At 40.0% G+C, this 210,626-nt stretch overlaps 1 protein-coding gene across 3 annotated transcripts; it reads left to right on the top strand.

Moving 5' to 3' along the window:
• The first annotated feature begins 22,916 nt into the window (after nucleotides 1–22,916).
• On the top strand, nucleotides 22,917–208,604 carry pvrl2l (PVR cell adhesion molecule related 2 like). 3 transcript variants are annotated; one of them, XM_017708498.2, is made up of 10 exons: nucleotides 22,923–23,480; nucleotides 99,399–99,508; nucleotides 101,256–101,499; nucleotides 103,824–104,117; nucleotides 104,848–104,965; nucleotides 107,196–107,344; nucleotides 194,841–194,976; nucleotides 195,195–195,252; nucleotides 200,123–200,224; nucleotides 204,528–208,604. In XM_017708498.2, exons 1-10 carry the CDS (start codon nucleotides 23,432–23,434, stop codon nucleotides 204,741–204,743), a joined length of 1,476 nt encoding a protein of 491 aa, XP_017563987.1. In that variant the 5' UTR covers nucleotides 22,923–23,431; the 3' UTR covers nucleotides 204,744–208,604. The 3 variants fall into 3 exon arrangements, with proteins under 3 accessions (XP_017563986.1, XP_037394381.1, XP_017563987.1); XM_037538484.1 differs by lacking the exon at nucleotides 200,123–200,224 and having other exon boundaries at nucleotides 22,921–23,480; XM_017708497.2 differs by lacking the exons at nucleotides 194,841–194,976; nucleotides 195,195–195,252; nucleotides 200,123–200,224; nucleotides 204,528–208,604 and adding an exon at nucleotides 133,786–135,603 and having other exon boundaries at nucleotides 22,917–23,480.
• The last annotated feature ends 2,022 nt before the right edge of the window (nucleotides 208,605–210,626 follow it).

Here is a 210,626-nt window from a genome sequence, read left to right as displayed (position 1 = left end):
CTGCCGTCCCCTTGATGTGGATGGGTGGATGTGGGTCAGCATTCCTTCTGAAGTCCACAATGAGCTCCTTAGTTTTCTCAGCGTTGAGCAGAAGGTTGTTAGTGTCGCACCACTCAGCCAGACGATCCACCTCCTCCCTATAGGCTGTCTCATCGTTGTTTTTGATGAGGCCAAGCACCGTGATGTCATCTGCAAACTTAATGATGGTATTGGAACCATCGACAGGCTTGCAGTCATGGGTGAAGAGGGAGTAGAGGAAGGGACTCATCACACAGCATTGTGGTACACCGGTGTTTATGGTGATGGTGGCTGAGCAGTGGTTGTCCCACCGGACATGTTGGGGTCGGTTGGTCAGGAAGTCCAGTAACCAGTTGCACATGAGGGAACTAATACCCAAGTCTGTGAGTTTTGTGATGAGTTTTGAGGGGATGACTGTGTTGAATGCTGAACTGAAGTCTACGAACAGCATCCTGATGGAGGTATTTTTATTGTCCAGGTGTGAGAGGACAGAGTGCAGTGCTATGGAGACTGCATCTTCTGTGCTCCTGTTCTGGCGGTATGCAAATTGGTGGGCGTCCAGGGAGGGGGGGAGACAGGATTTGAGCTGTGCTAGGACCAGCCGCTCAAAGCACTTTGTGATGATGGGGGTGAGGGCTACCGGGCGGTAGTCATTCAGTCGTGATGGTTTGGATTTTTTGGGTATCGGGACGATGGAGGTGGTTTTGAAGCAGCTTGGTACCACAGCACGGGCCAAGGACAGGTTGAATATGTCCGTCAGCACTCCTGCCAGCTCACCAGAACATGTTCTGAGAACACGTCCAGGGATGCCATCAGGACCCGCAGCCTTGTGGGCTTTAATCCTGCCCAGCGCCAATCCTACGTCGGTGGGAGAAAGAGTCAGTGGTTGGTGGTCTGCAGACACATCTGCCTTGGTTGCAGTTGTTGGGTTCCCTTTCTCAAAACGAGCATAGAAATTGTTGAGCTCGTTGAGGAAGGAAACATCAGAGGAGGCGGGGGAGGGGTTGGAAATGTGCTTCCATTGCCTGTGTAGTTTATTTTCTGTTGCGATGCTGTGAAGGTGAAGGAAGAAACTCTTGGGTGACACCCGTCTCTTGCATAAAAAAAAGTTTATTTGCATTTAGAGATCGAAGTCAGGATCAAGCTTGGAGAGAAATGTGCCAAATGTTCTCTCCCCAGTCTCTTCAGGAGCAGAATTTTATACCCCAGTTGTTGTCGTTTTTAAGGTATAGTTCACATCTGGTTCCTATTATAATAGCTTCAGCTTATTCTAAAGCGTGGGGCCCATCTCTCTCGCTTGGGATCCTACAGCCCCAAGCTCGGGCTCCGTCGACGCACACCAGAGCCTTCTCTTTTCAGCCAGGGCTCCGTTGAAACATATGGAGCCTTCTGATAGAACTTTCAGACAGCAAACAGCTCCATGTATATTAGAGCCCAATATCATATCAATATCATATATAATATTTTATCAAGCCTGATACACTTCACCTGACAATCACTGCTGGGCCAAAGAAAAATCTCTGAGTTGATGTGAGCAGATGGATGGCAGCGTTGCTGTGTAAACGGGTGAGTAGGTTTGATCTCTGCAGTATTTGCTTTACCTGCTCTTCAAATTCAGATGAGTAAGCATGAAGAAAACTCCTTTTTTAGAATAAATAAGATTTTGCCCTTGCACTTACATTTCTCTATATATCTCTGATAGAGTTCTTGAAAGGCTGTTTACTGCAGTTTGCTGCAGTTGTTTTCAGAGCAGTTTTTTCCACCCCACATCTTGAAAGCTATATTTGCTGTAAAGCCTGAAGAACAGAATGGGGATATGTAGTGCCCTTGAGATTAATCAACAGAGCTCTAGATGCAAGAGCCAATTCAGTAGCCTAATGGAAACTGATGACATGCAATTGCTTTGTTTAAGTGTTTGTTTAAGTATTTACACAATCCATGTCAACATTGCAAGTGACAGAAGCAAAAAAGAGTTGGCACATGTCAAAGTAAAAATCCCTTTATCACTTTTGAACTTACATATGCATATCGCAGCAGTCAGGGCAAAACCTTATATATCCATTTATTGTCATTTTTCAGTTTTGACATAATTTGAAAAACACCTGTAACCCTTTACATTGTATGTATATAAATTTCATGATGAATGGAACAAAATAAATAGCTCAAAATGACTTGGAAATAAGTCTGGTTACATTGACTTTTAATAAAATTAAAGTATGTTTTCCTTCTCTTATAAAGTTGCCATTTCAGAGGTGGGAGGTTTTGTTCCAAGAGCAATAATATGTGTATGTGTGTGTGTGTGTGTGTGTGTGTGTGTGTGTGTGTGTGTGTGCGTGTGTGTGTCCTTTTATTTAAAATGGAATAATCCTGCATTTTCAACTTCATATCTGTCTGCAAAATCTATAGCATACTATTGATTACCACCTACAATCATTTTGAAGTGTTTTCCTGCTCTTAGTTTAAGAACAAAAAGCCTGTTGACACACTATTAACACTTACAGTAGAAAGCTGTTTCATCTCCTACAGACAGTGATGTAACTAGGCTTCTGCAGGTCCCAGTGCAAAAACAATTATGGTGTGGACATATGTGCACATGTGAACATCATTAAGCTAACAACAATAACAACTATTTACAATAAATATTTCTCCTACCATGAGTGCAGCGCCAAACAAGAGCATTGATGGCCACTTTGCATGGCCACACTTCCATGGTACTGCAGCCAGGAACATGACAATACAATATTAATGTGCCGCATTTAGAAAATTTACCTTCAGTAAAAAACAATTGATCACTTGTTATTAGTTTGTCTCAACCAAGTTGAGGTACTGTATTAGTAATGGTAACTACTAATCAGTGTACAGTTGCCTAAGTAGTGAGGACAATTATGATATAAGTGAGTTGTCGAGGCACTGCTTTATTTATACATCTGTGATACTCTACCAGTATTTCTTAGCATATTTTGTGGATTTGCCAGTCATACTTGGCAGAGAATAACATCCACCCCCCTCTGATCTACATGAGCTCCTCTCTGCTAATGTTCCTCTCACTACTGCTGCTTCTTGTAGCATGTCAGGTGAACTTAACATGCAAAGGGGAAAGATGCTCTGTAACTTTTCCAGCAAACCAACACATTTCTCTTGTCACCCAAGGTGGAACAGAAGAGCTGTTAAACCTCATCCCTGGTTTCTTTCAAAGGCGTGTTCTCTCACTCCTGAAACACACACATAGACATAGACATAGCTTTTCCTTCTGGGTCACAGAGGGTGTTGGAGCCTATCCCAGCACTCTTAGAAGGCAGGACACACCCTGGACAGGTCATCAGTTGATCACAGACACTCAGACACACACAGACGTTTAGGAAGAATCCCATGCAGACATGAGGAGAACATGCAAACTCCACACAGAAAGTATCTTGGTCACCCAGCTCGGGAGTCAAACCCAGGCCCTTCTTACTGTGAGGTGACAGTGCTACCCACAGGCTACAGATGTGGCAGAAAGAGATTAGGTTGAAAAACACAAAGAGCATTCCTTTAGTAACTGATCCAATTTGGACACTTTGGTTCACATTGTCCAATAAACTCTTCTGGTCTTAATCATTAAGTAATAGTCTCTGACATTAATGAGTCATAACTGTGTGAACGCGATCACAACACAATAAACTAATCAACCTTAAGCTTTTGACAGCACAATTGTCAAAATGTCTAGCCATCTGCCTATAAGGTGTCCTTAGTAATGGAGACTGCATCATTATTCCCATCTGTTGGTTTGATCCAGACTGTTGTCTAACAAATAGGAATGGTTACTGAATGTATTCTTGAAGTTTGTTTTTCCTTATGTATGTGCTTGTGTGTAGATGTGCATGTGTGAGTGTGCATGCACATGTGTATGCCTGTGTGGAAGCTGTGTGGCATGCCGACAAGAATATAAGTTGCTGTGATCAGATTTGGCAGTTGGACGACACCACATTCACATCTGCTGCTGTGTTCATCACTGATGGCTAAGCACATCCACACAGACATGCGCACAGTGGCTCGTGGGTTAGCCCAGGGCCATTCTAAGTAGATCAAGACAGCTCCACTGCCACAACACTTGTGTTTTCTCTTATCTTCCTCATTGGTCTTATACTTTATTCACAGAGCAGGGATTAGTGTTGCATCACTCTAATGAAGCCCTACACTCGTCCATGTTTCTTTCTGCTGAAAGAAGTGATGCATTCAATTCACTTCAGTTATTTATCATCACTTCCACATAAAGAGAATATATTTCATCAACATAGTTATAAATGGAAGTAAATAAACTGAAAAACAGCATTTGCATTGAAGGAATTCTACTAGCTGGTTTTTGTATATTTGTCACTTTTAAGTTTTCATATTTTCAAGCAAAATTTTGTAAAAGACCCAGACAACCCGAATAAACAAAATACAGTTTTTAAATGATCTTTCATTTACTGAAGGAAAAATGTATACAATACCAGCTGAAAAAGTCATAGTTATCTCCAAATGAAGAAAACTCAGAACAGTGCAGAATCTTCCCAAAAGCAGCCAGCCACCCATATTCCAACAAAAGCACAGCGAAGACTCATTCAGGAAGTCACAAAGAACCCATTCCTTAGATGAACATCTAAGGAACTACAGCAGTCATTATTCCACCATTAGAAATAGACTGGGCGAAAATGGTATCCATGGAAGAATTGCAAGGCGAAAACTACTGCTAACCAAGAGTAACACGAAGGCTCATCTCATGTTTAAAGTGAGAGAAAAAAAAGCCTACCTTGATCAGACCAAGGATTTTGGAAAAATGTTCTATGGGCAAAAGTGTCCTTTTTCGGAAGACACTAACAGTTGACCAACTAACAGTTGACCAACAGTCAAACCTGGGTGTGGGGTTGCTTTGCTGTTTCAGGACCTCAGTAACTTGCCGTAATTGGTGGAACCATGAATTATACTCTCTACTAGTAATTCCTGCAGGAGAATGTCTGGTCATCAGTCTGTGATTAAGTTAAGCAGCAAGACTACAGTCTAAACCACAAGGCCAAAGTCAGTTTCTGAATGGCTCAAAAGAAACAAAATGAAGGTTCTGGAATGGCCTTGTCAAGTCCTGACTTTAACCCATTGAAAAGACGTGGCAGCACCTTAAATGGGCAGTTGATACTCAAAAGCTCCCCAGTGTGGCAAAATTAAATCAATTTTGCTGCTAAAGGCGGCACAAATGGTTAAGCTTATGGGGGCAACTACTTTTTCACATTGGTGATATATGCTTTGCAAAATGTTCTCCCTTCATTAAATTAATTATTTAAATAATGCATATTATTTGCATGTTTTCCTTGTACTATATAATGGTTTGAATGAGGACCTGAAACCACTTAGTGTGAAAATACGCTAAATACAGGACACCAAGATAAAATACCTTTTCATGGTATTGTTGTTGTAGCTTTATAATTATAGATTTTCCACCTGTTTTTATGACTAATTTGCTACCCTTCCTTTATCTTGTCATCAATAGAATCCTCATAGTATCACCACTGAGTCCACTGAGTGTTCACTTTATGTGGAATTTTACTAAGTTTACTTTATGTGGAAAATGTGAGAAAGACAATTACCTGCAACTGTAACAGCAACAATATGTGTTGCTTATCAGCTTGTGGAGTGTGTGTGTGTGTGTGTGTGTGTGTGTGTGTGTGTGTCTGTGTATATGAGAGAGAGAGAGAGAGAGAGAGAGAGAGAGAGAGAGAGAGAGAGAGAGAGAGAAAGATGATGGAAGCAGTTAGACACAGAGAGCTTGGCAATGAAAATGGAAATGAAACTTGACTAACAACCTTTGCGCTTTCCACATTTTCACTCCCTCAATTTCTTTCCACCTCCCCTTAATCCCTTTTTCCAAATGTTGTTTCTGCCACCCCCCCGGGCGCTGAGCGGGTTTTTGCTATTTATGGAAGAGTGTTGAGAGGATGTGAGCTGATCACAGAGAGGAAGAGAGAATCATTTTATGTATGTGTGTGTGTGTGTGTGTGTGTGTGTGTGTGTGTGTGTGTGTGTGTGTGTGCGTACGAGCCAGGAGATACACACAGTGAACAGATGAATGCGAGAATGGGCATGAGAAAAGAGAGAAACTATTGTTTCTTCAGGAAATGATTCTGATGTTACCTTCTTTGCTGGGTTTGTTGTTTTACACTTGCGCTATTACACTTGTTACACTATGTAAACCTTTTGATTACGCGCTATCCTCCTCTTTTGTTCCCCTTTTTTGCTTTCTACTTTTACTCTAAGCATGCCCAGATACAAATTAGCTTATATTAAATGTACACAATAGCTTGCAACTCATCTGAGTTAGGGTAGGCTTAAGAGTTATTTTAAGACTACTTCTGGCTTTGGTAAAATGCATAATTAGGCTGTAGTCACTGTATTCCTTACTTTTTGATCTCATTCCTGCATTAGACCACAGTACTGACACCTACTTAAAAATTCACTGAAACGCCAAATTGACTCCAAATGTAGTCGATTAACCAGTACGTTTAGAATCTGAAAGTTTGCTTATTTAGTTTTAAACTAAAAGGCTAATATAATAGAAATTTATTGAAAAAAATGCAACAACCCCAGGCAATTGGTGAGTGAAGGTTTGTGCCCCTTCAGGTTTCGTTTGCCCTCTTGCCTAATACATCCTTTCTCCAGACCCGGCTCTAAAGTGGTCTTTGTTTTGTGTCTAATTTTGGTATAAAAATAATGAAAATACTTTTGAAAATTAGAGAGAAGCTGAGGCACATCCCTGTTTTTCAACTCAGAGGGTGCATGTCACCCCAAATTGTGTGATGGAGAAATTGAGATGTGTAGGTACATCGCTGTTGGGCTCATGTCTCTGTTTGGCTCTGCCTAGCTTTCTCCTGCTCTCTCTTGTGGACACAAAGACACACATACATACACACATGCACATTTGTCATAGCGGAGTCAGAAACCCACACAGTTTCACACATATATAAAAACTGTGAAGAAAATAATGAGCAGGAACACAAACAGGCGGCAAAAACATCGTCCTTGAGTCCACAGAAATGAAGGTACAATACAGAGAGAAAGAGGGAGACACAAAGAACAAAACTGAAACACACAGGTGTTTTAGATTGGAGATTGGCAGAACACACAGTAAGTGATGGCGAAATGCCTCAAGAACAGAAATACACAGGTAGAGGAAATTAGGAGGCAGCGTGCCTGTTTGTGTATTTGCAAGACAATTTACGTGAGTCTCTGGGTTTACAAGAGCAGGTTAAGTCTCAATAATGTTTATTGGAGAATTTTATATTAGTCTCGTTATTAACTGCAGTCATTGAATTTTTACTAAAGTGAACTTCATTAAAATCCTGTCAGCTTCTAATAAAAAGACTTTTATTACAGACAAGCCTTCAGTCTGAAGGACAGAACTGAAGCACTATACAGTAAATGCGATGTGTAATTGATTGATTAGTCTCTTGTAATATTTGTTTGCTAGCTAGCACAATAATCAATGCAGCTTAAACTTTAGCAAGTTTTAATGGAATGTGATCTAAAGCTTACTGAAACATCACCTCGATTCAGCTGGATCAGTTACGTCCATCAAATAGAAGGATTTCTGTAATGAACAGCTTGTTTTTAAAGCTGTCTTGAATCTAACACTGCAGAGAGCTGTGGGAGAATGGCAGTGCTGTAATAAATGCACATGGCTGTAGTGAAACAAAGTTACACACAAGGCTGTAAATTTAATGTTTTCTTTATTTACTGCATTGAAGTTAGCAGCCCAAATTTAAATAATTTAGACCTGGTAGCATCCTCAGGAAAATGCGGGAATTGTGTTTCAGGCGCTACACTTAAATTTTTTAATCAATTTTGGTTTCATTTAATCAAGTCATGTGCCTCAAGTCCAAGTTGTCTCACAAGTCATTCACTGGTGAGTCCAATCACTCACTCGAGTGCCCATCTCAGGTCTATAGGTATGTTTGGTTTCATGTATGTTTTTAGGACAGAAAGTCCTCTTTTTGTAGACAAAAGATAGAAAACAGAATATGCCCCTGCCTTCGTAAAGTTTTTTTCTTTAACTTTCATGTTTTATTTTGTTTTTTTTTAAATTGGAAGAGCAAAACTATGTTTTTTGGTTACTAAGGTTAAGCACTAAGTTTAGTGTTACACTCTCAGAAATAAAGGCATGAAACTGTACCTGGGGCAGTACCCCTTTTGTTTCTGTGGTGCTACCCTCAAACGTACATCTCAGTATCTTTAGTCAGGGAACATAACTGTACCATACTCCAATGAAATGATATTTTCTACGCTGTACTGACCCCACACAGCCCGTCTCGTCTCCAGGTTTTTATTTTATTGTTCTGTTTTAAAACATTAGATTATGAAAAGGTGCGTGGATGTACTTTTCCAGTGGGAGAAACTTACATAAGGTACACAATTGGACCTTAAAACCATTGTTGTACCTTTGAGGGTACATTTACATCGTTTGTACCTTTGGAACATTGCTGTGAGGATTTGTTTTCACAAAGGCAATCAAATTTAGCCACAAGAGCATTACTAAAATCAGATACTGATCTTAGATAATTAGTTCTGGATCACAAATATGGCAAAGGTACAGAATGGTGCTCCATCACTCCAGAGGATGCAGACCACTATTGCTCTGGGGTTTTTATACCATTTTAGTCATTGTTTGGCATCAAGCATGAGTGCAGCTCAATACCTGTGTCAGCAATGGGTTCACCTTAAATTAGCTAAATTCACTCATTAAAAGGGGTGTCTGGGATATTTTACTTATATACATTTAGTGTATGTATGATCACATGTTCTGACAAAAACAAACATGTGTTTGTGTGTGTGGTAGTGGGGTGTTTTGGGATTTGTCTCCTGCAGGGTGTGTTTTGGCCTTTAATGTCTTTAAATATAGTGAACATAAGAGCACACTGTGGCTAACTGTAATATTAGATAGAAAGAGAGACATCTATCAGAAGATAGAAAGCGGGCAGATGGAGAAATGACAAGCAGTTGAAATTTTTAAGAATGACTGGCAGACAGAAGGAGCTGTGAGTGTTTACTGCCTACTGCAGTAAGGCGGCTCTGACCTTCACACTGACTGTAAAGGGACCATATTATGAAAAACTTTCCTTACATTTTTTTTTACTCCAATAAAGTATAGCATAGCATTCACATTATCACAGAAAAGAGATTTTGTCCGTGCTTTAACTATTCAGAAGAATGTGCTGTATACCAATATATGCAACATGCAAAGGGTTGGATGTGGGGACCGGTTGTGGGGGGAGTAATGTCATTTCCATCTGCTAGTTGGTATGAAGGCTAGTGCATGTTTCTGGTGTATTTGGTAAAGAAACTCACACTGACCCAACGTTTGGTACATAAACCCACACAAATGTCATAAAACGACCTCAAGAAAAATGAAGAATATGCCCCCTTTTGTCATTCTGACTCTGCTAAGCTGATTCACAAATGGTGGGCTGATCACTCAAAAGAATGTGTGTGTGTGTGTGTGTGTGTGTGTGTGCGCGCACGGAGTGTAAAGTGACTGTGTGCTGACTGGGATAGTTTCCCACCTCATTCGGACTCCTAATTACCTCATTGTGAAGGAAAGAATACTCTTGGATGGGGGGAACTGCTACTCTAGAGCAAAATCATCACTGGCTATTATCACTATTATCACTTAATGAAGCATTGTGCAGTTTTTTTTTCAGACTTGGCACAAAGGTCAATAAAGCATTTTTCCACATTGTCATTGCTTTTATGATGGTTAGGATTAGGCTTTTGGTTCTACATCAGCATAGAAAGGGTAGCTCCGACATGGATCAATTGTAATCAGCTTAAATTGTGTTCTCTTCACCAACCACCATGGCCAAGTCACAGCTGCATTGAAAGTTAGTACAGGTTGGTGTGAGGCAGCCATGATGAAAAATATATAATGACATCTTAATTATGTCCTGCCATTAAGAATACCCTGGTGAAAAGTCATTTTTCTTGAATCAATAATAATCAGCCCAGACGTTTGTCCCCACACAAGCATTAGTAGTTTTTATTGCAAGTTGACATTTAGCAAAATCATGCCGAAATTTTCCTTATTCAAGGTTATTAAACCACTCAAGGTTATTTCAGTGTTCACTTTTAGCTGCAAAAAGACACAATATAGCTCTATTGAGATATGCTAATTTGTATTTAATGAAGTGCTGCATTAATTTCGGGTGATCCAAGGCTGGAAGACTGGATCTCACTTCTGTAAGTAGAACACTGACTCTAAAAAAACAACAAAAAAACAGAAAACTAATTTAAAGTCCACTAAAATGGAGCATCACTATGCAAAACATGCTTTTTTTAAACTCTTTTAAGTGATCCGGCCACATTTGCGACTTCATAGGAATTAAATTCCTAGAAATAACACAAGCTGACCTTCATGAAAAGCTCTGAATAGTTAAAAAATAGTGTTTTGAAAGGACCTGATTTAAATATGTACATCATTTGCATTTAGAGTATATCACATCAACACAATTACTGCCAGTGGTAATTGAACTAACAGACAATCAAAACCACTAAAACTGCTCTTGCTACTTATAATTCATACAAATACTTTGTAAGATTAGATATCTGCAGTTCCGGAGTAAGACTTTTAAGAATATGTTTGATCATCTTGATTGTTCCTGCTGCCTCATCTCACTGGAGCCTAACATTCAGGTAAAGAAACCCACAAAGACCCAATGACCCAAAGTAGGCATGTATAGAAAAATAAGTTAGAATGTCTTGCATAATCGGGGAATGACCTGATTTGAAGATGAATAACTCAAGGGGCTCTGGATTGGTGCAGGCATTCTAAATACTGACCCTATGATCAGAAAATGCGAGTGAAACCACAGCCATGCCACCTTTAATTAAACAAAGAACAAATATGTAGTGAGAACAACAGTGGCAGTAAAAAACGATTAGACTAAGAAATGGCGGGAAAGTGTGACTGAGGAATGTATAATGATATTCTAATTATCTGGAGGAAAAGGATAATGCTATTTTTACTAAACAGATTTTGGATTAAACTGTGGAGGAGAATACTCTCAGTTCAGGGGCAAAACTACAAATAGACAGACATATGCTGGTGCCATGGTAAACTAAACTTTATCTAGGTCACTATACTTGCTAAAAATAATTTTTATATTATATCTAACAATAAATATTGTTACAGAAAATGGATTAGTTAGCTGACAGCATGATAAATCTGTCATATTAAAACATTGTGTGTTTAAAAATGAATGCATTAGTACACGTGCCATTCTTTTAATTGTTTCTTTAAAGTTTGCTCAAAGACCTTATGTAAGTGCAACAAGTCTTTGTCAGAATCTAACATTGTATGACTTGCATTAGGTTTCTCAGCATTAGGTTTCGCTTTAGCTAATCTGAAGGGGCTTCTTCCGTTGTGAAAACCTTCAACTTATTTGACATGAAGACCATTTTCCCTGGTTTTCCCACAGTTTCCAGAATGAGGTTTGCTCTAAAATCTTATAAAGTCAATTTATTATTAATGAAATGTTTGTTTAATGAAATGTTTTTAATGAAATGATTCAAACTGGTTAAATATCCTTTGATACTTAGCTTTTTAGTCTAATAGCATAAGTGTATTATATATAAGTGTACGAGGAGATGATGTCCAGTATGAGATGGGTCAGCTGATATTTTGCTTCATCACCTGCACCTGAAGTCCACCACCATCTCTACAGTCTTTTGTGTGTTGAGCAGCAGGTGGTTTGTGCTGCACCAGGAGACAAGCTGCTCGACTTCCATTTTGTGGACATAGTCATCCCCATCGGCTATGAGGTCCACCACAGTGGTGCCATCTGCAGACTTCAGGATCTTCACAACTGATTCCTTAGTGACACATACCTTGGTATAGAGACTGAAGAGAACGGGTGAGATTAAACAACCTTATGCTACACCTGTGTTGCGTGTCTGGGGGCTATAGCCATTGCCCAAAGTTGTGATGTTTGTTTTCTTAGCTTCACCTGCTGTCCTCTCTTTGTCAGGAAGTCCATGATGCACTGGCAGATGGGATCTGGCTCAGACAGGTGTGACAGTTTAACCTGCAGCAGCTGTGGTACTACAGTGTTGAAAACTGAGCTAAAGTCCACAAGCTGAACTCTAGCATAGGTTCCAGGACTGTTGAGATACTTTAGCATGAAGTGCAGGGCCATGTTAACTAAATCATCAACAGTCCTGTTGGCTCTGTACACAAAGTGCAGGAGATCCAGCAGAGGGTGTGTAATGGCTTTCAAGTGGGTGAGGACCAGGTGTTCAAATACCTTCATAACTACAGACGGGGCTACTGGCCTGAAGTCATTTAGTGCAGTAATTTTTTTGGGGGGACTATAATGATGGCAGATGTTTTGAAGCATGTGGGAACAGAGCAGAGTTCCAGTGCTTTGTTGAAGATGTTGGAGAAAATTGGCACTAGTTGGTCACAGCAGTTGCTTTAGGGTGGATAGAGAGACTCTGTCTGGCTGTGGAGGTTTTATCAATAACTGTCTGCTGAAAAACCTATTAATGTCCTGCTTGTTGATGGTGAGATGAATGGGGGCTTCAAATCTGCAGGAGTAGTCATAAAGGTCATTGGTGAGTTGGTGGCTGTTAAAAAGAAGCAGAGTTTTTCCTTACCTTGTAGTTGGCGATTCCTTCCAGGTCTTTCCAAATTTAAGTTTCTGAAGTCTCCAGCTTGTATTTGGCCTCTTTGTAGAGAATTCTGTCGCCACTGCTGAATGCGGCCTCCTTTTCCTTCAAAGCTGTCAGCTTTGTTGTTAAGTTCAGCTGAAAACCACGGTTTGTCATTACTGTATTTCACCCACGCTGTAGTTGAAATGCTGCTCTCCTCACTAAAACTGGTGTATGACATCACTGTATCTGTATATTCATCTAGGCTCTTTGTCGCCTCTTCAAAAACAGTCCAATTCAGTCCAGGATTCAAAGCAGCCCTGTAGAGGTGTCCACTGGTCCACTTCTTTGCTGTTGTTATGGCAGGCTTGTCGGTTTTGAGTTTCTGTCTATACACTGGGAAGAGGTGAACAAAGCCATGGTCAGAATGATCACATGGTCTCTGTACTTGGCCATTTCTTTAGTTAAGTTTCCTCTGTTAAAGGCTCCCAGATTAACAGGTAGAGAGTCTGGATTCCCTCTTTCTACTTTCTTCAGTAGACATTTTGTAGTAAAACAAAAAACTGCATTAGAGCATGATCACCATGTAACTCATGACTGAATGATGAATAGAGATTAGCCTTACATTTGGAGTGTCTTGGAACACGTGGGCTCTCAATGCAAACTTCAAATTGCAATCACTGCCCTAAACACCTCAAAATGACTCTTAATAGTTAGAATAGTGGTTAGTCATCAAAACGGATTCTAAGAGAATAAGTCCTAGAGAGTGATTAGAGTATTTCTTACCATTGTATTTTTTAATTGTATAAGAGTTGTAAAGTGCAAACTGAGGACAACTGAACAGCATGTGAATGCAAAAAAAGAAAAAAAAACTTAATGCTGCAGAAACTAGGAACAGTAAGAAGACAATGTCTGTGGGCGGAAGGTAGCACTGCCACTCTATTCACGAGGCATGAGCACTGAACTTTTTTTGCTGCTTGAATATGTACATTTTTAAAATTGAACATCTCTGTCAAGGGCTCTGTGTGTTACTAAAGCAGCAAGCAACATAGTTATGGATTTTTATCAGATCTTCATCAGATCTGTCAGATGATACTTTATTTGGTGATGCTGAACATCATCATTGCTTGATGTTGATTATCTCTGGTTATTAATATATGAATTATTAAACAACACATTAAATGATTTTATCGATATTCCAGTGAAAAAATATTCCAGTGTTTATCAACCTTTACATCTGTAGCACCTGATTATTGGCTGTGTCTGTGATTCTGTGTCTTTTCTGTTGTTTTACCACAGTAATTATATTTTAGAAATTATTCATTATATTTACATGCACACCAATTGTTTGATATTAGCCAGTTAAGACAGTTAGTCTAACTAAGAGGTCATCATGTCTGCTTATTCTTTCGGCTGCTCCCTTTAGGTGTCACCACAGCGGATCATCTGCCTCCATCTTGCCCTATCCATTGCCTCCTCTACTTTCACACCAACCATCTCCATGTCCACCTTCACTACATCCATAAGCCTTCTCTGAGGTCTACCTCTTCTCCTTCTACCCGGCAGCTCCATCTCCAACATTCTTGCCCAATATATCCACTATTCCTCCTCAACACATGTCCAAACCATCTCAACCTGGCCTCTCTGGCTTTATCTCCAAACTGCTCCACCTTCACTGTCTCTCTGATCTGCTCATTTCTAATCTTGTTCATCCTTGTCACTCCCAACAAAAATCTCAGCATCTTCATCTCCGCCACCTCCAGCTCAGCCTCCTGTCTTTTAGACAGAGCCACAGTCTCCAAACCATACATCATAGCAGGACGCACTACTGTCTTGTAAACCTTCCCTTTCACTCTTGCTGCTATCCTTCTGTCACACATCAGCCCTGACACCTGTCTCCACCCACTCCATCCTGCCTGCACCCTCTTCTTCATCTCTTTTCTACACTGTCCATTGCTCTGGATGGTTGACCCAAGATATTTGAAGTCATCCACCTTTACGACCTCTACTCCTTGCATCTTCACCTTTCCACCTGATTCCCTCTCATTCACACACATGTATTCCGTCTTGTCTCTACTGACCTTCATTCCTTTCCTCTCCAGTGCAAACCTCCACCTCTCCAGATTCTCTTCCACCTGCTCTCTACTCTCACCACAGATTACAATGTCATCTACAAACATCATGGTCCATGGAGCCTCCTGCCTGACCTCATCTGTCAACCTGTCCATCACCATTGCAAACAAGAAAGGGCTCAAAGCTGATCCCTGATGTAACTCTACCTTCACCTTGAAACCATTTGTCACTCCAACCGCACACCTTACCACTGTCTCACTATCCTCATACATGTCCTGCACCACCCTAACATACTTTTCAGCTACACCTGACTTCCTCATACAGTACCACAGTTCCTCTCTTGGCACCCTATCATATGCCTTCTCTAGATCCACAAAGACACAATGTAGCTCCTTCTGACCTTCTCTGTACTTCTCTACCAACACTCTCAATGCAAAAATTGCATCAGTGGTACTCTTTCTGGGCATGAAACCAAACTGCTGCTCACTGATCTGAACCTCTCGCCTTAGCCTTGCTTCAACAACTCTTTCCCATACCTTCATGGTGTGGCTCATCAACTTTATACCTCTGTAGTTACTGCAGCTCTATGATATGATTATCATAGTCTGACTACGTTTTAGTCGACCTAAGCTTAGCCTGATTAAAAGATGTGGCTGAGGCCAATATTGGCTGAACTTCTGGAAACAGATTTAGACGTGTAAATGCTGAGATTGCTCTACTAACTCACGCATGGTAACATTTTAAGACTTTTTCAGTAATATCACACATGTGATGACAGCTTTTTGACACCAAACCAAAGAGACATGTCTTGAGGTGGAGGCTGTAGGCTAGATAGAAGAGACTTTGATAGCATTAGTATGAAAAAATATCTCTTTGGCACTGTGCCGACACATCTTGGCCTACTGAGGTTCAATCCATGAAGGACTGTTGGTGACTGGAGATCTCGAGGGATACATCAGTCCTTTGAATTCTGAAACGGGAGAAAAGGGAGCATTTCTTGGCAGCATTCGTTCAAAGCATTCTTTAAAACAAGACAGCTTTCGTTGACATAAAAGTAGAGGAATAGGACCTTTGTCTGCAACCTTTGCTTTGAGACACAAAGCATGAGTGACAAAAGTCAATAGAGCTGCACTTTTGACAAGAAGAAGAGACATTTATTATGTTAAAGATTTTGTGAGAAATGGATATCACTGGATATTGAAATAGATAAAAAAAGAACAGACGTTTTTAAACAGTTTTTTGTAAAAAAATTCATGTATGTAAACATAGTCAATGTTTGTGGTAATTAGTAGAGATTAGGTTGTATTTGTAGCACTACTTTAAATAGGCCTTTCAATTTCTAGATTAATTCTCAGAATAAACTGTTATGACATACAATTAAAGAATAGTTAGAACAAATTTCATAAAATGGAAGTGATAGTGATGGTAGTAGAAATGAGCATTGGATGTAGTCTGCCCACGCTTTAGAACATCTACATCAGCAAGGTGATGGCAAAATAACAGTTGACCCCTCCATTTAATAAATGTTCACAACATCATCATTATTATTATTATTATTATTATTATTATACTACACTATATTTCCAAAAGTATTCAGTCATCACTTAAGTGACATCCCATTCTAAATCTATAGAGTTTAATATGATGTTGGCTCACCCTTTGCAGCTATAACAGCTTCAACTCTTCTGAGAAGGCTTTCCACAAGGTTTAGGAGTGTATTTATGGGAATTTTTCGCCATTCTTCCATAAACGCATTTGTGAGGTCAGACACTGATGTTGGATGAGAAGGCCTGGCTCACAGTCTCCGCTCTAATTCATCCCAAAGGTGTTCTATCAGGTTGAGGTCAGGACTCTGTGCAGGCCAATCAGGTTTTTCCACACCAAACTCGCTCATCCATGTCTTTTTGGACCTAGATTTGTGCACTGGTGCGCAGTCATGTTGGAACAGGAAGGGACCGTCCCCAAACTGTTTCCACAAGGTTGGGAGCATGAAATTGTCCAAAATCTCTTGGACTGCTGAAGCATTAAGAGCTCCTTCCACTGGAACTTAGGGGCTGAGCCCAACTCCTGAAAAACAACCCCTCACCATAATCCCCCCTCCACCAAATTTAACACTTGGCACAATGCAGTCGACGTTTTGCATTGCGCTTGGTGATGTAAGACTTGGATGCAGCTGCTCAGCCATGGAAACACATTCCATGAAGGTCTCTACGCTGTTCTTGAGCTAATCTGAAGGCCACATGAAGTTTGGAGGTCTGTAGCAATCAGTGGTGGACAGTAAGTAAATGTAATTTGTTACTGTACTTAAGTTGTTTTTTCATGTATTTGTACTTTACTGAAATGTTTCCATTTTGGCTGACTTTTTACTTTCAAAGTCAAATATCTTAGTTTTTACTACATTATATTACATGAAATCTGTGGGTCCTTTTGGTTTGTGTGTGTACAAAAACACAACGTCAAAATGAAGCGCAAAGCAAGAACACCAATCAGGGCACAGCGTTCACTTGGTTTTGAGCTTGTTTTGACCAGTGCAAGCATACGGTTCAATGTCAGCACAGCATCGTAAAATTTTGTGAGTGTCTATTCAATATAAATGATGAACTAACCTAACTCTGTGTAAATAGACTACAGCATAGAAATATGTACACGTATGCAGTTATGACTAGCATGTGTTTTTTTTCCTGAATTTATACAAACACTTTTATTTTATAGTACATTTGTTTTTGCTTGTTTATGTTTAGGAACAGAAACCTACAGATCAATATAGTAAAAGAAAACTCATATGTGATCCTGAATTTAAAGAAAGTTAAGAAATGTAAACTTGTAATTAAGTTGCAAATAAATCTTAAACTGAAACTTTGCTTGTTAAAAATGATATTAGAGCCATTTGGTTCTACCTAATGGAATTTGTTTGCCTTCAGTGTTTTGTGCTTATGATAATTTTAATAGACTTTTGGGTCAAACTAATCAATGACATTCTATTAAGAGATTGGTTTAACAAGAGTGACACGAGTATTTTCACCTTAAATGAGTTGATAAAGCAAGAGTCTTGTTACAAATATGGTAATAGGACATAAAAGTCATAATTAATCTTTTAGTACTTTTACATTTGATACTTCAGTACATTTGAAGGTAAATACGTTTGTAATTTTACTCAAGTGGAGGTCTAAAGGGAGGAACTTCTACTTTTACTGGAGTAATATTTAACCTTGGGTAGCCCTACTTGAACTGAAGTACATGATTTGTGTACTTTGTCCACCACTGGTAGCGATTGACTCTGCATGAAGTTGGCAACCTCTGCGCACTACATGCCTCAGCATGCACTGACCTGACTGACGCTCAGTCATTTTATGTGGCCGACCACTTCGTGGCTGAGTTGCTGTCGTTCCCAATCACTTCCACTTTGTTATAATACCACTGACAGTTGACTGTGGAATATTTAGTAGTGAGGAAATTTCACACCTGGACTTGTTGCACAGGTGGCGTCCTATCACGGAACCACACTGGAATTCACTGAGCTCCTGAGAGCGACCCATTCTTTCACTAATGTCTGTAGAAGCAGTCTGCAGGCCTAGGTGCTTGGCTTTAAACACCTGTGACCATGGAAGCGATTGGAACACCTGAATTAAATGATTTGGAGGGGTGAGTGAATACTTTTGGAAATATAATATATATTATAGCATATTGTATAATATATATGTTTACTCAGATCTACATACATATCTGCACAGGTACAGATATCCAAACATAGCTCATTTTCCATGGCTCGTTTGTACTCTTTATTTTATTTACTGTACTTTATTGTAATTTTCCTTAGTTAAATACTTGCTAACAGTCTGTCTACTGTCTGGGCTGTTTAATATGTCATATATCACACATGTGCACTCACCAAGACAAATTCCTTGCAACAGGTATGTGGAAAATCGTTGGTGACATAAAGTGATTCTGATTCTGATTAGGTAACTGTAAACATCCTAAATCATAAAAATCCTTAAAGACCTCATCCTCCTTTTCAAATAGTTAATTCCTCTTGGATGGCATATTATGATTATATGTATTGGTGCAGTCACATTTTCCCCCTTGAAAACAGTTTCTCAGAGTATCTATATAGAGCGATTCCTGTGGGACTATGTATCAGCTTAGCTTCATTCAGTGGTGGACAGTAACAAAGCACATGTATGACCAACATGGCAGAGAACGTATTCAGGTGTGATCTCTTATATGTTACATACACCCACACATTGCTGACATGCTGACACAAGAAGACATGTGGGTAAGGTAAGCTTAAGTAAAAAGACTTTCCTCAGTATCTTTTGCCACTATTTAGTATCGCACCATCACTGGAGATAAAGCCAGAGAGGCCAGGTTGAGATGGTTTGGACATGTGTTGAGGAGGAATAGTGGATATATTGGTCAAAGAATGTTGGAGATGGAGCTGCCGGGTAGAAGGAGAAGAGGTAGACCTCAGAGAAGGTTTATGGATGTAGTTAGGGTGGACATGGAGATGGTTGGTGTGAAAGGAGAGGAGGCAATGGATGGAGGCAGATGATCCGCTGTGGCGACCCCTAAAGGGAGCAGCACCCGAAAGAATAAGAAGAAGTATCGCACCATCACGTTATATAATGTGCTATGAATATTCAGTTTGTTTACTGAACATTTGTTAAGAAATGAGAAAGCGTCAACTTTTTCATCCTGAGGGAGCCTGAGGAGTCAAGGTCAAGTAGCTGCAAGAAGGTGCAACACGAATGGTGTGCGCAATAGCATCAAACTGTCAACAGATGGCATAGCGAGGTAAGTGATTAGTATGCATATGGTGTGGGGGAGAAATCATCAGGCAACACTGAATTCATCACTCCACTGCCTCAATTTATTAATTGATTAATTAGTTGTATTGTTTTGGTCAGGGAGTCAGCTGGTCAGCACAGGTGTTTCAAAATAAGCTCTTAATTTAGGCACATTTCCTAGTTAGTAACCTGTCTACATTCATTAAGATAAGATCATAAAACATCACCTTGTTTATATGCTAAAATCTCCTGTATGAACTGAATGAAATTCCTGTATGGTCACTTTACACACTAAAACAACTTTACAACATATTTTCCAGTGTATAGGCCTTTTCCATTCATGTCACAAACACTCTTACCAGAGAAGGAACTTTTCATTGACTGGACTATTTAATTACTAGAGTTAATGACTCATTTTCAAATGGAGAGAATGATTTTAAATAATGTGGATGTGGCAAACATCAGAGTAGTCAATCAAAATTCATCAGACACACATAGCTGGCTGCATTACCTGCTACAAGGCAAGTAACTACATAATTCATTAGTTGAGATGTAAACAAAGTCATTGACAGAGATTTGATGTGAAATTGTTCACCGTGAAGAAACTTACCAGCTCAGATTTCTTTACACTGGAACCAGGGATCACAATGTCTGTATCACAAATATAACAATTTAATTTACTATTCCAAACCACCAGTAAATACACTAAACCTATATGCTGTCAGAGTTTTTATATGTAATTTTAACAAAGGTAAATCTGAAAGAAGTGTATTTTCTGTGGGGCCATACACGTACCTCCCCAAAAAATAGACTTCAATAACATGTTTTAGGCCTAAAACTTCTCAAAACTACTGTGTAACAAAATCACTGAACATCAAAAGGAGTGCTTGTAACTATCTCATTTAATAATGTCCTGTGAAGGAACTTTTAGAAGTGGACATCTGGATCTGGTTCACCACTGTGAACAATTCTGACTCTGTAAGTTTCTTTAAAATGGAGCAATTCACATCAAACCACGCTGACTTTGTTTATATCTTAATAATTTTATTTTAATTGAAGGAATTTAGAAAAAATGCAATTCCACTTTAATGACTGATGTTAGCCCTGCGATGGACTGGCGACCTGTCCAGGGTATATCCTGCCTTCCGCTCGATGACCGCTGGGATAGGTGTGTGACTGATGTTATATATGAGATCAATTATTGTTATAATGATGTGTTAGTTCAGTCTTTTGTTCTAATAAATACATATTTTGCACATGGAGAAGATGAATTTACATATGTGTGTGTGTGTGTGTGTGTGTGTGTGTGTGTGTGTGTGTGTGTGTGTGTGTGCTAGCACACATATGTTTACTTGTCCTGCAATACAGGAACAATGATGCTCTTTTTTCCATCTCATCTACATGGATTGCTATTTGATGATGCTTCTCACTTTTTGACTTTTTGACCAACTTTAGCCTTTATTTTAGGCTTTAGTCTTTATTGTTACTAGTGACAGTCACTGACTGTAGCCCATCTGTTGCTACATACAATTTGGTAGTCACCCAGTGTTGTCTGCAGTTAACAAGATTAGAGTAGCCAGCATATAAAGCAACTAATGTACATAGATAGCTACATACATCTCTATAACTCTTTAATACTACATTACTTGATGCATTTTCACTTGAAATATTATCCATGTTGTAGGATAGAGATTAATCTATTAATAGATTCACGTAGACTCACTCTACCAAAATGCACCACAGAGCGCCACAGGAAGTCATTCTTACCTGTGGCCATCAAACTCTATAACTCCGTCCTCTGTGTGTGATTCACAAAACTCAATACGAAACTGTTCATATGTGCAATAATAACAATTGTGTGTGCAATAACTCAGAGGGACACTAACTTAATTTAAATAATTGTAACTGCTTTATACCTGATGTTTCATATTACTATCACAATCACCGCCACCTTACTATACTCATAAGTACTTAAATCCTGTGTACATACTGTAAATGTCTATATATTGTCTTAAATGATTAGTAAAGTGTTTATTTTTACATAAGTGGCTGCAACTGTAACAACTGCAATTTCCCCCTGGGATCAATAAAGGAATCTGAATTAAAGGACCAGAACCTGGGCTAACATGCAGACAAGAGGGTCTCTCTGAGTTTTGGCATGTGTTGTGTATTCTTGTACCACAGTTCAACATATTGGTAACATTCTAATACATTGTTTCAGAAATATTGAGGAAGAACATTAAAATCAGGAAAATGTCTGTGACTACCCTTAAACATTTCTGTTGGTTACTGGAGAATAGTAATATCCAATAGTCAGTAATGGTATTTTGTGCTTGTGCACTTTTGCTCAATCAAGAAATATGACATGTAAGCGTGCAAGTCCACAACCAAAAAGTGTGGGACACGTTTTTTTCACTGCTGCAGTACGATGGGATAGACTTTCCCCACATTTCAGGAGACATCAAGATTCTAAAGGAGTGTTGGCCTTTTCTCCTCCAGGCAACATGCCTGGCATCAGTAAAACATTTTTTTTCAAATGTAAGATTTTTAGCAGTAACTTGTAATTCCTATGTAGTTTGCATTTGTAGAATTTCCTAAGATTTTGTTTTCAATTAGACAGAAGCTTGACAAGGAATCTAGGAAGGTATTTTTTTTCACAGCTTTTCAAAATTCAGTTTCAGCATCAACTTAAAATCCAAAGGGAAATCAAAAGTTGTTCTTTGATGTAGCAGCGACTGGAACAGCAGGATGGACAGGGTGGGAGCAAGTCCTTTATCCCCAGTCTGACACCAGTGCGCCACCAACTCAACCCCAACTACAAATGCAGATAACAAACTAATAAAAGGCGTTGACACGCAAGACGCTGATGTTGAGGGGGACATCACCACTAGCCACACTCTTCACCCCGAAGTGACCCCCGTCACACACAGGACCCAAAGCCTCCGACACGAAATAACACTCAAACACAACTATGTTACAACTAACAGCCAACAACAACAAACAACATGCGGTCCTTTCTCGAGGGCACGCGCTATCACTAGCCTTTGCTTGCGGTCATCTGCATAGCCACACCTCCAGAGCCTCAGGCGCCAGCCAGTAGCAGAACGCTGCACTACACATCTCGTGTTATTTTTATGGCGCAGCCTATAAACTGAGCATCATCTAAGCAGCATTTATTGTCATTGGCTAACAAAAAACAACAAAGCACCAGCTTAAATGTCTCGTGTTTTCTGTTTGATTTGGAATAATATCTTAAGAAAACTAAAGGCGGGATGTTTTTCCCTGCATGGACATTCTCAGTTCATTCCTCAGCGGTCTTAGTAAGACAGGGGCTTTCCTGAGACTGGCCTATTTAAAGGAAACGCTCTAGTTTCGTGCCTGGAGTGAACCGAGAGGGGCAGATTCTGCAAGCCTAACTATGAAGTTGTGAGGGGTTTCCAACCTTTGGGTTTGGGCAGTTTATGTGACGCTGCCTGACGTCACAACATCGCCCGCCCCCCTCCACTCCACTCCACTCGCTCCAGCGGAAGGAGTCTGGAGCCTGGACGCTGCTTCACCGTCCGCACACCTTTTACCTCACAAACACACCGAGAACATTGGCTGCTTGTCCGCAAACCCGTCACCCGAGGAGGGGAAAGGACTTTCAGATGTTTCAAGTGTGGAGCTTGACAGGAGACCAACGACGGGGAAACGGAACGCTGATTCGTGTGGTGAAACCTTTAATCCACGGACTTGGATCTCGCCCTCAGCCGGCGAACGACACAAGTGTCTCTCAAAGTGAGTGCACGTCACGCGAGGACCATTTATGACTGAGGCTCGGGGGGCTTGAGGACTGCGGATTGTGTATTCTCAGGACTGTGCGCTTTACAAGAAGACTGGCGAGCGAGACTAACAGCTCCGACAGTACGATGGGGAGCAGCTGGCTGATTCTTGGCGTCATTCTGCTGTCCAGCCAAGGTAAAGTAGCCCTTGTTAAGTTTGTGTACCTGGCGTTAAGTGAAGGGACGCGACCCGCTGATTTTAACAGCGGCCAGTGACACTTGGAGCTGCATGAAGTCAGGCGTCCCGTGTGGGCCGGGCTGGCAACTGGCAACTTGCACGCATGGTCCAGGTTGACGGTCCACGCAGGACGCAGGCTGAGCAAAGCGTGATCATCATTACGACGCACGAACATAGCGGACTCCCCCCATTCCTTATACTTAGTTTTGGTGCGCCATGTTAAGGCAAGGTGTGGCCTCCCGGGGTGTTTCTTCCTCTGATCGTTTTAAGGCAGCAGGTGGGATTGGCTCCTGAACACTTACTCTAATCCCTCCAGCGAAGGAGCTGCGACCATACTGCTTCCACCTACATTTTTGCAGCAGTCTGTTCGTTGTGAAGGCATTTATCAGTGTTTTGAGTGCGATGGAGCCGAGTAACGTTAAAGCTCGAACGCAACAGGGTGTTTTTAGAGCCCCAGGTCTGCCCTAATGCCTTTATCTGAGCTAAGGCAGGCAAAGCGCGTTCTTCACGATCGTGTCCCTTCTCTCTAAATCGGTTGTCCTCGAGATTAAGTCTGAAAACAGCTGAACGTTCCGCCGGGCAGGATGAGTTTGTTTTGTCCTCCGGCCGTTGTGGAAGTTGTGGTTTGGATATTTGGTCGCGGACTGAACATCAGACCCGTTTGGTGGCGCCGGTGTCATGTCATGCTCTGGTTTGCCCCGAGCTAAGGGAGAGATGACCGCGGGCCGACACGCAGGTTACAGACAGGCGGGACGGACACGACGCACGGGGCAGCAGAGAGTTGAGGCTATTTCATTAAGCCTCGCACGTAAACGAGAGAGGGGCGAGTGGAGCATCGAGCTCCTTGCAGTTGGATGAGCCCGCTGCTTTTGAGTAGTGCGCTCGGACACGAGCGTGATCTCATTTCTTTGACCGTGCGTGTCGTGGGGCTGTTGATGGATTGGCGGTGAATTGGCTCTGCATCTCAAATCACGCTTTGAGGTGTCCAGTTCGGTTGTGTTAGGCTTGAATGTGGACCAAAAAAAAACAGTCCCACCAAAAAGCCTCTACTTTGGCCTGGACGAACCTTCCCGTTGTTTACATCCCGTTTCTGTTTCTTCTCATGATCAACACTGTTTCTGCGAGTGCCTGTAAAACCAGCCTGAGATCAAAAACGTCAACACAGTTAACACAGTTAAAACAGAAACACAGTTAAATGCTTAGCTAGCCCAGAGACCCCCCCCCCCCCCCACACACACACACACCCCGTATTTTACTAGGGCTAAGTGTTGTAAAGTCAATAATATTATACCTGTACTGGTGTTAAACAGCAACATTGATTTTTAGTTTTAGTGCTATTAATACATATTCTAAAAAAACAACTGCCCCATTACCCCACTGGCTACTCCAGATGTGTAAGACGTTCTTTTAGAATAGAGGACCAATACTGACCAATCAGTAAGCTCACACTACTTTGTCAACAGTGCTTTCCTTGTTGAAGCCTCTTCCTCTCTACACAGAAAAGTGGTCTGTATTGCAACAGGTGACCATGAACAGTGGGACTGCATGGCTCAGAATGTATAAATGGTAAGATGAAACCAGTCTCTATACAAGAAACACTTCTTTCTCTCTATTTGACACCCACTGTGTCACACAAGCTCACATGGGGGGAAGCATACCAAAAGAAACAAAAACGACGGCGCCTTTTTACAGCACACCCACCCTTTTTCAAACCCACATTCAAACCTTCATCCCGAGCCTTTGTTCCCGTGGCTTTAGTCGCTGGTGAATTGAAAGCACCCCCTGAACCCTACTCCTCGTGTCTTGCCTCTGCAGTCCCAGTGGTTTATTGAACTCCGAGGGCAGCATTTCTGCAAAGAAGACAGAGGGCTTCCTACAAAAGTATGTAGGTTGCTCCACTCTCCCCTCACACACTTGGGTTGTTTATTGTGTTAGTAATTGAATAATCTACTCATTATTCAAATTAAAAGTCAGTACAATAAAGTGGGCTGTTCAAAGATTCCAGAAAGGCATTAACTCATTGCAGTTTACCAACTGATCAATTCATTGAGGAGGTTTGTTTAGTTGTTAAATGAGTTTAATTGATAAATTGTGACGGGTCTAATATGTGAGTATGGTGGATTTGGGGATGTTTTGAGAGCCTGCAAGGTTTTTTAGTGCCTGATTTAATTACCCACATTCGGAAAGTCAAAGTGTCTTAGAAGTAATTAATGTTGTGCAGAAGTGAGGGCATGCGACAGGTGTAGTCTAACCCATCAGCTGCAGAAAATATACGGGCTCTTAAAGTTTGATCGTGTGTCAGAACTGAAAAATATTCTCAGTGTCTCTCTCTCTCTCTCTCTCTCTCTCTCTCTGTCTCTCTCTCTCTCTCTCTCTCTCTCTCTCTCTCTCTCTCTCTCTCTCTCTCTCTGTCTCTCTCTGTCTCTCTCTCTCTCTCTCTCTCTCTCTCTCTCTCTCTCTCTCTCTCTGTCTCTCTCTCTCTCTCTCTCTCTCTCTCTCTCTGTCTCTCTCTCTCTCTCTCTCTCTCTCTCTCTCTCTCTCTGTCTCTCTCTCTCTCTGTCTCTCTCTCTCTCTCTCTCTCTCTCTCTCTCTCTGTCTCTCTCTCTCTCTCTCTCTCTGTCTCTCTCTCTCTCTCTCTCTCTCTCTCTCTCTGTCTCTCTCTCTCTCTCTCTCTCTCTCTCTCTCTGTCTCTCTCTCTCTCTCTCTCTCTCTCTCTCTCTCTCTCTCTCTCTCTCTCTCTCTCTGTCTCTCTCTCTCTCTCTCTCTCTCTCTCTCTCTCTCTCTGTCTCTCTCTCTCTCTCTCTCTCTCTCTCTCTCTCTCTCTCTCTCTCTCTCTAAATGTGCGTAGCTGTTTTGCTCTTTCTGTCTGTGCTTCTTCTTTCAGTCTGGCCACCCTATCTATCTATAAGACAGCCCTCCCCCTCCTTATTCTTTACATCCAACCAGTCATACAGTGGGCTGTGCCAACCTATTGTACTGAGAGCTCCCATTAGTGTTGGCTAGAGGGCTCGTGGTGCCTCAGCCTTGAAGCCCTGCCACCCACCAGCATTCTTGGATGAAACGAAGGCTAAAGAGATGGATTTTTGCGTGGGCTCTGAGATCATCCTCTCTCTAGCCCTTCCATATTCGTATGGACTTACAGAAAAGTAATTTTTTTATGCTGTTGTTGTTTACTTTTCTTTCTGTGCTTCGTTCACTTATGACCTCCTCCCCGAAAAAGACATACACTCCTCTTTTTCTCCAGATTACTCGTATAGCACAACTTTTGAAAGCTGATGAGCCAGTCTGGTGTTGAATGCCTTGGCAGTGGGCAGCGTGCTAGGAGGCCTAACACTGGTTTATGCAAGGGATGTAAGCTATACGAATCATTCTTCATTCTCTCGAGGAGAAGTCAAATTGGTTTTTAATTACCATCTTTATCTTCTGAAGCTTGCTGCATGCTCTCTCTCCTTTACCATTGGTGACACTGGGGGCTTTTAATTGTGCTGCTACAAATGTGGTAGCATGTGTGTGAGTGAGTGCATGGGAATGAAAGAGGATGTGAATCTTTATCCCCACCATTCAGTCGTAAAGCTTATGCTCACTTTAGTAGACCTTGATCATACAAAGGCCTGTTAACCTCATTATAAACGTGTACCATGTCACTTGTGGCTTATAATTGGAACTTGTCATGCTGTCGTGGTAAAGTAGTGATAACATGTCAAGGTCACACAGCCAGAAGCATGAAAATTCAGAAGACCCTGAATTAGAGTATTTTTGTCTTTCAGTAAACCTATAATCTCAGCTTTAACAATGATAATGGCTGTTTGTTTAAAAGTTTGAAAGGGGGGGGGCTTGCGCAGTGTGCCCACTGAGGGGAAAATGTCCATTCTTTAGTGTTTTTCATTCTTCCCAGTGATGAACAGGGTAATAGAGGATGATTTAGAGCAAAAGAGGTTACTTGGAAATAAAGAAATAAATAAGACAAGCGTTTATTTCTTCCCGCAGTTTTTGGGCCTGGTTTGGAGAATTGAAATGACAGGCATGTCTCAGCCCTGCGCCTTAAACCCTAGAGAGAATTTTACAGTACCGCTTCCGAAGCACTCTGTGGCAGGGTGAGGGGCTAATACTTCTGGAGGTTTCTATAGGCTTTCAGTTGTAGTGTATAGAGAAAACTTCCATGGGGGAATATGCTTAGCCGTTTACGCAAGCGGCTGTTGGAGTTCTTTCTGTCTGACTGTTTGAGTTTTGTTTGTGTGGGTGTATTTGTTTTTTTTCTGCTTTTTGACTTTGCCTGGCTGCAGTTTTACCACAGCTGAAATTTATTTGCCAATTTAAAGCTATTGAGATAGATAGCAGTGTTTTTTAGTGAGAAGCACAGGAGATGAATGTAAGTATTTATGTGAAAACTGCAGTTTGCACTGTTACAGAGTTGTGAAAATTGTAGACAGGAATATACACAAACACACCTCTCAGGCACATGCCTGCTTGCATGCAGGTATAAGTGTATAACTGAATCTTATCACCCCACCTCTGATTGCGTTGGAAAATATCACAATATATAAATCTTATTGTGATCTCTCACATCACAGTATGCTTTTCTGAGCTAAATTACTGCATCTGTTATAAAGACCAGATTAAGAGCAGTTATGGGTAGCCTTTAAAACCAGTTATTGTACCATAACTTTATAAACTGCACTAGAGTAGAGTCATTACAGGATTAGGGCCAAATCTTTTAATGTCAAGACATTTTTTGTCCACCGTAGTTTCTCTTCCATATTACGCTTACCAAAAAACAACTTTTCCCACCTCACTAAACCATATTTATTTTTGCACCAAATATCCTTGAGAAGTTAAATTGCCTTATATTGTACTTTGTGTAAAACTGACTGCCGCACTCCCTGGTCTGAAGGTTATCGACAGTGTTATCAAACCATGTAACATTAATTTGAAGTCATGTATGACGTGACTTTATAATGAATACTGCAAAAAGAAAGTCTGAAAAAAAGTTTTAATCTGCCTTTTGTCACTGTCAAAGATGGACAAAATGGGCACAATTTAATATTGAATAAAATTTAATTTGCCAACTTTTAATTGTGGAAATTTTTATGGCAAATAAAATGGTGTGTTAAAGCTAAATAATGTCAAGGACATGTAAATGATCCATTTTTTGTTATTTGTTTTGCATTAATATGGAAACAGAGATACATTTGAGCAAGGGTTGATGTTAATTTAGTAATTTATTTAGTCATATTTGAGACTTCAGTGCCTATTATGTGGCCTTTATATGGTAAGCAATTAAAAAAAGGCCTGTAATCATAAAGTATATATCAAAATATATTGATTTATTTCTTTTCATGCACTATGTCAGTGATGAACTTGATAAATATATTTAAGCTTTAAAAAGCTGAATATTGTGGACTCTTTTCTTGAAATGGCATTGTCATAGTTAAATTAGGTTTTTTTTTGCATACATTAACACATCATTGTACTCTGCTGTTATGCTAATACATTTGGGTGTTTTTGACTCCTTCTCAAACCTCAGTTCTAGAGCTGGCACGATACCAGTTTTTCTTAGAAAAAAGTACTCGGAGAATGTCAAAACATGGTGAAGGATTTATCTACTGTTGTCATCACATCTTATCTCTCTGTTTTTTCCTGACACAGTAGTGCTGGTTCTTTCGATTTTAACAAAAAAATCAGTGCATAGTGCAGCTTTGAGATGAGCGCCTTAAAGACTGTCATGTTAAAGAAGAAATACACAGCCTGACACAATGTGAGTGTGTGCTATTTCAGGCTAGATTTGTTAGAGGAATAGATTGAATTCATTTGTTCCCTATATAGCTGATATAACGTTCAGCCCTGCTGATAACCGGCTGATGCCCATACCTAGTGTCAAACCTGTGCCACCACTACTCAACTCTCAAACTGGATAATGTAATCATGTTTGCCATATCATCCACCCTTAACCATCGCTACTGATCTCACACAGATGACAGAAACACACATGGAGGCAGACACTGTACAGCTGATGGCTCTTAAATTCTTAGCCTGAGCCCAGTTTCCAAGGTGCAGTGCTCCAAATTTGGCAGTACTGTCATAACTGCTGCTATTTGTGGAGCTTTAGCGGCCTGGGTTTACTGTATGATGACATGCTTTCTCTCTGGTGAGTGTCAACTCTAGCACCCTTCCATCCAAATGATGGAGGGCATTCCCTTTTTAGTCATGTGTCTTCCATGAAGAAGATACTGAATGTGTAAGTGCATTTATACGCTAACCAATATAATTCATATAACATAAAATATAATAGCATAACTTGAGAATAAGTGTAATGTGTTGGTCCATGATTGTGTTTGTGACTTTTTGATTTGTGATTTGTGCTCTGGTCAGTGCACCAGAGAAGGCAGGCTGCATTCTCTTTGACAGTGAGTCACAAAAGAGCCTGACCTTACAGTAGCTGGGGAAAAAAGGTGTTGGCCCTTCAGCTCTGGCTGCCACAACAACCCTTATGCTTATTGATAGCGCTTGAAACCTCTGAAATAAGGGCCTAGTTCAATGGTTCTCAACCTCCAAGAGCTGTATCTACAGGTTGGAGTTGGCAGCCTCCTCTTTTTTCAACACACAACAAAAACCATCTTGAAATCTAGACCTTCAGTCCAGTTTGATATCCTGGATTTTGTAATGACCAGTAGATCACTGACCTGTTGATGTAACTTATTGTCCACCTAGTGTCATACATACCAATTAGTACAAAATCCAGGACCTGAAAGTGGATTCAGGATAGAAATTTAAAGACCTCTGCACTAATATCTTATCATTCATCTGAAATACACTATAGCATAAGTATCAAGCTCCAGTTCTTGCAGGCCAAAACACTGCAGACTTCAGCATGCTGGCTCATTCAACGCACCTGATTCAGCTCATCAGCTAATTAGCAAGGCCTTTATAAACTGTATTCAGAGAATTAAGTGAGGGTAAATACTGATCTCTGTAGCACTTTGGCCTGGAAGGTCCCCAGTTTGATATGCCTGCACTACAGCTTTCTACACATTTTTCCTGAAACTACAATAAATGTCTAGTTTTGCTTTGAAAAATAAAAATAAAAATAATAGCTAATTACATAGTGTAGGTTCCAAAGCCCAGATTAAAGCTAGACTAAATAGAATTTCTGATGATGCTTTGCCCTTAGCACCTTAGTTCAGGTTTAGTCCAAGACTGGGCTTAATCCATGCCTGTGGAACTGAGCCATGAACATCAACTGTAGAAAACCTAGGTACTAGTCTGGGCTGCTGGACTAAGAATTACTGCGCTAGTTAAAGACCTTTTGTCTAACTGTGCATGTGTGCATGCTTTACTGTTCCATGACCACTGGGTTGAGCAAAACCTTGGCTAGTTCATAACAGAATTGGCATGTTCTTGTGCACATTGAGGTTTTTTTTAAAGTATACACCCCTGATATGTGTGTGTGTGTGTGTGTGTGTGTGTGTATATATATATATATATATATATATATATATATATATATATATATATATATATATATATGTGTGTGTGTGTGTGTGTATGTGTGTATATATATATATATATATATATATATATATATATATATATATATATATATATATATATATATGTGTGTGTGTGTGTGTGTGTGTGTGTGTGTGTGTGTGTGTGTGTGTGTGTGTGTGTGTATATATATATATATATATATATATAAAATATAATATACTGAAGAAGTCTTTTTCTCTCCATGACACTTACAGCAAATATGATACAGGCTTGTGAATGCTTTAAAAGAAGTGTTTACTCATTGACACTTCACCAGCTGGTGAATTTGAGACCTTTGCGCACACAGGTTAAAATGTCATAGAAAGTGGTGCTTATTTGTTCTAATATTTCCTTTAACTTTTCTTCTGAAGTCCCAGAAAGGCCAGAATCCCAGCATGTGAATACCAAAAGCTGCTGAACCTTTTCTTCTTCTTCTTCTTTTTTTTTTTAACCCAGTGCTGCTTGCAACATGTTTTTACTCATGACTTATAAACAAGCTCTTCACCACGGCTGTCGCAGAGATACCTAGACGGAATGCAGTCTGACGTGACCGAGACAAAGTTATTTATATTTAAAAGGAAATGCTGGCATTGTAAGTCATAAACCAGCACTTTCCTGCTGCATCCTGACTTTCCAGACAATTTGGTACACCACCACCATCGTGTTGTGTGATCCTTTTTGCAGAAACATTTTTCAAGCAAAATCCTGACTTCTTAGCCATGTCACTCGTATAAGACCTACAAAATTGTCTCTGTAATACATAATCTTTATATTAATACATATCCTTATACTGTTTATTGTTATAGTAGAGTTGTTCCTGACCGTGGTTCTGAAGCATCTCTTCTCAGCATATTTTGGTGTTTTCCTTGTTTTCACACACCTGATGTAATGAAATAGCTAGTTTTCTTTGTTGGTGTATTTAGAGAAAATATTTGACAGTGCTACTTTGGAGATCATACATGCACATTTTATCTACTTAATCTGATGTCCGCATTCAAACCCCAATCATAAGGGAATCTGGAGACATTAATGAAAGCTAAGCACTGTTATGCACTCTGAGATGAAAAAAAAAGAAAAGAAAATATCATTCATACAAAAAACTGCTGTGCCTTTTAGGTATTTGAACTTAGGTTAGGTCTTGTGTTTACCACACCAAGGTCTGTACATAATTTGGCAGACACCTGCTTTTAAGACCCCTCATAAAAAATAAAGTCTAGTCATGCACCTAATGATCCTTTTTTTTCAGTTAGTTGATTAATCTAACAACTGATTCATTGATTATTTTAAAGACTTTTTTATTGATAGCAATTTATTTACCCAAAATAAATATAAAAAAACTTGGCCTCATTAATGTTTCAATGTTTTATTCCATCATCTTCTCTTAAAAACAAGTGAATGTAACAAGAAACAAAGTACACACTGCAGGGCATTAGTCTGCAACAAATCCCAGCCTTAACTGGTAATCATGGTTTGCAGCCCAACATCAGAAAAAGAGATGCATAAGTAATAATAATAATAATAATAATAATAATAATAATAATAATAATAGTGGCATATTTCAATATGATTCTAATTTGCATGCTGTTCTATGACATTATTATTATTATTATTATATGACCTAGTTATTTAGTGAGTTATTAATAATAATAAAAGACCTTGTATGTCAGATGCCTGAACAGAAATACTGGACCTCAAATTCAAAAGGATTGCTGTAACACGTAGATGTAATCACTGTATGGAGAATCAGTATTTTTACAGTATTTTGGACATAAGTTCTTGAGCTGAAATAGTTAGGACTTAAAATGGATGTATTTAATCACTGGATTAATATGCTGTTAAGGTAATCACTTCATCAGTGTGGAGCAAGGGAAATAATTGAAGCGATTTACAGACTGTAATGTTACTTTAAGCCATTTTCTCGCTCATTCTTGGCTGGTAAAGCAAACCGAAAACATAAAATGGCTGAGCAACAATAAATGGTATAACGTTTGTGGTACTGTCTTGCTGCTGTAACTTTGCTGTGACAAAGCGCGTTCACTTTTAGTGTTCATGCAAAGCAGTTGTACTGCTGTGATAAACCAATTACAATTTGCAGAGCTCACATTGTTGGGTCTCTGTCTGAAATGCTGCCGCACTTTAGATGGTCGTGCGTGAGGTTTTTATCTGCAGCTTGTTCTCCAGGGGGGATCCATGCTTCGCCCAGACGCAGCCATTCATAAACGACATGCTGACACGCGTTATACAAATCAATGATGTTGATTACGCTAATGAGTCGGCCTAGTTCTAAGAAAGTCACTCTAAAAACTGCCCGCCCATGACTTGTTGTTCTATCTGCCTATACTGGCTCATAAGGCCTATACTGGCTCATAAGTCTCCATATTGCTCTGTTTTCACTTGATTTGCTTTGACCTCGATGATAACTCGATGCAACTCAACGGTCATCAAAGTCCAAAAATCAACATGTTCTATCCATCCATCCATCCATTTTCTTAGCCGCTTCTCCGTCAGGGTCGCGGGGGCTGCTGGAGCCCATCCCAGCAGTCATTGGGCGGAAGGCAGGATACACCCTGGACAGGTCGCCAGTCTGTCGCAGGGCAGACAGACAGACACAGACAGTCACACACACACTCACACCCAGGGGCAATTTAGCATGTCCAATTGGCCTGACTGCATGTCTTTGGACTGTGGGAGGAAACCCACGCAGACACGGGGAGAACATGAAAACTCCACACAGAGCGGACCCCGGTCACCCGGCAGGGGAATCGAACCCAGACCCTCCTTGCTGTGAGGCGACAGCGCTACCCACCACGCCACCGTGCTGCCCAACATGTTCTATTAAAATGTATTTTTTTATTTTGTCGATGATCATTAAGTTGATTTTATCAAATTAACATCCTGATTAAAGCACTATATGGATTGATGATGAATAATGTTGGTGAATGGCCGCTGTGCTGTGTTTCAAATCTACGTGACACATGTGAATGGCAGGTTTATTAAAACTCAAAACAGCAAATTTGGCTGAAAGGCAGTATGTATGTATGCCGGTTGTTTAATGTTAACAGGCAAAATATCCTCAATCTTTGACTGTAGTTACTACAACTGAGAAAATCACCCCAAAGGAAGCTGAGCAGACCTTGTTCATTCATTACTTTGATTGTCTCAGCCTTCACAAAAACGTCCTTCGTAAATGGCTGGCAGAGGACACAGGCAGAATGCTTTCTAATCTGGCTGAGGCTGTGCAGGCATCTGTGGCTGGGACAGCAGCTATGCTGACAATGTGTGGCTCCTTGGCATACAGGAGAGATTAGGCAGCCCGGTGCCCGTCTAGATGCCAGGTGTACTGACTGGAGTAAGTGCCCGGTAGGAGATGACTTTTGGGGGGTAGTGTGGATTAGGGTCGTCGTGGGGCTTTGGCTTATATTTGAGTGGTGAGTCACACTACATGGAAAAGAAAATCAGTAAAGCAGTACCCAGCCAGAGGCCGTGTGTGTGCCTGCGTGCACGTGTATATATTTGAAGTACCTGTTTTAGTAAGCCTGTCATTAGAACAAAACAGATACCGCCTCAAGACATGAGAACTGCTGTCTTAAGACAGGTTCCTGCACATGCACATATACGATGTTAGATTTTGTTGACTGATCGTGAAAGAATGTGCCATCTTGTTTTCAAGTTCTTGTTTTTTTTGTCAGGGTACTGGACGGGATACAAGTGTGCACAACCTTAAAAGCTCTGTGTGTAAATTTGCATTGTACATGTGAGGCTCTTAATGGTCCATGTAGACTGCAAGTGAGAATACATAGTAGTTGCATATAGGGGTGTGTGTGTGTGTGTGTGTGTGTACTTGCAGTGCTATACTTGTGAGGACCTAATGTCCTCACTATGATAGGACTGTTTGAATGTTTTGCTCCTGTAATGTGTTGTTTTTGCCAAATTACTTTTGTATTTGAAGACTAAAAGAGCAAAATTTGCCTTTTGCATACTGAGAATAAGGTTAGGTTTAGGTTTAGGCTACAGTACATTATAGTAGCTACAGTAACGCAAAAATCAATAGAAACCTATGGACGTCCTCATATGTATAGCAAGACGTGTGTGTGTGTGTGTGTGTGTGTTTCGGCTCAGCGCAGGTTGTTCTGCTCGCTCACATATTACATTACCTTACATGGGCAGCAGAGCAAGACAGCGGAGCAATTACTGCAGCTGCAAGGCGGTCTCCAGCATAACTTCCTTTCCTTCTTTCTTTCCTTCCTTCTTTCCTTCCTTCCTTTCAGCCAGTGCTCTCTCTTTCTGCATTTCTGTCTCTCCCTTTCATTTTCCTTCCTTCCTTCCAGTGCTATCTGTCTGTCTGTCTTTCTTTCTTTTTCTTTCTTTCTCAGTGCTAGCTACCCCTTATTGCCCTCTCTTTATACAACCACTTTTCATTTACCATCACCTGTTATACTTGCCTGGTCTCTGTTCATTTTGCCTTTCTTTCTGCTGCCTTTCGTCTGTCTCAGTTCATTCTCACAGGCCGATAACTCACCAAATCCCAGAGCTCGATGAAGATGCTTACCCATCCTGTTTAGACAAACGAGGAGCACAGATGTGGTCTTTAAAGTCTGTTTTTGTTGACGCGCATTTCATTTAATCTCGGCCGGACTGATGTCGTAAAGAGGTCTGGCGTTTGGGAATTGGCTTCGATTGGAAAGTGGTTGCTGCATGATTTGCAGAACAGTTCTTAGCTTTAAATGTATCAGTTACACCAAAAGCTGTCAGAATGGTTGAGGACTAAAAACACATCTCCTTCAAAGGCTTTACCAGGATGATTACTTGTGAAAGCTAAATTGGCTTTCTGCCCTCTGTCTTTTACTGCCTCTCATTTTCTGTTTTCACTCTCAAACTCCTGCTTGCTCCATTCCTGCCTTCTCTTTCTTTCTGCTTCTGTGCTCCCTCATGGGCATTCATTGACTTTTGAACTTTACGTAGCCAAGCTAACAAATAAACCATATACAAACCATGGCTGTCTCTGCTTTTCTCTCTCTCCCAGCAACTCTCCCTCTTGCTTTCTCTTTCATTTCTCTCTATTCTTTTTTCTCGCTGTCGCTTTGTCTTTCTCTTCTCTCCATTCCGTGTCTCTTCTGCTCCTTCTATATATCTCTGCAACCTCTTTCACTCTCTTCTTACACTATTGTCCCCCCATATCACTCACTCTTTATTTCTCTCTTTATCTCCCCCTCTGTCTCCCACTTCTCTCTTTCTCTTCCTGTCAGTTACCCTCTCCTCTCATTTCTTTTTTTCCCCATCCTCCTCTCCCTTTTTCCTTTCTGTCTCTCATCTTCTCTCTCCCTCCATTCCCTCTCAATTACTTTTCCTCTCTCTCTGTCTCTTTCTGCCTCTCTCCTCTTCCCCTCCCCCTCTATCTCTCTCCCTCACCCTCCCCTCTTCCTTTCTCTCTCTCTGCCACTTCTGTCTTTCGCTTTGTTCTGTCACACCATCAGCCTTTTCTTCATTTGCCTCCCACTTCTCTTGCACAGCCTTAATTACAGTTTGACTACAGGAATTATTACACCCCCCCCCCCCCCCTTCTCTTGCACCTCCTACTCCAGTTTTGTCCTATCTGTCTTCCCAGAGTAATTGTCCTCTATTAAGAAGAATATGCAAATACAGTAAACGATCATGCCAAAGATAACAGGCTACTGTCCTCTCGTCCAGATCTGCTCTCTCGTCTGTTCCAGACGCAGCCCCCCTCATCTCTATTTCACAGATATGGCAGTGTTCTGCAGCCATCACTGGAAAGCTGCTGTCAGAGGAAGACATGTTTATTCTTTCCATCGCTCTTCTATTTCCTTCACTTGCCCCTTTGAAGTCTCACTCTTGCGCTGCTCTCCCCGAGGTGCTTTCCGCCATCCCTAGCTGTGTGTGCGTGTGTGCTTGCTCTTCCCTTGAAACTGAACAGGTTGCTGGCATCGGCTGTCTTCCGGGCAGACACACACCTAAACACATGCAACTGCTTAGCGGAACAATTAGTGTGTAATTGTTTTTCATTTAGATAAGTGTTTGTACTGTATGTTTGAGCACTGTGCCTCAGACTAATGGGGAACCATTTGTGTGAGCATCCTCTTTGTGTTCTGATTATGTGAGTGATGCTGAGGGTGTTCAGCCACAAACGTCCGCCGCTTTCTCCTCCGCTACACCAGAGCACGTCTCCTATGCAGCTGGGAGTTTCCATTCTCAGAGGAGAGTGGGACTCTTGCAGGAGCACGGAGTGATGCTGACTTTCCTCCGTTTGTTGCAGAAAAGTGTAAACAGCAAAGCAGAGATCACAGACTGCAATGTTTACATTTAGATTGATTGATTTATTTTTTTATTTACTTGATGAAAAGAGAACCTGATTTAGTTTAGTTATATTTTATTGCTGCTACTTTGCACATCCTTGGTTATAAATTTGGACAGGGAAAATATTTTAAATATTTTTTATCTTTTGTATTGGCAGGAAAGTTCATTAAAACAGTGAATGTGATTTATCTTTATTGTCTTCAGTGTTAGTTAGCAAATGCATAAAAACCCTCAAGCTAAATTTAAAAACTAAAAACTATATTAAGATATGTGGCAGCGTAGTGATCCATAATCCGAATCGATTATTCGTTTCAGTAATCGTTTGATTGTACTCTGCTGTTCAGTATACTGAATATCCGAATACCAGCATATTGGTACAGTGTATAGGGTACCAGTGTAAAATGTAACATGGATGTTTTATGTAGTTAAGCTGTTGCAAGTAGAACATGCTTTTGGCCATCTTCTTGTATTCCCTTAGCAAACTCAACTGCAAATTTCAGCTGCAGTCAGACAGATACTTCTCGCTGCTCACCCATTTTGTATCAAGTAATTTTTTTCATCTCACATGCTTTTGATTACTGAGTTGGGTTTATATGTTTAACACTTCGTAACACTTAAACTATTTTAATCACAATCTCAGTAACTGTTATGTAGCAGCATTTTGAAGCATGTACTTCAACTCAAAGCTTCACTAGCCAGGCTAAAGTACAGGCTTCACATGGTGGGGTTAGCTGTGTTACAACAAAACCTCACAAAATACACAATATTTCCAAACGTATTCACTCATCTATTGAAATAATTGAATTCAGGTGTTCCAATCACTTCCTTGGCCACAGGTGTATAAAACCAAGCACCTAGGCCTGCAGACTGCTTCTACAAACATTAGTGAAAGAATGGGTCGCTCTCAGGAGCTCAGTGAATTCCAGTGTGGTACTGTGATAGGATGCCACCTGTGCAACAAGTCCTCACCACTAAATATTCCACAGTCAAATGTCAGTGGTATTATAACAAAGTGCAAGCCGTTGGGAATGACAACCATAAAGTGGTAGGCAACGTAAAATGACAGAGTGGGGACAGTGTATGCTGAGGCGCATAGTGCGCAGAGATCGCCAACTTTCTGCAGAGTCAATTACTACAGACCTCCAAACTTCATGTGGCTTTCAGATTAGCTCAAGAACAGTGTAGAGAGCTTCAAGGAATGGGTTTATATCGCCAAGCAGGTGCATCTCCAAGCTCAACGCAAAGCGTCGAATGCAGTGGTGTAAAGTGCCACCACTGGACTCTAGAGCAGTGGAGACATGTTCTTTGGAGTGACGAATCACACTTTTCTGTCTAGCAATTCGATGGACGAGTCTGGGTTTGGCGGTTGCCAGGAGAACGGTACTTGTCTGACTGTATTGTGCCAAGTGTAAAGTTTGGTGGAGGGGGGATTATGGTGAGGGGTTGTTTTTCAGGCCCCTTCCTTTTCCAACATGACTGTGCACCAGTGCACAAAGCAAGGTCCATAAAGATATGGATTAGAGAGTTTGGTGTGGAAGAACTTGACTGGCCTGCACAGAGTCCTGACCTCAACCTGACAGAACACCTTTGGGATGAATTAGAGCGGAGACTGTGAGCCAGGCCTTCTCGTCCAACATCAGTGTCTGACCTCACAAATGCTTTTCTGGAAGAATGGTCAGAAATTCCCATAAACACACTCCTAAACCTTGTAGAAAGTCTTCCCAGAAGAGTTGAAGCTGTTATAGCTGCAAAGGGTGGGCTGACATCATAGTAAACCTTATGGATTAAGAATGGGCTCTCACTCAAGTTCATATGTGTGTCAAGGCAGATAAGCAAATACTTTTGGCAATATGGTGTACATAATAAAAGAGAGGTCCATATACTCCTAGATAAATTCAGCACCATCATTTTTTTTCTGCACAGATTAATCAAAAACAGTAACAAGAAGTAATAAAGGAAAAAGATATTTAAGATATAGAAACAGTCTCTTTTTGCTAATGACATTTATTCTATTGCGTATGGTTTTATGTATTTAGGTTGGAAGCTTGTTTGGTTGATTCAGTATAAAACTCCACTGACTGTGTTTGCATTGATTTGCTAGACTTTCAAGTCACAATTACTAGCTCTTCTGTCTGTTAAGCCCACCTAGGGGGTTAGTTGTCATATTTGCAATCCTGCCTCTTTTGTTTGATTTGCCCATAATGGTGCTAGGCACAAAATGTGTGTTTTTGCTTGTAGCAGAAATGTGTAGGTTGCTTTTATATATATATATATACACACACACAAAGTAATACTTCTAATATTTTTCAGCAAAAACCAAAATGTTAGGTTGTGCACTTTTCTTTTTCTACTTCTGCTTGATCACTATTAATAATTAAAATAATACAGAAGTATTTCCCCACAAACAACGGAACACAAATGTGTGTGTGTGTGTGTGTGTGTGTGCGTTATACGTTCTTTAGCTGATGGTTCCTGTATTGCAGTATAGATGGCCTTTACTGTGCAGCTCAGTCGTGTTCCTGCTGAGGCCTCTGACAGGCCATCCGCACTGCCATCAATCTCCTGCTGAACAGAATGGCAGCCTGCACCTCAGACGCCGTCTTATCTCCACCCCCATCTAATCGCTGGTCTACTCTGCCCTCAACTACTTCCGAGATGGAGAGAGATAAAAAATGGAGGATACTTTCTGGCTTGAACTTTAGTGAATCTTTATTGGACAGCAGGGCGAAGTGCTTGAGGTAGTGATGGTTCCACCATTTGGTGTTCTCTTCTATTTTTTTTTCTTAACTGTTTTTGTGTGTTGTTGCTAAATTGACATTTGTGTTCCTGCTTCCAGCAAGGTTTAAACCGATGCGGTTCTGACTCATGTGAACGCTCTCACAGGCTGGTTTTCACTGCATAACCTTAAGCATTGCTGCTCACCATCATTATTGGATTATGAATTTGACTAGGAGAAGCAGACTGGCATTTATTATAGCCATGAACATGCCCAAAAAAAGTATGAATTTCAGTTTCTATATTAGGTTTCTAAGGTTGAACACATTAGCTTCAATGTATAGGTGCTGTTTTAAAACAGGAGCTTTCCTCGTTTGTGCTGTCACTCAACACTGAAAACTCTCCAAACAAATCACTTCTTATTTCATTTTGAGGAACAATGGAAAAATGACCTGAGCATTAAGTCCCAACTATTATTGGGTCAGTGAAAGAGACTCACTGTTTTTCAGGGTAAACTGTTGATACTCACGTAGTGGTTTGATGTGAAATGCTTCATTATAGAGACACTTTATAGTGGTGGTGATAGGAACCAGGTGTTGCGATGTCTATGATGGAAATATATCCCTTTTTTGTTTATATCCAGAAAGATCAGTGAGCCTACAGGTGACTTCTCAGTTTATTTATTGATAATGATAAAATAGTAGTAAAAACGTTTTCTTTGGGTACTGTTACATCACCCTGCATGTACCAGACGGATATGAAGAGATTTAAAAAAAATATCTGCTTCTGAAACTATTGTTTAACAAAGTCAGCGTCTCTGCCCATGTTTTTAGAAAAACCTTCCTCTTGCTTCCACTCACTGGCTTTTTTATGAACTCCTACCATCGTACAGATCCACAACATAGTTTTATAATCTGATAGGTTTCTAACAAATCTGTGTGCAGTTTGTCTCTAACCATTAATTATTGTTCAATTCCTGGCAACAAGACTGCTGTTGACCAGGTGTTATTTGGATAGTAGACATAGTTCTATGGCAGGTATATCAGGTACACTGACCAGGCATCAGTTTGTTGGGGGTCCTGATCACTGAAGAACAGGGTAAAAGGGGGCTAAGAAAGTATCAGAGAAACAGATGGACTACAGTCTGTAACTGTAGACTATATAGTAAGTAGAGCTGATAAAATGGACAATAAGTGTAGAAACAAGGATGTTATGCCTGATCGGTGTATGTTGTGTCATTTATAGGGTTTCTTGAGCTAAAACTATTTATGCAAGTTCTGTCATTTTGCTATAGTGTACAAATATAATTAAATAATTCCATGAATAACATAGCTAATCACATAGCTAATCACATAGCTAATCACATAGCTAATCACATAGCTAATCACATAGCTAATCATGTATATAATTAATTCCATTTACATTCTGTATTAACAGGTTTGCGTCTGCAGTTCAGACTTTTTTGTTTCAGTATCAAGAAGTAAGAAATGTGTAATGTAAAGTATGTTTTTGCTTTCAAGCTTTCTTTTTTCATCAAACGCTAAACATGCATATAAAAAAGAATATCTGTTCTACTTAAGAACACAAATGTGGTAAATGTGGATTTAAAGTAGAGATGGCATAATATCCCATTTCTTTGGCTTTTTCTTTTCTGATTGAAACCTTCTTATTTTTATTTTTTAAAAAGTACAAAGCTTTAAAATGACCTGTTTTTCATCCTCAAAACACTGTTATAGCCCACAGGAAGAAAAAGTAACATGACTACCAACATAACGTGAAGCAATTTGAATGTGTGCTTTTCAGGTTAGATTTGGTGAAAGACTGAATTGGATTTACTTTTTTTTTGTCCTCCAATCAGCAAAGCTGGCTAATTCTATCCTATTGGCAAATTGTCAGGTGCTTTTCATCACTGATTGTGGCCAAGAGGTGCCTACCTTGTCAGGAAGAGGCCATTTGACTGACATGCAAAATGGATGCATCTTCCTCTGAATAGGTAATTTTTCACAATGACCAGTGCAGGCAGCTGTTTTCTGTAGCTTGAATTTAACTGGAAAACAAAACTTTGTTTCCAGTAAAATGATAAACAGAAATACTATTGAATTACTTGCTGCTTTTGTCATACATGGCATGTTAAAGATGCTGTGTTGGAAGAGAGAGAGAGTGTGTGTGTGTGCGCGTGTGTGCGTGAGCCCTTGTATGTGTGCGTGTGTGTTCAGTTCAGAGAGCAAGTGAGATATTGACTTGGGAGCATCCAGTCGAGAGGAAGGAAACAGACACTGGGGACCTTTGGGACAGCGCCTTAACCTTCCCTTCCATTGAGCTGCATATGTGTGAGTGTGTGTTTTAGCTGGCCAAGCTCAATATGCCTTCCCAAGAGACCCCCTGACATTTTGTTTCAACAGCTATTCAGTCTAATAGCCTCTGTAGAAGTGATGTCATCACTGGTTGCCCTCCCAGATTTTCCTAAATTTACACACATGACAACAAACCGCTGCTGATAAGAGTTTCCCTCCAGCTACCAACATAATTGAACCGGATGCAGCATCTTTTATTTCCTTCAAAATTCCCCCACCCCAGCAAACCTCAGACCCCACCCACCCCACCCCCACTTTGTCTCAACCCTGTGCACATTTATATCGGCATACCCAAAAAATACTCTCGCTCTCTTTAAAGGAGTTTGAAGGAAAAGGTGAAAAGTTTTCTCTCCACAAAGTTGAATAGAACGAGCTTTTTCTATATTGAGTTTTCTTTGCACAGGCTTCAGAATTTATAGTCATTTATGTACCACCAAGCTCCACCTACACTTGGTGAAAGTGATATTTCCGATCCCAGCAAACCCTTCCTAAAATCTATCTTCGCATGTAAACCTCAGTAACAGGTGTTTGATTTATTTATTTATTTTTATTCAGTTCTAAGTTTTGTCCCACCTAACTAGCTTGGCTTTTCCCTGTTGTCCCACAGTGTGCAAAGCCATAGTGTTACTCATGACTCTGTTTTTTGTTATGCGTGGTTGGACCGCCACACAGTCTTATAAATCATTGTTTTTAATGAATATTTCATATAACACCCCTTATTGCCAACATTTTAAGAATGTTGTTCAAAGTAACTACCTTAAGGAATGGGAAAGTTTCTTAAAGAGAGAATCTAAATTTTATCGGAGGGATTTCTAGAGCTGTGGGGATGTGTGACAAGTTGGCATTACTGAGGAGAGACACAAGCGGTCAGTACTGCACCAGAGGGGCTGCTCAAGAGCAATACAGCTATTATACACAACAAACAAAAGGGTTCTTGTACAGTCTGAGGGCAAAAGGGCAGGGGATCAAGCCCCCCTGGGGTGTGTCTTTGCACATGCCTGATTTCAAAGTCTGTTTAAAGCTGAAAAACATGGGAAAAACATTGTGCCCATTGTCAAGAATGAGAAACACATTATTTGGACTTATCGCTTCATTGAATAGTGAGATCTCTGGCAGTTTATTAAAAACTCATGTCAGATCAAATCAAATGTATTTGTATAGTGCTTTTTACAGCTGATGTTGTCACAGCGCAGCTTCGCATAATGCGTATACTTTCAGTTAAATGTGGTATTTTTCTTTTTTCTTTTTAACATGCACCAGAACTCTTTTTAAAGCATCAGCTTATTGGTATTACTAGCCTTGCCATTACTTTGTATTGAGTCAGGAATAAAGAAAAAATTGTTATGGCCCATCTCTCTGTGGTGAAATGTAGGTCATGTTAGCTTTCACTCTCCCAGACTTTTCCTTGTCTTGGGGCAGAAGAGAAATGCAGCAGATGGAAACTGCCTTTGACTAACACTACTGTAAAATGATGTCCGTGCATATTGGAAACAAAGTTTTACATGAGCTTTTAACTGGTTTGACAACTTATTGAAAATCAAAACACTGCATTCTTAAATCTCTATTGCTGTGGTGAAATTCCATCTTCAAATCTGAAAGATGCCCTACCCGGAGCAGCAAAAAGGCATATTACTAATTGAGTATTGAGGGAATAGCTGATACCCTGTGCTAATTATATTTCTACCGGATACACACAACTTGGCTACTGCACATAACTTGCTCACAATCCAAGCAGCAGCTGGCTGCCATAGCTTTAGGAGTGTGTGCTGTCTTTGTTCGGCAGAGAAAGGAGATACACTGTTTGAACGTTTTAAAATGGAATTGCAATTCACTTTGGACACATCTGGCATTCTCCACATCTGATCACGCATGATCGGATTTTTACCTACACTCCTCTCAAGCATGGACACCTGCTATAGAATGCATCTCCTGTGATTCACACTGTGATCAGATTTCTCATTTCCTTGCATTATAGAAATCTGCTGTTCAGCTGTAGTGAAGATATATATATATACATATACATATATGTGTATATATATATATATATATATATATATATATATATATATATATATATATATATATATATGTATATAAGAATTATCAGTACATTTACAGGGGTGGATGATACAAACACAAATGTATATAATGAATAGGGCATTATAATAAGTTGACGCATTAAATGCAGGCCCCTGTAGTGCAGGCTGAAGCTACAGTGAAGCAGAAAGCAATAGGTCCCCTCAAGAGACTGCACTGTAAGAGCAATCTGCATGCAGAATGAGAATGAAGATGTAGCAAAAAAGTTTTTTTTAATATATAAAACAACAGCTTTCTTTTGGATCTAACTTAAGCAAATAATACCAATGCGCTAGGGCATTTGATTTGATCACTGCATCCATTTTTTTGGGCTTGAACACATTATTAGGTTAAATTTACTAACTTAGAACGTATTGCAGCTGAATAATACATTTCAAATTCAATTCAAATTGCAACTGTTGCAACTGCAGATTCAGTATAAAATCTATTATACTGTTATTCAGCCCCCAAATTGAGATTTATTGTGATTACCCAAACTGATGTGACTATTCATGCTTAAATGTTTGAATTCTTTGACAGCAATAATAACAATTAATAACAATATTTCTCAATGTCTACAGTGAGTTAACCGTTTGGTAGGTCATGATTTTTTATAATAATAATAACAATAACAATAATAATAATACTAATAATATATAGGTGAACTTTATAATTCTGCAATTACAGACTGTAGTTCAGGTGTGTTAGTGTGTGTTGTGCTGGTATGTTGTTGTAACATTGAGTGAGAGAAAGAGAAATGTAAGTGTTGTGCTCTCACTCTCTCTCTCTATCTCTCTCTCTCTCTCTCTCTCTCTCTCTCTCTCTCTTCTGTCCCCCCTCTCTCCTCTTCTCTCTTCTCTGTTCTCTCTCCTCTCTTCTCTCTTCTCTTCTCTTCTCTTCTCTTCTCTTCTCTTCTCTTCTCTTCTCTTCCTCTCTCTTCTCTTCTCTTCTCTTCCTCTCGCTCTCTTCTCTTCTCTCTTCTCTTCTCCCCCCCACTCTCTCTCTCTCTCTCTCTCTCTCTCTCTCTCTCTCTCTCTCTCTCTCTCTCTCTCCTTTTCTCTCCCCCCTCTCTCTTCTCTACTCCCCCCCCTCCTCTCAGCACCCTTTTTCTGAGAGAGAGAGAGAGAGAGAGAGAGAGAGAGAGAGAGAGAGAGAGAGAGAGAGAGAGAGAGAGAGAGAGAGAGAGAGAGAGAGAGAGAGACACTAATACTGTCCAGATGGGTGACCATAGAGGTCATAGCAGCATGGGTCACATAAGTATGGGTGGTAGTGTGTGTGTCTGCGGAGGAAGGTTATCAATAGGTGAACAGGGGAGGAGAGATAAGATTTTTTTTTTAAAGCTGAGCTTTAACTTATCTGTGTCAGTGTTCAGCTTGGCTAATGCAGAGGGGCAGAGCCCCTGCCTGCTCATACCCACCTCACCCTCCTCGCATTCCTCTTTTTAATCCAATCTCTCTCTCTCCCTTTCTTTTTTATCTCTCTGTTATACTTTTTAGAACAATGAATAATAGTAAGAATGATAATAATCCTAGCAAAATAACAAATAAAATTTGAGATGAATAAATAAAATGAATAAAATGACGATATTGTAAATAAAGTTAAGTGAGCAAAAGTTTATTATGTAATTGTACAAGTGCTCAATATGACCTCCTCCAGCTGTACGGACAACATCAATGCGACAGTCAAATTCATCCCATACTGGATTGAGCATGTCGGATGTCACAGTACACATGGCTTTTTCAGTGCGATTTCAGAGACCATCCAGTGTTGTGGAATCAACGACGAATGCTCTGAGCTGTTGGAGGTTCACTGCTGATGAAAATCATGTTGCACAGATATGACGGATTCACTCTTACTGAAGTGGAGAATGCAAAATGCTTTCCCTCAGGGTTCGCCAGCTCCTTGCAGACTGAAGGGAACCATCGGCTGACAGTTGGGTGACGGTCAGAAACTCAATTGGTCAGCTGGTTTCAATTGGTATGCGATTGGTTCCTGGGAGCCTCACAGTTGTAGAAATTTGACCGTCAGTGGGGTCAGTTCCTCAGGTGGTGACATGCTGCCACAAGATGCTGTGTAATTTTTCAGATTTCGGAGTGTTGGAATTTCAGAGTGTAAGAGGAAAATGTTTTTACCCTTTTTTACGAAATTTTCTCATATCAGTTTGAATTTTTCACAGTGAAGGAGGAAGTAGAGCTCTGTCATGACCTTCATGTCTTTTCTTTCTTTCTCCCTCCCTCTTACTCTTTTCTCCATCACTCTCCCTCCCTCCCTGTCTGTCTGTTTTCCCTCTCTGTCATACTCTCTCTGATTTGAGTTCTTGTGGAACACATCTCTTATGGAGAGATGTATTGGAACAAAACAAAGATGGAGGAGTTTGGAGGGTCATTCTGGGCATGTGTCCACATGTAGAGTCCATGCATTCCCCTTATGAGTGCCCATCTCTCTCTCTCTCTCTCCCTTCCTCTCTTTTTTTCAGACTTTAATAGAAGGGGAACTCTCCTGTAGCCCTTTTATCCTTTTTGTTTTTTTTTTCTGTCACATGTGTGTGTTTGTCAGCGATTCATTAAGTGGTCATCATCATCATCATCATCATCATCATCATCATCATCGTTCTAGCTTCACTGCTCAAACACCCGAGGACACACTCACAATATCTCTCTCTCTCTCTCTCTTTCTCTCTCTCTTTCTCTCTCTCTTTCTCTCTCTCTTTCTATCTCTCTGTGTTATGCAGTAAGGAAATGGCTGCAGGCTGTGTGTGTGTGTGTGTGTGTGTGTGTCTGTGTCTGTGTCTGTGTGTGTGTGTGTGTTTGTGCGTGCATGCGTGTGTGCATGCGTGCGTGATAGAGAGACGTGAGAGAAACATTGAGTGAGAGAAAGAGAAATGTAAAAGAGATGGAGGAAAAGAAAGATATGGAGAAGCAGTAAGAGCTATGGTAATGGTGTGTGTGTGTGTGTGTGTGTGTGTGTGTGTGTGTGTGTGTGTGTTTGACAGAGAGAAAGTGAGAGACACATGGAGAGGTTGAGGCCAGAACTGTGACGGCAGCCGTGATTACAGCTATGACACTCCCCGATTAAACACACATTTAAATAGACACCGCCTGGGGAAGAGAGAGAGAGAGAGAGAGAGAGAGAGAGAGAGAGAGAGAGAGAGAGAGAGAGAGATAGAGAGAACCAGTGAGTGCTGTTCATCCTAATAGGGCCATTGCATTTGCTCCTGCATTGATTATTCATGCTAGTCTTCCACGGACAAATGGCCTTTTCTTTGCCTGGATATTAGAGTTTACTATCAGGCCCATCTCACTTCACCTTCATATGTTTTTTCCATCCACTATTTCTTTTTTCAGGGCTGTACTGTGCTCAGGTTTGTTTGTTTATTTATTTAATTATTTTTTCATTTCGCTTTTTTGTTTAATTGTCATTTTCCGTTCCATTACCCTTCTACCCCCTAATTCGATCTCTACCTCTTTTTTTCTTTCCTTTGTCTTTCCCTTTTTCCCTTCTTTCTTTCACTCTATCTATCTATCTATCTATCTATCTATCTATCTATCTATCTATCTATCTCTCTCTCTCTCTCTCTCTCTCATATATATATATATATATATATATATATATATATATATATATATATATATATATATATATATATACATATATATTGTTCTTCTTTCAGCTGCTCCCTTTAGGGGTCATCATCTACCTCCATCTTGCCCTATCCACTGCCTCCTCTACTTTTACACCAACCATCTCCATGTCCACCTCCACTACATCCATAAACCTTCTCTGAGGTCTACCTCTTCTCCTTCTACCTGGCAGCTCCATCTCCAACATTCTTTGCCCAATATATCCACTATTCCTCCTCAACACATGTCCAAACCATCTCAACCTGGCCTCTCTGGCTTTATCTCCAAACTGCTCCACCTTCACTGTCCCTCTGATCTGCTCATTTCTAATCTTGTCCATCCTTGTCACTCCCAACGAAAATCTCAGCATCTTCATCTCCGCCACCTCCAGCTCAGCCTCGTGTCTTTTATACAGAGCCACAGTCTCCAATCCATACATCATAGCAGGACACACTACTGTCTTGTAAACCTTCCCTTTCACTCTTGCTGCTATCCTTCTGTCACACATCAGCCCTGACATCCATCTCCACCCACTCCATCCTGCCTGCACCCTCTTCCTCACCTCTTTTCTACACTGTCCATTGCTCTGGATGGTTGACCCAAGATATTTGAAGTCATCCACCTTTACTACCTCTACTCCTTGCATCTTCACCTTTCCACCTGCCTCCCTCTCATTCACACACATGTATTCCGTCTTGTCTCTACTGACCTTCATTCCTCTCCTCTCCAGTGCAAACCCCCACCTCCACCACATCTCTACTCTCACCACAAATTGCAATGTCATCTGCAAACATCATGGTCCATGGAGCCTCCTGCCTGACCTCATCTGTCAACCTGTCCATCACCATTGCAAACAAGAAGGGGCTCAAAGCTGATCCCTGATGTAACCCTACCTTCACCTTGAAACCATCTGTCACTCCAACTGCACACCTCACCACTGTCTCACTATCCTCATACATGTCCTGCACCACCCTAACATACTTTTCAGCTACACCCGACTTCCTCATACAGTACCACAGTTCCTCTCTTGGCACCCTATCATATGCCTTCTCTAGATCCACAAAGACACAATGTAGCTCCTTCTGACCTTCTCTGTACTTATCTACCAACACTCTCAATGCAAAAATTGCATCTGTGGTACTCTTTCTGGGCATGAAACCAAACTGCTGCTCACTGATCTGAACCTCTCGTCTTAGCCTTGCTTCAACAACTCTTTCCCATACATTCATGGTGTGGCTCATCAACTTTATACCTCTGCAGTTACTGCAGCTCTGCACATCACCCTTGTTCTTAAAAATGGGGACCAGTACACTGCTTCTCCAGTCATTAGGCATCCTCTCACTCTCCAGGATTTTGTTTAACAACCTGGTTAAAAAGTCCACTGTCTTCTCTCCTAAACATCTCCATACCTCCACACGTATGTCATCTGGACCAACTGCCTTTCCATTCTTCATCTTTTTTAAAGCTGCCCTCACTTCCACCTTACTAATTCTCTGCACTTCCTGATCCACTATCTCTCCCCCCATTGTCCTCCTCTCTTTCTCGTTTTCCTCATTCATGAGTTTTTCAAAGTACTCCTTCCATCTACTCAACAATTTCCACCGGCACCCTGCTGGTCAACAGCACCGGAGGCGGTCGTTGTTAACCCGGGCCTCAACCGATCCGGTATGGCAATCATATTTGTGATCCGAATGATAGTTTTGGCACAAGTTTTATGCCGGATGCCCTTCCTGACGCAACCCTCACCATTTATCCGGGCTTGGGACCGGCACCAGAAGTACACAAAGTACACCCCTAATGGCTGGTTTATATATATATATATATATATATATATATATATATGTATGTGTGTGTGTGTGTGTGTGTGTGTATGTATATGTGTGTGTGTGTGTGTGTATATATATATATATATATATATATATATATATATATATATGTATATATATATATATATATATATATATATATATATATAATGCACGTGTATATGCATATATCCTGTATTTCTTTCTCCTGTATTTTGTTCTGTCTCTCTTCAGTCTCTGTAATTTGTCTAATTCTCATTTCAGCTGGATCTATCTTTCCCATTATTCTACCTTTATTGCTTCTTTTTCTCCCTCTCTGCCTCTCTTGCTCTTTATCTGTCTGTCTCTGGTATTGGGTAGGACTGCATGTCCCAGGTTGAAGTGCCCTACTTTTTTCTCTACCCCTCCCTCCATTTATTTATTCACATTTGAGAGAGAGATAGAGGAAGGGCATACAAGAAGCTCAAGGAGGAGTGAAATGATGAAAATGAAAATGAGAAACAAGGATTGAAGGAGAGATAAGGAGGTGGAGCAGTCGTTAGATAAGCGCTAATGAGCATATTTGCCATTGCAGCCCTGTTATAGTGATAAAGGGGTCAGAAATAACAGTGCTAAAGATTAAAGACTAACCCCAGTGTAAGCTGGCAGGCGTCTTTCCCAATAGCTGGCTTTCGACAGCAAGGCCAGAGCATGCCAGAACAGTCCAACACTCAACTAGTGTATTTAGCCTGCGTGTTTCCACAGTCAGAATCCTTTCTCCTGGATACAATACACAGTGTAATTTCAGCTCAATTTACTAGTATGGTTGGTGTTTTTACAATATATTTTGTCAAAGTAATTACAGAAATTCAGGTGCAGACCTGTAATATGCAAGCCCAGGGCAACGGTGGCAGGAAGAACTCCCAAATACCTTGAAAAAGCACTCAGAGAAACTTGAATTCAAATGGAGAAATCCAGTGTCCTCTAGGCGACACCAGCTAGGGGATTTGTATCTCTGAACTGTATATCTCTGAAGTAAGTTAAGTGATACTTTTTTAATCCCACAAATGAGGAAATTCCACCTCCGCATTTAACCCATCCGTGATGTGAAACACCACATACACACTAGTGAACACACACACACACTAGGGGGCAGTGAGCACACTTGCCCGGAGTGGTGGGCAGCCCTATCCACTGCGCCCAGGGAGTAATTGGGGGTTAGGTGTATTGCTAAGGACACCTCAGTCATGGACCATCGGCACTGGGGATCGAACCGGCAACCTTCCGGTCACAGGGCCAGTTCCCTATCCTCCAGCCCACGACTGCCCCAATATCTCTGTATCTCTGAAGTAGGACCTTTACAGGAGAAGGGAAAAAAACACTCTTTAATGTGAGTTAAAGTACAAGGCCAAGTGTGTGTATCAGCCCATCCATCATGAAATGTTTACACAGCGTAAAGGGCAGCTCTCGTTTTCAAATAGTGTTTAATGCTAAACAACAAAGGGTATTGAGATACTAATAGGAGAGTGACGAGTGACAATGTGAAATGCATAAAAGTGAAATTGAATAGAGGCATTCAGGTGAAATATAGTCAGTGACCTGTGTTAAATATCTGTCAAAGGTCTAGTGAACTACTGATCGTGTTAGACAGATACAGAAAGTTCGATGGGAACACGGTGGGCAAAAAGTTTAGAGAGAGCATAAGTGAGGTTTTGAATATGGTGAATGAGGTTAGGAGTTCATATGTAGGTTGTTGGTTCCTGAAGCCAATTACAAATCTTGACAGTTGAGTAGTTTGAGAGGAATGGGAAGTAGACTGTTTACTAAAATCTGTTCCTTCAGGTTAGGGAGGATTTGAGCATCAAGGTGAAGATGTTTATTGCAGCAAGAGGGGGAATGGTACATACAATTGTTAAAATGGTCACGCAGGTTCAGAGGGCGGGAGGGATACCATATCTAGATTCTGCACTGGCAGCATATCAGATAGCAGGGGCACACATACAGACGCAGCAGATGGTTGGGTATGTTACGAGTGCATAGTGCTAATTCACGTGCATGTTGTAACAAAACCTTTTCTGAATCTCTGAAGTAGTAACTTTACAGGAGAAGGAAAATCGTTCTTAATTGCAATGTAAGTTAATGTAACAAGATTTCCTTCCCGGTATATCTGGGCCAACATTAAAGTGTATACTGAAAAACACCTTGAATATTATTATTTTCAAGGGTGTTTTTGAGGAAGAATAATCGAGCACTTTTGGAAATATCAGAGAGTATTCAAGGACTAATAAAATGCTATTCAGGCCAGCTCTACACTTGCTTATTGTAATTATATAGTAACCTTGGACAAACGTTTGAAACAGCCATATAGTCAGGTGATCTCATTTAGTCAGGAAGACAAGGAATCTCAAGCCAAATTAACCCACTTTTAAACGTACAATAACTACTAGGGAATTCTGGCCTGATGCCATATCATATTTTAGAAGTACTTATCTGCCAACGCCGATATTTGATATTATATACGTATCTTTACATCTTGGGCATGAAAAACCTCCTTCTGTATAGGCCACTACACCAGATGTGAAACGTGTAGCGTCTAAAAAATATGAAAACATTGTCTTTATAAACACGCACACTGGTGCCGATACTCCTGCTAATTCTCCCGTGTGCAGGCCTTGATACAAAGTTATTGTCCATCCACTGTGCGGTTACACTGAGAATATTCACAGTAGACGTCCAAATATTTGTGGTAAGGCTAATGGATGTCACATTATGTTTACATGAAAAGATTTTTGCCAATCCGATTGAATCAGATTACAGAATCAGACTGAGGTGTTTATTGTGTTTTTAATGGCTTTAAACTGAGCATAAACTTCGTCTCCTTCGTCTAAACCTTAGTTCAATCGGATAGAAATTGTATTCCGAATGGCCTCAATCGGATCAGTCTATTCCGACTGAGATGTTTACATGGACGTGTTCTATTCCGATTGAGCTATTTGTTGGATTACTAACGGATTAGAAGAATAATATCCGTGTAAATGCCTGAATCTGATTACACTCCAATCGGAACGTGTACGTTCTGCACATGTGCGTTCGTGTCATAGCAAAAGTAGAGAAATAAACCGGCTCTGTTTATAACGTTCAACACGGCGGAGCAGAAATGGGGAGAAACGGGGAGACGAAGTTTATGCTCTGATCTTTAAAAGACGGCGGTGGGACAGACCTGAGCATAAACACCTCTGCCTGAATCTGAGTCTGAATCTGTAATCCTGTAAGTCAGACTGGCAAAAATAGCCAGGCTGGTTATGTGGCTCAAATTGTTCGAACAGCTGTAGAAACTCAACACAGAACGGCTGATCACACAGACTGATAAATTCGATCACATTTGATGGAATGGTTGTGAAGGGGCTGATGACCTGGCTGAGTAGCTGCAGGTTTTTTTTTTCGCTGCCTGCTCTAGCACAGACAACGTCGCCTGAACATCAGCAGTGCTCTTCCAGCACACATAACATTTCTCACTAGATATCGTTTTGATATACCAATCAAATCCAAGTATCGGCCCAACGCTGGTGTCTTTTACAGAAGCAGTAATTGGCCTATATGGATATGATTCCCATATCATTGTGCATCCCAAGTAACTAAACTGAATTTACAATCTGTCTCTAGCCATGAAGCCAGCCAAAAAAAAGTTTGAATGCAAGGAATACAGTCTTAGAAAACAATATGGTGCATCTGACCACAACCTTGCAGAAGCGGTGAGGGCTATTTATTTAGTAGCTCAGCTAGTGCTGTAAAAATCACCGGGGCAAACAGCCATTTGACTCACTACTTTTTAAAGCACTGGGCCAAACCCAGTCTTTAAAAAGTCAAATCTTCATTTCAGCTGCAGGTCAGACATTTCCCAAACTGTAAAACGTCTGTGAGGTCGTATTCAGCGAGAGGAGCTATAGCTTTCTGATCCAGTAAAAATGCTTTATTGCAATACTGTGCTGCGTGAATTTAATAAATGTTTCTTTGAATATTTCTTGACTCTTTCACCCTTGACTGGCTAAATTTATATGGTAAACAAATTATAAAAAGCAAATATGAGATGATTTTATTATTTTTATTGCTTTGATTGTGATAAACATAAACCGAGTGATTCTATTCCTGCAAAATTTCTATGAATGAATGAACGCCGGCAGTAATTTGAATGAACTACTTAAGTAATTTGGTCCAATGTTTTTCTCTGTTAAACCCAGTGAAGTGTAAGATCGACATTCATGATGTTAATGAATATGTTTATAGAGACATTAGCATGACATGAAAGGTAGTCTTAGTCAGTCAGTGGCCTGGTTGTATTCAGCTGGACACAATTTTTTGAATATATAATTTATAATATATATTTTTGAGTATATAGTATATAATATGTTTTGGGGTGTGGCACCAGCCCTGACCTCAGCAGATTACCAAAAGCAAAAAACAATATGTGATTGTTAAAGAGCTCCCATCAAGTAATTATGATTGAACATGTTTACCTAATGTACCTAATATTTGACCTGTTATATAACTTTAATAGAATAAATCTCTGGGTGACCATGGAGTTGTGTTTCACACTGGAAGAGGTACCTGGCTGCAAGAAAATTGAGAACTCCTGCTCTAAGCAACACTAGGTAGTGGAATTATCATTGCAATTGTAGCAAATCTTCAGAATTGCAACTTCACAGAAGGAAAAACAGCACTCCTAACTTTAATGTACATTAATTGAATAAGTAATTATGGACTTCTGTTGGTCTATCCTTCTCAAAATGTTCATAACATGTCAAAGGCTGCCAGCATTATCAAATGGTGTAAAATAAATAAATACATAAACATTTTGAGGTTTTGATGGATGAGTAATAAGAGTCCAGCAAGCATAGCTGTGATAGCTTGGGTAACACAGACATGAAGACACTGTAACATATCATCCCTCCACTCCATCAGCAAACCAATGAGTGCGTAAGAATGGGATCAGAGTCAATAGTGCCAACGCGGTGTGTCCATCATCCCTACTCATTTGAAAAGAAAAACTATTAATTTATGTTATGTTGCTGCTTTCGGAATAGCTTTGGAGTTTGGGGAGTAGGTGGATGTGCCCCTGAATGAAACTGGGGCTGAAATTAAACAGTGTATCAGTCACATCACGGATGATGAGAATAATGTGTTGGTTTGGTGGAAAGATCTTTCCCCTTCCTTGCTAAGCATAGCTAAAGAACACAGCAGAAGAAGTAAGAGGACGTTTAATGTATGACAGTTGATCAGAGTGGGTGCACTGGTAGAGTTTCATAGAGACACTATATCAAATTTAGCATGGGTATCAGTCAGTTTGGGCTTCAGTTTCATGTCCCTGCAGACCTCTAACACTGATGAGAAGGTTATTCCATAGCTTTGAGCTTTGTAGGAAAAAGGTCTACCCCTTAGATACTGTCTTGGATACTGATGAAGTACCTGCACCTTGTGGTTAAGGCAGATGTGGTGGATCATCATAAGCGCTGACTTCACTCAAGTACTGTGTGGCAACATAATTCAGTTTTATAGGTCAGAAGAAGGATTTTGTAATCAGTGTGGAATTTAACTGGGAGCCAATGTAGCGTTGAAAGTATAGGATGTATAATTGAACAACTCGCAGAGATCAAGGTTAATTTTCTCCACTTTGATTACTGCTAATCTGAGAGCTTTAGGTGCATAGCTGAGGCTAAGAGAAGAGTTTACTGTTTTTAATTATAGGGATAATTATTTCTCAGTCGTCTGAGAAAATTTGTAGGTTTTGGATAATGTATACAAGCAGATCGTTTTGAGAAGGAGATTGGTATAATTTCTCTAATCTTCTGAATTGAGATAAAGGATTCCAGCTGCTCTACTTGATGTGATTGCGGTGGGTTGTGTAAGGCAGCAGCTGATTTGAGGCTATGGTGCATACTTTTTTCAGTACATTCCTGTGAAGTGTTTTCAATTTTGTTTTTGAAGAAGGCTATAATGCATGATATACAGTGTCTTGGCTTCAGTAGCTGTCTGGGTCATTTTAGTCCCTGACCAATATAATAGCTGGCTGATAACATTTGCCAATACTAAGGTGGGTGGTAGTACAGAATTTGCACATTTGTATGCAGTGTGACCACTGTTTACCTGTAGCAATGCAACACATTTGGTTTCAAAGCCACCATGCTTTAATAAATAAGTGTTAATAAATAAATAACATGTTATAACTATATTATAAACATCTATGTTTTTACTGATAATTCTTTTAATGTGCATGCATGACAACTGAGGGTCATTATAAGGCCATGGTGATAGTGTGGTTGAGAGCAGAGCCAATGGGCCCTAACGTGTCCTCAAACGACATGAACAGAGAGTGACACTTGCTGTTGACTCTATTTTATACAACACACACACACACACACATATACTGATGCTAACTGGCTTGTTAGACTGCTCATAACGACATTAGATTAAGCTCAGACTCCCACACATACTTGGAATCTGTCACAGCTCAGGTAGTGGCAGCATTGTTGCTACCATTTTAGTTTTGCTCCTAGAATACATGGATAGTAACCTTCTGCTGTTCTGTTACAAATAAAATGCACAAGACAGGGAGGATCATATATGAATAAAGGAACAAAAGCATTTAAACAATCATAATTAAAAAAGGTTTAAATAAAAGGAATACATTAAAAGAATAAAAATTGGTTATTTTAGCAGGGTCCCAAGTGGCACAACCATCTAAGCGTTGGCCCTATCATCAGGAGAACGCGGGTTCGATCCCTGGTGACGCTACAGCCGTCTGTAGCCGGGAGTCCAAGAGAGCACAATTGGCCTCGCTCTCTCTGGGTGGGTAGGATGGACCCCCTTCTCCCCCTATCACTCAACGCGATGCTAGTCAGTGCAGGCGTCTGTTAGCTGACGTAATAGATCTGGCGGTTGGCACTTTCCTCAGAGCGTGTTCACTTGTCCCGTGGCGTTGCTTGAGCGACAGTTGGAAAAGAAGCGTTGGCTGGTTTCACAGGTCTCAGAGGAAGCCTGTGCTGCCTTCATCCTCCTAACGTTGGTAGTATCGTGTGATTGGGGGAGTCCTAACTAGCAGGTGTAATTGGAGACAACTAAATTGGGGAGAAAAATTGGCTAAAAAAAAAAAAAAAAAAGTGGACATTTTTATGTAGTTGTTTAAAAATCTCCACTGAGCCCACCTCTCTGATCATTTTTGGTACACTGTTCCGCAGTTTGAGTACATGGTGGATGAATGCTGCTTCCTCAGATTTATTTTGGGGGACTGTCAACGTCTAACAGACTTGCTTTAGAAGACCTAAGGATTTGAGTAGGGACATGAAACAACAGTGACTCAGCGATATAAGAAGGTGCTAAACCATTAAGAGCTTTGTATATGAGTAGAAGGACTTTAAATTAATTCTAAAGGATTACCAGGTTGCCAGTGCAGTGTAACTAGAGCAGTAATGTGCTCTCTCTCTCTATAGTTTTTTATTAAAAGTCTGGCAGCAGAGTTCTGGATTAGCTGTAGTTTCTCAATTGACTTCTTTTGGAAGGCCAGTAAACAGAGCATTACAGTAGTTCAGTCTACTTGAAATAAAAGCATGAATAAGCTTTTTGGCTTCTGGTTGAATTTAAAACGGATGTACTTTGGCAGGTGGAAGTAGGCTCACCTTGCTAATATGTGATTTAAAACTTAAATCAGACTCTGAAATGATTCTGACTCAGATTCCCTAGCCTTTTCCAAAGTGCGTGTCCTTTAGCTGTTGTCAGAAGAAAACATCGTACCTCCAAAACGGTAACTTTACAGGAGAAAGAAAAAACCTACTTTACTTTTAATGGAAGTCAATGGAACCAGAGTTTTTTTACATGCCATTTTGGTCCGTTTCTTTTGGTCCATTCATCATGAAATTTACACACAATGTAAAGGGCAAAGGGTATTTTCAAATTATGTCAAAAACTGGAAAACAACAAAAATGGACATACAAGGTTTTATTCCGACAACAGCGATATGTAATGAGAAAAGAAGGGGATCAAGGCAGCTTCCTTGTGTAACACCACAAAATATATCATATTTCTTTGATACATGATCTCCAAGGCTGGCATAAAATTGTTTCCCTGTAATGCAGGTTCTAAACCAGTCAAGGGCACATTCAGAGACAAACCCAGTTTTATAGTCAATGAATTAGAATGCTGTAGTCAATTGTGTCAAATGCTGCACTCAGATCTAAGAGAATAAGAACTTTCTTTGCAGCAGTATTGAGCCTAAGATCATTGACTGTTTTAGGTAGAGCAGTCTCTGTACTGATTAGATTTTAAACTTGACTGAAGCTTCTCTAAAATACTCTTTTTATTTAAAAGTTGATTTAATGCAGTTATCTTGCTCATGAAGGCCAAGTTCAATACAGGCACATAGTAGTCTGTTTTTTTTTTCTTTTTCTTTTCAATAGTGGTTTCACCACAGCAGTTTTGAATGCACTGGGAATATTTCAATTTCAAGAGATGTGTTAATTATATTTAGAAATGATGCAGAGACACTTAAAATTTCATAAGCATTTTAAAACATCTTTGGTTTTCTCCAAGCCTGATCAACTGTTCTAAACTTTTGAGTATTTATCCATGGTGATAGTTTGTCACATGACCTCTTTTTAATCGTCATCACCACATCGCTGTCCCATGTATTGCTTAAGTTGTTAATTAAGGCATCAACCATTTCGTTAATGAAAAGTCTGCCTTGCATAGATCAATAATCAATTTCCCAGTTTCTGTTCAGCTGTAGCATCTAAGCATCTTTTATTGTTTAGTTATAAATTCTCTTCTGTTACTAGATATGCTGTTCTTAACAAACCATCAAAGAGCACACAATAACAGTAAACAGTAATGTCAGACACTACAACATTGTTTATTCCCATGCTTGCTTATCCCATGTGATATTACTAGGTCAAGCATATTACCCAGTCGATGGGTAGCTTCAGTAACATGCTGAATTAGTCCTAAGCTGCCCAAGAGATTAATAAATTCCTTAGCTTTCAAATCAGTGTTGTTAATATAAATATTCACAGATCCAATAAGGATTACTCAGTCATACCTCGTGAGAATTCAGTAAGAAACGGTGAGGATTGCTAAGGTAATCTGAAAAGTATTAAATTCATCTGATTCAGGCTTAAGTACAACTGAACTGATTAGAGAAGATAGCAGCTATACCACCCCCTCTTTTGTTCTCTTACTGACTAGGAGAAAGTTGGGAGGACACGTCTCAATAAGGGTTACGGTGCCATTGTTCCTAGGCCAGGTTTCCGTTAGAAAGATAAAATGTTTCTTTTCAGAAATGAAGTCATTACCTACAGAACTCGTGTCTAACTTCATATGGGTTGAGGGTTTTACTAAGGTTAGATTAGAATGGTTCACCACCCGAGTTGATGATCTTTTTCTTCTGTTACTGATTGAAATTATAGAAAGACAATAGGACAGATTGCATGCAATCCAACTTGCAGGCGGGTTCCGCGTGATTTTCAACTGACTTTGGTTGATGAGGATGGCATCTTAGCAAGGAGGGCTACTGCAGTTGTTTAAGACATGTTTGAATTAATGTAAAAAATTGTTGTTTTTTTTGTCTGTTTCTTTTCAAACCAGGAGGTACACTGAAACAAGGTGGTGTGAAGCCTGCAGCAATGTGTTTACACATTGTTTTTTGCGTGTGTCCCAACTTCTGGTTCATTTTCATGGTATTCCTTGCATCTACTTATTGATATGTTGAACTGACCAATTGGATACCCATGGCAACCAGCAGCACGAGCTGGTTCATGGAAGTGCTTCTTGGTTTATTTAACTTTATTTCTGTACATCTAAATACAGTTTCATACACCTGTTTAGTACAATGCCAATGTATAGTCTGAAACCAATTTTTGTTGCCTGTGAGCTGGATGGCAACTTCATAACCAGCAATGCCCAGAATTGCCCAGGCAGTTTCACAAACTCAACTGCAATTATCAGCTTTATAGTAATGTCCTTGTAATGGTTGTACTTTTGGTCTGTTTCTCTTCAAACCAGCATGCACACAGAAACATGCTGGTGTGAAGCCTGCTTAATAGTGTTTTTGTGCCAACTTTTTGTAGTTGGTATATTCATTTCAGGCTTTTCAGCAATAGCTGAATCGGTTCCACTAATTGCAATACTTTTGGTTCCTGAGTGCAACATGCACCCACATTTAGTGAACAGACTGCTGTAGTGATATAGCAAAGTTTATTGGAGATCAACGATGCATCATACAAAATGACTGGCCTTTTTAATTAATCTCAAACAGAACATCTCATAACTCTCTACTGAGACAAGTGACTATGATATATACATACACTATATCGCCAAAAGTATTCACCCATTCAAATCATTGAATTCAGGTGTTCCAATCACTTCCATGGCCACAGGTGTTTAAAACCAAGCCCCTAGGCCTGCAGACTGCTTTTACACACATTAGTGAAAGAATGGGTCGCTCTCAGGAGCTCAGTGAATTCCAGTGTGGTACCGTGATTGGATGCCACCTGTGTAACAAGTCCAGTCGTGAAATTCCCTCCCTACTAAATATTCCACAGTCCACTGTCGGTGGTATTATAACAAAGTGGAAGCGATTGGGAACGACAGCAACTCAGCCATGAAGGTGCACTGTGTGGGTGATACAAAGTGATAAAAATGATTTATCCATCCATCCATCCATCCATCCATCCATTGTCTAAGCCACTTCTCCGTCAGGGTCACGGTGGGGTGCTGGAGCCTATCCCAGCAGTCTTCGGGCGGAAGGCAGGATACACCCTGGACAGGTCGCCAGTCCATTGGCAGACAGACAGACACAGACAGTCACTCACACCTAGGGCAATTTAGCATGTCCAATTGGCCTGACTGCATGTCTTTGGACTGTGGGAGGAAACCCACTCAGACACGGGGAGAACATGCAAACTCCACACAGAGAGGACCCTGATCACCCGGCCGGGGAATCGACCCCAGGCCCTCCTTGCTGTGAGACGACAGCGCTACCCACCACGCCACCGTGCCGCTTAAAAATGATTTATAATTTATAAAATCATTTTTATTTTCCACTCTAAAAACCCACGTTCAACCCATGTTCAAAACTCAAAACTATTTATTATTACCTTATTTTATTTTATTTTTTTAAGCAGCTGAAATCTGTAGGTTCTGCAGCATTCCTTAGTTCCTGTTCCCTTCCTGCATGCCTGCTGGAGTAGCACTGTGACATAAAACCCTCTTTCAAAGATCCAAAATATGTTTGCTGTTCCACAGCAACTTTAGCAAGCATGTTGTATTATTAATGGGGCAGTATGATACACCAGATGCAGTTGTTTGAGGGGTAACAGCACTGTTCCCCAGTGAGGTGTCTGAAGTTGAGCGTTTCAGTTTATCCAGCTCAATTTCACTTAAACCAATTTAGATGATGATTATCATTGACACTGACTTTACAATGTAGGCATTTGTCCTGAATCCATAGAATTGAAAAAAGTTTGGCACTCATATAATTATTGCTAAATATTTATTGGAATCACAGATGCACAGGCATGTTTGGTACACCTCTGCGTGTTAAGAGCCATTCTAGCCACTAGCCCACTAAATAGAACTATCAATTACATGAACCACTCATGTATCATATCATTAAAGTGAGTCAAATTAGCCTCATCCTTGAATGTGTTGGCTAAATTTGTCATTTCATTCATCTCCTAGATGGCTTCAATTGTCTGAGAGCTTTCAGCTCTCTTTGACATTGGTTGGTGGTCCCTTACACTGGGTAGAAAAAATCCTTAAAAGAATAACTTGTTGACGTACTTGTTAATAAAAAAACTTTTTGAAGTTTTAAAAAAAATATGAAAGCTGAAAACTATGCTTACTGCAACAAGATCAAAATCTATGATAACCTTGGCTCAGGCACACTATAGTTCATTCTGGAGTGACATACTTGTTGTTTATAGGTAAAAAGACTACAAAATACAGAATTCATGCTGTTTTGTGCAGTCTAGGTCTGTTAAATAAAAACAGCACAAGGACTGTGTTTTAAATTGTAGTCGTACTGCAGCAACAATAACATGCAAACAGCAAGTTAGCTTGTTTGACTCTTTCATACAGTTAATATATTCTCAGATGTTATTGTAACTTTGACATTCATAAGTAGTGATGCACATAATAGTAATTTGATAATTAGTAACCAAAGAATGTCAATTTTCTTGCTTAATTCACTCATCCACTCTATTTTCTCAAGCAAAAGAAGTTTGCTTTTGTTCCTCTAAAAATATCTACAAATACATGCAATTATAGAACTGATGCAGGACAAAATACATTGTAATAATTTAGGGCTGGGAGTCGATCCCAGAAAGAGTCGATTCTTAGATTCTAGACATTGTACAAACAGTCAATATATTGGTATATATGGTAAAAACTTTTCTGGTCACACTGTGTTGTTTTTGCACAGTTGCAGCCAAACACTTACAAGGGGCAGATTTTGCCGATTCTCTCTGGTGGTGTGGCACTACAAAGAATCCACTAACATTGTTTCAATCATGTCAGTCGGGCTGCAACAACCGACTGATTTCATAGTCGAATAATCTGTGATTACAGAAATGAATAATCGATTATTCGGATTATGAATCACCACATTACCAGATAACGTTTCGGTTTTAGCTTTTGAATTTAGCTTGAGGGTGTTTTGTACATTTGCTAACTAGCAATGAAGACAGTAAAGATGAACTGCATTCAAGAATTTACTGTTTTAATGAACATTCCTGCCGACACAAAAGATAAAGAAGTAAAACTCCAATGTATTTTTCCTGTCAAAATTTAGCAATAAAATATAACTAAACTAAATCAGTTTTCTTTAATCAAATAAATAAAAAATAAAGTCTATGCTCTGTGCATTCTCCTGTCTGTCTACATTTTTCTGCAACTAAATTTTACAGTCACAGGTCTTTAGTGAAACGGAGGAAAGACAGCATCTCTCTGTGCTCCTGTGAGTTTGTGGCCAACTTGTTCTTTATGAACAGTAAAATTTGAATGATTTTCTGTAAGTTAAACTACCTTCTTAAACTATTAGCGAGTGGAGCCAAACGTTCGTGGAGATCAGAAAGCTGTTTACAAGAGAAGGAGAATGCTGCAGACCAGAGCCCTAAAAGGGAGGGAACTGAGGGTGGGAGTCTGTCAGTCATTTTTTGCATCACCCAATTAAATAACTCCTCTTGGCTGTCAGTCACATTTTGCATTGGCCAAACGCAGACTAGAACGAGCTGTCTGTCAGTTTTTGCATTAACAAAGGGTCTGGCTGCAGACCTGCACGCTCAGCCTGACCTGGACCGCCAGCCTGTTAACGACATCAGCACCGCTCTGACACCACATCCAGTAAACAAAGAACGTATGTGGACAAATAGACATTCAAAATCCGTTTCAAACAGTCAGTTCATTGGTGACCTGCTAATAACGTCCATAGACATAGAATTCTGTTCTGTGAAGCTATCATTTCTAACAAACACTAGAAGTCAATAGTCACCTAAATCATTTCTGTAAATACTTCCTGAAAACATTTTTCAACCCTCTCAAACCACATCTGTGTCTTCATTAAGGTGGCACAGACTTCTCAGTGTGGTTTAGAACACAGTACGACATACTGTGGGCTATAAAAGTGAACAAAATGTCATCACAGAGTGAACGCTGCGGGTGACCTCTCCATCTCAGGAGTAGGATTGCTGGTCTAGAATAGTTTTATGGAAATGACAGTCATAATTATTGATCCAGCATAAGTACTGTGCAGGCTTTGTGTTGCCTGAAATGTCCGTAGTGGTGACATTTTGTTAATTTCTATAGCTCAAAGTAAGTCATTCTGTGTCCTCCACTACACTGACAAGTCAACTGACATTAATGGAGACCTAGATGCAGTTTGGGAGGGTTGAGAGAAGTTTCAGGGATGTGTTTATGGAAAAACATCTGGATTAATATTGTGTTGTAGTGTTTGAGCAAAGTTACACATATAAGGCCAGTACTAAACTAAAGAAGCAGAATCATTAATTGTAGTCATTTCAGTCAAATTTGATATTGGAATTTGTAAGGCGTTTAAAAAAAAAAAAAAGTCAGATAATAATACTGAGCTTTTCTGTTATGCTTCCTATGTTATATAGCTGCATAGAAATATCAGGGGTCTTAGGAGAATATATAAAATTAGAGACAAGCTCAAGCCCTTTGTATTTAAAAGATAGCACTACTTCATGGTTGTTTAGACCCGGTGCCCACTGAAACAAACATTTCAAAATAACTAAAAAATAGATTTGGAGTTATAAGTTGACTCCTTATTGGCTACATTTCAGACAGGAGAATATTATTTATATTATATGGGAACATATTTCAGATTTGAAGGGTTTAAATATATGTGAATTAATGTGATTCATGGCAATGTGATTAATAAATAAGTAAAAAAATAAGAATAAGTAATAAGTATGATGTTAGAATGGCTTTCACCCTCCACAGATCTGCCTGTTTTTGCCAGGAGATTTTAATGCTTTGCGGGCATTAATCGCAACAGTCTTGTTTGTATTTTATGTTAGCTACAGTTCTGAAGTGGAACAGCAAAGCCACAGCTCATGAGATGGCCGACCACCTCAAGCATGCCCCCTGAAAAGCTTTTACATTTTTTTGTGACTTCTCAGACACTAAAATGAACATGATTTTGTCTTGTTAAATAATTGCCTTGATTTCCTCTACATTAAAACGTTGGAAATCATACAATACTGACACAGCTTATGGTTCAAAGGTGAAAATTCTTTCTGAATTGACGAAGTTCAGGGTCCAGTTTTATGTTCCACAGATGAAATTAATACCTACACATTTTCAATAAAGTTTCCATTTGACAAAGCTTGTTTTATGTTTACTCTGGAATCAAAATTGTTAGTTAACTATAGGAAGATTCTTTGCATGGTGAAAAGATTCTTCACATTGAAAGATAATGTGGTGTATATGGTTCTATATAGACAAATTGATTCTATATAGCACAAAAAAGCTTCACTGTTGTAGTGCATTAAGCATGAAATGGCTCTGTATAGGATTCATGGTAAATCTTTTTTGAGAGTGGATGACTTTTCAATGCCTTTTAACCCAGAAACTATGTCTACTAGGTGACTCTGGAAGTATGTTTCAATTTATTTATTGTATTTATATTTTTTCCAAGGCCTTAAAACACCTTAAAATGACGTCTTACGTTTAGACGTCTTTTCAACTTTCACTCTGAACCTTAAAGCGCAGTTTAAACGGCAGTCAGATACGAGGTTTCAACGTTGTTTCAAGGGCCAAATGTTTACTGGGCAGGGCTTTTGTTGTTGAGTCCATTTGCAGAAAAAACAAACACACCACTGCTGAAACTCATGAAAGCCATGCTGAACCTGATGGTTCTGCTTCCTAACGGGAATTGGCTTGATGGTTGCCATTAGAGACCATTAGGAAGTGAACATCTGCATATGGACTCAGTCCCATACCCCATTAAATGATTTGAATCCTTTACACAGTGATATCAACACAGAACACCATTAGCGACTGAAAACCACCAGGAACCAGCAGACACTTTTAATGGGTTCTATGACTTTTTAAAGCAGGGAGGTATTAAACGGCCTCCTCTAGCTGAGTTATGGGCGAACAACGGATTAAGTGATGTCGCTCAGCAGAAGCAGCCAACCGTTAAAATGAAATCTAGTTAGATGATGTGAGACGGAGACATTCTGCAGACCGGAGACCTAAAATGATCATAAGCACAAAACACTGAAGTTAAACAGTTTCCATCAGGAACCAAGTGGCTATAGAATAACTTTTTGTGAACAAGCAGAGTTCAGTGGAAAAAGTGTTTGTATAAACTCAGAAAAAGACACATGCCGGTCAGAACTGCACGCGTGCACATATTTCTATATTGTGTTCATGTTTTTACCCACAAAGTCGGGAAGAACAGGTTCCATCAGTTCACTAATGCTTTTAACGGTATGTGACGCGTTTTTGCACTTTCCTTCAAACCATTGGCTGATGCGTAAAATAAGAGACAGGTAATTCACACTTGTGATTGGCCAATGTAAGTTTTGATTCACAGTCCATCTGTTATATGATTGGCCGATGCAAGAAATGATTGACGTTGTCACCGCCTTTTCGTTCTGCCCACTAGTTCTCTGGGCTGCAGACACACATACGCTCTCCTGCACTGGCGGCCTCGATGCAGTGTTTAAAATCGTAGCTTATCCGCAAAGGGTCGCTGTGAATAAGAGTTACTTGCTCATTTGTTTCAACTCCGTTAACGATTCCAGAGAAAATCCTCTTAAATTTCCTCTTAAGGTGCTCCATCGTGGAGGATGTGCTCATGGCACAACTGACAACCTTTTTCTGAGTTTAGCAGTTTTTGCTCTTGAGGCTGCCATCGCGCAGCCTCCAGTGAGCGGTAGTGTCAAAACGTATCTATTAAGCGAGAGGAAGACGCGAAATGACGTCACAAATGAATCAACTACTAAATTAGTGGCCAACTAATTTGGTCGTCGACTTTAATCGACTAAATCGAATAATCCTTGCACCCCTACATGACAAGTGAAAACTCAACTGTAAAACTCTATCTTAACAGAGTTGTGAATTAGCCTGGGGTCACACATTTATGAAGTGGACTGCATGTTATAAACCATTCAATCTTTAACTATAACTGGGGTGGCACGGTGGGTAGTGCTGTCGCCTCACAGCGAGGAGGGCCTGGGTTCGGTTCCCCGGCCGGCTGACCAGGGTCCTCTCTGTGTGGAGTTTGCATGTTCTCCCCGTGTCTGAGTGGGTTTCCTCCGGGTTCTCCGGTTTCCTCCCACAGTCCAAAGACATGCATTCAGGCCGATTGGACATGCTAAATTGCCCCTGGGTGTGTCTGTCTGCCCTGCGATGGACTGGCGACCTGTCCAGGGTGTATCCTGCTTTTCGCCCGATGACCGCTTGGATAGGCTCCAGCACACACGCCCCCCGCGACCCTGAGGGAGAAGCGGCTTGGAAAATGGATGGATGGATGGATGGATGGATAACTATAACTGTTTTTTAACATCAATACTATGAGACTATTTTTTATCATTAACTTGCTAACTCTAATGAATATGCAAGGACTTTCATACCAAAATAATTTTTACTAAAAACACCATGGCAGCATTGTCACTTGGTAATCTGCGTATATACAAGCTTTGTCAAACACACCCTGTGGTCTTAAGCAGGGTGGGCTAGGGGAAGTCCAGAGCTACTTTCATAAGCTAGAACGGATGATGACTCCATTAAAGGCCATAGTTACAGGGCTCTTCATTAGACATGACTCACACTCTGGGGACACTGAGTGGAACCAATGCATGTGTGTGTTGAGTACAGGCAGCCACTGAGGAGTTGCCTAATTAATTAGCTTACCGGAATGATCCAGAAAGTGTGGCTTTATTATTCCGTGCACTGAGCCATTTATAACGTACAAACTGGTGTCAGCTTTAGCTGGTTAAATTATGCTTTGCGCATTCAGATTGAATACACTTCCACAGCTCTGAGATCAGCTGAAATGGAGTCAAGGAGATAGTCAAATGTACTTTTATGGCCTTTCAGCCAAGGTGAATGAGACACAGGTGTTGTGGTGAAAAGCGAGAAAAAAGGAAGATGGTGAAAGAGTGAGGGAGAAGTCGAGGAGGGCTGTAAAAACAGAAGATCAATACAAGTCACACTGAGGGAGTGAAAAGAGGGGAAAGGACTTGGGAAGGAAGCAGAAAAATGAGAGAGGAGAAGCAAGAAAAAACTGACAGTGCATCAGTAGGCATCAAGGAAGAATGAAAAGAATGGACGAGATTGAGCACGAACAGCAGGATGAGGAGAAAGAAATGAGATAAAGCTGGAGAAGAAAGAGGTGAGAAAATGAAAGAGGAACTAAGTAAGAGAGAAAGAGAGAGAGAGAGCTGAATTGATGGAGGAGGCTTGCCGCAAGTTGGAATGAAGTTAGAATGAAAGGGCCGGACGGGGGGGCTTATTATGAGCTGAGGAATCTAAAAACAGGAAAGAGCGAGTGTGAGGCTGACAGTGAAGGTGTCTGCAGAGCTTGTTAATGAACTGATGTGATGAGGAAGGGTGTGCATGTTTGTGAGGAGATCAGAACTAGGATGAAGTGAAGTGGAGGTGATGATGAAAATAAGGGAGGCCTTGTACAGGAGTTTCCCCGCTGGAGGAAAAAAAAAAAGAAAAAAGCTGTAGGAGAAAATGGAACAGTTGCAGAGCGTGTTTTTTTAATCCCTGTAACTTGCACACAAGCTGGCTCTGGATGTGGGCCACTGGTTTAATCAATGCTTCTCCATTTGTGGCCTGTTCTTGAGTGTCTGATCTCAGCAAGCAGCTGCACTCTTCTGGAGATTTTGGGCCACACTGTGAAGTATAACCATGAGACTTGGTGTTGAGGGATAGAATCCGACCAATAACTGTATCCACTGTGGGCCACTTTGTTCCATAGTGAGGCTTGTTTATGAGGAGTCAGCACCTATGTGCACATGCACAGGACATAGAGCTAGGAAGAGTGAAGTGGAGGTGATGATGAGCCATTAAAAAGACGGTTAAAGAAATTTAGCTTAAACACCCTATAATATTTTAAAAATCTTAGCACAAATGTACCTTGAGCAGAGAGGGTTGGTCAGGTTGGCTTAGGGTATCGTTTCCACAGCACAAGTTTCGAAGGGGTTTGCTGGTTTGGTTTTCGTAAAACCTCTACGTGTCCATCACCTAAAGATAATGCAAGCCTAAGAATCACTGCTGCTGCATGTAATTGTCAGGTAGCTTTAATGTCCTAGACTCTAATCTTATCACACTGAAACCCAGTGGACACAGTCCAATGAATGCAGTTAACTCCCTGTCCATCGTTCTCTGAAGATAAGAAGACTTCTGTGGAATTAGACAATTTCCCAGAGTTCCCCTGCGAAAACATCCTGTCTGTGAGCCTCAACGAGTCGGGTCTTCACTAATCTGATCCTGGAGGCTATTAGAGGAACTTCCTACCATGGTTACCCTGTGTGTTAAATTGCCCACAATTAGTGGTCGTTTCAGTGTGGTTTAAGTGTGTTTTGACAGATAATGTCACAAAGCAGTTTTACAGTGGCCAAACAGATGAATGGCTAAGCGGATGCCCCAGATGTTTGATGGGGGCTTGGAAAAGCGGTAGTTCCTCTCTATATAGCATCAGATAAGATCCCCTCAGGACCACACGCAAAGATAGGCTATTTGTCTCACATTGAGCTCTCATTAGGTTAGGACAACCACTTAACCATGTGTGCGAATGAGAAGACTATTCCAGCCAACTAGGGCATGGTTTCTTGCCCAGTTTTGCTGTTGACCTGCTTATTTATTTATCTAGTTGTTTTTTTTCCCCTCCTCAATCGCCCTGGTTTTCTCAGTAAGTGACAAATTAGCACAGCAGAAGTTGTATTGAGCTGACTGACTGTTCTAAGGCGAGTTTAAGGTTTTTCACCTTGTGTGAGGACACTCATGCAGGAAGTGCAAACTCACAGCAGTGCTTCAAAGGGGCCATATGTGGCATTTTTCTTGGGTTTTATTCTTGTCCCTGAAGTCCACATTTTTTAAAATAAATAAATGTCCATAATTCATTTTTATATGACTATCTTTCAACCACACTTTGGCTCTCAGCATTAAACAAGCTGTTTTTGTTACTGTGCCTTGAGGACTATGTTTGTTACATTTGTTCTGATTTTCCAAAACATATTTTTCTATATATGGACCATATTAACCAGAAAGCGAATGATCCATTTAACAGTGCTACATCAAACTGTTATTCCATACATGTGAAGAAAATGTGTTGTTTCCCTGATATGGACCATTTATAGGCTGCTTGTAAAAAAAAAAAAAAAAAAAAAAAGATTGAGATGGTGAATTTGTTCATGTTGGTGAAAGGTTATGAAGCTCATGAAGGTAGGAATTATACTTGTATTGGTGGGAGTCATATTTCAATGAGTGGGAGTCATATTTGACCCTGCTTGCTAAAAACGTTACATAATCAAGATTATGTAAGTGTGCAGATATGTTGTTTTCATCAGAACGAGAGTCAAAAAAATCTTGCATTGTTTGATTGGATCAGAATGCATCAATATACCTGTTATTGGCTCACAATGTTGTTAATAGCTTGGGATAGGATACCACCATTATGACTACAATATTTATACTATGTTTGTGATCACAGTGCTGTTTACCAAAATGCTACTATGGCAAAGATTAAAACCACTTGTCTTTGTATGAACCTCCAGTATTTCATAGATAGAACATAGAAAGAATATTCAGATTGTTACAACTTAGTAAAATGGCCCATATTATAGAAAAACAAATTGTACTTGCCACTTTGAAATAAGAGTTTGATGTAATATCCATCCATCCATCCATCCATCCATCCATCCATCCATTCATCCAGCCATAATATGTTATATATATTTCATAATATATATTTCATAATATATATATATATATATATATATATATATATATATATATATATATATATATATATATATATATATATATATATAATATGCTATATACATTTCTTCAAATATTTTCATGAGACAACACTATAGAAATGAAACATGGATATAACTTAAAGTAGTCAGTGTACAGCTTGTACAGCAGTATAGATTTACTGTCCTCTGAAAAGAACTAAACATACAGCCATTAATGTCTAAATAGCTGGCAACACAAGTGAGTTCACCTCACAGTGAACTTGTCCAAATTGTGCCCAATTGTGTCGTTGTCCCTCCCTGGTGTCATGTGACTTGTTAGAGTTACATGGTTCCAGGTGTGAATGGGGAGCAGGGCTGTTAAATTTAGTGATTTAGGTCAAATTCGCTCATACTGGCCACCGGATAATCAACAGGGCACCTCATGGAAAAAAACTCTCTGAGGATGTGAGAAATAGAATTGTTGCTCTCCACAAAGACGGCCAAGGCTATAAGAAGATTGCTAACACCCTGAAACTGAGCTATAGCACAGTGGCCATGGTCATACAGCAGTTTTCCAGGACAGGTTCCACTCGGAAAATGCCTCACCAGGGTCGACCAAAGAAGATGGTTCATTGACGGAAACATGAATTCCAACATGTACTGTGACGTTCTGAAGCAGAGCATGATCCCCTCCCTTTGAAAACTGCACCGCATGGCTGTTTTCCAACTCGATAATGACCCCAAACACCCAAGGTGACTTGGAGCCTTGCTGAAGATAAAGGTGATGGACTGGCCAAGTATGTCTCCAGACCTACACCCAATTGAGCACCTCAAGCGGAAGGAGGAGGAGCGCTAGTTGTCTAACATCCACCAGCTAGTGCTAGATTATAATAGTGGTCACACAAAATATTGACACTTTGAACACAATTTGGACATGTTCACTGTGAGGTGGACTCCTTGCGTTGCCAGCTGTTTGGACGTTAAATTAAATAAATTCCAGTTTGCTTATACAAAAAAACGAAGCACAAGTGATGCCATAGCAACATTAATGCATTTTATTCTTAAGCATATTGAGTGTCCAACTGCATATGTTCGACTACTGTTTATTGATTTTAGTTCAGCCTTTAATTTAATACAGCCACATTTGCTTCTCAGTAAGTTAGTCCATGAGAATGTAAATCCATTCTTAATTAAGTGTTATTACTCTTTTCTGTCAAATAGGCCACAACAAGTTAAATTTAACTCTGCTCTGTCTGATATAACAGTCTGTAGTACGGGTGCCCCCCAGGGGAGTGTTAGTTCACCTTTCCTTTTTACTTTCTATACTAATGATTGTGTTAGTATGGACACAAACCAGCACTTGATAAAATTTTCTGATGACACAGTTTTACTTAGTCTGTTAACAAAAACCTCTAACCCAAACACTTATCGTATAGCTGTAGAAAATCTTGTGGCCTGGTGCGAGGTACATAAACTCAATATTAACACAAATAAGACTGTGGAAATGCTGGTGGACCCTCGAACAGTTGGAAACTCTGACCCTGTGTCCATTCATGGTCAAACCATTGAGCAAGTGAGCTCATTTAAATATCTTGGAGTTTATATAGACTGTGATCTGAGTTGGAAAACACAGGTGACCAAGGTGTGCTCTAGGATCCATCAGCGCCTTCATTTTCTGCGCAGACTCAAATTATTTGGTGTCTGTAAAAACATCATGTTAATATTCTACAGAGCTGCTATTGAATCAGTTTTAAGATATGGTATTACAAGTTGGTTTGGCAGTTTAACAGTTAAATCAAAGACACAATTAAATAGCCTAGTTAAGATAGCAGGGAAAATAATGGGCATTCCTGCCCCTCTTGGCCCTCAGGAGCTGTGGCAGCAGTCTATAATTAGGCAGGTTAGGAATATTGTATCTGATAGTACACATGCGCTCTATCAGGAGTACCAGCTCATGAATTCAGGCAGGAGATATAGGGTTCCCTTGTGCAGGCATAATAGGTTTAAACATTTTTTTGTACCAATGTCAATTAAAATCCTAAATAATAATGACATCTGACTGTTTTACGGTCGTATAGGGGTTGTGGGGTTGTGTAGAAGTATAAAATGTAATGTACTTTAAATCTGTAATGGGCTGTGGGGTTGTGTAGAAGTATAAAATGTAATGCACTGTAAATCTTTAATGTATTGTAATGACATGGGTTTTGATCACATGAAATTTTGTATGTCTGTCTGTTCTTTTGTTGTAGTGCAGTATGCCCTCATTCCAAGAAAAATTTCTCCTTTGGGAGACAAATAAAGAAACTAACTAACTAACTAACTAACTAACGTTAATGGCTGTGTGCTGAGTCATTTTCAGAGGACAGTAAATCTATATCTATAATATCTATACAAGCTGTACACTAAATTATATCCAAGTGTTATTTCTATAGTATTGGCCCATGAACAGAAAATAATAAAATACTGCAAGTATGTGAGGGGTGTACTCACTTTTGTGAGATACTGTATATCTGCCTATTGAGTATGTGGCGATTTAGCCCCACCTATTCATGTTTAAAGTATTTCAGCCTGGACTGTTTTTGAATGAGGCACAATACAGGACAGCCAATCAGAATAACCACAATGGCACAGTAACCGAAACAGTTTATTTGTAAGGGATAAAGAGGAGTTGGAATATGAATTATGATTTTATGGTACATAAGCCCACACAAACATAATAAACCATATATTGATTTGCTTCTGGGAGAATAATGTTACATTACTGAATTAAACTCTTCACCTATTGCTAAAATATGCTAATAGGTGCATCTCTGCCCATCCAACACAAATTAGCATGTGCAGTTTGATTCTTTTGTAGGCAAAATACAATGTAAACATAGTGTTTGCTCCTTTAACCAGACTGACCTCAACTTATTCAGTGTTCCAATCACTTCCATGGCCACCGGTGTATAAAACCAAGCTCCTAGGCCTGCAGACTGCTGCTACAGACATTAGTGAAAGAATGGGTCGCTCTCAGGAGCTCAGTGAATTTCAGCATGGTGCCGTGATTGGATGCTACCTGTGCAACAAGTCCAGTCATGAAATTTCCTCACTATTAAATATTCCACAGTCAACTGTCAGTCGTATAATAACAAAGTGGAAGTGATTGGGAACGACAGCAACTCAGCTACAGAGTGGTAGGACACGTAAATTGACAGAGTGGGGTCAGCGGACGCTGATGCACATAGTGCACAGAGGTCACCAACTTTCTGCAGAGTCAATCGCTACAGACCTCCAAACTTCATTAGGCCTTCAGATCAGCTCAAGAACAGTGTAGAGAGCTTCATGGAATAGGTTTCCATGGCCGAGTAGCTGCATCCAAGCCTTACATCACCAAGCGCAATGCAAACCGTTGAATGCAGTGGTGTAAAGCGCCACCACTGGACTCTAGAGCAGTGGAGACGTGTTCTCTGGAGTGATGATTCACTCTTTTCCGTCTGGCAATCCGATGGATGAGTCTGGGTTTGGCGGTTGCCAGGAGAACGATACTTGTCTGACTGCATTGTGCCAAGTGTAAAGTTTGGTGGAGGGGGGATTATGGTGTGGGGTTGTTTTTCAGATGCTTAGTTCCAGTGAAAGGAACTCTTAATGTTTCAGCAGAAGAGATTTTGGACAATTTCATGCTTCCAACTTTGTGGGAACAGTTTGGGGATGCCCCCTTCCTGTTCCAACATGACTGCGCACCAGTGCACAAAACAAGGTCCATAAAGACATAGATGAGCGAGTTTGGTGTGGAAGAACTTGACTGGCCTGAACTGAGTCCTGACCTCAACCCAATAGAACACCTTTGGGATGAATTAGAGCAGAGACTGTGAGCCAGGCCTTCTCGTCCAACGTCAGTGTCTGGCGTCACAAATACGCTTCTGGAAGAATTGTCAAAAATTCCCATAAACACACTCCTACACCTTGTGGAAAGCCTTCCCAGAAGAGTTGAAGCTGATATAGCTGTAAAGGGTGGCCTGACATCATATTAAAACCTATGGATTAAGATTGGGATGTCACTCAATTTCAAATGCGTGTCAAGGCAGACGAGTGAATACTGTATGCCGCCCTGTATGTATGTATATGTATGTATGTGTGTATATATATAATATAATATAATATAATATAATATAATATAATATTGCAATTGAGGTCATCTTGATTGGGCTAGAGGCTGTCTGTGGCACAGCGTGATTGGACCAGTGTGTTTATGTATATAGACAGGCAGGATGTACGTCTAGTTTGGGCTCAGCTTGACAGATTGTCAGTTTGTTTTTGAGCAGGGTCTGATGAAGAGAAAAAGAGGGGGGAGAAAGGAATATGAAAAAAGAGAGACAGATGGAGGGAGAGCATATGCTGTATCCAGGGGGAGAGAGAGCAGGCTGAGATGATACAGCCTGAGAAGCTCGGAGCAAAAGCACGATTGACAGCAAATGAGGAATCCCAAAAAGGCTCCCAACAGTTGGACTTTTTGCCAAGCAGCGTTTCGACATCAGTGTGAAAAAATTAGCTGGACTGAGTCAGGCATCTTGCTTGTCCTTGCTCCCTATATATCCATCACTCTATCACTCTCTTGCTCCCTCTTTCCTGGCGTGCTCCGCTCAGACGGCATAGCGATGAGCACTCTTGTTGCCAGATGTGGCTGAAAATGAACAGCTGTTGATCTGACACCCAGCTGCCTCTTCTCTGTCGCCTTGACGACCAAACTCTGCACAACTAATGTTCCTAGAAAATAAGGGGCAAGACCGACTTGCAGCTCAGTCTTTGCCTCTTTCTCTTTCTCTCTCTCTGTCTCTCTCTCTGTCTCTCTCCTACCTTCTTTTGATGTGTCAAAGAGTTTACATGTGTTTGCCTTTAATCTGTCTGTTTTTTGTGGCATTCTTTTTCAAAGCAAATCAAACAAACTGCTGGCCACAAAATCTATGTAGTTGTAGTTGCTAACAGGCTCATTTCTAAAGGTGTTTTTTACATATAGCTTTTTAAATGAGCCGAATTGAGTTCTGTTAGGGTGTTTTCACATATAGTTGTTTTTAAAAGAAAAGGAACCAACTGCAAATGATCAGTTATTTTTGTGTTCACAGTTTATCTACAAAGAGGACTCTTTTTTTTCTGGTTCTTTGAGTTCTCAGACCACTTCTTGTTCAGATGACAACTCCATTAGAACTCTGACCCCTTTGATTTTACCGTGTTTCTTCACATAGTGCTCGCAAAGTGGCAGCGTTCTCTGATAAATCTAACCTCTGATGGGCGAGAGGTACTACCAGACCCACCTGCTGCTCTCCTTTTGGCTGCGCTGAAAGGAATGGCTGAAGTGCATCACACAAAATTGGAAAAATGACCCTGTATGTCTGCTGCAGTGGGTTCCGTTTCTCGTCGTGCTCATCACTGAGCGAAAACACATCTGCAAAGAAATAATCTCTTTGAAAGAGCAGTGGTGAATTTTCATTCATTCACAGTTCAGTGTGAAAGCAGCTTAAAAATGTGTTGCATGCACACCTAGTTTCAACCTTTTACATGATAAAATCACACGACTTCTCACAGATTATCGCTTTAATATGCCAGGGCTGCTGTCTTCACAAGATCACGGGATGGCTTTATCCCGTGTACCTTATAAATCCTTGGTGGTCTGTTTTTACCTGCTTAAGGGCTGAAAGATGGGCTGCGTAAGCCTCAAGGTCTTTACTATAAAGCTAAAGCGGACTGGGGCAACATACAAATCAATCAAACCACAAACTGAACTGGACCTAATTATTTAGTAGTATTCTGCCAAAGCAGAATTACTTAGTAATTGCACAGCTTTTCATATCATTCTGATCTGTTGAATCGGTCATGGACTCAGTTGTGTTGTTTGCTTCTAGGCAAATGTTTGGCCTGTAGTGTAAAGCACTTGTTGCAAGTGTTCAGCTGAAGCGCTTAAGTCTGATGTAAATTTGTGCAGAACACCTAACCATAGATTTACGGATGAATCACGGACTACTTCATACACCATTATTAAAAACACAAAGATGTACTTTTATATGTTTACTGCATCATAGGATTACCACATTTTATTTTAGCCCATTTTCTTTTTTTACCACCTAGCACTCAGTGTGCTGAAATTTTTTTCTTTCTTTTTTTCAGTATGCTTTGAATAAGGAACATGCTGCTGTTTAATTGGTCGTCATCACAATATTCTTAATTGCTTGAGGAAACGTACACTGTTGTACGTTAGCATAATGTGTTGTAAATATATCTGGTTAATTTGAGTTTGTTAATGTTTGAAGGACCTTCCATGTGCAGTCCACTTTTGTGCAATAGAGGAAGATTTCTTCAAAATACTTTCTGATACCAGTGTGGTTCTGTGGGCCAAAACAGCAGGACTGAAGAAATGTGCGCTTGGAGTGCATCAATAGAGAGGATTTGTGAGGTGGTGGCACAAATTAATCTTAGCTTAAGATGTTTAGATGGGTTATGATTGAGTGGTGTGACATGTCTGTGTGAAAGATAAGTGCGTGGTTGAGAGACACAGAGGGACAGAATGGAGGATTAGTAGCTGAAAAGCTGAATGGAGGGCTTAGGGCTTAGCACATGTGCGGAAGAGCGGTAGAACAAACCGTACGCTTCCTGTTTTACAGATCGGTCAAAGAAGTGTACTGTGATATTGATAATATTCAAAATTTTCCAAATATATTGTGCCAGCATACTATCAGATAATATTTCATGTTTGCATTAATAAAATTTATGAGTGTGGATGGGTACATGAGTGCCCTATTAAACATTTCAAGGTGTACCAGTATCCAAATTATGAAATTACTCTTCAGCTATTTGTTGTATTTCATCACGGGGTGACAGAGAAATTAAAGGCCAATAATTCAGTTAAACACAACAGTTTCCTTTATATTTGTCAATAAGTATGTCATGCTGTATTTTGCTACTCCGGCAGGAGTGCCAAGACTGTGGTTGTTAAGATAGAGAATCAATGGAAATGTATTTCTCTGTCAAATAGCATGTTGGCTTTTTATGCTTAGGAATGAATACTTTGTGCATAAGGCAACGATTCCTTACTAGCACTCAGCGTGACACTAGTTAACTCCTTAGCTTACCTAGGGAAACCTAGATAACGTAGCAAGGTTAACATTAAGCAGACAGAGACCAGGGGCTGTATTACAGAAACTTCATATCTTTTTGTCTTAAGATCTGACAGGCCAAGATAAGATTTTTATTTTTATTTATTTATTTTACAATTCTTATTACTGAAGCAATCTTATCTTCATTTAGAAATGTTATCCTATCTTAGAGCATCTTATCTCCAGTTAGGAACTCATGACTTACTTGATCGAAGTCAACAATTAACTTTCATGTCTGGAATCCAGCCACTGACCTTATGTGCACAGCTGAAATATGAAAAAATGTAATCAAAATAATCAAGTTAGTTAGGCAGATAACTACCATTATTGATTAAAAATGGTGAAATAAAACCAAAATGCAATAAACACTAAGTTGAGAATATTGCGACAGCACTTTCTGCTGTTTATTGCAGCGTCGCTTCTTCCTAGTTTTATTTTCAGTTTCCCAATTGCTTTAGCCAAGTGTGCTAAAGTTATTCCACCTAATACACAGCAACACATTCAGCTCTCTCTTCTCATTATTTACTGACAATGCTTTAATATTTTATCTTATGACTTTTTTAAGCAACATTAAAACACAGAGGTAAACAAGAGGGGATGGTGGAGGTCGTGTCTACAGTTGCTGGGATTTTAAAATGCTGAAAAAAACTCAAAAGTCAAAGTGCCATTTTTATTGTAGATAAATGTAACGTTATCGTGCTAGTTACAATGAACTAGGCTGCTTGTCACATAAACAATAGAAACTGTCTGGAGTTGTCTTAAAGTTAGGATAGTATTTAGGAAATTGAGTCTAGTTAGGATGTTTCTGTAACACCGTTTCCTTGTCTGGAGTTAAGATAAGACTGTGAACTACAGAACTGTTGTTCTGTAATAGCTTCTGTCCTAAATTCAGTCCTGATTGAAGTTGTCATGGTGACAGAATAGATAAGGTACTATGTAAGAGTTAAGAAGTTTCTGTAACACAACCCCTTATTTCCAGAATGGAAATTATATGTATATAGTTTTTATATATTATGATCAGAGATGGCACCAATCTGAAAGCAGGTACCAGTACTAGATTGACATCTCTAGAAAATTCCGGATTGGATATTGGAGGCTGAAATCTATCCTGCATGCTCAGGTACTGTGTGATGTGATATTGTAAGCTGTGTATTTCCTCCTGTGGGTTAGTAGAATGTTTCAGTAGTTTGAGGAAGATGAAGAAGATGCTCATCTTAAATGAAGAAATGAATAGCGGCCAGTACTCAAGGTTTTAATATTAGTGCTGGAAAAGGAAAAGCAGAATCGTGTTAATCTGAATAATCTGAAGCACCTGTCAGATGGCAAACGTTGCAGATAACTACGTTTTTGTTGAGCTTGACCCGTACCACAGGATTTATAAAACCCTAACTGACGTTGAAAATATGAGAGATCCCACACATAATGACTGATTTCAGTTTTTTGTCCTTAGTCATCTTTCAGTCATCACAGCCCACACATTACAAGATTTGTCCAGAATAAAACCTCACATGCTTTCAGTGTATGCTCACGAACCAACCCACGGTCTCTCAGAATCTCTGCAGAGCAAAAAGTGACTTTAGTTGAAACTAAAATGCATTTTGCACACCACCCACTACGGATGTTCTCCCCATGTTTAATAACATGTTTCATATTTACAATTTGAACTCTGGCCTGCCATGCCTGGACTATGAGTAATTCAGAGGAGTAAAGATTGGATAACACACATCTCACACCACAGGATAATCTGGGAAGATAATCGTTTAAAACCATTCTGAAATCAGAATACCTTTGGTGAATGTCTGTACTGGTGAAATTGTAGCTGACGATTGCAATATAAATAACTACAATGAACAGTTTGTCTTTGTTCTATTAAAGAAGTGAATTGGCCTAACTGACTGATTAATTCTCTTGTTTCCTAGCTGTATACACTCTGCAGTTCCCAACTGGTGACAAACACAGCTCAAACACACATAAACAAACATTACTCTACAGGTGTTACGGCACCGGTCAGAAACTGGACCTTTTGTTGCTTTTACATGACACATTTCTATAAATGTACTTATTGCTTTCTTTTATTCACTTGGTTTGCCTCAATCTATTGGATGAAAAACACACCTAATTCATATAATGTTTATTGTGATGTAAATATATAATTGTGAAATTGCCTGCAAAACATTCCAAAAAAAGTTGGGACAGTAGCAAATTAGTGCGAGTAATGAGATAAAACAATGAAAGGTAAAATAATGAAATGATGTGATTTGACACAGTTAATGCCAACAGGTGATTTTCGTCTTGATTTAGCACAAAAGCAGCATCCAGGAAAGTCCTAGTCTTTTAGGAGCAAAGATGGGCCGAGGATAACCAGTTTGTCAGAAAAAGATAGGAGGGGATTTGGATATTTCATCCTCTATGGTACATAACATAATGAAGATTCAAAGAATCTGGATTTCAAGAATTTCAGCGTGTAAATGGCGAGGACACAAACCTAAGCTGGATAACTGTGCTCTCTGATTCCTAAGACAAGTACTGCATCATAAACCATCATTCATTTATAAGCACTATAACCACATAGGCTCAAGATTACTTTGGCAAACCTTTGTGAAGCACTAAAATACGTAGATACAATTGAAATTTACTGTGCCACAAGGGAGATATATTTTAACCATGTCCCGAAGCGCTATTGACTTCTCTGGACTCAGAGGCATCTGGGATGGATCATCACACAGTGAAAATGTGTGCTGTGGTCAGACGAATCAGTATTTCAGGTCTGTTTTGGATTAAATGGATGCTGTGTTCTCCAGATCCAAGACAAAAAGGACTGTTCAGACTGTTAGCAGTAATGGTAGGTAACAGTCAGTGGGTCTGTCAGAGTATTGGGTTATGACAGGGCGCTTTTATAATGCCAAGAAGTACAGAGAGATTTAGGAGCAGCATATCGCTGCCGTCGGAAGAAAACCTTGTTTCTCCATTTTCAGTTTTTGACATAATTTGAAAATGCCTATTACCATTTACATTGTATGTAAATTTCATGATGAATAGACTAAAAGAAAAGACCCAAAATGACTCGTAAAAAAGTCTGACTCCATTGACTTGCATTAAAACTAAAGTAGGTTTTTCCTTTTCCTGTAAAGTTACCATTTAGGAGGTTTTCCTCCGACAACAGCGATATGCAAAAGATTTTCCAGGGACACACATGCACGTTTCAATAAGACAATGCAAAACCACATTCTGCACACAATACAAAGGCATGGCTGCAGAAGAAGAGGATCCAGGTGCTGGACTGGTCTGCCTGCAGTCCTGACCTGTCCCCAACAGAGAATGTGTGGCGCATTTTGAAAAGCAACATGAGACAACAAAGACCCCCATACTGCACACTTTAAAAGATGCTTGAAAGGAGAATGGAAAAAAAATTACACCTGAAACTAGGGATGCACTGATATGGGAATTCTGGGCCAATGTTGCTAACTGATGTTTTACATGTACTTATCAGCTAATGCTGACATTCAGTATTTTACATATGCATATCTTTACAACTTGGGCGTGTAAAACTGCGTTCTGTAAAGGCCCCCAAACGTACCACGTCAACTAAAAATTAGAAACCATTGTATTTAATGGACATATACTCAATTTTAAACTGTATTAAAAGTGTTCTCATAATGCTTATCGTAATGCTTAGTGCTTTGACTGAAAGAAAATCCCCCGAGTGCTGTGACAACCCATGTCTTTAGTTTGTTACATTAAATTAAATCATCACTGTGAGACTCTTTATTTGGCTTTAGGTCCTGTTCTGGTGCTTACTGCTCACTGTCAAGGTAAATTCAAGATTAACTGTTATTTTAAAAAGTAAAATGCTCAATAAATGAATATATGTGTATAATATTAAGAGATACTACTTTTCTCTTTACTTTGGCTTTCAAGCAGTCCAAGGCTTCATACCATGTCTACATCTTTCAGTCATTCCATGCCATATGCTTAGTTTACAAAGATTTTTTTTTTTCTTTCCAATTGAAAATATTCCATAATCTCTCATCAAATTCGAGGAAGCGGGAGGTTTTGTTTGTTTCAAGTGATATCAGTCTGCGTCCTAGCAATGTAACAAATGTAATTACATTATGTTGGTTGTATTACAATACTGGATTAGAGATCAAAATACCTAATATTTCAGTTTTTTAATATACCATCCCAACCACTTCTGATTTGGTGTTGTACTACTGTGGAAAATAATATCAGCTCGAACTGTTGTTATCAGGCAAATATGTAGTGTGGTGACTGGTCTAGTGTCTACTGCTAAAACTATTATTACACTTATTTTAGCACATTAATATAGACCTTACATCATCAAGCACTATTCTTGCCTTTGTGCTTCTAAAAGAACTATAGCCAGCTGGGTCTTGTCCCAAGAGATGCTGTGCCCCCATCCACCATCGAACCCATCTTTGATTCACCCAAATGGTTTCTGTCGCCACAGATCACCCAATTGAGCATGATTCTAGACAGGAGTGTGACTGACAGCCATACTGGGAAATCTCTTAAAATGGAGGTGGCATCCTTTTTTAACCTTATTCACACGTGAGTAACATACAGTAGCCCAAGGTAAACCTGATGGGACATCTTTTTTTCTGTCCGCCCCTGCTATTTATTTTTCATCCTCTCACCCAGATTGGTGGGTAGATCCTGCATATACCACGATCAGTTTTGGACAGAGAGAGGAAATCTGGCTTGCACTTCAGAGTTGCAAACCAGAGATTTGGCTCTTTTAATCAGCACACAGTTCTCAAAGCGACAAAAATGCAACAAGCCACCTAATTTAGAGCTCCAAAGCCGCTGCAGTGCGTATGCGTGCAGGGATAATAACACCATGCAGTAGAAACACCTGGCTTTCAGTCCAGATAAGCCAAAGCAGGTTGGTGGGTCCACCTGGAATCTCTAATACCATGTCATGATTAAAAAGCTAAAAAAAAAAACTTAAAAAAAAGCCCCTATAGGGATAAAGATCTAATGCTAACCAACCGATTGGATGTACCAAGCCAGGCCATTTTCAACCTGTGAATAATGGTCACTGGAAGATCCTGCTAGCAGGTGTTGCTGTGATGCTGTGAGCTATTGCACTGTGCATTTGGACTCTGACCTTGAGAGGACATCATGAGGACTAGAGCTGAAAAGCAGAGAACAGATAGCCTTGCCAGTGGTGTTTTGTAGTACCTAAGGCTAGTACTAGCAGCTCAAATCAGGGACAGGAAAACTGGATCCAAAACAGCCTATGCAAACTAGGCACTCAAACATGTGCTGTTTTCACTACTTTCTTTTAGGATGGTCACTTTGATTATAATAGGAATCAAGTCATTGTACCTAATGCTTTTCTCATTGTAAAGCTCATTGCACTTGAAGAGATTGCTAATTGGAATCCCTGTTTAATTTATTATTTTAAACAATTAAATAGGATGTTGCTGAACAATAAACTATTTCAAGAATTGAAATGTACTTGCTGGAAAAAGATGAAATAGGATGCCTTTTAAAAGGAGTACACTAGGTGGCAAGAAATGCATATAAATGGGCGTGCCCATCAGGCTGTGTTTCTTATTGTAAATGAGAGCAAGACGAGTGTATACATTATATATTTATTATTGTGCAAACTGGTATTACCATCATGCAAATTGGCAGCTAATCATTTCTCATTCATCAGGAACGTAAACTAGAATCGATTTTTCAAAACAATTAATTGCGTCATAATCGAGTAATTATGACAGCCCTTTCTTTCTTGAGATATATTTCTGTGTATTTCCCTTATGTACAATCTTTGTTTATCTGAAGTAGCAAAATTCAACTCTGTGCCTGTGCTGTACTATTTCAGGCTTTAAGTTGTATTGATAATTATATTATACAGCCCAGTAGCCAGTAGCACCAGCTAAGTTTGATTGTAGCCTAGTTCGAACTTAAACAGTTGCTGTGATCGATTTGCCAGTAACATAATTTAAACAGTTGCACCAAGTTACACACTCAACTTCTTACAATTAACTGACTAACCATTAGCAGGTGCTAGATTGAAAAAGAAAACTTTCATTTGAGAGATGGAAAACTTAACATCGACTTTTCGATGCAGATTAATAAGCAGCCGTTTTGCCACTGTCCCTTGGTAATTTGCCATTACATATATTGCAAATAAATTTAAAAGCATAAAAAAAATGTAATTCTGTCCAACATTGTCTTGATTTATTATCAATTTAAGCTTAGCTATTTAGAATGCACCTTAAAGCTGCAACAGGTAGCCTGTAAAAATTGTCACTATATCCTGACAGTAGTACATGAGAAAGGTAATCTGTGCAAAATCGGGCACCTCTGGCTCCACCTAGTGCTACTAATGTCATTTGCAAGAATCCATCGGGACCGAATCAAAACATCCAATCAGAGCCAGGACAAGTGTCTGACAGACTGTCAATCACTTATCGTGCAAACACTGCAGGCAGCTCCCCTCTCCTGCGGACTGTCTTTGGCTGCGCATGCTCCTCCTGGGTCAAGCTCAATATCAGCGGTGAACGGCTTCAAGAAATGCAAACGCAGTGGTGGTTAAACGACCACCAGCAAGTTTTAACCGCCTGTGAAACCGCCTTTGACAAAATCAGCACACATGACAAAGACAAACAGAAGATGATAAATAAACAAAAGCAAGCTAAAAAGAAAGAATTAGCCAGAGATACAACAAGGGTGAAGAATTACGGCGCCTGAAAATGCAGAGTTAGCCACATTTCTGTTGGTCAGCTAATTATCCCTGCTTGATTCATGTTTTGATTTTGATTGAAGATGATGATGGTTACAGTAACACTACATGGTGCATATATCAGATTACTGTGATGTTGCGGCTAGGCTAACATTAGCTTGTTTACAATGCTAAGGCCACTGTTCAGCACTGTTTTACCAGTGTGTGTGCTCCATGCTGTTTACCTGCCCCCTTCAGTTGCCATGAACTTTGGAGGCAGGACTGGAGAGCAGCTCAGAGGAGAGGAGAAGGAATCCTACTTATTGTGAATTTGCTGGTGGTGCAAATGAAATTATATATGCAGCTAGTTTTAAACTAACTACTGTCAATACATGGTTTTGCTGCTGTGACTGGCTACAGGCCTCCTTCTTTCTGACAGTGTAGAAAAGGTAAAAAAATGATTTTGGCACTCACACTGACGTTATATAAACAGCAGCAGCTCAGTTCTTCAAGCATGGCAGCTGTCCTCACCTTCACTGTTGCTTTGTTTGACCTAACCTATCGCCATTTCTCTTTTGGCTCATTTAACATCCAGGTGACGCTCGCCGAAGCATGCTACACAAGTGTCCTCGATTAAGGTTAAACCATCTGGGACTGGCGTGCCCCTCCATATTTTACCTCAATGGGAGTCCTTAAATGAGTGAAAGAGCTTTTCTATAAATACAAGCTCTGTTGTGTGAAAAGCGAACATCTGCTTGTCTGTTCTTGATGCGCCTGATCTGCTGCTTATCCCAGATCAGCTTTAGGAGCTTTTCACATGAAAGTTGGATGCTGGCCTTAAAGTAACGCAGCACTGCACAGTTCTGGCTAATGCCATGAATGAGGCTGTGGACGGCAGTCGCCTAGAGGGATGAGCAATTGTGTACGGAATGCAGATCTGCTCTTGTAAAACTCAGTTCTTTTAAAACATTCCTGGAATAACATACTTGGCCATTTAAACTCTTCAGTGCAGTCACACACACACACACACACACACACACACACACACACACACACACACACACACACACACACACACACACACACACTTTACCATGGTGAGTTTTTCCAGTAATACAATTAACCTCTGATTCAGCAAGAAGACCCCCTCCTAAGACAGTACTAATCCTGACCAGATGAGTCTCCTCTCTGTTTCTTTTGCTTTTTCCTGTCCTTCTTCTATTCTTTTGTTTCTCTCTCTCTCTCTCTCTCTCTCTCTCTCTCTCTCTCTCTCTCTCTCTGTTGTTTTGGTTTTTTTTGTGTGTGTGTCAGGACATGACTGATGGTTGACTCTGGTCACTTCTGCAAAGCACCTTGCACCCCAAAGGCAGTCTGGGAAATGTATTCTTTCTCTAAAGCGATTGGCAAGTGTATGCTCTGGTTTAGGGAATTCACAGCCTGCACGCTGTAATTATGGTGGCAGCGGCTTTCCTTTGTGGCTGTGACGTGTGGTAATGGGGGAAAATCGATGTTTCGCTCCTGCTGTGGTGGGGATATAGCAGTCCAAACAAACACACGGAGCCTTAGAAACAGCCTGGCATTGATAAAAGCGATGCGCCTTGCTTCCTTGTTTGGCTGCTTGTTTACATGCTGCTGAGGTAATTGTAGTCCACCCTCCCTTTTACCAAGAGTGCTGCTAGCTAACAGCTTCACTTAGCCGGAATCAATTCTAACAGAATAATCAAACTAGCACTGGCCTAATGAGGAGTGAGAGCCTATGCGGTAAATAGGCTGTAACAACCATAGTCTCTCTTTCCCTCTTTATCTCTGTATGTCTGTCTACCCCTGAACGCTTACTCCTTCTAGCCCTCATCCCATCCAGTCTGTTTTCCTCTCTCTGTATGCGGTGCTAGTGTAAATGCATGGCCCTAGGACAGGAAGCCTCCTCTAAAGGCACTTAAATAATATTGTGGTCTGGTCGCTGTCCAGCCTGTGGCCCCTAGCAACAGGGCATGAAGCAGACTATAGTAATGGACAGAGTGTAATGTGTGCGTACATGCACTGACCTTCCTCTCTGATCTCAATCTGTCTTTCTCTTTGTCATCCTCTCTCCCTCCTTCTCTTCTTATCTCTCACCACACTCTCACCCTCTTCCTCTATAGCTCCCTCTTCTCTTTACTACTCTTTCTGTCTCTCTCTCTCTCTCTCTCTCTCTCTCTCTCTCTCTCTCTCTCTCTCTCTCTCTCTCTCTCTCTCTCTCTCTCTCTCTCTCTCTCTCACTCACTCACTCACTCACTCACTCACTCACTCACTCACTCACTCACTCACTCACTATACCTCCATAAGCCATGATGGTTTCACCAAGCAGGGGAGCATTTAATGATGGTATTGCTCTGTTGTTGATAATCTCAACTTTACTACAATATTTTGTTTTTTTAATGTTGTTTTTTCAAGAAATACCTCTTCAGGAAACTGCCTTAGGTCTCCCTCTTTCTCTGTTCCAATTGCCATTTTCTTTGTGCATTTCTCCTCCACCTGTTCATTGTTTACATATTGCCCTTCTCTCTCATTCACTCTCTCCTGGCTTTCCTCAATTACCCCCACCCCCCTTCATTGTCTTTGATCTATTTAATTCCTTTAGCTGAGGCCAAGTGTTTTGTTCCATCTTTTTACTCATTGCCCTTCATCTCTTCATTCTTCCTCTCTCTCCTTTCTCTTCATCTCTCGTTTCTGACTCCTTACGTTCACCTCTGTCTCTCACTTTATAAGAAAATGATGAGGAAGGTAAGAGGAAAGAAATAGGAAGAAGGAACAGATGGACCTCTAAATCTCCTTTTCTATCTTCTCTCTTCTGTCTTCTCTTCTCATGCTTTCATGCTTACCTCCCTCAGTGTTCTCTTTTGCCACACCCACCTTCTATCTCCTGCTCTTTTATCAACCCCCTCCATTTTGTTGCCTCTCTCGCACTCTTGCTCTCCTCCACCTCTCTCTTTTTCTCCCCCAACCCCCACCCCCCTTCTGCAGGTTAGGTGCAGGCAGCATAAATGTTGGCTGTCAATAATTTAATAAGAAGGGGAGCGCTCCCCCTCCATCTCTTAAGCAGCTTGATAAATAATACATGCCTCGAAACGCTGAGCAGGGCTGCCGGTCCTGGCCTGGCCTTTTGTGTGTGTGAAGCGATCAAATGAATGTATGTGTAAATACCTCGACAAATATACACAAACACGCAGGCCCAGGGCACAGTCTTTCACTCCTCTACACACACACAAATGCGCATTCCCAACCTGAACACAAGGATTAGCAGGAATAATTCATGTCTGCATAGTTGGGAGGAAGCAGAGGTGTGCATGCACAGATATACACTGAACAGATATAGAAATGCATAACTTTTGGTTTTTAACTTTTGGCAGCATGGCCATTATACAGGTGTAACTTACTTTGGGGACAAGGCACTATAATGTGCAGTTTTTTGTTGAGCAACACCTATGGCCCATATGCCCCAAGCCACACAGGTGGCTCATAAAAAGTTAGTTAGCACAATTGAAGTTGGGACAAACAATCAGAAATGATCTTGTGGAAGGTCTTTGGGATGCTTAATGTCTTTACGAGGGCATTGATATCAATGCAGTTCAATATCATAACCAACAAGAGTGGGCAAGAATTCACTCTGAACAGCCAATAGAGGGCTGGAGAACAGATCTTCACAAAAGAATCTTGATTTCAGTAGAAGGGAGGCAGTGTGTTATGGTATTGTCTGGGTGAGTGTTTTTCTGATATCAGTGTTGTGAACAGACTGGACCATGGTGGTGGGTTTTGGTATGGGCAGACATACACAGTGGACAGTGAACTCAAGTGCATTTAATCAGTGGCAATTTAGGTACCGTGGTGAGACTGTTGTACCACTCATCCACTTATATTGCCTCACTTAACACAACTACACACAGCCCCATCTCACAGGGATCTGTACATACTCCTCAACAGCTTAAAATGTCCCAGTTCTTCCATGATCTGCATGCCAGACGTCACCCACTGAGCACCTTTGGGATGCTCTGAATACACGTATATGCAGCTCCCAGCAATATCCACAAATTCTGCATGGCTATAGCAGAAAAGGGGAATAACGTTCCACAGTCAACCTGTTAAGCTCTGTGCAATGGTGGCTAATGGTGGTCACAACAGATACTTAATGTGGGGATTTTGTTTCATGACCCACTCTGATTTTTGGGATATGATGAGCATGTTTTCTGCAGTCTTTGAAACAGTTGAGTGTTGCGCTTCTATTTTTTTCAGTGTATATGCGTAGGCATTTATTTAGGAATGTACTAGTACACATTTGTAATATTAATAATTAACCATTTCACTGCTTCTTACCAAATCTGAACCATACTAGTACATGATTACAGAAGTGTTTTCACATCATAATTGTTAGCAGACGACATGTGGAACATTTGTCCCTAATATTACACGAGAAGGACCACTGTAACTGAGAACATGGCTGTCATTGCAAAAACTATGCTCCTAAACTGAGATTGTCACGTGACACACAATACATTATAAATAGTGGTCCACTGGCATGGACTGTGATGGTGTGCAAACAGCTCCTGTATTATTTTGAATAGATTTTAGGGTAATAGTTAAAGTTGTTAAACAGGTTGAAAGTCAACTGTTGTATAAGAGAATTGGGCAAACTGACAGCCTTGGCACACATATGTCTCTCTGCTGTTGAGGGAGAAAAGCTGTTGCCTTCTCTTATAGGGCGTGAGAGCACAGGCCTTCACTACACAGACACACCCACACACACTCTGTCTCAAGGGGACTGGAGATGGGGCTTGAGCTGCTGCTTCTGCTGTTTCACTGTCCCCCAAGGGGAAAACGGTGAAAAATTGCACCTAGCGCGCACACACACACACACGCAAAAACACGTACACACATGTAGACTCATACACATGCTTTTCTCTCACACAGGAGCTGCATCATATATTAACTTCAGACTTCCTCCACAATTCTCATGAATTCCCTCCAGCCCTCCAGCACTGTAGATGGTGTAGGGATGGATGTATGTATGGATGTACAGATGTGTGATGTATAAGCTAGCCCACTCTTGATTTGTAAATATTTAAAACTCTCTCTCTCTCTCTCTCTCTTCTCTCTCTCTCTCTCTCTCTCTCTCTCTCTCTCTCTCTCTCTCTCTCTATATATATATATATATATATATATATATATATATATATATATATATATATATATATATATATATATATATATATATATATAGAGAGAGAGAGAGAGAGAGAGAGAGAGAGATATTAGTGTGTGTGTGTCTGTGTGTCTGTCCTTGTATGTCCATTTTTTTATTTAGCATTCTTTTTTTTTTTAATATTTTGCTTAAATGACAACAAGCACTTGAGCACAAACATGAATTTGTGCAAAAGCATCTAGTGATTAGGTCAAATCCACCTGAAGGGATAAGGGGAAAATGCCTTTTTTGTACAAATGTGTTAACATGGTCAGTGTCACAAATTTGCATAAATTTCAATAGTGACCCAACACTAGTGCAGAATTTCGTATATTTTCTTTTTCGACACAACTTTTAAGTTTTTAACTTTTCAAAAAAGTTTGTTTATTTCAGATTGATTCAGAGGAGAGAAAAACAGTTTTTCAATGGGCTCTCACACATTTTGACCACGCTGTGTGTATGAAGAAAGACAGTGTAAAGAGGGAGATGTTTGTGATATTGTGAGTGGCAGAGCAGAGAAGCAACAGAGGTCCATTTTTCAAGAGATGGCCTAGTAGATAAAGGAGGAAAGATGAAAGGAATAAAGCTGAGAAACCCACAAGATGAAAGAGTGCAAAGTGAAATGAAGGAGGGAGACAGATAGGCTCGAGGAGAAACGACAGAGATGAAAGCGAGACAGAGAAGAATGCCGGAGGACAGCAGGGAGTAGGGCACAGCACGACCTTGAGAGAGGGGGCATTGGTGGGAGAGAGAAAGACACAGACAAACGCAGACAGAAGAGAAAGGGGAGAGGGACAGAAATGAGTGAGACGAGCAAGAAGGAGTCTGTTGGCTGTCTGCTTGATAGGCAGCAGAGTGAGGGGCACAGATTCAGGCTGTGTGTGTGTGTGTGTGTGTGTGTTCCTTCAACTCCTTGTCCGGATCAGGGGTGGGCCACCTTGCATGTCTGTCTGGCAGGGGGTGTGCGAGCGAAGGACGAAGAGGCTGAGAAAGGCAAGATAAAGGGAGGAAGATTACTAGGTAGGGAGAGGCAGCAGGGAGTTAGGCCCAGAGAAAAAGGGGCTCTGAGTCAGAGGGTGTAATAATGCAGCGTTAGAAAGGGAACGTGTGATATTTAGAGACGGAGACTGAAGCCTCAGTGACACCGCGGGGTAAGTTGAAGTGGACGAGAAGGCGACGGAAGAAAAGAGGGAAGAACGAAAGAAGGAGCGAGGTGACCTAGGTGTCATTTTCTCTTTGGGCGTTTGGCTTTGGTCACGGTACCCGCAGAGCTAATGGATTCGGATGTGTGTGATTTAAGCAGTGTGAAGGTCTTCTTTAATATGTCAGAGGTATCATCACTGCACCAGCAGGAATCACAAGCTCCACACTGCTCTCCCTTTCCTTCACCGTACTTTACTTTTGTTTTCCAGCGCGCTCTATTTATGCGCGGCAGCTACTCCTATTCGTAATTACGGGCTCGGTACTTGACCGGCTGCAAACTCCTCATTTATCATGGTGATTTGTGAGGTATGAGGAAATCACAGCCTGTCGTGTGTGTGTGTGTGTGTGTGTGTGAAGCGAGCTATCTCACGGCGCTTTTCTTGTTTTCACCTCAGAAAACGGCTAAATCCACGCTCGGTGCCTCCGTCTCGACAAAACTCTCCGTAAGTACGTCATAAATCAGCGGGCAGAGCGTGTGAAGGCTGGGCGTCGGCAGCGCGCCCTTCTGTGAAATTCGCGACAGGGCAGACAGAACCGCAGTGCTAATTATTTTCCCTGCTCGTCGCTTTTGTAAAAAAGGAAACCTCACCATCTTTTTCTAGCCTTCACACATATGTGGCGGGAACGAGCTCGAGGCGACCCAGCGCGAGAAATACCTCAGGCGTCGCGTGGTCGAGGCCAGCGGCTGAGGGCGTTAAGCCTGGCCCGAACGTGAAACGGGCGGTTCTTCGGTCTCGCGCCCTGTCGATGCTCCTGGTTTGCGCAGAATGGAACGCTTTGTGACGTCATCAGAAACGAACTAAGGCGAACTAATGCAGGAAATGCTGTTGATGTGAACTGAGGTGATGGGCGAGCAGACCTCGACAGGACGGATGAAATATGGGAGGCAGAACATTCGTTTGTTTGTAATTAAATGCTGTCCTGCAAGCTAAAAAACTTAAATGAAACTAGAAAACACTGCATCCAATTTACGCCTAGACGCACTATGTACGGTTTATTTATTTGTTGTTGTTGTCGAACCTAAAAGAAGTAGCATTAATAATTTAGTGGAGTAAACACTAAAACATACCGTCTGTGCACTGGTGAGGCCGGATTTTGCGGGAGTTTTTGGGCCACATTGATCTTATTAACTTCACGCACACCAGGCTGAACAAGAAGATCTGGCTGGATGTTTAGGCCCCAAAGGAAGACCAACGTTGTGCTGATGAAGACATGATGACAATAGTAGATAATTCACTAAAATTCTCGGAAAACATGACTTTGACCAAGTTTTGACGGAGTGCTTTTTTGTGTTTTTTCAGCACATCAAATTCATCTGCTCATTAGGGCCTGAAGCACAGGCGATATAACGATATGTTCTTCTGCATTTTGTGTGCAATTACACACTTCCGCCACAGAGGTCTCCAAATCCCAACATAGAGCAGCCTTTAACCGATAAAAGTTAACTGGATAAAATCAATACAGTGCATTGTATGTTTTGCTACACATTGTTCGACCCTTTTAGAACAACATTTAATAGTCTTAAGAGTCTGGTTCGTCTGTCAGTATCTCTTGAACCTACTTTGAGTCTATTGTGTGTGCAAAGGATTGTAGGCAACAGAAGACCCTGAAAGATGCTTTGGTAACATCCTCTAAAATTGTGCACGCTGTCTTTAGAGCAGCTTCAGAGCACAGGACCTAAGGGCATGGCAAACGTGGGGAACGCAGGGGTCATCACCCTCATTCTCAGTCATGCGATTCTGCCCTCTTCACTTTTCGCATATTGTGCGTTTCCTGAGTTGAACTCGTGACTGACAGTCGCACAAATCACTGAAGAAACAACACCCTTTTTAAACGAATAGCAATTGTTATTTGATATTTTTGCTTTGGACTGGTTGATAAGGACAAAAATATTGTAAAAAAATCTATTTCCGTTTACACACTGAGCCCCTCGGTCGCCTGTGTGCGTGAGCCGCTTTCCTTTTTGGACACAGGGAGCATCCAGCTGCTGCTGGAGGACAGAGAGATGATGCCGGAAACAGCAGCCTTTCTTTGCTAATAGGTTTCATATAGAAAAAACAAGCAATTAGGATTTATTGTGATTTTTCCACGTGTTTTGTCAAATGATAGTCAACGTGTATCAGTGCATTTGCATGAGTGTGCCATATGTGGTGAGTTTTAGGCCTTTTCACACAAAGTCCGTTTTTACAGACGAAGAAAAAAGGTCAGCATTTGAAACCGTGCACACAGATATTCGCATGACGTCTGAAGCTGAATGACTGTGGCGCTGCGGAAAGTTTTTTAAATGGAGCTCATTAGATTGTGGATCTCGGATGCATCAGTAAGCAGGCTGACCAATCAGAGCCGATTTGTCATGGTTACTGCTGTAGTTTATTTGCTTGTTTTTAGTGCTCGGAGCTCTGAAATGTTAGCTTCAGTAACTTAACAGTTACTGCTCGATGAATACGTTCATCTCTGCACTCTCAGAGCGATAAAAAGCACGTCAGAATTTCTTACTGCCCTCCCGAGGACCTACCTCTCTGTAGACTGCAGCATAGCTCTTGGAGCACAGCGAAAATGGCAGTTTTAGAATCTACGTAGACAGAGACTGTCCTTTCATAGTTTAGAAGCCCATGTATACACCGAAAGGCCTGGTAATGCTTGGTAAGGGTGCTGTTTTCTCTTTTACCATGTTTTCTGCCAGCAATGTTTCTTGCCTTTTTTATGTTTGGCCATTCCCTATAAGCCACCCTTTAAAACGAGGCCACATTAGGTGTTGCATAGATACTGCTTAGAATGGTGACTGTTCAATATGAAAGCAGTGAAAAGATCTCATAATTGTCAGCTTACACTTTCACAAGTTAGCCTTTGTTATCTGTACTATTTATAGTTGCTCAGTGCAAAATGAGTCATTTCCAAAGTATTCATTTCTGTGGTATCAGTCTCCCCCCTCCCTAGTTTTAAGATAAGAAAAACCTTAGACTATAAGATGCTATGAGACTTGAAGCTTCAATGCATAAACAGAAGATGAAATCCTTTAAGTGACGGTGCTGCTTGTTCTTCATAGCGCCTTTGTTTTTTTATTTAAAAAAAATAATAATCTAAAGACGACATGCTGGCATGCCTGCACTTTTTTTGTCATCCTTAAATAAAGCCTATCACTGGTGCACAGACACGCCAACTGTTTTGTGAAGTGCTGGCATGCCGCTATGTTTTAATCACAGCAAATAGCAAAATCAGGACTGGAATATCAACGCTTGAGCGAGTGGTGTGTATTTGTATAAATGCAAATGTCTTCCATTTTCTGTTCCCTCACTATCCCTTGCTTCATGCAGGTGTCTCTGATTGCCCACTATGAATAAGCCTGAGAAAAGGGAGTACAATTAACGTTCAGTCATTGCATTACATAATAAAGAGAAGGCATTGGTGGGAAGAGGTAAGGGAGCGGAAAGGACAGGTGGTTGATGTGGAGAATGGGATTTGGAATGAATGTGAGGTAAATCAGAAAAAATATGGGGAATGAGAAGAATGCAGACATGAGAGAGAGGAGTGAGCTGATGTACTGCATCTCTTGACATCTTATTCGGTGGTGCTGGACTGACAGGCCATTATGTTCCTTCAGGGGGAAATTCTGCCTCACTGGCTGACTCACACTATGAATGGCCTTCACATTATAGCAGTGAGCAGCACATAAGTGGACGCATGCACATAAGCAGATATTCCCTCAGACCCTCACACTAGTCCCCTGGACTCTTTATTTAATTATTTTTCAGCTTTTCTCTATTTTTCCCCCCATAACAATATGTATCCCCCTATCAGTGAGTGATTACTGCACAACATGTTTCGAAATGTATGGCATGTTTCTCATTTGGAGTATTTGAGAAGTCGAACAAATTGAATATTTTTTGAGTAGAGCCGTTATAAGAACTGATAATTCGGTGCCTGAAGTATGGCGTGTGAGGGGTGGAGGGGTGGGGGCTTGCAGAGAGGAGTGGAAATCATTACAGAAGACTCTAAATAAGGAACATGGCTTTAGGATACAGTTTCAGAGAGAATCTCACTAACAGTTTCAACATTTAAATATGATAAAAGTTAAAAACTCAAGCAGTGTCTAATGAGGGCAATGGAATGGAAATACAATCTTACTGACTCAATCTTAACCAAAACTGGGCCACATTAGTCACATAAGCGATTGTAAACGACCCTGTTCTTATATATAACACTCAGCAAATTTAACTCGTTTGCCCATCTATCAGATCTTTTTGTCACAATGTTTTTCTTTTAATCTGTCATGATTTCAAATATTAATGCTGGTCTCTCTTCATACTTCTCTGTCAGATCTGAATGCCTGTTCAATGTTAAGCTGTACAAATAATTTTAAATGGCATTATATGAATAAATGGTAATGTAAAATAAGAATGAAATAGATGTTTTGAACTGATTTCCCTCCTGTAGCCTGTTATAATGTTCTTTTGAGAAGTAAAGTGTGACCACTTTATGACCCCAATGTGTTTGGTCTGTTCTTTTTAAAGAGTGATCATAGTTCCTGCTAAAGAACAGAAAGCTTAACTGCACAGCCAGGCTGTTTCACTTTGCTCTGTAGACATAATGCAACCCAGCTCACTATTTCCATATGTATAGATATGTATATTTCCTGCAGTTTCTGCTTTTTGCATGTGTAAACTCTCAAAAACCACACATCTTACAGAGCAGAAGCACTCAGAAACACACAGATTGTATTCACACTTTGTCCCAAGTTTGCTAGATTCCCAATAATTTCATATTCTTCATAACACCAAAGGCTTCACCCTGTCATTAGATAACATTTGCTTTTCTGCTCTGCTGGCACATATCACTCACTGTTCAAGCTGCATAATATTAACTGTGAACTCTCTGGGGTTTGCAAATGTGGGGTCATTTAGAGTTTAATGCAGTGGTGGAATATGTGCCAAAATGGATTCACTGTGCAACTATGTTCCTCTCAGTGTGTACATACAGTATGGGGAAATGGGAGGAAATGCCCCTCTAAAGAACAATGTTAAATTAAAGGTCAGCCATATTTGTGCATTAATTTAATGTGTTCAGGCTGATGGTGGAAAAATCTTTGTAGAGTTAGGGCTGGGGTCGGCAATGCAAATGTTAAGAAGAGCCATTTTATCCTTTCGAAAAAATCAGCCCATCTGGGGAGCGACATAACATTAGAACTGTTATCTCCATTTATTAAAGCAACATTTTACCATCTTGGCTGTAAATATGTCTCAGCAAGTGCTAATGACCCAGTGTAGGCTAAAAAAAAAAAACACAAAGAAAACGAAAACTCAGACTAGCTTTGCTCTGCTTTCCGCTTTAGCTCAGTTACAGCTGCTTTTCTTCCATTTTTCTTACATCACTGGCAGGAAAATAAGTCCATTTGTCTCAGAATGTTCGATTCTCATGCTATTGCCGTTTCACTAGCTACTAGCTACTGGCTAGACTGATGTAGCTGTTATATATTTACTCCAGCATTTAAAATCGGCTGGCAGAGCTTTATTTTACTGCAGAGGGTTATTTTGTTTTTACCTAAAAATTAAATTCTGCAGTACTGTACAAAAGTCAGAGACCACCGCTCATTTATTTAAACTACGCGTTTATCAAGGAGGTCATTTTTCAGGAGGTATTTCTGAGCAGGTTAGACATAAGAAAGCCACTTGCATAAGTGAAGGGAAAATCAAAAGGAGTTCAAATTAATCTCCACTTAAGTAAGCTCCGCTTAAGTTCTGGAAAAAATTCACAGGTGTTTCTGTCCATCCTTAAATTATTAGAAGACGAGACACCACTATGGGTCTGAAAAGATGTGTAGCTGTCAGGAAGCTGTTTCCGAGAAAAGGAAATAAACACAAAAGAAGAAAGTATGTAAATGAAGGAAGAAGCTGCTGCTGTTCTTATAACAATGGATTGACCACTCCAGTGTCCAGACCTCAATATTATTGTATGTGTTTAGGATTAGTTGGATGGTGAGAAGCAGAAATGCAACCTAGCTTCTGAGACTGAAATTCGGAGGTGTGGGAAAATATCCTTGAAAAACTGAATGCCCCTTGAAAAGAATGGAAGCTGTAATGAAGGCAGTGGACACACTGCATGCTGGAAAATGTGATATTATATTTGATTGTTAAGACTTAGATGTCATTTTCTGTTGTTCCTGCTTTTATGTATCTGTGTGCGCTTGTTTTAAATACGTTTTCATTTGATGCAGCCCAGGGCTTTCAACATGAGTTAAGTATGTACTTGTTTTTCTTTTATTGTCTTCTGAGGGTGCTGCAGAAGGAGGTCTTTGAATAGCTTTAATTAGAGTCAAGTTTTTGAAAAGTATATTATTCATCTTCTTAGTTTGATGCACTTGAAAACTTGAAAAAAATGTATGATCCAGTTCAGGCATAGATGACTATTATTTTGTACAGTATATTTATCTAATCTACCCATTGGTTTGAACACAGTTGAAGGTCTGCTTTTGTTTAAACATATTTGTCCACTGGTTGGTTACAGCAAGTGGTGTTTGTGTGTGCTCCCACATGCTGTAGCGATGACTGAGCTGGTGGCTGATGGAGTCAGTGCATTGAGTGCACTCCTGCAGTAGCCCTCATGCTGTTTGATGGCCTTTGACTCCAGTAGCTCAGGGAGATCCCTTGTGCCTTTTGCTACATGAGCCTGCAATGGAAACTCTTAGAGCAGAACAGAGGTGGTTTATTTTAACCTCTACATCTCACTCTTTGCTGCTCACACTACTCTTCCTAATCTGGTGCAGAAAAAGTACTCTATGGATACAGTACGACATGCTCTCTTCATGATTCGAGGCTGCATTCACAATTCAGCATTCGTTAATATTTAAACAGCAGTTGGATGAATTAAACTTTTACTTTTTCATGAGATCCACTTATAGCAAGTGGTTTTATTTACCAAAACAGCCATAATTATTTTAGGTTTAAGAGAATTTTATCTCTTAGGTTTAAACAGGCCATTTTTTACTGAGCAAAGGCTGATATGTGACAATGAATAATATATATTACTATAAAAGATGTATGTAAATGAAAGTAAAATTGGGCCTGGAGATGTATTGCCAGTGTGTATGTATGTAGGGCTACTGCGGTCATCTTTTGAACACCACATGATTTGGATGATTTACCAGCAAGATCTGTAATACTAACATAAAAATTCACTCACAAAACTTAATCTTTGTTTACAGTAGTGATGTTTTGTTGCACGATTCTAGTGCTGTGACATTCACAACAAGCGTTAAGTAATTCACAACAAAGAACACTATGCCTTGTGTGCATGCGATTACAGATGTTGATAGAACGCAAAAAGTTTGTTGTTGTTCATTGTTGCAGCTCTACATCAGACTTAAAATTAGGCTAAACATTGGCTTTTCTCAAAAACACTAATATTACAGTATAATACAAATTGCATTCATATAGTAAGTAATGATTTTACTCTTTTAGATCTTCCTCTACACTAGGAGTTGCATTGTTATTCAAAAATATGCACTGGACAGTATCCACTCCATCTTGGGTTTAACAGAAACTAATCAAAAGTGTTATAGGCTAGGATTTTTTTCTGCATGAACATGCACACTAATTAATTAGGGCTGCCTTGGTTTTGTGAAATTGAGTGTAGGGGGTGAAAAGCATTAAGCCCATGTCCACTGATTATATGGCTCATTTTGGAGTCAAATTAGATTTCTTTTTTTCTTACGCTGTTTGATTGTTGCTTATACTTTCTAAACATAGCCTAAAGTACAGATCACTGTGCCTCTATGTAAAATGTCTGAGCAGAAATGATCAGTTTCCACTCTGATTATAGTTCTGATCACATGAGAGGGGGAAAAAAGCTGACCCTGTTATTAGATCTGTGAAACTCACTGAATATTGAACATCGGTGCTGTCTGAGTCTAAAAGAAGTGTGTTTGATTGTGAAAGAGAGAGAGAGAGAGAGAGAGAGAGAGAGAGAGCGAGAGAGTGGTGGGAGATGAGAGCACCTACAGGTGTTGTCCCCTCTAACACAGACTTGCTCAAAGCAGTTACATGTTTATGCAAATGTATTTGTAAATTAGACAATCTACATATATAATATTTGATTCATCATAAATCAAAACTCTGTCCTCTCAGTCCTGAATGGTCACCTTTCACCTGGTTAAATGATGACTAGTTACCTTTCACCCAGTTAAACGATGACGGAAAAACCCAGTTCCAACTCCTGTACCATAGGCCGTCGGCATACCTGGTAGGATGGATTAGAGATGGGCATAAACACGTCCTTATCTCATGCCACAACGTCTCTCTCAAGAAATGTGCCATAAGCATTACAGAGACACTAAGGCCAAATAATTATATTGCTAAGTGTAATAAAAACATTCTTAAGACGAATATTATATGCTCAAAAGATGCAAACTGCAAATTTACAAGAGATAATTAAAACCCCTTCAGTTGTCCTTTTCCATTTTCAGGTGGTCAAAACAAAATAAAATCTCATCTGCTGTGGTAGTCCATGGGCTACATTTAATTACCAAATGTAAGGCAGGAGTGCGCTTATGTTTTTCTAATGAGTTTCTAACAAGTCTGAAGCTGCACTTGCTGGCTTCTTTGATTGAGTCATCACAGAAGCCAAAGCGTGGACTCATTTGAGCACAGCAATGTGGATGTGATTAGTGAGAGAATGAGGTGTGTATGTGAGCAAGGATCTTGAGTGTGGTTCTGATTTACTCCAGATTTGTGTCTGGGATGCCTAATGTTCATCCTTCTTCCCCTGCAGTGGTTCGGAGTCAGCGTGTGCGGGTGCTGCCTGAGGTGGAGGCCTATCCAAATGAATCTGTTAATCTGCGCTGTGAATTCACCAACCCAGGAAGCACTAAACTCACACAGGTACTGCCAGCATTACTCATGTAGTCAATTACTGTGAAAGTTCATTATTTAGTAAGTAAGTGCAAGGCAGTCAGCTTGAGAAAAAGTCAGCCAGTCAGTAATGGAGTCTGTCACTTCGTATTTTAGTCAGTCTGTAATTCAGTGACCCTGTTGCATTACGTGACTCAATGAGTCAATTAGTGATGCTGTATACATTCAGAAGTTGCCGTTTCAGTCCATTGTGCTGCAAAGATATATATGGGCATTCACAGATTTTTCAGTTTATTTAGCAGGCCAACGTCAACAAGGTGCACTCTGAGCAGTAATGATTGTAGTCCATCTGCTTGTTGCTGTACAACTTGTCACCCTGTAGCCCAACCATCAGTGGAAGATATTATTTAGGGCTGGACCATTTTCAGCTAGTATACACACACACACACACACACACACACACACACACACACACACACACACACACACACATATATATGTAATATATAATACGTAATATATCTGACAGCAACCTGGGGCCAACAAAGAGGTAATGTTGAAAAAGTACTCACATGTTAACCCGACATCCTTAGAAGAACTACTTCACCTATTTTTGTTATAGAATTATGGTTAATTGTGTTGCAATACTACTCCCTGCTAGAGGAACTTCAAGTGATTTTTAAAGCTATGTACTTTCCGTATTAAAAAACAGGACTTTCCGTTTTCCATTGTTACAGCAGCATTTTCATATATTCAGCTAAACACTGGGACACGGAAGTTAAAAAATACTGCAAGTTTTTCTCTGTAAATCACACATAGCAGAGACAGTGAGTTTAGTCTACCACAGCCTTTTAAAGGCCCCATTATAACTTGGTGGTCTTAACAGTAAAAGTCAATTAAACATTATGTCTACATATTATTCAGTATTATTTATTACCTTTTTCTGATTCTGTTTCCTGGCGATAGATGGGAATCAGAAAACCTCTCCATTTGAAAGCTAGCTGTGCAGCTCCGAGTATTTTTTTTTTTTATGCTTAGGTGTTACACTGCAGCAAGTCATACGGAAGCTGAAGCACAAAGCATTTATTTTTTCGATTACTTTCACTAAAGGTACACTTAATTTGAGAATAATGCACATAGAAGGAGGCGAGCCGTAGTGTAGATAGAGCTAGCGTCACAGAGCATAGCAGAGGGAACAAATAGGCAGCTTCTTTACAAACCCCCTAAACAGAAAAAAAACTGACTACTGGGATATGTGCCCACACACTTCATCAACGTGAAACACCTTGTTTACAGGGTGCCTAACAGTACATTAATCCTCTCTAATTCTCTCTAACTTCTTAAACCAAAACGGGGGTCATTGCCTTTTACACATCGTCACCGGTTTACTTGTTCATCATCAATGATGAGTCAAGATAAAGACAAAACCTAATGCAGACTAAAAGACAGCCTCTAGTAAACCTCGCCTACTTGCACAGTTCTGTTGTGCAGTGGGAAGTGGACATGGGTATTTAGCCAGGGTATGGGTAGTTTTCAGGTCAGATTAGTATCTGTGATACTAACACACTGCTCCATGGAAAAAATGCTTTAATAAAGTGATCAGTAAGAGAAGATAGTGTTTAAAATGACTGCAGCTGAATTAAGTCGTATGTAAATGCTAGTAAGGGTGAGGAATGTGTCGGTTCCTTTGTACATTGTGACTGTAGTGAAGTGCTTGTTGATGTCAGCAGATTTTGAATATTCTGCTAGCTCTTTCAGAATTGTTTTTGACTCTCAGGTGTCATGGATCTTCGAAGCAACTGAGGGCCACAGGGAGAACATAGCGGTTTTCCACCCGACGTATGGTGAGAGTTTCCCCAAGTCAGCCTTTAAGGGCCGTGTCCAGTTCACCCAAGCTTCCCTGGAGTACCCCTCTATTAGAATTGACAGTGTGAGGATGTCCGATGCTGGCAGGTATACCTGTGAGTACGCCACGTACCCTAGTGGTAACGAACAGGGAACCACCACACTCATCATGCTTGGTAAGTTGCTTACAAAACATCAATTTATTCAGAGGCCAACAAATTAACAAACTATCTCAGATGACTAAATAACTACTAAATAACTAATTGGCTAAGTCTAAACTACCTAATTGAGACGCAGTTAAATCTAACTGTAGGATCTATGATCTTAAATTTTAGCCATAAAACTTGTTAATCTTACACTCTACCAGTTTACCCGAGTATTGTTGCATTGTTACAGTGTTGTCTTTTGTTCAAAGTGGATTAATAATAAAATGCTCCTAAGCTGTTATTACTGTGCTACAGCTTAAAGCTCACTTGTTGTCAAGAAGGGGGCAAATCTGTTCACACCTAAGTGCTTCTTTCATGAGAAGTGAACTTTCTCATTTTGCCCATTAGCTTGAGCCAAGCCTTGCAGTTGTACCGTCACATACCGCTTCATTTGTAGAGTCTATTATTTTGGCTTTAGATACCAGCTCACTGAGAAGGCCTGTTTGATAAAATACCCCCAGAAGCCCTCATCATCTGAAATGTTTTTGCGAGTACAGACCCAGGGCTGGATTTTGGCTATGATGCTTCCTGTTACCTCTGCTAACTGCAGCCTGTCTGCCATCTGTTTTAATGTTAATGGATCCCATTAACCAGCTTCATCATTTCAGTGACTAAGCCACTGCTATCATCAGCCCAAGGCTCAGAGTGAATCAGCACTGCCTCGACAAAGTGATCTGACTGCTTGTTAAGCGCCGTCTTATGTTCTTCATCTTTTGTTTCATAAACTCTGTGTACATTGTTGGCTTGTGTGTCGACACAAAAACTCTTATTTCTTGCTCTGAAATGTTTTTGATCTCCAAGTTCCTATCCATCTGTTTCTTTTCTTCTATTTTTCTCTCTCTTCTGTCCTCCACTTTCTTTTTTCTTCTTTTGTGTCAGTTTTAGTTTTGTAGATCTCTGTTTGTGTTTGTTTAGTGTGTGGTTGCAGAGTGTGCATTTACAATGCCTATCATGTACAAGTAGTCTGTAGTGAGGTGAGAGTTCAGGTGTTTGGCTGAAATGTCAGATGTACCTTGTTTGCAGTTTTTGCCACCCTGTTTAGAGGTGCTACATTTTCATTTCCAGTGCTGGTACTGAATCCCTGAGTATCGACTGGTACGGATAGCAATCTGATGTTTTCATTTCATTTTCTCTAAAAACTACTTCACTTTAGTGAGTTATATGGTGAAATCTGTCACTTAAGATGCCGCTGAAAAGAACCATGTTCAAACTGCACTCTGGCTTACATTGCTATTAGTAATTCATTGCTATTAGTATGACCAGGGGTGCAAATAGTCAGTTTTTACTGGGGGAGCCCTAGGGTTTTTGTTTGTTTGTTTTCTTGTGCATTTTCACATTGAAATACACTTTAAAAATAGTCTTATCTGTCATGGATTTCAATTTCAGCCCATATATGATTAAATCTAGTGGGTTTTTTGGGTTTTTTTTGCAATAAAAATAACATTCAGAGCATTCAAAGAGCTGAAAGCTTGACTCATTTTTTTTCTTACAAGCTTAACTTTACCTCATATCAGAGCTCTCAGTCCTGAAAGATCAAAAACACTTAAATTGTGCATGTTGCCAACCACATTACTTTTGACTCATTGTTGCAAATATATTTTTAGGCATCCATCTAGTCACAGCATTTTCATTACAAACCTTAAAAATAAATGTCTTTGTGAAGCACAAACGATTCCCTTTTACACAGAGAGTTCATTTGCAACTTAAATCTCCTAATTAGTGTAAATCTCTTAATTAGTGTTATTTTTCTTAAATTTAAATGACACCATATCTATAGAGAGCAAGAACGTTTGTTAAGAACAGTCTGGAAAAGGGATCAAAATCTGGCACCTTCTAATATTCATGGTAGTTCTGATGAAACTAGCAGCATCACTAGTCGCTTTATTGTATACTTCATCAGTTCCAACTCTTGTTTGACTGATATAAAACTGTCACACAAAAAGTGTAATATGATTGTACTTGTTGTTCATATGTATTTTTAGGCTACATGTGACGATTTGTTATCTTGTGATATTAACACTTTCTGCTTTATATTATGTAGTGCTGCAGTTCTGTGATATTTTAGGCTGGATTTGTTGTGATTCATTCATTCTTAATTTCCCCTGCTATCTCATCCAGCATTTTGTGGCATTTCTGATTTTTATATTACGCTCTATTTTTAGCTTTCCAATTAGCTTGTTTAATAAATAACATCAAATTTGATTAGTAACAGTGAAAGCCACATTATGCAGTCACATCAACATTCAGCCCTCTTGCCCTCTCTCCTTATTCCTTTCCTTCTCTTTCTCCCTCAGCCAAGCCTAAAAACTCAGCCACCCCGGTTGTGGTGCAGGCTGGCAGTGCCAAGGTCGTGGTGGCACGCTGTGAGGCACTGCAGGGGAAGCCTGCTGCCACAGTCACATGGGTGACTGGTGCCATGGGTGAGTACAACAGCACGTCTCAGGCTGAATCAGATGGCACGGTGACGGTCAAGAGCGAGTACCGCATGGCCCCAGCATCCACTGACAACGGCCGAGACATCACCTGTATGATCAGCCAGCGCACACAGGATCGGCCTCAGACCTTCCCCATGAAGCTGGTGGTCCAGTGTAAGACACACACACACACACATACACTTGTGTTTTATTATTTTATTTTATTTTTTATTCATTCAGTGTGACGACTTGTGATCATGCATAGGTCTGAAATGTACAGTATTGTAGAAACTTTAATTCCATCTTCCATCTGATTTAACTTAATAAGTGGGATTGACTAGCTATTACTATTAGATAATAAATGTAATAACGCTGAGCTGCCACAAAGAGAGGTCTGGAAATAGTTAATGAACACGTTCATAGATATAAAATTACTACTTATTATGTTAGTATTATTTGTATTTATTTAAAAAATGTGATATTCTAAACATATAAATACTAAGATAAACACTAAAACATGTGTAAGATTATATTATGAATCTTTAGCCTTTTTGTATATTCTTTCTATCGTTTCATCTTGCATATCAGACTGAATTTTAGCCCCCACTTTTCGTTTCCTTTTTTTATTTTGGCTCTGCTGCATTTTTGTAGGTCAGTGTACGTTTGGGCCATCTTTAGTATCTCAGTTATCCTTTTCCAGCCTCAGCTGCACATAATCACTCCAACTAAGTCCATCTAAGCTGAAGACATGAAAGCTTCTCTCTTTTTCCTCTTCTCACCCTCCCATCTCTCTCCCTCACTGTCTCCCTTTTTCTTTCTTTGTGCGATTCACTCTCTCTGCGTTCCATACATTGTAGATCTTCAGTGACATACTAATGACACTGACCTCTTTTTGCCCCTCCAGATCCCCCCACTGTCAGAATAGAGGGATATGATAATAACTGGTATATGGGACGGACCGATGCATCACTGACCTGCCATGCTGATGCCAATCCCAAGGTCGTTGATTTTACTTGGACAACGTAAGTGACCTTAAAGAGAAACCAAGATCATAGCCCTTTAAGCTTGCTTTAAGATTTTATTGAAAGTTTAAGGATAGTGGGAAGTTTTGTGTGCATTCCCTTTATCCAGTAATTGTGGACAGCTAACATGATTGGCTAAATCATAAGTTATGTATCTACTTTGCATGATCAGTCAGTCTATTATAAGCTATCAAAATGTGGTTGGCTGCTGAGACAGATTTTCTTTTCGCATGGCCAAGCATAAATTGACTTCACAGCCATTAGTCCAGTCACTCATCCCACAGCAGCACACATTTTGTGAAGTAAAAGAAGTACTAAACAGGTTTTATCCACAGATAAGCACTTGGTTGTGAACTTAGCTGTCACTATTTGTTTGATGTCAACAGTGTCTACAGGTCTTATGTTAAAGAGTTGTTAAAATATTTCCAAACAAAAGAGTCAGACAACAACAAGTACTTGCTTTCGTTTTCACCAATACCCTTTTAAGGACACCGTAAACAGCAATCTTTCAGCTATCTACAGATTACTTAAATTCCAGTGGGGTGTCATGTTAGCAGAGTCTGTATTTTAAAATTCAGAATTGCTTTACACAAGTTTCTTCATGCCAGGGTATTGGAGCTGTGATTGTAGCCTAATCATATGGATTTTACTGATTTGCATGGTCAGTTCAGTCTAGAAATGAAGTAAATTTCAGGGTGAGATTCAGTTAATCATTTGACGTCAACAGATGTTCACTGCCTTTTTTGTACTGTTACTTTATCGGGTATTTTGTTAGACATTAGATGTATCTTTGTCTCTTGAATTTCATGCTCTGTTTAGCAGAGATGATCCATACCTTACATTGTCCCATATGTTTCATTGTACAGATGCACCAGTATCAGTTTTTTCTCTTCTGATTCTGGTACTGAAATGTGATAACAACTGCAGTTAATGTGAATTTTTTTTGTTGTACAAAATACTTGCAAACAAAACTTAGTAAATGTTAGTCATTCGTTCTAGCAGTAGCAGTGGTTTTCAATGGATTTATCAGATTGTTTGATAACAGACCACAAGAACAGGCCTCTGTGTGATACGGCTGATCAATGGAGATGCAGGTGGTTCTTTCCTAAAAGCTAAACTAAGGCTAAAGGCTATCATTACACCAAGAGACCGGCAGGCCCTTCCATATTTCTCTCTGACAGCCGCTTTCTCAGTAACAAACTAGATTATCATTAACTCAGACTTTAACTGACTATGCAGTGGGAGATGAGGTATTACTGAGAGGAGTATGGCTCAGCCATTCAGCTCAAGAGCTCCTGTTAGCGGTCTTGCATTTTATTATTATATTTTTATTTTTTTTAACATCACCTGGCTTGTATGTGGCATGCCAGTGAAATGTATACCTTAGGAAGAATTCCAACCGGTATATCACCTTCAACCATTGCCTTACCATTAAATACTATTCTTACAGATTTTGTTATGAGCATTTTTACTGCTTGTAAACATACACCACTGACGTATTGTTAAGTTTCGTCTGCTGGAGTGCATACCCACGTCACCCAGTGGCACGTGTCCACATCAGAAATTGCTTTGTGGTATCGGTCATACGCATCAGTATCCCCATCACTGATACTGATACAGTGTTCAAGTGCCAGTATCAGTATGTGCAGCCTTATTTTATTTTGAATTTTGTTATTTCTTTTTCCCTTCCTCAGAAACTAGTGAGATAAGCAGCGTTCTTTCTTATTTTTAGGTTTCCCCAAGCCCCCAAAATAATGTTACAGACTGGAAGTTCCAAAGGCTGACCATGTGATTTGCATGCAAAAAAGAGAGTCATATTATAGCAGAGCTTCTCTAGAATTCAGCTGGGGATAGCATGAATTCTCCTTTTTTCCATTTTACATCTCATCAGAACACTTAAAAGATTCTTCAGACAGTGTGTCCAAACAGCTTTTGCTGTTCCAAAGCCTAATTGCTCATTAATAACAGTCATTGGTTGATGACAGTATAAAAGAATAAAAGCACATGTAAATGTTATTTTATATTATTTCGCAAGATGTTTTAAATGAATTTTGGCCTTTCTAGTTCTCTATCACCGTCCTCTCATGAGTAATTATTGCTTTTCAAGCATCAGAATAATGTTACATGTCAGGTATCACTCTATTGGCAGTCCCTTATATTAACCAGTTACTGTGGATTTGAAACTAACTTAGGCAAGCATTTCTCTGAAAGCTGGTTTGTCTGTTCTCAGACTGTCGGGAAACCTGCCAGCTACAGCAAAAGTGGATCAGAACAGGCTGCTGGTGCAAAAGGTGGATGAGAGCGTGAACACCACCTTCATCTGTGAGGCAAAAAATAGTCTGGGGTCAGGCAAGAGCCAGCTTACAGCTGCGGTCATAGGTGAGTAATGACAGAAAGAAAACGTGAACATGATTCTCACAAGCACACATACACATGGGTCACAAATTAAAGGAAATAAATGTATGGAGAAACATAACTAGTGTAGATGCTTCAAGACAGGTGGGCATGATACAGTTGGACATTCACTTCGGCATGTTTAAAAATGCTGAGCCCAGCTGGCCTTGCTTTTGTGTCAAGATTGCAAGAGGGAAACATCAAAGTGGCTTTGAAAGAGGTTTTGGATGGCAGGATCATCAGTCACAAAGACTAATTAATGTTTGAATAGGAACAGTGACTAAAGTGACATCTGAATTTAGATCTCTGGGAATGACATCAGTAGAAATGGTTGGACATTGGAGTTAAAAGCACACATTCAGTGACTGTGATGCTTGTGCATTAGTGTGAAATGTAAGGAAAAACAAGAGCACATGTTACACAGTTTACTGATAATGCCCTTTCAGGATGTAATCAGAGAGTGACAGCAAGAATAGTCCATGTACGATTGCATAGAAAGGGATATTGTAGTATAATTGCAGTGCTTAAAGCTTTCATTACAAAGACGAATGCACATTTGAGAGTTCAGTAGAGTAAAAAGCATTGAGATGTTGAAAAAAACGTCTTCATAGAGATGTTGAAAAAAGTGATATGGTCAGATGAGTCTTCCTTCAGCATATTCTCTTCTGGGATGACAGTGCCCCCATCCACAGGGCATGATGGGCCACTTTCTACTACTAAATACTATATATCACTTATATACTGCAGCCTTTGAGGGAACTGAAGTAATTTTGAAAGGACAGCATTGCATCCCTGCAATACAGTTTCAGACTTGTAGAATCTATGTTAAGGTGCACTGATAAGCTTTCTAGCTGTTCATGGTGGTTCTTACTAAGACACTTTAGGTTGATTTTCCTTTAATTTGTCACCCATCTATATACAGGCTGATACTCTGCTCCATGCATGCATATGATTATACACACATGCATATGCTTTTGTCATACGCTGTGCTGGGCTTTACTGACTATGAACAGAGACTTACTTCAGACCTTGCTTTTTTTGTTGGATGTGCCACAGTAGCCAAATCAACTTCCATGGTGGTTGGTTTTCTAGCACTTAAGTTCTTCTGTCCAAATTATGGGGTGTTTTCTTCCAAAGCTGGTTTTGTATGGGACATTGGTTGGTGTGAGCCAGTTTGCCGGGTTATCTTTTTTTCCTTTTCTTTTTTTAATCCCTCCTTATTTTTCTGCCCCATGCCTAACATCAGTAGAGTAGAGCTCCGTGTCACTTGTTCCTTTTCCATTTTCTTGTACAGGAGAATCACTTGGAGATGTTATTTGTTTCTCTGTTTCTCTCCCTCTGCATGCAGCAGTGCTGATCTGCTCATTTTCAATGTTTTCGTTTTAAAAGCAGATCCTCTTGGTGTATTCATGCATTAGCGCACACACACACACACACACCCTAAAAGCACTGATCCAAAACACACCCTCTTGGTGGTCCAGTCACTTGAAATGTCACTGTTCTGTTTCGATCTTAGCCACTGAATGCTTGCTTAAGCGAAAAGGGCTGCACAAAAAAAATCTCTCGCAGCAGCAGCAGGGCTGCTGGCACCACTTCATGCCAAAGCAAGTAAGAGGGCCGCATTTAGAATCCGTGGGAATCCTTTTTGGAGCTTTCGATTGTCTCGTGGGAGAACAAAGGCGCTTTGTAGGAACATTGTAACGCAAAGGTGTGGGAGGTGGGCAAAGTGAGCTGCTCTTGTTCCACCAATGGTCCTCCTTTTTTCCCTCTGTTGACAGTAGCGGGGGAGAGTTGATACCTCAACACAGTTTCTTTGACACTTCCCTACAAGTGTACCCACTCTTTCAATGCAAAAAAAGCACATTCATAGTGAGCATGACAACAACTAGTCAATTATCCACTAGTCCAGATGTTGCTTCACTCTGCTTATGCAACCTGCAGTTTTACATCCCTGTCATATCAACTCACCTCATCTTAACGCAAAGATAGTGATAAAGAATGAAAGCGCTACTTTTTGTGTCCTCTGTTTTCTCTTTTGAAGCCTGGAAAAGTTGTTTTGCTTTTTCTTTAAACAGCTTTGAAGATGAAAGGATTACAGTAGTGTCTTGAGCATTGTGGTCTATGTGGGTGTGTTTGTGTATGTGTGTTTGTTTGTGTGGTGTTTATTGTACCACTGTTTGGGTTTGTGTGCTGTGACTGTAATATATGTTTAGAGACGTGTGTAGGTGTGCTCTCAAAAGATAACGTACAGCACTGAGTCTGTGTGTTTTACACACATAATATATCCTGCCATGGCGAAGCTCGGCGGAGCATGGATCGTGCTGGAGCTGACGCAAGTGGAACCAAAAAGCTCCCAGCTCCCTGTCCTCCCCACGTCTCTGCGTTTGCATTACACCACTCCCCTCCCCTTGGGTCCGTTGGCCCAGCTACAAAGTACAAGAAAGCCAGCCAGAGTTGGAAAGCATGTTTTTCAAGAAGAGACCTTCTGTGCTGAATTCCCTTGAAGTCACAGCCACTCTTTTTAGCTTTCCTTGAAAAAAAAAAAAAAAAACACCTTGGATGAGGATAAAAAAGAAAAAAGAACCTGAGTGACATGAAGCTAACACACTGATGTTAGTGCTTGCTGAGAAGTCACTTTTCATTACTTTCCCCCTCCCAAGTTATCCTGTCAATGGAAAAAGCAAAAAAGCAGTGGGGTAGTCACCTTTGGGTTCTTCAGAGGAAGCTCTGGACTTTTCTGGACTTCCTTTATGTTGGCCCATCGTTGGCACCAGCAGGGAGGGGTTTTGCGTGCATGAATGTCTACTCTGTGTACATGGGGCAAGAGTGTAGGACTTGGTAGATTACCAAACTTGTCACCATCAGATGAGAGCCATATTTTATAGCTTGCATGTTTGCGAGAAGCATCTTTGAGAGAGAGCTTGAAAAATCAAGCTTCACTCGTGCTTTAGACCTGAAAAAGTCCTCAAGGGTTTCTTTCCAATAAAAATAAGATTAAATATTGTAATTCGAAATTCTGTGTAAATAAATACCTGTAGTGTTGTGCTTGTGGTGAAGAGACTGTGCTCTAGACTATTGCCATTTCACAGGGGACAAAACTGAGCACAGCTTCAGCTTAGCCTAATCTGCTGAGCTGCACATTAATGCAAATAATGCATCTTTTTTTCTTTTTCCTTTTTTAAAATTCCTCTCATCATCATTTACTGACCTCCTTTCACATGCATGAGAGCTAGACTATGCTAGTAAAAAGCATGTCAAATTAGCTTGTATACTTATCAGGCATTACATTTTGACCTCCTTCTTGTTTCTACGCTCATTGTCCACGTTTATCAAATCCATTTACTATATAGCTGCACTTTGTAGTTCTACAGTTACAGACTGTATTCCATCTGTTTCTCTGATACTCTGTTAGCCCCCTTTTACCCTGTTCCTCAGTGGTCAGGACCCCCATGGCCCCTCACAGAGCAGGTGCTATTTGGGTGGTGGATCTTTCTCAGCACTGCAGTAACACTGTGGTGGTGTGTTAGTGGGTGTTGTGCTGGTCTGAGTTGATCAGACACAGCAGTGCTGCTGGAGTTTTTAAACACCTCAATGTCACTGCTGGATTGAGAATAACCAAACAAAAATATCCAGCCAACAGCGTTCTGTGACCACTGATGAAGGATGACCAACACAAAGTGTTTGTCTCTGACTTTACATCTACAAAGTGGACTGACAAGGTAGGAGTGTCTAATAGAGTGGACAGTGAGTGGGCACGGTGTTTCAAAATGCCATCAACAATACCGTGTCTGATCCACTCATACCACCACAACACCCACTAACACACCACCACGTGTTACTGCGGTGCTGAGAATGAACCACCACCCAAAGAGTACCTGCTCTGTGAGGGGCCATGGGGGTCCTGACTACTAAAGAACAGGGTAAAAGGGGGCTAACAAAGTATCAGAGAAACAGATGGTCTACAGTCTGTAACTGTAGAACTACAAAGTGCACCTATACAGTAAGTGGAGCTGACAAAATGGACAATGAGCATAGGAGCAAGAAGGTGGTCAAAATGTAATGTCTGATTGATGTATTTCCAGCATGTTTTCCTGTGTTGTAAAAGGCTGCGTTCAGATGCTGCCTACATAAACGTTCTTTAATCATTTCTAAGTGGCACCACATGTTTATAACATTATTGATCTTATGGTCAGTAAAGACTTTTGCATGTTATCCATTTCAATAATGCGTAGACAGGACTGACAAATATGCTGTGGTTTTTTGTTGAAGCTGAAGATTTAAAACTGCCTTCAAGAATGATATAGGAGAAAGTGAAATAACATTTTAGCTTAAAATGGGAGCGCATCTCAAGTTATAAGTTACATAAATGTAATATTTTTGATTTGGCAACAGACCTAAAAATACAAATAAAACAAACTGTTATTAGCAGCCATATACCAACAAAATCACACAAAAATCATCAATGGAAGTCAAATTTATTAACCAGTGGAGGCCTGGATTTGGAGTCACACACAAAATTAAAGTGGAAAAAACACACTACAGGCTAATCCAACTTTGATGTGATGTCCTTAAAACAAGTCAAAATGAGGCTCAGTATTGTGTGTGGCCTCCACGTACCTGTATGACCTCCCTACAACGCCTGGGTATGCTCCTGATGAGGTGACGGATGGTCTCCTGAGGGATCTCCTCCCAGACCTGGACTAAAGCATCCGCCAACTCCTGGACAGTCTGTGGTGCAACGTGGCGTTGGTGGATGGAGCGAGACATGATGTCCCAGATGTGCTCAATCGGATTCAGGTCTGGGGAACGGGCGGGCCAGTCCATAGCTTCAATGCCTTCATCTTGCAGGAACTGCTGACACACTCCAGCCACATGAGGTCTAGCACTGTCCTGCATTAGGAGGAACCCAGGGCCAACCGCACCAGCATATGGTCTCACAAGGGGTCTGAGGATCTCATCTCGGTACATAATGGCAGTCATGCTACCTCTGGCGAGCACATGGAGGGCTTTGCGGCCTCCAAAGAAATGCCACCCCACACCATTACTGACCCACTGCCAAACCAGTCATGCTGAAGGATGTTGCAGGCAGCAGATTGCTCTCCACGGCGTCTCCAGACTCTGTCACGTCTGTCACATGTGCTCAGTGTGAACCTGCTTTCATCTGTGTCCTGCGTGGTGTTGGGCTGTGAGCACAACCCCCATCTGTGGATGTCGGGCCCTCATACCATCCTCATGGAGTTGGTTTCTAACCGTTTGTGCAGGCAAATGCACATTTGTGGCCTGCTGGAGGTCATTTTGCAGGGCTCTGGCAGTGCTCCTCCTGTTCCTCCTTGCACAAAGGCGGAGGTAGCGGTCCTGCTGCTGGGTTGTTGCCCTCCTACGGCCTCCTGTACGTCTCCTTGTGTACTGGCCTGTCTCCTGGTAGCGCCTCCAGGCTCTGGACACTACGCTGATAGACACAGCAAACCTTCTTGCCACAGCTCGCATTGATGTGCCATCCTGGATGAGCTGCACCACCTGAGCAACTTGTGTGGGTTGTTGATTTCACAGAAGTTTGATTTACTTGGAGTTATATTGTGTTGTTTAAGTGTTCCCTTTATTTTTTGAGCAGTGTATATATGACACACACACTGTATTTCTAAAAGTATTCGCTCGTCTGCCTTCACATGAATTTTTGACAATTCTTCCAGAAGTGCATTTTTGAGGTCAGACACTCATGTTGGATGAGAAGGCCTGGCTCGCAGTGTCCACTCCAATTTGTCCCGAAGGTGTTCTGTCGGTTTGAGGTCAGGACTCTGTGCAGGCCAGTCAAGTTTCTCCACACCAAACTCACTCATCCATGTCTTTATGGACTTGCTTTGTGCATTGGTGCGCAGCCATGTTGGAACAGGAAGGGACCGTCCCCAAACTGTTCCCACAAAGTTTGGAGCATGAAATTGTCCAAAATCTCTTGGTCTGCTGAAGCATTAAGAGTTCCTTTCACTGGAACTAAGGGGCCGAGCCCAGCATCTGAAATACAACCCAACACCATAATCCCCCCTCCACCAAACTTTACACCTGGCACAATGCAGTCAGACAAGTACCGTTCTCCTGGCAACCGCCAAACCCAGACTCATTCATCAGAGAATTTCCAGATGGAGAAGCTTGAATCGTCACTCCAGGGAACACGTCTCCACTGCTCTAGAATCCAGTGTTGGCGCTTTACACCACTGCATTTGACTCTTTGCATTGTGCTTGGTGATGTAAGGCTTGGATGCAGCTGCTCGGCTATGGAAACTCATTCCATGAAGCTCTCTGTGCTGTTCTTGAGCTAATCTGACCACGTGAAGTTTGGAGGTCTGTAGTGATTGACTCTGCAGAAAGTTGGATCAGCATCCTCTGACCCCGCTCTGTCATTTTACATGGCCTACCACTTTGTGGCTGAGTTGCTGTCGTTCCCAATCGCTCCCATTTTGTTAAATTACCACTGACAGTTGACTGTGGAATATTTAGTAGTGAGGAAATTTCACGACTGGACTTGTTGCACAGGTGGTGTCCTATCATGGCACCACGCTCGAATTCACTGAGCTCCTGAGAGCGACCCATTCTTTCACAAATGTTTGTAGAAGCAGTCTGCAGGCCTAGGTGCTTGGTTTTATACACCTGTGGCCACGGAAGTGATTGGAACAACTGAATTCAATGATTTGGATGGGTGAGTGAATACGTTTGGAAATATAGTCTGTGTATATATAATATGTGTGTGTGTGTGTGTGTGTGTGTGTGTGTACAAACATGCTCACAAAGATGCTTTCAGTTTAAAATTAAAAAAAAAGTAATCTCTGCTTCCCCAAAAGCATTACTTCCCCCTCATTTTACCTCTGTTCCCCAAACCACTAATTGACACCAGACCCTCTGGCCTCACTCAAATAAGTGTTCCCTGAATTCAGGCCTCCCAACTCTTGCCTTCCCCTATAGAACTAATCATAATATCAGAATGCTCTTTAGGAGAACCAGTCTTACTCTTCTCACTGTTTGAGGTGGCTAGACTCTGCAGAAGTCTGTGACTTTCCTGAAGCTGTTACAAAATCCTGAAATTGTTTGCATGTGCAGCTGCAGTAACATGATCTATGATATCTGTAGACCACCAAACCCCACTGAATCAAGGACTTATTCATCTGGTTCGGCACAATTCGCCAAGATCAGCTGTACCCCCACATTGCCAAGTTATGTATATTATCCTTAGTCTGCAGAGCTAGGCCCACAGAGCTCAGTACTTCACTTAAGGCGAGATAAACCTCAGAGCAGACCGATATCTGGCTTGGGCTTTTAGGGTTCAGCTTGCAGCTCAGTGAGAAAAAAAAGGGACAGGAAGAGACAAAGGTAGAGGCGTCAAATGAAAATGGAGCTATTGCCTTGACAAAGTTAAGTGAAATGTCAAAAAGATGCCTGCCAAGAGTGTCTGGCTACTGGCCACCATACATCTTGAGCTCTCACTGCAGGTTTTCTTTATCCAAATCCCCTTTTTATTTAGTGCTTGACTAGGAGTAGGGAGAAACTCATGATGATGTATGATATGAAACACTCATAAACAGTTCAGTGTACAGCGACATCTGTCAACCCACGGCTGAAAACTATCCTTTTGGAAGGGGCGTGGATGATGGAATAGGCTTCATGGTCAGGAAGAAAATGTCTTTCCTCTATCTGTGATAAGTGCTGCAGCTCCACTCTCCTCAACATGCAGTGGTGAAGAGACTGTGCTCTAGACTATTGCCATTTCACAGGGGACAAAACTGAGCACAGCTTCAGCTTAGCCTAATCTGCTGAGCTGCACATTAATGCAAATAATGCATCTTTTTTTCTTTTTCCTTTTTTAAAATTCCTCTCATCATCATTTACTGACCTCCTTTCACATGCATGAGAGCTAGACTATGCTAGTAAAAAGCATGTCAAATTAGCTTGTATACTTATCAGGCATTACATTTTGACCTCCTTCTTGTTTCTACGCTCATTGTCCACGTTTATCAAATCCATTTACTATATAGCTGCACTTTGTAGTTCTACAGTTACAGACTGTATTCCATCTGTTTCTCTGATACTCTGTTAGCCCCCTTTTACCCTGTTCCTCAGTGGTCAGGACCCCCATGGCCCCTCACAGAGCAGGTGCTATTTGGGTGGTGGATCTTTCTCAGCACTGCAGTAACACTGTGGTGGTGTGTTAGTGGGTGTTGTGCTGGTCTGAGTTGATCAGACACAGCAGTGCTGCTGGAGTTTTTAAACACCTCAATGTCACTGCTGGATTGAGAATAACCAAACAAAAATATCCAGCCAACAGCGTTCTGTGACCACTGATGAAGGATGACCAACACAAAGTGTTTGTCTCTGACTTTACATCTACAAAGTGGACTGACAAGGTAGGAGTGTCTAATAGAGTGGACAGTGAGTGGGCACGGTGTTTCAAAATGCCATCAACAATACCGTGTCTGATCCACTCATACCACCACAACACCCACTAACACACCACCACGTGTTACTGCGGTGCTGAGAATGAACCACCACCCAAAGAGTACCTGCTCTGTGAGGGGCCATGGGGGTCCTGACTACTAAAGAACAGGGTAAAAGGGGGCTAACAAAGTATCAGAGAAACAGATGGTCTACAGTCTGTAACTGTAGAACTACAAAGTGCACCTATACAGTAAGTGGAGCTGACAAAATGGACAATGAGCATAGGAGCAAGAAGGTGGTCAAAATGTAATGTCTGATTGATGTATTTCCAGCATGTTTTCCTGTGTTGTAAAAGGCTGCGTTCAGATGCTGCCTACATAAACGTTCTTTAATCATTTCTAAGTGGCACCACATGTTTATAACATTATTGATCTTATGGTCAGTAAAGACTTTTGCATGTTATCCATTTCAATAATGCGTAGACAGGACTGACAAATATGCTGTGGTTTTTTGTTGAAGCTGAAGATTTAAAACTGCCTTCAAGAATGATATAGGAGAAAGTGAAATAACATTTTAGCTTAAAATGGGAGCGCATCTCAAGTTATAAGTTACATAAATGTAATATTTTTGATTTGGCAACAGACCTAAAAATACAAATAAAACAAACTGTTATTAGCAGCCATATACCAACAAAATCACACAAAAATCATCAATGGAAGTCAAATTTATTAACCAGTGGAGGCCTGGATTTGGAGTCACACACAAAATTAAAGTGGAAAAAACACACTACAGGCTAATCCAACTTTGATGTGATGTCCTTAAAACAAGTCAAAATGAGGCTCAGTATTGTGTGTGGCCTCCACGTACCTGTATGACCTCCCTACAACGCCTGGGTATGCTCCTGATGAGGTGACGGATGGTCTCCTGAGGGATCTCCTCCCAGACCTGGACTAAAGCATCCGCCAACTCCTGGACAGTCTGTGGTGCAACGTGGCGTTGGTGGATGGAGCGAGACATGATGTCCCAGATGTGCTCAATCGGATTCAGGTCTGGGGAACGGGCGGGCCAGTCCATAGCTTCAATGCCTTCATCTTGCAGGAACTGCTGACACACTCCAGCCACATGAGGTCTAGCACTGTCCTGCATTAGGAGGAACCCAGGGCCAACCGCACCAGCATATGGTCTCACAAGGGGTCTGAGGATCTCATCTCGGTACATAATGGCAGTCATGCTACCTCTGGCGAGCACATGGAGGGCTTTGCGGCCTCCAAAGAAATGCCACCCCACACCATTACTGACCCACTGCCAAACCAGTCATGCTGAAGGATGTTGCAGGCAGCAGATTGCTCTCCACGGCGTCTCCAGACTCTGTCACGTCTGTCACATGTGCTCAGTGTGAACCTGCTTTCATCTGTGTCCTGCGTGGTGTTGGGCTGTGAGCACAACCCCCATCTGTGGATGTCGGGCCCTCATACCATCCTCATGGAGTTGGTTTCTAACCGTTTGTGCAGGCAAATGCACATTTGTGGCCTGCTGGAGGTCATTTTGCAGGGCTCTGGCAGTGCTCCTCCTGTTCCTCCTTGCACAAAGGCGGAGGTAGCGGTCCTGCTGCTGGGTTGTTGCCCTCCTACGGCCTCCTGTACGTCTCCTTGTGTACTGGCCTGTCTCCTGGTAGCGCCTCCAGGCTCTGGACACTACGCTGATAGACACAGCAAACCTTCTTGCCACAGCTCGCATTGATGTGCCATCCTGGATGAGCTGCACCACCTGAGCAACTTGTGTGGGTTGTTGATTTCACAGAAGTTTGATTTACTTGGAGTTATATTGTGTTGTTTAAGTGTTCCCTTTATTTTTTGAGCAGTGTATATATGACACACACACTGTATTTCTAAAAGTATTCGCTCGTCTGCCTTCACATGAATTTTTGACAATTCTTCCAGAAGTGCATTTTTGAGGTCAGACACTCATGTTGGATGAGAAGGCCTGGCTCGCAGTGTCCACTCCAATTTGTCCCGAAGGTGTTCTGTCGGTTTGAGGTCAGGACTCTGTGCAGGCCAGTCAAGTTTCTCCACACCAAACTCACTCATCCATGTCTTTATGGACTTGCTTTGTGCATTGGTGCGCAGCCATGTTGGAACAGGAAGGGACCGTCCCCAAACTGTTCCCACAAAGTTTGGAGCATGAAATTGTCCAAAATCTCTTGGTCTGCTGAAGCATTAAGAGTTCCTTTCACTGGAACTAAGGGGCCGAGCCCAGCATCTGAAATACAACCCAACACCATAATCCCCCCTCCACCAAACTTTACACCTGGCACAATGCAGTCAGACAAGTACCGTTCTCCTGGCAACCGCCAAACCCAGACTCATTCATCAGAGAATTTCCAGATGGAGAAGCTTGAATCGTCACTCCAGGGAACACGTCTCCACTGCTCTAGAATCCAGTGTTGGCGCTTTACACCACTGCATTTGACTCTTTGCATTGTGCTTGGTGATGTAAGGCTTGGATGCAGCTGCTCGGCTATGGAAACTCATTCCATGAAGCTCTCTGTGCTGTTCTTGAGCTAATCTGACCACGTGAAGTTTGGAGGTCTGTAGTGATTGACTCTGCAGAAAGTTGGATCAGCATCCTCTGACCCCGCTCTGTCATTTTACATGGCCTACCACTTTGTGACTGAGTTGCTGTCGTTCCCAATCGCTCCCATTTTGTTAAATTACCACTGACAGTTGACTGTGGAATATTTAGTAGTGAGGAAATTTCACGACTGGACTTGTTGCACAGGTGGTGTCCTATCATGGCACCACGCTCGAATTCACTGAGCTCCTGAGAGCGACCCATTCTTTCACAAATGTTTGTAGAAGCAGTCTGCAGGCCTAGGTGCTTGGTTTTATACACCTGTGGCCACGGAAGTGATTGGAACAACTGAATTCAATGATTTGGATGGGTGAGTGAATACGTTTGGAAATATAGTCTGTGTATATATAATATGTGTGTGTGTGTGTGTGTGTGTGTGTGTGTACAAACATGCTCACAAAGATGCTTTCAGTTTAAAATTAAAAAAAAAGTAATCTCTGCTTCCCCAAAAGCATTACTTCCCCCTCATTTTACCTCTGTTCCCCAAACCACTAATTGACACCAGACCCTCTGGCCTCACTCAAATAAGTGTTCCCTGAATTCAGGCCTCCCAACTCTTGCCTTCCCCTATAGAACTAATCATAATATCAGAATGCTCTTTAGGAGAACCAGTCTTACTCTTCTCACTGTTTGAGGTGGCTAGACTCTGCAGAAGTCTGTGACTTTCCTGAAGCTGTTACAAAATCCTGAAATTGTTTGCATGTGCAGCTGCAGTAACATGATCTATGATATCTGTAGACCACCAAACCCCACTGAATCAAGGACTTATTCATCTGGTTCGGCACAATTCGCCAAGATCAGCTGTACCCCCACATTGCCAAGTTATGTATATTATCCTTAGTCTGCAGAGCTAGGCCCACAGAGCTCAGTACTTCACTTAAGGCGAGATAAACCTCAGAGCAGACCGATATCTGGCTTGGGCTTTTAGGGTTCAGCTTGCAGCTCAGTGAGAAAAAAAAGGGACAGGAAGAGACAAAGGTAGAGGCGTCAAATGAAAATGGAGCTATTGCCTTGACAAAGTTAAGTGAAATGTCAAAAAGATGCCTGCCAAGAGTGTCTGGCTACTGGCCACCATACATCTTGAGCTCTCACTGCAGGTTTTCTTTATCCAAATCCCCTTTTTATTTAGTGCTTGACTAGGAGTAGGGAGAAACTCATGATGATGTATGATATGAAACACTCATAAACAGTTCAGTGTACAGCGACATCTGTCAACCCACGGCTGAAAACTATCCTTTTGGAAGGGGCGTGGATGATGGAATAGGCTTCATGGTCAGGAAGAAAATGTCTTTCCTCTATCTGTGATAAGTGCTGCAGCTCCACTCTCCTCAACATGCAGACCTCATTTACATGTGGTCACTTATTGTGAGTAGTATCTGGATTATATCCTAAAATAATTAACCCCATCCATTTACACTTGGTAGTCAAATGCATCTCCGGTTAGTCAGATTAAAATCTGATTGCTGTGTGGAACGGAATGTGCAAATCTGCCCATAACGCGGCAACCAATTACCAATTGATTATCCATCTGCAGTTTGTTTTGCACAGTGGTGTCTATTCATATTGCTGTGTCGTTTGGTGTAATTCTCTTCCTCACAGACACGGATTGGTTTCAGTTGTATTGGGATGCTTGAATGCGTCTTTGAGAGATGAATGCATTTACACTGCTAAACTGTGGCTCAAATGAATCTCAGACCACTTAGAAATGGTTTAGATGATCGGATTTGTATTTGTTTTAAATGCTTCTTGTGTGCGTTTACTCTTGCATTTTTATGTGGCTTAGCTTTATCCAGATATAATCCTGTTCCTCAAGAAACATGAAGTGGCCAGGTGTAAATGTGGCCACAGTCTTTTGGTAAAGTCCAGGGCATCAGTAAGCTCTGAAACAGTTTTTTGACAGAGGTAAATTGTTTATACTCGGAAATAAATTCAACCCAATAATTTATTCAAAGCATTTTGAATCTTTTTATAAGCGCTTTCACCGGACATTATGAAGAAGAACTCTGAGAGTACCATTTTATCTCTGCAGAAAAACATCAATTTCAAAAACATCAATATGCTGTGCATAATGAACCTGATGTGCCAAAACAGTGAAGTGTCAATTTTAGTGTGTAGCTCTGGGTCTTGGATTAGAGTTGGTAACAGGACTATAATTTTAGTTGGTGCAAAAACAAAACTAAACTGCAAAAAATCTGTCTGTCTGTCTGTCTGTCTGTATAGCTTTCTGTCTATCTAGCTGTCTAGCTGTCTATCTATACTGGAATCATTTGTCATTTTTTTTAGAATAGCACAAATATATCAAATAATAAAAACACACTGTAATTCTCTATTTACAACAACTTCTTGATTATCTGTGATTATCTGCTTTGAGTTTTGATAACTGCTTAATCTTTGTCATCTATTTGTCTGTTTTTATATCTAGCTATCTAATTGTCATGGTTAGTACAAAAAAATAGAAATCGCGCAGCCTTTTGAAAAGCACTTTTTGGGAAATTGCATTCCACTACTTGCTACCAACTGGTTGAAAATGCTGAACATTACTAATGGCCCCATGCCATGTTTTCTTGGATTTAATTCCAAGTGTGTGCTGCATTAAAGCTGTTTTCATGTCTGGAACGCAGGATGGTTTCCTGGAGCATTTGTGAACATTCTGCAGAATAAAATACATTTAAAAAGATCCATTTTGGGCATGGTTGGTAAAGCACACAAGTAACTCCAGATGACTCCAGTTTGCAAATTTCTCATCGGGTAAAAGTTCCATCCACGTAAAAGCTATTATATTGCAATGCCGGGTGTTTTATCCAGAACCTAGGCCTTTTAAAAGATTTGTTTGTGCAAGGATTTGTTTGCAATTTACATATTCTTCCCAAAAGCTCCAGGATGCTGATCAAGTGTGAAAGCACCATAAAAATAAAGACATAATTTGCTGAATTAGTAGCAAATGGGTTTAGCATGTAATTTAGTCTTGTGATTGTGTGTGAAGATTTGAATCCCTGAATGTATAAACAGTTATGAAGTAATCTTTGCAGATGAAAAACGTAGTGCTGATTTCTGTGGGATCCCAGTGATTAACAGCTGATGTTAATTCTTTATACTGTGGTGCACAATAGTATGAAAGGAGAGGGTCACCAATTAACTAAGTGCCAAATATATTCGGTGATGAGTGTCGGACTGCCTGGGTTAGCAGTAGTTCAGGCTGCCTGATGGTTGGCTCTTGCTATAAACCCTTTTACAAGGATTCATTATCAGCCATTAGCTGTCCCACAGCTCACGGTGTGCTCTACTGTCGATCTGTTAAATCCCTGATCCCTGTTGAAGAAGTCAGGCCTGGTGAGGTAGTTTTTTGGTCCTGATGTTGTAATCCACTCCTCCATGCTTACTCTCATGTCTTTGATGTGCAGCACATGTGGTGACGTTAGGAGGGCAGAGAAGTCATGATGTATGCCTCGGGATTATAGCCTGCCACAGATTGAAAGTGAGAAACATGTTTGTCGGAAATATCCTCCTCCAGAGGAGCGGCGCACCGCCTCCCCCCCTTCTCCCGTCACATGAATGTGTTCACTGGCGGAAAAAGTATCACTGACAATGGGGTTATTAGCATCGCCACAAAATGCGAGGGAATGCCAATTACAAATTGAAATGTGCTTGTCGCGGGCCTGCCTCAGTGCTTTCAACATGGTTGATGTAAACCCCCCTCTTCTATTCCACACTCTATAATGATAAGTTTATTTAAAGCCAGTTCACTTGAAAAAATGTTTTGCTGTAATTGGCTGCCTTTGCTTGATCAATGAAAAATGCATGATTATGTAAAACCTTATGTAAAACCCCTTGCGTTCTTCCAGCAATGCAATGGGTCTAAGCACTTATTTACTGTTTGATTTCTGGAAAGGAATAAACTGGCCAATGCTGCCAATTAACTAAGAGTTTAGCAGTGAGTAAAGCATCAGTGGGAACTGCATAAACCCTTCAGTAACTGAAAACAGTGCGTATAGAGCAAGAACAAGTATCCTGCTGAGATTGCCCAGCAGCAGGCAAGCTTGAGTTCTTCCTTTCTGGCTGGTCAATGGGAAACTGATCTGTCTGTACTTTCTTTTGCTCTGTGTCATGCTGTATTGTCTCAGAAGCCTACAGAATATAGCTTTAGTGCCATGGGAAATCAGATTATAGTGTGAACTTTTTGTGTAAGCATTAAATCAATTGAAATACATTAAATTCACCCTTTAATGTCAGTATGTATGGAACATGGGTGCTGTGTCAAGAGTTTTTTTTGGGCAGCAGGCATCATGTCTTGTTTTCTTGCTTGCCTCTCACTGCTTCCTGTATGAAAGCACAGGATTGTCCAGGCTTTTTAGAAGATAAATGACAAACCAATGCTCTTTTTTATGTGATTTCCACAGGGTGAACAGTTTCATATTTTGATCAGTAGTGTTCAAAGTAAACAACAGTGGCTGCTTGTTTGCATAGCTTGTTTATATTTGTCACAGTGGAGGGAGCTGAAGCATTTCACTTTGCTATTGCTGTAGTTTGCTGTAAGCACTTCAAAACCAATTTAACATCTACATTTGAATGGGACGGCTATAATTGTGAGTGCTGTCATTGCAGCATACAGCATGTGAGCAACTGGGCTTCAGCCTGTACTGTTAAGGATGGTCTGAATGGACAAACAAGGAAAAAGTGTTAACGGTGTTAAACTAAAAGAAAAAGATTGATATTAATAATGTACAACTTAAACATCATCCAACCATAATTATCCCAAGCTGGACGCTAGCTACACTTGGTTTGCTTTGAAACCGCTGACAGAGTAGCTAGCACCTGTAGATCAAGGATGTTCATTCGTAGCCCTGGAGATCTATCACTTCAGATCTAACACATCTAAATAGAATTTCCAGATGCGTCTTAAGGCCTTCATTGCGTGGTTCAGGTGTTTTAGATTAGGATTGAAGCTAAACTCTGTAGAGGGTACATCTCTGAGCATGATTTTGCACTCATGCTGTAGATGGTACCTAGCAATTGAACCTGGAGGATTTTATGGAGAGTCATGCTGACCCACTTTATTAGAGACTTTAGAGTAAGAGCATTGGTTCAGCTCTCCCTTAACTTTCCATTTGTCCCTAAAAATAAATGTCTGAGTACTGTCTGAAAAGCCATCAAGAATGTATCTTTGGTATGCAACTGTTGTATGAGTGAAGTGAACTTACTGCTTTGCTGTGGTTTAACGGAGCTATTTTGATTTAAATAACGAATTAAGTGAATCAGTTTTTTCCTTCATTGCTTTTTTTGTTACTGTTTTGCATAATGCGTGCTGAATAGAAATTTAGAAGTGCATCTAGCTTGTTTGGAAAAGGCCATTTCTGCTGGACAGTTGCAAATAAATATTAGTGACACTACAGTGTAGGAAACACTTTGCACACTTTGCTACTTATCTACTGTGCATACACGTGGGCTGGCCTATGTGACATGATGCAATTTTTGTAAACTATGTAGGCTGCTCAATGGCATTTCCATTTCATACTACTAAAATACAAACTGCACTGCATTAATCATATATAGACTTGTATCTTAATTATGAATGGAATTATTTTTAGTATGTATATGTATTCCTGGGCTGTAGACAAGATCTGGCTGAGATCTTAAGTGGGCTGAGAGTAATTTCAGGCCTAATTGACTGTGAGACTGTGAGTTCAGATCCAGATCCAAAACAGACCCAAGAACCTTTTTTACATCTTAATCCTTTTTTAAACCTTATCAAGTCTTTGCGTTTAGCCCCACTTTCTTGGTCTTTCATTGTTTGTAATTGGACTGTTAAAAGAAAAACAATATAAATAAATAGTTGCTGTTGGAACAAATCTTTGTGTCTTTTATTATTTGTTTTAACAAATTTAGAATGTCAGCTGCAGTTTACATTGTCTCAATTTCATGATGTACGGATACATAGAAATCATCCAAAATGTCTTGTTATCTTAACTTGCATCTTGTTATATTAGCTAAGACTGGCGCAGTGGGTAGCGCTGTCGCCTCACAGCGAGGAGGGTCTGGGTTCGATTCCCCAGCCGGGTGACTGGGATCCTCTCTGTGTGGAGTTTGCATGTTCTCCCCTTGTCTGCTTGGGTTTCCTCTGGGTTCTCCGGTTTCCTCCCACAGTCCAAAGACATGCAGTCAGGCTGATTGGACATGCTAAATTGCCCCTGGGTGTGAGTGACTGTCTGTGTCTGCCCTGCGATGGACTGGTGACCTGTCCAGGGTGTATCCTGCCTTCCGCCCTATGACCGCTGGAATAGGCTCCAGCACCCCCCCGACCCTGAGAGAGAAGCGGCTTGGAAAATTGATGGATGGATGAAATGTACAAATATCCTTCTCCTGTGAAGTTACTTTTTTGGAGATAAAAAGTTTTGTTCCAAAAGTAACAGTAATTTTTCAAGGGCAGTTGGTGTCGGTTGAAACCTGAGAGCAAAGTTGGCAAAAGCAGAGGCTGAGGACAAGACATGTTGGCTAGTTTCTTGTGCAAAAATTAAGTCTAGTCATGGAATTCAACAGGTTTTGAATGTAGATTTTCCACTGAAAGAAAAATGTTGTCCAGGGCTAGGCTTCATCCCTGACTCTGTGTCTGAAACCAGATTTGAGTACTACATCATTAGTATGTACAAAATGTTAGCTATATTCTGACTTGAAAAAGGCCTGTCGCTATCTCTGCCTTTATGATTGATTAAAATATTGAATGATCAGTGCTTTTAGAAAACCTAGAACCTAGCAAGTAGACATGGTTGATGGCTGAAGTCTTTATGAATATATTTTAAAGCTGTTTCTGAATGATAAGTCTGGTATAGGTGGTCTGTACTCTCTTCAGCACAGAGATCTTTATCCATGATGTTCATATTAGAATAATTAAAGGTTTTGATGCTTTGACAGATTGTTTGATGAGTTTACAGTGCTGCATGTGCTTGTGCTGTTCTGGTCATATTAATAGTCATACAGTCAGCCATCACAGGTGGCACATATGCGTGTAAATAGCAAACAAGAACAGACATTGATCATCTCTATAGGGAAATGCGTGTTTTAAATGCATCAGGTAGAATTAATATTATGTTAAATATAATTACTGTAATTCTTATGAAGTCAGTAACTGTAATGTAAAGAATTTAAGCTGAATTAGACACTCTTAACTGCATGAGAAGTGTGTGCAACATCCTTGCACCCAGAATGATAGTTTTCTGTATTTATTTATATTTTATTTATTAATTTATGATTTGTCATTGCAGTTTGTTATAATATGGCCATTTTATTAAAATTATTATTATTGCCATACTGCTAAGCAGGATGTCCTAGAAGTGCCATTTTCACTTACTGACTAACTAACTGATGAACTTTGTTGAAACACACATGCGTGAAGAGTGTAGCTAGCCCTTAATAGGTGAGTACTTTTTATTATTTTTACTTTAGATTATTTTTACTAGTCTTTCCAGCTTGGTGTTCTCTTTGATAATGCAGCTTAAATTTATTTTTGCATATTGAAAATAAATTACATTTCAGCTATCATTTTTATACAATGGCTGCCATTCAAATATTCCAATCAAATATTTCACAAATGATATGCGCATTTACAGGATTTCAACAGAAAAAAGACGATTTAAGTTGTTTCTGTCCATCTGTGTTTTACAGTTATATGACAAAACTTTAGATGTTGTTGGCTACAGTGATTAGGGGCTGCATGGAAACAAGCAGAATCTAAGTAGAATTATCTTTATAACCGTTTGCCATCTTTTCATGGCTGTGTTGTTTGCAGCTCAGAGATACTGGGCAGAACGAGCAATGGCCCACCTAATGAGGGCTGAAATGTCTATGCCACCCCAATGACATCCACCTCACATTTGGGAACGCAAATGCACCAGACAGTTCTAGGAACAACTTGTGCAGAGCTATTTACAAATGAGCTTTGGATTATGCATATTAGACGAGATAAAGATTAGATTATGTCAAAAGCAACCTTTCAAAAAGCTCCAGATCAGACCATCTGTAGCAGCAAACATTTCTTAGTGACGGCTTGATACATTTATTCAAAAAACCCTTTACCCTTTTTCACATTTTGGCTTTAGCGAAATGCAAAAGTTTTTGTGATATCTAATTTTTGCAGTCACATTAAGTGTAAATACACTACATTGCCATAAGTATTAGCTCATCTGCCTTCATACGCATATGAACTTGAGTGACATCCCATTGTTAATCCATAGAGGTTAATATGATGTCGGCCCACCCTTTGCAGCTATAACAGCTTCAACTCTTCTGGGAAGGCTTTCCACAAGGTTCAGGAGTGTGTTTATGATTTATTACATGGCCGTGGAACTAAGGGGCAGAGCCCAACTCCTGAAAAACAACCCCTCGCCATAATCCCCCCTCCACCAAACTTTACACTTGGCACAATGCAGTCAGACAAGTACCGTTCTCCTGGCAACCACCACACCCAGACTCATCCATCAGATTCCCAGATGGAGAAGCATGATTGGTCACTCCAGAGAACATGTCTGCACTGCTCAGAGTCCAGTGGCGGCGCTTTATACCATTGCATTTTACGCTTTGCATTATGCAAGGCTTGGACGCAGCTGATCGGCCATGGAAACCCATTCCATGAAGCTCTCTACGCTGTTCTTGAGCTGATCTGAAGACCACATAAGGTTCGGAGGTCTGTAGCGATTGACTCTGCAGAAAGTTGGCGACCACTGCGCACTATGTGCCTCAGCATCCGCTGATCCTGCTCTGTAATTTTACGTTGCCAACCACTTTGTGGCTGAGTTGCTGTCTGTCCCATTCGTTTCCACTTTGTTATAATCCCACTGACAGTTCACTGTGAAATATTTAGTAGCAAGGAAATTTCACGACTGGACTTGTTGCACAGCTGGCATCCTATCACGTTACCACGCTGGAATTCACTGAGCTCCTAAGAGTGACCCATTCCTTCACTAATGTTTGTAGAAGCAGTCTGCAGGCCTAGGGGCTTGGTTTTATACACCTGTGGCCACGGAAGTAATTAGAACACCTGACTTCAGTGATTTGGATGGGTGAGTGAATACTTGTGGAAATATAGTGTATGCTGATTTGGAAATACATTTTAATTTAAATAAAGCCACCCATAAAGGATCTAAATCTTTGTGTGAATGAAATGTCATGGCACCAACAATCAACCAACACAGTCTTCATTACATTAAACTAAACTGTCACTTTGGCTTTAGGTCCTGTTGTGCTGTTTGTTGTGAAGGAAACATAACTATTAATCTGTGTACACAGAGAACCAACCATAATTGTGATTCTAATGACACAAGTGCACAGAAAGAGGAGTCAGGATTCTGCACCACACTGACAAAATACCCTGTTAAATGGCGGGAGTCTAGTATTTCCCCCTGTTGTTGTATTGTTCTGCAGATCTGCACAATGCGAACATTACACACCTAGACAAAATTTAATAGCATGTAGCCTAGATACCAGAACAGCAGGCCTTTTTTCTGAGCTTTTATACTCTGCACATTTGTTTCCAGTTGAAGTGATAAAACTTTAACATTTGAATAAGCAGATTATAACCCTTTGTTCCATTGTTGTTAGTTTGTTATTTTGTGATTAGTTTAAGAAACTGTAAAGCTAATTTCTTGATTTTTCCACTGACAGTAACAGAATCAAAAAAGAAAATTGGCCCATTTTCCTGTTTTCAGTACTGTTTTTAAAATAAAAATCAATGACCAAAAGATACACTCATGTTTCGTGTGGGTGTGTGTCATTACTTGCTGCATTGCGAGCTGAGGGAGCTCTGATGGCTCTTTGTCAGCCCTTTTTCTGCTGATTGAACACGGTAAATCAGCAATAGCCAAGAGCAAGCAGGAGGAAACAAAAGAAAAAAGAACACTTAGCGTGGTCAACTTGAGTTTATCACTAGGGATGAGTGTTTCGTATTTCAATGTTCAAATCTGTAAATGTAAAGTATTTGAATATGAACGAGAAAACATTCTTTTTAGCTTTTTATCTAAAATGGTGCACAAAGAGTTAACTAAACTAAGGGACATAGAGTAGCCACAATTTTTGCTATTTAAGTGGACTTTTTGTATCAGACGACAAAAACTATTTTTTAGCCTTTTGTGTGTCCGCTTTCCTAGTTATATAAAGTTAATACTGATTAATTCACACAATGTAGTGAACCTGCTGAAATATTGCTAATGAGCGTATTGTATATGTACACCTGCTTTTGCCATGGTATGTACACTTGCTCCTACCAAGCAGCTAAAATCATTTGCTGAGCAAAATAAACATAATTTCCCATATGGAACAATTTTCTAGCACTCCCTCGATGGTGTGCTGTGGAATAGTAATGCAGTACAATTACAGCACTCGAGGAGCGTAAAGGATGTGCTAACATTTAAGCGGAGTCAGAGGCGTTCCGGCCGCAGTCTCGTTGACATTCTTACACAATAATAACCTTTAATGACCTTTATTGTTCTTCGAACCTCTGTATAGTAGTCTGCTCTCTCATAGCACTTGTGAAGATGTTGTTGAAATGAGGATGCATGCCTATCTTCCCTTCTCGTAATGCTCTTTGTCTGCATGTGCCATCCTGTTTTTCCCCACTGAAAAAAGAGCAACAGGAAACAACAGCCAAATGTTGATGCTCTGCTATTGAAGACCTCCTTAGAATGCTTCTCACATACTGCAAACCCTGAAGTAACAGCCATCAGCAACTGTGATTCATAGCATAGCGCGAAGAAACTTTGAAACCTCAGAAGTGTTAAAGTCCTTTTAAAGTACTGGCTATTGGAAAATGGATCCTTTTTACTTCTTTCATTCTGAGACTACAGGATTATTGCTTTTAAGCACATTTTGTTCTTTTGGCAGTGAACCTAGGGAGTTTGTGAAATGATATTTCTCTGCGACATGCGTTAGGATAGGTGGGGGTGGGGTGGGGTGGGGTGAGGGGGCAACTAGCTTACATCCAGGTACTCAGAGGAGGCATAAAAGCCTCAGAAGTAGAGAGTCACATGAGAGAGAGTCGGCATAACAGAAAGTATGATGGCACCAAACTTGAATGGGGAGGCCGACTGCCGTCCTCCTCTGCTGCGTTTTCATTGTTTGGGGTTGGGTTAGGGGTTTCCGATTGGGTAAATTGTAAAGTTTAAGAACCCGAAATAAAACAATAATTATTCTTAAACATTTGGTCTTAGTGGGTGCAGTGCTGGGTGTTTGCCCTTTGTGCCTCCCCTACTCTCTTTCAGTATGTAATGGCTGAATGCTGGCCGTTAGCCTCACTGATAATGCCTGCCAGCTCAATGAATAATGGAAGGCTTAAAAGTGGGAGCTGCCAGGGAGAGTGGCTGAGTGAGTAAGGCTAAAGTGAGTGAGTTGAGGGATGTGTGTGTGTGTGTGTGTGTGTGCGTGCGTGTGTGCGTGTGTGTACATGTGCCCATGCGTACCACATGAACTCACGTTCACCTCTAAAGATAATGGATTGTGTTAAGGCATTTTTGGGACCTTTGGGCCGGTATTTGTGTATGCTCTTCTTTTTGGAGAAAATTGACCTTAAGGTTTTGTTTGTTTGTTTTGTTTGTTTGGGCTTGGAGTGTGTAATATAAAAGCATGACATCATTACCATATCATTATCATATCATATTTTCAAAAACATTAATCATAAGAAGCATATTTATAGCTTTGACATTTTCTTCACTTGAACACAAAACAACTACGTGTTTAAAAAAAGAGTAAAATATGATGGAATAATTTCAATAATGTATCACAATTAATCTTAGTTGTCTCAACAGGGGTGGAGCCATTAAGGGGTGGGGTGGCTGCCCTGGGCCATACTTTGAAGGAGCCAACAGAAAAAAATATAATATGAAGTATATAAAATATTCTTAGCTGAGTTGTAGTTATTTGTTAATATGACAACAGTGATATAAATGGCAGAAATATTAGTATTTCGCTGCACAGATTTGAGGTACAGTGATTTTTTATTTTTTTTCAATTTAATTTACAATTTTTATTTATTTAATTTACTACTATGATTATTATTATTACTTTTTTGCATTTGTTAAGTTTTTTAAAATTTAACGTCTTAATCCCTGATTTCTGTTCTGGCTCAGCTACATTGTAAATGAGGGTCTCCCTCAGTGTTTAAATTAAGGTTGATCGATTGATTGATTTAAATAAATGTGAGGGAGGATGCCATTATAAAGCTGAGACTTCTGTCATTTTCAACAAAACACTGTTAATCACTAGAACTACAACGGAGATTGTGTGCCAGGCCCTCTAGTCCATCGCTGTCTGACCTCACAAATGCTCCTCTGAATGAATGGGCAAATTCCTACAGGCACACTCCAAAGTTTAGTAGAAAGCTAAAGTTAGGAGTGGAAGCTGTTATAGATGCAAAGGGGGACCATCTCCATATTAATGCCCATGGATTTAGAAAGGGATGTCATAAAAGCTCCTGTAGGGGTAATATAATAGTGACCTGATACTTTTGTCCGTATTGGGTATGTTGTGGTGTGCTGGTAGGGCCCATTACCTTTGTGTTGGAGCAAAGCTGCACCAGCATCCCTGAGGAAAGTTTTTCTATTAAAAAAAACAAAAAACAGGGCATTTTGTTATAGTTATATGAGTGGACAAAATAAACTCCATCAGAATTGTTACTTTCATCAATTCAACAATATTTCAGTATTTTGACATGAACTGAAACTGAATCACAAGATTTCCATAGAGTGAATTCAGTTTCAATTTTCATTACCATGGTCCAGTGAGAGCAACAGGGGCTACACTTTCTGTTAGTTTGCTGATGATGTATTTGTCCGTCGCATTAACAGTGGTGTAATAATTTGTGTTAATAGATTATAAATGTGTTCATTTTGACAGCCTTTAAGATTTAGCTCCCTCATGATTTTCCTTGTTTTCAAGAGGTCACGATTTTATATCCCAGTGCCAATGCCAGAGTCCAAGGGAGCATACTTGGGCCTACTTAACTGGATGTAGTGATGAAGTTTAGAAAAATTTTTGATAGCATTTAAATAGTGACATTGCTGTTTTTCTGGTGTATGGTGTCTCTTTCAACAAAACAAAACATCGTAATACATATCATGTATTCTTGTCATATTTCCCACCCTTTTGGCTAGGATTAGGATTCTGAAAAGGGTTAGGTCTTGCCAGGAGTGCAAATTGGTCTGGTTAGTGATTTACCCATGTCATTAGGCAATAACTTTCATATAGCAGTTCAAACGTAAAACTGGATAAACAAAGGTTGCCTACAGTTAGACTTTTCATATTCATATTTCATGCTGTGTATGTCAGTATTAAAACACAAAAGCAAGTAATATTATTAACAGGAATATCGTATATGTTCTGTGTAGAGATTCACTTTTGTTTTGTTTTGTTACAATGGCAGAATTAACTAATGTAATGTCAGGAAGTGGGGCAAACATGCACCCTCCATCCCTCCATCTCCCACTGAATTTGCATCAGTGGACTTGCCATTGTTATGACTTACACTTTATACCTTCACAATGCTATGTGTAAGTTATCTTTCAAAGTATTGATTTGACTGTGTGCCAGATCCTTGTATTCTTGCAAAGAGTAAGAGATTTGCTGATAGTTCCAGGTCAAAGATGCAGTGAGGGAAAGAAAGAAAAATAGGGGAAGAGGGACATTGATAGTGGTGAAAGTGCTTGTTTTTTTCATCTCTCTCTCTCTCTCTCTCTCTCTCTCTCTCTCTCTCTCTCTCTCTCTCTCTCTCTCCTTCCCTCCCCTCTGTATCTCTGTCTCTCTCTCTTTCCTTTCTTTCCCTCTCTCTCCAGAGACATTAAACTGAGCTGTAAAGTGGGGACAAAATATTTTGAAAGTGTGTGTTTGGGGGTGGGGGGGTTTGTTTGTGCACGTTCACATATATTTACACTTACCAAGTCTGTGTGCATTAGTATTCCCAGGGGCGGTGGCAATGCATTCCTCAAGAGTAATGAAAATGATTTTGTTTCTCAGTATCTGTGTTTATAAGAGAGACAGAGAGAAGGAGAGAGAGAAGAAGGAAATGTAAGACAGAAAGAGGGGAGGCTTACAGATTGAGCCAAAGAGGTGGCAATGTTTTAGGAAAATCCTCTTGACTCTTGTCTTGTAGCCTGAATTCACAATGAGTCAAATTGTCATGGTAACAGAGGAGATATCAGGAGGTGGAATTGGCGACGCTCTGACCAGAGAGAGGGTTGAGAGCAGAAGCATGAAATGGCGTGAGTGTGCATGCAGAGGTACAGCCCAGTCTCTGGTTATGCTGGCCGTAGGTAGCTGCACAGATTTTGCTACCTGTAGAAGATCTTCTGCTACTCAGATAAAGCTGATGGGGAAGGAGGTGTGGGATGCTGAAGCTGAACTGCCGTTATCCAGTTTTTTATTTATTTCCTTTTTTGGTTCTTCTCCCCAAACCTACAGTTTCCGCGTCAAACATAATTTCATGATGAGATGAGTTGTGGAGTTTTGTAACTTGTGCAACTAATTGTTATTCCAAGTAACAATTCCATTGTTTTTTAATATTAAAACTATTTTCAAAGTTTTAAAAAAGGATCAGATAGGTATCAGAAACACCATAAAAGGATTGCATTGCCTAATCTAATCAAAGACATAAGTGCAGCACCAGACATACTACTAAGATTGTGCCACCGCTTTTACCTTCCCCTAATGTAGACATCACTTCCGGTGTACCCTGCCTTGGTAATGCATTCCATGCAGATCCCATGAGCTGTTGCATGGAATGGGGCTAGTCCAACCTAAGGCAGCCTTTTGTGCTTCTCTCCTCTGTGTTTTGGATTTGTTCCTGATATTCAACGGGAATGCGCACAATTTCCTGTGTTCGTTATGTCTGACCCCTTAATAGGGGCAGTGGGTGGGAAGGGGAGGGTGATGGGTGTGCTGCATTCCCGACTGAACGAACAACACTCACCTTCTCTGCATGACCATACTTTAACTCTCATTTCTATTCCTTTACCTCTCTTCTTTTCCCCCAACCTGTTGTATCTCTTGTGTGCTTGTGTACATTGTGCCTTTTGTATGTTCACCTGGCCAGTTCTCAAGAACAAGAGACAATGGGATAAACTGGAGTGTGTGGCCGATGAGTGTGTTGTTGTTACTCAAAACCGTTACAAGAACGGACTTGGCAAACTTGGCTCACACCATGTAGCTGGGAATTGTGGGGCAGCCAAATAAAAAATAATGAAACAGAACCAAACGGTGAACCTTCACCAAAGGGGAAGATTAGCTGTCAAATGCTACACTGATGTGATACCCACCACAAGCTACCTTGGAAATCAAGACTACCTAGGCTTCGACCAGTACTTATTTCTTTTCCCTTACCTGTGCCCCCCCCTCCTCTGCAGAATTGACAGGGGACCCCTCCAGTGCTGGTGTATTGGTGGGAGCCATCCTTGGTAGCCTCCTAGCCCTCCTTTTGGCCAGCGCATTGATAACTGTCCTCGTGATACGCAGCCGGCGGCAACAGCCACGTTACACAGGCGACAGTGACCAGGGTACCTATGGCAACAAGGCCCGAATCTTTGGCGTGAAAAGGGCTAGCAAGAATGGCACAGGGGACAATAACAATGGGCCAATCTACACGTACCGCGAGAGTGAGCCAGGAGCCCTTGTCGAGAAAGGGAACGAGTTCCTTCATGCACCTGCGGGCATGCCTGCTCCCCACCACATCCCGATGACCTGCGAACTGGATGAAGCTGGGCAGCGGAAGTTTGACACCTTGAATGACAGCATGGAGGAGGAGGAAGAGGAAGAAGAGCAATATGATGGCTTCGGAGGGCTGCCGCCTAGTTACCACATCCCTCGACATGAGGACGACTATGGGGTGTATATTGATGATGACATGGAATCACAAAGGGATGGTTCCATCATCTCCCGGACTGCTATCTACGTCTGAAGGGAGTGGAAATGGGGTAGAGAAAGTAAAGGGAATATATGAAGCTACACTTCCTACACAACCTTTTAGCAACACTTTTTTTGTTTTGTGTTTGTTTTGTTAAATCTGTTGTAAGAAGTTGGAGGAACTTATCATTATCAAATGGGCAAAAGAGGTGCTGCCTCTACTTCATGGATATAAGCACATAATATCTAAACTGGGGGAAAAGAAGATAAACTTTGCTTTTTTATGGTTCATGTTAGCTGAATCAATCAGAAAGAAGAACATTAAGGATTAGAATGGGAAAAACATTCTGTAGAACCGTCCGGATTGGTACATAAGTCCATAGTCCTTCTTTTTCATCTTCTCTCTTGGGAATTCATCCATTGCTCGTTCACTCACTTAGAAGCCAAGATTACTCTTTCTTTCTTTGATTCTGCTTTCAGACCATTTGAGTTTCACAGAAAGCATCATTATGATACTGAGATACAGTGTGTGGAAGAATATTTCAGTCAAGTACAGCAAGGTTGGGGGGCCAAATCATTAAGTCATTTTATTTGTGAATGCTGTGACTCCTCTGAAGCTCTACCATCACCAGACAAGTTTCTTAGCTTTATTACTGGTTAGGTCTTTATTTCAGGAATCACATGGAACAGTAGCCAGTTTTGTTGGCTGCAATGACAATAGTTAAAGCTGCAGGCAGTGCATCTTCCCTGTTTTAGAAGCTTTGATCTCTGCGATGCTGATCAGCTCCAGCTGTGCAGACTTCGGTTTCTGCATGGACTTCTCCCTCAGTCAATTCTTTTAAGTTCCTTGCTTCCAAACACGATCAATATTTTAGTGCTCGTTGATTAATCGGATGTCTTGTTACGGTTAAAGAAATTCTCTGAGCTACTCCAGGGATTCTAGGCAGAGGCGGAATAATATTCCCCTCTCTTCTTTGCCATCAAGTGCCGGCAGAACAGTCTGTTCTGGATGATGTTTAATTCAGAAGGGAGAGAGTGTTGCGCATTAGCTGTGCAAGAGCCTGATACTTGAAACCTCGTTTTACTGATTAATCCAGTTATATCAAAACCATAGAATGAAACATCTAAAATGCACAGCCAGGATGCTTGTGTAGGAGCACACACAGTTTGTGCGGTGTAGCAGCCCTTTCTAAGGGTTGAATCTCTTGCTCAGACTGAGTAAAAGGCTGGAATGAAGGAGTGAAAAAAAAAAAAAAACACGCAACAAAACTTAAGGAACCAGCACGTTTTGATAACTTCTCTAATAACAGATTACATTGATTGATAGCAGTTGCAGAGTTTTCCAGTATGGGGAGGCCTTGATAAGACTTTGAACAGGGGGGATTACTGGACTGGTGTGCACAGTCGGACTTTGGCTTGGAGTGTTAAGCCAGGCCACGTGTGCCAGCAGAAGTTTAGCAGAGTCCACTGTCTTAAAAACCTGTCACTTGTGGGTGGTTTAGGGGGTAACCGCTTGTGCAGCATGTTTAGCCATGAGATTGTGCTTCTGTGTGCATCGGTCTGCTGCCTTTAAGAAAGGCGCCTGTGCAAAGATGAAAAATGACCATTTTTTGTCTCGTTGAGGTAAGATTGCAAATACTGACTGTCTGTAGGTGAGCAAGCGCGTGTTGGCACAAAGTATGCACACACACTTCAGACACTGGTTCATTTTCTGCCAAGTGTGCTGAGCACTCGTTTTGCATAATGTCACACAGGCTGCATGGATGGTCAACTGTGCTCTGGCTCACTTTATCACCAAGCCATTCATTCTTGGTTTCTCAGCACCAAGACTTCACTGATGGGGGGTTAGACTGATACTGGCCATATAGTGACACTTGACACACACATGCTGTCCAGTGTACATTCTCACATATATTCAAATGCACAAAGATACAGTAATAAACAGACACTGCTCCTTTAAGTATATTGTGAGCCATTGACTGCAGAGATAGAAGCTGATGTAAGCTGCAGTGCATTTGACCCACTCTGATGAACTGCGGAGCTGTTTCTTTGTTTTCCCCACCAACCTCTTCAGTTTTCATCATTACACTGATAAATACAGCCAGACATTTGCTTTTCCGGAGCTCCTAAAGCCCCAAACTGCTCAAGCTTAAAATTAAATGAGATGCACAGTGTAAAATAATGGAAGTTAAAATGCATAAAAAGAAAAGGTCTCTTTGAAGCTGCTTAAGTATTAACTTTTCCCTGTTTTTTTCCTGTGTGAAGACTTTTTAAAAGTGGTAGCAGCTAGATCAGAACACACAGTCTTACCCACAGCAGCAAGTCAATAATCAAAAATGTGTTGGGCTTTTAAAATCTTAGAAATAATAAGCAACATTATAAGCATCAGAATTTTGGAATGGACACTAAACTTAAAAATGACGTTGTTGCCAAACAGAAGTGTTTTTTTGTGTTTAAATGACCAATTATAGCAGTACTGTTGACATGTTTGGTTGACTTTTGAGAATATATATATATATATATATATATATATATATATATATATATATATAATTTGTATGTTGTATGTGACATGTTTTTGTTTGCACAGCTTCAAGGCAGAACAGTACATTATGAAATTTCACAACAGCTTATGTGTTCATCAGTGACAGTCCTCAAATGTATTAATAAAGTAATAAAGTATTGATGTGAAAGTATGTAAGTCAATGTAAGTGCCTACAAGGATGTTTAATATCTTTACTGTTCTGAAAAACAAGGTTAAAGCCACGCCATCATATATCCTCAATTTGTGTGACAGTAGTTTGTAATTAAAATACAAATCAGTACAGAATTTATTGCAAGACTTGCAGGTTGTATCTTATCACCAAATTTAAGGGAAGGGAGAAAAGAAATGATTGCCAGGGGCTGTAGCAATTTTCCCTGTGCTTATACTCCTAAATTGCACCATGTTAAAGAGTAAGCCTGTTTGGAGACCGTTTAAGCAGAAGCTGGCATGTGCGGGCTGCGTAGCCAGTCACTTTCAATTCTTCATTCATTTGGCGTCAGTGACAGTGATAATGTGTATTGTGCTCAGTCATATTGTGCTGCCATGTACATAAGAATAAGAACACTGTCACTGTTGTAGTTAGAGCAACATCAGCTTTGTTGTAAATACTGAAAATGATAAAATAACTGTCCATGGGATTATATTACAAATTCACATCACTGCTGTATCAGTATTTTTTAATGGAAATCTTTCAAAAATCGTCAATAGTGTTTTTGTTTTATTTTTATTTTTTTAATGAGGAAGATAAACAGTATCGTTCTGTGAGGTGTTGGTGGTGTCTATCTTGATGTGAGTTGTCCCTATATGATATAAATACACTGTATATGTATTTATCAGGAAACATTCTGTGAAGATAAAAATAAGTTATTTATAAGTGCTGTAAATAACAGATGTATTGATATGTCCGAAACCAAATGTGGGAGTAGGTGTGGAACAAGCAGAGCAGTTGGATGACCTCAGATGCCTTGATACAGGTGTTTTTCACAGATTGGTGGAAGGATGAGGAGAGTCTGCTATCCTGTAGCTGCTCAGACAGACATGCATGTGAAGTGTACATGCATTTTGTTTATATTTTCAAATGTGTGAACCTATTATGAAATGGACATTCACAAAGAAGATATATGCACTGGCACACATTTCAAATCCCCACTTCACATTACTGCATACAGCAAAACAGCATCTAGTAAGGCTGTCGCTATCAAATATATTAGTAATTGAGTAATCTACTCGATTATTTAAAATAAATATGTAAAATAGCTTCATTAAAATATATATGTAAAACACTGTGGGCTAGTTTCTCAAGCTTAGAGTAAGTTTAAAGGGGCTTTCGGGCCTAAAGCTAGCATTTGATAGGCTATTTGTCACATTACATTCTATAGTGCAGCATCATATCCCTCAGCCTTGTCACTTTGACAGAATTTGTGATTTACTGTACCTTTCATTTTCATCCAACAATGTTGTCTCACTATGATTAACTGTCTTCAGACTGGAAAATCTTGGTCTACGGACTACTAAGGCACCACTGTTGGATGCGATTTGTTATGTTCACAACAGATGTAGCAATAGTTACATTTGTTATTTTGGCTGGAGTGTCTCTAAGCCTAGACTAAAAAGAATTTCCAGTGGTGAATGATCATTGATATTTGAACTTGAAGTCCAAGGTTAGGTTTAATCCATGTCTGACAAACTGAAACTGTGTGCAAATAAATGCATATTAATGGGGATGTGAATGAAGCTCTGTTTGTTAGTGTAAGAGAGACAAATAAAAGAATTTAAAATATACATTACAGTCACAAATTTGCAAACTAATCATTATGATCATTATGGAAAAGTTTAATTGATATTCAGTTGAGAAATTGGTGTTTAACTGAGTAAATTTAAGCTAACAATTGTGACAGCTCTAGTATGTAGATGGGGAAAAACACACACATTAGCCTCTCGGATTGCCCTGTTTAATGTAATTACTTTTCACACTTACAAAATTATCCCACCATTTTATCACAGAACTTAAGATCAAGACTCATTTAAGTTGTACCTCGCTGGTCCACAGTCATCTAGAACACTCAAGGTTCTGGATGAAGACGAAGCCACCCGGGCGTTAATCCTCCCAGATAACTGTGCCACAGTGGGTGCAACACCATCGGGTTAAAAGACAATGTTTCTGGCATGCAATTACCCAGGCTGTCTGAGACGGTCATCTTATTTTAAAAGCAGAAATGGGTCACGACATCTCTGATTCCTGCCCGCCTGTAATCTCAAGACAACCAAACTAAAGCCTTAAGACAATAAAGCAGCATTGTACCTGCAGTACTCCCCTCCCTTGCATTCCAGCTTATTGTTTATAATGTGTTGTGTCATGTTCTGAGCGTGTGTTGTTTTTTGTTTTTTGTTTTTTTTTTTATGCGCAATATCTTCCAATTTAAATCTGTAATCTCTTAGATCTTAAAACATGGTTTCATAAATATAAAACGATAAACCTCTCACGCTCATGCATCATTTGTACACTGTGTTTATTTTAAGAAAAAAAAGAGAAGACATTAGAGATTCTGAGCTGCAATTTTGTCATGTCACATTATTTTTGTATTCGGGCTGTAATTAAAATCTGTTGGATTTCTAAGTATTACGTGGCAGTTGCGTTTGTGTTTATATTTGCTCTTGGCTTCTTTCTGTGTTGTTTAATGCTATTGCATGGGCTCTTTCATGTAACAATGAAATGGAACACATTATACTGAGAGCAGTTTTGGATCATTCATGGAGAAAGCCACGGGCTATACACTCCCTTACCCATCCAGATTTGCACACACTACATGGATTTTGCATAGTGTGATAAAGCAGGGGTTAAGTTAACACACACAATGGTGCCTTGACACATTTCCAACATCTGAGTGTCTCAGTCCAGCGGATGAAGTGGCACAGAGCAGGTCAATGAAAGCAAGCCCCATCATGGGCTTTAACAAAAGAAAAAAACAAAAGCTATAGGAAATCATTATCAGGGAATTCCACTATTGTAGAGAATATTTACTGAGTAGATGTTGTTCACAATGGTGGTAATAGAGAATGGATGTCTGAAGAGTTTATTGCCTCTAAAAGCTACCTCAAAGGAAACTATTACTTAAAAAGACTATGAACACATTGCCTGATGCCTGAGACACAAGGCTTAAATTCCATTTGTGTTGGGGAGGTGCATCCAGTGTGTTATAAGGCAAAATAGGCCCCAAAGAAAAGGGATTTTTAAAATTGTTTTAAATTTATCATTACCATGTAACTTTTGCCATTTATTCAGATGATGGTAAATAAAAAGTAATTGGCTAGTACATAAAATGACCACTGTGACCCCTGTTTCCTGTCATCTCCACTGTAAATAAGGGTCACCACATCAAAATCCTCTGAGTAACTTTGTTTACATGGAATTTTACTGAAAATGTGAAAACATTTCCTTTATTATGTGTCTGGGATGTGAAATAACAGTAGATTTTTCAAAGGTGAATACTTGAATGCTAATTTTGTCTTTGTGTTTTGTCGCATTTCTCCCACGCGTTTGTGGCAATGAATAGTTTAATTATTCAGTCATGTCGGGCATGTAATGGCTCTTGCCAAGGTCTTGCATTTTTGGTGGTGGGTGCGGTAGGTTTTGAACACTGACTGAAATCTCAAGCTCATGGTCCACAAGGGCAGGACCTCAAGTTGAAATGTTTTTGCTGTCCCAACCTGCTCTTCGTCTAATAGGTTGTGACGAACCAGCAGTTGTGGCCGCAATATTCTCGTTAGCTTCATGTGATCAGATGTGCCACTCCTTGAGGGCCCACTTCAGGCTCCCATGTCTGTCACCTTGACAACACTTTAGCCCCCATGCTGTCAGCACCTTTAGCATTCAGGTTCCTTCAATCCATTTCCACTCAGAGAACCTCAACCTGAGCGGTCAGTTTTTTACATTTGTAACAACCTGCATACCTTCAGATAGACACATACAGCTCAAGGTCCCTTTCATTAATTTCTTATCATCTTTGAAAAGTCTTTGGTTCAAGGCCATATGTGTAGCTACTTTTTACATGACTCAACCAACGTCCTTGCAGAATAAGAGGACTTAAATGAGGAAGAGAGAAATCTTGCAACCGTCAAATGCTTATGTCATGCTCTTAAACACATCATTTTTACTTATGCACACCATACATATCTGGTACTAACAGCTAGGGAGTCCATTGGGAAAGTGAGTGAAGACTGGCGGATTGTGAAATGTTCCTACAAGTGCTCTGTTCGGGTTTATTTTTGGTGAAGCGATTTCTCCAGGGCTGAAGGGCTGATCCTGTGATGAAAAACAGGTGACCTGCCACTGGCTCTGTATTGGAAGACCAAGACATGTTGCACACAAAGCTAATCCTTGAGGAATGTGGATCTGTTCTTTCTCTCTCTGTCTTTTTCTTCCTCTTTCTCTCTCTCATAGGCCATTATTAACATAGCTGTTTTGTGACAGTATTACCAGGGCTTAATTTGTGCTAGAACAAGCCAGATCTGGAGCTGGTACCTCTGAGACTGGATCACCTATTTCAGTAGATCAGGTGCCTCATTCGCATATTAAATACATTCATGCCACAATCTGTAGAGATATGTTAATAAAAATCAAATAAAATTCAGTTCTACAAACAACTGTTTCTATAACTCTTATTTTGACGTGTGGAGAATATTTGAGCTTCAGTAAAACAGTATGTATAGACAGAAGTTATGTAATAGAACAAAAAGCATGGAAATATGACTTTGCAGTCATTTATTTAAAAAAAAACGTCCTTTTTGTCTGTTGAAAAAGTAAATACATCCTTGCCTTCAGTAACTGGAACTGATGGAAGAAACAACTTTCTTTGTACCAGTTTCTGACATCTAGTGGGAGAATGTTTTGCTCATTGCTCAAGAATTCTTTCAGAATTCTTTCACTACTTAAATTTGCTGGAGTGGCCTGGCCTGGACAAGTTGGTGGGGGTTTTAAATGTTCTCCACTTGTAGATGATCTTTTGTAGAATAGAATACTTGATTGCCAGAATTTTGGATATCTTCTTATTCTCCTTCCCAGATTCACTGGCATCTACCACCTTCTATCTGAAGGCCTCAGAGTCTTTTTGATCTAGGCATAATGATACCACACACTCCATTGACAAATGTTAAAGCAGACCAGGGTAAGATAAGAAACAATACTACAGAAACATCCTATTACATGTTTTTCAGCTGTGCGCACATGGTCAGTTACTAGGTAACAAACATGACAGTTGATTGTTTATTTGAGTCCTATTCCTAAATTAAGATAAGATTTGCTTCTGTAATATGAATTTGTAAAAATCTTATCACAATCTGTCAGATCTTAAGACAAAAAGATAGGAAACTTCTGTATTGTGGACCTAGTAATCTAAGGTTCCAAGATATTTTCCAACGTTTCTTATATATATATATATATATATATATATATATATATATATATATATATATTTGTGTATGTGTGTATGTATGTATGTATGTATGTTTGTGTGTGTATGTATGTATGTTTGTGTGTGTATGTATGTGTATATAAAACACTGGCAAAAAATGCTGGATTGTGGCATCAATTTGTTGACTACTTATGCATTAAAAGCTAACTTATGTATGTTTGCTGGATGAGTCACTTCTGTGATGTGATTTGGCACATCATTATTCATAAATTAATCTCTAAATATTACCAAAGCGATTAGACACCAGTGAGCAATTTATTTTTCACTTTTGATTTTGATAGATTTTTGACTTTAAAAAGTTTCACTTTATTTGTCTAAACTCATATTGCATTGGCTTGATGTCAGGCCATGGTAGACTGGATTTTTGCATAGAGTTGCATTTTAACCCCCTAGATGTCAACTCATTGGATTAATTGGAAAATTCCTACGTGAAGGGAAAATCCAGCAATTCATTCCTGAGAATAAATAAACAACCGATTGTGTATTTAGAGCCGAACACGAAAGAAAAAAGGGGGAGGCGGTTTATGAATATCTTTTTGTTTGTTTGTTTACCTCCCAAAAGGGCTGCATTAACATAGTTGCATCATGACCAAAGTGCCCAAATTCCAGTAAACAACAGATTGCTTATGTATCACTTTTCACCCTCAAGTCTAGATTTCCAACATCTCATTCTACAGAAGCACTTTACCTCTACCACCTGTTCGAAAAGATGAAGGAAACAGAAGCAATTTCCTCACTATTGCTGTTTCAATCTTCATTTGCCGTGTTTATTTAAACTTGTGTGAAATATTAATTTTGGCTTTGGAGCCTCATTAAGGCTAACGCCCCCCAGGATGCCGGATTTCATTAGTGTCCGCGATCCCCACACCGGGGGACGCAAGACATTAAGACTTACTTTATTATTTTTCTTAACCACCCAGACGCCTCATGCTGAACTAACAAGCCAGTGAAAAGAGGCTCGTGTGGGAAATGCTTTTCCCGCCTGAATGCTCATTTCCGCGCCACTTGCCGTGTTCTCGCGAGACGGGAAAAAAAAACTCCAGAATGAAAGAAACGAAAGTTTGGCTGTTTATGGCGTAACACCTGGTAGGGTCTCTGGTGGTCTCCGCTAACTTTTTAATGTGTTTCTCACAGCCTGTGGAGAAAAAAAAAATCTTTGAGAGCTTTGAGAGTATCTGCCCTTGCCCATCAGTTTGCACATCAACAAACTTAGCCAGTGTTATACATTTAACCAAATACAATGTCTGACTGATGATCTAATGCTGATCCAAGTACTACAGTAATCTCATTTACAAGTAGAGAAGCAATAATTTAGTGCTGTTGATGGCGTGAGCCGCCCTGTTGATATGATACATCTAAAACTGAGTATGAGTGCAGTGTTGAGAACACCTTCCAGGCTTCAGAGTCCACATGAGCAAGCATCACAGTACATTACAGAATTAAAATCTGACGTTATTTTTTAGCTTTGACGGGACGTGGGAGTATGATTACCCTGTTCTCTCTCTACACATTTCTGGGAAGAAAAACTTTTAAATGTTTGCTCAGCAAACCTTAAATCAATAGTCAGTTAATGAAATGTCCTTTGTATTAAAAATGCTAGTGCAGCTGATCCATATTTATGTTATTACCTTAGTTTTTCCCCTCTGAGACTGACTGGCTGCTTGTCTTTTTATAATATCTGCTGGGAATTTCTAGCAGGAACAAATGCTGTAAAGAATACCAGTGATTTACAGTATGTATTGTATGCGAGCCTCTTATAAAACAGAGTGATGAGTTAAGGTCAAAAATGAAATCAATGCTGTCTCTCAGTATGACCTTATGCGGTCATCGGGGCCAGGGGCGGAAGGCTATGTCTGGTTTCCGTAGTATCAATGTTCCCTAATGGTCTGTCTGTGTAGGGCTAATGGACATGCCATTAGAGAATTAGAACACTGCTGATGCTAGTATGCCGTTTATATCTGTGTGCGTCTGTGTGTGTGGCATAACTAGAGGGGGGCAGGGTGGGCAGTTGAACTGGGCCACTCCAGATTTAGACTCTCCATCAGGAATATAGTTAGATTGGCCATGTTTAAGTGACTGAGCTGATTTTGGTAGTATTAAACTTTGGTTTAATGGGTTAATGGGGCAATTACAGTTCAAAGTGGGTATTGTTTTTTGGTGTGCTATTTAGCATCATATGAAGTACATTTTAAGTCTGAAATTTCTTTCTTTGTGAACTAACAATAATAGGCATCTTAGAAAATTATATGTAAAATTGTTTATCTAGGTCATGAATGTTTATTTGTTCCAGAAATACTAACACTAAAAAAAAAATACATAAAAAATGCATTGTAATTTGATGTGTGTTAGCTAAACATTTCCTAAGTCTCTCCTGGAAGTCCACTGTTTACAGTAACCATTCATCCATCCATCCATCTTCTAAGCCGCTTCTCCGCCAGGGTTGCGGGGAGGTGCTGGAGCCTATCCCAGTAGTCATCGGGCGGAAGGCAGGATACACCCAGTAACCATTCAAGTTTTTCTAAATCAGTCCTTCATTAAATCAGATCAAGTGGGGGGGCCGGGTCATTAATTGTTTTTGCACTGGGGCCCCATAAGATGCTTGTCATACCACTGTGTGCTCAGTAAACCATGTGTGTGGTAGAAACCCATAAACATGGTAGAAACCCATTTGCCTTTGACTGTTGCTGTGTTCACCTACTTATTTTGACGATTAAAGTCCAAGTTCTTTGGATGGACTGTTTAGTTGGTGTGGATGAGTGCATGTCTGTATATGTATGTGTCTCAGTGGTATGTAAGTGCATTTGAAAGTGTATGTTGTGTAATGTGGACTTTGGCATTCTGAGCTAGGTCTGCGCAAGATGGCAGCATCATTGTTGTGATAAATTATGTCACAGTGCAACAATTTGAGCACATTGTGGATGTCCTCAGTACTTGTCAAACACTTAGCAACAGCTTTTTTCTTTAAAAGAGATCATAATTAGTCCTGTTGAACTGGATTTAGTGCAACATAGAATGTGGAAAATTGAATAAAAATCATATACTCATAGTTTTTGGTAGAATATTTGAAGCATAGTATCTCTCTTTCTCCCTTTATCTTAGCTTACTTTTTCTTGCTCTTTCCCTCTCTTTACAAATCATTCTCTGTCTCTCTCTGTATCTCCCCCGACTAGACACAGATGGGAAGATAAATGCCTCAAGAGGATCAGCAGATCTTTCTATACTCCACCCAGCCTGTACGAACATGTGTTGACATCTCTCTCTCTCTCTCTCTCTCTCTCTCTCTCTCTCTCTCTCTCTCTCTCTCTCTCTCTCTCTCTCTCTCTCTCTCTCTCTCTCTCACTCTTTCTTTCTTTCCCTCTCGTCCTCTCTCTGACTTACTCTTGCTTTTGTCTCACTTTGTTCTTTCCATCCGCGTTTATTATTTTTTCTCGGTCTCTCCTCACATATGTGCCACACGCTCAATGGTAAACATACAAACAAACTCAGCAGGACTACTTTTCTATTCTTGTGGGGGGCGGACCTCTGGGTTTGGTATTCCAACTTACAGCTGTTTCTTGCTGTTTCTTTTTGAGCATCAGCAGCTGTGAATACTTCTTTAAATAGATAGTGCTGCTTTACCTGGGCTGTGCTCTCACAGGTTGAGGGAAGGTGTGCAGAGAGAGTGTTGAGAGGGTGTGTGTGTGTGTGTGTGTGTGCGCGTGTGTGTGTGTGTGTGTGTGAGAATGAAAGAGAGAGAGAAGCATGGTGAGGGAGAAGAGAATGGAAGGTGAAGAAGAAGAGGGAGTGTAAGAGACAAGACAGAAGGATAGAAGAATGGGGAAAATAGAGTGTGAAGTAGAAGAAAAACTGAAGTAAGAATCATGGGTGCTTCCCTTTGAACTTGTTTACTTCTGGTTGTTTTAGACACATTAGGCCCTGTTTCCACCATTAACATATGTCTTGACTGATTTGATCATAAGTGTATGGTGCTAAATACAGATGTGAACATGACGTATTATGATCCGATTACTCAAACCACTTTGGATGTGATCAGGAAAACAAATGACCACAGAGATAAAAGTAGCTTTATGGTTTCTTTTTTCATTTATGCTCCCGTTTGTTTATAAGTTGAATTACACACACACATACACACACACACACACACACACACACACACTTTTCTAAACCACTTATCCTTCTAGGTAAGTTGAATTACAGTTAAAAAAAATATTAAATGGTATATAGACAATAAGACTTCTAATAAATGTGCAAGGCATTCTAGACCCCCAAAGCTGTCAGCATCAGATAAACAGTACTTAAAGCTTTCATCTTTGAGAGACAGGAGAAAATCGAGCTCTGCTCTTACTTAATTTAAAATTTCAAAATAATAATTTAATTTTATTTTATTTCAATTTAAATGAACAACAGTTGTTTTTTTTAACAAACACGTGTCGTTCAGGTAGAAGAATGTTTTTCATTTGTGTGCAACAGGCAGTTGGTTCTAATATATAGGCCTAAAAAAAGAAAGTGCACCTAAATAAAAATAGTGGCCAGCAAGCAATAAGACAGACAACTTATGTTTGATGCTTGTCACTTTGCCAAAAATACATCAGCAAGCTTACTGAGCTATTAAAAGGATTTTAGATTTTATAATATCATCAAAAGACTAAAAGGCCAAAAACCATAGATGAATGACCCTCGACTTTTCAGAGGGCAATGCATTAAAAACCAGGTTCTGTGAAGGATATCACCACATGCCTTTAGAGTTCCATTGAAAAGCCGTTGTCAATAAACAGCATCAAGTGCTGCATTCACAAATACAAGTTACATTTACAGCATTTAGCAGACGCTCTTATCCAGAGTGACTTACAAGAAGTGCTTTGTCTATCTAGAGAAAGTATCTTTGCTAGTTACCAATAGGTTAGAGAGAAAGCCAGTCCTGAGCTCAGATACTGCTAGAAACAAAAAGTTACTGTTGATGCCCAAAGAAAAAGGAACAGAGTTGAACAGAGAACAGTGCAATATAATACAATCTTCTTCTTCTTCTTCTTCTTCTTCTTCTTCTTCTTCTTCTTCTTCTTCTTCTTCTTCTTCTTCTTCTTCTTCTGGCTGCTCCCTTTAGGGGTCGCCACAGCGGATCATCTGCCTCCATCTTGCCCTGTCCACTGCCTCCTCTACTTTTACACCAACCATCTCCATGTCCACCTTCACTACATCCATAAACCTTCTCTGAGGTCTACCTCTTCTCCTTCTACCCGGCAGCTCCATCTCCAACATTCTTTGACCAATATATCCACTATTCCTCCTCAACACATGTCCAAACCATCTCAACCTGGCCTCTCTGTCTTTATCTCCAAACTGCTCCACCTTCACTGTCCCTCTGATCTGCTTATTTCTAATCTTGTCCATTCTTGTCACTCCCAACGAAAATCTCAGCATCTTCATCTCCGCCACCTCTAGCTCAGCCTCCTGTCTTTTATACAGAGCCACAGTCTCCAAACCATACATCATAGCAGGACGCACTACTGTCTTGTAAACCTTCCCTTTCACTCTTGCTGCTATCCTTCTGTCACACATCAGCCCTGACACCTGTCTCCACCCACTCCATCCTGCCTGCACCCTCTTCTTCACCTCTTTTCTACACTGTCCATTGCTCTGGATGGTTGACCCAAGATATTTGAAGTCATCCACCTTTACGACCTCTACTCCTTGCATCTTCACCTTTCCACCTGATTCCCTCTCATTCACACACATGTATTCCGTCTTGTCTCTACTGACCTTCATTCCTTTCCTCTCCAGTGCAAACCTCCACCTCTCCAGATTCTCTTCCACCTGCTCTCTACTCTCACCACAGATTACAATGTCATCTGCAAACATCATGGTCCATGGAGCCTCCTGCCTGACCTCATCTGTCAACCTGTCCATCACCATTGCAAACAAGAAGGGGCTCAAAACTGATCCCTGATGTAACCCTACCTTCACCTTGAAACCATTTGTCACTCCAACTGCACACCTCACCACTGTCTCACTATCCTCATACTTGTCCTGCACCACCCTAACCTACTTTTCAGCTACACCCGACTTCCTCATACAGTACCACAGTTCCTCTCTTGGCACCCTATCATATGCCTTCTCTAGATCCACAAAGACACAATGTAGCTCCTTCTGACCTTCTCTGTACTTCTCTACCAACACTCTCAATGCAAAAATTTCATCTGTGGTACTCTTTCTGGGCATGAAACCAAACTGCTGCTCACTGATCTGAACCTCTCGTCTTAGCCTTGCTTCAACAACTATTTCCCATACCTTCATGGTGTGGCTCATCAACTTTATACCTCTGTAGTTACTGCAGCTCTGCACATCACCCTTGTTCTGAAAATGGGGACCAGTACACTGCTTCTCCACTCATCAGGCATCCTCTTACTCTCTAGGATTTTGTTTAACAACCTGGTTAAAAAGTCCACTGCCTTCTCTCCTAAACATCTCCATACCTCCACAGGTATGTCATCTGGACCAGCTGCCTTTCCATTCTTCATCCTTTTTAAAGCTGCCCTCACTTCCACCTTACTAATTCTCTGCACTTCCTGATCCTCTATCTCTCCCCCCATTGTCCTCCTCTCTCTCTCGTTTTCCTCATTCATTAGTTCTTCAAAGTACTCCTTCCATCTACTCAACACTCTCTGTTCACTCACTAGTACATTTCCCTCTCTATCCTTTATCAGTCTAACCTGCTGTACATCCTTTCCAGCTCTATCTCTCTGTTTAGCCAAACGATACAAGTCCTTTACTCCTTCTTTACTGTCCAGCCTCTCATACAGCTCATCATAGGCCTGAGCCTTTGCCTTTGCCACCATTCTTTTTGCTATGCGACTAGCCTCACAGAACTCCTGCCTACTTTCTTCATCTCTCTGGTTATCCCACTTTTTCTTAGCTGCCTACTTCTTCTGAATACTCTTCTGGACTTCCTCATTGCACCACCAACTTTCCTTGTCTTCTTTCCTCTGACCAGACGAAACACCCAACACATTCTTGCCAGTTTCTCTCACCACCTTAGCTGTAGTGTCCCAGTCCTCAGGTAGCTCCTCACTGCTTCCAAGGGCCTGTTGCAATTTTTCCCTGAACTTCCAGCAACCATCCTCCTCCTTTAGCTTCCACCATCTAATCTTTGGTTCTGTCTTCACTCTCTTCCTCTTCTTTGTTTCTAATCTCATTCTACAGACAACCACCCTATGCTGCCTTGCTACACTTTCCCCTGGTACCACTTGACAATCTCCAATCTCCTTTAGGTGGCATCTCCTGCTAAGGATATAATCCACCTGTGTGCACCTCCCTCCACTCTTGTATGTCACCCTGTGTTCTTCCCTCTTCTGAAAATACGTGTTCACCACAACCATTTCCATTCTCTTTGCAAAGAAGTCTGCACCAATCACTAATCTCTCCTCTCTAGGAACACCATCTACCACTTCATCCATCTTACTCCAAAATTCCTCTTTCTCCTCTAACTGACAACCAACCTGTGGTGCATATGAACTGACCACATTCAAAATCACACCATCAACCTCCAACTTCAGGCTCATGATCCTGTCTGACACTCTCTTTACATCCAGAACACTTTTCACAAGCTGTTCCTTTAGGATTATCCCTACTCCATTTCTCTTCCTCTCTACACCGTGATAGAATAGTTTGAATCCACCTCCAATGTTCCTGGCCTTGTTTCCTTTCCATCTGGTCTCCTGGACACACAAAATATCTACCTTCCTTCTCTCCATCATGTCTGCAAGCTCTCTGCCTTTACCAGTCATTGTCCCCATGTTCAGAGTCCCAACTCTAACCTCCACACTCCTGCCTTTCCTTCTCTCTCGCTGCCTTCTAACCCGCCTTCCTCCTCTCCTCTTTGATGGTCTTCGACCTACAGTAGTCCAATTTCCACCAGCACCCTGCTGGTCAACAGCACCAGAGGCGGTCGTTGTTAACCCGGGCCTCGACCGATCCGGTATATCATATTTGTGATCCGCATGATAGTTTTGGCACAAGTTTTACGCCGGATGACCTTCCTGACGCAACCCTCACCATTTATCTGGGCTTGGGACCGGCACCAGAAGTACACAAAGTACACCCCTAATGGCTGTTTTAGTGCAATATAATACAATACAATACATAAATGCAGTACAATACATTACAGTCAGTACTTTTTAAAACAATGGACTGACCACCCCAGTGCATCCAAACCCACATATCATTGAATGTTTTGGGGTTTACATTTTTTTACATTACAGGTGAGAAGCATGAGAAGAAAATGTACTTCACTGTACAAATTGAACTTCAGAGGTGTGTTAAAATATACAATTTTGAAATAATATTTACTTTTTGAGGCTTTTATGTTTTATATCTTCTTTTCTGATGTTGAAAAATGAATGAAAATGAAAGTACTTAATGATCATTTAAACTAAAGTTTTGCACAGTACTGTAACTGGCAGTGGAGAGTGTTGAGACTCTTCACTGAACAAAGAACAAATGACTTCATATTGCTCAAACCTAAGGATAATCCTCTTTGATATTCAAAGTGGAGTCCCTGAGCAGCCATGTTTCATTAGATGGACTGCAGGAGCCTGAAATTAGAAAAGGAAACTTTTTTGTTGTGTTTTTTATTTTGATGTTCATTTGTGGATACTGTGTTTTCGTGTGTTATCTTGATGGCTGTGTGTGTGTCTGTGTGTGTATGTGCACGTTTGTGTATGAAAAGAGAGTGTGTGCTGGCAGACACTGAGCACATTTTTTGTGTGTATTGGTGTGACATCAGTCAAGCAGGAACTCCACATCCCCTCACTGGCAGAGAGAGATATGAAACACTCTGAAGCGCACCAGTAGCCCTATTCCCTCTCCTCCTCTTCTCCTATCCTCTCTTTTACTCAATCTCTGAGCGAAAATAAGGCCTTAGCTGGCCATTTTTCTCATGCAGAAGAAGGTCTCCTCTGTGTTGTAAGGCAGGAAAGCTCTGGGCTTATCCTAGGTATTTATTTGTATTCATATAAAATATATAGCCTGTTAAAATGTGTGTGTTAATGTGTTAAAAGTTATAGCAGTAGTCTTACTGAAGTAGAATGCAAAAGTTTGAACACCCCGGTTCATTTTCTAAGTGCACATTTTAACACATCCTATATATATATATATATATATATATATATATATATATATATATATATACATACATATACATATATGTGTGTGTGTGTGTGTGTGTCTGTGTATATATATATATATATATATGCAATACTGTGCAAAAGTTTTAAGCACCACAGAGACTTGTTCATATCATCAATTACATCATGAGCACAATTTACTGTATATATATAAACACATATATATAAACACACATATATATATATATATATATATATATATATATATATATATATATATATATATATATATATATATATTTCAAATATTAACACTTTTCTCAGCAAATAAACACAAACTACACAAATAATTAGATTTTGAAGATGGGTGCCTAAGACTTTCACACTACTGTATATACACAGTATCAAAAGTGAGTACACCCCTCATATTTCTGCAAATATTTTATCTTTTCATGGGACAACACTATAGAAATTAAACTTGGATATAACTTATAGTTTGTATAGCAGTATAGATTCACTGTCTCTGAAAATAACACACAGCCATTAATGTTTAAATAGCTGGCAACACAATTGAGTCCACCTCACAGTGAACATGTCCAAATTGTGTCCAATTGGATGTTGTGCTCCTCCTCCTTCCACTTGAAGATGCCCCACAGGTGCTCAATTAGGTGTAGGTCTGGAGACATACTTGGCCAGTCCATCACCTTTACCTTCAGCAAGACAGTTGTCATCTTGGAGTTGTGTTTGGGGTTGTTGTCATGTTGGAAAACTGCCATGCGGTGCAGTTTCCAAAGGGAGGGGATCATGCTCTGCTTCAGAATGTCACAGTACATGTTGGAATTCATGTTTTCCTCAATGAACTGCAGCTCCCCAGTGCCGGCAGCACTCATGCAGCTCCAGACCATGATGCTACCACCACCATGCTTGACCAGGCAAGACATAGTTGTCTTGGTACTCCTCACCACGGCGCCATCAAATATGCTGGACACCACCTGAGCGAAATAAGTTTATCTTGGTCTCATCAGACTGCAGGACATGTTTCCAGTAATCCATGTTCTTGGACTGCTTGTCTTCAACTGTTTGCCGGTTTTTTTGTGCGTCAGCTTCAGAAGAGGCTTCTTTTTGGGACAACAGCCATGCAGACTGAGTTGATGCATTGTATGGCAAATGGCACTGACAGGCTGACCTCCCTCTTCTACAACCCTGGCGAGGCCTTTTCCGAGTGGAACCTGTCCTGAAAAACCGCTGTATGACCTTGGCCACCGTGCTATACCTCAGTTTCAGGGTGATAACAATCTTCTTATAGACTATCCTACTTTGTGGAGAGCAACAATTCTATTTCTCACATCCTCAGAGAGTTCTTTTCCATGATGTGCCATGTTGAATATCCAGTGACCAGTATGAGCGAATTTTACCTAAATCACCAAATTTAACAGCCCTGCTCCCCATTCACACCTGGAACCTTGTAAATCTAATGAGTCACAGAACACCAGGGAGGGACAGCGACACAATTGGGCACAATTTGGACAAGTTCACTGTGAGGTGAACTCACTTGTGTTGCCAGCTATTTAGACATTAATGGCTGTATGTTGAGTTCTTTTCAGAGGACAGTAAATCTATACTGCTGTACAAGCTGTACACTGACTACTTTAAGTTATATCCAAGTTTAATTTCTATAATATTGCCCCATATATATAGAATTTGCATGTTCCCTGTAGAGGATGTGTTAAAAAGGTTCACTTAGAAAAACAACTGTGCTGGTTTTGCATACTACTGTATGAAGACTGCTCAGAGCTTTGAAATCCTTATTGAATAGAATAACATTTTCAATAAAATAAATGTAATAAAATAATTGTAATTATATTACAATATAATATTGGGGGGCTTGATCTCTATAACCTAGTAAGTTTATTAGGTTAGGTTTATTAATTAGGTTTATTAACTCTTTAACAGGAAGCTGTGTATGTAATGTAATAAATGATGAACACAGCTATGGATTAGCATTAACATCCATAATGCCTTGTGTTACAGATGTGGTGATTTGAATTTTGAGCCAGAGTACTTCTCAATGTTCCCAGAAAACTCCAAATATTGAGTCAAACATCTAAAATACCTTGTGGTGACTATGTATTAAAATTTAAATTTGCACTGTGTGAGTCACCTCTGAATAAATGAACAATAATTATTAATATGACAATTGTTAATAAGACATATGGACAGGTTACTTAATATTTTATTTTATGCTCATCATTGCTGTCAAAACAAAACTTGTATCTCCAAAGATAAATTTCAGAAAGTTAACCTGTTTTAAGTTAATGGATCATTCTGGTCATTCCTCCGTTTTGACAGAGTGTAAACAGCAGCTGACATTTTAAAATTGTTAAATAAATAAATAATAAAAAAAAGACCATTTAAATTTTGTACAACAGCGACAGCAGTATATGATGTAGGGTGTATGATGAGCAACTTGTAATTCACTGTGCACTAGTATGTGTCAGAAGTTGACATGTGTGCATTGTATACTAAAACACCTTTGGTTTCTCCTAGGAACATTGTCCTTACATGTTTTTTGTAATGGCACATAAACTAACAAAGCATTAGACCTAGTCTTCCCAGACTTTAAAAGAAACAAGACTGATTGAATTTTGTAATTATCAGGTAGAAGTCTGAAAAGTTAAATCAAACAAAACATTGTGTAAGGTTTACTGTCATAAATATTGAGTGCTTGGCCTTTTTTGTTTGTGATGCTGTTAAGTTAGACTGCTACACCTATTTTTGAATTGATATTAATTTATTTTTGAGGGCTGTTCATTGTATTATATGAAATTTATGAATTTAAAGGGAAATGTTTAACATGTTTTAAAGCTTTAGTGGATTTTAAATTAGACACAAAACTTTCACTTGAAAACTTGAAATGGTCTCGGCCACAACATCTAGGATGATGTTTCTACTTTATAATTTGGGTGTGTGTATATATATATATATATATATATATATATATTTTTTTTTTTTTTTAAGTACTATATGTACTATATATATATATATATATATATATATATATATGAACATTTTTTGTCTAGAACTGATTTAAAAACAATCTCTCTAAAGTGATGTTGTGTCCCTTCAGGGTTTGATTTCATTGTGACTGAAAATGAACAGGCACCCATGGTCCAAGAGAGAGTCAAAAAGAGAATAGTTGACCTCGCTGTCTGGGTGGGTAAAATGAAATTCACTATGACTAAATAATTTTGGATAAAAATGAAAAACGTACTTAAAATTCTTGTCTGTTTCAGTATTGTGCCACACTCAGCACTTGTCTGTTAACTGTGGAAGTGAAATGATCACTTCTGTGACATGTATGTGCTTTAACTGGTACCATGGGCAGTGTTCATGTGTAGGTGGGTTAATGTGTGTTCTAGCTATTGAATAGTATTCCTGTCCAGATAATTATTTCAGCTAATTGTGACTTAATTACTGTGTTTGGCAGATTCTGTTATTTTTTTCACCCATTGATGGTGTGGCTAAATCCAGCTGGACCTCTTTACTGTCACTACTGATGTTACATGTGTCCCTCAAAGGCTCTTGAACAGATGCCATTTGTGTGTTTGTGAGTGTGTGTTTTGCACGTCTCCCAACATAAAAAGCCAAATGGCTTTGATGGTAATAACATGTTTTCAGATGCTTGGATCTTTTGTTGGTAATCGCACTATCAAAGCTGGGGAAGAGCAGAGCTGGTTGGTTTGATGAATTGAATGTTAAAATGTGTGATTCAACATAGCCTCTGGCTTTGTTCATGTGTTTGTGTTGTGTGTGTTCATGTGTGTAGAAGAGTTCATCTTGCTTCTAAGAATAGATCCGTGAGAAGAAATTGATTTTGATGGAGTGCAATTTTTGTATTCTGAGTGTGCGTGTGTGCATGTGTATATGAGTGTATATGTGGCTTTTGGCGTTTTGCAGATCATTCAGCGCTTAATCCATCACTTTCCTGCTTGCATGATTCCCAACAGGCGTCTCCCACTCTGCACACACATGTACACACAATCTGCAGTTTTGCATTAGCATGCAAAACTGACTGAACAGCACTGGGAGCTTGACTCGCTCTTATGCAGATTTTCTTACCTTTGCTTTGGTTTATTTAAACTTTGCAAGTGTTGCAGTAATATTCTAAATTTATTGTTAAATTTTGGCTACAAACATAAGGGTTAAATGTTTGACACACCCAGAGGTGTGATTTTTTTTCTGTGTGGTATCTAAGCAGATACAACCAACCAAGCTGTCGCATTGGTTAGGACTTCCGGAGCTGAACTGAAGGCCTAATGTGTTGGATTAAAAATAAATATAAATAGAATATGGCCGTGGAGTTTATGATGAAAAAAACATCACTCTGCGCCTTCTGGAAATTATAGATATGTCTGCAAGTGTGCGGGTAGCTTGACCCAAGCATTTTAATAAGATTAATAAGAAATTGAAACAGTGGTAGCAGCTCTGTGCCAGGTGTCTTTATTAAAGGACTCCTTTTAAAAAGGTAAAATATGCTAATATTTCCATTATAAGCTTCAAATAAAATATGAAATGTCTTTCACAAGATCAAAATATTCTAGGATTGGCAAAAAATGTTAAATAAAAATTCTCATTAGCTAAGAGGTGCTAATAAATGAAAATTATCGCACAGGTGTTTTTTCCTCGTTTTTGATGAAATATTGACATTAATGGCCTGTACTGAAGGCATAGCTCTAATCAGGGCCGGCCCTTCTATTAGGCGATATAGGCAAATGCTAGGGGTGCCGTCTGTCCAGGGGGTAAAAAAAAAATGTAAAAAAAGAGAAAAAAAACAAACAGAGAAGATAGAGAAAAAAGGCATTTGTATACACAGGTCACCTGATCAGTATAGCCATGGTGTGGTTTCCTGGTCGCGATAGAGCTGTCCGTTTATATAGAGTTTGTCCACCGTGATGACAGCTCGTGAACCTTCTTGAATATGTTTTTTCCGGAGAGGGAACAGGATTTTGCGTCGCTCCAGGATCTCTTTAGGAAACTGATCGTTGACGCTGAAATCCGTTCCTCTCAGCTCCCGTCCGCGGATCTTCACCAGCTCTTTCTGCTTGAAACGTTCGAATTTGGCTACGATTGGTCTGGGTCTGTGTGCCCTGGGTCGCTTAGCTCCTATACGGTGAACACGATCGAAGTTGATGGTTTTAACGGTGTCCTCCGGGAGCTTCAAGTAGGATTGCAAAAACTCCTTCACTGTCGTTTCAGGGTTTTCTTCCGATTTCTCCGGTAGACCCGAAAACACGAGGTTGTCCCTCATGCTGCGGGCCTGGAGCTCGGTGACGGTTTCCCTGATTCTTTTATTCTCCTCCGAGAGCCGGGTCATTCCCTTGGTGAGGGAATTCACCGACTCTCTGAGAGCGGCGTTCTCCACAGCCAGTGCTTCCACCTGCTGTTGGCTGAACTCTACCGACTCCCGGAGAGCCTGAAACTCCTTGTGAAGAATTTCCAAAATGGAGAGGCGAGCGTCGAAACTGGACAGCTTCTTATCAATGGACTCCAAAATGTCCGCCATTTCGCTGGACTGAGAAGAAGCCCCTGGTGAATCTTCTGGGCGACTCCTCTTGGTGGATGGAGCTCCTTTGCTGCTGGACGGAGTGTTGGTTGGTTTTCCCATTACGACTCGGTCGAAACACTCGTCGATGTAAGCTTGCAGACTGTCCAGATCTTCACCGTCCTCCAGTGTACTTCCGGTAGTGAGTAACTTATTAATATAAATTTTTATAGCTTTTAAAGTTGTTTTATAACTGTGTTGGCTAAGAAAACTAATCCATGTAGTTTATAGATGCTGACTTGCTGCCTTGCTCAATATTGCCGAGGTTCGCGTTGAGGTCTCCGTTACTACAGCATAGCGTCTTCCTGTTCTCTTCCTCCTTCCTGTTATAATAATAATTATTATAATAACAACACACAACACCTATCACCCATGTGCCCCCCACCCCCTCCCGCCCCCACGCGCTCTGCGCACCTCGTTACTGTTTCTCTGTGAGGAAAAAGACAACGCCACAGAGTGAGTGACATCTCCCCGTAAAGATGTCAAAGGCAGAAGTCCTTTGGTGCCCAGGGCAGAAAAAGGAGACAAGAGGAGGAAGAAAGGCGCCAAAAAAAACAGAGGTAATATAATATGGTGAATTAACCATATGTATGTTGTACAGTAAAAGTTCCCTTCAGAAAAATAGTTACTAGCTAGCAAGTGATAGCGTCAGTTACCCCCTTCCCTAAACTCTTTAAAGAAATTTGAAACCCCCCCCCCCATTTTCACTAAATAAGCAGGTCTTAATCTTCGTTGATTAGAGACTCTCTACAATAAGCAGAAAGTTGTTCTCTGCGTTACTTTATGCAAAATAGTTTTAAAATATTTTTTGTGCAACACCTTTATATTTATGTATTGTTATACGGTTATATTTATAATTCATTTACATTTTATTTGTTTCTTTAATACTGATTTTACTGTTTTACTGTTGTTTTCATTCTAAAATAAAAAAACTCAAAAACATAAAGCTTTGCAGTGTCTGTGTGAGTGTATAAACCCGATGATTGATGATGCAGGGGGCACCAACCAATATCTCGCCTAGGGCACCACATTGGTCAGGGCCGGCTCTGGCCTAATATTGTAAAATTCAGGATGAAAAGGTAAATGAGCTTTCAAAAAGCAATTAAACATGCGTTTGTATCTGCTTTATACTTTAGTTAGCTTACAGAGGATAAGTTAGCTTACAGAGGAGGTTGTTTTCTCATAATTTTCTTGCTACATATAATATGCTACAAATAATACACTAGGACATGTATTTGTACAGAGTTTAACCTGTAATGTTAATTATAAAAAAAATTGAAGCAAAATGTAAAAAAACTAAGAACATAAACCAAAGACACTTACCAAACTGTTAAAAAAAACAAAAACATACCAGAAAATATTGAGTAAAGACATAATAAAAGATGTATTGGATGCTTGCTTGACACCACCCTCCCAAAACCAAATCACAGCGTTTTGCCACAGCTGGCAATTTGACAAACCTATTCTGGACTGAAGCAGAAAATCTTTTGTGTTCACTCTGATATATTTGATATGGAAACAAAAGATGAAAACAGAAGTCAAACAGAGAAAATCATAACACTTTGGAAGATTTTTTGATGTGCATTTGGCATTATTTTGGAGCCATACTGTACTCTGGCTTAAGTGAGCAAGAGTGTTTTCTGCTGATGAAAACTTGAAATGGTCTCGGCCACAAAATCTGGGATGATGTTTCTACTTTATCATTTGGGTATATATATATGAATGTTTTTTGGCTAGAACTGATTTAAAAACAATCTCTCTAAAGTGATGTTGTGTTCCTTCAGGGTTTGATTTCATTATGATTGAAAATGAGCACGTCTACATTGTGAATTCATTCCCTAGCAGTGCCAAAGGGCACCCATGGTCCAATAATTGACCTCACTGTCTGGGTGGGTAGGATGGAATTCACTATGACTAAATAATTTTGGATAAAAATGAAAAGCGCTTAAAAGTCTTGTCTGTTTCAGTGTTGTGCCATATTCAGTGAGCAAGAGTCTTGATGCTTTAAAAGCAAAAAAAGGCATATTGATATCATTGATTTGTGTTTGTATATAGAGTGTTCTTCAGCTTTGAATGTACCTTGATTACTTGCTTTTATAATCATTAAGATGGATGTCAAAGTTCTTACATCCACCTGTCAAAATAGCATCAGGAATTTGTCTCTTGCAGCAAAGAAAGTCTGCAGAGAGGTGACGACAGTTCAGCCTGTCTTACAGACATCTTTGGGTTGTTTTGTGCTCAGAAGAACTGCCCCAACGGTTATTTGGCATGGCAGGTACATTTTTATGTAACTGACATTGTTACATGGAAGTGTGTTTAGGCCTTCTAGTAAAGCAAATTTGCAGCCTCTGCCAATGTTTATACAGCATTAGAAAAGTGTGGATTCACCCTCAAGAAAACACAGATCAAGAGGAAAAAATAACAAAACGACGGCATGTTTTAGATCAAAGGCCTGAACAGGACTGATATTGAATTCTTCTTCCCCCATAAAAACGTATCTTATACCTTTTTAATTACAGCTTGCACTCTCCATGTTCCTGTGGATCCTTACGAACACCTGGTTATCGAGATCTAACAGCTGTCTTTCTTTTTGTTTTTGGTTTCCGCACATCTCCTGACTTGTCCAACGTCCTCGGCTGCTCTGTCTCTATCCTTGTCACTTTCCAGTGTGTCAGTTGCTGAATACACTCCTCAGATCTCTTCCTTTCCAGAAGACGTCTTATTCATCCTTTCACTCGCTCCTCCTCCACAGGTCTTCCTCCTCCCTTTCATCATCTTTTCATCAGAGCTTTTCCTAACTGTGTCTGGCTAGCTCCAAAGCAACCGCAGCTAATCGCCTCTGACAGCTTTGTCGTTTTTGTCCGCCATCCCTCGTTCCATTTCCTTTGCTTTTTTTTCCATTCTCCTTCCATTTTCCCACATTCCCTCAATCTCTCTTTTTCTGGTTTATCCTAGCTGTAGCTTTCACTTCACGCTCTGTTCTTTCTTCATGCTCTCTCTCTCTCTGTCACTGTTCTTTCTGCTAGGGTTTTTTTTTTTCTTTCTCTCCCCTCTCTCTGTCTCAACTATCTGTCTTTCAATCTCTGTGTGTCTTTCTGTGTTGTTTTCTGAAGGTAGCTGATACACTCCTCTGTCTTTGCCTGTATCTCCCTTATCTGTCTCACTCCTTCTGTCTGTGACGTGGCTTTAGCTATTGTCACCAAACACTGAATGTTTTTATTTAGCGTGGTTTTCATTTCTGCACTGCTCTCTCTCTTTCTCTCTTTCTCTCTCTCTCTCTCTCTCTCTGTCTCTCTGTCTCTCTCTCTCTCTCTCTCTCTGTCTCTCTGTCTCTCTCTTTCTCTCTGTCTCTCTCTCTCTCTTTCTCTCTCTGTCTCTCTCTCTCTCTCTCTCTGTCTCTCTCTCTCTCTCTCTCTCTGTCTCTCTGTCTGTCTCTCTGTCTCTCTCTCTCTCTCTCTCTCTCTCTCTCTCTCTCTCTCTGTCACACTTGCTTGCCTCTGTAGTGGCTCAGAACACTCACTGAGTCAAGTGTAAACCCTCACACTAAGACCTGTATACATAATAAACACAGAGAGCACTATAATATATCAATGTATAATATAGCATGCAGACAGTGACAGACTGGGCAATCATTAGAATATGTTAGCAGCAGCCTGTGTGTCTTCCATTCATCCCCCTGCTCTTCTGTTTTTCCTATATACCTTTCTTTCTTTCTTTCTTTCTTTCTTTCTTTCTTTCTTTCTTTCTTTCTTTCTTTCTTTCTTGCTTTTTCTTTTACCTTCCCTTCCTTCCCTTCTTCATTCCTTCCCACTGTCCTTCATATCTTTATTTCTACCTCATCTTTCTTTGTTTCCTTCTTGCTTTCTTTCTGTAATTTTATTCATTTCTTTATTTCTTAATTGTTTAACTTCCTTTTTCCTGTCTTATTGCCTCCCTTCCAATCGCCTTTCTTTCTTTTTTTCTTTCTTTCTCTTCCCCTCATGCTTTATGTGTTTTTCTAACTATTGCCGTATTCACACAAACAATCCCAGTATGGATCAAATTTGTGCACTGCGGGTCTGCTTGGCTTGTGCTGCACTGATGACAAAAAAACCAAACACGCACGCACACACACACAAAATGTGTGCACACATACACACTACCCGTCCTGTCCAGTTAGTGTGACGAGCAGACAGGACAGCGTGCTCCACCTGGGCTTGTGCTGATGACATGCTGTCAACAACAGCACACATAAACAGATCTGTCACATGCAGCAGCTGTATACCTCACACACTGGACACAAAACACACTTCCAGGCAACTCTAAACACAACACACACATTTGGTCTTGCAGTGTTCCCAACAGTGCACATACAATCTACTATGTAGATTCCTTTTGATATTTACACTTACTTCTTTGTATGCAAAAGCAGTGGATTTTTCATGCTGATGGATGATTTGACAAATTACTGGTCAATTTAACAAGCTTCAAAGAAGCACTTATGCATTCTTCATCCATTTTATTACAAATACTGTCCTCATACTCAGGGTCAGCATGTACCAATCACCAAACAATTCCTTCAGCACCTCCCAAAAGAAGAGAGAGCAACATCAGCCATTTCACCTGGCACCAATCCATTACTTCACCCTATCAACATCAACCTAATCCGCAAATGGGTGATCAGCTGTCTCACTCTCAGAGTCCAAGTCTATCTTTACTGAACGCTCTGTAGCTTTTCTTCTCTTGTTTCTTCAGTGCAGTTTTTGTTTGGCATTCAGGGGTGTATGTGCCTTGTGCAGTGCACACAATGCATCTGAAATGAATGTTCGCTGTACTAAAGCTGCAGCTAATCACACAAACTGTGGTTGAGATGTGCTTGGCACAGTGGAAAAGTGAAATAATCCACAAGCTCAAGATAAAAAAGCAAATTCTGTAACAAAGAGATCAGTGTTAATAAACAAAGTTCTTTTCCATCAAAACATTGTACAGAGGTATCATTTTATTGCAGGCAAAATATAGCAGTGAAATGCACCGCAAGCACATACTGCAGCTGCATCGTGGTACATTTTGTATTGCGTGTTGTTTTCTGTTTATAAATACCCTTTCAGTATGTCTTCAAGGTTTGTGCTCGTCTATCCAGTCTGCTAGCTTCGCTAAGGAAGCTTCTCATCAAAATGCCTTTGAGATGCTGCTCCTAATTTGCACCTGGTTTTACAAGGCAGACGAAATTCCATGCAAAACTGAGTAAACAAATCAAATTTTAGGTCATTTCAACAGACTGTTTAATCAGCTTCCAATATCTCTGCCAAATTTCTCCCATATTTTGTGCGATCCTCCCTCAAATACGTATTTGAATTTTTCCTTGTTCATGGCCCATAAACTGTGCAATTAGAATTGTGCCTATTAAAATAATAATAATAATAATAATAATAATAATAATAATAATAATAATAATAATAATAATTATTATTATTGGCACACTTTCATTTCCAGCATTACTTGTGATTTTACCTTTTTTTTACCTCAATTTTCTGTAGTTTCACTACAGTTGTGTGCAGTCATTACCGCAGTGCTGTTGTCCTGCAGCTCACAGCAGTGCCAGGTTGTGTATGACTTTAATTATAGAAAATCCTTCAGTCTGTGGACAGAATGAAATGCTTACATGCATCAAGTGCCGTCGTCAAAGGAAAGAGGCAAAGCAACTTGCAACGGTCTGCTAATGCAGCTTACAAGTGTGCTAGCCAGTGAACGGCTAACATCCATCTATTTTCTGGCCGCTTGAACTGCTAACATAGTTATATAATATAATAAGTTATATTCATAGCTGAAGCTAATTTTGATAAAGTTTTAGCAAGTTACAGATCACATTTCTTTAAAACTTAATTTAAGCTGATTAGCAATTGTGCTAGCTAGTTAACATATAGACTAACCTACAGACCAACCAATCATTTCAAGTTATTTTGCCTTCTTAAACACTACATTTACTGCATTTGTGGCTTTTCAGTTCTGTTCTTCATAGTGAAGGTTTGACCATAATAAAAGCTTATGTGAAGTTGTGTTGAAACTGACCTGTTTTTATAGTGTTTTACTTTTATACAATGCATTTTATACAGTTCTCTACTAAGCAGTTAAGACTCGACTTGAATGTGCCTTGGATGCTTTGGCCTTGACTTGCGCTCGCATGCCAGAGACTTGATGTTTGCCTCACAGTCTCACCTCAGAGACTCTAGATTTGACTCAGACTTGTGAGCATGTATCGACTTGTGAATATCTCTGGTGGCCAAACTGTGTCTGTAAATGGCACACAAAGGCTTCTTGCCCAATTCCGGCCCTGGAGCATTCAGATCCAACACACCTGACTCTAATATTCAGATGCCTCTGAAGGCATTCATTAGCTGAATCAAGAGTGTTAAATCTGAGTTGGAGCCAAACTCCACAGGGTAGATCTCCAGGATCAGGACTGAGCCCCCCAACTTGGTACTTGGGCTCAGAGTGTTAAAAATATTGAAAAGACTAATAGATCTATCTGATCAGGTTTTTAGGGACCTACTATGCTTTTGTGTTTTTTCCTCTTTCCTTTTAGTGTGTTATGTAGCTTTTTGTACATGTAAACTGGCGCAAAGTACATAATGGAGGGAGTGACTCTCTCCCACAGAAAATATTTTTCTCAGTTACTTGAAATGCCTCAGAATTCCATCCCCTTTTGTTTGTTATGACACAATCGGAACATAATCTTTATTGCCCACTTGCTGCCAAGCTTAGCACGTCCTCCTACAGTGCAAAGCAACTATTGTTCAGAGCTGACTATTAGGATTGAGCTCCAACTTATATGGCCACACCGGTGTTTATAGCTGCTCAGTAGAGAAGAGTCTGTCTGCAGATGCAAGACAGTGGAACATGTAGGCAGAACTGCTTTGTTGTTTCTCCAGTCAGAATAGAGTGGGCTACCTGATCACTCCGAACACACTGGGCTCATCAGGAGAAAGGGCTTAAAGCTTTTCAGACAGAAGGTGAACAGAGATGTGCAATATGAGAAAAGTGTTTTGGAACAATGAAGCGTACATCTATTCTAGTACACCCCAAAAATAAAATTCTGAGCATTGAAAATGAGCATTATAGGTCCCATTTAAAGAAGATAAAGCACTTCTTTTTAATGAGCCTTGAAGTATGACACAAACACAGTTTGTCATTAAGTGTATTACACTTTGCTGCATATTAATTCCTACAAAAGACAGCTTAAAATGTGAAAAATGACTGTGTTTTGCAGAAAAGTGTGATTATGCGTGTATGTGTGTGTGTGTGTGTGTGTGTGTGTGTGTGTGATTCCATCTACAGTAATGATCTGTTGTCCTCCAAGTAAACTGGCATGACTGCAGACCCTAACATTGTGCTGTCATTATCCACTCCACGGCTGGCTGCCTTCTCGTCGTGTGTGTGTGTGTGTGTGTGTGTGCGCACATGAGAGAGAAAGTATGACAATTTATGTGCATATAAGTATGTGAATCCATTTGCATATGTGTGTGTGAGTGTGTGTAAAGCCATTTCAAAGTGTTGTATGCCATCTGTAAGGCACACCCTCTCTCCCTGCGGGGGCCGAAGCATCGTGGCATCAGCAGTATAAAACACACACACACATACACGAACAGACACACAGTCACTGAAATAATAAGTCGACAAAATTAGTCACTGACTGACATTACACACTTTGTGGTTTCTTGGTAGCTTAGGTTCTTTAGTAGACTTAGTTGAGTGATTTAGATAGATCTACGGTCTCTGTGTAATGTGTGCTGCATTTACCTTGAAGTATCATTATTGAAAATCCATACTCTACATTTCCCTGCTATAACAACATCCTTTTGATGTTGTCTTCGTCTTTAGTCTGAGAAATGAAAACCTGATCCAGCTTGTCTTTAGCGATGGGTGTGAAGTTGTATTGCTGTGTTCCACCCAGGATTACACAGAATTACATGAAATTGCATGTGATTACATTGCTAACCTAAGATGCTTGTAGTCTTTCTACTATAATTACATTTACATTGCTCTTATGGATTCCCGTTTTCCTTTGTGTGTGGGTAGACAAGTCTGAGTATTTGTGTCTTTATGCCTGTGTGTGTGTGTGTGTGTGTGTGTGTGTGTGTGTGTGTGTGTGTGTGTGTGTGTGTCTAGGGATAGGATGGTACAGTGGGCTGTATGAAGGCATTTTTGTTATTGCATGCATTCATAATTCATATTTACACAATTGTTCCATGCATGTCCTTGTAGGTACATGTATATGCGTTTACACAGAACTGTTGTGTGTGCTCTGTCTGTTCTCCCAGCTTGTGTTCAGACTGACTGGCCTACCTGTTGTGAAAGGTGGGTCTGACATTGTTTATACTGCCCATGGTGTCAGACCACAATGCTGATTTTTAAATTTAGTGATATTGATTGATAATGCGCTTTGCACATTGTGTCTTTCAGCTATAAAATAACTGCATTATATGTCATTTGCTGTGTGCTTGTTTTGAAAGAACATGTCAAAATACAGGAAGTGTACAAAATAATCATAGTCTAAACATGAAAGACTATATTATATATATATATATATGTAATACTCATTGGCCATTTTATCTGGTACACCTATAGTACAGGTGCATTTTCACTCTCAGAAAAAACTGCATCTTTCAGAGCACAAACACTGTCAATAGGTTGGGACCAACTGAACATTTTTAGCACCTTAACTGTACCATATTATGTTTCTTATACGGAGTTTCCAAAGCTGGAGTCTTAAAAGATCATTACCAACAAACATGCAAGACCTGGGAGAACCCACTAAAACTGTTACCATCAGATACACAGTACTTAAAACTTTTATCTTTGAGAAAGAATAGAATATCAAGCTCTCTACTCTTGCTTCAGATCTAAAAAATAAGCAGCTGTTTCTGTCCATCCTTCCTTTCACTGTGAGAATCCAGCTCAACATTATGGGTCTGAAAGAGATGTTGAAAAATCTTTTTAAAAAACAAAAACAAATTTTAAACAGGATTACAATTAAGTGTCAAAATCCAACCGTTAACAAATCATGTGAATGACAATGAAAATGAGATAATGTGATCTCTTCTGCATCCATCAGTGCAAGCATGCTCAGTTTAAAGTTATTGTTGCCTTGGAACTATTTCATTGTCTCTGTGACAGACATTAGGCAAGCAGTTTGTAATCACTGTTCAACTTGAGCATCAAGGAAACAACATTCAAGAACTTCTACATTACAGGTTTGATACGACATGAAAATGTCACATCACACTTAATAGACAGAATACAGAAAAATAGAAGCAGAAAGGAACTAGTATAGCTGTATAACACCATCTGTAACATATAAATGTGTATAATAATTATAACCTCTTAATAACAATTTGAAAAAAAAATCACCATCAACAGAATCAAGAATAACTATATTATGTTTATTGCCTTTAACAACCAACTATTCTCTGTGGTTAAGGACGGTGGATTTCATGGCGCGTATTGTAGCCCATGTACTGTAGCATTTTAGATTTTTTACTTATTTTTAATACAGTTTTGTCCTTTTGGAACCAGATTCTATAGACTGGAAGATTGACTTAGAATATCAGTACTCAGGAACCACAGTTGAGTTTCATATAAAATACTTCAATAATGCCAAAGTAAATATCATGTTATACTGTAATAAATTTGGAAAACCTTATGATGTAGAATTTTACCAATAACTCCCAACTCTGTGTGCAAGTTCTAGCCTTGCTTGATGCCATCTGAAATAACCACATAAATAAAACACAGTCTCCAGCGTGCAGTGGATGTTTCATCCTGACTGAATGCTTAGGCCATGTGTGTGTATGTGCATTTGAGCTAAGGATGGATAGAGAAATCAATAGTAATATACTGCATTGGTACCTCTGTAAGTTCAACGACCTCTTTTAGTATGAAAGATTATGTCTGTGTGTGTCTGTGGGTTTGGGTGTGGGGGGGTGTTGGTGTGTGTGTCTGTGGTTGTCTGTGTGAGATACAAAAATTGTATCAACAAATGTGCATTAACAAACACCAGGTGGAGCATAAAGCATAAAATGTTGAGTATGTGTACAGAGTGATTGCTTCTTAGAAGGGCTTGAGAGTGGCTGATAAATGATATGTAGCTACAGATGGGAGAATTTTCAACATATGCATATGCATATGCATATATATATATATATATATATATATATATACACACACACACACATATATATATATATATATGTGTATGTATGTGTGTATCTTATCATCTGCTTCAGTTCACTATGGCTCCCATAATTTCACTGCCCTTTCATGACCTAAGCCAAAAAATTTGCTCAGAATAATAATTGGCTCATCACAGTGATATAATTTATATAGAATTTAAATATAATGTATATAATTTAATTAGGATATATTCTAGAACTATGTTCCTTAAAATGTTAAAGCAACTGTATGCTGGATAGTGTCTATACCAAACATGAACTAAATCCTGCTGCTTAATTTCTGTATTCTAAATACGTAGCCTATTCCCAATACTTGCATTCCATTACATCCCACATCTGTGTGTGTATGTGTATATATGGGTATCTGTGTAGGGGGCGGTCACTACGGATGCCACTGAAGAGCCACTATTGGTTCCCCAGTGAACTATGTTGAAAAAGAAGAGTGTTAAGAACCTTTTAAAGGTTACAAGGACCTTGATGTAAAGTAAAGGTTTTATCACGTATGTTTATCAAGTAGATAATAGTAGTTGGGTGCCCAAACCTTTTGTCTTGGGGAGCCAAAGTGCACAATATTTATGGTGGGCTGGCCAAAGGCCAAAAAAGACAAATCATATACAAACAATAATAATAATAATAATAATAAAGGTAATTAAGTTTCAAATTAAGTTCTTAAGAAGTAATTTTAACCTTACACTATGTTTAGTAGCTTAAAAAAATAATTTAATTAACTGATCAAATTTGAAAAACAACAAAAACCCTTGAAAAATGTGTGGGGGTAGGGTAAGTATAGTAGGGTAAATATATAGTAGGGTATATAAGTAGTAGGGTAACTTATAAACACAGTGCAGTTTAAAAAGGTTCTACACATTTATGTGGACTATTTGAGCACATAAGCATGCAAAGAAATGCTTGCATGCCGCAAACAACACGCAAACACACACATACACACACACACACACACGTTTGTGCTGTAGTCATTCTCCATCTGGAGCTTTCAGCTGCTGATTTTCTCTCACTTTCTCTCCATCAGTCACTTCTTTCCCTCCACTTCTGCTATCTCCTGTACTCAACCCTTTTTACCTCCTCTTTAACCTCTCTCTCTCCCTCCCTCTCTTTCTCCCGCTAATCTCTTTCTCCTTCACTTATACAAAGGGATGGAAAATACTTAAGTACTTTGTTACAGTGCTAATTATTTTGGATGATTTGTTCTTTATCTTTATTTTTAATATTCATTCAGACCTGACAAAGGAAGAGTGAGACTGTTTTGTAGGGGAGACCTAATTGTATGTGTGTGTGTGTGTGTGTGTGTGTGTGTGTGTGTGTGTGTGTGTGTGTGTGTGTGTGTGTCTGTTTGGAACCTGCATTGTTTGTGCATGTTCATATTTTCCAATAGTTCACCTGTAGAAGAGTGTGTTTTTGGTGTCACAGGTTTGTGGTGGGTGTGTGGGTGGGTGTGTGGCCTGATTGTGCAGTCAGACACTCATTTCTTGAAGTGTATTGTCCTCTTCTTGTTCCTGGGTGCTATTTAATGTAAACATAGCGAAGCATGCCCTTCCCTAGAGGAGCTCCTTCAGCAGCTGTGGATGGCATGTCATCCAGTGAATGCTGTTGTTTTTCATTCCGTAATAGACCTGTGTGTAAATAGAAGCGTCGTAGTAGCATCATCTGTGTTCAGTGATTGCATTATTTAATCAGTCATAACAATGGCTTTCTGTGAAATTTAATGACCCCCCCAACTCAAACACTCCAACACATTTCCTTTACTTTTTATTAGCCAAGCTCCAAATATAACTACACTCTTTGCTCTTTAATGGGTCAAACTTTAAAGCTCTTCAACTAAGAATCTTTTGTCTGTTCTTATAGAATGTTAGTTGTCTGTTCATGTAAAATGCAAACCAACAACCAAATAAAGTGCTACACTGAATTGTAGGCAAGGTTAGAGACCACATTTCGTTGTTTAGTTTCCAGTGAAAACATTTGTTACAAGTTATTCACACGTCATTCATTTTTCAGGATATTTTTGAGAAAATTAGATGATCTATTTGCTTAAGGAAGGTAAAAGTCAAAGGAAAAGAATTGAAAAATCAGTGAAAATGAGTTTTCAAAATTGGAGTTGAAAAGATTCCTAAAAGATAACTGGACTTATAACTACAGTGCAAGAGCTGGTAGAGCACCAGAACTGTCACCATGAGATAAACCTTGCATGTAGTTTTCATCTTTGAGAGACAAAAGAAAATCAGTCTCCCCTCTTGATTCAGATCTGAAAAAAATCACAGGTATTTCTGTTTACTTTTCCACTGTGAGAAGACTACTCAACGTTATGGGTCTGAAAGGATGTGCGACAGTCAAGAAGCTGTAACTGAGAAAAGGAAATAGACAACAAAGGAGAAAATTTCCAAATCAAACAAAGAAGCTGCTGATGTTTTCAAACTCCAGACCTAAACATCTAATGTGTTTGGAAATACTTGGATGGAGAGAAGCACAAAATGTGACCAACTTCTAAGAACAAACTTTAGAGATGTAGAAAATATCCCTGCAGATTTCTTTGAGAAACTGAAAGCAGGTTTTCTGAAAAGAACAAAAGAAAAATAATTGTCATCCTAAATAGGCATATGTATAATGTAACGCGGAGCGATGAGGAGGACGCATGTGCGGAGGTAAGCGACTTTTATTGAGGGCAAATCCAGGTTCATGTTCAAGGCAGTCAAGGGTCATAGAGCCAACACGGCTAGATCAAGGGTCAGACATGACAAAACCAGAATACAAACACGGCAAACAGAGGCCGAGACATGAAACAAGGCAAGGACAAAGACCAGCAAACACAAGAGGCAAACACAGGGCTTAAATACACAGGGATAACGAGGGTCAGGTGAAAACAATCAGGGGAGGAGTCACCAAACAAAGGGCAGGACCAAAACAAAATGCACATGGACCGGACTGGGAGGGGCCAATCGTGACATATAAAGTTCTTTTAAAAATAAGTTCTGCTTTTTTCCTCATGCTGAAAAATGAATCATTAATGCTGTTTTGACTGAAGGTTAAATAAGTGATGGTTTATGTCTGGCTTTAGCTCAGTACTGTAAGTACAATGATTTGCTTTTTAATGGGCCAAACTGACATTTGATTGTTTCATATTTTTGTGTGTTTATTTAGCAAGAAATCAAATGCTGCAAGTGCTGCATGAAAAATAAGAGGCAATTTAATATTTAGCGCAATGCACACATGCATAATTATGCTACAACATTTTGGTATAGTTGTAGCAGCAGGATTCAAATACAGTGAACTTACTCAGCTCATGTTATTTTTGTCATAACATTGCAATACAGTTCAGCCAAAATAAATGTAATAAGTTGGCAGATTGTGTGTTTTGAGGAAAAATGTATTGATTGCGCTGTTGACTGTTTCTGATCAGACATCGCTAGTCAGCACTATAAAATGATGTGTGTGTTTGTATGTGGTGCACTTTTAGAGAGATTTGGTATTTACTGATGCGCTCCTGTTGGCGACGAAAGGCCAAGTATGTGTTTGTACTTGCCTGAATTTGTTTATCTCTCTCTCTCTCTCTCTCTCTCTCTCTCTCTCTCTCTCTGGTGTGTGGGTGTGGGTGTGTGTGCGCAAAACATGTACTAGTAACCTTGACTAATTCATCTACAGATTTGAGGCGTCTGCAGTTGGCCAACACCTTATCTCTGCAAAATTCATCAAACTGAATAATCTTTTAGGAGAAAGATTATGCGTATCTCATGCACTTAAATTCTTACAGAGGAACCAGAAAATGACATTAACAGCACAATTGTACCTCAAAGCAGCACTCTGATCAGAAAATGCCCAGCAGTCAATAAAGGGAAGCTTGTGCATGTTTTCTTTTGCAGTTGCAGTATTTAGCGCTGCTCAAGGGAAGATGTCGGACAGGCTGTCAGGTTGTTTTTAACAGGGCAGGTTTTTAGCGGGAACACTTTTAGACGGATCTGCATTGATTTTACCCTCAGAGCACAATGGCAGGATTGCGTGCCTAAAATACAGGTGGTACCTCAACAAATAGCAAGCCTGAGGCTTTGTGTGTGTGTGTGTGTGTGTGTGTGTGTGTGGGTGGGTGTGTGTGTGCGTGCTTGAGCGTGTGTTTGTGTGTGTGGATGCATGCACACGTGTGTGTGTGCGCGTGATAAGTGAAAGAATGAGCGAACGCATAACAGAAAGGTGGTGTATATTAGGGTGTTTAGGGGAGTGTGTGTTTGTGCATGTGTGTTTATAACTACACCGTGGGCAATCTGGTATCCACGGTAACAGAGTTTGACATGCCTCTGAATCCTGGCTTTGGAATGTTGGGTTTGTGCTAACCTGCTGAGGTGACACGGCATAAAGTGTGTTTGTGTGTGAGTGTGTGTGCAGTGCTTTTCAACTTCAAGGCTTTGCTTTTTAAAGCCCCCTCCATTAGAAGCCTCACTCTACCTCTCATGTTTTCATGGGCCAAGCAGAAGATAAGAATTTTAACAGAGAGTTAGAAGCTGCAAGGAGTGTGGCCCAGGGGAGATCTCCACCTGTGCACACACACACACACATGCACGCACACACGCACACATACACACACACACACACACACACACACACACACACACACACACACACAAAGTTACAGCTCAACTGGATTCAGCGGTCAGTGCTTCACCTAATCACAAATTCAAGGTGACCGTGACTAAATTTACATTAATGAGGTGTCAACTAGTTTATTATGCTAATGAAGGCGAGCTCCTGCTGTGATTGTGTGTGAATGTGTCTGTGTGTGTGTGTGAAGAATGTGTGCATGTGCTAGATTTCCACTACATGCATGATAATGTGAAGAGCTTTTTGTTCTGCTTGTTGGCTAGTGCCATAATACAAAGTCATCACTGTCAGTTATATAGGTGATTGATATCTAGTGATTATTTTGATGATTATTTTAGTAATATTTTTGTTTGTTTGTTTGTTGGTTGGTTTGTTTTTAAGAACTCAAACTTCTATAATTCTATGACACTATTTTCTGAAACTTTTTAAAGTTAAAGGCTTTTTTTTTAAATAAAACAAAATAAACAAAGGTCTGTGAGCCCAGAACTGAAGGGAAAACAGTAATAGACATTGTAAATGCAATTTTAAAAATACACAATAAAAAAATGAAATTCCTAGAAGCTAAGTACAGGCATGTAAACAAACTAAAAATAAAAAGAAATCACCATTTCTTCGTGATTAACATGATTAATAGCTTACTGGGCTATTTAAAAAAATCACCTTGCTCTATCTATGTAGCTAAGCCGGCACACAGAGCCTAAGAGCTCTTATTAAAGTACCTTTCTTTGTGTGTTTGACTATTTCTTTGAAAAAGTCAAGCAAGAGATAATAAACATTTATACAAATGAAAATAGCAATATTTTTGTTTTTTGGCTCTAGTTTCAACTGTAGCATGAGGAGGCTGAGAGAAGCCTCACACAGTTATCAGTCAGTGTAGCTAAAGGGTTTGAGACTGGATAGTGGAAAACAACAGGCTAGTTAACTGGTTTAGTTGATTAATATAGGCTGTTAAATCTCCTTAGAATTCAGTAGAAATTGGTATCAAACACAAATTTATTGATATAGAATGAGATTTGAGTTCACCTACCGAAGTTATTTCACTCACTATGGAACTAGGCCTGGGCAATATCTAAAAATAAGTAGCATTATTATAAATAGTAAAGTATCAATACTATTGCCCCTCCAAACAAATACACCTGTTAAAGCTTTGGTCTACTTTTTGTTCTAAACCATTTGGACATGGTTTTACTAAAGATTTTATTTAAAACAGTAATATATTGCAAATTGTACATTCATTGGTTTCTTCTGGTGCAGATTTATAGCAACGTACATGCTAAAAGTGCTCCCTGCTGGAGAAACTTTAGACTGCAAGCAATTTTTAAGAGCTGTCTGTGGCAGAGACAGTCTCTACCAGATGCCTTTTAAAGGTCCCATGATAACTTAGTATTTTAAGAGTAAAATTGAATAAAACTTTGTCTACGTATTATTCAGTGTTATTGTGTACATAAAGAGCTGGGCCAAAACACAGAAGAATGGCAAAAAATTGTGCTTTTAAAACTGGATCAGTATGTGTCCTCAGTTTCCAAACAATTGTTGTTAAAAAGAAAGGTAACACAGTGATAAACTGGCTTCTTTCCCGACTTTTTGGAATGTGTTGCAGGCAATAAATTTAGAATAAGCGTATATTTGCAAAAAAATAATACAGTTCAAAAGGTAAAATATACAACTTTTTTGTACCGCTTTCAATGTAGCCACCTACTTGTTGTTGTCTGGTTTATGCAGTTAGTATACACCTGCTGTTCCTTACAGCTTCTCCATAGTTCCTAACCTGTCTTTCTTTATGAAACATGCAGTTTTTTGGTGTTCTAGTTCTTGACTTCTAGATTTACTAGAAATACATATCAATCATACAGTATTTAACAATGGGGAAGCATGAGTGATTGAGGAAGGCCTTCAGTTTGGCCCATAAATGTCAAACTTGGTCAAACAAAGGAAAAATAAATGCCTCAACCATAATACTAATATCTGCAAGCGCCCCCCCCCCCCCCCCCCCCCCCCCCATGTGATTTTGAAAAATATGTTTGTGCTAATCTCTCTCTCTCTCTCTCTCTCTCTCACTGAACACAAATCATATCATTAGTTGCTATTAATGTCAGACTACTGTTTATGACTTGATTCCACTCAGCGCAGTTAACAACAGCCGGGACCTTTTTAACTTTGGAAATGTCACAAACAAAAAGAAAGACTATTTAGTTCTGGCAAGAATTAGCAGGATCCTTGAGGAAGACTTTTTAGATTCAGGGTGTTTTGAGGTGATCTTCAGAACATCTAAAGAAAAAAGGAGGAAAAAGTTTTCAGAACATCTAAAGAAAAAAGGAGGAAAAAGTTTTCAGAACATCTAAAGAAAAAAGGAGGAAAAAGTTTTTTTTTTTTTTTTTTTTTCCCCCCTTGAATGGCTGACTTATGTTTTTGAGCAGGAGTGGGCGTTTAGGTAAGAGAAGGCAAATGGAGCTTTTGGTTCTTGAGCGGACATCTTAATGTGGTTTGTTCAGTGGCTAATGGGCTGCGGCTCTTTCCTCTCAGCAGCAGTGAGCTTCATGATCTCCACATAATGCATGTTACATTAGTGAGTAATGATACTAAACAGGCCTCTGAACGGACTGGAGTGGCAAGAGGGATGGACATTTGGGGTTTAGTTAGATGCTTTGTTTATGTGTGTGTTTGACAGAAGTGGCTTCAGTAGAACATGGGATCGTGGTGGTTGGAAAAAGTTGCAGCTTATTTTGCCAAGAATTTCGCTGATAACACAGTGGAGGAAAAAGAACTCTGTGACCCAAACTGATATTGTTAATGTGAAACAGTTCCTTGAAAGACACAAGTTGGTGCAGCACTTAACACATTATTATAATTTGAGGGCCATGGGAAAATGTGGCCTATTTGGAAACCAATTTGTTGCAGTTGCGTTTATCTTGTTCTATAATTAGGAAAAGCTGCAGAGTTGGACAGAACTGAGGAAAAAAATCTGAATAAAAGTGTGAAAGCACTTCTTTGATTTTCTGGAAATTATAAATGTCACTGCTTTTCTGTTCTTAAATCTTGTAGCACTCTTGTGGTGCTAGCACAGCTCTGTTGATGAGATGGGTGAAGTAGATCAAGAGTATATCAAAACATCAGAACTCATAATTTATAACCTTAATTTATTTTGCTTTTGTATTTTTGAAAATGGCAATTGCCCTTTGCATTGTGTGCATACTTGATTATGAATGGACCAATAGAAACTGCCTAAATTGATTTGGAATGAAATCTAGTCTTGTTAAGAACGTTTAAGGCTATGTTTTTATCTGTAGTTCAGTCCTTATTCTGGACTGACTCAGAAAATGATACATTGTCATGTTTTAGTTGTAGGTAAGTTAGAATACACAGCGGTATATTTGACTTTGAACCGAAGGATCGAATCAGAAAATCATGACCAGTTGGGTAGACTGATGTACATTTCACAGTCTTTCCAAGTCGCGCTGTACTGCAGTTTGTGAGTTCATAGATTTTGTATATCTTGTGATAAAATGTAATTTTATATGTCTTGTTATATTCTAAAGCAATAAGCTGCAAAAGACCATGGTTTTCCCACAGTGTGAAGTGGAGTGCAAACCTGGCACATTAATTCATAACAATCAATCTATGCTGTAATATGTGTATATGGAGTATTTTAACAGTGGCTTTCAATATGCCTTTTAAAACGGAATCTATCCATTTTTGTAATCACCAATTCAGAGCTCATGCAGACGATAAAACACATCCACATGCCATAACAGTGTCAGGAATTAATTGGTTGCAGGAATCAAAAAAGGTACAGTACCATGGCAGAGGACGGAGACCAATTTCCTGTCAAACTGGCCATTATGTAAGTTATTCATTTTTCAATGTTTGGTGTATTTTCCCACACTTTTGAAGTTCAGTCTCACACGTTGGTTGCATTTTCTGCTTCTCATGATTCAAGTAATCCCAAACATGTTCAGTGATGTTGAGGCCTGGGCTCTGGGGCGGTCAGTTTTGAGAACACCAGCAGTTTGTTATTTTTTGTCTATTTAGTATACTTAGTATATTTCCTTTTCTCAATACCAACATCTTGACAGCTACACAACCTTTCAGACATATAAGATCTCACAATGGAAGGATGGACAGAAACAGGATTTTTATGTTCAGATCTGATAGAGTGGAGGCTGATTTTCTCCTGTCTCATCAAGGTGAAAGCTCTACATACTGAGGGTGACAGTTATGTAGAGCGTCTACACGCTCTTTCATGGTTGTTAGGAGAGCCATTTTCTCTTTCTTTAATTATTACCTTTCCTGTTCCTTTTGCGTCTGCCTTACGATAGACCGGTGACCTCTCCAGGGTGTATCCTGCCTTCCACCCTCTGACTGCTGGGATAGGCTCTAGCTCCCCCCTGTGACCCAGAAGGATAAGTGGCTCAGTGAATGTGTGTGTGTGTGTGTGTGTGTGTGTGTGTGTGTGTGTGTGTGTGTGTGTGTGTGTGTGTGTGTGTGTGTGTGTTCTTTATGCAAATATTACATTATAATCCCCTTCTTTGGCTTTAAATTGGCTGAACTGAGTGTAAACGTGCATTACAATTACTGTTTTGTACATATTTTGTACAGATACAGGTTATATAATTGGACTGAAGTGTTTTTTACAGAGCAGACAGAACCTTTACAGTTGTGGTTGAAGTGCATTTGCATTATGCAAATGGGTGTTCAGTGCCATACCTTTCAAACAAGTTTCTTTTTTTTCCACAATTTTACATGCTTTGGCATGGCTTGATGTAAGTGTGTGTGTGTGTGTGTGTGTGTGTGTGTGTGTGTGTGTGTTTGTTTTCTGTACTGCAGTAAGTATCTGTTACTCTGTCAGGCTTTGCTCCTGAGTGGTTTTCTCCCAGTAGTTTTTGCAGGTGTCTATGATTATGTAAGGGAAAGCCTAGGTACAAGCTTCACGCAGTGAGGTTTCATGTGTGCAGCGATGTTTGCTTTGCAGTACTGACAGTTTCTACTGGAGCTTTCCAAGTACACCCATATTCTCTAGCTATGTGTCACCTCACATCTGCTGTCACTGAATTGTCCACAAGCAATTTGAAAAGTGTGTGTTGTCAGCCTTGTGGCATTATCTGCAATTAAAATAACAGAGTTAAATCCCAATTCTTACTCTCAGAGCAAGGCTATCTCGTCTCTGTTCCTATTGAGCTGTCACACGTGTTCTCTCTCCGTGTATTTGTGGGTTTTTTTTCCCTCTCATCCTTTGGAATGGAACACATGTTTTCTGTCAGCTTCTGTGGCCACAGCTCCAGAATTACCCTTTTCTTCACTTTGGAGAGATTTGGCCTTTTCATCACATGCTCTTTGGTCTTTTCTGTTTGCATAGGGAGCAAACGGAGCTGGGGTTGAATGAAATGAATGTTAATGAAATGCGTTTTTTTCTGTTAACGAGTGAGCGGGAAACAAAAACATGCCTGGAATCGGTCGGGTTGCATCTGTGAAAGCTTTGATCTTGTCGAGGCTTACTGTCAGGGTTACCAGATGGAAATATGTGGAGAGGAAAGTCCTGTCTCTCCTTTCCCTGCTTTTAATTCCATTTCTCTCTCAATCTCCCAAATGCTTTTGTTCTTTCCTTGCTATTTAGCATTCTTTCTTTTTTCCTACCTACCTTTCTTCCTTCCCTCCATCCTTCCTTCCTTACTTCCTCCATTTCTTCCTTGTTTACTGTTTTTCTTTATTTTGTTCAACATGTTTTTTTGTGGGTGCTTGATTCTTTTCTTTCTTTCTTTCTTTCTTCTTTCTAAATTTTGTTCAGAATTTGTTTGTATTTTTGTTTCTTTCTTTTTTCTACCTTCTTTTTTTTGCTTTTTGTCATTCCTTTCAGCATTTCCACTTTTCATTTCAATATTTGTTTTCTTTTTTGTTTCTTTCTTTAGTAATTCACTTTTAGCTGCTAGTTTTGATGTCCTTTCTGTGTGGAGTTTGAATGTCCTCCCCGTGTCTGCGTGGGTTTCTTCTTGGTGATTAGGTTTCCTCCCACAGTCCAAAGACATGCACAAAGGGGCAATTGGACATGCTAAATTGTCCCTAGGTGTGAATGTTTGTGGATGAATATGTCTGTGTGTCTGCCGTCCAATCGACTGGCAACCTGTCCAGGGGTGTATCCTGCCTTCCGCCCCAATGACTGCTGGGATAGGCTCCAGCACTCCCTGTGAACCAGAAGGATAAACGGTTCAGAAAGTGTGTGTGTGTGTGTGTGTGTGTGTGTGTGTGTGTGTGTGTGTGTGTATGTATGCTAGTTTTATTAGCTGCCGATTAGCACTATTCTAATCTAATAATATACTCTAGTTACCTCTAATATAATCCTAAATTAGGTCTTCTATAATCTTCTGTTTGTTTGCTATATATTGTTCTTTACTATGTGCATTTCATAGTTAATGAACGTATTGCTTAAAAACTGATATTTGTTTGTTTTGCTACAGAAGGAGCAGGTTGCCACTTTTCAGATAGGGGGAGAACATGCTGGTCGCCCCGCTGGGGAATCGAATCCAGGCCCTTCTTTCTGTGAGGTGACAGTGATGCCCACTGTGCTACTGTGCCACATTAGATTTGTCTAATTTGACATAAAGATTCACCTATTACACATCGTAGTAATGTAATCTTATCATTCTTTATTTCCATTTTATTATTATTTTTTTTTTTATAATCATCTATCCTTTTACTGTAAAACTGTTCTTACAGGATGTGTTTTTTCAGAAAATCTTATGAGGGGATTTGGTATTGTGGACTTTTTGTCTCTTCTTACAGCCCGCTTGTTTTGTACCAACCCTTGTGGCCTACCTCCTTCCTCCCTACATTTCTCTCTTTTTCTCTCTCTCTCTCTTTTTTTTCCCACTCCCCTTTTTTCCCCCACATCAAGCATGTTGCCAGTGCTATAAAGATGTCCATTAAAGCATGTGTGTTTAGAGTGGTCACATAAATGTGTGTAGAGTGGTTTCGTGTGTGTGTGTGTGTGTGTGTGTGTGTGTGTGTGTGTGTGTGTGTGTTTGTGCGCGCCTATGCCTGTATAGAGTGGTAGTGTCCCTCTGCGCTTGGCCCTTCTAAGTGCTTGTGACTCTGCTGCCGTAGTAGAGATGTACAGGGTTGTAATGGAGGTTAAATGAGCTCCAGGCTCTCCCCGTTGTCCTCAAATTGCTCTCTCGTTCTTTCTCTCTCCCTCTCTTCATCTCCCTCTCTTTTTTTTCAGCACCTCTCTCTCCTTTTTTCATATCTCTCTCTCTTCTGGCTCTGTTGTGTAAAAAGAGAAGAAAAGAAAGGCTAAAATGACTGGAGTGGCTTAGGGGAGCTGAATGAGTGTGTGTGTGTGTGTGTGTGTGTCTGTGTGTCTGTGTGTAGAAGAATGCAGAATGGCTTTACTAGAGTCAGTGGGTTCAGAGCTACTGTAGCTGCCGGATCTGCACCCAATAATTCATTCTGATAAACAAGCAGCCTCCTGGGGAGCCTGAGAGAGTTGCAAAGATCAACAAATAGACTGCGAAACAGAGAGACTGTGAGAGGCAGAGAGAGGTGGGGATGGAAAGAGAGAAAGAATGTGAAAGAGAGAAATAGAGCAAGAGAGAGAGAGACAGGGAGAAAAATTAAAAGAGTGAAAGAAAGAAAGAAAGAAAGAAAGAAAGAAAGAAAGAAAGAAAGAAAGAAAAAGAAAGAAAGAAAGTGAGAAAAAGGAGGAAAGAATGGGTGAGACAGTGAGAGAGCTAGATAGGAGGAGAGAGATAAGCAGGGAGAAAGAGAAATGGACAGATTGAAAGAGCGATCAAAATAGAAAGCGCTACAGAGAGAAAGGAAGAGTGGGAGAGAAAGAGTGCAAAGAGAAACAGCAAGAGTGAGAGTAGTCGAAAGAGTGAAACATGGGGAAAAATAGAAAGAGTAAAAGAGGTAGAGAGGCAGGGAAGGAGAGAGAGTGGGAAAAGATCGGTAAACGCGGCACGCTCAGTGTTGTGGGGGTTTAAGTACATTAAGTCGATTTAGCTCTGGCATATGTTTGGTGTATCACAGAGCTGGTACATGCTCTGAGCTGGGGAATGAGACACGCAGCGAGTGATTGGCAGTGATTAAGACAAACATGAAAAAACTGAAGGTGCAAGAGAAGTAAAATAAGGAGTTGGCTGTGTGTAACAGGGGAGAAGACTAAAGAGTATGTGGAGAGGTTAGGGTGAAGAACAGAGTTTGAGAGAATTGGGATGGTGAGAGTGAGATGATAGGATGGAGTGATAGGAAGATGGAGGAGTGGAATTGGGTTGAGTGTTAATTGCTAACAGCATGGGCTGTCAGGGTCTTTGTGTGTGTGTGTGTGTGTGTGTGTGTGTGTGTGTGTGTGTGTGTGTGTACCCGTGCATGCAAGTCTGTGTAAGGGAGACCCTGCTGCACTGAACTGTCACTGAAAGTTCCTGTGGAGACACACAGACACACACAGACACACACACACAGATTGAGTGTGAGAGGGAAACTCAAACAGACAGTGAGCAGACTGTTCCTCTTCAGATGGAGGGAAAACAGAGAGAGAGATGCTAGTGGCAACACATGACATTGCATGGAGAGTGGGCATGAACATTGAGACTTGAGACAAACACGCTCTCACATACACACACATGCACAGTGTCACTGTCACCCCCCCTTAATCCCCAGACAGTTCAAATGCGCTAGGCCAACTGAAGGATCAGAGGAGATTAGCCTAGACTCTCAATGATGCAAGCCTAGAGACACTTTCTCACCCACACTGCGCTACTGCTTCACTGCTGTCATTTTAAAATGAATGCTTTATATATATAAAAAAAAAAGCTTTCCCGACTCAGTGTTACTTACTGTCTTTGTCTGGAAAATGTCCTTGTACAGTAGAATAGGGTCATAATTTGGTATTTCTCAGAGTTGTGCAATACATTTAAAGTGCAGTCCAAGGCTTCAAATGAAAGAGTAGATTTAAAAAGTGTTTTAACTTAACTAGGTGAATTTGTTGGTAAGAGCTTTTAGCTACTAATTTCATTCAGTGTATCAGTGCATCAGTTAATCCACTGCATCAGTCTCCTAATAGAAATATTGAACTGAGACACCGATTCACCCTTAATTCTGTTTTGGACAGTAAAACAGGTCCTGTGTCATAGAAAACTGCAATTTCCTTGTTTCTTGAAAAATGTGAAAACGTACATTTCAACTCTTCTGCCTATATATGGAAACAAAGCCCCCCATCTTGATGTCGTTTTTGTGATATCATGAATAACCATTTACATACACCAATGAGCCAAAACATTATGACCAGATGAAGTGAATAACATTGATTGTCTCCTAACAGTGGTGCATGTCAAGGTCTGAGATATATTAGAGGGTAAGTAAACAGTTGGTTGTTGAAGTCAGTGTGTTGGATGTGGGAGAAATGGGCAGGCAAGAATAGAACAACCCTTTTTAGTGGTATATATTCTCCATCAATCTGAAGAACCCTTTCACAGTGCAAAAAACCCTTTAATAATGCAAAGGGTTTATGGTTTTTTGATTGTTCATGGTTCTATATAGAAAAAATTCATATTATGAAAAAATGTCATACCATTACACTGCCCACCCCTACAGTGCACCACACTCTTTTGTGTATGTACACACTGAAGTTACAATGCGTTTCAGCCTGGCCTGCTTTTTTGAATGCAGAAATACAGGACAGCCAATCAGAACAGTGGTAATTTAAATATAGTACATTTACACAAGCAAGCATAATAATCATATTATTTTGCTGATGCCCATAATATAAATTCATTAATTTAATTAAATTAATTATTTTAATGTGTTGCATTCCAGTTCTAAGCTATTTTTCATTATTTAGCAGACCTCTTATCTACAGCCATTCACAACAGCAGGTCATTAAATATAAGAATTCCTCAATGACCCAGCAATACTGAGCAAGATTAGTTGTAGCCTGCCCACGTTACTTCACTCAGGCTGAGCTTTGAACAGCTTTGTAAATTAACAATGGTGCATGAACTTGACATACATTTAGTAAAGCAGTTAACTTAGTTTAAAAACTAAAAATGAAAATATAACTAAAATATATGAAGCCGGTTTTCTGCCAGATTTCACATCATAAGTTACATTACGGGTTGTTGGTGGTAGTTACATCAGCCATAATTTCTGTGTCAGACTGACAGTTGTTACATTTTTCCATTTACCCATTAAATATATCACTGATGGTCATATGCGAGTCTTAACACCTCAGATCAAATTACATGTTTTTGTTGTAAATAAGTTACATCCTCTACAGAGAACGCCCTTAATTATGCCATTTTTCTGCTTATTTTACACCACAGTTCATATTAAATTTGCTGAGTTACTGGAACATATTGGAAAAAAGAAACATAAAATATGAAATATTACATCATTTTTACACATATATTCTTTTTCCCAGCAAATAAACATTAATTATGCATTAAAATTTAAAGAAATGTCTTTCTGTGTATCGTGCATCCCTAACATTTTGCTATGCATTTTAATGCACAGTATAACAGGAGGTAAAATTATATTTTATGTAGTTAAGCAAATTCAACTAGATTGTGCGTTTGGAAATGTTTTTTTTTTAAAACAACAATCAGGTATTTATCAAGATTCAGCCTGAAGACTATAACAACTTAATATATTTTATATTTTTTATACTTATATATTTTTTCATCATATATGTTTGTTGATTACTGAGTTGGTGTTACAAGTGAATCACTCTGGTGCCTGTAACATTACCTCTTCTATCTGTGGGCTCAGTTGTAACATTTGCACTCACTCTGCTTTTGGCAGAATTGTTCATGAACAGTATGAACACTTTTTAGATTGCAGTGGAGATGTGTAGGTAGTTTGTATAAAGAGGATATTACAGTTAATCTGTCAAATTGTAAACACAATTCAAAAGCCATAGAGGGTGCTGATTTTTATAGGTAAGCCGATAAGAAAATTCCACTGTATTATTAATATATCTGAGATAATCTTTAGCCCAGCTGAAGTTGTGCCTTGTGTTCAGTGAAGGAGCAGTTCATTGCGGCGTGTATTCTTTTTTTTCTTCTTTTTTGAGCAAGCAAAAACCTGCAGTAATGTCTTGCAACAGCCTCTGGGGTACTTTCAGGCTCACTCTCTTGCCAACTCACCCGACAGCTCGCTTTGAAGTTCAAGCATCAATTTGAGGATGTGGTGCCACTTTCAAATAATCCGCTTTGTTAAAATAAATACGCTCATGTAATTTCATTATGTCTTCAGTCATAGTCACCCCCCCCATACTTCAGAAGAAGATGAAGGATGGTTTCATAGTCTTTCAGGTGTTTATGGCATGCATTGAAATTTTGTTTAAAGGAGTCATGGAAATGAGTAGCAGTTTAGTACAGTGCATCAAATTGAAATGCTCTGCCTTCTGTAATGGGTATTTTCACCTTATTGTATGAAAGAAGGACCGCTGTAATGAAACATACCTTAACAATCACAGGTTAGTGTTAACCGATAAACTATTACTTGGTAAAATAGTGCCTGTAATGTGTTTGTAAACTGGTTACACTCCGGTGTAATGCATATCTCTCATATCTGTAGCAGAACAGTTGATTGACATGGACAATGATTGACATGAAAAGAACATAAAAACTTTTGATTCGGGTTGTGTCCATTGATTTCTTTTATTATTATGTTTTAAGTCTGGGGTTTTTCTGTTCTTTTGAATAGAAGCATCAGCCCGTTGTTTTCTTTTAGATTGGAGTTAGTTTTATTGTCTTTTCTTCTCATTGCAGATGTCCTAAAAGTGAATGAAGTGTAGTTTCTCCAGGTGCTACATGTAACATAGACAGCAGCAGACATAAACAAAGCATTTTGTTTGGTTTGTAAAGAAGTGGTTTATTGCAGGGAATTTTGTTGGGAAGTCTTTGCAGTGGTAGTGGTATTATCTAGGGTTTGCAATGTCTACAGCACAAATATAGCCACTTTACTTACTTTCCAAAACCATCAGCTAACCCCTGCTGTCTTCTCATTTTTGATATATAAAGAAAAATATTTTCTTTGTGGACTATTTTACCTTATGGTACATGCACATTTACATATTTTGCTGTATCAAAAAATGAAGCTGAAATCTTTTAACCCAGTAAATTCCTCTGTAAAGCATTTCACCTCAAACCACTGAATGACTTTCTTTTCATCTTAACCACTGAATTATGTAGAAATGTTGTAAAATCAGTGGAACTGCTCTATTACATAAGATGTTCTAAGGCAAAGGGATGCAAGCACTGGAATCTGATGAGGTGGTACAATCACAAAAGCCATGCTCATAAAACAGCAGTTCTGTTTTAGAAGTCATTAGAAAGGACCAAGAGAGGGGGAAAATAAAAAATGCTGTGTTTTGCCTCTGGCCACCCAGGTTGTTCTGCCACTCCAAATGAGCCTGCCAGCCCCAGCCAAGCAGACATGCTCTCATCTGAGGTACATTATTTATGCATGCTGTTTCTAGGTAACCCGCTCTGTCAAGGAGGTGGGACTCCATCCATAAACTCCCACAGCTGAGACTGACCTGCTAACACACAGGTGTGCACACAAGTACAAACACATCAAATGCATCCTCTAACACAGCTGAGAACAAAGGTGTTGTAGACACAAAGACGCCAAGCAATTAGAAGCCCCTTTGCAAGAGGACAAATTCTCACAAGCCTGCAGAAGTAGTTTTAATCTGTTAAGTGGATGGCAGATGAATCAAATATGGAGTCGCTTGGTGGCTTGGCCCATGGAATTGTCATATCTCTAGAGCTGAGAGGGGAAAACACATTCATTATTTTGTATGCTTTCCTCCACAGACCAACTCAGACAAAGAGAGAGAAGAATCTTTTCTCCTGTTATGCATTGCGGTGTGAAATTCACTACATGGATCGGAGTGCACGCTTCGATTCTTTGCTTTCTCTTTTAGAGGGTTGCCTCCATTTGTGTGGGTTTCTGGTGGTGCTTGCAGCCAGAGGTTGTTGTGATGAGACAACAATGTGTTATATGTGTGTGTTTTACATTCCACCTGAGGTGAAGAACACACATCCTGTGCTTGAGTAATGCCCTTTGTAAAATATTACCCGAGGACAGGTAGAAATCCTCCTTTCCTATTTTCTCTTGTCCCCTGAGGTCCTTTTATGACCTTTGTGTAGGATTATATACCAAAAACAGACATAATTAATTTTCTTACAAGACCCTTGTCCCTCCTTTCTAAGTCCTTTTTAAGATGTTAAATAAGACAAAGAATTTAATAAGTTGTTGCTGCTATGCCTTTAAGACTGGTCAATGTAAATTATGTCTGTTCTGATTGACTGCGCTCTATTGTGTCTCAGTCTAAGTCTTTTAACTTTAGAATAAGAGGGCAGGGCTAAACTGCTGTAGGCTGACTAGGTGTATATGTATAAATACATTGTGACATCACAGAAAAACAGTACAATTAATAATGGGCTGGTTTTGCAGCTACGTTTTCATACATGGACAGTATGGCCTGAAGAGTAAAGGGTTTGTTATAAATACTACATCAAACTCTTATTTTTAAAAAATAAAACGAGGAAACCGAATGCTTCAGTGACACAGGTTCTATGAGTGTCAGAAGTGAAAGTATTGCCAGGTGTAGTTATTTTGACAAACCATAAAAGAGACCTGTGTAGTTGCAGACATAATAAAATAGCTTTACAAAAGCTCCTGTTTATTAACGCTTCAATTTGTCACTGGGTGGATATGCCTGTCCTTCTGTTTTCTATATAGGTGCAACAGGTCAAGCAACTCAGCTAATTAAATGGCGCAGGATACAAGATATGAACACTTTATTTTGATAACATTTTACCAAATTTACATTAAATCTACTTTTATTTTTTCCCAACACCCTTAACGCTCTCTACCTCTGAATTTGGGAAAATATCTAATTATGAACTAAATTTTCCTTGGGATTTAGATTGCAACTGTTTTCTAAATTAACCATCAGACTTGTTTTTTGTTGGCCCAGAAGACCAGCATATCCATTTCTTTCTGACTTGAGAGTGCTTTACTTTGAACTGCTGTGTCGTGACAGTAAAAAAAATCTTTAAAAAGTAGATGTCTTTCATGTCGTGCTTTTAGCAGCTACATACTAATACAGCAACACTGACTTTGGAGTGTTTCCCCTTCTTCTCAGATGGAGAGGTAGAGAGCGCCAGAGATAGAGGTGGGGCCAGCTGCAGATTGCTAAGCCAAACAAATACCAGCACCACCGACAACCAATCAGGAATGAGTATGTGAATTGGATTTGGGTAAAGGGGTCAGGTAAAGTGCTGGCAACAACTTATCTGGTCACACAAAGAACAACGGGCTCGAAAAAGAAGCCATATAAAGTGTATGTGTGCGCATGTGCTTAATCCTCTTTTGGCTGTTAAGAAGAGGCAGTGGAGAGCGAGGCAGTTTTTCTGTGTGCAGACGGATTTCAGATCACACATCTCAATTATCATGATCTTTCTAAAGCTTTTAAAGTCAGCTCACTAGCCTGCCCTCTCTGTATCACTCTCTCTTGCCCTCACTCTCTCTCCCTCTCTCTCTTGCCTTTTCTCTCAAGCCTCCTTTCCTCCATCACTCTCCCCCTTATTCTCTTTCTTTCCTTCTCTCAGCCCTCCGTCCTCCATTACCCCCACTAATAGTGCACTGATACTGTATTGGTATCGGCAGCAATACTGGCACTTAACCGCTGTATCGGTATCAATGATGGGGATATTGATACCTATGACTGGCACCACAAAGCATGTGCACCAGCAGACAGAACTTAATGTCTTGGCAGTGTTGGATGACAAGCAATGGTAAAAATACTCATGACAGAATCTTTAACAGCAGTTTTTGGTGTAAGAAAACATCAACAGAGCCGCTTACCTGAATGGCTGAGCTGCTTCATTCAGTAATCTACCGCTCTGTGGTCACTTACAGTCTGAGTTAATGTTACTGTGAGAGCAGAAGGTGGTTCCTTCCAGACTTTCTGCATAAAGATAGCCTTTAGCATAGCTTTTAGCATGGCAGCCTGCTAGCCAGGCCTCTGCGTCCACTTGCCCTGCCTGCGGTGCATTTACATTTACAGCATTTGGCTGACGCTCTCATCCAGAGCGACTTACAATTTTATCATTTTACACAGGTAGGCCAAGATGGTGTTAGGAGTCTTGCCCAAGGACTCTTATTGGTATTATTTCAGCTTTATCACTCAGCACCAGAGTCTTAAGCACCTAATAAATATAATTTAACAAGAAATTGCCATCTAGACAAGCTAAGTGTATTTCATTTGTGCTCCATAACATAAATTTTGCCAAAATAAAATATGTACCAAGTGAAATTGTACAAATATCAAGACTTACAGACGAGTTAGAGATTAGTAATGTTATCGGTGCTCAGTATTAGCCGATACTTAAAGATCAGTAGTGGTATCGGAAGGGAATAAGTGGTATCAGTGCATTTCTACCCTCCACCTTTTTTCACCCTCTCTCTACCCTCCTCTCTTTCTCTCCCTCCCTTTATCCCCCTTCTCTCTCCTTCTCTCTTACTTACCCTTCTCTCCTCTTATTCCCTCTTGTCCTTACTCTCGCCCTTCTTCACTCCATTAACCTTCCTCCCTCTTTCTCTCTCTTCACCTCTATTTCCCCTTCTCTCTCCTCATTTTCTCCTTCCCTCCCTCTCCCCCTACTTTTATCTGTCTCTCATTTCTCTCTTTCTTCCCTGTCCCTCTGTATCTCTCTCTCTTCTGTCTTCCTCACTCTTCCCCACTTTCTTTTGCCCACCCTCCTTCCACTCTCCTCCTCCTTTTCACTGTCTCTCTCTAAAAGTGAGGTGGCTAAGTATAGGCGGTGAAGGGTGAAAGAATAAGTACGATAATGTGATGATTCAGAAGTCAAGCTGCTGATGATAATTATTATTATTTCAACAAAGATTCTTTGTCATTCTCCACTGCGCCCACCTCTTTCTTGCGTGTGTGTGTGTGTGTCTGAGACACTGTGAGACACCCTCTCTAGCAGGTCTTGCTGCACTTGATTGACGGGAATATAACGTTATATTTGTGAGAGGAGGACAATGCCCAGGTGTATTCAGTAAAGAGCAAGATAAACAGCGTAGATATACTGCTTTAATTTTAGGCGTAAATGCCATGCCAAAAGCATGGCATCAATCTTCAGAGCTAGGCTAGTTGGTGCAGGCATTCTAGAGACACCATATCATATCTGGTGGAACTAAACCTTGTTTCTTTGAATATCCTTAACTGGCAGTTAATGGACCAAGACAGCATTGCAAGTCATGTTGCGGCATTTGTATTGGCCCTATTATCAACTCAATGTAAAAGGAAACTGGGGTTTTAAAATCATGTGGAAAATGAAACAGAATGATGATACAAGAATGATCATTTTGTTGTAACAGCAACTGCAATATAAAATAATGGGCCTCCGCTGATGTTTAAGACCACAGGCTAATAAATGACAAAAAATAAATAATAAACAAACATGTGTGATAGTCATTTGATTTTCTAAAATCAGAAGTTAATTAATTAAAACAAATGTCAATTTGATAAATTAGTTAAAGAACGTAAAGGAGTTGATGAAATGATGTAATGTACTTCATGTACTAATGTATTATATCAGTTTGTTAATATGCTACTTTAGTTTTCAATTCACCTGCATTTTCATCACCTTTCTTTTTTTATCAGATACTTATTTCCACAGCTATACAGCTATGGCATGTAATATTGTGTCATATATCAATCAAACTTTTATTTGAATGTTTCATTTTATCAGATTCACATTTGCTTTTACCAACCTTATTGTCTTCCTCAGCACTTTATTCTAGGCTCAATTCCCTCTAGGCTGCATTTACACATGCATTACAGGTGAGACTGAGACAGAGGTGCTTTTTGTTCTTTGTGCGCTGTGTAGGGTCCAAAGCACAGGAGCATTAAAGAAATGAAAAATTATTTGCTATTATCAGCAGCACGCTCCGTCAGGCAGCAGCCACTTCTAGCAAATGCCTGACACATACTAATATTTGTTAATATTGTATTGCACCTGACAGTCGCATGAACAAAGAAACCTTCAACAGTTACTGAATCGAAGGGGCAAAAAAGATAAAGCATGAGTAATTCTTTGCTTTCACAGTTCCTCACTTCACCAGTGGCATGTTCCTTTTCACAATTCTCTCTCCCTCTTTCTCTCTCATTCCCCTTGTCGTTCTCTTTCTGTCCTCCCTGCCACTCATCTCTTCCTCTGGGAGACAGAGGACCTTTTAAAAACCCCTCTTTCTCTCTCCTTCCATATTACCACCAGCTGGCTATTCTCATCCATCATTTCCTTCTTCTCTCCTATTAATAAATGGTTTAAAAGAACATTTATTTAATTGGTCTTAGCTGGGCAGTGCATATCTTGCAGGCGCTGCTGGTTTTTGACACAGAGGCCTAAATAAATGGCAGTAGCCTATTAATATATTTATGATGAATTCTTTTGCCACGATCAAGAGAAGCTCAGGACGCACTTGCCAGAATGGAAATATATTGTATTAAGCTAAACAGAATGCGGCAATGTAAGGGTTATGTGGTGTAATGAGTGAATAGAAGACAACGGGAAAGGAATGGTTTCTAAATGCTTTTTGGCTTGGATGTACAGGTTTTTAAGGAAGTAAGTACTGGATATTAAAATGGGGGAATTGGCTAATGCCAATTAAACTCCATTTAAACTTCCAAATGGAAGTTTAAAACGGGGGTTTCTTCAGCGTGTCTCCTGTAGAGCTGTTCAAGTGGAGAAATTTTTGAATTGACTCTGATTCCGTTTCCTCCGCCTGGATTTGATTGAATTATTTCCACAGAATAATTTTTATTCCGTAAACAGACATTGGCAAAACATAGAGTAAAATCTTAATTATATTCAACCTTAGCAAGGAAAGTTGGAGAATTACTTAAGTAAAATAACTTAGCTGAATAACAGTGACTGGCTAAACTGTACCTGATTCTCCTCTGTCAGTTCCTTCAAGTAGGTAGATGTTTTGGCACCCAACAAATATTACATTTTATTTTCTTTTTCACTTTATCTAAAGTAAAATACAGCTCCACCTCAGTGTGTAAGCTGTGAAAGACTGTATTGTTCTTCATACTGTCTGTATAGCATATCATGTTAACGCAGGTGCAGGCAGACTTGTGTGTCACTGGAATTATGTCCAGCTTTGGAGCTTTGGGCTCTCAATTTCCAAATGCCTGGAATCAAAGAACAGATTCCCTTTGGGATCGATAAGCCCCGCTATTTTGTGAAAGTAATGGTTATACACAGAACCAAAGTTCTTCGAAAAGTTGATGATCATTTTTTTTTCTGTCTTCTGCATCAGTTATTAGAATTGCATACATAGAAATTGGTTGTGTGTATATATATATATATATATATATATATATATATATATATATATATATACATTCTGTGTACCCACTGCTAATTTACCTGTCCAAGTGTGCAAACACAGCTTATGTAATATCCATAGAAAGGTACTTCCAATCAAATGGGGGGTTGTGGAGCAATGGAACTGTGCACCCTGGAGTGATGGAGTTCAATCAGATACCTTTGGGAATGAGTTGGAGTGAAGTTTGTGATCCAGAACTAATCATCTAACATCAGTTCCCGTTACCACGTTCATTCTTACTCAGTCAGTCTGAAAATTTAGCTTGCTAACTTGCTATACTTGCCATGAGATACAGTAATTGCTATGCTTGCTGTGTGATATACTCCTAGCTATCTGCTATCTCAGTATCCTGCTCTATCAGTTTCTGGTTGCTGCCCTACCACAAAAACTGTAACGCTGTTGTCTGTGTGTGTAAAGTTAAATGCCAGTTAGTTTTAACCTGTTACGTTTTTATCAGGATAAAATTATGTCAGGTGCGTAAAAAAGTTGCTATTTTGCAAATACTGTTGCTATATTCTTTAGATGTGTTAGGGCTCTCGTTATACCAAAAAACAAATACAGCAAAAGCTAGATGGCATCTGTATAGAGTCCTTAATGAATGGGGGTGAAAGCTAAAAACAAACAAATGTTTCTAGACATATACAGTGGGTTGCAAAAGTATTCAGCCCCCTTGAACTTTTCAACCTTTTGCCACATTTCAGGCTTCAAACATAAAGATATGAAATTGTAATTTTTTGTGAAGAATCAACAACAAGTGGGACACAATTGTGAAGTGGAACGAAATTTATTGGATATTTTAAACTTTTTTTAGAAATAAAAAACTGAAAAGTGGGGCGTGCAATATTATTCGGCCCCTTTACTTTCAGTGCAGCAAACTCACTCCAGAAGTTCAGTGAGGATCTCTGAATGATCCAATGTTGACCTAAATGACTGATGATGATAAATAGAATCCACCTGTGTGTAATCAAGTCTCCGTATAAATGCACCTGCTCTGTGATAGTCTCAGAGTTCTGTTTAAAGCGCAGAGAGCATCATGAAGACCAAGGAACACACCAGGCAGGTCCGAGATACTGTTGTGGAGAGGTTTAAAGCCGGATTTGGATAGAAAAAGATTTCCCAAGCTTTAAACATCTCAAGGAGCACTGTGCAAGCGATCATATTGAAATGGAAGGAGCATCAGACCACTGCAAATCTACCAAGACCCGGCCGTCCCTCTAAACTTTCAGCTCAAACAAGGAGAAGACTGATCATAGATGCAGCCAAGAGGCCCATGATCACTCTGGATGAACTGCAGAGATCTACAGCTGAGGTGGGAGACTTTGTCCATAGGACAACGATCAGTGGTACACTGCACAAATCTGGGCTTTATGGAAGAGTGGCAAGAAAAAGCCATTTCTCAAAGATATCCATAAAAAGTCTCATTTAATGTTTGCCACAAGCCACCTGGGAGACACACCAAACATGTGGAAGAAGGTGCTCTGGTCAGATGAAACCAAAATCGAACTTATGTTTGGCGTAAAAGCAATACAGCTCATCACCCTGAACACACCATCCCCACTGTCAAACATGGTGGTGGCAGCATCATGGTTTGGGCCTGCTTTTCTTCAGCAGGGACAGGGAAGATGGTTAATATTGATGGGAAGATGGATGGAGCCAAATACAGGACCATTCTGGAAGAAAACCTGTTGGAGTCTGCAAAAGACCTGAGACTGGGACGGAGATTTATCTTCCAACAAGACAATGATCCAAAACATAAAGCAACATCTACAATGGAATGGTTCACAAATAAACGTATCCAGGTGTTAGAATGGCCAAGTCAAAGTCCAGACCTGAATCCAATCGAGAATCTGTGGAAAGAGCTGAAAACTGCTGTTCACAAACGCTCTCCATCCAACTTCACTGAGCTCGAGCTGTTTTGCAAGGAAGAATGGGCAAAAATTTCAGTCTCTCGATGTGCAAGACTGACAGAGACGTACCCCAAGCCACTTGCAGCTGTAATCACAGCAAAAGGTGGCGCTACAAAGTATTAAAGCAAGGGGGCTGAATAATATTGCACGCCCCACTTTTCAGTTTTTTATTTCTAAAAAAAGTTTAAAATATCCAACAAATTTCGTTCCACTTCACGATTGTGTCCCACTTGTTGTTGACTCTTCACAAAAAATGTCAATTTCATATCTTTATGTTTGAAGCCTGAAATGTGGCAAAAGGTTGAAAAGTTCAAGGGGGCTGAATACTTTTGCAACCCACTGTATGTTGGAACTTTCTTTAAATTTTGGAAAGCAGGAGAATGTTTTTCATGTAAAAAATCAAAGACAGGCTCGAAGGGCTTAAAGGGGGAAAAAGAGCAACCTGTAAGTAAGATAAACACTCCTATCAAGAGGGACAGTGTCATCTTGTTTCAGAAGGAAGCAATGGAAGGGAGCAGCCAGATTTCTATCCTGAGATGGGTTTAAATCATGCTCTCTAGCACAAACGCTTGTAATGTTATCCAGTACGCTACTAAATCATTAAAATACAGTGGCATTGGTTTACAGCAGTCAGATTTCTGTTCTTAATCATTTCAAAAACAAGGTTTAGGTAGTCATTAACACCCTGTTGTTGACCCAAACTGACCCATGAACTCTCTTTCCGGAGTACGACTGACCCTTGTCTTGCTGGAACTTGGTCATTATACATGTCGACTAAGAGGGCATTTGCACAGTCTGAGGACAACTGGGCAGGTGTTCATGCACCTCATGGCATCTATTTTTTCACATGCCTGCTGGAAGATATTGTTGAGTGTCAGTACTCATCACCAGAAATTCTCTAGTTCTGGCACAGTGTTTCACAAATTCCAGTGCTGGAGCCCCTCATACTCTGCTCTAGCATACCTCATAAGTCATTAGTCTTAATCATCAGCCCCTGATCAGCAGTGTTAGGTCTGAGACAATGCAAGTCTGTGCAATAAAGAAAGGCTTTTAGGACTGGAGTTGGGAAATACTGTCAAAAAATGGAGCTAGAGTGTGATGGTGTGAGTAGCAGGCAGAACCAGAGAGGAAAAGCGAGACTGTTCTGAATTGCAGTGCATCACATACGTTGTGTGTTTAGGCTGGGATTTGTGTGCTGTGATTTCCTGCTTAAGCTCTCTCAACAATGAAAATGATCAATCTCTCTCTCTTCTCTCCCTTCTCTCTCTTCTCCCTCTCTCTCTCTCTCAATATCTGTCTTCTGCATTGTCTTTCTCTTTGTCTCAAAATCTATTTCTCTCAAATTGTTTTTATCTAGTGGAAGCTCATCATTTATTCATCAGGACAACTTCACTATCACTGGCGAACATCAATAGCAAATGCTTTCAGTTAAACTCTGATATCCATGCTGCTGTAGTGCAAGTGCCCTGGGAAAGAAATGCATGTGGAAGGATGGGGAAGAATGGGTGGCTCGTCAACTAGACAAAAACCGACAAACATCCAAACAGACACAATGAAAATGACATGGCTGCAGTCCAGACATTGTGTTCTTCCGCTCATCTTTCTCTTGCTTACTCCCTTCTCCACAACAGACATGAATTATTGACAGTTAGCAGCTTGTGATTTTGTTGAAAGGGTGTGAGTGGAGATGAGTTTTAACTAGGTTGTGCTAGACAATCTAGATGTATAGAACGTTTATATGCATGTCCAACAGAATGTGATTTGTTCTGAACAACCACCTTGATTAGTCCTTTTTTTTTTTGGCTGCCAGCCCAACCTTGTGCAGATTTTACAAACACATTATGTTTGCGTGTGTGTACATACTGTGTGATTAGGCTGTCAGCACTGAGGTGATTTACAGACATTATACTAAGCTTCAGTTTGAAAACAGAGCGCCACCTTAAGCTGATGAATGTTGTCACATGGAAAAGTCCCACTTTCAGTAGCCACAGCTTCCCCTGTGATCAGTGCTGGTATTACATTATGTATCTTGCAATGAACTAATATAGAATCCCCTTCTCTTGGTCTTGTTTACTCTCTTCCTTTGTCTCTCTCTCTTTCTTTCTCTCTCTCTCTATCGCTTGCTTTAGCTGTCAAGTTTTTATTTTTTCCCCTTGCATTTCAAGGGTACTTTGTTAGTGTGACAGTGTTTCAGTATAAGCATTCAAAGCTCTATCTGTCTGCTTGCCTCTCTCTCTCTCTCTCTCTCTCTCTCTCTCTAATCAGTCTATGTGAAAGCAGCAGGGAGGATAATTTTAGCTTGCTCACCCCAACAGCAAGTCTGAGCACACTTTGCCTGTGAATCCTGCATCTTGCAAACTGTGAAAGAAAAAATAAATATATAAACTAAAAATAAAAAAATACAGTCTCCCAATGTGCTTTAAATGTCTTACTGGTCTTACTGTGCTAGCCCAGATAAAAGAGTAGATGATGTACTAAACTACTTTTTTAAACTGGAACTGAGATGCAAAATTTATAATACAAACATCTTCAGTGCTTAATGTCTCATCATTGCTCTGTGTCAATGCAGACAGACGTGAGTCAAGTCAAAGAAATCACTCAGTGACATAAACGTGCATAAATAGTCATTTTTTAAGTAAATATATTATTCCTGCTCAAGTGCTGGGTTAACTCGCCCCTGTGTAATCTTTCTTGTAGCAAAGGGTAAACAACCCCAGGGAGCACTGACGGGGGGCGTCGTCGGTGGCATCATCGGCGCTGTGGTCATTCTATGTCTGATCGGAGCTGGGGTGGCTATGTATCGCAAATGGTTGCAGAGCGCTGAAAATGGAGAGTGAGTGTGAACACACATCCAGTCTATACACCTTCTAAACATAATTTTCTTTCTCACATCACCATTTCTGTGAAGTGTTTTCTCTCCCTCTCTCATCTTGAACCTCCAGTCTATTTTTGTCTTATCCTTTTTCCATGCATTCTAATTTGCACCTCCGCAATATGGCAATGAAGCATAATGACAACTAACCCATCCCCTCGTATTTCTTATGCAATCAGTGGGCCACCCAAGCACAAGCCGCCTCCCCCTGTGAAGACTGGCAGCTCGACTGAGATGGTAAGCCAACACTTCTGCTGTCAGTCATCTTTGAAAGACTTGTTATTTTCATTTGCCATTTTCTTAGTCTGCATTTTCATAATGTTACATGTTCTACATGCTTCATTTTGATATGGAGCTAAGTTGTACTTAATTGTTCTAATACTGGCTGTATTTGCTTAATATTCAGTTATAATTGCAAAAGAACCTTTTCAAGAACCTGAGATCTCAAATAAACACTAACTCATCTGTTCTAAGAAGTGGCTTCAGATTGATGTATGTACGAGAGCTCTGTTCTGACTGGCTGCCTGTATTATGCATTATTCAGATAGGAATCTGGGTTAAAATGCTTCTTATAACTACAATGTGAACAGGCAGGCCAACCGCTCTAAGCTGAACATGTGTAGATATATACGTAAATGTGTTTCTTTTCATGACTTCACAAAAACTGCCTTTTTGGAGATTAGTTTTCATATATGTTTACATACCACATCAAACTCTGTTGTTTAGGAAATCTGAGGAAAAAGATTTTTTTCTCTTGATATGAGCCCTTCAAAGGAACTCCACATTTTTTTTTACCTATTTATACATATACATTATACATACATTATACATCATATTGGCAGTTATGCTAAGAGAAAGCATGTTAAACTAGGGGAATAGTTCTGATGAATCCAAGCTTCATGAGTTTGCCAAAAATGTCAGAATCCCCTCCAGTTTCACAGTTGAATGGAGCAAATCTGATTGGTTGCATGCACCACACATTCTGTCTTGTCATGACTCTGTGATTATTTGATTTGGTACCAGACAGTGACTGGCATTTGAAGCAGGTTTCCAATTTTCCATATACTGTGCAGTTTTGATTTTTGTCCAAACAATATAGTTGCCATAAATATGCATAGAAATTGAGTTGGGGGATAAGTTGCATTTGCACAGCTAACCATGGGCTTTGGGGGCAAAAAGGCATAGGATTGATTGCTGTGAAATGAGAAAACAGTGTCCTAATTGCATGTATATGTGCTCATACCTTCAGTGTATATGTGCATGTGTGTGAGTTGAGTAGTAGAGCACAAGAGCAATTGTGTTATCACAACTGACATCATAACTGTTGTTCAGTGATCTCAGACACAAGATTGAGACATTGCAGGCAGGAAGTTATTTGCAATTATTTGAGTGATCTCTTTGAGTGAACTCTTGCTTTCATACAACCTTCTTTCAAGTCAAAAAATACCAAAGCAAAGAAGCCAAAATATCATTTCAAATAAATTGTTACTGTCATAGCAAAAACATGGTGAAAATGTTCCAAACTTATTGTAGAGCTTGCGCTGTTATTGTAGAGCTAGCAGTGTGTAGTTCCGAGACAAAAAAATAGTTGTAAGCAAATGTTTTAACAACTCAAATTACTATTTTTTCTGAAAATAAGTTAACAGGTCATCAGGGAACAAACTTGTAAAAGTTGTGAAAGTAATGTACAGTATCTCTCAAAATTGAGTACACCCTCACATTTCTGCAAACATTTTATTATATCTTTTCATGAAACAAAACTATAGACATGAAACCTGGATATAAAAGTATCCAAAGTAGTCATTGTACAGCTTGTATAGCAGTACAGATGTACTGTCCTCTGAAAATAACACACAGTCATTAATGTCTAAATAGCTGGAAACACAAGTGAGTACACCTCACGGTGAACTTGTCCACATTGTGCCCAGTTGTGTCATGTGACTCGTTAGAGTTACAAGGTTCCAGGTTTGAATGAGGAGCCAGGGCTGTTAAATTTGGTGTTTGGGTATTGACGGGATAGGATGTGAGAAATAGAATTGTTGCTCTCCACAAAGACGGCCTAGGCTATAAGAAGATTGCTAACACCCTAAAACTGAGCTATAGCATGGAAGCCAAGGTCATACAGTGGTTTTCCAGGACAGGTTCCAGTCGGAACAGGCCTTGTTACAGAAGTCCAAGAATACAAGAAGTCCACGTATTGAGCGTCACATCCAGAGGTTGGCTTAAAAAAATAGATGCATGAGTGCTGCCAGCATTGCTGCAGAGGTTGTAGAAGTGAGAGGTCAGCCTGTCAGTGCTCAGACCATATGCCACACAATGCATTAAGTAGGTCTGCATGGCCATCGTCCCAGAAGGAAGCCTCTTCTGAAGCTGATGCACAAGAAAGCCCATAAACAGTTTGCTGAAGACAAGTAGTCCAAGAACATGGATTATGGAAACCATGTTCTGTGGTCTGACGAGACCAAGATAAACTTGTTTGGCTCAGATGGTGTCCAGCATGTGTGGTGGTCCCCTGGTGAGGAGTACTGAGACAGTTGTCTCTTGCCTGCTGTCAAGCATGGTGGTGGAAGCATCATGGTCTGGAGCTGCATGAGTGCTGCCAGCACTGGGGAGCTGCGGTTCATTGAGGGAAACATGAATTCCAACATGTACTGTGACATTCTGAAGCAGAGCATGATCCCCTCCCTTCGGAAAATGCCCTCCATGGCAGTTTTCCAACTCGATAACGACCCCAAACACAACTCCAAGATGACAACTGTCTTGCTGAAGGTAAAAATGATGGACTGCCCAAGTATGTCTCCAGACCTGAACCCAATTGAGCACCTGTGGGGCATCCTCAAGCAGAAGGAGGAGGAGTGCAAGGTGTATAACATCCACCAGCTCCGTGATGTCATCAGGATTTCAGTAGCAACCTGTGCAGCTCTGTTGAATTCCATTCCCAAGAGGGTTAAGGCAGTGCTGGATAATAATGGTGGTCACACGAAATATTGACACTTTGAGCACAATTTGGACATGTTCACTGTGAGGTGTGCTCACTTGTGTTGCCAGTTATTTAAACATTAATGGCTGTGTGCTGGCTTATGTTCAGAGGACAGTAAATGTGTACTGCTATACAAGCTGTACACTGACTACTTTAAGTTATATCCAAGTTTCATTATAATATATATATATATACCGCTCAAAAAATAAAGGGAACACTTAAACAACACAATATAACTCCAAGTAAATCAAACTTCTGTGAAACCAAACTGTCCACTTAGGAAGCAACACTGATTGACAGTCAATTTCTCATGCTGTTGTGCAAATGGAATAGACAACAGGTGGAAATTACTGGCAATTAGCAAGACACACTCAATAAAGGAGTGGTTCTGCAGGTGGGACCACAGACCATTTCTCAGTACCGATGCTTTCTGGCTGATGTTTTGGTCACTTTTGAATGTTGGTGGTGCTTTCACACTCGTGGTAGCATGAGACGGACTCTACAACCCACACAAGTGGCTCAGGTAGTGCAGCTCAGGATGGCACATCAATGCGAGCTGTGGCAAGAAGGTTTGCTGTGTCTGTCAGCGTAGTGTCCAGAGGCTGGAGGCGCTACCAGGAGACAGGTCAGTACACCAGGAGACGTGGAGGAGGCCGTAGGAGGGCAACAACCCAGCAGCAGGACCGCTACCTCCACATTTGTGCAAGGAGGAACAGGAGGAGCGCTGCCAGAGCCCTGCAAAATGACCTCCAGCAGGCCACAAATGTGCATGTGTCTACACAAACGGTTAGAAACCGACTCCATGAGGATGGTATGAGGGCCCGACGTCCACAGATGGGGGTTGTGCTCACAGCCCAACACTGTGCAGGACGCTTGGCATTTGCCAGAGAACACCAGGATTGGCAAATTCGCCACTGGCGTCCTGTGCTCTTCACAGATGAAAGCAGGTTCACACTGAGCACATGTGACAGACGTGACAGAGTCTGGAGACGCCGTGGAGAGCAATCTGCTGCCGCAAACATCCTTCAGCATGACCGGTTTGGCAGTGGGTCAGTAATGGTGTGGGGTGGCATTTCTTTGGAGGGCAGCACAGCCTTCCATGTGCTCGCCAGAGGTGCCATTTGGTACCGAGATGAGATCCTCAGACCCCTTGTGAGACCATATGCTGGTGCGGTTGGCCTTGGGTTCCTCCTAATGCAGGACAATGCTAGACCTCATGTGGCTGGAGTGTGTCAGCAGTTCCTGCAAGATGAAAGCATTGAAGCTATGGACTGGCCCTCCCGTTCCCCAGACCTGAATCCGATTGAGCACATCTGGGACATCATGTCTCGCTCCATCCACCAACAGACCACAGACTGTCCAGGAGTCCAGGATGCTGTAGTCCAGGTCTGGGAGGAGATTCCTCAGGAGACCATCCGCCACCTCATCAGGAGCATGCCCAGGCGTTGTAGGGAGGTCATACAGGCACGTGGAGGCCACACACAATACTGAGCCTCATTTTGACTTGTTTTAAGGACATTACATCAAAGTTGGATCAGCCTGTAGTGTGTTTTTCCACTTTAATTTTGTGTGTGACTCCAAATCCAGGCCTCCATTGGTTAAGAAATTTGATGTGATTTTGTTGTCAGCATATTCAACTTTGTACAGAACAAAGTATCCAATGAGAATATTTCATTCATTCAGATCTAGGATGTGTTACTTGAGTGTTCCCTTTATTTTTTGGAGCAGTATATATATATATATATATATATATATATATATATATATATATATATATAATAAGATAGAATAAAATATTTGCAGAAATGTGAGGGGTGTACTCACTTTTGTGAGATACTGTATATGTGACTGTTAAACTAGTTACCAAGTCTGAAGAGTTGTTATTTACGTTGCTGTTTATGTGAAGAGTAGCTGAAATGATCATCCCCTGGTGTTTCTTAGTTCTACAGCTAGGCATCGAGCACATTGCTACAGTACTGTAAGAGTTAGCAGGCTGCTAATAAAGCACGTTTCCCTGCATGCTTCCTGGTGCTGCCTTTTCATTGCCAAATTAACAGTAATGAACGATTGGGTTTAGTCATTTGTCTGTGTATTTGTGACGTTTTGTGTGTATGTATGTGTGTACAGTTGCATAAGCCAAAGGACCAGACCATGACAGTCACAGAAACTCAGCCCTTGAGCAACTACGCACCAAGCTACTATGAGACTACGGCTGCTGAACCAGTCACGGTACGAACATGATTTCACTCTCCGTAGGTCTTCCTTCTGACCGTGCTCTAAATCACATGCTGGTCTTCACTTCTGAGGGAACATTCTGCACACTCTGTGGAAAGTTGCCTTTCAAAAACCAAAGTGATGTGGTATGTCAGAGCAGCTTGTTCAGGCATTATGGGCTTTTAGCATGAAAAATGAATTTCATTCCCTGCATGCTAGCGTGATGTTAGAGTAAAAGCATCTGCTGAAAATGATGCAAAGCCTTTCTTAGTTCAGGGCTTGAAATTACGTGGTAATATCCAACTGGCTTACAACCCCTGCTTGGACTTGGATGCCACTGTTCGCAGCTTGGTTGGCTGCAAACACTTTCTAACTAGCAATTACCACAACTGTGCAATAACAGACAAAATACTACCAACATCTGCAGATGGCTTAATACATTATATTTATTTGTTATTGTTGTTCTGAATACTGCAAATTTGAAGAGAATGTTTACACACAGTATGCTGCTTAATTTCATGCTGCTGTTCTCTGGGGTGGTTAAAGCCGCCACAGGCCACAATTATGCATTTACCATATGTATATAAAAATATCATTTCTTAAAAGCATGTGTTTTTCAAAGCAGCACAAGTTCAGTTCAAGACCTTGAGATTAGAGCTATTACATCATTTTGCTATAATGAATGCTTATCCATTAGAGCTCATGTCCATCAAAGGTAATGAACAAATTAACACCTGTAAATGAGGGTTTTTTTTCTACATTTCTTTCTTTTTTCTTCCTTCTGAACGTCTGAAGCGCAGGACCACAAAGTACAGAAGTGCTTTTTCTTTTAAAACTGAGGTAGATAAAACAGTTAGCATCTGCTAGTATGGTTAATGATGCACCATATCATGTCAGCTTCAATTAGCATGCAGTCTATTGCTTGTTGATAAGTTGGGGAGTGTGGGGTAACCTAACACATTTTGTTTTTTGCTAAATCATTTTGAATATATTTGTGCAAAAATCACATTTTTAATATATTAGAAATCTGTACATCTGTGCTATAAACATTATTTTTTTTCCTGCACCCAGTGTTTTGGAGCAGTGCAGCAAAAAGTAAAGTGAGTAAAAATGTTACAGCCAGTTTCATAGGAATAGTTAAGAGACATTCATTTTTGACCACAAAGTAGACCAACAAATATTAGCATGGTAAAGCTGAAATATCTTTCTTTTGCATGATATCTATAGTACATTGGTGATAAATGGGGACATCGGCCTCTCTTTTGATTATTATGGCAGGCTTAGTTGAAATATTGTGTTAAAACTAACCCTAACTAAAAAAGTCCTGTATTACAGCCACCAGGTGGGTAATTAAAAAGGTATAAGGGTGAATTATGTCCAAATTATAACACGTTTTGTTGACTTGAGCTAAAAAAATATTACATTTGTTCTTTAAATTTTTGGTTCCCAATTTCTTTTTATTTGCAGAGTTTAACATATTGAGAAACATGGCCCATTGTATATTTTATGCAAATTCCACAAGTAAGCAGCAAATATGCATTAAAATGTGTTCTCTGTAGAGGATGTGGACTTCTTTTCACTTAAGAAATCACCAAAATACGTCATTTGAGCACCCAAAAGTTGCATATGACTATGCACATAACTGATTTTACAAACTTCAGAGAAGACACTAAATGGTCCCTAATGTGGTGAGCAGCTTACATGCTCCCACTAAAAGTAAAGACTAATGACTCAGAGTAATGTATGATGCACTGCGCTAACACTGCCAAAGGCTTTTTATGAGGATTAATATGATGAGCTGGTTATTTCATCTCCCATGATAACCGTAAAGCCAATTACTACAATAGTGAGTGTGTGTATGGCAGCCACACACCCACAGGCCCTCAGGGGACTCTGCAGGTGATGCAAAGATTGAAGGGTTTCATTCTATCTTTGTCCATCTAGGCTTTATAGTTGTCGCCTTAAAGCACTTCGTTTAAAATGAATGGATTTCATTTCCAATTCTTAGCTGAGGAATTACAAGCTGAGAAGCTGATTGCAGGTACATGCGGTCATGCAATGCTTAAAAATGGCCATTCTGTTTGCACCAGGCACATGGCTCTCAGGTCCAGCCTGACTTGCGGCCAGATGTGAATAAATGTCTACAATAGAAAATCTGAGCCTTTAATGGATTGAGGAAAATGTCTGGACTCATGCAAGTTCATTCTCACACAGCCAGATTTGAATGATGTCATTATCCATGAATTCCCAGCTAGCACAGCAAGATTGCACATTTAAAAATATGTTTAAAAGTCACAATTAGAAAGATTCTCAAGACTCTGGCGGTACGGAGGTCTTTCAGCCAGTTTGAAATAGGAGATGAAAAAAGCAGTCACCACTTACTCAGGCATGTCATTATATGCATTTAAATGCTAACAGTCAGTTGGCAGTTTTTTGGAAACCTTTTTTTTACAAGCATATTTCTATTGTAGCTTTTAAACAGCATGGATTCTTATGGCCATCGATTCTACAAGATAGAAAGTGTTGCACAGTTACTGCAAAATGCATTGCTGCACAGTCTTGCTGTGAACAGCATGTTCCACCTCAAATCAAAGATGCTAAACAGGGTTGAAATCTGCAGACTGAGTTGGAGCCATGTTCCTTGAACTATTCAGTGACAATGCATGCCTAGTGATATGCAGTATCACAATGGAGGTATTCATTCAAGTGTATATAAACTGGAGCTATGAAATGAGCTTGAACCTGGACTCAGCAATGTCATTGAGATATTCTTCAGTGAAGTGAACTTCAAATGTGCTAATGTGCCAGGAAAGCATTCCCTACATAGTGACACTGCCACCATTGGCCTGTACTGTTGACATCAAACATGATGACCCTGCAGTCTTGCAATAAATTCTTATCTTTGATGAAGCATCTTAGTCAGGTGTGCCTTGGCATAAATTCAGTCTGGAGCTGTACTGGAGGGATGGAGGAAATCTTCCAAAAGATATTCCCTTTTTGGTGTTTTGAGGTCTGATGACTGCAAAGGCCATAGCATATGAGATACATTATTTTCGTACTTAACCATTCAGTAACCCCCTCGTGCCCCGTGGATGGGGGCATTGTCATGTTGGAAGAGACCACACCCATCAAAATAGAAATGTTTCATCATACGATAAACCATGCCAGCAAAATACCGAGCATAACTGAGCCACCAGAACCCATCATTGTAGGGGTCAAGCATTCAAGCTTTGCAAGCACTCGCCCACTTTTAGAGAATATGGTGAAGGATGACTCTCCCGACCATATTACTTTCTCCACATCTCTGTAGACCAGCATCAGTTGTTTTTGTGCATGTGCATTTACCGTTGTAATAAGGGGTTTATACGCTGCAATGCTATGACATCCTTCTTTAGATGATATGTGGACAGACTTCAGGCTCCTGAGGAAAATCTGCTTTTCTATTTTTTCCTTAATTTCACACTAAAGGATGAAGTCGTTGGCTTTTGACCACAATTTCCAACCCTATTTACTGATGTGTTTTCCATAGATCCAAATGTAGATAACACTTCGGTCACCTTCCGATTGAAACACTAGACTGAGCATGGGATATTAATAGCGTAATTGTATCATGCAGTATATCTGCACTCGTTAGGTTTCTCCATTCATTTATTGAGGTGTTTCCTTCAATTTGTCAGACATCTATAGATTCACCAAGGAAACCCTTTTCCACTCCTCAACTGCCTAGTTTTCATGCTTTTATGCCTACTGGAGTTCTTGCTTTTCACTGTCTTCAGCACATGATATGATCCTTAACTGCTGTAGGCTGTAGACAAAATATGATATGATAACCTTCAGAGCACTGTTGCATACATATGTAATTTGCTTGCATAATTCTTAGCTGATCTTCTTTGACCCTTCTGATCCACAAGCTGTTTTTGTCCACAAGGTTGCTGATCACTAGTACTTTGCAGCTTTCTACAGTTCCTGGAAAAAAAAAAACTTGGTGACCGCCTTTTGGGAGATGCTAAAACTGGCACACCAAGTGCCATTTGTATATATATATATATATATATATATATATATATATATATATATATATATATATATATATCTTTCTGAGTCTGTTACTGGATGTGATGTTAATACGTAAAGACGTGGTCCGTCTAACTTTTACATTGTTATTTTAGGTTTTACAGGGTGACTCTTACACAGCGCAGCTTTAATTTATGATTTTCCTAGTAAACTGGCAACTCAGTGCATGTTTAAACATAACATGTTAGCATAAATAAGTGAGGGTTCTGCCCACTTAACTAATAACCAAGTTTGTTTTTTTTAGGATCTTGATGATGAAAACCTCAGCAGCCCTGCAAATGGTGGTGCCCCCTCTGCTTGGGAGGGCTCAGGGCACCCTCCTGGGATGGATGAAACTGCCAGTGATGCACTTCCCCCATATGAGCCCTCAAACCATGACAACGTGGAAGCCAACCACGAGCCTGCAGCTGCTAACATAGCCCGTGGGGAGAGTTTTGTGTCTGCGCCAATGTTGGTCTAGAGATGCAGGCCGTGCCAACAAGCGCACTGCCACCCTCCTGTCCAACCTCAGCTGGAACTAAGAAAAAGGTAGCCTGCCACAGCTTGGGCACCTACAGAAACCACCCAGCCTAAATATATGGTAAATTAAATTCTTATTATACATGGTTGATGTCGTATTGCCAATTTTCATGATTTGCAGATGGTCCGTCTATAACATGTCTGGAGCACTGTTAGACTGTAGTCAGTTGATACTGATCCAGTGCAAACGCTTATGCAATGGCTGATTAAGATCAGTCAGTTTGTTGGGGAAAATTTTGCAGTGAGAATTGGTAATGCTTTCATTTTGAGGTATTGTGTTATGTTCTAGGCTTGTGTTAAAGATAAAAACATGGACAAAATGTTTGTTGGCCACTTTGACTCATTAGATCGATGAATTCCAAGTTCAAAATACAAGAATTAACTTTTATTCTGCCAAATTACACTCTGTTACGTTAGAAGGTCGTATTCCATAACAATTTTCTTTTGCAACCATGCAGTGCAATGCACATTTAACTGTTGATATCACTTGCCTTTGCCTGTGTTTTCAACTTCAGTGATTTTAAAGAAACTGTCTTGTAGTATATGCAATGTATTTCACATATGGCAAAAATAATGTATTTTTATATTTTGTATTTGACCTTTTTCATTTGCAAGGTGACTAACATTCTTTTCATTTTTTTTTCTCCCTAAGTTCTTAAACTCTTTAAATCTGAAAAGTACCAAAAGAGAACTGTAAATAATATTCTGAAATAATATATATTGTTAGTCAAATGTGTGCTCGGAAAAAATAACATCAGTGGGATTTGAAATGAAATTGTACATTTTTGACAACTTATTTTAACAGGTATTATTATCGTTGTATGCCAGTATTTAAAATATAAACTGTGAGGATCTTCTTCTGTGTAGTCTGCATGGCATGACTGGTGGATTTTCTAAACACAATGGGCACATGTCTTTTTGTTTTGTGTTTTTTTCTTTCATGATTCATTACATTCTTCATCTCTCAGGCCACATAAAGCACAATTTTGTAATATGAAACTGGGATGGGAGAGGATTTTAGTGATATCTGAACACAGTTCTCGATAAGCCTAATTGGAATGCACTGATTGGTTAGTAGTATGGTTTGGTCACATTGTAGGTTGCAGTGTAGCGTCTGGTTTTACTGGTGGCGGTGCTCACAAATTCTCTTCATATTTATGGTCTTGAAAGTTAAAATTGCTGATAATGTGCAGAGACCATGTCCGTTCCATTAGGATGCCAGCAGTGCAGTAACTTGGGTTGGTCATGCTGCTACTGACCTATGTGACCTCTTCCTTACTTTTTCAGAGAAGCTTGCCTTTGAGTCTGTATCAGTCTGTGTTCTCAGTAGATCTACAAGTGTTTGAAGACATCAGAGTGTTTGTGCCAAAGAGCTATAAACCAACAGCCTGATTTCTCATCCTATTTTGCTCTGCTCATTCACATATTCTTTATGACGCCAGCTGGACTTGTTTTCCTTTTGTCATGCAAACACAACACACATGTGGGCCATTACTTTTGGTTCTAGAAACAAATGAGCTGGACCATAGCCACTAAAACATGCTTGGAGCAGAGATGATTTGATTATTTGTAGCTGCAGTGCTCCACATTTCCTGATGTCAGCAGTTTCAAAGTGAAACTACAGACTTTGGATAAGGCTTCAGGCAGTTGAATCACAAAACCTGTATTAAAACAGTGGTGATCTAGACGTGAGCTACAATGGGCCAAACTTGATATTAAGTGTAGTGTTTTGATAAAGAGTGATGGGGTCTTTTAAACATGCACATGTAAAATAAAGAGCACATTTTGAATATTTTATTATAGATAGATAGATAGATAGATAGATAGATAGATAGATAGATAGATAGATAGATAGATAGATAGATAGATAGATGTACAATTTGCTTATAATAGAGGTAGTAACTATTCTTAATTCTTCATTAAAACTGATTCCATTTACTGCCTGATCCTGTGCCCTCTTGGACATGGAAGCATATGGACAGTTTATGCAGATGATCACTGCAATATTTTGCTTGAAATACGACAATCATTACCTTTTTTTCTCCTTTTTGCACTGTATTGTCGTCTTTGTTTCTTTAAAAAAACAGGAATGAATGTCTGCATGCTGCATGGAATTCTGGGTAGCCAACATTATTCTCATGTGCAACATAGCTGTGACTTCACAGTTGTATAGGTCATTCACTAAAAACTGAGTATGGGGTAATCAGTGTATTGCCATAATTTCTTTAGAAGCGACATGATGTTTGTGCAAACCTTTTGATGCGTAAAGTCCCGACATATTATACACCTGGGAATCCTCAGGGCCTTCTAGACCTTCAGAGAAGACCTAATGATTTCCAGGATCTAAAAATACATTTCTATAATATTTAGGTAATTTCCTTTCATAGAATGTTCATATTTAAACACTGCAGGTACTGTAGTAATACACTTATTATTTCAGTGTTTAGTTGTTTTCGTCATAGAATTTATTGGTTATGCCTTCAGGAGCTCAACTGAGTGAACTATCAGCTTAATTAGCAGCTGACAGTGGAATCAACTAATCACATTTTGAATTTTGAAGAAAAAAATCATACTCTCGATTTTGAAGACCTTGATGCATCACAGATTGAGAATACGAGCCATAGGCTGACCAAACAGTTGTTGGAAAACTATATGCCAGGGCTGGAACAAGATAAAATATGTTATTGTATGTAAAAAAAAAACTGCAAGTAATACATGAGGGGTGTTAAAATGTCTATGTTTAATGTCGAATGACCAAAAAACTTTAATGTGCACCATCATAACTTATTACTTATATACCATTAGGCGCTAACAGACATTAGAAAAGTTGCAGAGGTCTTTTGTTTCTTTTTTTTAACAATTTTAACAATTATAATCTAAACTAAAGACATGCCTCTAACATTTCTCCACAATTATGCATACTGTCTAATTTTGGAAATGTTTGAAACTGAACATTTTGAAGATTGCACACCAGTTTTTGATGATCCTGTATCAGGATGGCTGTTAAAGCCCATGTCAATAACTAAACTGCCAAAAACATATTAGACATTCATTAGATTCCATTAGAAGGCTTTGTAGCACACACTCATTAATTAATGAGCCCATGATTAGGCCACAGTACTTTGCAGTTGAGCACAATCACAATCCAGAGCTGTTTCACTGTAGTAGAATCACATTGCTGGGATCCTTACACATTTATCACATATGCATTAATGGGTTCAGCTTAGACTTTGTTTTTGAATTATTATTAGCATAAGAGCATAGTCTTTTTTGACATTTTGAAATGAATTTGTGTTATTTGTATACCATGCATTATGTTTTTGCTTTTTTTGTCATTGTAAGAAAATAAAGACAATCATTATGATGTAAAAAAGGGATTTTTTCAGCTGCAGTTACTGCAAAATGTGCATAGCTACTGTATTTACTGTAAATTTGTGCTTTGTCAAAAGTTACCATGTCAAAAACAGGCTGTGATTGACTAAAAACAACTCCACTTGTCTGCCACCCCTTTAGCTTGTTCATCATTATTGCCAAGCCAAATGTGCCTTTGTTTCTTTATTTTTAGTTCTTTTAGTGATGCTTATGTTCTGCTCCTTTACAAATCTATTCACAAAAACACAGCTGACCACACAAACCACCACCATTCACTTGCTCCCTTTTCACTCACATCTTTTTTTTCTTGTTTTTTTTTTTGTGGGGTGGAGGGCTTAATTTGTCTGGAGGGCATTTATTTATACACATTATGAGAAACCTGTTCTATGTTTTATGGATCATTGTGATGTCAAATAAAATGTAAGCCACATTGTCTCTTTATTGTTTCTTTGGGAAAGTAAAATTGGGGCAAGGTAGAAATAGTTCAGTGCTAAAATGTGATTGCCTCCTGAAGTCCCTGATTTTTTTTCTCTGTTACTGGTTTGCTACAATTTCCTTATCATTATTGTGTCAAAAGGCATAGAACTGACTAAATTGTGTAGGCTCGTGCACCCAGCAGATTATAGTTCTGTGACTGCAAAGCTTTAAATGAGGTGAAGCAGAAACTGGAGAAAATAATCACAAATCTGCAGCCCCAAAGCATCAATGATCAGGCTTTTATGCATTTTTAAAAAAATCTTTATCATTTTTTTAGATAAACCAACCCTCTTTTTGGAATCATTTCTGGTAGATAAATGGTAATCAATATAATTTATTTTATTTTAACATTTTGCCCAGTTTCCTGAAGGTTGCCAAACATTCTAGAATTGACTGTATGTCCAAAACATATCCAGACATCCTTTGTATAGTGAATTAAGGTACTTCAAGGTGCACCCATTGTAGCTATGCTTTCTTGCATTGGCCTAATGCTAACCATGCTGCAGTAATAAGCCAAGCTTAAAATGCAAAAATCCTGAGATATAATGTTTTATATATGTTTAATTTCTTTTAAGGAAGAACCTTGGTGGTTATCGCTTCTGCAAGCACCCGTCACCCTGCATTCGTTAGCCCCTTTCTTAATTAAAGAGTTGGGTCTCTAGGCCCTGTCGCTGATGAGATGAGAGCTGAGTGCAGAGATTGCTCTGTGTCACAGTTTGTTAAGTCAGAGGTGGGATGCGCTGGGATGCGACTAGGGCCATTATTAAATGTTGATAATAATGATGTGCCATCAGCTATTAAAAGAGGTGGGTTGGGGGCATTTGCTAACAGCTAACTTGCTAACTTTAACCCCTGCCTGCTGAGATGGTGAGAAGATTGGGGGAGAGACAATGGGGGAGAGAAAGCAGCTAAGACTGACTAGAGGTACCTAAGAAAGAAAAGGGAGTGTTTGAGAGAATGTGGAAAAACACAGAAGGATAGGTTTTGGTTTTCCATTCTGTTGACTTCACCTTTGATCTCTGTTAGCCAGGAAGCGGTGAGAGGCGAGAAAGAATTGGTTTCTGGTGGAAATGAAAGAGAGGGAGTACAATCGTGAGGAAAGAGTGGGGGAAGTGAAGTAAAACAGGGATAGAGCCACCTCTAGTGGTCGAGAGCCGTTTTGCACACAGGGTTTAATTTTATTTGCAAATTTAGATCGCTCACTTGTCACACAGCCAAATATAAAAATATAAAAACAGGGACCTGCCAGAAACAAGTTCTACTTCTATGGAAACCATACAACTCATACTCCAAAAACCAGCCATGTGATGATGTAAACATTTAAAATCATGGTAATTACAGAACCTTTTATAATGGTTTATACTATTATCCAAATATTGTATTAAAGAAGAATTGCAATTTTTCTAAATGTCTGCACAGTCCAGTAGTTGAGGTGTAAACAAAGGCATTCAGAGTGGTTTGATGTGAGATTGTGTTGTATACAACACATATATAGCCACTTTATTTACCATTTAAAGCCATCAGTGAACATGCGTGTGTTCTGTGTCTTTACATGTAATAATGATGGTAAAATACTGGTAAAAAGGTTTTTAACACAATGTATGGACCTCTGCACCATGAATGGATTAAAAAAAAGGCGAAACTCTTCTCAGAACTATTGAATTATTATTGAAAATAATATCTCAGAAATCAAGCAGTGCATTCATTACTATTTTATGCTATCATTTTCTGTGATACAGCTTTTAGAGGCAATAAACACTTCAGTTCCAATCATTGCTGCAACAAACAATTCTGATGGTCTCATGGTTTCGCAAGGCCCCTGAGCACAAGCATCTTGGAGGACTTTGCAAACTTTAACAGTGACAAACAAACAAACAATAAATCAAGAACTGAACAGTGATGCGATAGATCAGTGGATTTTTATTCTGTATTTATGAATACTGTATTTTCCAGTATTATATATATATATATATAT

This window comes from Pygocentrus nattereri, chromosome 1 (genome assembly GCF_015220715.1).
Source record: "Pygocentrus nattereri isolate fPygNat1 chromosome 1, fPygNat1.pri, whole genome shotgun sequence".
NCBI lineage: Eukaryota > Metazoa > Chordata > Actinopteri > Characiformes > Serrasalmidae > Pygocentrus > Pygocentrus nattereri.
This window is presented reverse-complemented; position numbering and strand designations above follow the sequence as displayed.

Excerpts from the sequence above, each read along its gene's own strand:
- pvrl2l (XM_017708497.2), top strand. The coding sequence starts at position 23,432 with ATGGGGAGCAGCTGGCTGATTCTTGGCGTCATTCTGCTGTCCAGCCAA. Across the intron at positions 23,481-99,398 it reads CATTCTGCTGTCCAGCCAAG|TGGTTCGGAGTCAGCGTGTG; the intron begins GTAAAGTAGCCC and ends CTTCCCCTGCAG. Across the intron at positions 107,345-133,785 it reads GCTTACAGCTGCGGTCATAG|AATTGACAGGGGACCCCTCC; the intron begins GTGAGTAATGAC and ends CCTCCTCTGCAG.